Source organism: Triturus cristatus, chromosome 10 (genome assembly GCF_964204655.1).
Source record: "Triturus cristatus chromosome 10, aTriCri1.1, whole genome shotgun sequence".
Taxonomy (NCBI): Eukaryota; Metazoa; Chordata; class Amphibia; order Caudata; family Salamandridae; genus Triturus; species Triturus cristatus.
In genome coordinates this window covers 610,996,204-611,284,561 of record NC_140593.1, presented here as the reverse complement: position 1 = coordinate 611,284,561, position 288,358 = coordinate 610,996,204, and the positions used below count along the sequence as shown (strand labels likewise).

Sequence of the window (288,358 nt, the reverse complement as noted above, 5' to 3'; positions counted from 1 at the left end):
ATCACTAATTAGATGACAAGACATTTGGCTATTCTTGTACCACCTCGCGGTGGCTCATTCTGGGTTATTATTTCTGCCCATCAGCGTCAAATCGGTCTTGCTTTCAACATCACAATAACTGTTCCAGAGTACAACTATACTTGAAGTTGCCTTCACAGTAACATGAATCACATATCAGATAGAGACAGTACACCCTCCAGTACTACTCTAACAATATAAATTGTCTATATCTTACCGCACTTCTGGATCATCCGGGTACAAATGCCCTGTGCAAATTAAGGTATGATTAGCATATGATTCACAAGCATTGATGTGAATTATACACATTATGTGCCTGCAATTAGAAGTCTATCATAAATTCACACATACATCTAAGATCAATATATTTATATAAATATATTATCTATTGCATCTAAATTCACAGGCACAACTATTGTAATAATAAATATAAGAGAAAAAGATTAACTAATACTATGATTCAACTCAGAACATTGTAACTATAACAGAATGTAAGTGTCGAACAAATAAATACTCTTAGAACAGAATTCTAGTTGAGAAGAATATTGTGTTAACAATGCAGTTTACATTAGGGTGTTAACCTGATCAATTAGTTGTCCATGAATGCTTGGCCCATTTTTAAGTGTCCTTTAAAGTAGTCAGGTAAATATTGTTCCTGAACAGTTAAGACATTTGCAGTCCAAGATCAGCTTGAGCAACATCATTACACTGAGGCCAAATACCCCGACATCCTACAATATAACCATGAAATTTTACAGTGGAACAGTTTGTGAGATTTTTTACTTCTTGTGTTAAATCCTGGTAGTAGTTAACTTTACTTTCAAATGCTTGTTCAAAGGAATTGTGTGAATTTTCAATTACCATAGCAGGTCCATCTTTGGTGAACACTACATCAGGTTTCCGTAATTCAAACTCAAACTCAACTTTATTCGATCGTTAATAAATTAGATCATAAACGTACATAGCAGCAATACATTTTAAAAAGACATTCTCTTGGATAGCATACAACAATCAATTCGTTTTATCAATTATAAAAGGTTATATAAAAATAAAGGTATTGAATTCATTATGAATTTCAGTGGATGCATACATAAATCTACCAAATCGAATATAAAAGATAAAATCTATTAAATGAATAAAAAGAAGAAAACTTCAAAAGAATTAAGTTCCCAGAGACTTTATTTTTTTTTTATACAGGCTCAAAGAAATAAAGCTAGCAAATAGCACACTACATGGGCAGGTATTACATTTTAAGAAAAATAGTGCAGACCTACATTGTTCAAACTTATATCTCTTTAAAATGGGTACAAGGTATTTCTTCCTTTCTTTAACAAAGTTTTATATAGCGCGAACTTGACCCGAAGGTATCGGGTATCAGAACGCTTTATATAGCACCAGTTGTGTTACATGAGGACACATTAATTTTTGTTAGGCATGGGGAGATTTAGTGATTTGCCCAGAATGACAGGATGTTCAGCGTTATTGCCGGGACTCGAACTCAGTTCCCCAGATTCGAGGTCGACCACCCTAGCCGTTAGGTCAACTCCTCTCCCCTGATAGTAACCACAAAAAAACAATAAATTAATATCTGATTGGGGGGAGATTGTATCGCAGGGGCAATTAATCAAATCTGAGTGGTTAAATGTTTTCGATGTGAATCCTACCATTAGTGGTATCACGTTTAACCGAAACCGTAATAATATGAATTTATGTTGCGGTATGGAGCCCTCCTCTAAGTAAGGATATCCACCTTCTAAAGTTGATAAAAGCGGTTGGTAGACCAAGATTGACTGCTTCTTGTAGTTGTTTTCCCTTCAAATATATTGGGTCTTCCGCATAAAGGTGTCCACCAATCTTTGCTTTGATTTTAGCCTACAGGCCGTTGGATCCCTAAACAGATCTTTCAATCCCAGCTCAGTCAGTTCTTCTCGACATAATTTAGCCATCTAATTCGCTTGTAGTTTTCCAATCTAAGGCAGTCTTTTATTATACTCTGAGTTGGAGGAACGATATTTCTACGCCAGATGGAAAACCACAAGAGCAGGGGGGTGAGTCTAATTGAGTCTGTAATATGAGGTAAACTCAACTCCATATAGAGTAGATGATTAGATCGTGACTGCGAAAGAGAAGTCAGGGATTTTAAAAAACTTGTCCTCAATGATTTGAAGAGGTTTTATGTTTGCCAAGCCCCAAACGCTTGCTCCATAAGTGGCCGCAGACTTCGTTTTCGCATGGTAGATGTGCTTGACAGCCACCAAGGGCTTCAAGCCCATTCTAGACATAAATGCCCTTAGTGCTGTCAAGCCCCTCTCCATGCCCATGGCCTTTTCGTCAACTAGAGGTGACCAGGTTTGGTTCCTATCTAAAAGTATCCCAAGATAAGGAAAAGACTCCACCACCTCAATTTTCCCTGTTTCGGTATAAAGATGGGACCTATTACCTCGAGCACCACCCCGGCAATAATTACAAAAGATTTTGACTGATTAGCCTTCATATTTAGGGAATCCATGAGGGCTGCACGGGTGGTAACTAGACGTTGCAGCCTATCCCTGTTCTGGCAATAAGGACTGTGTTGTCTGCATATGCCAGAATTGGAAGATGGGTGGAGTCAGACACAGGAATATCGGGTGTTGCGCCCAGTAGGGCCTTCTCCACACCGTTCGTGTAGATGGAAAATAGGAACGGCACGAGGACACAGCCCTGCCTTACCCTCCTCGAGATCCTAAAAGGGCAGGTGCATTCCCCGTTCTTTCCATATCGGACCGATGCTGAGGCATACTTATATAATTGTCTGATAAACTCAATTATTGGAAGATCGATCCCCATCTCTTCCATAACATGCCAGAGCTTTTGGCTGCTAAAAGGTCCATGAAGGCAAGATAGATTTTCCCACCCTTAGCCCTGGTATATTTATCAATAATCAGAGAGAGTTCAGGCACTGTTCTACAGTTCCTTTGTCCAGTTGAAACCCATACTAGGATTTCATTAAAATATCATTATCGGCTACCCAAGCCTCTAATCTGGATAAAAGCAGAGGACCCATGAGCTTCGCTGTGGTGTCTAAAAGAGAAACAGATCGGTAGTTTTTGGGCTACTCTTGTCCCCCTTTTTATGGATAGGGACAATTATACTTGTTTTCCATGAGGGGGGAGGGCCTACTATCGCTATATTATTAAAAACATTGGTCAATAAATAATTGGCCTGGAAGAAGTCTATTGTTACCCCATCCGGGCCGGAGGCTCTACCAGGACTACATTCCGATAGGGCTTTCCGAACCTCGATGAGCGAGAATGACAGAAATTCCCTCCTTCCCGATGGAAGAACGGCTGGAAAAACCGCAGGAGTGAGGGTGGGCGAGAGAATGTTGCCAAAATGTTCCACCCACTCCTCCTCACCAACATTGTTGTCTAAATTGGGGTCCCTTTGGGTCTTAAAATAAGGTGAATTAATTATACCCCAAAACTCTCTGCTGTTCCCTGATGAAGTTGCCTGGGCAAGCTGTTCCCAAATTGCCTCCCTCAGTGTCCTTTCCCTTTGTCTCCTTGCCAGTTTATATTGATTACGTGATAAGGCAATGTGTAACTGATCTCGTGGCCGAGTTTTAAGAGCTGTAGTAAGGGCTTTCCTGGCTTTAGCACAGGGAGAGTCAAACCATCCCTTTTGTTTAGAGCTCTTTCCATTACCTCTGGAGGTAAGAGCCTCCTTTATGTGCTCTAAAAGATCCGTAAAGGATGAGACCAGGATGGTAGGTGCTATGGCTAGGTCCAAACACCTATTGATACTAGTTATGGTTATTTTTATTACGTCTGAAATTAATTTAAACCTGTCAATTTAAGCCCATTTTAGCTGATAGCCATTTTTTTCTGGCCAATATGGGATGCTCAATAATCAAATGCAAAGTCTTCTCTCTAAGATTCAAAGATATTACACCAGTTAAAATAGCATGATCACTAAAAATATTTAATTGAGCATCTGTGTTACTGAGACTACCCTCAACGATGGTGGAGACTAGTATAAAATCAATCGTGGATTCATGAGTTTCTTGGGAAAAAGTTTTCATAGGAGAATCCTCTAAGTTATTCCCAATATTGACAATGACCAAGTTTCTAGTAAACAAGGTCCTCTTAAGGCTATTACCATAAACACTATGGGAAAAATGGGAGGCTGGTACGCCCATCAAATCAACCAAACCGCATGGTTTATCTTGATTCTAAATACATGGGTGTATATTAAAATCTCCCATCCAAATTATAGTAGATTCCACATCTCACTTATTACTTTTTAAAACCTCCTCAATTGAGTTATTAACCTCCTCTACAACCGTGTGCATTTTTAGACCAAAATTATTATTATAAAAATGTATCAGAATCCAAATGCCTATTTTAGGAAACTCAAAAATGAGGAGATGAAAGAAAGGGCTTCTATCATCAAACTTTCTTATTTTTGGTGAGAATGTATTTTGGATTAAAGTTATGAGACCCCCCTTCAGCCTCCCTGCAGCTGATGGCAAGGTCATTGTCTGATAAGAACGATAGCAATTGATAAAAATAAGTTCCAGAGCCCACGTCTCCTGAAAGCAGGTAATATCGCTTGCCTGCCAAAAATTGTGCCAGTGTACATTATCCAATTTCTTCCCAAAACCTGCCACGTTACAAGAAGTTATTTTAAGTAAACTATTTTGTCTTTCCTAAAACTCATTCTGTTTTAGTGAAACGGAAGGAATAGTAGGTAGGAAATGCTCAGAGACAGGCTCCTTGGATGTAAAAGAGGATAGTCAATCACATTTATCTATGTCAGAAGGGGGGGGCGTACCTATTTGTGGTGCAAACTCCTGAACCTATTGCGACTGGGTGCCTCTCAATTATGGGCCTCACAAGACCATCAGACGAGTTCATTCTGGGAGCTTGTGGGCCCAATTGCGGGGGATTACAAAAATAAAAATAGGCCAGGGATAGAGCCTTGATTTGTGTGTCCCTCGGGGGTGACTATGTAGTTGGTCTAGGACAGAGGTCTTCAAACTTTTGGGTGCCGAGACCCCCCTGTCAACATTTTCATTTCGTAAGGACCCCCTCCTGACAAACATTTCTAAACTTGTAGGCAGGGCTATTGGAATTATGAGGCAGGTGAGGACCAAATTACACGACTGGCTTGACTACATTGTGTGGGAAGAAAATGTAAATAATGTTATTTTGGGATAGAATTGTTTCATTATTTTGACTTTTTTTGCATACAGTAACACTGAGGAAAAATTTCACCCCATCAGTACCAGTTCATAACCAAAATACAGCAATTAACATCAAAAAGATAAAGATGTCTAGCCAACCTCTGTGATGTGCCTTCCACTCCACAGGAATACGTGCTGCCACATTAGAAGCTCACCTGACCCTGGCCGGGAGCAGCAGGGGTCCCTTAAGGCCCTGGCAGTCTTGTGCAGAGTTAAGCAATTTACCCATGCCGCTTTCCTCTCACGCCTCCCTTCCATCATTCTCTCCTCTCCCAAATCCCGGATCCCTCTCTCACTTTGCAGGCCATTTTCTTTCACCCCTTTTTACAACTTCTGAACTCTACCCATTCAACTTCTCACTTCACCCTTAATCACCTCTTGCCCTTCTGTCTTTTCACTGCCCCCATCTCTAACAGTCTCTCGCATTTACCTCATGGCCTCTCTGGCCCCGTCACCTCCCGTGCCCATCTGCACTTCTCATTCACCCCAAGTCTCTCCATTCAAATTGTTGTCTATTTGTATCTTACACCTCTCCAGTCCCCCCATTCATCTTTCACATCTCTCCTTTGTTCTTCCACACCTTCTTGAACCAATGTCCCTCTCCCCTGTTACCTCAGCACCAGTGCTTAATTTGAGCAGGTGGTTTCTGGTGCTGCACACTGGCACTATGACTGTCTGCCACACGGTGGCTCTGTCTGTGTAATTTAGAGATGAGCAGAACAGCTGTTTATTAATTCAATATACATTAAAAACAATAAACTCCTGACATTCTTATAGCTTTGGCTATTGTCATTGGCCGCACAGGCAAGGCAATGGGTGGGTGGTTAAAGTTGCAGTGGCCCACTGGTGAGGGTCCTGGCACATGTTTTATTACAAATTAATCACTGCTCAGCACCCACCCCAGTTCTCCCTCTCTTCCCCTTTCACTGCTGTGACTCAGCCATGTCACAGCAAATTACTTTTTAGGTCACCGATCATCTCTCAGCTATCTTCTCTCACAGTTTAACAGTAGCCCTCCTCTGCCCTCAACTTTCCCTCACACTCACTTCTTGCGTGTCTGCACTTCCCTTCGGCACTTCACATTTCTCCTCATCCCTGACCTCTTCAATCGAATTCTCTCACTCCCTTGCTGTCCTTTCTCATCCTCTCATCTCTCCTCACCGAGCACACGGGTTGGACCCATATGCTCCTCTCGGCCTGTGCCACTCTTCTTATTGTTCCCTAATTCAGGAAGGCATGAATTGCCTGTCTTTCTGTTTTGGTGCAGGCCGCACAGATATGGAACGTGCACCCTCCTTTGCTTCGCTCCACCAAGAATGTATTATCCTTTAGGAAGATATCAAAGCCCAACTCTATGCTCTGTATGTTACCCCATTTGGCTGGTTCTCCTTCTCCTTCTGTGTGTTTCTCATTTGCCTTCATGCAGCAGATGGCTATTAGCCCCAGGACACCTTTTGGTAACAGTAGCGCACTACAAATGTAAATACTAATAGTAATACGCAGAAGCAGGGGAGCCACTAGACCCAAACTTCGTGGGGGGCCTACACTCCCAAGCAGGGCTGGCCCTAGCACTGGTCGCACACGGTGCAACAGTCTTTTTTGGTGCCCCCTCCCTAGTTTCCTCCTTCTCCATAAATTCCCTCACTACAACTCACCAACAATGCACCTCATCTCTCTGTAGCACCTTTCTGACAAACAATAATTTTATTTATAGCGCTACTCAAAGTTTACTCACACTCAGTTCTGTGATCTGCATAGTACACGTTCTATGTAGCAGGCACATTAACCCTCTGCACTCTGTGGATGACAAGAGTGCCCATGTGAGTGCACGGTGAGTGATGCAACAGTGTGAGAGTAGGGAAATAGGAGTGACTGCAGGGTGAGTGAGGTGACCATATGAATTTGGGTGCGGATGTAAGTGCAGAGTGGGACGAATGAATGCTTGGTTAGTGATAGGCTTGTTTGAGCCAGATTGCAGATTGAGCAGTGAGGGGGGCAGGTGAATGAGGTGTCACATGATTGCAGGGTGAGTAGTGTGATCATGTTACTGCAGGCTGTGGTACAGGGTGAACAGCGCAAGTGAATTGTGAGTGCAGAGTGATCACTGTGAGTGCAGGGTGAGTGAGTGAATGGTGTGAGTGCATGGTGATCAGTGTGAGTGCATTGTGATCGCTGTGAGTGCAGGGGAAGCGTGAAAGTGAAGTGCGAGAATGAGAAGTGAGTTCTCTGAATGCATGGTGCATTCCAAGACATTTTAAGTAACTCAGCATATTATTGACGGCGGCGTAGGGTTTAAGATATAAGTTAAACTATTGCTATTATGGCATTAATCAGGGATCGAGAGTGGAGGAAATAAATAATATGGTGATCCTGCAACACACTTCCAGTCCTATGGTTAGGGTTGCCTGCTCATTATTTTGATGTCCCAGACGGTGCAAAAATAAGCAGTCACCTAAAGCTGTATATTTCAGCACTCATCTGTGCGTACTTGAAACAGCAAATATAAACAGAAAGCACTTTTAATTGTGTTCTATGTCCATGACTGATAATTAAAGGGAACAAAGACAGAAAAGTCACATTATGAATGAATGCATATGATTTTATTTACAATCCTATTTAGTGTCAAGAGGAGGCCTTTGCAGGCTCTTTAAACATCAAATGGCTGGTATTTTTCTTTTGGCAACCCTACTTTATATTTCTTTTCATGAAATGCATTCTCACACTACTGCAGGAAATGTAAAATACAAATGTAAGGAATAGGCAGAGTGGGGGCCTAGGGGGTACTGGAACTAGAAAGAAAAAATAAGCCTCAGTAACCAGTTTACAAAAGGTATGTAAACATGCAAATGGTCTTTAAAGACCTGTGAAAAACTCAGGCATGCCGGAGATAAGACTCCAGACACTGCCCAGCCGAGCCCACAGCAGTTCAAGCTGAGACACACTACAGGGGAGGAGGGGGGCTGAATCCCTTGTAGTCCTATGGGCCTGGGCAGGAGTGTAACCGGGAATGCGCGACCCCATTTCCATCACTCCACAGCCCCCCTGGGGGTCGCGCCCCACACTTTGAAGACCCCTGGTTTAGGAGGTAAGTCAGTGTAAAATGGTTATTAAAATTAATCACCACACAGTCACCCTCCAGCATTTTCCTCGATGGACCTACCCAACCTACCTTTCTTGCCATAATCATTTGGGTGAGCTGTAAAGGCCCCCCACTATCCTTAATATGACAAGACAGCCAATGTAGTGATTTGGCCATTAGTTGACCCGTGGAATTATATTGGCATTCCCTCAAAGTCAGGACATTCCCTAGAACTAATACAAGGGGCGAAGACGCTGGAGGGAGGTGAAGCGTCTGATGTCTGATACCCGGGGGGCCCACATTGGTCTCTTCATTGGGTTCATGCTGGCTTATGGGATTAGTATTCCCTCTGCCCCCTCTGTCCCCTCTTGACTCTGCCTGTGGGTTAGTCATTGGCCTATTTGTGCCTTTGGTGAGCGATGGCTGTAAAGACTTAACTGACCCAGGAGCACTGAGATGAACATTACAAGATGTATCAGGGATTTGTGGGCGCATGAGATCCGAAAAACCTAAATTGGCTCTTAAAATACATGGATTATTCTCTTTCGCTTGCAACTCAGGGCCATAATTGTCACTGGCCCCCGTCCCACCCCCATTGCCTCAACAGTTTTCAGTCTCTCCTCAATTTGTGTTAATTTAGGAAAGAGGAGTTCCAGGAGCATAGCAACCATAGACTCCAGTCTTTTCCAAGTGACATCATCAAGCGCCCGTGTGGGCGGTATAGTAGGTGGTGTGATGCTCTCCTTTGAAGTTAAATCAGGGACAGTGACTCCAATCCCTTTGGTTTTAGCTGGCCGAGCAGGTTTCAAAGATTTTTGTTTTTGTGATAGTCAAGTTTTCCTTTTTTTAACCGGTGGCTCGCTCTTAATAACAGAGTGGGATTACGCGACCTGACCCCTAGTAATAATATTGGGGCCCGTCGTTACTTCCACTAAAGAAGTGGAATTGCAGGTACAGGAGACAGAGAAGCATTGGGCAGAGTATGAGAGACATTTATGATTTCGTGTGTCCCAACGATACTGCCTTGGAAGGAGCGCATTTGGGAAATAAGGGATCCCAATGAGAGCCGTTGTTCCACTAACTGAATCTCGTGGGAGAGAACAGACTCTGCCCTAGTTAAAAATGCGTCCAATGTCCCTGCAGCTTCTCTCCCAGGTAAATCAATGAGACCCTTCCTTTTGGCCATTTTATTATCCCCTCAACTGAGAACAAAAAAGTACCACAGTAGCTTATAGTTGTAGTAGAGGGCACAGCAGAACTCAGGGGGTCTCAGAAGCCGAGTCTTAGAGGGGTGGCCCAACCAAGCCTTTTCCGGTCACTGACAGGCGATGATGGGCCCGTCCTTGGCCCGGGCTTAGCCCGAGCATACCCGCTCGCCGTGGGAGCCATAGGCTTGTTCTTAAAGAGCGCCTTCAGGTGCACAGGACGGTGTCAGCGGCTCTTGCCGCAAGGAACGTTGGGGGATGAAGTTCCCTGTCTGCCCCGGTGCCTTGCTGCCTCCGAAAATTGCATTATGGGCTCCCTCTCCCATAATTCACCTTGACTATTTTTGATATGAGGTCCCTATTTGTCATCCAACCACATCTTTTTGATCTATCAACGAGAAGGTCTAGAATCTTATGTCCTTTGTTTTAGGACATATACTTGATACATGAGCAATAGTTTGGTATACATCTTTACAGTATTTGCAATTAGCAAATGTTGGATTTCTTCCTCTAGAGATAGTTTCTCTAGTGTATAAGACACTCACCTTCAGCATCAGAGCAGTTATATATTGATTTTCCTTCAGTTTTATGCACTTGCTAATCCAAAAAGTTTAAGTTGGATTGTTTTCTAGATATTTAATACGATCTCCTTGTACAGGGAGATTTTTCCATTTATCAAATTCTTCTTTTCTCCAGTCATATGATGCTAACAATTGCAGATCATAGCTTAGGAATCTACTGTCTAATATGTTTAGTTTGTGAGTTTTCATTATATTATTAATTTTATCATTTATTATATCACCTCTATGCATGTATGAGTGAGCAATGTGTAGATCTAGAGTTTCACTGAGATATAATAGATTGTTGATTCTGTTGCTTTCTATTGTTTCACACAGCTTTGGTATATCTAGGACCCCATTTGATCTTTTTGAGTAGAGGAGACCATCACAGGTGTATGCAGGTAGGTGGAGGAAGAGTTTGACATATTTCTTTATTGTTTGGTCTAACTCAATGAGAGTCTTTGCTTCTGTGCCTGTCATTTCTAGTTTAAATGACAGCTTAGGAAGCAGACATTGATGTAATATTTCAACTTTATTGTGTGGGCTTGAGGGGTAAACTGTCATGTTTTTGAGCCCCTCCTCTTATACCTCATTTATTTTTTTATTTAGTGTATGGCCTGTGTGAGGATCAAAGTTTGATTTGACGTATCTTTCACTGTCACCTGGATGTACGTTTTCAATGTTTTGATTTTGGAATTGACATGTTTTGCAGTTTTTCACCAGGATTTTGTCTTTATGAAGACTTACGAAAAAAACTGTGTGTTTCTTTCACATTCAGCTTTAAGATTGTTGTTTTACTACATTTTTCAATGATCTTCAAATTAGTAATCATTTCTTCACAATGGCTACAGAGTACTGCTATGTCGTAAGCAAAGGCTAGATCGGTGATTTGCTCAATAAGTCCATCTGATCCAAATGTGAAGCCCTTGCCATTTTTCTGAAGATCACATATTAGAGGATCCATGGCAATGTTAAACAATAGTGGGGATAGTGAGTCACCTTGTTTTACTCAAGATCAAATTGTTATTTCTGGTGTAGATTCATTATTTCTACCCTTGAAAAAAGTTGATGGACCCCATAGAAGTCTTTTATTAGATATCTGCTTTATGACAGAACTCTTTGTCTCTCAAGACAACATTTAATATGACCATGGCTAACAAAGTCAAATGCTTTTGTCATGTCTATGAACACCACTGCACAAGAGTGTTTATTCTTTCATACCCCTTTTAAAATGTTTTGTAGCAGTGTCAGTTTTTTGAGTCACACTCTCACTTTCATGAAGCCCTTTTGTCTTGTATTCATGTTAATGAATGGGGTAAGTCTTTTGGTTAAGTATTTTTGTTGATACCTTCATGAATCCTGTACCAATTGTAATCGATCACCAATTGCTTATTTTGTTTAGCTCATTGATTGATACGTTCTTTGGAATTAGAATCGAACAGTTCTTTTTTATACATTCTGAGACTCTTCTCATTATTAATCAAGTGGTTAATATTTTGGGAAGCCATTTTTTTTAATGAGCATTGTATAGAGCTAAAATAAGCTAAACTTTTCAGGCTCCGCTATTTTTTTTTAAGTTAGAGTATTAAAATGCTTCTATTATTTAAAGAAGTAATTTATTTACAAAGTCTTTCGGTATTCTGTCAACAGAGATGAATTTTGAATTTTTCGAATTTTCTTTTTCAATAATGTCCTTGTAACATTGAAAGATATTATCTTCACTGCTTTGGCAAATCTCATCCACCTTGAGTGATTATTCTGGCAATTTCCTTTTTGCCTTTCTTGAATATTGCCTGATATTGCTTATAGCTGCCCTTTGCTTATGCATATCTTTTTCTATGTAATCTTTTAAACCTTTCATTTATCTTATCTTTTTTTGCTATGCTACTTTGGACTGAGTCATTTTGATTCTCATCTTAGGCAGTGCTCATGGGCTCTTTACCAATTTTATTTGTACGTTAATTGCAATTGACTGACTTTGGATGTATATCACTGGTATTTTTTGAGATTGCTTCCATCAGGTCCATAGCAGCTTCATGATGTTTCAGATTTTTGTAGTATTTTTGAGGTTCTGATATTCTTTCATTCAGATCATGAAAGGTAGTGATTTTAAGGGGTCGATTTCTGTTAATAATGTCTTTATGCCTTTCTTCTGGTAGTACCACTGATATTTTAGGTTCATCATTGGAGTTGCTTCCATTTTTGGTGGATGCTTGCTGTACATCCATTGCAGGTTTTTGCTACTTTCTCTTCTATCCCTTCTTTTCTATGCAATTTGTTTTCTATTTCTATGGTCAAAGTGCAGAACCACAAGGGCATTTATATTTCTTTTGTTTTCATATACTTTTTAAAATTCAGTTAGCAGCAATATTTCTTCTTTTGATTATACTTTTGACGGATTGCTGCTTTCTAAAGCTGCGAGTCTGGCATCATTTTGTGCTTTTGGGTGTGCATATCTTGCATGTTGTGACATTACAATTTTTGTTCAGAATCTGAAGTCACAAAAGCTTCAACATAATCGTTGCTCTCCTTTCTTTATTCTACCTTTGCATTTTGCATAGTGGCATGCAATGTTGTGGAGTTCAGCTTCCTTGTCACATTTCGAGCAATATGTGTGTAGGAAGAATCATTTGTGTTTATTGGAGAGATGTTTTCTAAGCTCTTTGAATGTTCTCGTTATGTCTCCAGACAAATCACAGTTGTATTTTTCATTGGGATATTTTCCGTAAGTTACTTTTTTGGTGAAATCTCTTTGTCTATCATAAGGTTTATCATTGGCCTCATAGACATGTGGCAGTTTTTCAAATCTTAATGCAATTGTGTCGCTCTTCGCTGATGAGGCTACAAGCTAAATGAGGTTTCCTCATTGTCTATTAGTATGGAGGTTGAACAGGGCAATACAGTGTGATTAGATTTGTTGTTATTCACTGTATGATAGATCTGGGTGTAGAGTTGACAAAATCAGTAAAGAGGTTAAGGATTTGTGGAAAACACAGCACCTCCTTTCGCCATCTTAGTGGGGTTTTCAATATCCAGAAACTACCCCATTTGGAATTGGGATTGTTAGCTTCACATTTCTCGCTATCATGTCATGGCCATGATAGAACCCTGTTTGGCCTATCTCTATAGACTTCCCTTCAAAGGGTATAGTGGTATAGAGATAGTTACCAGTGGAAACACTAGGAGGTAAAGGCCCTGGAGGGCAACACCATATCAGCCATCGTGCAAGTCCAGCTCCACTTTGCCCTTCCAGCCGACTGACCCAGCCCTCAGAGCCAATCCTTAGCCCAGAGTTATGAATCTAACTTGCCAACTTTCCTTACTACATTGCTCCAACATACCAGGGAGAAATCACCTTTGAGGCCTGCTGCGTATATGGGTATGACTCAGAACGAGATTGACACCATCTACTCTGGATTTTCAAGGACCAGGAGAGCGGGAAGAACGCATTCTAGGGCACCATGCCCTTCACAAAGAAAAGAGAACTCTTTCCATGCATCTCCAGCCAGCTTCTGCAGTATCATTTGCATTACCGCACTGGACACTGTGAAGGTGCCCTTCTCTGATACTCTGGTATTCTTAACCTGATAACCTTTCGATCGGCCATCACTCATCCCCTCTCATCAGTGCTCTCCCATTGCTTGGGACCAACTGACACATATTCAACTGCTGTTCACATGGAACCCTTTCACTTCAGCCTTCAAAGTTCTTGTTTAAGGGGGGGCGTGGCTTGCAGACGCGGAAGATGGCCGCTCGCTGCTAGAGCTCTGCTAGCGGTCAGCATTTGACCCCGACATCCGACATCATCCGGGGGTGACCAGTACCCTTTTGCGAAGCTCTGCTGTAGCGGAACACGGCGGCAGGCTGAGGGTGATCGAGGCGGCTGCCACCAAGCGATTGTGCCAGTTAAATCAGGAGCGGCGCAACTCTCCCAGCGGTGTCCAAAATGGCACCCTGACACTGCGGCGGTTGTGACCTGGGACCGAGGGCTGTGGACAGAGGCTCGGGCACGTGCCTGTAATCACACCGCACGGCCCACACAGACGGCGCGGCCCGCGGTGGGGGCTGGCGTGCCCGAAACAGCGAGTGGAGACAGCGAGGCAGTGACGGGTCCCGAGAGCGGGTTCCTCTGTCTTGTGGCCGGTGAGTGCGGGCGGGACGTGATTGAGACGTGACTCTTTCCAGTGAGGCCTGTTATTGCTTTAGCACTCACCGGGTGACCAATCTTGTCCAGCAGGGGGGCGAAGGGCCTGTCACGCGAGAGAACTGCCTGCCAGGGAGAGCGGAGCGTGGGCCCTCAGGAGGGGAGATGAGCACTGGCCTGGACACTTGAGTAGGCCTGAAACCTCACCAGGGAGTGGGCTGCGACCTTGTACAGTAGGCCACAGACTGCACTGAATGCCGCTGGAGAAGGCTTGAGGTGGGGTGAAGCCGAGCCCTGAAGGGACTTTCTCTGCCCCACTGCCCGGTTTACGCTGCTTTTGTGTTACAATTGGGCCTGAGGTAGTGGTGGGGAGCCTGGCTTTCCCCCCATCGCAAAGGAAAATCTGCTAGTCAAGGGGGCCATTCCCCCCTCCTCATATCTTGGCCGGACCCTGGCAGGGGGGTACGCACCCCAGGACATGGGCCACGGTAGATCTCAGGGCCAAGGCCAGACTAACCAGATCGATAGGTACACGGTGGCCATGGGGAAGGACGATGGTGCCCCGGGTGGTAGCCAACAGCAAGATCCTGACGCCATTGACCCTGACCCATCCCTAAGGGACATAATGACAGCAATTCGGGAACTCCGGGGAACTCTGGAGCCCAAATTAGACTCAGTGACGGAGGAGGTCAACCTCCTAAGGGCGAACTTCAGGAAAATGTCGGAGAAGGTTGCAGCGGCGGAATCGGGCATCGGGGGCCTCCAATCAAAAACTAAAATACTCGAGGAACAGGTAGGAGCCCTTACCCAAAATCAAGAGGATATCCATGCTAGGCTCGAGGATCAGGAGAGGTGGGCCAGGCGCAACAACATTCGCGCGGTGGGGGTTCTGGAAGGAATGGAAGGGCCCGCCGCAGACTGGTTCATTGAAGATCTGGTACTGAACCACCTGAAACCCAAGCGCCTATCCAACTTCTTCTCAGTCGCACCCACCATGCGCTCGGAGGTAGGCCTAAGCCCGGGGCCCCCCACACGCACCATCATTGCCCGCATTTTAAATTGTCGCGATCAGGATGCCATCCTGCAGGTGGCATGGACAACAGGGGACCTCCAACTTGAGAACGCCATGATCCGGTTCTTTCCGGACTTCACTCTACACATCCAGCACCAACATCGGTCCTTTGAGGGGGTGAAGAGAGCCCTCAGGGAACAAGGGGTGAAGTACATGATGCTCTTCCCTGCTCGCCTCAAAATCCTGGATGGACCCAAGGCCCATTTCTTTGCATCACCTGAGGAGGCCAGCGACTGGTTGGAGGGCTGGCGGACAGTGGGCAGGAAGGGCAACCATCAGAGACCGGAACAGCGACCCAACGGGCAGGACACTGCGAATACCGAGAGGCCCCTACCTGGCAGTCAGGGGCATGAAAGGAGAGTCATAAAGTGACCAGTCGCAGAGTGGCCATTAGGACTGAACAGTATTTCCTTTTCTTCCCCTCCCTTCCCTTCCTGGTTCTGTGGAGTCCATTGATGTTTCGATATGGGGGGGATGTCTTATTATGCAGAACCTCCCACAGTGTGGACTTTGGACTTCCTTGCAAATGCTATGGGGCGCTATGGGCCACTAGAGGGGTATTACTTCACTGGGGGACAGACCTGGGTGGGGGCGAGACTACGGAGCACTGCATCGGTTAGCCCTAATAAAGTTTAAATGGGGGTGGGACATTCGTCAGTTATGTATAATTCTTCTAGCTGACTGCAAGTTCATGTTTCCTCCTATATGTTGTATGGGGTTAAAATGGGGCGACAGGCACTCTGCATGTTTACATGGTCGGAGGTTGGGGGCCTATCTAGCAGGGAGGCAGGGTGGGGGTTGTTGGTTGGGGGGGCTTGTTTCTGGGATTGGAAAGTTTTGCTCTAGACCAGTACAGTCATATAGCGTGTGATATTGTCTGATGACACAGTGGATCCAATCACTCCTCCGATATCGACAGCCCTCTCTGACTGCAATGGGTGCCCAAGCTAAGTGTACAATATGGACGTGGAATGTGAACAGGCTAGGTTACAAGATTAAGAGGACCCTAATCCTACAATACCTTAAACGACACTCCCCTGATGTGGTCTTCGTTCAGGAGACACACCTGTCTGGGAATAGATGCCAGGCCCTAGATCGTTTTGGGTATTAGTTGGTTGCCCACTCAGGGTTCACGTCAGGCTCACAGGGGTGGGCATTCTGTTACGCAACGCATTGCCTGCTGTTCGGTTGGGCACATGGTCCGATGATGCGGGCTGCCTTGCCGCTGTGGCGGCGAAATGGGAGGGCCGCACAGTGGTCTTCTGCTCCTGCTATGTCTACACACATCAATGATTCCACGACTGGGCTCATTCCTGGCAGATCTTCCTCAGGGGTTTCTCTTGTTGGGGGGCGACACTAATGCGGTTATGAATGCTGACATGGACCGCTCTGGGGATGGATCCGGCTGCAGGGGGGGAACATGGCCTAGAGGGCTTTGTTACGGCATTAGGCCTTAGTGACCTGTGGGGCACACATCACCCCTTAAATAGACAATACACTTTCTACTCAGCTCGACATGGAACATCTTCCAGACTTGACTATTTTTTCACTCGCACCGACCAGATGGGCACCTTCGCTGACCCCCGCATTATGGCCCGTCGGATCTCCGAACACGCGCCGGTTGGAGTCACACTTCTGGGCCCGGTGGTTAATAAAGCCTCCTTCCCCAGGATAGATCCATGGTGCCTAAGGGACCAGACTATTGCAGACAAACTCCGAGAGGGCTCGCGGCTCTACTTTGAGGAAAACCAGGGCTCTGTGGCCTCCCAGGTAACGCTGTGGGAAGCCTATAAAATGGTGTTGAGTGGGTAGGCCCAGGCACTGATTGGGGCTCAGAGGAAAGAGGAGTACCTACAGATCAGTCAACTTGAACAGGACATAGAACAAATGGAGCGGGACGCCGCTGTAGCCTCTTCAGCTGATCTCCACCACAGACTGACACTCGAACAGAGAGAGCTCCGTTCACTAGCTGAGGGAGAGGCAAGGGCATATGCGCTGGCCACTCAGCGCCAGCTGTATGATGTGGGAGATAAATCCCTCAAGGTGTTAGCGTGGCTTGAGCGGAGGGACAGGGAGCGCTCATGGGTGGCAGAGGTGAAGGACAGGTCGGGGTCCCCAGTATCCAACATTATGGAAATAGCGGAGGTGTTCGTATCTCATTTCGAAAGGATATATTCACCGGTATGCACCAGGACTGAGGGCGACTGCGCTGAGTTCCTGCAAGATTTCACGTTGCCCCAATTATCCCAGGAACAGAGTGACCGCCTGGACGTGGACCTCACGAGTGAGGAAATTGGGAAGGCCCTTAATTCACTCCGGTCCGGGAAAGCGTCTGGTCCCAATGGGCTTCCGGTAGAAATTTATAAGAGACAGTCAAACGTCATTGTTGACCCCCTGCTCTAGATGTATTCGGAGGCTCGAGAGGTGGGCATGCTCTCCCCTGACCAGCGCAAAGCCACGATAGTGATATTCATAAAGCCGGGAAGCCGACGGATCAATGTTCATCGCACCACCCTATTTCACTCATTAATGTGGAGGCCATGGTCCTGGCCAAGGCCCTGGTGGACAGGCTGCTATCTGTTATTACGGACTTGGTACATGTAGAACAGTCCGGGTTTAGGCCCTGTAGAAGCACCCAACACAACCTGCGTTGTCTCTACGGAGTACTACACATGACGGAGGATGTTGGGGATGCGCAGACGGCATTTATGTCCTTAGATGCCTCCATGGCATTCGGTAGTATCGAATGGCTGTATTTATTTATGGTGTCCAGAGGTTCGGCTTTGGCCCAACCTTCTGGGGGTGGGTGCGGCTCCTATACGAACAGCCGGTGGCTCGGGTCAGGGTGAATGGTACTATGTCTAGGGTGTTTCTCCTTAAGAGGGGTACCAGGCAAGGATGCCCCCTGTCTCCCCTCCTTTTTTTCCTGGCACTGGAGCCACTGGCTCACTGGATCAGGAGAGATGGGTCTTTTTGGGGCCTAGCTCTGACGGAGGAGCGTATTTCCCTATACGCTGATGATATTTTGCTGTACATGGCACGGCCGTATCACTCGATCGCGCAAGCATTACACCTCTTTGAGTAATTCTGCAGCTACTCCGGCTACACCATTAATTGGGGGAAGTCGGTGACTCTTCCTTTTTCCGCCCCCCGCTGGTCCCCACTAGATGTCCAGCCACTGTAGCCACGGACGGGTTTAAGTACTTGGGGTCTATATCACTTGGGATGTTGCGGAATTATTCAACAGGAACCTTGAACCTCAGTTGGCTCGTCTCGGGATGACGTGAATCATTGGTGATCATTACCACTTTCCCTCATGGGCCGCGCAGTATTATTTAAGATGCTCGCCCTGCAGAGGCTGCTTTATATTCTACAAAATACGCCATACCCTGTTCCCCAGGGTGTATTTGCGCGTATCTCTGAGGCAGTGCGGACGTTGTTGTGGAATGGTGGGACCCCCCAGAATAGCACTCCACAAGCTAGAGGGGTAGACGACAGGGCCCTGGCGCTCCCTGATGTGCGATTATATTACTGGGCCTCACAGCTTCAGGTAGTTAATGACTGGGTATATGCCGATAGCTCCGAACCGGCCTACAGAGTGGACAGACTAGTCATGCCAGGGGGAAACAGTGAACACTTGTTCTACGCTCGGAGGCTTCGAAGGGACTAGCCTGTGAACACTAGAGTGGTGGTCCAGTGCTGGAGGGAGGTGAATAAGTTCCTGGGTTGGACGGACAGATTGACCGGCAGAACCCCCCTGTGGCTTGGAGATCAGCTAAAAGAGGTGTCGTGGTTGTACAGTTTTGGGGGTTGGAGGTTGATTGGCATAGACTACTTGGGTGACGTTTGGAAGGGATCTGCCCCCCGCTCCTTTGCCTTACTTAAGAAGGAGTATGACCTACATGACTCACAACAATACAGTTACATATGTCTTACACATGCCATGCGGTCCCACATTGGTAGAGATTCTTCCATTCCGGAGTTTTCCCCTCTGGAAGATAGGTTACTTCTGGACCCCATACTAGAGAATTCAACATCCACCATTTACCATAAACAATATGCCAGACCCCTTGGTGAAGCTCCGGACACCATGGACCTGAGACATTGGTACCCTCGAAGACGATGACTGGCAAGATGCCATACAGAGCCTGCTGGAAATAGCAAACCGTCCCAGGTTTAGATTGGTCCAATTGAAAATCCTTCACCGTATATACTACCCTCGCACACATCTATACGAGTGAGGCAGGAGTCCATCGGCCCTTTGCGTAAGGGGTTGCCGGGGGGAAGGCACCTTCTACCATATACTATCGGAGTGCCGAGAAATAGTCCCCTTTTGGACCAAGGATACGAACACGATGTCTGTGGTTTTGGGTGACTCCGTTCCGATGGAGCCAAAGTGGCTGCTGTTGATGGTCAAGAGGGATACAGATTAGCCGCGACATGTTGAACTTTGGCTGGCATTAGCTGCGGGTGTAGCTAAAAGAAATATCGCCAGAGGATGGGGATCTCAGATGCCCCCTCAATGGGAACAGTGGAGGAGGGACCTAGATTGGTGCCAAAGAGCTGAGGAAGGATTTGGGGGCCATGGCGAAAATACAGGGGATCGGGGGGAGGTCGGGGAGTAATCATGTAATGGTATATTCCACTTGTGTGCCGAGGTGCTATTTTTGTTCACCACATCGCTATTGTCTGATTTGTACACTGTCTATTGTGCTATGATACTATGAGCTATATTAAATAAATTTACATTTTTTTAAAAAAAGTTCTTGTTTAAATACTTGCTACTACCACCAAGATCTGCGCCTTTGGCACCTCCACCCAGGCCCCTCGCCCTGGACTTCCATCCACACCACACAGGCCCTCCTAATCATCGCAGCTTAGCCCCCACAGCTCAACGTTCCAGTGCCATCCATCCATTTTCTGCGCTAGTTAATTTGGCAGGTGAGTTGTTATAAACTGTTTGGAAGATTCCAAAGTCCATAGCCACTGTCCTGCTGTCTATATCAACCAACACCTTTTCTGGGGTCTGATGAGCATCAGACACCTTAACCTGGCATTCGGTCCAGGATTGGTCATATTGCACACCAAGGTCATTTATATTACACCTGGCAGAGATTGCACTCACAAAGAACTTCTTTGAATTCCAAGGGACCTACTATTTACAAACGCATGTCACTTCGATGGGGAGTGCCTTCGTCCCCAGTTTGGCAGGCCTCTATGTAGCTTCTTTCGAACAGCAATTCATCTTTGATCCTGGTAGTCCTTGGAGTAATAACATCAATCTATGGATACGTTTCATTGATGATGTGCTGCTGATCTGGGAGGGCGATGAATTATCCATCACAGATTTTCTACATTGGTTGAATAGCCGGAACCCACTCTTACACTTCACATCTACTGTTATAAAGGAGTGTCTCCCATTTTTATACCTGGAAATGGTTTCGAAGGATGGTAACCTCTTGACACAGATCTTTCATAAACCTACTGATAGGAATGACCTCCTTTTATTTGAGAGTTTTCATCCTAGATCATGGAAGGAAAACCTACCAGTAGGACAGTTCCTCCGCCTTCGGAGAAACTGTTCTGGCACAGGGGACTTCAAAGTAAAGTCAGATACACTGGCAGAAAAACTTCAGAGGAGGAAATACCCTAACAGAGTCATTAAGAAGGCACACAAGAAAGCACTTGACTGTAACAGGGAGACCCTCTTGGAAAAGGTAGAAAAGGCACCAAGCAACAGTTCCATCTACGTCACAACCTTTAACACCGCTTCTAATAACATCAAATGCATCATACTGAGGAATTGGTGGATTTTGAATTCGAATGGCCTGAACCCGGATAAACCTCTTTTTTCCTTTAAGAGAAGTCCGAACATAAGGGACCATTTAGTCCACACTAGAACTCGATCAGTTACACAGAAGGACCAAAAAAGATTATGAGCTCTTCCCCAGTCACTGGACACACGAAGTGTGGATCATGTGATGTTTGTAAACTAACTGAGAATACAAAAAGCATTGACATAGACCTTGGTTACCCTTGGGAGCAGCATAGGCATACGAACTGTAACTTACATGATTAGGTGCCCATGTGACCTAGCATATGTGGGGATGACGACACAAAAGGTAAAAATCAGGATCACGGAGCACAGAAGCAACATCAGGTGCCAGAGGACCATGACATGTTTTACCACACACTATGCAGAGAAAAGGCATTCAGTTGATGACTTGTTCTGGACTGTACTGGACAGACCATACATTTCTACCAAAACCCGACACACTAACAACATTTTATTCCTGAGTGAACAAAAATGGATTTATAGGATGCGTAGCCATGAGATTGGCCTGAACGATGACATCCCCTAGAACACTCTCAGTAGATTTTGAACAATTTCTTAAGGAACATCGCACGCCCTTGTGACTCTTCCAGCTTATTGGTTTGGACAGAGTGACCTAAATCCACTCCATACCTGATTTAATTATCTCAGTGGAGTGTTCTCCGCGGAATAGTTTCATCCCCCTAACATAGTAGTAACATCTTTATAATGGGGGTGTGTGCCTTTATTTATTTATTTTCCAATAACTCACATTGTTGTAGATTATATATCGTGCCTTTTTTTCACTTTTGCAAATGATGAGACTTTGTAGTCGCTGATGTGGGTGAACATCAGCATTCCGGTGGCAGACAGTCGGGCTATTTGCAACTATGCCTGGACGATCTAACCGCCTTAATGAAAATGGTTTGGGGCTTTCTCTCTAGTAAATATATAGATGTATTTGTCTCTGAAACAGGCTTCCCGCATCATGTGACTGACCCTGGGACCAGGTGGGGTTATACGTGAATTCTAGCGGGTGTCTAGCGGGGCTGCTTAGGTGCTTTTAGACTTTAACCGCTCCAAGAGGAAGGCAGGGTTGGTGTTCTCGTTTCTTAGTCAGAAACCGTGGAACATGTGATACACTTCGGCAACCACATGACGGGAAGTGCAGGCACCATGTAAAGGGCTACGCAACAATCATTTGGAACCTTCACAGTGTTGGGAGGAATATTGCTGCTGAGGCGGACTCACCTTGATAAAGTAAGCTGGGATCAGCAGGGGGCATAGACAGAACATATGAAACAAGATGGCTCTCTTTTTTAGCTATGCCATCGAGGCAGCCACTAGACACCAGATCCTGCATGGAACGATCAAGCACGAACATAGCCTGGGTTTTCTGTCATGTGATAACAACACGTGCGTGTATAGTGTATGGAAAACGATTTACAGAGCTGGTTGTTTTAGTCTTTCTTTAACTATCTATGCATTATCCCCCTATCTATAACTAATGTGTGACTACAGGGAGCCGCCCTCACTCCTATGCCATTTCGAGCACGAACTACAGTGAAACTCGTAAGATCAAGCGAGTTCATGTCCTTGTGGTCCACAATATACCATGAAGGGTATAGAGAGACGGTAGTGTGATCCGAGTAATGATTTTTAATTTATGATTTTCTTAGCTAGGCTTGTTGATTATACGCTCAATAAGGGCATTCGTCCTGATGTATGGTGATTAAAGAAGAGTGTAGAATCAGCCGCGTTGCACTAAATTAGTTTAGAGGGGCAAAGTAATATGCTTTCTTCACAATTATGCACATATGTGAATGTATGACGTTACAACACATAGATTTACAATGCATGCATTTACAACGCAGTTTTTACATCGCAACATCCGTTACAACGCATCCTTTTACTTCGCAGGCCATTACATTGCATTTTCAGAAACTACCTTTACAACGCATTCCATTACATCGCATTATACCTTTACAACGCATACCATTACAATGCATACCATTACATTTTATTTAAGGTAAGTGTTGGATACTATAGGGGTAATAATTACTATTCGAACTCCAGTGAGTGCAACAGTAGGGTAAGTGTTGGATAGGTTAGGGAAAAAATACTATTCTAACTCCAGTGAGTGCAAGAGTAGGGTAAGTGTTGGATAGTGTAGGGGTAAAAATTACTATTCTAACTCCAGTGAGTGCAACAGTAGGGTAAGTGTTGGATAGTGTAAGGGTACTATGTGTTGTAATGGTATGCATTGTAATGACTTGCGATGTAATGCCTGCGTTGTGGTGACATGCATTGTAATGACATGCGTTGTAGTGACATGCGATGTAATAGCTGCGTCGTAATGACATACGATGTAAAGGATGTTGCGATGTAATGACTGCTATGTAAAGGTAGTGCGATGTAATGACTGTGTTGTAAAGGTTGTTTTCCCACATATGTATATGTTTTTGTTTTTTCTTTTTCACTTGTGTATATTTTCTCACTTGCAGATTTTATTCGAAGTGTGATTACATGACCTGCGTATAATTACAGGTTCAGTCCTCAATCTACTTATTAAGGTAGGAAAAAAGGGTATAACTACGGGGATCTAGTAGTCCTGATAAAAGCCGGGGAAGCTACAAAATCCAGCTTAAACATGTCAACTTTTTTGCAGATTGTAGGGGGTGAATGGTTCATAATTTACACTATTCACCACCAACCACTGGTTTTGAGATACCTTTTTAACCCTGACCTGGAAATCCATGAATAAAATAGGCATTTGGTTATCCCTGAGTTAGTTTTAGATTTGTCTGTCTGCACTTATTCTTTACTTGATCTCTACTCTTCTATGTGTTTGTATTGTTTCCCCCACACTATTGCTCCACCCCATGCGTTGGTCTGTGCAGAGATGTGTTAAGCAGCCATATGATGAAGCATGCCACAATTCATTGTGGGTGAGGGCAGATTTTCAAGCATTTTAACTTTGCCATTTGACGTCTAAAAAGTGATTTTCACTCTCCTACTTCTCTGTGTGTGATTATTCGGTTCATCCCACTTGCCTGTTCAGCTTACCAAAAGTGGCCCACGGGACACTCACATTCGGTGCCCAGCTCCACACCAGGAAGACGGTCTTCTTATCCACTTACAATTAAAGAGAATGGGTTGAGATTGTTTCAGCCCCAAGATCTCTAATCATTCACGACGACTCTGCAAGATCCCACCTCAGCTGCCGTGCACTGGCCCTTACCTTCATTGCCCCACAAGGTTTCAATCGGCCCTCCAATTTATGAATGTGTAAGACACCTTGGTCTGTGTTTCAAGACAGGTCAGGTTGGTAACCAATATCATAGCAGACCCCTGGCACCCAGCGGCAGTGCAAAGCAGTCAGAGAACATTGTGCACAGTCAGCCCCAGTCGATCGTCATTATGGGGGCAGGGGGCTAGTCATACTTCCCCCCTGCACACCCCAAGAGGGATCAGGGCAGTTGCCAGGGAAGGGTTCACAGGAGGTCAATCCCCCAAGCCCCACGGACACGCTGAAGCTGAAGCTGCTGCAGGGGGGAGCTGTAAAACTCTCCACTAGAGCAGAGAGCAACCTTCCCAGCCACAGAAATGGGCACCCAGTGTGGTGCACACGGGCTGCCTAGGGATACCACAGGCAGCCATGTGCAGCACACTGCCATGCACCCGGAATTTTCAGGTGCGGGCAGACTGGGCACCCACCACATCAACGCAGGGAAGACTAGGCACACCGGTGGCATATCTCTGCAGTGAGACTTGAGTGCCCTACATGAGAGGTCAGGGGTCTGACCTTAGGAGAACAAAGGGATCAGAGCCCCCTGCGACAGCCCCAACTATGCCTTGGGAGAGCCCCATGGTGCTGGAAGTTTTAGTGACCCACAGACAGGCATAGCCCCTGGAGGAATCCAGAGTCACAAGGTGCATTGAAAGTGCCAATGATCACTGCGTCCTGCAGTACACCTAATTCTCGAAGCTAGCGGTGTTCTTCATCAACGCACAAGCCAAGTGATCCACCGTCAAGAGTCACAAACAACGTTTGCAACATTTGCCCACCTGCAGATGCAGCAGATGCAGGAACAAATCAGCACCAGAAATCCACTGCCCGTGCAGTGAGACAGCCAAGCACCACATCACACATCCCATCTGGAAGTCAGCCTCCACGTTTTAAAAAAGGGTACCCAGGCGCTTGACCCAGGAGCTCCACTCCACTGCCACAGCAGGCAGGCAAGCAAAAGGCTTCCACAACAGCAGAGTCAGGAAGCTCCACCACCACCAGTCCTCCCGGACAGGGCCACACATGTCTCTAAACCCCAGCCTGGCCAGTAAGGACCAGTTCATCTGCAGCTGACAATAAGGGAGGGTTGCGCCACCTGCACATTAACCATCTGCTGCCCACCAGGGCCAGTGAGCAATTTGAGGGTCCCCAGCTTAGACAGCGGTCTGACCATGATAGCAGGCTGGGGTTCCCCCTTGCCCAGGTAGGAGGCACAGAAGGGAGAAGAGCCATGTTCCCCCATACCATCAAAGCAACTCACCTGCTTCCAGTACACGCAAGAAAGCTCATGAGGCCAGGAGCAGATTCTCTTCCCACCCTTCAGAGCAGTTCACACTAGCGTGGAGGGGCAGGGCATCACCACCTCGAGGAGCCGGGGCTCCCTGATGGCCCCAGCTCCTTCTCATCCAGGCTGCCCTGCCAAGACAGGCAGGCCACTCCTCAGTCTCTCAAAACTGGGCAGGATGGGATCGGGCTTGAGAGGGCTAATGTGGCCAAGGTGGCAGGTCCTTCAGGTGGCCCAGTCCTGGGAGGCACTGCAATTCGGTTACACCCAGGTTTGTGCTGGGTGAGCAAGGGTTTCCTCTTAGGAGGGCTATCCCTCATATAATGCCCCTCCCAGAGGGTCACCCAGCCCAGTCCCTCACATGTCACTTGGATCCTCCCAGGTTCTCAGACCTCACCTATGCAGCAAGCAAGCACGGACTCCTCCGCTGGCCAGGACGCACAAGGGGAGTTCCGGGCCAGGCCCTGTTCCTGGGGAGACAGTTGAGGGTTGAAGCTGTCACTGTCAGACACTCTGGATGCACCACCGTTATCAAACTTTCTGCAGGTCCACCTATGGAAACCTCGTTACCACTTATACTTCCTCTAGATAGTCAAATTTAACTGCCTTCTCGGCACTCCACCAGAGCAATTGCAAACCTAGCAGGGCAGGTCCAAGGACATCACTAAATCATCCAATTGGTAGTATTGATAGGTGGTGTGCGCAAAGGGCAGGGACTTAATCAGCCCAAGCTTATGATCCGCACTTACTGGGAATTCCTCATTTATAGGAAATAATACCAATACACATTCCCTATCACAAATGTGGTTCAGCAGGCTACTCGCACCTGTTGGCAAAGGATAGACACCCACTCATATGTCCAGTGTAGTACGCATGCAGCCCCAGAGCTATAAGGGCATCTGTCGCTTGGCAGCTTGAAACATTCCAGTCTTAACCACTTGTTAATAGTGAAAAAAAAAATTAATTTGTTCTCCAATTGGATAGGGTCAATTAGAAATTGTTCAAGTAGCTGTTTTTCAGCTCTTGGATTGATTTTTTTCTTTTTATTTCTTTTCTGGATTGCAAGTTCCTCACCAGGAATTCCACTGGTACCTTCAGAAGAAACCAAGTGCACAGGTAAGTCTTAGGTTCTTTTTAGTTTCCTTTAATATATCTTTTCTGACTCCTATCTATTCTTTCTGTCTCTTCTCCACATTTATCCCGATTTCCTCACTCTCTTTCTTTTCTGTTTCAGGCTTTTCCTTTACTATCTTCACTAATATAATCCTATTAGTTTAGCATTTGTTGCCTTCTTAGCAAATAGTCTGTATTCATATATATTCAAAGTACTCTCATGCTTTGATCAACAATTATTTTTAAAGAATCATTCAACATAAAAGAAATGAAACCCAAAATGTAACTAGCGAGAGGCTTTCTTTATGATAATGGTTTTGTTTCACCTAAACCGTGCATTACTCTACCCACCCATCTCCATTCCACCTCCTAAAACCACTCAGGCACCTGTGAAAGCCACGCTCCTCCTGGGGCGTGATGGACCACTGAGGTTTACCAGCCGGTACCTCAGCTCTCCTCCATGCCTGCGGCTACTTCCTGCTGTTCGGACCAGCGGCGTCTCGCAGTGGGTTCACGAGACTCCTCTTGTTGTCCGGTCCAACAGGGGCTTGTAGCAAATTACCGTAACTCCTCTCTCCTGGCAGTAGATGTTTTGCCATCATTCTTTTCCTCTTCTGCAGTTTTGGCATCTTCCTTTTTGGGTCCTCTTTCCTCAGCAGCTGCTTTCTCTTCCGCTTTCCCCTGGGGCTCTAGTCCGCCCTCGTTGACGATAGCCTTCAGCTTTATTCCCACCGCTTGAGCTTGTCGTTCACCTCTTTCTAGGAACGTTGAACTCATGTCCTGTAAAAGTAAAAGTTTTTTTTTTTTTGGTAGGCACAACTTCTGGAGCAGCCCAGGTATGGACATCAGGTAAGTTGTCCCCATAGTCTACCCCCTCATCCTGACTGCATCACAGCCCTATTATTGCTTGATCTTGTTTGGCTGAACACCACTTGTTCCTCCCTGTTGAGCGCCAACCACTGGGGGTCACGTAACTAGTTAGCATGAAGGAGTCTGGTTTGTTATCAGAATTAACTAGACAAATCGCTCCACTAACTAAGAACGGCAATGCACCACCACCCACAGAATCATGAAATGGCTATCAATCTGTCAATCCTTTTCGTGTCTGGGCGAGGTTTTCTATTGAGGCAGATTAAGCAGCAGGCTCCACTCCTGGTCGTGCCCATTCAACAATTCCTTTAATTTTTAACTTTGCAATCATACTCCTCCCACCCCCCACCCACCACCCCGTAAACCAAAGCCTTTGGTGTCCCAAAAGCTGCTTAGTAGGTCATGGTAATAACGCCACTGGATCACTCATCGGCATCGTTTATGGTCAGAACTACACAGTATCTGATCATCTTCAAACCTCCGAATTTTGTTGTTGATTAATGAAAACATTCTTGGTAAATGCTGTTGCTTTGGTTCAGCTTGTGCCAGTACAATAATTTACACTCTAGCGGCACAGTACGAATGCCCCCTGCAGTCCCTCTTAATCATGGCCCCAAATCCGAAAACCAACATAATAAAACCAGAGTCCTATTCCTAGCTGAAGTTTTCAGGCAATGGTCCTGCTTTGAATATTCTAATTTTTTCAAAATACTTGCTTCAGAGCCCCAGAACACTCATTCAAGACCCTCAAGAGGGGCATGAGCGGCAGGGATTGGGACAGGCGAAGCTCACCTCATGGCGGATCACCAGCTCAACCCCAAGAGCCAACTACAAGCTTTCTAACTGCAGCAACTTTAAGATATGCCATTGGAGCTGGAATTACTGAGGCTGCTGGCACCACATTTGCCCTCCAATGGACCCTTGTTACAGTATTAAAGTGTACTCATTCCAAGTACAGTGCCTTGAAAGAGTCCTATATTGTTCATTTTCATCACTACCTCCTTGAGTCGAGTGGGTAATTTGTGCACCGGCTACCTTCCTTGGATGTAGTAGCTGTTTCTCAGGCTCTATCTCCAGAATAAAACCCTGATTCCCTGCTGCTCATGGTTAGCATGATAGGCACAAAAAAGTACCATTGAAAGTTGATAAGGCAGACATTCGTGTGTATCGCAGCTGTCACAGGGATGTGGGATCAGCCCTAGGTGATTTAGAGTCACCAAAGCAGCCTGGCGAGCACCGATTGGTCTTGGTCTGATAAATGAACACATACTGGGAGATCTGCGCTCTTTGGCATGTATTCGCTCCAGAACTACTACAGTTATCCGAGTAACATATGGAGCAATCACAGAACCATAACTGGTTTAATAAGCTATTTGATTCAAGATTTTTTATTTAATTTGATTTAGTCTTCTACTGAGAACAATTTTTTTTTAAACATTCAGCTTAAAACAATGATAAAATGACCATATCAAAACAGTTTTAAAAAGCTCTTTCAAATTTTAGACAAGTTATGACAAACAAATTTATCAGGCGGAGATTTAAAAAGCGATATAAGGCCTTGGTACCGTAATTATATTGTGTCTGGTACGAATAGGGGTTAAATGCCGGTATCTGGCCTCGGCCAGTGTTGGATTTGGGCATTCAAACAGTACATGCGGTAAGTCTTGCACTCCTCCGTCACATAAATTGCAAGTACTGGTGGTATTTTCACAGGTTTTCCATTTAGAAGTAAATGCTTTTAAAGGTGAAATCCCTAGACGTAATGGAATAATACAACGCAGGACCCCGTGACCTAAGGTGAAACGAGTATAACTTTGCTTGGATTTATATTCTATTGATTGTACATACTGTTCATAATGTTTTAGTTGAGAGCAATGTTTAACATTCAGAACATAACTTATTCTCGGGTCAGGTGTTTTAAAAAAAGCCTCAAGTGAACAGGTGTCCATGATTTCTACAGTGCTAATGTGCAATTCGATAGGTAAAGTGCTGTAATTAAATTCTGATTAAAAATATATTGCAATAATTCATTCCTCAAAGTCTCCATTTTTTATATACATGGTAAGGTTTCCTGCTCGGCATGTAGAAGATTATAAGCCCATCTAATGATGTTTGTGATGGCTCTGGCATAAGAGCTAACTAGAGAAAGCTCGAGGCGCAAGCTTGAGCTGGAACTCCTTGACTGACTTTTATCAGTTTCCGGAGGATATTCTCCTCTTTTATTTTTACGTGATGCCAATTTTTTATTGGAATATATTCCAAGGCATAAGATAGAATAGGTGGAATTTTCATTATAAACATTGCAGTGCATCAACGTGGGCATCTGCTTTGCACCCTATATGCTGAAGAGGAGAGGAATTTTGTTATGTGTGTGTAAAGATTCGCCCTAGGTATGTATATTCATTAACCACCTCTAAGGATTTTCCCCCTAGCGACCAGTTAAATTCAGTGAATTGCTTTCTTCCTCTGAAAGGAAATGTTTTTGTTTTAGATACGTTTGGGACTAGAAATGTTCTTCTTTATAACTGGTGAGTGCCTGTAAGTTTCTTTGTAGGCCGAATGGTGTGAGATCAAATATAACCACATTGTCGGCATACTTCATGATATGTATATTACAAGATGATAATGGGGGGAGGAAATTAATAATTTTTGTAAAACAGTGTGGGAGGTCACTTATATAACGAGAGAACAAAAGGGGGGCTAGAAGACACCCTTGCTTCAGACCATTTGGTGTGTTTAATGGTTGAGTGAGTCCCTTCTCTCTCCCCATTTGTATTCTGCACTATGTTGCTGTGTGTAGAGATATAATTATGTTAAGAAGTTTATCCAGCATTCCCAACTTTCCTAGTTTCTTCCAGAGTGTAGGTCTATCAACTCTGTCAAAAGCTGTCATATAGTCAACAAAAACACAATAGACGACCTGCGATTTTAACACGACGTATTTGTCTATGATCGTCAGTAGAACCGCAATGTTGTCAGTTACAGAGTATTTTGTACAGAACCCAGCTTGAGTCTTAGGGATCACTCCACACGAAAAAGCACAATCCTTCAAATCTTCCAGGATGCTTGCCGTGAAGATCTTCGCAATAGCGTCCAACAAAGCGATTTGTCGATAATTACTGGGAAGAGTCCTGGAGCCCTTTTTTAAAATTGGAATCACAATGCTGCCTTGCCATGATTTTGGAATTTCCCCTATGGCGTAACAATGGGAAGATAGGTGAGCTAAAAACGTACTCCAGGCTTCTGGGTTACTTTGCAGTACTTTTATCGGAATCTGATTGGGTCCCATTGCTGCAGAGGATCTATCGTTCTTAATATGATGTTCTATTTGCCGGACTGTAGGAGCTAGAATATCTTTGTTATTTTTTTCTTTCCTAATTATTGTTACGTTTGTTTTTTCCTGCCTCAATGTAACTCATGGATATATTTTTCCCACTCTGATGATGGAACTGGAGAAGCTTGCAGGGATTTCTTTGTTCCAGTTTCTTTGGCGATTAAACTCCAGTATGCCTTACTATTTTTCTGCTTGGCTGCTGTTGGAATGTTAACCCAATTTTGATACTGTTGAGCTTTTCGATTTTTCTTTTACCATCCAACGGGATTTTTTTTGCTTTTTAATTTTCTTGTGTCTAATCTTCGAAATTTTAAGAATTGCAAACAGATTAATTTATTTAGCTTAGTTGTTTCTTGATCTGAACTCTTTCTTTTCCGATATCCCACATGTGTACTCCGACCATTTGGTAATTCCTGCAAGGTAGCCGCTACCACTAACTCTGAAAAGTTGTCACTTTGTAATACTTGCGAAGTGATAATTGCAGAATACATTTTGTTAATTGTTTTTGAGTTCTATATCAGCGGCCCTTTTACCTGATTTACTACAGCCGTGCCATGCATCTGGATTATGGTCCATGGAGATGTAGGTTGTAGTGTAATTCCTGTTTTGAGATACAAAATTGCATAAAAGCTGTCCTGTGTGAATTTGTTGTTTAATACGTAAGCTTTCCAGAATAGGTCTTGACTACAAATCATGTAGTCTAAGATCATGAATGTGGAAGCTGATTAACAAGCTCCATTAAAAGATATTACTAAATTATATTCATTGTGTCTGGAAGACTCTTTTACAGATACGTTAGAATTACCTAGTCTTGTAAAGGCGGCGGGAATATCTCCTTCTGTGCTTCCAGTTAAGATTACTGAAATGAGTAATATTTTCCAGCATTTCTATGGTGGAAATACTGGTAATGAAATTGACAAAGCTTTCTCTTGTTCGCCAATCTCCCATTTTTCCAGAAGTGCACTTGAAGTTTTACTGCTAAAGTCTCCTGTTAAGATGACGGAGGGGTATCCTTTAGCTTCTACTACTGATTCCATTGCCACAAATGTTTTAATTATAAGTGAATCCTTTTTGGGTCCTGGGGGATATAGACGTTAAAGATTATTAGATCTTGGGAAGTGTCCATGTTTTCATTACAGTGCTTAACCTTAATATACTGAACGTTCATAAGAAGCATATTAATTAATTTCAGATCCCATTGGAATTCTTCGCTTAGGAGAATTGCGAGTACGCCTTTAGCATGGGCCGCTGGTACGTCATAGACAAAGTAGACTTTTTGGTTAAAAGTTTTTATCGCCCAGGTTTCTTGTAGGGCCACTATCGCAGGAGTGTGTTACAGGATTAATGCTAACTTCTCCGGATTTTTTCCTGCAATGTTCCACAGCACAATACTCAAACGTCTGCTAAAAAGGGAGTCTGTTTACCTTTCCTTGTTTATGACTGATCAGATTTCCCAAAATCTAGGACCAGTAAATGTGTCCCTCTCCATTTTTAATAAGGATGCTTACATTTTCTTCGATGGTGTTAGAGGAGTTTTTGGTGTCACGGGGTAATTCGTCAAAGTGGAGGCTTTTCCTCTCATTCCTCTCCTTGATTTTTTCCTGTTTTAGATTTTCACTGTAGTTTGCTTCTGCAACATCAAATCCATTTTTATGGAGGATGTCGCTTTCTTTTAGGGTTATGGAGGGGATCATGTGGAACCAGAACTCGACTATGGAAAGCACTGTATAGGATGATATAACCCCGTGTGGTTTTGGCGCTCCCTACTACCGGTATTGTATTTTTACGTAATGCCTAATTCAGGTGCTCAAGGGAGGAGGAATCATCCACTCCTCCAAAATTGTGACCACCGGGGATCTGTCTAATACTTCAATGTAAGCCCGAGCACACATACAATATTTGTAGTTTGTAAATCAAGACCAGTACAATGCATACAAAATTTCAAAAAGGGTTTCTGGTGTTTTAATTTTGTTTTCTTTGGTTGCACCTGCCAATACATGTTTCGTCGTCTGGGATTAGCCCACGACTTCCTCAGGGCTGTATTAATGCAACGTATTCGGTAAGCCTCCGTACCGGTTATGATTCCGTCCTGGCCAGGGAGGCAGGGAAATGTAAAGATGATCCAAGTTTCTATTTCTTTGCTTCTCAATAGAATGTAAAATCCGACAAGTCATGTGTAATAGCGCGTTGTCGACTGTAAAGTCGATGAGCGTTAAGTGTACGCTCGATGAGGCACTTTAGCGCACGCACGTATTGTGGCGTCCAACACTGGCTCCCAGTACGGCCGATATGTATCCCAGAACTCAACTTTTGCCACCATGGGTATAGACTTATTCGGGAAGGCCACTAGTTTTATTTCTGGTGTTGTTAGGAAGTGCAGTGAGTGGATCTTACGAAAGAGGTTCATGATTCTCCCTCGGTTCAGTGGGTCGCTTCCCGTGGGGAATAAGTCAGTTATTTCAAGAATAAAAGTTTGGATCTGCTGTTCTTGTCTGTGAACGATCCCAGGTATTTGTTCTGTTGGACGTTCAGGGTTAACTATAGGCAAATAGTTGTTTGTCGTTAGCATAGAGAAGTTTGAGGACAGAGGATTTAGTTGTTTGTGATCTTCTTAATAAGATATTTGATGTTTCACTGTACTGGCCATATGTAATTAGACATGCATGGCTTAGTCTTTAAGACAAGCATATGCTACTGGCAGGATCAATAAGGTAGCTGCACCTGCTGGCTGGGAGAAGGAGCCACATGCCCATCGTAGACTGACCTTCACAGCCCTCTGGAACCTGCTTTGGGAGCCCCTACAGGTGGCTGGGAGGACTGGGCAGTCATATAGCCACTAGTAGGCCCGGCCTGCTCCGTGACAACAAAAGCAAGAGGCAGGACAACTTGCAGCCTGAGCAAGACACGGGGGTAGTGTGTCCCAGCCTGGGCTGTCAGGGTTACTACACAAAATGGTTGTTCCAAACTGCTGCAAAAAATGCACTGGGTAGAAAGCACATTGGACAGCCACATGGGGCCCGGACCAGCAGGCAGTATCTGGGACTAGCACCACCCAATCCATCCACTCTGGTGGGACCAGATTACAAGCTACCAAGCTGCTTGGACTTCCCTCCAGTCAGACAGCCCAGGTAGGATGAAAGCTCTTTGCTTGAAACAACAGCCGACCCTGGGCAAGCAGTCCATCCCCAAGAGTACCCAATCAATCAGAGTAAAGTGCTGGCTAAACCAGCCCCAAGCAGGCTGCCCTGCACTGGTATATTAGCTTTACATGTCTGCCTGTTCTCTGTGAAGCAAGGCTCAGAGGAAAGAGCCATGGGACAGGGCTGAAATGCAACCACAGACTCAGGACCCTGAAATACCAGGGCAGGCCGGCCCTCGCCCCGCAATACGTTGGGAGGAAGCCTGGAGGACAATGAGGGTTCCTCATATCTTGTCCCTAATAATCCAGAGAAAGGCTGCCTTCCTTTCTTGTAATCCATGCACACCAGGGGGGAGTGGCCTGACGCGTCAAGATGGCGGTCACACTCTAAGAGTGCTCCTGACCCCTCCGTCATCCGCCTCACATCCCGGTGTTCACGGCAGCCATTCGTGATTCATACCTGCTTGACGTGATTCCCTGGAGCGGCGGCGTTGCTCTCCTGTGTCCAGCTCACCGAATAAGGGCCTCCAGCACTCTCCTGAGCCCGCGATTCGCAGAGGCCTGCAACCCCAACATGGCGGCCCTCAACCAGCAATTCTGCAATGCCTTTCCTCTGGCCGTGCTGGCCGCAACTGCCTGATCCCTGGCAGTGGAGTCATCCTGGGCGGTTCCCTGGCCCTGAATGGGCTCTTGGCGCTCTACCGTGGGGTGCCGTTGACCCTCGCTGCCCAAGACGGTGCAGCCCAGTGCCCCGGCTGTGGCGGGCACCCGGCCAAGGATCCTCACCCTCCAGCTTCTGACCAGCGGGTCAGCTGGTGCTCCTGACACACTCGCCAGGGGGGGTGTGAGTGACGCCCGGGAGGTCGTGCTGCTGTGCTGTGCCCCCGGCTGGATTCAGCCGTGACCAGAAGGTGGCTTCACCTATCGGTGAGTGGGGTGGGGACCGGCTGTCTCACCGAGCAGCGGTGTCTGGGGTGACACGCCCCCCCTCCCCTTTCCGGCTTGGTCCGGTGGGGCGCTTCCTTGCCTGCAGCGCCTGGTGCTGTCCCTAGGGCTGACATCTCTGGATGGGACTTGGCTGTGGTCCGGTTGGGCCCCCGGGGAGGGGAACTGCTGTGGCCTTCAACCGCTTCTGTCACTGTGAGGGGGATTGGATGACCTGCGGCGCCCGCGGGATCGAAGACGGGCGGTGTCCTTGGGCCCCAGTTCCCGGATCGGGTGCAGAGTGGTGCAGTGGGTGACCTCTGGACACTGCCCCCTACATGCACAACTCCCGGACTGCCCGGCCTGCCCACTGGCAGCGCCCCCCACACCTGCAGACCTACTCACCGCCATTGGGTGATGCTGGGGCGTCCTACCCTGCGGTTCCCCACCTGGCGGTCTGTGACCTTGGGACTGGACCCCTCCTTCTCTGGGGCCCTGGTCAGGAACTGTTGGTCCCTCTGCCTTTCTTGCAAGGAGCCCCACTCTGCCCTTGCTCGTGCTTGCCGCAGGACACTTTCTGGGGTGACAGCTCCCACCTCCACCCTTGACACTGACCCTGGCCCTGCATATCGCACTGTGAGATGATCCGGATCACCGGTGGCCCGACCCTCCTGCTGTCTGCTCCTCACACGGACCCTGAGATCCTATCTGGCGCCCTCTTGCTCTGGACGGGTGCCCGGCTCTCACATAGGGACCTCCACAGTCCCCGGCCTCCCCCGCCTGGTCCTTGGACTCCCTACAACGGCTGGATCTGTCCTCAACCATGGGGAGAGATAGGGTTCCTAAGTCCACACCGGCCCCAACGAAAACCAAGATGGATCGATTCACCACCACTGATCAGGACCCCTTTGGGCAAGCGGCTGGCCCCCTCCCCCCAAGACAAGGACTTAACCATCATTCTCCAGGCAATCAGCGCCTCCCAGGCATCCGTCGAGGGGAAGATTGGGGAGGTCAAAGTAGATGTATCCCTCCTCCGACAAGACCTCCGTAATGCTACTGCGCGCCTTACAGAGGCTGAATCTTGCATATCTACAGGGGGCGACGACATCTCACAACTGAAGGAGCAGGTAGCACACCTTCTCTCTCACACCAAGAAACTCCACCGGCGCGCAGAGGACGCTGAAAACCGCGCACGCTGTAACAACCTCCGCCTGGTGGGATTTCCCGAAGGGGTTGAGATGAACCCTGTAGCCAACTTTGTGGAGGCCTGGTTCACATCAAGGGTGCCCAAGGACGCTCTCTCGATATGGTTCGTGGTAGAGAGGGCGCACCATTCTCTCGCGCCAAAGCTGCCCCCTGGAGCCCCACCTCGCCCTCTCACATTGAAAGTCCTCAACTTCAAGGACCGTGATGCCATCCTGAGGGCGGCACGTGCCAACAGACCCCTTAAAGTCCAGAACCACACCATTATGGTATTCCTGGACTACACTAGGGAGGTGCAGGAACTCCAACGCTCTTACACGGACGTTAAAAAGAAACTGTGCACCCTGGTCCTACAATGCCAACTCCAGTTAGCCGCACGCCTTTGCATCATCTTTCAGAGCAAAACTCACTTCTTCGACTCCCCCCAGGCGGCGTGGACATAGCTGACGGAGGAACTTCCCCTCCGCCAGCAGCGGGATCCGTCTCCGGGACCCACGGGCTCCAAACCCAAGGGGCTGCGGTCACCGGGGCGTCGGTGGCGCACGCAGTCTCGTAGAGGGCGCCAATCCCAATAAGCGGCATCCAGATCTTCAAGTGCAGCAGCCCACAGACTCTGTGGCTCCTCCAGCCAGTCGGACTCTCTGTCCCACGTCAGGCACCAGTCCGTGGATGTTTTACTGGGTGCAGCCCCATCGCCGGCCTGGGGGGGCCTACCCAGAACAGACTCGGACCTTTCTCGCACTCCCACCTTTTGAGGCCGTACTGAGCAAGGCCAGACATCTACTAGCTGTGGTGGTGGGAATCTCCCCCGATGGGGATCTTGAACAATGGTAGACTTTTAAGCTCACTTACCTTGTTTTCTGCCAAACCACTATGTATCTGCCTGTATGGAGTGGTACTCCACGCACCTAACCCTAGCGTTTTAGTTTGATTACTGTTCTAATTGGCGGTCGACAGATGCTTCTGTTCTCGAAGTATTGGGAGGGGAGGGTGAGGGGGGGAGTTTGGGATTGTTTTTTCCCAATGTTGTTGATTCTGTTTTTTTGTTGTTTCAGCTCCCGCGGACCACCCAGCGGCTACACATCCAGGGTCAGTCACGGTCTTGTGACTTGCGCGCCCCTACACAGATGCGGGCCCCTGCACGCACTCCAGACTCCCTGTAGGGTCAAACGAACCAGGTCCACATACCACCCACCAAGACTGATACAGCCGTTCCTAAGGCATCCCTTCACGTCCTATCGTGTAATGTTAATGGTCTCCTAGACCGACTCAAACGCACGGCAGTCCTCCGCTACGCACAACGCCTTGGCGTGGACGTCCTCCTACTTCAAGAAACACACCTGATGGGTAACTGCTGCTCCTTCCTGGCACGCTATGGACACAATAGGGTGTGGCATTCAGGCTTCTCCCGGGGTTCTCTCATCGGGACTTCCAGGGCAGCCCAGCTCATTTGGGTGCTCCACAAGAATGCATGGCGTGCAACCAGATGCCCCAACTTGAAGGACGGCCATCTGGTTATGCCGTGTCTGATTTTTAAAAAGGAGACTGCTCGCCCTTAGAGAGGACAGGGACTCTGAGGCCTTGGCTCTCGGAGACCGAGCTGGGAATCAGACAAGGAGCTATTTGAGGAAGTCCTTACGGAGCTCTGACTCAGGTCCCGGTGACAGCTTCCGAACGCAGACAAGCAAGGGGGACCTCCTGCGGCATTCAGGTTCCCATCCTGAGCACTTCACTACACAGTGTGCCGAAGAAGTGAGCCCAGGGCCAGGGGCTTCCACCCCTGGGCCAGCTGGACCTTTGACCTAGGGGCCGGTCAGAGGTTCTGAATCCAATTAATCAGAGTACAGTGCTGGTTTGCACCCCTGTCTGTTCCCTGGGAAGCTGGGCTCGGAGTAAAGGCTCATTAGACAGAGCTGGAAGACCACCAGAGACTCGGGCCTCTGGGAACCCAAGTCATGCCAAACCAGGCCCTCGCAGCACCTGGGAAGAAAGACCGGAGGACAATGGTGCCCCGCATATCTTGTCTAATAATCCAGAGGAATGCTACTTTCTTGTAATCTATGCACACCGGGTGAAAGGGAGCCATTGGAGCGAACACATCCGAACTCCTGAAGCCCTAACTGGGCTTCGAGAGTCAAATGAGACATCATCAGGACTTCCAAGTCAGCCCAGCCATTACGATCACAGTACAGTGCTGGCTAAACCGCACTCCACCCCCTTGAGCTGGCCGCACTGTGAGCTTTGCTACATTCCGGGAAGCAAGGTTTGGAGGAAAGGCAATTTGGACATGGCTGGAAGGCAGCTGCAGACTCAGGCCCTGAAGGCCCAGATTCTTGAAGCCAGAGTTCGTTATCAGGAAAGGGGCTATGGGTGTGGGGGGCTCACGGAGCTCCGACTCAGGGCCAGGCCAGAGCTCCTGAACCCAGGCAAGCAGGGGTGACCTCCCGGTACTCCGAGACCCCGTCCCATGCACTTTGCAGCTCAGCAGCCTGGAGAAGGGAGCCCAGGTCCAAGGGCCTCCAACCCAGGGCCTGCCAGAGCTCTGAACCAGGGCCCGGTCAGAGCTTCTTATAGTGGGCAAGCAGGGAAGCTCTCCCCGGGACTGTGGGACCCCGAGTCAGATGGAATATTTTAAGATGCAGGGGTCCAAGTGACCCTGACTTAATTTGCTGAAAGAATTTGCTTAAAGTTAATCAGATCGTGGCATGATCTCACGTAGCGATGCTCAGGGGACAGTCTGGGCTTCTTTATTCAACAAAGCCAAAATGTCAATAAATTTGAGAAAGGCAGAATACATCTTGCTGATTTTGTGGCTAAAGTATTGAGAGAATTTTGTGTAAAGGGATAGAGTGGTGGAATTAGATATGCTGTGAACAAAGAGGAGAGTTCTCCATTTTGAAAGTTTCACTTCTCTAAATTTAGAAAGTCATATCCTAGTTTTGCAATTTTCAATGAAACCGTAAACACGCTGTAAACTGTGAACAACAAAACTACGCACTGGGCATGAAGCAGCAGAAAATAACTTGAGGAAGAATAAAAATGGTGAAAAGAAATCCAATACCGAGTCAGTATCACAAAAAAGTCAGCGAAATGAATGGACATAGTGCATTTCTTTTGCAAGAAGCATTGTGAAAGATTATTTAGTGGAGACGCTGTGCAACGGCTAAAGCTTGACTCTTCCAAACTGGGCTGAGGCAACATCAAAATTTTGCTCAATAATAAGCAGTATACTCTAGTGGGGGAGTGTCCCAAAAAGATTGACTTGCGCACCGTACTGATTGGTCTATGTTAACAGAGTCCTAATATTTCAACAGCCAGTACACCCGTGGTCTGTTTGCTGGCCTTTCACAAATGCGGGAAACATGTACAGAGGTAGTTTGATTGATTTAATGTTAATAATACTAGTCAAACGCAGATTGGCTCTGTGTTGGAAATCGACTGAAGCTCAACTAATTAAACTATAGAAAATGGATGTCGATTAATAAATGTTGGCCGAAGGTGTGATCTATCTTTGCAATGCTCTCTATACATTCTCCATGACCCCATGACACTTACAGACTCTAACAAAGGCTGTGTCTGTCTCCCCAACACTAACAGAGATGTGAAGATCTGTAGCAATGTATGCTTTTCAGAACGGTTTGCCAGCTGTACTGTACTTAACAGAAATGTGATTTATTTGACAACCACCAATTTCCTTGCCTACAAAATCAAAATAAAGTTGTTTAAAAAAGTGGAGCGTATCAGGTATTGCGATTAATATTAGTAACATATTAATATGAAAGAGTTTAAGAAAAAAGCGGTATACCTTGGTTGAAGCGGGTTTTTAAAAGAACTTTGCTGCTGTGGTGCGACAACAAGCATGTACCCATGACGTGGCACTTCTCCTGCCAGGGCTCCGCCCGCCACCTTGTTATCTGACTGCTTTGACAAGAGACTGCACTCTGCAACCAGAACCAAAGCTGAAGGTCGTGTCTTTCCGAAATTGTACATTAACAAATTATTTTCTCATTTACCAACCCTCTTCGGGTATTTTTCAATCCTTAGATTCACAGGGGTTTTCATATTCTGAGTTCCATATTGTACATTGCCCATGAAAAATGGCTAAGAGTTTGTACACCAGTAAGTATAAATAAATAAACCCAGCATTTAATTACCTCTCTGCCGAGTAAACAACTGACGCCTCGGCCGTCTGTGAGAAACCGGAAGTGATACTAGGAGGAACCTGCGCGTGTTGCTTAGCAAGTTCCAGATAGCAAAGTGTTTTCGTAATGCTAACAACGTAACTTTTTTCATCAGTAAAACAGCAGCATCGGCTACGGAGACCCTTCCTGTCAAAAAGATTTAAAAAACGTAGGGGCATATCAGTAAGGGCTGGCGATAATTATCGCTAAGCGCACTTAGCGCTAGGATAATTATCGGCGGCTATCTCTGCTTTCTATCGCGGAGATAGCGTGCTATCAGCAACGCTTATCTCGAAAGCGATAGAAATGCAAGCGTTAGCTGGAAAACAGTGTGATTATCGCTGGAAATCCAGCGATAATCGCACTGTGACCGGCGATACCTTGCTGATAGGGCAGGGTGGTCTTAGCCATGTAATCCACCTCCCATTGGATTACATGGCTAAATCAGAACTAAAGCAGGCATAAGGAAAGTAGCGATAACCATGGTTAGCGCTACTTTTCTTATCGCTATGCTTGTTAGCGATTCCCTTGATAATTGGAGAAATGTCGGTTAGCGACATTTCTCCAGTTATTTCGGGAAGGAACTCCCACTTTGCATCTGATTAGAGATGCAAAGCTGGGCATTCAGTAAACAGGCGCTAAGGCAAGGATTCACGCATGACCTTGCTGATATAGCGATAAAATTATCGCCGCTTTTCTGCCGAAAACGGCCACAAAAGCGGCGATAATTTTTTATTGCCACCTTGTAGATATGCCCCGTAGTTTGCAGAGAGCCTGAATCCCCTTTTGCACATTGAATTAGGGAGAACATTTGATCACTAATATCACCATGAAAACCAATAGCACAGCACAGGGTTATTAATTAAGCAATTGTTGACTGGGTGTGGGGATACACATTGATAAGTAGTGCTTAAGAAACAAGGACTGTGTCCATCCACCCAAAAAGGACCAAACTGGTAACTCTCACGCCCACTGCTAATGCTGCTGCTGTGAGCTGACTACCATGTCTCCTGACTCATGAAGGAAGCAGTTTACAATTTTAATTGCAAAGGATTATGGGAGTAAGTCCTAGTACCCATGGACCGTTCCAGTAATGGCATCTTCTCTGCAGACCGCTGGTAGTGGCATGGGTACCTCATGGGGCAGGGAGGAAGTATTGACTTGTAACAGCGGGCATCTTCAACTGCTGGCATCAGGAGAGTTTCTTCGCTAGTGCCATTAACAGGCCACTCCTCTTACCTAAAGACCGCGCCTCCAAATATACTCCTGGATGTTCCATCACGAGCTGTTACAGAGAAGAAGCAGGTGCTTCCCTTCGTGCCATCTGATGAGCAAGCGCTTCCCCCTGCGGAAGGAAGCAGAACATGGAGAATGAGAACCCTCCTTTGCTCTTCCAACATTAGTCAGAGAGTGGTAAAGGAAGATCTTGACCGGAAACCAGATAGTCTGAAAGGTAAAGCAGTTGATTAAAATGGTACATGCCTTCTACACCAGTATTCCTACAACACTGAGGTCTCTCCCAGTTTTAATAAAAACATTAAAGCTTAAATAAAATAATGTTCCAGTAGTATGAAAGCCCTTCATCCAAATCATAGGGAAGGGATAGAGTTCCTAGAGAGGACATCATGTTCAAGATGTTATGCCACTTACCTAGAAAGGGCTGGCTCCAGCCATGGTCTTCCTGTGGTCAGAGAGGAGGTCAGGCAGCAACTGGGTGTGTACTTCCCTGCCTTCTCTGGAATGGCTAGAAGGGGGGTGTTATTGTAGTTCTGATGAATGTCCGAAAACTCCTTTCCAGAAGCATTAGTTCTTAAGATCAGTAATGAGTGATGTTCAATGATGGCTTCCAGTCTGTGATCCAAATGGAAGCAGTTGGTGGCAGTCTTTCGTTGCGGACACTTATGTATTTGCTCCATTTACCGTGAGACAAACAATGTGTATATATAGACAGTGTTGTGACCAAGTCATAAAGAGACAGAGTGGTGCAGAGTCATGGGTTTGGGCTGCAATGACATTCCAAATTGGGATATCGGTAGAGCCACACTAAGGGCCTTCTTTATGAAAAGTGTTGCATCGCTGGATGAAACCAGCGATGCAACACTTTTCATAGCATCATCCTTGCGACACCATGGATGCACCGTATTTTCTGTATGGCACTCCGTCGCAAGGATTCACAGATGCATCAGTATTCCTGACGTATCTGTAAAAAATTAGCGCATTGCTGGAGTGTGTCTAACAACAGACGTAACTCCAGCAATGCATCATTTCACATGGGGCAAGACCCATGTGAAAGGCGCTGCAGTAGCCCTTATGCCTGCTTCTAGCAGGCGTAAGGATTTGATGAACTGATGCCATAGAAGTGTCGCAGTGAAATCTATGCTTTGCAACGCCCACCCTGCATACATTATACCTCTCACAGGTATAATAAAGCACAGGGGTTTACAAAGTGATGCATCTGCCTAGATACATCACTTTGTAAATATGGCGCATAGTGGCGCATTATTTACTCCTGTATTGATATAGAAGTCAGCGCACTGCTGGTAAGTACACTAAGAATCTAAAACATTCATAAATTTACTCTCAAAATATAGTTACAATGAAGGAACACGTTGTGCGTGCAAACCAGAGAAGGTAGCCAACCTAAGACATCAAATAGAAAAGCAGGTGAAACGACACCTGTATACCGGATGCACAGCAAAGATGAAAATGAAAACTGTTAAACAATGTACACAAATAGGAACAAACCGTTATTACTGAAATAAAACATGCGTAATCACCGTCAAATAATGTGACAAAAATAATACTCCTTTAATTTAGGAGAATCAAATTGAGCAAAGTTTTTTGTTAAAGAAAACAGACAATGTCTTTAGATACTTAAAAGAACATGTCAATAAACAATCTCTGTTCATTTGAATGAAACATCAACATAGAATTTATATAGCTGAGATAAACGACGTTGTAGTTGTCGGAGCCCAATGCATTTCGGGATTACCAAGAATCCCTTCTTCAGGGGCCTGTATTGAAAAATGAAAGAAAAAATGCACAAAATTTCGCAAAATGTAATGAATGAACACTGAAAAAACATCTTCATGACAGATACATCATTGAAGGTCAGAGTGGTAAAAGCACCTGTACATATACTTTTCAAAGAGATGTCCATAAGGTTGCTATTCAAGCAATATATCTAAATGGAAGGGCATTCTCTGGTAGGGTTTGACCAACATGGAGTCAGAGGGCGTGAGGATGGGTGCGAGTACGCATGTGTCTTTGCTTGTGACTAAGTGGGTGTCAGCGTGCTGATTATGCATGAGTGTGCGCTTGCAAATGGACGGGAGGGGGCTCGCCTAAGTATGCATATGTGTAGTTCTGATGTAAGAACCCTTCCTTGCCCCATAACTTTGAATGGTAACCAGCCATCACTTCTTGAGTTCACAGCCTTGAACAAAAAGTAACTAACAAAGTTCTGATTCTCTTCAGAAATCCCTCAGCTGGAGCAGAAGAGCAAATCAATAGGATAAGAGCATATATGGTGTCTGGGAGGGATGGCAGATCCCTAGATTGGTGTCTGTAAGTTCCACACAGTCCACTAGAGAACACAAAGGGATGGCAGCAGATGGGCACAGTTTGTAGACTAAACCCACAAAACCAGACTGGCTGGGTTCATCTGGCACCAACCATCGCCTTCCCACAGCCTAGCTAAAGGGAGCCATGTCCACTCTCTTCAATGGGGTAACATAGGCCCCTGCAGCGCCTGCAGTGAGGGGGCCTTCTCAGCACAGTTCACTTGCCTGAGAGCTCCTGATTGAGTCCAGAGGGGGGCCCCTTCATGTACCTTGCAGGGGTGCCAGCCCAAGTTTCGTTTCGCCACTGACTCTCTTCTATGTATAGCAGCGTGTTTTTAGATCACCTCTGGACTGAGAAATTGTCAGTCTCCCTGAGCTTGTGTGCAGTGGTGGATATCCTCAAACACAGGGCAGGCGTTAGCGCTGGTGGCGCCCAGTGCGAGAATCATTTTTTGAGCCCCCACACCACATGAATGACTTCTCTGATTCTCTCCCTACGACTGGGCATAATTGCCCTCTTCTCTCAAATCATAACGTTTTGCTAAACACAGCACCCAAACCTGAGGTCGGTGCCCCCTCCACAGGTCAGCGCCCAGTGCGGCCGCACCAGTCGCACTGCCCTAAAGCTGGCCCTGCTCAAACACCTCGTCTCCTGAGAGCCCAGCAGGCCACAGGCTGCCATGACAGACACCTTCCTGCTTGGCAAGAATGCCTATCTTGAGAGCATGTCCTTCAGCAGTCGGCAGTCAATTGGGTGTACAGGAGAAAAACCCTCACCTCTATCTGCTGGTGCTATTTGAAGTGTGCCTCGCATGTGCAAACTTTCTCCCGCCTTTTCAGATCTGTTCAAAATAAATTCTCACGTACACCATCTTGGTAATTCAAAATGGGAACAAATGTTAAAGGGGAGATTCTGCCAAACCTTACAGCAAACAAGTGAGAATTTGGCTCAGGGCAATTCATCAAGATGTCTCTATCTCTGCTGCTCTGTTACCAGGGATAGAAAAAGCTTTAGCAGATTCTCTGGCCAGACAGATGTTGTCGGCTCACAGTGGAAGTTATACCCAAAGATGGAACTCCCCCATTTAATGACTCCCTTTGTGGATCTTTTTGCCACTCGGGGCAATGGAAAATGCAAAGTGCTTTGCTCCAGAGAGGTTTCCTCTGGAGAGGGCCGTGAGTAACACATGAATAGTTGATTAGAAATTTCCACTTTGCTATCCATCACTCCCAGTGCTGACCCTTCCTCGGATCCTAAGAGATAGCAAAATGTATCATGTGTATGTGAGTCTAATATCCTCCATGTTGATGGGAGAACATGATCGTCAAACCTGCTCCATCTCAGCATTTGACCGCGTGCTTCCCTCTCTGAGGATCTTCCATCTAAGCAGAGAGGAAAATGAAGTGCTAATTCCGACAACACTACCATCAGGTTTGTAGCATGCCAGCCATTCATTCTCTAGCTGCTGGTCCTTGTCGGCTGAGGCTAAACATATGGTCTTGGTTGCAAGGCTTCGCTCCACAAAGTCTGTTAATATGATTTGATAGAGGAACCTCTGTGACTGTAGTGAGTTATGTGCTTTGCTTTCAATTTTCTGTGGAATGTCATCCATTCTGGCATTTTCCATCTATTTAGTGTTAAATTTGACACCAAAAATTATCTGACAGCAATATAGAGTTTTACAGGTGGGAACGCCGGTTCTTGATTTCATCCAATTACCTACAAGAACCCACTCAGGTCGCCAGGATCTTTTTACTTGCAAAATAGCGTAGAGGGAAGAAACACAAGTATCAAATCGTATTTACCGCAATTTGACATTTCAGAAAAGAAGACTCACAAAAGATAAGTGGGGACTAATACAAATGCTAGTCTACGAAGTATCCGCATACGACTGAAGATAAACAGGATTACAGCTTCCAAAAGCATCAAGTACCCTATGGCAATTGTGATATCGAAATTTAAAGTCATGAATCAAATCATTTCTATCCCTACTCTATTCTAAGGTGACATCCCTACTCAACATTCCCTTCCAGGTGAGGATCGCATAAAAGGTGTCAGCAGTGAAACTTCCTAAGAAGTCTTCACCATATTAGAGCTCGATCTATATTGCTCCTTTCAGTCCCTCTCCTAAGTCTCATCTGCTCAACCCACGGGGCTCTGTCCCTAATACAAAACCCCCAAAAAAAGCTGTACACGCCCTTCAGCACCCCCCTCCAGGCAGCTCCTTCCTTCAGTAGATTTCCATTTGGATCCTTTCATCTTCCTTTCCATGAATTCGACCTTGGGTCCCAGGCCTTTTCTGTACCAGGAGTTGCAACTTTACATTCCAATCCACTCCCTTCCTGTCTACTCCTTCTGTCTCCATTCCATTTGAACAAAGACTTATTCTAACTAATGAGCTACATGGCCTTGTACCTGCAGCCAAACGCTGAACAGAAAAAACCCCTAACATCATGAGGTTTCACAATTCACTGCAATTTAGGCTTTACTAAAATCCTGTCGTCCTAATAAAACATGGCTAAAATAAACGAAGGCCTTCACTTTACATACATGGTTAGGCCTCAAACTGAACACACTACAACTACCAATTCTAATTATTCGTCTCATACTTAAGAAAACTACCTTCTTCATTCTTCTAACATGACTTAATGTCTCTTAATGCATGACATTATTATACTAAGCATTACACATACACCAATACATTTCGTGCTAACTGGTGGCCTTTCTCTTCTCTCGAGGCCTGTTTACTTCTACTTTTCTATTTCAATGAATACATTTCTACTGCTCTTTAAACATTCTTCGTTTATATGCGGGTGCTGACTAACAATGAATATGGTGCACCCCTATAATTTTCGCATCAGCAACGCTCTATCAGTTCCACCCTTTGATGACAACTTGTCATCACACAAATCTATTCATACAGAGGTGGTAACCATCCCATTATGTCGGAAACCCTCCATTCTTTTTAGGTCCTGATATTGATTATCTTGCATATGCGCCATTCGTCTTTCATACCCCCTGAGAATCCTCTCAGCTCGGTTTCCTCGGTACCACTTGTACGCTCTCACAAGTCCCCACAAACAGATCACACAAACCACCACAATCAGGATTGGTTTCAGCACATATCCGAGAATTCCCTTCCCTAAATCTGCAAACCAGCTTCCCACATGTCCAAATCCTTTCCCAATCTTCTCCCACACATTCTCTTCTGCCAATATTGCAGCCTCTTCGTGAAGTGTGGTAATGTTGACTATATATTTCCTCAGCTCCTTGCTGTTGTCTGGAATATATGTGCAACATTCTTGAACCTTCAACAATTTACAGACTCCGCCCTCTTTTGCCAATAATGCGTCTAATGCAAGACGATTTTGTAAAACCATTGTCCTGATCGATAACATTTCTCCATCCACCAACAACAATGACTTAGCCGTGTTCATTGACAGCTCATCAACCACAGTTGCTAGCTTTCGTATTTTCACATCATTCAAAATCACACCCAGACCGGGTATGATTGCTCCAAAGATATCACCAATCACAGCTCCTGCACTTGCAACTCCCCGTGCTCTAGAGTGGTGTCCTGTCTCTAGCAGAGTCAAATCCTCGGCATGGTATATCTTCGAGAAAATAACAGCCAAATAACAAGTCCCGTACCACTGCTCAGGCAACCTCACGTATGCATTCCTTCCACACACGGAATGACCTGTATTTGACCCTGCAAGAAGTTCCTAGCTGAATCTTCCATAGTAAAGGTATGGGCACATGTGCTGTGTCCAACCCAGATTTTGTCCTTGTCCGACTGCGGACGAGCAACACACAGATTTCCCCTCTGTACTTGATCTAAAGCTATGGGTCCATAACTTCCCCTTGACTTATGCAGTTTCTCTTCCTCTGTCCAATCTGTTGACTTCTTTCCCCCATCCTTATCTTGGGTTAATTTTCTATATCTGTCTTCAACTTGGCCAATGAATTTCTTTTCAGTGTCTGACACTGAACATGTCAAATTATGTCTATGTGCATAAGCTGTATCCAAACTTGTAGTCGGTATGAAATAAGTCCGAAGTCTTTCTTCTGACTTATAATAATCGTACTTATTCAAATGCTTAAACGCTGGTACGTCAGGAAGTACTGTGTCATAATTAGAGAAATAGTACTCGAACTGTTTCCTTTCGTAAAACAGGCTAAGCAATAGACTGCAAGAAATCCCATAAGTCAATGGAAGGTGATGGTATCTAATACCCTCATCTACAGAAGCAGGCAACTGCATACACACATAGCAATCTTTTGCATCCATCGCATCAACGTACTCATACAACAATTTCGCATACGCATTGAGTTTGAAATCACCTCTCGACAAATCCATGTGTAACATACGACTCTCTTCTAGCATCATCGCCCTTCTATCTCCTGAAATATCCTTCTTGGTACTGGGAGTGACAGGTGTAGGTGTTCCCAGCATCTTCCCCTCTTCCCTGTGGGCCACTGCATACGAAGTTATGACTACTGTGAATATAACAGCTATGACTACTCCTAAAAGTGTACCTATCACTGTCTTCGCCCTACGGTGTGAATTCCTAGGCTCTACCATTTTTCCCCCACGCTCAGAATCCAGTTCAATAACAATGGGCGAGAGTCTCTTCCTCATTCAGGCTTGTATCTCAATGCAACAATTATCCCCTGTAGCTAATATTCTCTTCTAATGTTTCAGTTCTCTACTTTCTTTCGGATCAACAAAGGCTTCCCTCCTTTAGCTCTTTTTCAACAAAGTTCATCTCTAATCCAAAATAACTGCAGGTCCCAACAACTCTAGGACTCCTTGCAAAATTTCAAGTTTGAGAGTTTTCAGTGCTTGGGAAGAAGGTACAACAGCAAAGTTCGGGAAAGCCAATGTATCCAAAATCAGACCACGAATGTTACTCAGGAGCGGCGGATCTGGAATATGGAGAGTCAATACTCCCTCGATCTCCAATCCTGAGATCTTCAGTAACACTTCCGCCCTCAGAGCCGGTGGACCGCTGACAAGAGTAATCGACCTCAGCCTCCCCGTACTCATCGGTCCTAGCATTCGTTGCTACGTACGTCCACTCAGGTGAAGCGTACCTGTGACACAGCACTCTTGCTCTCCTCGACCTTCTCGGAGCTTCCGGATCTTGATCTTCCTCACTCTGCTCTGACTCTGTCACCTCCGATACTGGGGCAAGATCTCTTCTCGGTGTCCCTCTCGAATTTACCCGTCTCTGACTCACGGGCCAAACTCTTTCTGCTTCTGAGACACCCCTGCTCTCCCTTCTGATACCCTGTGCACAGCTTTCTTCCTCGGCAGAATTTGGCTCCACTCCGCCGACTGCACCTTCTTCCGCCTCTGGTTCTGATTCGGAGTTTCTCTCACTCTCGCTTGCAGCTTGTTCCAGTGCACAACCAGCTGCATCAGTCACCCTTACAGCTTGACTTGCCCTCTCAGATGGCCCTGCCACCTCAGCTGGGTTTTCGTTCACGAGAGGGGCTGTATCTTCCAAGGGTGCTGGAACTCTACGGGTATGGGAGGCATGCACCCAGTTCGGTAGTCCCCCACACTTCACTGCCGTATTTGTAACCAGAATAATCTGGTAAGGGCCTCTCCAGCGAACGTCCAAGCAACTCTTCCTCACGTGCTTTCGTACCAACACCCAGTCCCCTGGGCACAGGTCGTGGCACAGATCACTTGCGGCTGGAACAGCTACCGCCTGCACCTGCTGAGACACAGAATGAACCACATCAGCCAGGCCTTTACAGTAGTCGAGAATTACATCATCAGTGATATTTATCAATGCAGAGGCTGGTATTGCTGGCAAACGCATCGCTCTCCCCATCAATATTTCGTGGGGTGACAATCCAGTTCTCCTATCAGGCACACTCCGGAGACTCATAAGAACCAAAGGTAAGGCATCTGGCCACTTCAGAGGAGTTGAGGAGCACACTTTTGCCATTCGGGCCTTCAATGTCCCATTAACTTGTTCTACTATCCCAGAAGCCTCTGGTCGATAACTGCAATGTAACCTTTGGTCTATGTTCAGGGCAGCACAAAGCAATTTCATTAATTCGCTGTGGAAATGCGTTCCTCTGTCCGATTCCAAAGAGGTCGGGAACCCGAACCTCGGGATAAGCTCTGTCAACAGTAACTTAGCTACAGTTAGAGTATCACACCTACGTGTTGGGTAAGCCTCCACCCATCTAGAAAAGACACACACTATCACTAATATGTACCTCAACCCATTACACTTTGGCATCTCAATGAAATCTAACTGCATCCTGTTGAAAGGGCCACCTGACCTCCCTATGTGACTCATTGTCACAGCTGTCCTCTTCCCTACATTCATTTGTTGACAGGTGACACATCTCTGACATACAGCTTCGGCTGCTGCCCGAAACTTCATATTGTACCATGTTTGACGAAACACTCGCACCATCGCATCCCTGCCAAGTTGTACAGCACCATGTATCAATCGTGCCATCGGATTCAACAGACATTCTAGTAACACCGCTCTTCCATCACTTGAAACCCAAACATCCACATCTCCCTTCTCACATCCAGCTCGCACCCAACTATCCCGTTCCTGGTCAGACACCTCGTCTTGCAATTGTTTTAACTCTTCCCACGTATCTGCCATTGCCAACATCACACTGAGGTCAGTTGTCTCTTCATTTCCCCTTATGTGTCGTTCTGTGAAGTCACACCCCTGTTCTGCACAAAATCGAGCAACCTCGTCTGCATAATTATTTTCAAGAGACACAAAATCATTTCCTTTCGTATGGGCAGAACACTTTACCACTGCGATTTCATCTGGGCCTTGCAATTCTTCTAACAATTGTCTCACATATTCTCCATTTCTAATGGGCGACCCAGATGATGTCATGAATCCTCTCTGGGACCATAACTGTCCGAAGTCATGAACGACACCAAACCCGTACTGGCTGTCCGTATAAATCGTTATACGGATCTGGTTAGCGGCCAAACAGGCACAAGTCAAAGCAATAAGCTCAGCCACCTGTGCGGAGTATACTCCTTCTAGACAAGCGGCTTCAACCACTCCGGTGATGGTACAGACAGCAAAGGCTGCTCTCAACTGACCCGTATTGTCTCTTAAACATGAACCGTCCACAAAGAATATTTCATCTGGCTCTGAAAGTGGTGCATCCACAATATCAGGTCTGGGTTTGGTGCACAATTCAGTCACATCGAGGCAGTCATGATCCTCACAATCTTCATCATCTATGTTTGGGATCGGTAACAATGTAGCAGGATTTAAAACAGAACACCTCTTCAACGTCACATTCTCCGCAGCTAGGATGACTTGTTCATAACGTGTCAACCTATTATTTGTGAGGTGTTGTGTCTTAGTCCTGGTCATCAACAGTTCAACAGAATGTGGCACATGCACAGTAAGCTGATGACCCATTACAATGCTCTCACATCTCTCGATACTGACACCTGTTGCAGCAACGGATCTGAGACATCCGGGCAACGCAGAGGCTACTGGATCTAGTGTAGCCGAAAAATAGGCAACTGGTCTACGGACATTACCATGAACTTGAGTTAACACTGCCAATGCGCAACTTTCTTTTTCACAGCAAAACAATGCGAATGCCTTCTTGTAATCAGGCATCCCCAGAGCTGGCGCACAGCACAAGGCTTCTCTTAGTTTCAAGAATGACCTTAAACAGTCTTCATCCCATGGTACCGGATCACTCACCTCCTTGCGCGTCAGCCGCTGTAAGGGCTTTGCTTCAAAGGAGAAGTTCGGGATCCATTGGCGACAATAGCCAACCATTCCCAAGAACATTCGAACTGCCCTCTGAGTCGTAGGGACGGGCATTCTCAAAATCGCATCTATGCGATCTGGTGATATTTTCCTTTTACCTTTCTCAATCCGATGACCCAAATACTGTACTTCACTCAGACAGTACTGTAATTTATTTGGAGACACCTTATGCCCATTCTCTCCTAGGAAATTCAACAGTGCTACTGTATCAATCCTGCAAGCGTCCTCAGTTTTTGACGCCACAAGCAAATCATCAATGTACTGGACGAGAACAGACTCTTGGGGAAGCACCAGATTTTTCAAAATCTGATTGAAAATAGACGGGCTCTCAGTGTACCCCTGTGGGATACGACACCATGTTAACACATGATTTTCCAGCCTAAACGCAAAAAGAAATTGGCTCTCCTCATGCAGAGGAATCGAGAAAAAGGCTTGACACAGGTCAATCACAGTGAACCATTCCGCATCACATGGGATTTGGAACAGGATCACGGATGGCTTTGGTACCACGGGACAACATGGGATTACGATCTCATTAATTCTTCGCAAATCTTGCACAATCCTGAATTTCCCGCTCAGTTTCTGCAATCCCATTATGGGCGAATTACATGGACTGCCCCTGATTTCTCTCAAAATTCCTTGCCTAAGCATGGACTCAATTACAGGTCTAATCCCCTCAATCGTTTCTGGTGACAATTTGTACTGGGGAGTTCTCGGGTACCCTACATTTGTTTTGACTCTTATTTTCACTGGATCTACACCTTTAACTAGTCCGATCTCTTCCCCACTAAGGTCCCATACATCAACTGACACAGACTCCCTCAGGTCTAATGGGAGTTCCTCCACCGTGAGTGCAGGATACATTTCCACGCACCAACGCTGGTTCGCAACCTTAAAGGTCGCATCATCGTCTCTTGTCTGGACTTCCACTCCATTCGGGGTGCAATAGATGGTACAATTAAGCTTACACGATAGATCTCTTCCTAACAAACAGACTGGACTAGAATCACACACCACGAACTGGTGTCTGTCACTGAAGTTCCCAATCCTAATCGGTATTGGTTCCGTCAGTGAGCTAGTCAATTTCTTATTCGCTACCCCAACGACTTGGATTGTTTGGCCAGAAAGGGGTAGATCCGGGATCACTGCGGATCTTACAGTCGATCTTGTAGCCCCCGTATCAACCAAAAAGGTTGTAGGGTGGCCATCGATCTCTGCCTCTACAAAGGGTCCCTTCTGATCTACTTCTAGGACCGCTCTAAGCATACAGTCATCTTCTCCTCCCCAGCAAGATCTTGTTGCTGGATCGGAATAATCTTCCCCATTCACTTCGAATAGAGGCATCTGTACATACGTCCGAGCTCCCTGCTGCATATTCTGTATTCTAGGCGGTCGGGAAACCTGTACCTGCGGAACATTCGTCCCCCCTTTTGTCATTCTAGGTTGCGTCACTACAGGGAGTGTGTCTGCCACCGGAACATGGGTCAACTCTTCTTCCTGCTGTATTTGATTTAACGGATTAAAAGGACACTTGCGTCTCCAGTGTCCAATTTGGTGGCAAAGATGACAAGCTGTGGTCTTTTTCAACACTGCCACATCTATTCCGATCTTAGGATCTACTCCTCTCGCCCTCGCCTGTCCTTGAACATTCTGTGCTCCTCCTTGATAATTTCCGTGCCTCCTTCCCAACGTTCCTCCGGTAGACTGTCCTTGAACTGCGGTCTGCATCTAGACCAATAACAGATTATCCTTCAATTTCCTATGCTTAGACTCAATCTCGTTGCTACAATATCTAGCATATCGGAGAATCTCATCCACAGGCTTATTCTGCCAACAAATCAAATGTTGCTGTATCATTAAACTAACCTCTGGCCTCAATCCCAACACAAACTTGGACACAAACTGTCCCATATCTTTGGTATCCAACGCCTCCAAACCACTGTACTGTTTAAAAGCCTGCAAAAGCCTCTCGTAAAATTCATGCACTGTCTCCTTAGGCTCTTGTACAGTCCTATCTATCTTCACCCAATCGGTGTCTTGAGGTGAGACCTTCGATTTCAACCAAGTGATTACCTGTTCAAACTTTTTCATCACTATCGGCGACGGGCCATGTGTAATCAAATCCCTGTCAGGCTCTGAGGCCGGCCATTCAATCGCAACTTTACATGCCGACCACAGATCCCCCGGGATCACTATGTCAAACAAAGTGTTCAAATCAATCCACAGTACTTTCGAGATTTTGACAAAGCGATCAACTTGCTTGTACCACTCCACAGGCTTTTCCCTCAATCGGGGAAAATCATTTGTGAAGGCAGCCAAGTCCCCTCTACTCCAGGGTACATGAACGTACCCTCCATTCTGTACCTCCCTTAAAGGGAAATTCCCTATCGCCGCTGTGCCTCTACCCGGAGGAGGCGTCTCTCCCACTACTCGTCTAGAGTTTTTCTTCTTGGACCATCTTTCTTCCCATTTATCGAGCATGATCCATGCCCGCATTGCTATAATCAGATCTTTGACATGGGTCCTCAATCCCATGAGTCTCTTATCTTCCAATTCCTGATCACTATACTGCAGCCGGATCTCCTTGCAACGCTCTAGTTTTCGACAAATCCACCCCATATCTCTTTGCCAGCTCTGACAATTTCTCATGAGCCATGCGTGCTTTACGAGTCACATCTTTCGCTAAATAGAGTAACTCATCCTGTTCGTACGTTAGTATTCGTTCTAGGGGTAGGTTTCCACCTATTATCTCATCCAACTCTGCCTTTAGCCTTACGACATCCAACATTTTCCCTCTCAAAGCTCCCCTCAGAACTTCTCGGCAGGCTGTACCATCTCTGTCATCGAACTCACATTCTCTTTCGCGTGGCCTACCCTCTCCTGTCCTGCCCATGGGAACAGAACGATTCACAATCGTCCCTCGTCCCCTCTCTGCGTCTAACACCCCTTGACTTTGGGTTCTCACCGGAGGTGTCCACATTCTTAAATCTGATCTTGACTCCGCTAAAGACCTTGGTCTAGTAGGTCTGGATTCTCCCTGTCCTCCTGAGGAGTCAGCTGTAGCTGGCATCGGCATACTCCATTCTATAGGCTTCGGAGTCCGCTCCATTCTCCTCACCGAGTCACCTTCCTCAACTTCATTTCTCGTCCTGGCCTCTGATTGTTCTAAACTTCCTGCTGTCTCTGGCTCAAGCTCATACATCGACTCAATAGGTCCGATGATAACTGGTATTTTCAACGCATCTGGTAACCTCACTCCTCTCTCCACCTCTGAGCTGCCTACAGACTTATACCGGGTATTCTCAGTCCCTATTGAGATCTTTCCTTCTACTCTTACTTCTGATCGGTGTACTGCTCCCCTACTCTCTTCTTCCTTTGTCTCACTACCTTCTGAGGCATCTGGGTTGTATGGAGGTGGTCTCTCAGATAGCAACCTTTCTACCAGGCTATCATCCGTGTCACTGTCTTCTTCCCCGTCTACTGTCTTTTCCTTTGACTGTGCTGGCGTCTCCAATAAGGGATATAATTTATGTCCCTCTATAGCCTGCATTCTCCATCTTTTCTCCGCTGCATCCCATCTAGCATCTTGGAAAGCCTGTACCGACCTTTTCACCCTTTCCTGATTTCTGCCTCTCTCTTTATCATGCGCTGCTCTAATCCATGCATGTAGTGCTTCAAATTGTGTGGGCCTCAGCATAGGTCGTAAAGCTGCCATTACAGTCTTCAGCTGATACAACACCGCTAACCTGAATGAACCATACCGTGGGAACGCTAACTCTCCTTCACCTTGAGTCATTTTATGTCAATTCTCAAGCCAAACTATGGTATGCAATCCTACATTCCTTGCCATGTAGTGTGCTGGCGTGTCCTCAGGAGGGGCCTCCGCACCCTCTCGAGTAACCACATGTTCATCCTCTCGACACAATTCTCGGAAAACTTTAAAACATTTCATAATGACCAAATGCTAAACGCACACAATCTCTGTTTACTTCCTGGTATCTGTCCGCCAATGACAGCGTGAACTACACTAACCAGCCTAAGCGGAGCGCGACACCTTCTGACGTCACTTTTCCTCCACTCGCAGCAGTTCCCCTCCTGCACACCGCTCGTCTCACCCTTGCATTCGTCCCATTCACACGCTGAAATAACCGTTTGTCCCAAACAAGTTACTGCTCTGGCTGTCCGTCCACTGCCTCTGACTGTCCGTCCACAGTCTCTCGAAATTGTCGGCCTCGGTTGGTTACTATCTGTCCCTGCCGGGCAGATAGATCGCCTCTGATAGGTTACAAGTACTCAATTCCACATACAACAACCCACGACCAGCGTCAGGTTGGCACACACTCGTACATTCGCTCCCCCTATCTCGGTCCAGGTGATCGATGGTACCTCGCGATCGGTGGTCAACAAAATCTACCAGGGGTGTCTTCTACACCCTCTCGCTTAGGCTTCTCGTCGCCTAAGACTTTCCCGGGCTGCGCGCACTCACAGCCTGATCTCACAATCACACAACATTCACACCAACTCCGCAAAACATCTCACACAATACAACACTGCAATCTACAACATCGTATCCTGTTCATACTCCCTCTTCGAGCTTCTGCTTGCTGCCGCACTGCTACTCTCCATCTACGTCCGTCCGCCAGGCCGTCTGCCGTTCGCCCTCCGATGATTCGACCTCACTTATCATTGATGGGCCTAAAGGATCACTTATCCTAATCTCAATCTTCCCTCGCTATCAGAAATAAACCATCCTCTGCTACCAACTGGGAACGCCGGTTCTTGATTTCATCCAATTACCTACAAGAACCCACTCAGGTCGCCAGGATCTTTTTACTTGCAAAATAGCGTAGAGGGAAGAAACACAAGTATCAAATCGTATTTACCGCAATTTGACATTTCAGAAAAGAAGACTCATAATCTGGGAGGTTGACCTTTTATTATCAGCAAAAACATCTGAATATATAGGCACCTCAATACAAGGCACAAAAGATAAATGGGGACTAATACAAATGCTAGTCTACGAAGTATCCGCATACGACTGAAGATAAACAGGATTACAGCTTCCAAAAGCATCAAGTACCCTATGGCAATTGTGATATCGAAATTTAAAGTCATGAATCAAATCATTTCTATCCCTACTCTATTCTAAGGTGACATCCCTACTCAACATTCCCTTCCAGGTGAGGATCGCATAAAAGGTGTCAGCAGTGAAACTTCCTAAGAAGTCTTCACCATATGAGAGCTCGATCTATATTGCTCCTTTCAGTCCCTCTCCTAAGTCTCGTCTGCTCAACCCACGGGGCTCTGTCCCTAATAAAAAACCCCCAAAAAAAGCTGTACACGCCCTTCAGCACCCCCCTCCAGGCAGCTTCTTCCTTCAGTAGATTTCCATTTGGATCCTCTCATCTTCCTTTCCATGAATTTGACCTTGGGTCCCAGGCCTTTTCTGTACCAGGAGTTACATTCCAATCCACTCCCTTCCTGTCTACTCCTTCTGTCTCCATTCCATTTGAACAAAGACTTATTCTAACTAACGAGCTACATGGCCTTGTACCTGGAGCCAAACGCTGAACAGAAAAAAACCCTAACATCATGAGGTTTCACAATTCACTGCAATTTAAGCTTTACTAAAATCCTGTCGTCCTAATAAAACATGGCTAAAATAAACGAAGGCCTTCACTTTACATACATGGTTAGGCCTCAAACTGAACACACTACAACTACCAATTCTAATTATTCGTCTCATACTTAAGAAAACTACCTTCTTCATTCTTCTAACATGACTTAATGTCTCTTAATGCATGACATTATTATACTAAGCATTACACATACACCAATACATTTCGTGCTAACTGGTGGCCTTTCTCTTCTCTCGAGGCCTGTTTACTTCTACTTTTCTATTTCAATGAATACATTTCTACTGCTCTTTAAACATTCTTCGTTTATATGCGGGTGCTGACTAACAATGAATATGGTGCACCCCTATAATTTTCGCATCAGTAACGCTCTATCACAGGTCTCTACAAGAGGCCTCCCTCTTTAACTTGCCATCATGTGATAGGTTTTTGAACAGTTTGATGTTACAAATCCTCTACACTACTTTAATTCCTCTCAGTTGTATTGAACGTTTTTGCTACGTTCTTTCTCATCGACTTGAGCTGCTGCATTGATGTTCCATGAAGTTGCTCACTTAAAAAAACATTCCAAAAGTTGTGTCGAAATTTCACTTAGCACAGAAGATGCTGTTGCCTGTTTATTTCCTGCTAATTCCCCGTGTAAGAGAGAGGAATGTTTTTTCAGACTGAAGTAACAGAGATCTTAATGTTTTCTCTATATGTATTACAGAGTAAACAATAAACATTATGTTAGACTTTCTGTGCTATGAAGAGTCAGGTCGTGCAGAGACAAATGATCTTCTGGTGCGTTAATGCTTGCTTGGAGTTGGTGAAGAAGTTTCCTACTAATGGTACGGACTCACCGCACCAAGTATAAAGCTTTTGCTTTAACCATTCTGAGAGCTTTCCCTACTGTAAGGAAATGCCTCTTTTTGCATAATCACTCCCAAAGTATTGGACTGATGCTGCTGGTTTTTCGATTCTGAGAGTGCTCTGAGGCCTGCTAATCAGACCTCAGGGTCAGTGTTCTGCCCCATTACAAAAGGTATGTTGAATTTGTTATCTCCAATTGGCATAAACTGACTTACTTATAAGTCCCTTCTATATGGTACCCAGGGCATGTAAGACAGAGTGTCCGCCCAGCGCTGCAGCATTGCTTGTGTCACCCTGAATGTGTGAAAACGTACAAAATGGCTCCCAGTCTGCCACTGGGAGCCATTTTGTAATTTGACAGCCTGGAAGAGCAGTTTTAGCACCCTACTTCCCTTAACAGTATATGTAAGTGTCTGCCGAGCGAGGAAGACGAGGAAGGCGCTGAACGCTGAGAGACGCTGCCGCGCGCCTCACGGCTCCCTGCATTGATACCGCCTCAGCTTTGGCCCTCAGCTTCGATGAGAGTGCGGCGGAGGAGCTGTGTAAGCTGCAGTGGGCTGCGGTGGGCTGTGGTTGCGGCCGTGACTCTTGGCCGTAGCTCCCCTTGACCTGCAGCTGTGGCAGCGGTCGTGCCTCTCCTTGACCCGCTGTAATTGGAGCTGATTCTTCCCTGACGATGGCATTGGGCGGCTGCAACAGTTCAAAGCCTACAGCCCACACCATACAGTGCAGGTGTCTGTGGTCTCTGAGGCGTACAGGTGTGCAGGTGTGCAGTCAGTCCAATGCACAGGGAGCGTGGGGAGTGTATTGCCCGGTAGCACACAGAGGCCCTATAAAAAGAAGGAAGCCTGGGCTAGTGCAGCTACACAGGCCTCACACGCCTTTGGGAGACAGACCTTTGGAGACAGTGCAAAGAGCAAAAACCTAAAGAGCAAAACTGCGGACAGGTGTCTGGTCTGGTCTGGTGATCTCAGTGGTCGCCTCAGTGGTTGCCTGAAGCGGTGGTAAAAAGGAACAAGCATTGGCATAGCCAATAGGTCTCGCTTTTGGGACCTTATAAGTGATTAGCCATGCAACACCTGATGTTGTTTAATGAAGGATATTGTGCTGGCTAACTAAACACTTATAATGTCCCAAAGGAGAGACCTATTGGCTATGCATTGGGGGCCTTATAAGTGTTTAGGTAGAGCTATTGACTTTGCCAATGTTTCTAAGCTGTGCTGTAGAGGAGTGTGGCTGTTGTGCAGCATGTTGAGAAGCTGTAATTAAAAAGTGTAAGAAGCACTAAGTGATGCTGCAGTGGTTGAGTGATGCTGTGCTGGCCCTGAGTTATGCAGCGGTGGCGTTAAGTGATGCTGTGCTGGCCCTGAGTGATGCTGTGGTGGCCCTGAGTGATGCTGTGGTAGTGCTGACTCGCACACCAGATGCATGCCAGATGGCAGAGAGAATAAGCAGAGACCTTTAAATGAAGCAGCGATGAAGCGCATCTTCAAGATTGTAAGAACATGTTTGCCAAAAAAGGAAAGAAAACAGAGCTTAGAGTTGTCGAACAACCTGTTGTTGACGGGTGGTGTTTTGTGTTCGGTAAATGAGGAAGTCAGTGTTTGGATCATAGTTTTAAGTAGGGGTGGAAAAGTGGATTTACTCGTGGGGAATCTCATTTGTCGGCTTTGGGTGTGTTGACGTTCTAATAATTGTGATATATTGTTGGGAGTTTGGTGATCGGATTTGGTAAGGGGCTGCAGTGTTTTATTTTATAATTTGGCTATGATGCAGTGATCGTAGTCAGTTGATGGCAGTGTGGAAGGGGAAAAATAGGGTCTCTGTGCCTTTAACTACTTGGGTACATTGCGGGACGACGTTCCACAGCTGTGGTGCTTTAGAAGTAAAATGAAAGGACGACCTTTTAAAAAGTCAAAAGGTAAGATCAATTTCACTGATTTTAGCACTTTCTTAAGAGCGGCTGAGAACGAAATAGAATGAACGGCAAAGGGTGGAAAGAGACAGACTCAGGATAGAAAGACAGGCAACAGGAGAGTAAGGGGGCTGTAAAAGACAGAGCCGGTGTGAACAGAAAAACAAGAAATCGGGGAACATCGATCACCCTAGAGCCACCGAACCCTTGACCACCCTTACTACCAAAGCAGGACGGCATGTGCCAACACAGCCAAACCAAAGCAGTCACTGCCCGAGTTGTGACTAACTCCTCAGGTGATCCAAACCAACCAGGCTCAGTTCGCTCCAACCGGGCAAGCTGCACCCGCCCACTGTTGTAGAGAGGCCCAGACAGAAGCAAGTATGGATTCCATAGCCAATCGGCACTTTGGAATTCTGTGCGATGTACTAGGATTGGCTAAAGTCATTCCAGTGCTCCAATCCGAGGTAATCTTACGCTGTGGTATTACCGCCCACTCCAAGACGACTCAGAAGTGCTACAATTGCAGGCAAATGACATGGGTTTGAAGATTAACAACGGGCGGCGGGCAGTAGACCGAATGCTCGGACAGTCCGCGTAAGTAGCGGGCAGCTACTCGCATTAATGTACCTCTCATGGAAAGCTGTCAAAACAAACCGGCCCAATGTAATGTGTCATGTTTTGCTGTGATATATTTAGAATGGCTTTGCTGTAAGGCTGTGTAAAGAAAGCACAGCGTAGAGTTGGCGTGCAGTCTTTGGGAAGGTGGTGTTAGGCAGAGGCGGGTGCCGTGTTTGGATCATTTTAAGTGGGGATGGGGAAGTGTCTTTTCTTGTGGGTAGTTTCATTTGGTGGTGTTTGGGATAGTGTGTGTATTAATGTCCCAATACGTGCTGCACAATGTGGCCATTCCTTCTGGGCTGGATTGAGGTACAGTGTTTTTACCTGAAGTTATGTGCCTTTAAGGTGAAGTACGGCTACGGGCAGTCTGTCGTCTTTGGTATTTTGTATTCGGTTTGTGGAGGTGAGGCGGCACTATGCCTTTAACTGGGGGCAGTATGTGTAAGTGATGGCATATTGGTGAATGTACATGTTGAAACGGTCAGCATTCAAGTAACTCATCTCGGTTGACTTTCCTGGTGTTGTACTTAAACACTTGCCTATGTCGCAGGTGCCAACCTGAGATCCATGAAAACATGGGTGTTGCCGCTGAACAGGGAGCAGCGCAGTAAGAGAGCCCATCTGATAACAAGCAAGATGTGCGGCCACGACCGGGAGTTGTAAAAAAAAACACGCTAGTGATGCGCGCGCGGGAGCAGGAAAAAGTGAAAGTGATCGCGCTTGAAGGGTGCCGCAAGCAATGTAAAAAAAAACACGCTAGTGATGAGCACACGTGGGAGCAGGAAAAAGTGAAAGTGATCACGCTGGAAGGGTGCCGCAAGCGATGTGCTTAATGAGGCACGACGGAAAGGCAGATGGCGGCTGCGCACGTGGCCACGCACGTAACCGCAATTTTGAGGCTGGCAAAAGCCTGTGGTAGCACTTTGAAAACCCACTTACTAAATGTCTCGCAGGGCAACGCATGCGCTGGCTCAGGCGAGACCTAAAAAGGAAAACAAAATAAGCAGGTAACTTTGAAATTGGGTGAACCGGACAAAATATTTTGATAAACTACCAGTAGTTTCAGGGAGGCAAACGACCATTGCAATCACCGCAGTACAGGGTGGGTGGCTAATAGCAGGACTATGGTGCTGTTAATAACTACAATAACTATATCTAGGGCACAATCAATTCCCCCCCCTAAAAAACGCATTCTGAATAAACTATGAGGTCAGGGCGAGAGAGAGCCATCGTTCCATCAGTAAAAAGGAAGAAGAAAACTCAAGGTTCATCCCCAATGAACAATAAAGCAAAAGCAGAGGCAGTGGTGCAGCCTTTAATCTCACCAGTGTACAGAATGTTCGCAAAATGTAACAGTATACCAAGCAAATTCAAATTTTTAAAAGATCCAGCGGATGCAATGTTATCCCACCACGAGGAACAGGAGGGAGGGGATCATCTACCATCACCTATCTCACCATCTATCCCCATAGGGAATACAAATTCAAAGAACGGTCAAACCAATACTAACAAAAGGGCAAATACAGTGCCCATAATTCTAACCGGGTCCCAGCCGGATCAAGAATGCAAAGAACAAATGGACCAATCATGGGGGTCTATTATGGACCCGGAACTCCTGACAAACGGAGATCACTCATTACAACAGGATAAATATTCTATCGAATCACCTATTAAGCAAACGTCACAAAAATCTAGAGAACAATTTCAGAACACTGGGGCTCACCAATCAATTGAGGTACAAGTAAAAATCATTAAGCAACCCTCCAACCTCACTCAACATGTGGAAATAAGTCAAATTGAAAGTAAAATACAAACACTGATTTGTACAGCACCGTCGCCTAGTTTCTAAAATATCACAACAAATGAGGTATTGGGAGACAAAAATCAAGGCTGTGAGTGAGCCGAATCCCACATTATGCTGGTTCAAACACCGGAATATAGGTTCCCACACAGTAAAGACAATACACAAAATCACCCAGCAGAAAGTGAATCCCTCAATAACATTCCGGTAAAGGACAAGCTTTGCCAAAACCCTGATATTAATCACCCAGTAGTAATAACAGACTTAGGAACAATATGGTATATTTTCTTTAAAACATCTCAACTCACACTTGAAGCACTGAACTATCAATCAAATAAGATGGATGTCCAAGTGGACTTGCTTAACATCATGGCAAAAACAGTATCAGGGATCGATCAAAAACTGGCTAATCTGAACATGTTAATAACGCGAGCCCAAGTATATGCAACTACATTAAATACAGACTGCGCCTGTGGTTCAACAATCGACAAACTGGCATCAATCCCGGAAGTGCTTTCTACCCTTAACGAAGACTTAAAGATACAATCAGTCCAAATAGTAGGTGATAGAACATCTGCGAAAACCGAGCAAATCGCAAAAGAAAAACATCAAAAAAAGGGCAGTACAAATACAAACATAAACATAAATACGGACCCAATAACTATTGATCAACCAATAGTAAACAGCGGAAAGCCAGATAAGGAAGACAAACATGAAAATCCAACCAGCACTACCGAGTCAAACCTGTCACGACGGATGAAGATTTTTTTTTAAAAACAATTGAAGCGCCAAAAGACCACACAAATCAGAAGGAGCTGGGGTCCGCCTATGTATGTCTCGACTGAGTCCACAATTAATTCTCCTCAAAACCAGGAAAGGCAATTGTCAAATAAACTATATCCGATATTCATTAAGACCAAAAAACAAAACAACCCCTTGGGTGAAGGTTCTCAAACAGAAAACGCTACATCAAACCCACCAGCAATTCGGGAATCAATGCCCATTGAAAATGGTGGAGCAGTAAAGAAAGTTTTACAAACAACAAATGAAACTTTTAAGGACAGAATTGAAGGTGGATTGCTTAAAGAGATAATGGGAGGTGGATCAAAAAAACAACAACCTGTGTACATTAATACTGCCATTGCACCTGGAGAGATACAGCATAAAGAAACAACACACCATCAACCTGTGTCGGGCACAACACCAATCTCTGCCCACATTAGGAACACGTGTAAAACAAATTTTCAACCACAATACAAATCAAAGGGGAGATACGATACACTAAACAGGAGGAATTTATTGAGGCTCCTTCAACACATTCCTTCATTGTCCCACATAAAAAGCGAAGATATAGTTAGTGTTCAATTTGAACCAAAAGGTGAAGGTATCCTTAAAGAAGATACTTTAGTGACCTGGCAAACCATCTCATGTCTGAAGCAGTGCTTAGAAAAAAAGATATTTTTAAAAACTGGGGTATTGCGGTAACAGCACCAGAACAAGAAAAGTATCCATTAATTCTGCTGGAGTCAGCAAACTCATCAAACAATACAATGAAAGTTAAAGAGCACTCACAAGGGATATTGAGAGGCACATCAAAAATACACATAGATCAAAACTATAAGAAACTCACCATATCAGTAAGGAGACAGGAGGACACGACCATAAGTAGGACAGTAAAAGATGATGGACTAGAGAAAAATCAATGGAATGATCAATTCAGTAGGATAAGCAGAGAGTTACAACATAGTACTCTTTATTCCTGATGATCAAGTGGTCGATTTCGATATTTCATGGAATCAACAAGTGTTGTCTACTGCAAACCCCTTAGTATCAGAAAAGTCTAGTAAATCTTGCCTTAATCAAAAATCATTGTCCAATCTTAAAATCATTTCTTGGAATGGGGCAGGCATACATAAAGCGCCTAATACGTAACAGCAACAAATATATTGCAGGAAGTAGATATCATATGCCTACAAGAGACCTGGGCCATAGACCATGTACACCTTGGAGGTCACGCCAGTTTCCATAAACTAGCAATCAAACATAATCGGTACGGTAGACCATCAGGCGGAATCTCGATTTATGTAAAACATCTAAAACAGTTGACAGTAAAGAGGGTAAAAACGGAGTCAGATATGTTACAGGCACTCGTAATTGAGGGGCAAGGGGATAGAGATGATAGTTCCTCAATCCTGGTTATAAACGTATACTTAAATGCACATGGTCCGTTAAAATTGGAAGCTACAAAAAGCAGTATAACTTCAATACAGGGAATCCTACACACTCATCTGCCACCAGCTAAAGTGATTGTAGGAGACTTCAATCTGCACCATCTGGGAACAAACATGAGTAACACTATGTGTCCAACTAGCTCTGAAATAATTTTTCATTCCGTCTTGCAAAATTATGATTTAAAGTCCACCAATGAAACTTGGAAAAGTTCGGATCCCAAACATTCAGGAATGGCCACTTTAAGAACTGTTCCATAATTGACTACATCTTTCTATGCAACCTTCTTACTCAGAAAATAGTTAACTTTGAAGCAAAATCACATGAAACCAGTGACCACACATTGCTGCAGGTTGAATTAAACATTACCATCATACAAAGGGAACAAGCGGCAATAGTATCCCATTCAATAGGGATCGAGGAACACACATTAGTTAGAAGGTTAAAATGGAAAAAGCACCAGGCCACTTTATTTAATGCATGGAATGAAAAACAAGCGTGTAAAGGTAAGCATCCTGGAAACAACCCTAGTGTGGACAAGTGGATGAGGTGGATTTGTGTTTCAAAATCTACACTGATCAACAACAACAAAGTTAGCACACACGGAATGAAGACGAACACCTCACAACTTAGACATAACAACACAAAACTAAGTATAATAATTTGTAACCTTAAGAGGGCGAAAAGGGTGAAAAGAGCATATAGGATTACAGGAACCCAAAAAACAAGGGAAAAGTGCAAAGGTCTATCCAAAAAGCGCAGACATCTGCTATGGTCTCTCAAACAAAATAAAATAGAGAAAGAGTGAACAACGATACATGAGCTCTCAAAACCTCACAAACAAAGTCAGCTTTGGCAATGCATAGCCAGCCTGGAGAAAGGTAAAATAGATGGGCGCAATTCTGTACACGCAGATGCATGGCAGAGACACGTTTTTACAATCTATATTGAAAAGGAAGGTTGCATTGACCTTGGAAGCACCGAGGTTCACCCCATGGCGAGCTCAAACACAGACGAGGAGGACTCAATGGAATTTATGGGCAAAGGACAAGACTGCACCGCTGTGGAAAAAGTAATAAAAAAGATAAGAAAGGACGGGGCACTCGGGCCCAATGGTCTTCCAGGAGCAATCTTTAGAGAAGATCCCGCATATTGGGGAAAAATCTTATCCAATCTGTTTATTAAATGTCGATTGCAAGCAAAGGTGCCCGATTCATGGCGAAGGTCATTTTTACATCCAATTTTCAAGAGAGGAGATAATACAGATCCCAAAAATTATAGATTAATTGCCCTCTTGGACATTGAAGGAAAAGCGTACGCAAGCACCTTATTGAATGAATTAAACAGATGGATCTAAGAGAACGAAATCCTCCCCCCCTTTCAAACTGGATTTTGTAAAGGCTGCTCTACAATTGACAACATCGTGGCCATGTCGTATCTAAGCCAGCAAGCAAACAAACGGTAAAAACAAATAAAACAGTTTTTGCATGCTTCGTAGACTACTCAGCTGCCTTTGCTGGGGTGCCTAGATACAAGCTCTGGGCCAAACTGCGCAACTGGCATATCCCAGCAGGTCTTCTCAATGCCATTATCTCATTGTACTGTAACACCTGGATCAAAGTAAAGCTAGTAGACAACACCACAACGAAGTGTTTGACAAACAGTGGATTAAAACAGGGATGTGTTCTTGCCCCTACATTGTTTAACCTATATACCGCTGATCTGGGGAAGAAGCTTCACAATGCCAGTCTTGTAACTCTGAAAATCGGAACTAATAAACTTCAAATATTACAATATGCAGATGATTTAGTGGTGATGGACCACACGAAAATCGGGCTACAAAGGGGTCTAAACGCCCTCAACAACTACAACAAAAGAAACAAACTAATAATAAACGCTCAAGAGACCGAAGTAGTCATTTTCGGCCATTGTCCAAAAAAAGCGTTATTGAAATAGCATGTGGGCAAAGAGATCATTTCGACTGCGAAATCCTACAATTACCTTGGGTGCTGGCTAAGTGAAACGGGTAAAGCAACGCTACATCTGCATAAAATGAAGGCCAAAGCACAGTCAACAACCTATGCCCTGTGCAAACTACATGAGCTAATGCAAAGTCCAACGACAGTTCCCATCAGAAAAGCAATACAAGCTAAAATCAGGGCAACTGCAGGATATGCACAGCAGGCATTCCCGGGTAAAATGGAATAAATGTTAGATAAAGCACAATGCCAGGCCTATAAACACATTTTTAAATTACCAAAATACACCCGCAACAGCCTAATTCGCTTGGAATTTGGACTGAAGCAACAGAACAAAGTATGTTTAGGAATGCATGCAAAATACTACTATCAAGTACTTACAGCCCCAGCCGGAAGCTTAAAGCGTATGCTGAAGCCGATGTACGGGTGGTCAACTAGCCCTTGGCAATGTTATATGGAGGAAGGAGTGGAAAAGTTGAGTTTAGAAATTCATAATTGGGATCAAGGAGCGATAAACTATCTGGCCATTAAAGACTCAATTAATAAACAATGCTACCAGCTGTCACACAAAAATGACCTAGCAGACTATATAACAGGAAGAGGTCAACCTGGGCTGATAACATCATATGCAAGGCATAAAACCCAGCCCTACCTTAGCCAAGCACTGGGAAGGAAAGCACTAAAAAACATTTTATGGGTCAGACTAGTGCCCCTCCCAATTAAAGAACTAAATCCAGGGTGGAAGTCCCTTGAACTCAAAATCAGATGTAGAATTTGCAACTTTAAATATGAATCTCTGCTACATTTGATTTGTTGTTGTCCCGGCATGCTGCAGCCCCATCAGAATCTTTTAAAACAAATATGGCTGCTTAACGGGGTCCGGACAGTGAAAGAAGCAGCCTTGGTTCTTTTTTCCTGCACCTTACCAACAGACTTGTCCAGATTTGGGAGATACACGGCCGAGCTTCGTCTAAGGCTTATTGAAGAAGAGGGGCCAGGCAATACAGAAGGCCATCTTGTCTGTTAAATAATCAGTCCCCAGCAATTAGTTTGTGATGATGCCGTTTTAAATGCCAACCTTAGTAGATATATCAAATTTGCAATAAGGTTGAACTGGTAATCTCTCACCTTTTTTAATGTATATAACATATTATTCTTTTATTGGTTAAGATAATGCCGTATGTAAACTCATTTTTATGAATTTGTTTTAAACAATTGTGATCCTAATTTTTAAATGTATGTAAGTCATATTGCAAATGGTTTTAAGTAACTGTGCAATAAAAATAAAATGCATTCATTCATTCATTTCATTCATATATGTAAGTGTCCCCTAAGAAAGGCCTTCCAAGCCCTAAGGCACGGTTTTGTATATTAATAAGTAGAACATATTTTTTTTCAAAACGCCCTAACAGCAAAACTTAGTAGCCCCATTGGCTAACACAGAGTTGCTGGCTGACCCCCTCAGCCTAGCTAACTTCTGAATGGGACTACTAAAATGGGTACTTCAAGGTATCAACCTTATCGTGGCATTAAACCAACTTGATGCCCAAGTCAATTTTAATGTCACTTTTAAGAAAAGGTAAATTTTAGAAAGCTGCAACTCGGTTGCCCAGTGGCATCACAAAGCTGTTGGCTACCAGGCAGCCTTCTGCCTTGCTTGGGAGTCGTGTGAACGCACATGACTCCCTGGTTCAGGAACAAGAGAAACCTGCAACAGGGAGAGGTGTTACTTCCACCCTTGCAGGAAGCCACTCAGGGTGTTGGCCAAAAAGGCAAGCTTCAAAGGAGAAGCTGCCTTTAGTGGGCAAATGGTGATCATACTCCTGAAGGGTTGACCCTTTGTTCAGGTAGACAGGATGCCGGTGGGAACAGAAAGTGGAGATAGTGCCCAAACCGGTTTTCCTGTGGGCATGTAGCCCTCAGGTAGCCACACCTCTAGGGTATGCTACCAAGCTCCTAACATCCCAGGAAGGGTTCAGACATCTTGGAAGTGGGCAGAATAGTGCACTCTGGGATTGCTAGATGCCACACATAGCTGAAAGTCATCACAGGGTGGAAATGATCCTGGCAGCCCATTGGCTAGTGACCACATCATTCTCACAGGGCACTTTCTAGGCATAAAAATGGCACCCCTGGTACCCTGAACCTCAGATCACTACAGTACTGAAGAAAGGACTGAAGAAGGACTGCCCTGCAGACCCCTGGACCTGGCAAAGAGAGGCTGCCCCACCTGCTGGATTGCACATGTTGCACCTTGGGCTAGCGAAGAGAGGACTGTGTCTGTGCTTGATGAAAAGTCACTACCAAGCCCCAGACCAAAGAAGCGACTTCAAGAGTCAGTCGGCTGACCCCATGGAACGAGCACCAGGGCCATCAAAGAAGAAGCATTCCAACTCTGCAAGTCAGTAGCCACTTCTGGAGATTTGCCACTGACCGCCACTGGGTGCCCCAAGAGACTGATCCTGTACAATTAAAAGTTGCATCCCAGTCTGCCACACCCAGAGCATCCTTGAGCGTTCTCTGTCTCCTCCATCCCCAGCCTCAAGACCACTCCATTAATGTCTATGGCGTTTGTGATGTAAGGCTCAGAACTTGGCTGGAGAACACTTTGGTGACCAGGTAACTGTCCAAATACTCCCTTATGGCCCTCCGACCTTCTCCCTGTTGGATTTGGTCACCCTACTTGGGCCAGAGTACCTGAACAGAACACTTTCAAACTTTTCAAAAGTTTTCATACTTTACGGTTACCAATGCTTGTTTGCATTTGTGACAGAAGGATGTATGACGTTACAACGCACACTTTTACAACGCATGCACTTACAACGCACTTTTTACAACGCATAATCCATTACAACGCACTACACTTACAACGCATGACACTACAACGCATTTTAAAAAAATACCTTTACAACGCATACCATTACAACGCATAATATTACATTGCATTTAAGGTAAGTATTAGATAGTATAGGGGTAAAAATTACTATTCTAACTCCAGGGGGTGCAACAGTAGGGTAAGTGTTGGATAGTATAGGGGTAAAAATTACTATTCTAACTCCAGGGGGTGCAACAGTAGGGTAAGTGTTGGATAGTATAGGGGTAAAAATTACTATTCTAACTCCAGGGGGTGCAACAGTAGGGTAAGTGTTGGATAGTGTAGGGGTAAAAATTACTATTCTAACTCCAGGGGGTGCAACAGTAGGGTAAGTGTTGGATAGTATAGGGGTACAAATTACTATTCTAACTCCAGGGGGTGCAACAGTAGGGTAAGTGTTGGATAGTATAGGGGTAAAAATTACTATTCTAACTCCAGGGGGTGCAACAGTAGGGTAAGTGTTGGATAGTGTAGGGGTAAAAATTACTATTCTAACTCCAGGGGGTGCAACAGTAGGGTAAGTGTTGGATAGTATAGGGGTACAAATTACTATTCTAACTCCAGGGGGTGCAACAGTAGGGTAAGTGTTGGATAGTATAGGGGTAAAAATTACTATTCTAACTCCAGGGGGTGCAACAGTAGGGTAAGTGTTGGATAGTATAGGGGTAAAAATTACTATTCTAACTCCAGGGGGTGCAACAGTAGGGTAAGTGTTGGATAGTATAGGGGTAAAAATTACTATTCTAACTCCAGGGGGTGCAACAGTAGGGTAAGTGTTGGATAGTATAGGGGTAAAAATTACTATTCTAACTCCAGCGGGTGCAACAGTAGGGTAAGTGTTGGATAGTATAGGAGTAAAAATTACTATTCTAACTCCAGGGGGTGCAACAGTAGGGTAAGTGTTGGATAGTATAGGGGTAAAAATTACTATTCTAACTCCAGGGGGTGCAACAGTAGGGTAAGTGTTGGATAGTATAGGGGTAAAAATTACTATTCTAACTCCAGGGGGTGCAACAGTAGGGTAAGTGTTGGATAGTATAGGGGTAAAAATTACTATTCTAACTCCAGGGGGTGCAACAGTAGGGTAAGTGTTGGATAGTATAGGGGTAAAAATTACTATTCTAACTCCAGGGGGTGCAACAGTAGGGTAAGTGTTGGATAGTATAGGGGTAAAAATTACTATTCTAACTCCAGGGGGTGCAACAGTAGGGTAAGTGTTGGATAGTATAGGGGTAAAAATTACTATTCTAACTCCAGGGGGTGCAACAGTAGGGTAAGTGTTGGAAAGTGTAGTGTAATATTATGCGTTGTAATGGTAGGCGTTGTAATGGAATGCGTTGTAATGGTAGTTTTTAAAAATGCGTTGTAGTGTCATGCGTTGTAAGTGTAGTGCGTTGTAATGGATTATGCGTTGTAAAAAATGCGTTGTAAGTGTAGTGCGTTGTAACAGTTGCGTTGTAAAGGTTGTTCCCCGTGACAGAAAGAACTGAGATTAATGAAGACTTAAAAAATATATATGGATTTTGTTCATGTTGGTATCTAAAAATTCATAAAAATATAAACTATTTTTATGAACTGGTGTCCGATTTCTTTTGTGTTGTGTGACTTTCTTGTTTCGTTGAGTGGTGCTTCTGAATGCGTTACACTAGTTCATTTGTTTAAGCTTTGTATCTTAAAGCCACAGCTACCCACGGCTGATCTAAAGGTTTTGCAAACAAGGCTTCCTGGAAACAAAACAGTTTTGCGAGTGTATTACACGGTAAGATCGCACAACCATACCATTTAATACACCTCAATCGATAACACCTTCACTGGATAATTACCAGACAGAAATAAAGTTTGCTGTGCAGTTTCAACAAACATGACTTGCTGTGTTTGGACTGTAGGAGTAAGGCATGTTTTTGGATAAAAAAATTTCCACACTTTCTGGTATGATGAGTTTGTTGTCCTGCACTTTTCCTGGTGCACCTGCTTTGAGTGATTCTGTTAGTGGGATATTCCAAGATGAGAAATTTGCCAGAAGAAGTGTCCACTAGAAGAATTAGTTGCTTAACTTCAGTAACAGGTTTTTTGATAGATATTGTATCTTCCCACAGGTTGCTCATTAGCCTTCAGCTTCTTCACCATTAGAATGCCTTATTGTAATTGCTCAGTGGCTGTTTGGTTATGTCTTTGTCTTGGTTTCTGTGTGTACGAAATTAGGCAAAACTCAGACAAAGGGCATTAACACCACTTGAAAAGGGAGTATGCCCCTTTTTGTAGCTACCTCAATGAGCTTTTGAGATTATTCTGCTATGGCACCACATGGCACCCATATAAAAATTATATTTTTCATATAGCGGTTAGACTGGCACAGGTTCTAGATTAATGATTTGTGAATTGCAAACCAACATTCGTTCTTTTGTTAAAAAATACTAGGTAGCTAGAGCAAATATACCAACCTCTTTGGTAATGGCAGTTTTCTTTTAAAGGAAAGCAGTAAAAAGTGTGGGGGTAGTGTTCAAATAAAGCAATGTCAAGATCATAGCTTAGTTAGTGAGATTCAATACGAGGAGGGGGGTAGATCTACAATTTCCCAAATAACAAAGAAGTGGGCTACAGGGTGGAGGAGTTAGATGACAAAGGTTGGGGATGGAATGTTTCCATGAGGAACAAGGTCAGTATTGATTTGCCTTAAGTGGTATTCTGTCTAGAGTAGCACAGTGGGTGAAAATCAGTGGGTTGGAATGATACTCTGAGTGATTGCCCCTGGTGAGACTCTTCGGAAGCATCATCCCATCACTTTTTGGGTACTTGATTGCCAGCAGTAAGCCTGGAAACATTAGACTTTTGCAGCTTTCCAAGCCCACAAGTGCTATTGTTTGTGAATTCCAAAAACATTTTCACCCATTCAAACAGTACTTCTATGGGTACAGAATTACAATTTTTGGGTAAACCTGTCAGTCAGTCAGTCAGATCACTTTATTCGATACTTAATTTTTTTTAAGATCATAAAAGTACAAAATGCGCAATATACCGTTAAAAGGAGAAAAATACAGCTTTCATGATAAAAGTAGTAACAATAATTTGATGACAGACATTAGATTTTAAAAACAGAATTAAAATACATATAATATGATTCATGGAACAGAGTGGTCCAGCCGCCTAGTCTTCCATGAAAGAAGTAGATATAAAGCCACAGTATAACATACTAATTCATTGGGTAGTGATTGTAATAAATACAAAGCTGGAGGACATTGAGCAAAATTATATTTACGCATTAGCGGCCAGATTAATCTTTTGCGGTGCGCTTTATACACTTTACAAAAGAATTTAATATGTAAATTTGATTGGGGTATGGAACCATCACACGGACAGGGCGGCAAGTCGGCTAAGGAATAGGTGCCAGTTGGGTAGGAAAACATAGAAGGAATAAGGTTAAGACAAAACCGTACCAAAATAAATTGATGGCGCAAATTAGTCACAAGGGATAAATATCCCGGGGCGCCATCCTGTTCAATAGGGCACTCTAGATATAGTTTTACAGATGCTTTCGAGGAATTTAATTTAGAACGCTCCAAAGCCCTTTGGTTAAAAAATAATATTTTTATTTCTTTTTTGATAGTGTAGTGCAGTTTAAAGGAGATGTAAATAAAGGCCCTAAACCAAGGGAGGTGAGACTGTTTTTAATGTATAATAACCATGGTTTTCTTAGGGCATGTTCCAGCATGAGACAGTCTTCTATTAGTCTCTGTGTAAAGTTTACTGAAGTTCTTCTCCAGATGGAGTGCCACAACAATATGGGTGCCAGCCTAATTATGTCATCTACGTACGGGACATCTGACTCGACATGACATAGAAAATTGGAACAGCTAACTGGGAGGCCAATAAGGCTCTTCCAGAAAGAATTTTCGATAGTCTGGAGAGAATGGGTGTTAGTATATCCCCAGGTTCCTGCTCCGTAGGTTGCCACTGATATTGACTTGGCAGTGTGAACCTTTTTGATCATCTCAAGGGGCTTCGCACCCAATTTCTTTGTAAAGAAATTGAGTGCTATTATACTTTTCTCTAGTGCTAGGCCCCTAGTTTTGATCATTTTAGACCAAGAAAGTTGTCTCTCAAAGGTTATCCCGAGATACGGGATACGAGAAAGTATCTGTATGGGCTAATTCACGACCTTCTATGTAGAAATGTGGGACCCTCCTCTATCTACATCCGGTTATTAAGACAAGAGATTTTGTCTCGTTTGTTTTTAAGCCTAGACTGTTCATGTAGATTACATATGTACCCATTAGTTGTTGCAGGGCTCGGCCAGTACGGGCAATCAGAACAGCATCGTCTACGTATAGTAGAATTGGGGTGTGCATGTTTTTAATCAATGGGATGTCTGGGGTAGAGCTCAACCAGTCACTATTTATAATATATTTAAGTTTCCACTCCAAAACATGAACAACCTCGTAGTTAAATGGCCTGACCCCTTGCCTCCAGACCCAATGACCAAGCCAAGATTGCATTTGATGATTGTCATTCTCCAAACACCCCCACTCACAACAAAGCTGCAACCCTGCCCCTCTCACATGGGCATTGTTGTTCTCCCTTGGAACTCATGTCTACATTGACATACAACACGAAGGTGTGTAGTCACTTGTTTTAAATGCATTTTCACTGTACTCACTCTTCTTCCCCACTGCTATGAGAAGCCTTAACTGTATTGTTGTCAAGTCCGTGAATGTAGGCAGGGCTCAATGTTTGTAGTCCTTAAATTTTACAAAGCATTTTATCAAGTCAGTGACAAACCCTTGTACTAAGCCCGAGTTGCAAACAGAGGTGGGTGCAAATTAATAGGGAAAGACAAGGCACAGTCGAGCCAAGGGTCTGGTTTGACTCTAAGAGTCTGTGCACGATCCAAGTCATGAAAATATTTGGCATGTATATTGTGCAACAAGCATAATGTAAACATTTTATACTGTCTCTTCAAATTTCAAAAAGTATTTTTTTATCATAGGTAAGTGTTTCACATTAATACATCAGATTATGTCACTACATAGACAGACATTTATCCATAGTAATAGTTTTTACACATGGACTTAGAAACATTAATATTTCACCCCCAACAACAATGTCATTAGTGAACTAAGGTGCACGTCAGTAGTCATGTAAATCCCAAACATAACTTAGATTCCTATTATAGATGGAGCAACATTGTAGTCTATTAATTTAAATGTAACAACCGCTTGTACAATGCACATCTTGAGCTCAAGTGTTTTCATATGTAATAATGAAGAAAAAAGTCTTTGCCTAGGATCACACAATTTGGACAAGCAGGGAAGCCGGTATTGGTTTCGGGTTATCTGGTTTCACATTTTGAAATTCATCCACCAGATATTTCTCTCTCTCTCTCTCTCTCTGTCTCTCTCTCTCTCTCTCTCTCTCTCTCTCTCTCCCCCCCTCTCTCACTGTTATATCTCAAAGGTCACTGTTTTGTCTTTTATTCTTAATCAATGAGAGAAACCGACACAGACACTGCAGACTCATTTCCTGGGCCCCCAAACACACCTATCAAGCCAAGACTGCATTTATTTGGGGCTTGTCACATCCCAAACAGCCCCGTCTGCCAGAGCTATACCCTGGTATTAGAACTAGGGTTTCTGGTTGTCAGGTATGCACCCTGTTCAAGCAGGAAACACCTCTCTAGTCATGGTAAGATGGATACACAATAAAATATAGCCTGTGCTCACCCTCTAGTAGATTGGCACAGAGCAGTCAGGCATATCTAAAGAGGTAATGCGTAAAGTATTTGTGCAACACACACAGTAACATAATGTGAACACAAGAACAATACTTCATACAGGGTTAGAAAAAATACTCTATACAGGATTTAGAAAAATAGATATTTTTATGAGTAAAACAAGACCAAAACTACAAAAATCCAATAAGTAGAACCGGAGTTATGAATTTTTGATTATGAAATAAAAATCTAGTGATTATAGTCAAATAGCGCTTAAGGGTTACTTCAGGTTGCACTGGACCGGGGTAATTCCAAAGTTCAGGCCGACCATGATGGTGGGCAGGCTGGCAACAGGGCTCACACAGGTCCCTCTGAAAAAGGACCTTGGATGGAGGAAGCAATGACGTCAAAGACTCAATGCGAGGAGCAGAGGAGGGGAGGCGTCATCAACGATCCCATGGATGCCGGGGAGACATCGCATCCTGACCACACAATTGATAAAGGCTTCATTGACAAACCACTTTACGATGAAGGCAATGCATGATCGTCGAGCCTTGCAGTCCGTCAATGCAATTTCGTCGAGCTGCACAGCCCATAGAAGCCATGTCTTTGAGTGGCAGAAGCGCCAGTGTCGAAAGGCAATGCGTTGGTTACAATTGGTGCAAAGTCATTGATGCATTGGTTGTGATGAGTCAGCAGAGCAGATATCATCTTTCAAGGGCCCAGGACTGGAGTGGTACAACTTGACAAGGCAGGGCTCGTGGATGCAGAGTCTAGGTGCTGTTGCAGGGGTGAGGGAAGTCCTTGAGACCTCAGAACAGGGGGCAAGCCAGCACGCCCTTGGAGTAACTCTGGGTTCAGGTAAAATGGTTCCAGTCCTTGTCCTCAGCAGGGCAGAGATCAGTAGTCAGTAGGGCAGCACAGCAAAGCAGTTATTCCAGAGCAGCAGTCGAGCAGCATGGCAATCCTTGTAACACAGCAGCCTTTACTACTGGCAGAGTTCCTCTCAGCTCCAGTAGTGTATAGTCTTGCTAGGGTCAGAACTCCAGTACTTATACCCAGTTGTGCCTTTGAAGTGGGGTACACATAGGTCCTTTCTTCCCTGCCCTGGCTGCAGGCTATCATTAGGGGCTAATCATCAATTTTTGTAGAAACAGGACACTGCCTGTTGAGCTGTTAGTGTCAGCTCTCCCTCTCTCTTCCTGCCCAGTAAGAGCTATCAGAATGCAGACAAATTCTTTGTCACACCCACCCTTTCTGTGTTTGCGGCCATCTAGAGGGAAAGCACAACGTGTAGCTGCCACCCACACCAGAAGTGTATTGGAGACCGACTGCAGGCACACAGAGCAGTATGAGCAAAGAATTGCCCACTTTCTAAAAGTGGAATTTCTAAGATAGTAATGTTAAATCCAACTTTACCATTATAGAGGATTGATCATTACCATTCTAACGATATACAACATAATGAAGCTACTCATTTTTTATCAGGAATTGGAGCTTAAAAGTATATGAAGGAATTCCATCTGCTGAACTATGAGAGGAGTAGGCCTCACAGTATTGAAACACGAATTTGGGTGTTTGTCACTACTAGGACATGCAACATTTAAAAGTATGCGCCCTACCTTTTCCTTACACAGCACCTTGCCCTTAGGGCTACTTAGGGCCTACCTTATGGATGACCTATTTCTAATGAAAGGCGAGTTTAAGGCTTCACAAGTAGTTTTAAATGTGAGGTCGAGGTGGCAGTAAACTACACACACAATGGTAGCCCTGAGACAGGTTTGAAAGGCTACTTGTGTTTGTGGCACAATGTTGGAGGGCTGGGCAGGTATAAGGATGCGGATACTAGGTAGGCTTCTGAATGTGAATAAGGTTGGTTAGAATATTGGCAGAGTATTGATGCTGTTGTCTTTCATTATGGTATAACTGATGCTTGACTGTCTTTCTTTTTCTTTAGGTATCCTCCCTCAGGATGGGGATGCCAGGAGTCTTGAGAAAGAAACAGCGGTAAGTATACATATGGTATTTTGGGGTTAATCTTTCCAATACCAACACCCCACCAATTTTAGAGAACAAATGAGGGGAAAAGTAATCCTCTTTGGTACAAAAATAAGCGTGCACCTAGTTTGTGCTTGAGGGACTCCTTCCTTAATGCACAGCATCAAGGCAACCCAGGAATATGTTCTTCCAGGAAGTGCTATTTAATTAGGGCTCCAATCCTTTCTTCTAGGACTCTCATGCTCTGCTTTTTCCCACCCCAGTCTGCACCACCGTTAACAGGTGTATTCCCACCCGGTTATCGTCACCTGGTTCGAGTAATCAGGCCTATCTGAAATGGACCCTTTACTTAGTGCCTTGTAACTAAGGTTACATGGGGGTTTAAACAAAAAAGTGTAGGTTTCAAGCTCCGTCATGTTATGTGTCACTGACGCATTTAAAAACCCAATGTGCATCACTAGAAAAATGCCTTCACCGTGACCTCTCCCCCCTCCAGCAATTCAAAACCCTCCCCCGCGCTACTCAACCACTATGCTGCAAATCTCCTGAGTTGCATCAGCCCATCTGCGTCCTCTGGTGGTATCCACCACTCCTCGCTCCGGGGCCCCGTCAAGGCCAGTGGCATCCTCAGCGGACTCTGCTACATCGGGTGGTTTCCCTGCGGGTTTACTGTGGATTGCTTTCTCTTCTGGCTTTTCGACTTCCCTCATGAAGCCTTTTGGATGTTCTGCGGCATCCTCTTCTCCACCACTAAGCCCATTGGATTGGTTCTTGCTTGTTGGAGGCGGCCTGCCTGTCCAGAAAAATAGCATCCCTTGTTAGTGTTGTTGGCTGCTGGTGTCTACCCTGTTTAACCTGTTTCTCCTTTTTCAAAGGTATTCCTGGCTTACCGACGGCCGCCCATGCGGACCCTGGGATTTTCTCTTGGTAAGCAGGGGGGCTCCAGGATTTCCTCCTCACGCACAACCAGTGCTACAGACTCACTATTAATTAGCATTTAAATTAAAGGCCCTGGGTATATGGTATTCCACGTTACAAGGTACTTATAAGTAAACTAAATATTCCAATTTGGTATACACCAATGTCACCAAGTTTAGGGGAGAATCACATGCACAGCACCACTGGTTATGAGTGGTAAAGTGCTCAGAGTCCCAAGGCCAACAAAAAGATACACCCTAAAGATGACAGGTCTAACATCTGGCCATGCAATATGCAACAGTATGGCTCAATCAGTGACGTAGCCAGTTCATCAGGGCCCTAGTGCAAGATAGGAAATGGACCCCCTGGTCGCTGTTTGACTTTTGAAATACAGTAACAATCAGGGTTCATGGGCCCCCATGTCCCTGGGCCCCTGTGCCTCTGCACCACCTGCAGAATGAAATATACACCCCTGGTTTCAATAGCATTAGTATAGTAGAGTCTTGTTGGAAAACACAATCATTTGTGCAGTGCACCATTGAGTTACATTTCTTTATTGTGTATCATACTTCATAGCACTCCTTATCTGAAGTGCTGAACTTTGGAACTACAGTGTTTAGGCAAACAGTTGTTACTATTAGTCCCTGGGACAAGTAGTTCTGCAATTTGACACTATCGCATGATAATTCACGTGAAATATGGCAGATCATGAGCAAACACTAACAGGAACCCTTATGGCAATAGGTCCTCCCAGAACAGGTAAAATACAGACAAATATCTATGTTTGCAATGGGTGAAAAGTGCATATTGACCTTACAGGAGTAGATTTAACTATATTTAATAGGTATTTTGAGGGCCTCTGGCATACCATCGTAAGGTGCCACAGGGAACACTGCTTCCACATGTTCGGTAACCCCATGCTGCCAAGAAGGAGATCTGGAACCCATAGCTGAAGGTGTCTGCTGGGGTGTGATAATTAGCTTTGTCTACAAAGGAGGGAGCATTTATAGCAGATGCTTTTACCAAATCAATCGCCCTATGGGCATTTCAGTCATAGACCAAGGTAACTTTTGCCCTCCTATTAGAGTTCAGTTAGAGTCAAATTGGATGTAGGAAGCTGTGGTCAACATTCTTCACTCATAAGCTACTACTCTGTGTGGAAGTCAGTTGAAAGCAAGTTTAAATATTCAGTTTTCAAGTATTTCCTGGACCATATGTAGTCACATTCCATTCTCGGACTGTAGAGCCTACTGGTAGTAGTAGCTTGTTGCAGCTCATGCTGCAGTGGTCTGCTAATACCATAAACAGGCTCCACCCAACAGGGTGGAAGATTGGGCGTATTTTCGGAAATATAGTCAGGTGCATGTTGAAGCCCTTACCAGCTACGTTGATTTGTGAAGTAAATGAAATATCCACATCAAAAAGGACTCTGGTTCCTTACTCTCCTTGAGGTAGTCCCAGGCGTTGTGGTCAGTCAAAGGGCAATTAGTCTGGCTCTGCCCCACAGCTCAGAATCTCAGTATTTGCTATATTCAGGCAGAGAGACCATTTTCCTAGGTGTAGTACACAGCTTAGACGTGAAGTCATGAAACCTTGCTCTGTTGTTTGCTTTCTAGTCAGAAGTGGGTTTAGGGTCATCAGCAGTTAAGCTGACACTTTTCTAAAAGCTATTCAAGGGTGCAAATGCGTGTGATGGAACAGTGTGTGAAGTATGACCGCTGAAGTACAATGCAAGTCATCATGAATTAGGGTGACTCCAGAGAACAAAATTCAAACGGTGTAGCGGCAGCCGGAGGAGAAGCATAAGAATTGTGGTAGGGTGGATCAAGAAACAACCAACTACTCCCTAAGCATTCCCAGTATCATTTTGTGGCCAATTATGTTTAACACATCTGATGAAGCGAGAAAATAGGGGATGATTTCTTTCAAAGAAAAGAGGACTTCTCTGATGTTGGCCAGCGCAAATTTGATGTCCCACCAAAGATGGAAATACATGCTACTGGGCATTCTGGAGTTGTTAATACCTGTAACTGGTTTTGTGTACACAGCCAAGACCTGTTACTGAGCGTGTGGAAGCAGGTAATATCTGGGCCTTTATAACTTGAAATATATTCTAGAGGTCATGTATAAGACACCACTTACTAGTACCAGCTGTAGTTATTAATGCCCCTCTCAATTATGGCAACATCTGTTAACTTGCACGTGGAAGCTGGCAAAATATTTACTGAACAATCAAAGCTAGCAATACTTACATGTTGGCATAAAGAAGCAGGAAATATATGTATGTGGAGGCTAATGAGCTCTGAAAACTGCTGCTGTCAGTTAGTTGGTCTTGGAAAGCTGCCAATAGCTGTGACTTGGCATGTGGAAGATGACAACAGATGTTAGTGTCAGATTAAGAGTAGCATATCTGCTTAACCGTAATAACAGAAATAAACCTACCGACATCTGAAAAAATGTCTTTAAATGTGTAGTGGGTTCCCCTGAGTAGTGAGAGGATGAATATACGCACGGTGTAAAGGAGAGTATTCCTTTATTCCCGACAGCACAACGAACACCCTCAGCTCCAGCCTTCAGCAACTGGCAATCCTGGAACTCCCATACCAGAACCCCCCGAGAATTCCAACCCTGCCATTTCAAAGAGAACATAGAATAGTCAAAGAACACAACAAATCTTTCCCCTTAACACAACCACAAAAGGAAACTGAAACCGATACTACCTAAGCCGCCCCCTATGAAACAGGATTACATACAAGATTATTCCCAACAAAAGCTAATACAACACAACCGCAAAACCCCTTGAAAATAAGTGTAGCCATAGATGGATGACATTGTTGCAGAAACAAGTGTCAGAGGAAAGAGACACTCATTCCAACACATAATTTTTCAAATATTGAGGGTGACGTACCATTCTGAGATTTTCCCTTGCCATTAGAGGGCCTTCCAAGCTTCTATCCTGCCATTCAGTCAACGTTCCATCAACCGCATCTCTGTCACCTCAACCAAGCATATGGTTCTCACCCAAGCAATCTTGGGCAGACATAGTATCTCCTCCACCCGCATTCGGCATATGGTTCTCACACAAACGATTCTGGACTGGTATGTCAGAAACACTTTTTTCAAACTAGTGGCACTCTTCCATCACTGATCTTTCACAATCATCATCCACTGAACATTCATTCCCCATTGGCACCACTCTTCTTTTGCTCCACCATTTCCCATTCTCTACACCAAAACTGCATGTTTAGATGCCTTAACAATGCCCATCTTAGGAAAAAAACTTGGAATAGCGCTTCTTGGTTCCCATCAGTCTTTTCACTTTAACAATATCGTCCCTTCGACAGCACAAAAGGTGAGACACCAGTGAGAAAATGTGGAGTATTGTAATATTTCCACAACCTTTCCTGCACAGCTTGAGAAACCCTTGCACCCGCCACAGTAGCCATCTGAATCGTTTCCTTCAACATCCTGTTCACTCTCTCCACCATACCATTGCCCTGGGGACTATACAAAGCTACTGTCAGGTTCTCGACACTCATCATTTAAAAAAATGATTGAATCATTTGTGACTTAAACTGGACATCATTGTCCTAGACCAAAACTTTGGGAACTCTTTCTCTGCCGAACATATCCTTCAACAGTTCAACCACAGCAGTGGTGGTAAGTTCACTCTTAATTTGTACTTAACCCACTCTGAGTAATAATCAACTACCACCAATGCATGTCTCATCTCCAAACTATGGTTGTACATTGGGCCTATGAAGTCAATGCCCAGTTTCTCCCAGGGACAGTTAGGAAAACTGACTGGGTGAAGAGGAGTGTTGCACACACTTACAGTTATATCTGCTTTTAAACAATTCACACACCATCCCTCAAATGTCTCAACTTCCACATCCATTCCTTGCCACCAATAATACTGACGCAAACGTTTCTTCGTACCAGTCATTCCAAGATGACTCTGGTGAGCAAAATTAATGAATCTAGCTCTTAATTCTACCAGCGGAACCAGCATCTTTTCTCTCATGATGGCATTGTCTTCAATAGTTAATTCATCCTTAACCTTCTGATATGATTGCAGCCCATCACATAGGTTTCTTTCCTCAGGCCAACCTTTGATAATAAAACCTTTAATAATCTCTTGCAACTCGTCACGTTTGAAGCACTCCATCCATTCACATTTACTTATTGCTGCATCAAGAACCACTAACCCATCAACCACTCAAAACACACATTCCACATCATATCCATGCTGATTACCTTGCAACTCACCCATGGGACATCTACACAGAAAGTCAGCACAAGAGTTTTTTCCTCCAGGGATGAGACTGATAGTAAAATTAAATTCAAACATCTTGGATAGAAACCTCACCAATCTTGGACTGACCTGGTCAGGATCATTCTTTGACAATAAATAAACAAGGTGCTTGTGATGTGTTACCAGTACAAATTTTCTTCCCTACAAAAAGGTTTCAAAGTGTTTGGTCACCCAAACGCAGGCCAAAACTTCACTTTCTGTTGTACTGTACAAACACTTCTTCGAAGACATGGACCTGGACACAAAACCAACTGTCTGTTCTCTACCTTCCACTATCTGAGTACAACACCCATGCCTACCCCGCTTGCATCCACTGACACACTAGATTGCACATTATCCCTAAATGCATGTAGTGCTGGTGCCTTCAGAAAGAGGTTCTTCAAATTACCAAATGTTGATCACTCAGTCTCTTCCCACACAAATTGCTCTCCCTTCCTAAGTAATTTCCTAAGGGACTCTGTTTGAAAGGCAAAATTATCTATGAAACGTGAATAATATTCACGAAGCCTCAGAAAAGACCGCAACTGGTTCTTGGTCTCTGGTCTTGGTTTGTCAATGATTGCCTTGACAAGGTCAAGTTTAGGTTTGATTCCAGCTTCTGAAATGTGGTGACCCAAATAATCAATATTATTAACTAAAAATTTACAGTTTTCCTTCCTAACTGTGAATCTGTGTTTCTCTAATGTGCCCAACACTTCACTAAATGCACACAAATTCTCCTCAGTATCTTTTTGAAAAAATTAGAATGTCATCCTGATATGCTAGAACATTCTTGCATTCCCCAAACAGTCCGAACATCGACTTCTGAAAAACGGAGGCCCTGGAGGCCAGACCAAAAGACATCCTCAAAAACCTAAAGGCCCCAAAGGGAATGTTAAAGGCAGTCAAAGATCGTGAATCCTCTGCCAGTTCTACTTGATGGTAGGCCGCCTTCAAATCTATGCAGGAAATGACCTTGGCACCACCCAGCATTTCCCGAATCTTTGGTAAAGGGAAGCAATCAATTAAAATGTTCTTGTTCAGTGATCTCAAATCAATGCAAAGTATGATATCATTCATGCCCTTTTTCTTCGCAACAACAATGGGTGGAATCCATTGAGAAGAATCTATAGGTTCAATAACCTTGTCAGCACACAACTTCTCTAAGTGCTGTTTTAACTGTTCTCGGGTGCACAAGGGAACATTCCTTACTTTGTGAATGACTGGCACAGCATCCTTCTTAATAATGATTTGATGCTCAAACCCTTGCTCCAAACCTAGTCTATCATCAAATAGGGCATTGTGCTTAAGCAATAACTGTTGAAGAGAAATAGTGGATGCCGGTAGATCCACCAAAGAAATTGGAGATGCCGTGCCTGGTCTTAAAACCATCCCAAATTTCCCTTGTTCATTATTTCCTAGAATGTTGTAACCTTTCTTTGCCACCATACTTTAGTAACAATTGATCTAGCTTTAAATGTAACATTCTCAGAAAAGTAGCCCATCATGATGTCTATGTCATGTCCTCCAAATGCAATTGTGTGAACATCCGGTGGAGACAGTTGAACAGCGTTCCATTCTTTGTAATATAACTCATCAGTCACGAAAGTGATAGGTAAACCAGAGTCCACAGTTACTTAGACTTCCACATTACCAATCATTACTTTGCAAAGTGGACCACCATTGCTTTTTTCAGATTCTATGGAAAGAACTATTTTGTTGAAGCTTTTAATAGCGCATATGCTGGGATCTGAATGTTTATCATGTTGCTCAAGCGTGCCAACTCTTTAAGTATTTTTGCACGTGCGTGCAAAATGTCCAAACTTCTTGCACTTCATGCAAGGTTTACCTATTGTTGTTCAATATTTTGCATTAGCTAAGTGTGTGCTCGAACCACAACTAAAACAGTAACGTAGCTTTTTGTTCTTTGGAGTCTTATGTGTGATAACTTTAACTGATTCTGCCTCAGATTCACTTTTAGATGTATTTAATTCCTTTGAGGCGCTAAAACTGATCTCTTATTGCCTTTTTGGTTGAAGCAATTTACAACTAATTTATCCCTTAAATATGAATCCATACTACCATCAAATTCAAAAGTGGCAATTAATACTTTTAATTCAGATAAAAAAGTATCAATAGATTCATGTTGTTGCTGACGTCTGGTGTGAAACCTGTGTCTTCAACTTACAGTTGTATCATCCTTGAAATCGTTACTTAATCTGCATAGTGCTTTCTTATAAACATCCCAGTCAGTTTCACCAGGTTGAGTAACCTCTGGAATTAGGTAAAAATAATGTGTTGCCCTTCTGATCCCAAACAATTGTACAAAAGTGCCAATCTTCTGACTGGTTCAAATTCAGACCCATCCATTGCTATGATATAGCTTGCAAAACCTTTAAACCATTGCTTCCATTTGGTCTTTAATACCCCAGGTACTGGTAGAGAATGTGTAGGGCAAGTTATATTTTGCATGCTGGCACTTGAACAACAAAACTGTCTTTCAAAATGTAAAAATGTATACATTTTCCCCATGGCAAAATCAGTTGAAAAGTACGACAAGGTTAGCTTTCCATGCTTCAATCTTTGAGGTTTGTATTCAGCCAATAGAAACAATTTTGATGAATAAGCTCCACCTCTGCAGCTGGGAATCGAGACATGCAGGTACTCAGAACGGACAGAGAAGGCTGCGCAAGCAGTGTGCTGAAGGAGAAGGCAGCGTGAGCGTAGATTCCAAGTCAGTGCATATTAAGCGCAAGCAGGCTGAATCAATTAGAGGGTCACGAGGCAGCGGCTCGAGCAGGCAATTCTGAATTAGCATGTGAAGAGTGCAAGCAGACAGAGACGAGTCAGTGATCACAAAGGCATCGCGAACATGCCGTGCTCTTAAAGGTGTACAGATCCGTGCATAATGGGCGCGCGCAGGCAGAGGTGAGTAGAGGTTCACAGAGCCAATGCAGAGACGGATAAAATAAGATATAACTGAAAGTCTTTACATCATGGCTGATCAGGGCCGGACTGGGAACCAAAACCAGCCCTGGCAAAGTGCTTGGCTGTCCCCCCTGGAGGTTGGGGGTGCACCCGAACTGTTTGCCAGGGACGGTTTTGGCCAATTTTGTTACAGGGGCCGATATTGCAGGTGTGCTGCAAAAGCGGCCAGTAACAAAAACGGCTGATGAAATGTAAATCTCGTGTCCTGTTTGAAACAGAAACAGCTGTAGACTCCTCCCACCACAATGATGAGCCAGGCAGTGCCGTTACCGGTGCTGTCTGATGACCCAATCATCACCAAAATGTAGTGGGTTCCTCTGAGTGGTGAAATAATGAATACACACACGGTGTAAAAGAGAGTATTCCTTTATTGCACACACAGCACAACGAACACCCTCAGCTCCAGCCCTCAGCTTCCAAGTGTCAACGAGCAACTGACAAATCTGGAACCCCCATACCAAAACTCCCAAGAATTGCAACCCTGCCATTCCAAAGAAAACATAGAATAATCAAAGAATACAATAAAATCCTACCACATTTTGAATAATGTTCTCATTATATAGCAGTGATCTTCCTTTCACAATGTTCTATCGATTGTCATCATATTCCAAGCTAAATCTAGATGCACTTTTAACCAGAGACAGACAACCAAGTCCTACCATGGCAAAAACAAATGTGAAAAAAATAACAATGCACTCTTTTTTCGTGATTACAAGTACCACCTGATTCAGTCAGTAGCACGGAAGAGTCTGACATAGTATCACGTTTATATTAAGAGGAAACAACTATTTTGACCTACTTCCTTGCCCAGTCCTTACTATTTCAAAAAACAACAGTAGTTAGTCAGCTAGTGTAAGCATGATATAAGAAAAAAGATTAAGGTAAAGCTACTGCAATATATGTAGAAAAATATTTTGAACATCAATATTATGAGAGACAGAAAGTATCTCAATTGCAACAAATTTCACCAAATTGTGCAGTATTGAAAAACAATGTGTAATTGTCAATAAAGGAGCAGTGTAAAGCACAAATTAAAAACTTGCAAATGAGGGAAACGCCTTATAGGTCTACCCAGCAAGCCACCTTCCTTGTTTTGAACAACTTTAAATTTCAACTAGATCCAAAATAGCTGAAGGTTTGGAAGCTATGGAAATGGCAACTGGATCCAGGGGCTCATAGCAACATATGATGGTTATATTACCATAGTCAGGCAACCCATATTCATGAAGTACTGGAGCTGAAGAAGTCTTACAAACTTGGTGGATTTACAACATATGCTGATGTCCACCTCAAGAGAACTTGGATCTGGAAAGCAAATTGCAGAACAATGTTCTGATTGATGAGAAAGTCATAGGGAAGATTGGATGTTATATAACCAATGGGTGACAGCTGGGATATCCCCACTAACACCTCAGGGGGTAAGAAAGGTAGATGTATGGATACCTCCTCCCAAGTATAGACTTCTCTTCACAAAATGTTATCCAAACCCAAGGTGGCTCCTAAAGCCTCTACAACTCCTAATGGTGGTATGTACTGCAGTTGCAGAAAGGAAACAGTTCCTTTTGTTATTTAACCCTCACACAACCTATTTGTGTCATGCTTCATCATCGGGTTCACCCAGACTCCTAAAGGTCTGGGTGGGCTCGACCATTTTTCAGGGAGCTCTTAGGAGATGTAGGCCAGGGAGACTTAAAGATAAAAATCCTACTACCGCCCCAGGTGTCCCTTTATTAGTGGGGATGTAGTGGATATTAAAAAGTAATAAAAGCGTGTCTTTTCAGAGGTTACGGTTCTAAAACCTTACAAGATTGTCAACATGTTTCAGCCCAAAAATTAAGAGGCCAAAAAATGGTCCGGGGCTTTCATCAGGGCACGACAGAATTCCCTCCCTGGATTGTTCAAAACATAATATATTGACCAATATATTAATGTCTGAAGGTGCATGTGACGAGGGGGAATTGAGGAAGGACCCCGGGGGCACCAGGACACCGCTACCGGTACTGACTCTACTCACACCGGAGAGGAGGGGCTTGAGGGACCCAAAAGCCCCGGAGGAGGAGCGGTGCGAGAGGGAGGAGCAGAGCGAGGAGGAGAGCGAGGAGCAGAGCGAGGAGCAGAGCGAGGAAGAGAGGGAGGAGCAGAGCGAGGAGCAGAGCGAGGAGGAGAGCGAGGAGCAGAGCGAGGAGCAGAGCGAGGAGCAGAGCGAGGAGGAGAGCGAGGAGCAGAGCGCGGAGCGAGGAGCGGCGTGAGGGGCAGCGCGAGGATGAGGAAACCAGCGAACAGAGGGGCGAAGGAGGAACGAAGGCAGAAACCAGAGGCTACGCCGGGACATACCCCCAGAAAGGACCCAAGGACGAGGCAGCCGGGGCCCATGAGCCGGGTCCCGGCTTCAGGCAAGTGCTAGAGGAAACCGGGAGGTCCCTCGTGGGTTGGTGGCACGTACAGCTGGCCTACTCAGGCTTATAGACACCCACCGATAGGGGTAGCGGGTGGGTGGCCCGTACTCTTTCTCCAACGGGACAGACCTGACAAAAAGGCCCCGGGGACAAGGAAAACAGAAAAAAGCCCCCACCCTAGAGTAAACAAGGGGAGCCGATAGGAAGGAGAGGATAGATACTAATCGCCCGGTGTTTCTTTTTTTTGTTTTTCCGAGGGGACGCCCGGCAGGACCACGCCCGAGGAAACCACCGAGGAAGCGGGAGGAGACGACAGAAGCCGGAAGAACTTCAGGGACCCCTCTGTACAAAGACAACCCCTCTTGGTCCCCCTTTTTCTCCACCCCTGGGCAAGTGTCCGTAGCAAACAAATAAATCTGAAACCAAATGGAAGCAGCAGTCTCCTCTGGTCTGTGGGGTGGGGCGTGACAGTACAGAATGCTGCCTCCTTCGTAACAACAATAAACTTTAGAAGTTAAGTGACAATAAAAATTATTTAATCACAGTGGGGAGAATATGTATCCCCTTCTTCTGTAAATGAAGAAATTCCGCCCAAATAGGTATACCGCCGGGCAGGACCTTTGGAGTACGTGTGACTACAAGGCTACCCTATCTTGACCTCAAGACACGCATATTCCTCTCTAATTGGGTGGACTTTTTTCATTTACAGAAGAAGGGGGATAAGTATTCTCCCCACTGTGATTAAATAATTTTTATTGTCACTTAACTTCTAATGTTTATTGTTGTTACGAAGGAGGCAGCTTTCTGCACCTTCAGAAATTAATATATCGGTCAACATAATATGTTTTGAACAATCCAGGGAGGGAACTCTATTGTGCCCTGACAAAAGCCCCGGACCATCTTTTGGCCTCTTCATTTTTAGGCTGAAACATGTTGGCAATCTTGTAGGGTCTTAGGACCATAACCTCTGAAAAGACCCGCTTGTATTACTTTTTAATATCCACTACAGCCCCACTAATAAAGGGATACCTGGGGCGGTAGTAGGATTTTTATCTTTAAGTCCCCCTGGCCCACTTCTCCTAAGAGCTCCCTGAAAAATGATCGAGCCCACCCAGACCTTTAGGAGTCTGGGTGAACCAAATGATGAAGCATGACACCAATACGGTGTGTGAGGGTTAAATAACAAAAGGAATTGTTTCCTTTCCGCAACTGCGGTACATACCACCATTAGGAGCTCTAGAGGCTTTAGGAGCCACCTTGGGTTTGGATACAATTTTGTGAAGAGAAGATTGGATGTTAGCTGCAGACCTTGCTGGGGACAGCCTTGTTTCAATACAACTTCAGGTACAGTGGATGATAGAGCAGTGGCTGAAACTCTTCTATCCAAGTATCTCTCATGATGGTTACAAGGAACTCCACTTTTGCTGACATACTAAGGGAAACCTTATTCGATGTATGTGCAGGTCAATATTCTTGCAGTTGATATTTTTTATATTTAACCAATAGTATCCAATTGCAATGCATATGTTATACCTCTTTGACTGTGGCCTCAGAAAGATGTCTGGACAGGGGATTACGTTCTTGATAGACATTCAGAAGACTGTTCTTTTAGAGGCACCATGACCAAAGTAATGACAGACTTATACACATGCAAAAGAAAGAAACATAAACTACCCACAAGATCCAATAAAAGCAATAACCCAGGCAGAGCTCAAAAACACGGTCTTCGTTATATTCAGGGGAAAATCCAAAATGTAAGTGAAAAAGCAGGCAGAGCAAAAAACCAAGAAAGGATACGAAAGCCATCAACCAGGAACAGAGCAGTTACTAACAAACTCCTTGAGAAAAGAACACTTTTTTATCAAGGAAGAAGGGAACTTTGGGGGTTTAAGCATCAGAGTATTTTTATAAATTGCCTCGGATGTGGAGCACACCGAATGAGACTTGGTATGCTTGGAGGTGTTGCATATATCCCATGGTTGCTGTGCAATGGCTACGTAATGCTGACCTGGCCCAGGTAAAAGGAACTCCATCCACCAAATGCCTGCAGCATCACTAGCCAGCTCTCTCCTTTCACTGTCTGACCTAGGGCAACCATTTTCAGTGGTGACATGCCTGCAGGCATAAAGAAACACAGAGAACAATTCTCAAGTTACCCATATGGTCAGCTAAAACCCTATTCTGCCACTGCCAGCTAAAATAGAAGGTGAAAGATTCATAGTGTATGTGATATCCACAGACACATTGCCTGGACAAGGGCAATATACATAGGTATACAAAACAAAGTTGTGATATTTGTGAGGTACCTTTCAGATGTGCACCACACCTGACTGTTTCTGGAACTGAACCGGTCGATCCCCCACCAGAACCAATTGGAATCCAACCAGGCCTCACAGCACTCTACCTGTCAGTCCCAGCATCATAAACTTCCCTCCCCTACAGTGCACATTATTCCTCATTATATCTTGATAGATTCTTACATGTTCTCTGACCTTTTCAAAATCCACCTTCCTTCCTTTGTCACTACCACCCTTGAGCCACGATCGAAGCAATTTTGGTCCAGGTTTCCTAACTCACAACAATTCAATCAATGATTTTCCTGTCACCAAATTGGTTGCTATTCTATAAGTAAATAGAGTTGTTTGTCACACTTTGCTTTAAAATAATCCACTTTCACCGCTAATTGAATGGATTTCTTAGTCCTTACTCGGAATTAAAACCAACGATCCCATTTTCTTTATACCTAATTTCCTCTAAGGACCCACAGGATACTCTACTGATAAAGATTCAACTATGCAAGTTTTAGTGGACTTCTCACTGCTGGCACGCGGAGAACACTCCTGAATACACAATTGTGAACTAATCTCTCTATTCCAGGCCACCAATACTGTTCTCTTATCCTTCTTGTTATGTCAAAATACCCAGGTGCTCTTCATGTCCTAAAGGGAAAATCTTCTTCCTTAGTTCCATCGGAGGAACAATTTTGTCACCCCTGACTAAAACATTACTATTTACTATCAATTCAACCTTAACCTTGAAAAATACACTAAGGCCACCACGCACTTCCTTTCCTTTGGCCATCCCATAACTATGTATTCCAATAAGAATTTATTTTCAACATCATTATCCATTCCTTTCTGCCAATCATCTGCCAACACCACAGTTGTTTTATTCCATATTCACTTAAATGGAATGTACATCCTCCATAGCAAATACTACTTCACACTCATTCTACTCACTCCTCAATGTACCATTGTGCTCTAAAGGTGACTGTGACATTCGGCCAACATGAATGTTGGCTCTTCTCGCAACTTATTCCATCTCAAACTGATAACCTGTTATTTTGGTATCCAATCTCGCTAACCGTTCAGTTAGTTGGCTCCACCACCAAAGGTTTGTGGTAAATCATTAAAACAAACTTTGTGTCACAAACAAATGCCCTAAAATCTTTTCCTGCCCAAGTGCAGGCCAGGAATTCTTTCTCAAATGCTGAGTAACTACACTCAGATTCTTTGCTAGTTCTTCAGATGCAATCCAATCCTTCCCTTTTCCCTTTGTGCCAATACTGCACCCGCTCTAAAACTGCCCATGTCAAAGACCACCACACAGTCCCTTCCTATCAAATCACTTTAGAAAAGGGAGCTGGCATCATCTCACACTTAAACTTTTCAAATACTTGCAGCTAGTCAGAGCCCCAAACAAATTGCATTTTTTTAGTACAGAGATTGAATGTTCAAATATACTTCCATATCCCTTGACGAACTCAGCATTGAATTCCACAAAACAAAGAAAATGTATTCATTGTTTCTTAGTTTGGGGTGTGGCCCACTTTTAGAATTGCATCTACATGATTTTACTGAGGTTTATACACTGTTTTGAAATTTTGTGAGCCAGGATTTCCACATCTTCACACCTACAGCTGCATTTTGACATTCATTCTCATTCCTTTTTCCCTCATGACTTTCAACACATCTAACACATTTTTACTACGTTTCTCATGGTGCTCTGAAAATTCTATGATATTGTCCAGGTATGCAATTACGCCAGATACTACTTTTAAAGTCCCTTTCTTTATTCATTGAAAAACAAAAGCTGTACTCCCTAAACCAAAAGGCTTTCTACGATACTGAATGTTCCCTCAGGCATCACAAACACTGTTAAATGTTTAGACTTCCCACCTAACACACTGATTATGTGCACTTGCCATATCAAGTGGTGACAATACTGCAGCACAACCATGGATACTTCGCTTTCTTTACTGTAAGGCACCTGCTTCTTGGACGAACCTCTCAGGTTGGCCAATGCCTGTTGATATGTTTATTGCTGCTTTAAGACTTAAATCTTTGCCAAGCCACAGTCCTTCTTCTATTGTCTTGCTCTTTGTTTTTATTAAAAACGATCTCTTAGTAACTGGTCGTAACATATAGTTTCAATTCACAAGTTACTGCAAGATCCCTTGAGGCTGACATTCATTCTTCAATTGTTTTTTCTTTTTGCACTCTTGAGTAAAATTCAAACCAGTACATGGCAGTATTTTCTTTCTTCCCATATTCAGTTGCCTTACTGCATAATGAAAAGTATCCATGTTGCCGGTATTCTCTAAAGCTGGTGAGCACACTTTCAATCATACTCCTCCTAAACAATGCTTCAACAGTGAATGTTTCCCTGTGTAGATTGTACAATCACTCCCTTCCAGCACATCCATATATACCAGAAAAACTGGATACTATAACTTTCTTTAAATAGGAATTTTACCTACTTGTTATGGAAAAAATGGAGGTATGACTATTCAAGCCATTGTGGTTCTTGCATGCCACCAATAGTATCATATATATTTATATATCACTTAAAATGTGTAGTTTTCTTACAAGGATGTAACCACCACATGTTGCAACCAGTAGCGTAACGAAACTTGAGGGGACCCCGCTGCAATGTACATAGAGGGGGGCCCCCCACTCTTCGGACCCAGTAAGGAGCTCTCAGCCAATGTCTGTGAACAGTGTTGGGGAGTTGGAACTCTGGCCTCCCCCTGCACCACAGGGGCTGTGGGGGCTATTGTTACATTACTAGTTGCAACCCAGATCACTTATGGAAGCGTGAGCTTCAGTAAAAGCAACAAGTCTTACTGGATATCTAAAGATTGAATTCCTTTGGTTTAATTCCACCACTCTCCAATGATTAAATCTGTCTACATGTTCAAATGCAGCACTTCTTATTAACCTGGTGATTGGTGAGTGAGAAATAATGGTCAAAATGGATGCCATGAATAACGTTAGTGCATTAGACCTCACGTGGCTTGCATCATGTGGACGTCTATCAATGAAGGCAAAAATGGCTGTTGCATGTGATATTGTTGCTTTGAGACATAATAAACACTTTACATGTCACCAACATTGTGTGTCTGAAGTGTGTGAGAATGGATGCATAACAGGCAGCTACATACATATTTCACAGTCTTAGATGAGAGACAAGAGCACCACAATGGCCAAGGGTCATCAATGGTTAATCATTTGTCATCATAGCTCTGTAGACTTGATAGCTTCAGGTTAGAACAATCAGCAATGGCAATGGCTCAAATCAGCAGCCTCAAACAGATAGCAGATGTCTTCCAACATAGAGTCAGGCTATTACATATTCCACATCATCAACAGACCTCGAGTACAGCCTACAACAGCTACTTATAATCTGCTCCTGTGTCTCGCAGTCATTGCCACTTATACGGTAACCGAACTCCACACATGTGAGTTGTGAGACACTGTTTCATTCCATAAATATCAAGAGTGCATTACTGGTAACCAAAGCCCTCTGCAGATGACCATTGACTGACATCCTCTAACCACATGTTCTCAACCTATATTCCAAAAACCACAATCTCATACCAACATTCCACCTTTCTTCCTAACTCACTACTGATGGATTCCAACTGCTGTGTCTGACAAGTGAAATAGTGAATTGTCAAGTGAAGGAAATTACTGATTCTGCTTTTTAGCATTGTCTATCATTAAAAGAGTGTGACTTTTCCAAGTGAAGACTAATCTCTTCCTAGTACCATTAGTATTTATTGAAGCCCAAGGCAGTCTTCTGTTTGAATTTGTGGGTATTAAACTGGGAGTTATTTCAGTATCAGTGACGAGAAAATTGCCTTATTCAATTCTATCAAAAACTTAAACATATGGGTAACTTTGGTGTTCTCAATGATTTGCAGTATTTATCAATATTTTGGAGAGCTGTAAAGAAGTCGCAGGTGATTGTTAATGTACATTTCTGGTTCTTCTTCGTGAATTCTTTCCAGTTTATTCATAGGTGCATTTAAATGACATAATTTTCTTTCCACAATAAAGGTGTTTTGTTGCAAAAAATGTATATCTTGTAACTTTAGCTTCCTTTTAACGTTAGTGTTCTTAGTGAATTTCATTTTTTGTTTAGAATCATAATCCTGTATATGAATGCAACCCCTTACCTTTCCAAAGCATAGAAAGGATAATATCTGATAGACCTTATTCCAAACCGGTTCGGGGGCACGGTGCAACATCAGTAGCCCAACCTTGATAGAAGATAGTGTAGTATTTATCCTGCCGCCTTTTTCAATTGTATAGGCATGTTTTGTAGCCCCTACTTGCCCTGGCCAAGAGTGAAAGGTATTGGTTACCCACTCCACTTTACAGGAGGGTATTTTGAAGCCACCTGCATTGCCAAAGGATGGGAGGTTACACACTGACCAAGCATTGCCCATGGGCAAGGAGGGGTTTATGGAGCCTTGGCTTTGCCCAGACATGTTTGTATGTATTTAGAGACCCCACTGCCTTGACCAAGGGTGAGTGGGGATACTTGATAATCGAAGAGTGGGGAACATGCTATATCTCCAGGGATACGACATAAAGAATCAAAGTGACAAGCAGTGTAATTTACCGGATGTACTTTTGAACTGGTAATTAGCTCCTCTCATGTTGTGCAATACAAGGACTGAATTGGAGGTGGGAGGATGCGCCCAAAATCCAGTAAGTGAGAAAAATACTGCACTTGGCTGGGCCAAGACATGTTTAACCAAAATCTCATGCCAAAGAATGAAAGAGGCTGGTCGAAAAAAAGCAATTGGTTGAAAGAGGTTGGCCCAAAGCCCATTGTAAATATATCAGAAACAATAAGCTGTTTGAAAGTTTTGCTCTCAAACACCAAGGCTAAATGAGTTTTCACAAGCAATTAATTTTAGCTTACATGAAAACACAGAAAAACCATTGTATTAACACTGTCCTTTGTATGGACTCAAGTACCTTACTTTATATAAGCATGTACATTGTTGCACACAGGACAAAGTAAACTGTGGATGAGTACTTCGTAGCAAAGTGTTGTATTTATTAGGAGTCTATATGGAAGCGTTTGGGTGTCATGAGTGATTTTATTTTGTCTTAGGCGAAGTGTAACAGAGGTGTGAGAGGTAGGTGTATAAAATATCATTGGACTTAGTTGATGGGTATAATTCACTCTGCAGATCCCTTGATAGGTTTCATGGTTTCTGGTTTGCTAGATCATTGATCTTTTCAGTGCCATGATTGACATTCTGCCAGCCCATTAAAGAAAGGAGCCAATCAGAATGCTCTGTTCCTAAGGCTCTGCTGGAAGGAAGCCCGGGTTGATATTTAAAAATGCAAATGGCTATGATTTCTTTGAAGTGTGATATTCTCTATGATTTTGAGAACTTAGTTGTTGTGAATATTGAAATAAAATATGTTAATGAGAAAGAATCATTCTTGCCATGATGTTTGAACAATTTTATGTTCTTTGTTTCTGGCTACCCACAAACGTCCTTCACTGAAAATAGCAACTGCTAAGTCACTTGACCAGCATAAGTCATAAACAATACACTTTCAGGCTTAGAATGGCAGATAAATTATGCAAAAAAGGAAGCAGAGTTCCCAAGATTAGGCAGAGCGCAGCATTTTGCTAGAAAAACAGACATTTGAGGTGAGCAGATTCAAAGAATCGCTGATGTTGTAGGGTGCTCTATACAAGATAATATAATATGGCAGAAAGCTAGCTCTTGATCCAGTAAGAGTGCTTTTTGTGATTCTGTGTAAATTCGTTCAGTAGTTTTTGAGCAATTAATACTAAAAAACGTTGTATATCTAGGGACGCTGAGTCTCCACCGATCCAACTGAGCTCCTGCTAAAATCTGATTGGCTGCCACCCCCTCAACCAGAAAGTTGTGGCAGCCATCGTAGAACTCGGGACACAGTCCAGAGTCCTAAAAAACAGTGACAAAAGACATAAGGGGCAGATTAGGGATCCTCTGTCCCCAGGGCTGGTGGTGGGGTCCCAGATGGAACCCGCCTGGGACCAAAAACTATTTTTAAAAAGCCTGTTGCAGTGAATTAGGGGAGGTTTTGTGAATCTCTGATAAAAAAAAATGCATGGGCTTCTGCGCATTTACACGTAATACCCCCTTGGTGGGCCAGGGCCCGGGGGTGGCGCGTATGTTAGGGGGAGTGGGATGCATGCTCACAAGCCTCTAATATGCCCTTGGGACCCCAGCCAGTGGGGCATATAGCTTATTTAAGGGGAGGGGCACAGGGTCCCTCCTCCTCAAACCAAAAGAGGCCCCATGGTTACAAAACAGTAGATAAGGAGGGGTGCCATGCAGCACCCCTCCCTTAGTCATAGATTGGACCAGGAAACCCATCCTCCAGGGCCGGCTCAGAGACAGTGTCCTGGGTTCCACACGACAACCCCGAGACACAGTCTTTTTCTCTGCCCACGAGCCCAGGCAGGAAATGTTCACTGTTATCCCACTGGGAAAGAGCACAAAGCTGCTCCAGCCTGGTGGGAGAACAAAACATTTCCATGCATTGAATTCCTACCACCCTGCAGGGGCAAAAGAAAACTGCTCCCACTGGGTTGGAGCAATGCTAGCTTCTGCTTTACCCACGATGGGTGCAAGTAGGGGAGCAAGCGAGGTTCTATTGAAGTCCCCACAGTAGGACCAGCTGTGGTATGCTCTAGGTGTGCCCGGGGCATGTTGCTTTAAAAGAAAACATCATGCCGTCTCCTGTAGGAGCATGGAGCCGGCGTGTCAGCTGGGACCCTTGGGCTCTCCTTGTGGCCGAAAAACAAATGTGTGGGGTGCCCCAGGCGGATACTGGGGCACTTTTTTATTTAAAAAACATTTCTGGCTCCTGCGTGGCTTAATAAAATGGGGCTACCTGCAGGAAGCCGACGGGCTTTCCCTGCGGCCCGCTTAAAAATAATAAATGGGTGTCCTAGATGGGGCCAGGACATCTAGAATTGTTTTAAAAAAAAGCCAAAATCTTAGTAATAAATGAGCAGCCACAGCTGCTCATCTATTATTCACCGTCACTTTCAGGAGCGCTGTGGCATACTGAATTCATGGAATGCACTGATGTCACGAGCTGTGAGATCATGAAATGAAATGAAGAAATAGACCGTTCGAAGCAGGCTGGGAGGGGGAGATCGCTGCAACAGCTTCCTCTCGTATTCACAATAAATCTACTTACAATCACAAAAGTTGAATCTTCTTCTTTGGACTTTATAGTGGCGATGAGATCCAAACCTGTACTGCGAGAGGGGAGCATCAACAGTGCCACCTGTGTTCTAATCTTGGCAGCAACCTTGTTAATGAAGATGGAGGAAACCAGAAAGGCGTGTGAAGGCTGGTATTCGCCAAATTTTGATTTCTTTTTTTAGGAGGATAACTTGAATGAATTTGAGGGGGCTGTGTGCATGGTGGATATCAATTACGGAAAGAAAAGGAATGTGGTACAAGTGTGGATTAGAGGAACATACTGCAACTAGTCCTGATTGTCCTGCGGCGGGACAGATATATCGGAAATGCATGTCATGTGGACACTTTGCCAGTGTGTGCAAAGGAAAGAGCGAAGTTTTCCTCACAAATCAAGAAGTGTGATTGCTTCCTTGAGTGGGGAAGAAGACGATGCAGTGCCATAAGCGTTCCTGTTGAAAGTCATCAAAGCAGGAGCAGTAGTTCAGTTGACTAACTCCTTTTGCACAATGACTATCAACAGTGTAGAGGTGCAGATGATGGTTGATTCAGAGGTACGTTACACACTAATTGGAGAGCAACACATGAGCAAATTTTCTAGAAAAGATGAGAAACCGCCGGACGTCAGGTTGGTTGCATATGGCAACAAGCCAATTGATCTGGTGGGATACTTCAAAGGTACTTTGGAGTTGCAGGATCTGTCAATCATTTCTAAGGTGTACATTAGGAAGGATGGGTCCTGTTTGTTGGAGTGGCTGCAAAAAAGGGAATTGCAAATGAAACTGGATCCCAATCCCACAGATCAAGTGATCAAATGATAGGGGGGAAGTCCTGCATCAATGGAGTGCTACAAGGCAATTGGAAAGAGAAGTTTCCAGATGCCTTCAGCGACAATCTGGGTTTGTTAAAAGGATTCATGCATAAAACACCACTTAAGGATAATGTCACAAACAAAGTACACAAGGTGCGTCCAGTACCGTTCATCAGGAGAAAGCCTTTAAAGAAGGAGTTGCGCAGGTTGAGTGAAGTGAACATCATCGAGGAGCTAGAGGTATCGGAATGGCTAGCCCCAGTCATGCTAGCGAAGAAGGCCAATGGGGAACTAAGAATGTACATCGATCTCATTGATTTGAATGCGGAGATATGTGTAGATAGACATCCTTTACCCAACTTAGGTGATATGTTGATGATGGTTACCTTAGACTTATCATCCGTGTATCACCAGGCATTGTTGCATCCTGAGCTGAGACCTTTGACCTCATTTGTTACACCAGAGGGGGCATACAGATTTGTGTGCTTGCCATTTGGGTTAGCGTCAATGGTTCTCCTAATGGCACGGCACCATCTGTTCCAGGGTATGCTGAATGTAACCTAATTGTGGGATGATATCCTGATATTTGGCAAGGTCAAGAAGACGCATGATAAGGTGTTGCATGTTGACGATCAAATTGGAAAAGTGTAAGATCAAAAGGAGTGGAGTAGAGTATTTGGGGCACTGGCTGGATGAGCACTGTGTGTCGCTCAAGGAAAAATTTGTGAAGGCTATAGAAGATGACCCATTTCCTAAGGACAAAGACCAGATGCACTTATTCTTAGGATTAATTGAGTACTACTCAAGATTTTGTTTTTTTTAAACAAACTTTATTAAGCACCACAAAGTGATTTCAAGTTGTCATAGCAAACAAACATGGCATTTTCTGGTTTTTTGAATCGTAACACAAATTTCCGTTCATGGAAATGAAAGATCTTATTGCACATGTCAAAATAAATAAGATAATCTTGTTACTATATCGAAGACAAAAAAGGGAAGATGAGTGCATACACATATACGGTACAATACTTAATATATACCTAAATAACCCTGTTAACATACGACCCCCCACCCTCCCTCCTGGCCTATGGGCCATACGACCTAGTGTGTGTGTGTAAATACTACGTGTTGCGAGACACTCCTAATGAGCAGTTGAAATGGGAATATGACCTACACCAACCCTTGGAATCGAGGACCGCATCCTACTGGATACATTATGGGGTTGGGGTTATATGTGTGGGGTGAAGATCTAATGTTTGAAAATCTTCCAGCATAAGGTCCCACTCCATTGAGATGGGGTGTTTATGTAGTCCGTGAGCCTCTTCGCATCTAAGTGCCGCACTTTCGGCACCACGCCACCGTACCACCTCCTCCTGCCATGCAAATAGAGAAGGGCATCTAGGGGATTTTCATCTCATGGTGATCGCTCATATGGCCAATATGAGGGCAAGGTCGAGGAAACGCAGCTGCACTTTCAAAGCTCTTGTGTGCCTGCGGAGACCCAGTAAACACTCCAGTATATTGTCCGTGAGTGGTAAGTGTGTGATCTCTCCAAGTGCAGTGCGAACCCCCTCCCAGTAGTCATGCAGATGAGAGCAAGCCCATACCATGTGAGTAAAGCCTGCCTCTTCAGACCTGCAACATGGGCAATGATGTTGTGCGTCAGGGAACATGCGATGAATTCTTTTGGGGGTTAAGTAGCATCTGTGTAACACCATGCATTGTATGAATTTAAATTTGGCATTGCGGGATACACCCTTGGGATGTTCCAGAATACTCGTCCATGCTTTATCAGTCAGTGCAGCTTCTTTTGTCTCGGACCATTTTGCTCTAAGGTCAGTAAGTGGGATGGAAACTTGGGACCGAATACCAACGTATTACCATCTAATAAGATGACTGCCCTCCCCATGTAATAGAGAGATAATACCAGTTTGTGTTGTGGAGGTTCATTACGTTGAGGTGCCCATGTCTTCCTGACATAGTGAGACACTGCTGCATGAGTTAAATAAAGACGATCTGGCACACCAGTGGCCTGTACAAAGGCATCATGGTCAAGGAGGGTTCCATCGTCAAACAGCGGCCCCACCTCCTCTACGCCAGCGTCCGCCCAGATTCGTAGCTGAGTCTTAGTGACCCTGCCACCAGTGGTTGGTATTCCCAATAGGGAAACATTACTGGTGTATGGGATCGCATCGAGGTGTAAAGTAGAGCCTTCCTCCAGCAGTGAAGTGCCGTTTTAAGTAGTGGAGGCACTGCAGGGGGAATTCTCACCTTCGGCAATGACAGGGTATGTTACTACTCAAGGTTTGTACCTAATTTTGCTGACAATATGACAAAGAATTCTATGTTTGAGTGGTGTGAGAGATGTGAACATGAATTTGTGCAACTGCAAGAGAATAAAGCGTCGCTCCCTCACTTAAATCATACGGCTCTCGTGACAAAAGTATAATTTGCACAGGTGCCAGCAATGTAGATTTTGGGTGCAGTGTTATTGCAAAGTTGAGAGGGTAGAGCGGTAACAGTAGCTTATGCATCTAGACCATTGGGGAAGGCGGAATTGCCGTATTCCACAATAGAGCAAGAAGCCCTAGCGTGTTGATGAGGGATTTGTCATTTTAAGAAGTTTGTGTGGGGGACTGAATTATTGTTGCTAATGCAGCATCGCTCATTGGTGGATGTTTTCACCATGGAGTGGGCAGGTAGAGTTTCTGCCAGGATTGCAAGAGGAATGATGAGAATGATGGAGTACACCTATTTTGTAGAATATTTGCCAGGAAAAAAGAACATGGTGGCTGACTGTTTGTCAAGGTTGCAAGTCAATTCTTTTAAAAAAACAAGATTTGGTGGAAAAGGAATGGCTGTTGGCTGGAGTCAGTGTCATGGAAGGGGGGTGTATTTCCCACGATGAAAGGGTACAAGCTCTGAAGGAGGATGAGGTGTTACAAGAAGTGATGAGGTATGAGGATTCGGTGAAATTATTAGACTATTTATCGGTGGGAGTGTCCCTTTCCCTTTATATGTATAATGAAGATGAATAGTACCCCTGAGATATTGCCATATCAACACATGTACCTATGCATTGTTTTATGCTCAATATGAATTGTATGCCAAATTTTCATTTGATACTGTCCCCTTACTTTAGGGTTGCCATTTTCTTCTTTGCAGAGACTCCTTGTACCATTATGTTAATGATTAACCAGAATTGCTGGTTTGTAGATGCTGATGCAAATTTATAAATAAAGATTTTTTTAAAAAGAAGTGATTGGGTATGTGAAAAGTGGGTGGCTGAAGAGAGGAGAAGGTTCAAACCAGGCCAACGAGTATCGTCATATGGGTAATTAACTATGAGTAATTGAAGGGGTGCTGTGGTGAAATGAAGTGTTGGTGGTGCCTGAAGTATAGAGGACACATATTTTGGTTCTGGAACATGAGGGACATTCAGGAATGAGTGCGACAAAGCCATGGTTGAGATCTGAATACTGGTGACCAGGCATTGATCGCAAAGTGGAACACAGTATTCATATTTGCTTGGCATGTGCATGAAGTGATAAGTTGCAGAAGACTGTCACAGACCCACCTGTGATAACGGAGAAGATGGATACCCCATGGAAAATAATCAGTTTATTCATTTTAGGACCATGTGGAGTGTTTGGTGCTAGGTCTGTGTATGCTCTGGTGGCTGTGCATAACCATTCCAGGTGGCCGGAAGTAAAGTTCACCCATCAGGATAATACACTTGAGGTGATTGTGTTCCTGGAGGAGATCTGGAACAGAGAGGGTGTCTCAGAGGGGCTAGTGATGGATAATGGATTGCAGTTTGAGGCACGTGAGATAGGGATTTCTTGTAGAAGAGGGGGTAGAGCATGTCCGTTCCTTGGTTTATTATCCTCAAGGGAATTGACTGGTGGAGTGGTTGAAAAGAATACTCAAAGAAGGACTAAAACTGGCTCTGGGTGGCTCATGGAAGGAGGCTGTTTGGAGGTTGATAAGGGAGTATCGCACTACACCCAATGCTGCCACTGGTAGGACACTGTTTGAGTTGATGGGGGCAGGAAGCTGAGGATGTTGTTGTCTATTGGAGTGCAGAAGCGGAATGTGGAAACAAAAGTGCTGTCAGAGAGTATGGGGAGGGAAGTGCAAATGTCCGCGCTATTAAGGTTGGTGATTGGGCATGCGTGCTATGTGGACACAAAGGGAGGAAGGGAATGTACAGTTCTTTGTTCCGTTGCAGGTAGAAAAAGTGAACACTTATATGGTTCACCTAAGTGATGGGAATGTACGGAATGTGATAAAGGTTATTCATTTGAGCTTGTGAGAACAGAAAGGGTGTTGGAATTTAATCCTGATGCCCTATAGGGGACCCCCTCTAAAGGGTATGCTTTCAGGCTAGGGAGAAGAGGGGAAAGAACCAAAGACCACTAAATATGCTCCCTCATAGCATATCTATTCCTTACATCAAGGACTTGCTCTCTCTTGAGCTATCTCATGCTTATAATCACAACAGCGACACTTAACATTTAAATTTTTATTACTTTTATTATTTCATTGCTTTATATATTTTATAACATTTCATTTTTCTTTTTCTTTTTATGTATATCTTTTTTTCATTCAAATAGAAAAAAACTGATTTTGAAAATTCATACAAAAACAAATATCATGTACAAATCCATTTAGTAGAAAAACAACCCCTGGACTGACTTCAATAAATACATCCAGATCACAACCATTGGAAAACATACATACTCTCACAAACTTCATACAACCAGCATCTGAGCAAGGAAGAGATTATGTATGACACAGAAAACCTCCACGACCAAATAGATTATTGTGTTCAGAGCACAAGGCTCAGCATAAGGTCGACACGCGTTTCGGTGGTATATGAAGAGTAGTTAGACCACCTTCATCAGGACCTTTCCAGATACCCACATCAACATCACAGCAACCAGGGGACCTATAATACATACAAAACAGTTACTGTTGAAAGTACTAATTTTTGTTTTAAAATCATAAGTTATTGATCGGACCTAGCATGAAAACATATCTGAAGGTAGAAATCAAGAACCAACCTCACAGTTTTACTGCTCCCACTAATCACCAATGGGAGCCCAAAAAAAGTAATTCATACCAACATTTATTAAGCATGCCATAGTGTGACCAGTAGTAGGAAAATGTGAACATAGAAAGAATGTAGAAAACCAACCACCAATGTTGAAAGTAACTACCACCATATTCTAGTGATCAACCGTATCCCAAAGAAAAGGATAAGGTAGACCATATCATTTAGCACTGCCAATTTCAATAAACAAAATCTAATAACCCATTTATCAGCCAAATTCACATGATTACTCACAGGGTCAAGGGATTTATGGAAAATTGACAAATGGCAGCTATTCATATTGTCTCGTTATAAGAGAAAGAATCCTCCCCTATTCTCAGCGACTACTGCCTATGTTTCTGTATGGATAACAAAGTATGTTATTAGTAATAAATACTTAATTAGGGATTAGTGCACAGTGCTTATTTACACTTCAATCCCTAGTATCCTTACCCAAGGCAGGTTTCTTAGCAAATGTGTAGTTTCAATATGTATTAGTCCTGGGGCCCAATGCGCGAGAAAACCAAGCTTTTTCTAAAAAAGGGGGAAACATCACACTATTATTTCACGGCTCTAAGATTGAATTAACAGAGTCCAACTAACATATCCATAGTGACATAGTTGATATCGCATACTACCACAAATACTGACCCAAAAGTTGTTGAGAGGCAAGACCATAGAAGACCTTCTACGTTTTCTTTCATCAATTTGTATTCCTCAACCAATTTTTTCCCCAGTTTATATCTGTTAGAGTTTCAGAGTTGTTACACAACTTGTGCGTTCTGCCAAAAAGAGAAAGACCATCCGGTTTAATTCCTTATCCAAGACGGTGTCTGATGTTACCTTGTAAACGCCTGATATAGTTCTCATACCAAACCGGCACTGAGATACGCTCACTAATTTAAAAAAATGTGGGTCAGTATTTGTGGTAGTATGCAATATCAACTATGCCACTATGGATATGTTAGTTGGACTCTGTTAATTCAATCTTAGAGCCGTGACATAGTAGTGTGATGTTTCCTTCTTTTTCAGAAAAAGCTTGGTTTCCTCGCGCATTGGGCTCCAGGACTAATACATATTGAAACTACGCTTTTGCTAAGGAACCTGCCTTGGGTAAGGATACTAGGGTTTGAAGTGTAAATAAGCACTGTGCACTGATCCCTAATTACGTATTTATTACTAATAACATACTTTGTTATCCATACAGAAACATAGGCAGTACTCGCCGAGAATAAGGAAGGATTCTTTCTCTTATAACGAGACTATATGAATAGCTGCCATTTGTCAATTTTCCATAAATCCTTTGACCCTGTGAGTAATCATGTGAATTTGGGTGATAAATGGGTTATTAGATTTTGGTGATTGAAATGGACAGTTCTAAATGATATGGTCTACCTTATCCTTTTCTTATTTTCAGTTCTGGTTTTCAAATACTATTTGTTTGAAACCATTGAGGTCAAGTAATCTGCATTGAATAGAGTCTCTGTTTTCATTCATTTTTCTAATTAATGTTTAGGGATCCAAAATTCATGGACCTATTAGCCTTTGTGATTTATAGGCAAAGTGCTGTATTGAAACTGAGAGTCAATTATTTGTGCTTCATAAATTGTAAACACATATTTTTCTTCTTTTCAGGAACACTCTGACATCCCTTAAACAACTGGACAAATCAATGACTGTTTGATTCTGGTAGGGTATTGTCACGGTGATGTTCTTGTCAAAGTATTTTTGTAAACACACATTTCTGCAGTAGCATTCCACCATACATGGTCCTGACGAAAGCCAGGTAACTGTTACCTTTTGGCTGAAACATGTCGACCTCTATTGCTATAAGATAGTTATTATTTTTTCAAACTATCAGTTTTTCACTTGTTTTTTAATCTTGGCACCTTTTTTTGACACCGAATAAAAGTTGGGTGGTGTTATAAGGTAGCCATTTTTATTACACTTTTCTTCTGTTTTGCACTGCATTTCACACCTTTCTCAGTACCACTATGTTTTGAGACTTTTTCTCTGGAAGACTGCAAACTCATTGCATATACACAGTGATGGTTCCCCTGAAATAGGGTGCACTGCAATGAGTTGATCCACCTTACTCCCAGATGGTTATGTTCTGCCAAAGCGGGGGCTGATGGGATTTGTCTCAACTTAGTGGGCTGAATCTGTCTTCTTCTCTTTGGCTCCCAGTTTCTTTACATATTGATCGGCTCTCTCCTCTTTTGTTGTTTGCATGGTTGTAAATGTGTCTTTATTTTGATATGGTATGTCCAGTGCTAAGTGTTATCAATTTTTTTAATCAAAACGTTTATGGTTAAAAACAATGTGCAGGATAAGGGTGTGGCCAATTAGGTGCATAGAATGGTAACATTGTGCACATTTAAATACAGTTCTTTTAGCCCTCTCCTTCGTATAATGATAATGGGAAGTACTGATTTAAAGAAAAGTAACTGCCATGTCTTCAGTGTGAATGGTGTCACATAAAGTGAGAGATCGGTATTACTTTTGCCACCTTTAGCAGTTGCACATTACTTTCTTTCACTAATAATCTTGATACTGTACTACATTTGCCTACAGTCTGCAAAGGAATAAGAGAGCACAGCAACACTAGATTATAACAGAATACCACAACGAAACATCAACACAGAAAATTATTGACAAGACCCAACACAACAAGACAAGAGGCAGTTTAACAGCATAACTGAACAAACAATGACAAACAACTATATTACAACACAGTAACAACACAGTTCAACAGCACAACACAATAATGCAAAACGAAAACACCGTACTTGAGCATACGCCAATGAAATGACCACCAATAAAGCGCAACATAATGAAATACAACCACAACATAACACAAGAACAGAAAACAAAACACCATAACAATTCAAAAACATAAAACAATACGACCTAACACAATGATGCAACACAAAAGACAACAATGCAACACCAGCATGTAAAATCTCCATAATCTTCCAATGAACCATAACCACAAAACATCAGCAAAAGACAGCCTAACATGACGATGCAAGGCAAAAAAACAAAAACTGCACAACTGTGCAAAGCAAAACACCACATAGAACAGAACACAGTAAGAGCACAAAACAACAACATTCAACATCAAAAACATGAACACAACAAACCCAACACACTTGCACTGTTGTACTCTGCTTTCATAGTAGGATGTTCTGCAGCCTTTTCCACCAGTCACTGTGGGGCCTGTCCAATTGATGACACGGAATGCGGTGCCTTGTTCCTGTGTGGAGCGCACAGCCTACAAAGCTACGCATTGCACCGCATGCAGTCGCTTGCCATTCCAGTTTTTTCCAGCCATTGGCTTTCTGGATTACACTCACCTGACGTCACACTTTTGCTTCCGTCTTCCCGTGGTTCCTTGTGACCTCCCTGGCATCCTTGCGGCAAGCTCCGTGATGCGGGTTCCTGGCTTCTCCACTCAGCCGCGTCCAGGAGCGTCAGGCCATTTTCTGTTGTTTTCTCCATTTGGGGTTCAGTCTTTTGCCTACAAAAGGGAAATAAAGGATACAAAGAAACTGGTGAGCTCCATTTAGGTAACGCGTCACGTGCGCATCATACCATTAATGTAAACACTTATTTGATTCCTTATTTGTGATGCTGCCTATGAGCTTTTGATTACATTGTTATGAAACCTGTAAAGAAACACAAAGAGATAATTGAGGGGGAAACAAGTTAAGAATTCATGACAAGTTTCAGAAAATCTATGAGTGCTTGTTATGCCCTGCTATAAACTGCTTACACTGACTGTAGTAAAATGCAGTATTTGTTAATATGATGCATGATGTAATGGATTGTATATGTCTGTTTTCTGTTTTACTTATTGTTTTCCTGAAAGTCTAGTGATTCTTCTAATGAAGCCTACATTATAGAGCACAGGTATGTTGTAGGTAAAATACTCTTATGTCTACCACTCTGCTAGTTGTCCAACATTCCTAGAATCATGATTACTGACTTGTATTCTAGAAATGAAGACCTCGTTGCTGTGCATCTCCACATTACCTCCTCGTAAGTCTTCCTCGCCACATGATTAACGGAGTGAGCTTCAGCTCCACACCAGAACCCTCCAAAGCAAAAAAATTAGCCTCCCATGCCTCCCATCCCTTCCCAATATGGTTGCCCATTTCACCCTTGACCTCTATAAGAGGCGGGCTGGCCTAACCCTCAGCCTGTTTTTTTGGTTCTGCGCTGCAGATTCTCCAGAGCGTGTTTAAGGTAAGTGGTTCCTGCTGTAGCTGGAACTTGGGTCCCTGGTTGGTGGCCCTGCTCTAATGGGCCCTAGGACTCTGGGACCATCCTCCTTCCTTCTCCCGGTGTCAGGTAGGCCAGTTAGGCTCTGCTTTAGTGAGCCAAGGTTGTACAGGAGGACGGACGAGGAGGTCTGGGGCTCTTCCTGGCGGCCTTGTTTTTACTCTCCCCTCGCCCATGTGGGCGCAATGTTGTGATGGTTATCTTTGTGCCCGGGACCCCCCTCGCCCCCTGGGGGCTCCTTCTGTGGGTGACACTCTGATGTCCCCGGGTCTCCCATTGCTAGGGTCGGCTTGGGGCTTGTGTGTGTGGTGGGGGTGGGGGCGGCCGGCGGTCGTTTTTGCGTTCTCCGGGCACACCTCCGCCTCGTGATTTACCAGAGAGAGATCGGTGTCACACGGAGGTTTAGCTCTCTTGTCTCCCTTAGTGTTGTGGATGCATGTATAGCACTTCCAACCCCTCGCTAGGTGCTGAGTAAGCCACACTGCATTCCAAGTGTGACGGAGCGACTTGTCTCTGTTGGCAGAGAGCATCCGGGTGGGAGCTAGCACTTTCTTTGGTTTTTTGGGGCCCCCAGGGGGCCTCATAGCTGCCTATTTTTGTTCCTTTCCTGAGGGGCTGGCGGGGCGCAGTCTGCCGCGTTGGCTTCGCTGCCTCTGACAGCCTCGGCTGGGCAATTTGGCCCCTATTGCATATCCGGCTCCTAGATGTGGATTCGGACTCCAGGGGCCTTGCCAGGATGATCCGCTTGCTGGGCGTTGTCTATTCAGGGGGGTTGGTTCCAGGCAGCTTCCTCTAGGTGTAGGCACTCAAGTTGATGGGAGCCTCACACAGCTACTTTCAGCCTGAAGCCGCGCGCTGCGGAAAGCAGTTGCCTCTGTCGTTCCTTGCCACGTCTGTTGCCACATTACTCACCCGTTCCTCAGGCCGAAGGCGGGTGGCTTGTTATTTGATGGTGTCCTTTGCGTTGCTTCTGTCCTCAGTGGGATTCTTTCTGCTTCTTTTCCGTACATTGTGTTTTGTGTTTCTCTCACTTACTTCTGTTGTGTATGGGTCGTTTGTGGTGTCTGGCACACAAGCATGCTCGCTGCGTTATTCTCTCGCAGCTGAACTGTGATCCTGGGTTTCAGAGACAGGAAGAGCTGCTGTCAGTTTTCTGACTCTGACAATTCGTTGTTTTGTGGGGTCGTGGTGCCCCAGTGTTGTTATGCAGGATCTTCGTACTCTGGGTGAGTGTGATGCTTCTGTATTTATATATTTTGATTTTTTCTGGAATACATTGGTTTCCCCCATTTCAACTTGTGTTGCCGGACCTGCTTCTAGTACCGTTGTGTACATGGGGAGAAGAGAGGGTGTGGCCTTTAGGCTAGAGCAGTCGCCCTGGTGACTCGGGGACTCCGGTTCAAGTCTCGGCGACGACGCTCGACATCCTGTGGTTCTGGGGTGGTCCGCTACGTGCTTCATTTGTGGCATACATCTTGTATTTGTTTCTGGCTGGTCTTTTCACCCTTTTGTTTATTGCAGATTATTGATTTTTGTAGCAACTTCCAGGAGCCGTGCGTTCACGGTCGAGTGCACTGCATGTCACAGATTTGGGCCCCTCTGGGTGTTTTCTCTTGTTTTCTTTTTTCTGGGGTTGCCGCGGAGGGTTCCATAAGGTAGATAGATGCACTGTTTGACAGCGCTGTTTATTTTGCCATCTTGGTTCGCTCTGGTAGGACCACTGATTCGGCCATTTGCCCTATGGTTTGTGTGTTCATGTCCAGGTGTTTTCCTGACATTTGGGGTATATCGCGGAGCCATGGCTTCATTTTCTTGCTGGGTTAGTCTCTGGCTCTTTCTTCCCTTCCAGGCCTTGGGGCCTGCAGTACTTCCATTCTGTATGCTCCTGTTCCCGCCTGCTCTCCAATGGGGTGCGGGCTCTGGCCTGGTTGGTCCCTGATTGGGCGTCCACCTGGGAGTTCCGGGGGCTGGGGTGGCTGCAGATCTTGTGGGGGCGGGCTGCTTATGGCACCGGTCCGTCCTTCTCTGGGCTGCTTCTGTGGTCTCCGAGTGGGTTTTTGCTTCTGCTTCTGCTCCTTTGGACTTGCCCTCTCATGTCCGGGCCGTTTCTCGACCGGCTTCTTGGCTCTAAGGGCGGCTGCTATGCCTCTGGCCCGTGTCATGCTTCTTCGCTGCTCCTGGCTGTTGGGGCTCTGTTGGAGGCCGTTTGTGGCCTCTCCTTCCACCCTGGGTGGCCCTTGTGGCGGTTCTGTGGGTCCCGCCTACTGCCGCTCCACTCCTTTGTCGGTCTTGGTGGTCTCCCTGGTTCTTCTCTGGGGGACACTGTTCAGGTGGGGTGTTGGGGCTATTCCTGTTCCTGGCAGTACTCCTTGGTTTTTACTCTGGCCCCCTGGCTTTGGGTTCCTTTGAGTGTACTTTCCCTTGTCCCGATCTCGGTTCCGTTCTGCCGGTGGGTATGTCTCCACGGTTTCGGTCCGGTCTGGGTTGGTGGTGTCCGTTCTCTTTCCCTTGGTAACGGGTCGGGCACACGGCTCCTTTTCCGCCCTGTCTGCAGGTGTGGCCTGCTGTCTTTATTTTCTGTGTCACCCTGTTAGGTGGTTGCGGCCTTTCCGGCCTGTGAGGCTGGGGGCCGTGCTTGGGTACCCGGTCGGTGCAGGGTCAGTTGGTCCCCCTGCACGGGTTTCTCATCTAGCTTCTGTTAGACGTTCCTTGGCTTGTCTGGGGTTTGCCCCTGCCCTGCGGGGGCTACTTGTTTCTGTTCTGGGTGGTTTTTTCGCCTGCCTCGTTCTCCGGGGGGTTACTGGTTTGGCCCCTTTGGCTTTTTGGCACGGTTGTGCTGTCCTTGCCTGGGTCACTTTTGTTCCGGTTTCGGTTTGGGTCCCCGGTGGTGGCTTTTCCTGCCTTCTCGGCCGGGCTCCCGGTTTGGCGTTTTCCTCTGGTCCCTTTGCTTACGGTGGTCTGGGCTTGTCTGGCCTGGACGGGACATGTGGCCTTTTGGTGGTGCTCACCTGGGTGCTTCTCTCTTGTTTGCTTGGGGTCTGGTGGCTTAGTGGCCTGCTGCGTCCACTTCCGGTGCCTGTGTTTGTCCTCGTGGTCCTGGTGGGTTTGCACACCCTTTCATTTTTCTGGTTCGAGAGGTTGAGTGCCTTTAAGGTGGGTGACAGTAACCATCTGTTATTCGGCTCCAAGATGCCCATTTTGCGGGTGTTGGACCATGGAGCTACGGCTCTCTGGTGAGTCTTGTGCTTCTGGGGGCGCAGGCTTGCACAGAAAATTGGGTTTCTCTCCTGCCACTTCTTTCGACTTTCCCATATAGGTTATGTTCGTGGGGTACTTTTTTGTGCTTGGGGTTGCTGGGTTTTCCCGGTTCTTCTTCCCCGGGCGGGGCCCTGCGATTCCTGTGCGTAATTTGCGTCTTTTTCTTCTTTGTCCCTGGTTTTGGGGTGCTGGGCCAGCTGGCTCGGGTTTGCCCCCTGGAGGTGTTGACATTGCTCGAGCTCGTTTCGCCCAACTCTTTTGTCCTTCTCGCCTTTGTGTTTCTGCCTGTGGCCTTGTCTCCCTGTCCGATCCTGCTCCTGTCGGCTCTTCGTTGTTCGGCTGGGTCGGGCCTGGTTGTTGGCTGGCTCTGTGGCCTCCTGGGTGCTCGCTTCGGCGGATCGCTTTCTACATGTGGAATGTTCCTGGATCGATTTGCTTGGCCCCTGAGCGGGGCAGTCTCGCTCCTCCATGCTGCGTTCCCCTCCATACCGGGTTCTATTTGCTGTCTTGTGCATGGTGACCCCTGGTGGGCATTCGCTTCCTCTCTGGTGGCATGTCCCTGGGCCTGGTGCCTTCCGTGCTTCGGGCTCCGTGGGCGGCCTTCTGGGCTTTCTGCTGTTCGCCGGTTGAGGTTCCCTTGGGGGCTGGGTCATTCCTGCGGCTTCCTGGGTCTGTTTTGCCTTGTGCCTACCTGGGTTCTCTCATTGGTTTCGCACTCCCGTCGGGGGGATCCTTTGTGCGACTGGGGTCCGTGTCCCGTCTGTTTATCTCCTTGCTGGTGGAGTTTTGCTGACCTTCGGGGTTTTTTTGCTGTTCGGCTGGCGTGCTGGGTTCCTTTCGGCCCCTTGATCCGTTCTTGCAGCTCCTACCAGTCTGTTGTTTGCGTCTGGTTCCACTGCTTCGGTCCTCGGTTGGATTCGACTCTCTCGCTGTTGGTGGGCCACCGTGCGGTGTTGCTGTGTTTTGGTCGGGCAGCTTCTCTTTACTGCTGTGGCTTTTTGTTGGGTCACTGTGGTTGGATTGCCCTCTGTCTCTTCGGTTCCGGCGTCTGGGCTTTTGCTCCCCTCTCGCTTCTGGCTGTCCGTTGAGCGGTCTTGGTGTGTTTGGACCGGCTTGCTGCTTTCTGTTCTGGGCCTGTTTGTTGTTGCTTTTGGCCCCATACAGTCTGGTTCCGTGCCTTCTCTGTCCTCCTTCGGTAGTTGGTTCGGGCAGATTTTCTGGCGGCTTTTCGAGTACCGGGGGTCCGGGTTCTCTGCCCTCCCTGTGTCTCTCTGTCCCGGGCTGGTTCTTCCTCGTGGTTGCCTCTCTCTTGGGTGATCCTTGCACTTGTCTGGTCTTTTGGGTTTGCCTGCTTCATTGGCATCCCCTTCTGGTCCGTTGGTTTCTTGTGAGTTTCCATGAAGCCTCATGGCTTTGGTATGTGCTCACTTTGTTAATCATGTGGCGAGGAAAACTTACGAGGAGGTAATGCCCCGGTTACTTACCGGTAACCTTCATTACTCCGAGTATAGTCTTCCTCGCGACATGAGCTCCCATCCCTCCCTCCCTGTCTGGCTATCGGCTTCATGTTTGTGCTTGGTCGTTTCAGGATGAAGGGTTGGGCCGGCCCGCCTCTTATAGCGGTCAAGGGTGAGGTGAGGCGGCCATATTGGGAAGGAATGGGAGGCATGGGAGGCTAACTTTTTTGCTTTGGAGGTTTCTGGTGTGGAGCTGAAGCTCACTTCGTTAATCATGTGGCGAGGAAGACTATACTCGGAGTAATGAAGGTTACCGGTAAGTAACCAGGGTATTAACTCACTAGACAGAGCAGCGGAATCATCAGGTATCTTTATAGGGTCTAGGCTTACATATAGGATTTAGGGAATATGACACTCATATATAACTGCATTTGAGATGGTGTCTGTTTGATTATAGAAGATGGTTGTAAGGAGCTTGGGTGACCAGACGAAGGACTTTCAAAGCCTATTCTTCAGACGTTTTCAGTTTCCTATTTCTACCCCCCTTTCTGGTTGGGCAGGTCTGAGTTTGCCCTTTGCTCGGTCTTCCTGTCTGACGGGGAAGTTGGGACTAGTCCTTGCTGCCTGCACTTACTCCCGCGAAAAAAAGCAGGTGAGATCCTGACAGTCACTTGTCATAGCACCTGCCAAACATAAAACTAATATGATCCTATAACTAGTGGATGGGTTGACTGTACATTTTGCTATTCTCAAAAGACAGTTCAGCAAGAAGGTAGATATAACAGGTAGATATTGAAACCGTAAGTACTCTTGCATGTGAGTTAGTGCACACAATCCATTCGTATGCATATGTTATGTTATGTTATGTTATTGTAGCTTATAAAGCGCACGATTACCTTGCGGTGTCCGTATGTTAATCATGTATATGGTGTCAAATTAATTAAAGTGTGTTAAACTGAAACAATCAAAACGAAAAGGAGAGCATCATCAATTAGTGACAGTATAGGGCATATTTACATGGAAATAAAGCAGCTGCTGCAAATTTTACAGCGACACACTCCGCCATTTCCAAAATGCAGGGATGCGCCGTATTTACAACATTGTAGCGCACCCTTGTGTTTTCCTAGCACTGTTGCTAAAAACACCTGCCTTCCGCCAACGCAGACACCCTTGCGCCATAGTGCAAGGGTGCCTGCGTTGCAGGGAATGATTGGTTATGTGCAGGAAGGAGTCCCTTCCTGCACATAAATAATCAATAATGGTGAGTTGTTACTACATTCTGCAGCACACATATAAGTAGCAAATCGCCATTATTTAATGATTGTTTATGTGCATGAATAGGCACCTTCATGCACTTAAACAATCATTAATGGCATTTTGCTCTTTCTATGTGTTCTGCCGAATGCAGCACACATCGAAAAAGCAAAAACAAAGAAAAATGTAAGTATTTCTTCTCGTTGCACATTCTAACACCTGCTATTGCATGGCGTTCATTTCCGGCGCGGCCTCAGATTTACACATACTTGTAAATCTGGGGCAGCATCAAAAAGAAATGGGCTTTGCAGTGGAACCCCCACAGCAACGCCCACAGCAACACCCACTGCCCACCCCTTTCATGCAGATACCTGCGTGAAAGGATACCATATTTACAAAGTGGTGTTAAATCACAAAAAGTGGCTTAACTCCACTTTGTATATATGGTGCAGGGCATTGCACCACCGGAATGTCAAAAGAAGAAGTGACGTTCTGGTAAAGCAAACCGATTGTAAATATGCCCTATGTGTTTCACCAGCAATAACTATTCCGGGATGGTTGCCAGGTCCTAGAGGAAGGCTTTAAGGGGAAGTTTGCTTTTGTGCAATTTAATGCACTCTAAGTCACCCTGGATGAGTTCCTCCTAATACGTCATTTCCGGTGAGGGCGCCTCGGTGAGTCTTTAAAAATAACAGACTTGATACAGTGCATGCGAGTCTGGGAAGAAGATTCTAAAAGGGTAAGCATTCTATCTTTGTTTTTAAAGCAGCTGCGAAAGAAGATTTTCAGGCGCGTAAAGGAATGTCTACATTTTAAAATGTGATTGTATCGCCCCCTTTTCTCCTCTCTGGCCTCAATATGTATTTTTCACCAGCTCTCCGGTTATTCTTCACTTTCTGTTCTGTCTCTCTTTCCATTATGATCAGGCTTTAATATCTCCTAATATCGCTTTCTTCCCTTTTCCTTTGATTTCTCTCTTATCATATCTTGCTAAACTATTTCTTTAAATGCATTTCATTTTACATCTTTCTGTGAACGAAACCTCTTTCACTTTTCTTACTCTCTGTATCTCTCTTCTTTCTCTTCATGGATCTCGCTTTGATGTACTTCGCTTGATAATCTGTTCATATATCTCCCTTCATGTCTCTCTATTCCTCTCTAGTTTTCTTTGTCATCTCTTTCTGTTATTTGCGGGCTCTGCTCCAAAGTCTCTCCATATATCACTTCCCATCACGTCACATGTCCGATTTTCCATATAAACCTATCTTTTATTAAAAATAATTAAGGAATATAAATCCATCCTTTGTCTACGAATTTCGCTTTCACAAGGAAAACAAATAAACAAAACTTGATATAAAATTGGAATAATTAACTCATAGTAGTATATTTTCTTAGTGCTGTGCGAGAACTTATAATGTGCAGCACTGATGAAATTGGAAGCAACTGTTATATAGTAAAAAAAAACAGCAGAAATAGGCATATAGCAAACAAAACAATTATAATACAGTTAATGAATTATGTAGTTTCAGTTAGAAATAATTGTGCAAAAAGTGCTGATCACAACAGAAACAAAAGGAAAAAGCCTTGAGTAGTAAAATACAACACAAGGTAGAGCTATATATTCCTTAACTAATGTTCAGTTTTGCATGGTATAGTATTGTGTACCTCTGTGTGCTGGTTGATTATTCTGGGCGAGTTAGGGATTAGGAAATGGTTTGGAATAGCACTATTACTTGTTTTTATGTTCAAAAGCACCCTAATTGATTTATTTCAGTACCTTTCATGTATCTTTTTTTAATTATTGTAGTGTGCACACTTTGTACTCTGAGCTGCTATGGCAATATTTGTTCAACTCAGCGACTGTCATTCTTTAAAAGGAGCCATGCAGAGCATGAAACTGTCCAGTCAGAAAATATTACTGTATGGTATTTGGTTACGTACCCTGTGTGGTTGTAATAATGTATTTGTCCTCCATGCATTTGGCTTAGCTATGGATTGTTTACTTCATACATGTTTAGCTGACCTCTACAGATGTGATGTGTGGATACGGAACGGTATTTGTGTTTATGTGAGGGAACATTTATTTCTTCAGTCAGACAAAGGGGGCGGGCTTAAACCCTTCAGGGGATGCCCTCAGTGCCTAAAGCCAATGACCACGAGATATGGAGACTTAGAGGCCCTTTGTCACATTCTGAAGAAGGGCCCCATCATTTTGTGCTCTCTGATTGGTACTACTGCCCAGTCCATCAAAAGTTCAAGAGCAAATCATCCAGCAGCTGAAGGATGTGTTTCACTTCTCGTACCTACAAACGTTGAGGGCGATTACGAGGGCACTAAATTACCAAGAGTGAGTGATGAAAGAAACTAGAACAAGATTTTGCCGTAGGGCAGCACCACAGGCCTTCCTGCTGTGCTGACGTACAGCAAAAGAAAAGTACAGGAATGTGCTGTATCTATCAAATACGGTGCATTCCTGTCTTTTTCTCCTGTGCTGGTGCACAGTGGGCTGCCATGCGCCAATGCAGGGACCTTTGCACCATGGTACAAGGGTGCCAGCGTTGCAGAGATGATTGTTTTTGTGCAGAAAGGGAAACTTTCCTGCACAAAAACAGTCACAAGAGGCTTTCACCTTTTTCTATGTGTGCAGGAAAAACAAGCAGAAATGAAGGTATTTCTTCTCGTTGCACCTCCATTACGCCTCCCCTGGGGAATCGTACGTTTTTGGAGCTGCCTCAGAGTTACAATTCCTCGTAAATCTAGGGTAGTGTCAAAAAGTCATGGGTATTGGTAGGAATGAAGCAAAAACCTTGCTCACTTTGCCACTGGATTCAAGCAAGCCTGGCTGAAGACGGCTGAAATGCCAGAAACCGGTCCTAGGAAGCTTGTTTCCGGTCCAGGGAAGACATGGCTTGGCAGTTCGGGCTGGACTGTTCCCATAAGGCACAGGGTCAGACTGATTTGCATATGGCCATGTCTGAACTGGGGTGGCAGAGTGGGCTAAAGAACGGTGATGGATTAAACCCAGATCAGTTGACTGGGGGTGAGTGCTTGCAATGTTCAAAACTCCGTCCATCATTTCCTTTGGTTTTTGCTTGGTTCGCCATAAGTTGGCAGGGTATACTCAGACCTGAGTCCCTTGCTCACTTTGCCACTGGATTCAAGCATGCCTGGCTGAAGACGGCTGAAATGCCAGAAGCCGGTCCTAGGAAGCTTGTTTCCGGTCCAGGGAAGACATGGCTTGGCAGTTCGGGCTGGACTGTTCCCATGAGGCACAGGGTCAGACTGATTTGCATATGGCCGTGTCTGAACTGGGGTGGCAGAGTGGGCTAAAGAACGGTGATGGATTAAACCCAGATCAGTTGACTGGGGGTGAGTGCTTGCAATGTTCAACACTCCGTCCATCATTTCTTTTGGTTTTTGCTTTGTTCGCCATAAGTTGGCAGGGTATGCTCAGACGTGAGTCCCTTGCTCACTTTGCCACTGGATTCAAGCAAGCCTGGCTGAAGACGGCTGAAATGCCAGAAACCGGTCCTAGGAAGCTTGTTTCCGGTCCAGGGAAGACATGGCTTGGCAGTTCGGGTTGGACTGTTCCCATGAGGCACAGGGTCAGACTGATTTGCATATGGCCATGTCTGAACTGGGGTGGCAGAGTGGGCTAAAGAACGGTGATGGATTAAACCCAGATCAGTTGACTGGGGGTGAGTGCTTGCAATGTTCAACACTCCGTCCATCATTTCCTTTGGTTTTTGCTTTGTTCGCCATAAGTTGGCAGGGTATGCTCAGACGTGAGTCCCTTGCTCACTTTGCCACTGGATTCAAGCAAGCCTGGCTGAAGACGGCTGAAATGCCAGAAACCGGTCCTAGGAAGCTTGTTTCCGGTCCAGGGAAGACATGGCTTGGCAGTTCGGGTTGGACTGTTCCCATGAGGCACAGGGTCAGACTGATTTGCATATGGCCATGTCTGAACTGGGGTGGCAGAGTGGGCTAAAGAACAGTGATGGATTAAACCCAGATCAGTTGACTGGGGGTGAGTGCTTGCAATGTTCAACACTCCGTCCATCATTTCCTTTGGTTTTTGCTTTGTTCGCCATAAGTTGGCAGGGTATGCTCAGACGTGAGTCCCTTGCTCACTTTGCCATTGGATTCAAGCAAGCCTGGCTGAAGACGGCAGAAATGCCAAAAAACGGTCCTAGGAAGCTTGTTTCCGGTCCAGGGAAGACATGGCTTGTCAGTTCGGGCTGGACTGTTCCCATGAGGCACAGGGTCAGACTGATTTGCATATGGCCATGTCTGAACTGGGGTGGCAGAGTGGGCTAAAGAACGGTGATGGATTAAACCCAGATCAGTTGACTGGGGGTGAGTGCTTGCAATGTTCAACACTCCGTCCATCATTTCCTTTGGTTTTTGCTTTGTTCGCCATAAGTTGGCAGGGTATGCTCAGACGTGAGTCCCTTGCTCACTTTGCCACTGGATTCAAGCAAGCCTGGCTGAAGACGGCAGAAATGCCAGAAACCGGTCCTAGGAAGCTTGTTTCCGGTCCAGGAAAGACATGGCTTGGCAGTTCGGGCTGGACTGTTCCCATGAGGCACAGGGTCAGACTGATTTGCATATGGCCATGTCTGAACTGGGGTGGCAGAGTGGGCTAAAGAACGGTGATGGATTAAACCCAGATCAGTTGACTGGGGGTGAGTGCTTGCAATGTTCAACACTCTGTCCATCATTTCCTTTGGTTTTTGCTTTGTTCGCCATAAGTTGGCAGGGTATACTCAGACGTGAGTCCCTTGCTCACTTTGCCACTGGATTCAAGCAAGGCTGAAGACGGCTGAAATGCCAGAAACCGGTCCTAGGAAGCTTGTTCTGGTCCAGGAAAGACATGGCTTGGCAGTTCGGGCTGGACTGTTCCCATGAGGCACAGGGTCAGACTGATTTGCATATGGCCATGTCTGAACTGGGGTGGCAGAGTGGGCTAAAGAACGGTGATGGATTAAACCCAGATCAGTTGACTGGGGGTGAGTGCTTGCAATGTTCAACACTCCGTCCATCATTTCCTTTGGTTTTTGATTTGTTCGCCATAAGTTGGCAGGGTATGCTCAGACGTGAGTCCCTTGCTCACTTTGCCACTGGATTCAGGCAAGCCTGGCTGAAGACGGCTGAAATGCCAGAAACCGGTCCTAGGAAGCTTGTTTCCGGTCCAGGGAAGACATGGCTTGGCAGTTCGGACTGGACTGTTCCCATGAGGCACAGGGTCAGACTGATTTGCATATGGCCATGTCTGAACTGGGGTGGCAGAGTGGGCTAAAGAACGGTGATGGATTAAACCCAGATCAGTTGACTGGGGGTGAGTGCTTGCAATGTTCAAAACTCCGTCCATCATTTGCTTTGGTTTTTGCTTGGTTCGCCATAAGTTGGCAGGGTATACTCAGACCTGAGTCCCTTGCTCACTTTGCCACTGGATTCAAGCATGCCTGGCTGAAGATGGCTGAAATGCCAGAAGCCGGTCCTAGGAAGCTTGTTTCCGGTCCAGGGAAGACATGGCTTGGCAGTTCGGGCTGGACTGTTCCCATGAGGCACAGGGTCAGACTGATTTGCATATGGCCGTGTCTGAACTGGGGTGGCAGAGTGGGCTAAAGAACGGTGATGGATTAAACCCAGATCAGTTGACTGGGGGTGAGTGCTTGCAATGTTCAACACTCCGTCCATCATTTCTTTTGGTTTTTGCTTTGTTCGCCATAAGTTGGCAGGGTATGCTCAGACGTGAGTCCCTTGCTCACTTTGCCACTGGATTCAAGCAAGCCTGGCTGAAGACGGCTGAAATGCCAGAAACCGGTCCTAGGAAGCTTGTTTCCGGTCCAGGGAAGACATGGCTTGGCAGTTCGGGTTGGACTGTTCCCATGAGGCACAGGGTCAGACTGATTTGCATATGGCCATGTCTGAACTGGGGTGGCAGAGTGGGCTAAAGAACGGTGATGGATTAAACCCAGATCAGTTGACTGGGTGTGAGTGCATGCAATGTTCAACACTCCGTCCATCATTTCCTTTGGTTTTTGCTTTGTTCGCCATAAGTTGGCAGGGTATGCTCAGACGTGAGTCCCTTGCTCACTTTGCCACTGGATTCAAGCAAGCCTGGCTGAAGACGGCTGAAATGCCAGAAACCGGTCTTAGGAAGCTTGTTTCCGGTCCAGGGAAGACATGGCTTGGCAGTTCAGACTGGACTGTTCCCATGAGGCACAGGGTCAGACTGATTTGCATATGGCCATGTCTGAACTGGGGTGGCAGAGTGGGCTAAAGAACGGTGGTGGATTAAACCCAGATCAGTTGACTGGGGGTGAGTGCTTGCAATGTTTAACACTCCGTCCATCATTTCCTTTGGTTTTTGCGCTATTGGTAGGAACGCCCACAGCAACACCCATTGCACGCCCCTTTAATGCAGAAAACTGTGTTAAAGGGAATGATATTTACAAGGCCACATTAAGCCATGCAAAGTGGCTAAGTGCTGCCTGGTAAATATGGAGCAGGCCCCTGCGCCACTGAAGCATCGCAAAAAGTGACGCTTTGGTGGAGTAGACTCATTGTAAATGAGGCTCTAGATATTTTCTTAATTTCATCAGGAAATCATGGGATATGTTAGAAATATTCTGAAGTCATGATGTGGGTAGCATGTCAGAATACTGAGTACAAAAATACTGTGCTGCAAAAATATCATTGCTACAATACTGTCTACCAAAATGTTGCGAAGTATGTATCTATAGATAAGTTTTGATTTAGTATCCCTAATTCCATATTTGTTTACAGCAAAGAGAATTGTATTTATACATTAAGGTACATATATGCAGAGTTAATAAAAATGAAATCTAGACTTACCTATATATAACTTCTTTCACTTTTATTTAGCAGTTCATATTCTAGTTACGTTATTTTTGTGGCACAATATTTAAAACTCGATGTTCAGCCATTTCAAGTGAAAAGGAAGCTAAGCTGGGCTCTGACCATCCCAAACGTTGATATAATACACCCCCACTCCTTAGGCTACTAAGTCCAAATAGAGCCATGTTATATTGCGATGTCTGTTGGATGGCATTAGGAACAGTCCTAAAAATCTAATTGACAAAGCCTATAGGTCTGGCCTTCATTGTGTTTTTATTATGTCGCCTAACTTCTGGCGTTGCAGGCAGCCATCTTTGAGTAGTTTTCACATTATTTACTTGCTCTAAGATAGCTGTTGCTTTAAGAAGCAAAACACACACAAATGATGGACAGAATACATAACAAATCAAACATACACCCCAGTCAAGAGATCTGGGTTAAGTCCATTGTTTTTTTGCTCACCATGCCACCCCAGTTTAGACCCAACCACATGCAAATCAGTCTTGACCCTGCCCCTCATGGGAACAGGCCAGCCCGGCCTGCCAAGCCAGGCCCTGCCTGGACCAGAAAGAAGCATCCTGGGAATGGTTTCAGGGTATCACCTCTCATCAGCCAGGCTAGCTTGAATCCAGTGGCACAGTGAGCCCGGAACCCACGTCTAGGCATTCCCAGGCGCACTTAGGGAGAGAAAGCAAAAGACACAAAAATGATGGATGGAATGCGTAACACATCAAACATTCACCTCCAGTTAAAATATCTGGGTTAAATCCATCATTCTTTTACTCACCATGCCACCCCACTTTAGACCCAGCCATATGCAAATCAGTCTTCACCCTGCTCCTCATGGGAACAGTCCAGCACGAACTGCTAAACCAGGTCCTCCCTGGACCAGAAACAAGCATCCTGGGACCGGTTTCCGGGTATCACCCCTCATCAGCCATGCTAGTTTGAATCCAGACTACGCTGGTGGACGAAACTGGGAATTACTATAATAGGTGATTTATGTGCAGGGCCGAGATCTGTCCTTTCCTGGAATTGCAGGAGACATACGACCTCCCAGTTGGGTATTCTTTGCTCCATGGATCACTGTTGCAATGGGTGGGTGAGTGGTGGGGTCATTGCGTTGCACAGCCACCAAAGCATGAGTGTCTGCACTATATATTTCTAATAGGCAGGAAGAAGGTGGCCACATTGCTATACAGGACTCTGTTGAAGGGGTCATAGTCAGACCTGACACGTTTGAGACAGCGCTGGGATTAGGACCTGGGGACGCCATTGTCTGACAAAGCTTGGAAGAGGGTGTTGGAGCTCTCCCCCAGGGTGTACAGGAATGCTTGCTTCAAGCTCATCCAGTTCTACTACCTACACAGGGCATATCTCACCCCTTGACGCCTACATGCCACATTCCCAAGCATGGCACCGGCCTGTCTTCTATGATGTGCGGAGAATGCAGGCGTTTTCCACATGGTGCACTGTCCTCTAGGTCATTTGACAGGCAACTGTTCGGAGCTTTGAGCTCACTCCTCAACTGTGTTTACTGGGCCTGCATGAGCATAGTGCGGCCCCAAAGATATAGGATAGATTTATAGACTAGGTGTTTATACTTGCTCGCAGACAATTGACGAGTTGGAAATCGTCTTGCGATTGTTACGTAATGATGGCGGCTGGAGTTGGTGAATTGGGTGGAGTTCAAGAGGGAGGCAATCTGGAGGAAGAGAATAGGGTTGTACATAAGGTATCGATCTTGCCTGGATGGGATGCCACACTGGTGGTTTGTCAGAGACTGGGCGTTGGTGTACAGGTTATAGCGGAGGAACCCATGTCAGGGGGCATCCTCTCCATCTACCAAGATGTGGGGGGGGCAATTCCAGCCCCAATTTTGTCCCATTGAACGGTTTGGAGTCTGATGACATGATAGACTTTGAGCTCCCGGATATCCAGAAGTATGGATTGATGCATGAGGCTCTAGCTTGCAGGGGTTTGGGGATGTTCTTACACGCTGCCCCGCGAGTAAGATCTGTGCACATGGGCCCGTCTACTACCCCCCCCTTCTGTACCATTGATCTGCTGGATGCTATGTCACTGGTCGCTTACCTACAACATAAATTGCTGTAGCTAAATATTATGCCTGCCTATTGTGCCCACAATGTTTTCTTCTATTCAACTAAATGCAAAGAAAAATCATTTAAAAGGGGGGTCTAGCAATGGCTTGCCTTGCCCTGTCCACCAATACACTAGCTAGGATGCCGTTTATCACATCAGGCAGCACAATCTGCAGGAACCTGCTCTGGTGGGAAGATTTTGTATTCCCCTCATACTGGGCCTGGAAACAGAGGACCTTGTTGTTGTTGTTGTTTTTCTCTGAGTGGGCATCTCCAATCATGCACTATATAAAAAAAAATGATTTCCTTATCATATAGTAGATTTCATTACAAGACTCCATTATGGTGATTGCAATCAATCTTCTTTCCGCCTTTGTTCTGATGTGTATGACAATTATTGCAAAACTAGTATACATACTGCTCATAATTATCCATATTCATTAACAAATAAAGATAAAGTGTACCCATCAGCCCAAGGACTTACTCTACTACATGATGGTTCCCATGATGGTTCCCATTGCCATCACCCATAGGTGCAGCTTTTAGGCTAAATCTATGGTGTTCCCAAAGAACCCTACATCAGCAGTTTGGGGGAGAGGTAGGCTGTGAAATATTTCTCATATTATTGAATTGATTATTACTTTAAAAAAACATATATGTAAATACAAAAATAAAAAATAAAAAAACAAATGCTAAAGTATTGGGTGACGTTATGAAAAATTTGTATCTACTAGCAATGTCAAAAGTCTTGACCGTCAACTAAAATGACTTTTCATTATACTCCCTATGCACACTGGTTTTTACCAGAATTCATCTAATTTTGACTAAAACAACAACCTTGCATAAGAATCCTAATATGGAATATTAGGGAAATATGATTTCAGACTATTCGCCACTCCGGATGAGATACCCAAAGGCTCAAGTCTAAACTCACTGACTCGAGAAAGAATGTTGGTTTCTATACAATCTAACACCCAACACTTATTGTATGCACTCTTATATATCAGTTACCACCTGGTATGACAGTTCCTAGCGTAATTAAATAACATCAATTTCGGAGAGACTTTAATTTACAATAAAGAAATTCTTTATAAGCTCTTTTTATTTGATTACATTTATTTTCATCAGCCCAGCAACATGAGAGTTCCTCAAGACTTCACGCACCCCACGCCAACAACTAGCTCAAACCATGTGTAGACCTCCCAAAATCCAACGACCTTTACTTCCCGTCATATGCTTAACTCATGTAATTATGTCACAGGTGACATCCAGGAATATTTGCATACAAAGTCCACAGAGCTGGAGAGTCTTATATGTATAAAAACAATGTGAACCAAATGGCCTCAAAAACAAGATGCAGGTCCTAGGCACACCTCGCCTACTTGACTAGAATACCCTCCACCGACCACCTTCACAGGGATACTCTAAACAGCAAGGCATATCTAGACATAATATAGAATACAGACCTCGATAATCAGGAAAGTATTGCAAGGAACCTCCCTATTACTCTCAAAACTACTGTACCTTTCGTTACTTTAGAAAACTACCCTACATTAGTAAGGAAACGTATAACTCATTCCTGGGTTACAGCAACATCATGTAAACCTGCCTACTTAAATACAAAAGGAGAATGCTCATAACAGGGAACCACGTCTCATTTTCAGACTAAGAAATTGAGCCAACAAAGACACCTTCTTAGTGGCTACACATAAGGACCAGAATTTCTTCCAAAATTCTGTGTCTAATAGCTAAATGCCTTGAAGGTTCCACACCAACATACTATCAGGACAAAAGAACATAACCAACCCTCCTGACCACTTCACTCGAGCAAATATCCTACTAGTCCAAAGAATCAAGTCGAAAAGGAAAGGAAACAGATGCTTCACACCCAGCTACCCCTGGCTCCAGAATTTAATCTAATGGAATATCTGCCACGCCCTAACCTTATGATCTTTTGAGCAGAACTAAAAGGCACCAATTCTGACTCCCCAAAAGATTTAAGCTGGACATGTGGCCTTCTACTGGAGCAGGACATGACATAGCTAAGAACTGTTATGTGACGACCAAGCCATAGCAATCTGTGCCACATGGAAAAACAAGATCAATGCCACCAAAGATGTATATCATGCAAATATGAATCTCTATGAGAGCTATATGCAACTTCTAACAATTAGTATATTGCCTCTCCCAAGAATGCCTAGAAACAATTACCTTATGCAGTGTGCTCTGTACAATGAAAATAAGAATAAAAGGAACAGGGAACAGCAGTAGCTGAAGCTTGGCTGGTGAAAGTTGCCAAACATCATGAAGAATCTCCAACAAATTCACAGGTCCTCTAAGGAAAAATAAAGAAGGGGGCAGACAAAGTCGAAAAGGGGCAAGCTGGCAAACATTTCCCAGCCACATAAACGTGTTTTGCAACATTGCTTATGAACCAAAATCTAGAATCCACAAAAGAGGGTCTACCACACACATGTACACCTCCTTCCTTTCGACACTTAGAAATGACACAGAATGGAAGTGTGAATTTAAGTAGATACATGTTTTCAGGAACAACATATCCCCAATCCACTTTTACTTTTACTCATCACTGTAATCAAAAACTTAAACTGAAGCAAACCAGAATTATTATTCCCTGAATGCATGTGGTTAATAATTTGGTCCCTACAAATGGAACATGGTTTACCGTGTGAAAATGTAGAGAACGAAAGCATATACTGCAAAAAGTCAGACTCCAAAATGTAGTCTAAAATTTTGAGGTTACCTAAGCCAGGAGCATCCCGTGCAGGTAAGAGCGGTTGGGGGGGGGTGGGGGGGGGGGGGGTTTAGTCGACAGACGACAACGAGGGAAAATTAAATATTTATTTAATTTTCCGGCGTCCGTTGTGTCCCCCCCAACCCCGCCTCACCGCTCTCACCTGCACTGGCCGCACCTGTCAACATCTCCCTACATACATATCGACATGAATATAGTTTCCCCGTCAATATATAACAAAGTGGATAGTTTCATAAATAGCTGGACAAATTCGGCCTTCATCATTTGCAAAAGTAATATTCATGATAGAGAGTCAGACGCCTTTTCAGGATCTGTCGTTCTCTATCCCATTGCAGTCAATAATAACATGAAACTATCTGCAGATATTACACGTTGTAGATCTACCAGCACCAAACCCTGACTGGGGAGGGTGAACTAAAACCCAGGTCAGACTGGTCAATTAAACTGTAGCTAAAATTTTCGAACCTGTATTTATAAGTAACAGAGGCTAATATGACCCCCCAATGACTGAGTTCTTTTATCTGATTTAGGTAGAGCAGAAATAATGGCCTCTCTAAATGTGAATGTATACAAAATCCAGGCACAAAGCCAATGATGGGCAGCATACCTCAGTTTAATCCAATGGAAGAACAAATACCAAAAACAATTACAACGTATATCAACTCACAAAAGACTAAAAGCGAGACAGAAAAACAGCCACCCAAAAGGAAGAAGAAAAGACATTCAACTTATAGTGGGAAACAAGGGTATGAAAAGATGCTCAAATAATAGACCCTGTAAAAATCATCAATGGATAACCCCAGGCTCTGCACACAGAGAGCCACGACACATCTGCAGCGTCTGTGGACCTCAAGTTTCAGATAAATATTCCATTGGTTGGAGGGACAAGAAAAAGGTAAACGGCCACAGCCTCTAAGCCTGAAAATTAAGGATTTCTACGCCTCTCACCATGCCCAAACCCAAAGCGGGCATCCAATAACTGAGTTTTTGCACTCAGGCCTTCCCACGTCCACAGCATGCTAATTTATCTGATCAGCCCTTTCGGGCCCCACAGTGGGGAGCTCATGATCGCTGACAAAGGTAAAACTGGGAAGGAATCTTAGGTATAAACAAAGGAAAGGTGTAGCAAATTTACCTGCATGGTCACCCTAGAATTTTTGCCTTTCTTTGGATTCTATTTTGTTGGCACTCTACTAATTAAGTTGTTTACAAATGAGAGCCAGACATATTTAAAACAGCATGTGTGTGTATGTGTGAGTGGTGAACTATGAAAGTTGTTGGGCGTAAATAGCTAAGTGTAACATAGATCACGTAGGTAAGTGAAGGAAATAAGTCGGACTCTCTTGGGGGAGAATTTTTTGAATATATGGTGGATTGCGCTGAACAATTTTCATATATTAACAGAAATAATACAAGAGGTTACCCTCAAAAGTGTGTTGTGGTGCTATCTGCAGTCTGTCTCTCTGTACATTTCTTCGCCATTCTTCTTCTCTGTGGCTTGTCTCTATCGCTTCACTGCTATAATCTGTTTCTGATTTTTGGCTTATCTATGCTTTCTCAGTCGGTCCGTTCGCGCTTTTCTCTCAGAAGTTTGTCTTTCTGCTAACCTTTAGAAGCGGACACTCGTACTGGGAAGTGGTGGGGCGGAGGGAGGAGGGAACACAAAAAAAGACATTGAAAAATAAAGAAAATTGCACTTACCTTGCTCCCACGGCCACCACCTTGCTCCTGATCCTCACGTCCCGTGGGAACTGTTGCACACATACTGTGCAGGGTCCCAATCCCATGCATGCTATTCCCAGCATGTGAGCAGCGCTGGGATTGGTCTGAGCACCTCGGTTCGGTGCTCAGACATTGACTGGGAGCCTTTGTTGGTTTTTCCACCCAGCTGTACAACACAGCTAAGTTGAAAAAGGCTAAGTGCGCATGATGGTTTGACCAGCTCTCTCGGGCCGGCCAAACTATCATGCTCATTTAGCAGTGCTCACCACTCCCCCCTCCTCCCTGGTGCTGCAGCTGCAGCATCACTGTGGCTGTCCCCGCCCCTCCCTCGGTTCAGCTGGCAGGCAGCCCGCAGGACGCGAAATAAAATGATAATAAAAACTTTTCATTATCACTTTATTTATGTCATTGCCACTGCTGGCTTTCAGCGGGGGGGGGGGGGGCGAGACTCCTCCACCATAACGGAGGAGCCGCCGCTGCTCTGTTTTGTCTCTCTTGGTTTAAACTCTGATATCCTTCTTTTCTGCAGAACCTTCATCTCTTTCTACTGTTCCTCCTACCCTGCAGTTTTTTTTTCGGCCTCATGTAAGACAACAGGTGAGGAGTGTTTTGTGACCTTCCAGTGTAGCCCATCTAGGCGAGGGTCACTGACTCTTGGGTACTCCTTCATTCAACATATTTTGGGAGTTCCCCGACCCAACTCGGTCCTCCTTCCACGTGTTTCACTGTTTTTTTTCTGTTGTCATTCCTCTCTGCTGCCAGTCTGTCCTGTGCTATTCATCATATATGCTGTTTCTTAATATTGCTATGCTATCTGGAGTCTTTTGTGTTCCCACCTCCCTCTTTGCCATCTCCCCTCTCCTCTGCTATCCATTCTCTCTGCAGTCTCTGCTCCCATCTCCACTCAATCCCTCCTATCTCTGTGCTGCACAGCTAACCTCTCTCTCCAGTACCATTCCTCCCAGCTATTGCTCCTCTGCTATCCATCCTCTCTGTAATGTGCCTCTCTGCTCCTGTCTCCACTCAATCCTTTCTCAATGTAATCTACCTCAGTGCTGCTCATCAACCTTTCCTCCATTACCCTTCCCCCCAGATGCTGCTCCTCTGCTATCCCTCCTCTATGCAGTGCTTTGATTTCCTAAAAAATAATCCCTCAACGTCTTCCTGCAATGCCGTAGGAGGCAGCAGTAAAGCATTGCATGTGTTCACTGTTTGCTGACATTGCCACTTAGTGAGAGTGAAAGAGAACTGTGCGACTCAAACAATGTCTTAATTGTATACATTATAGTTTTAGTGAATGGTGAACAAGGTAAGTGAATGAAAACAGTGACAGGAGAGTATGAGGGCACATCAACAAGTGAAAGTTTCACTACCATTCTTCGAACACGAAGTTAAACTCAGCAAATAATCGCTCTATAAACCCTTTTCAGCGATTTCAGGGCATGTGTTAAAAATACACTGGACCATTAGTTCCATTTCAAGGTAAAGAAGTTAATGATTAATGCTAAAAAAAAACAACAATATTACCTATCAGAATAATGAGCTAATCACCTAACAAACAAGCATTGGCATAGCCAATAGGTCTCGCTTTTGGGACCTTATAAGTATTTAGTTATGCAGCACAATATCCTTGGTGCAACAACATTAACTGTTGCATGGATAAACACTTATAAGGTCCCAAAGGTGAGACCTATTGGCTATGCCAATGCTTGTTTTGTCATTGGATCCAGATATATAATACAATAAGTAACATTCCACCTACAACAAGCCAGAACTATTGGCTATTTCCAGTCCTTTAATTTGATTTAACAGCTTAATGCATTCTTGGAAAAGGTTGGAGTTTAACCAGTTGGAGTGAAGTACATGTTTAAATTAGTTTTTAAAGAAAAAGCCATTACAGGACGTTTGGGAGTCCCCGGGAGATGGTGTCTTCTGGTAACAAATATTTTACTAGCGACATCTGACTTTAGAAATAGTCAATGTAAGAAAATTACGGTATAGGTTATACAAGTGTTACAGATTGGCCTGCGCCGATAGAGTATCAATTACAGCATTTTGTATTGAAACGCTATAGCGTCTCAATAAATACATAAACAAATACAAGTTACACTCATTTTTTCGTCCTTGATGGGATGAACGGTAGAGTGCTCTTCACAAAATAACGTAAAACACAAATAACCACAAGTGGTGTGCAGGAATCTGAGGTACTTTACATGCGAGGATATACCCAACAGGTGCTCAAGCGATGCCATCACAACATACCATTGAACCTTTTGCTGGTGGCGGTTGGATGAGCATTGTCAGGCCCACTGTTCTGTGGGTCAGGAATTCGGACAAAAAACCCATTGCAAAGGCAACAAACCTGAAGCCAACACTCGGAAAACCCATTAGATAAGAAAAATTGACATACTCAGGCGACAAATCTGCCCTTCAAGGATTACGAATAGCCCCTAAATCTGTAATTGCCACACTGGCACATTGCTAACTGCAAAACAGAAAATTATGCATTCCGCATGTGGAAAAAAAGTGCAGAACTGTCTGACAACTGGGTCACTGCTGCCCCGCTGCGTTTGCGATGTGTAAAGTTGTGTGCTTGGATGGGGTTACTGCTACCCCTTTGCAATCGACTGGGTCTCGGGGAAAGAATGGCTGGTGATCATCCTCTGCGGTCCACCCACTCTCACTATATGGATCTGCGGCGCATACTTGTGCAGCGAGTTTAGCATGATCTGCAGGGAACCGAGAGAGAGCGGTTACTGACACTCGGTTACTATAGCTCAAGGGGTGCACAACCAACATGACACTACTTCCAGAAACTGAATGAATCTGGACAGTTTCTGGGGGCAAGAGTAGAAAGTGCACGTGGCTCTGGGAGGCCGGCTAAATGTTTGTAGTTTTACCGCCGTGCACTTTGTTTAGCATCTTTGCAGGACATTGGAGGGTGTTGGGTAGCTATGGGAGGAATTGGAGGGCAACCATGTCAGAAGCAGAAAAAGGTTTATGACGTCACTTCTGCTACCAGTGGTACTTTGGAAACTGGAGTCTAAGCTCATACAGTAGGAAAACAAGTTTATCAAAATGTGCCTTTCATATGGTGTGCCCTTCAGATGCTAGCAGACTGTGGTTCTCACAATTCATGTAACTCCGTTCATAAGTTTGGCTATAAACAGAAACATGCCTGTGGAGTTGAAAGATGTTGGTTCTATATGTTGTCATAATGTAATTAAAGCTGACAGACAGAACGTAAATTAAGTTCCCTAGAAGCAGACTGGGGCAGGTCATTAGATATAGAAAGGCTGGGGTTAATACACTGGCTAATTAAAGCTGTGGATGAATAGGGTGGCATAACAGATTCGCTGGATGATTCACGTGCCATGTGATCTGTCATGGCTGACACCATACGTTATATCTTGGTCTCCATGCGTTCTGTATAGGAACTTGCATAATTCGCTCTCAGTTCACACACATATGGCACAGGAGATTTATTCACATAGGGTTTGAGGGGGTGGTTAATTGGTGGCAATCAGCTAATGTAGGCATACTGTTGTGGGCGTGATGTTAGACGTTAAGGACAGAAGATATGCCCACATGATTTTAGGTGCAGTTAAGGGTCTGAAAATTAGACTAAATCTAGACAACCAGACTAGACCTCAAACCTAACTTGGGACCTTGGCCTCACCCAAACGAGCTGAGGTTTAGTTGCCTCACTCATTGAACAGTTTCACTTCCGGGTAAATGCAGGAACAGTTTCCGTACCCGAAAGTGGGGGCGGGAGTAGCACACAAATGCCAGCTACAGACAGATACCCCACCACATGGAAGCTGCCCGTTTATGCCTACTACTACCTACCCCCATACACTGTCTCTCTTACCTGGCCACCCCCGTTCAGCTTGTTGGTGAGCTTAACCTTGCTGAAGGAAACTGGGTCCTTCATCCAGTGTGCTCCGAAGTTGGGCTAGTCCGGGTGATTGTAGACGCAGCTGGGCACCTGCGGCTTGGGCTTGCCCCCTGGCACCCACTCCCCATTCACGTACTTCCAGCGGTGGTTGTCGGCGGCCACGAAGTCCAGCAGGAAGGAGTACATGGCGTTGGGGTCCAGGCCCGACACGTTCAGCTTGAGCACTGGAAACATCCGCCTGCGGGAGGGGGGACAGCAAAGCACAGGGGTAACTGAGGTGCCAGGGGCCAATGGGAGATGGGGAGGACAGTTTGTGGACGAGGCTTCGGATATGAATAGTCACTGTCTGGGAGGAGGGGTCGGTGTGATGTTGGGGGTAGAGGCGCTAGAAATACGTGATTCTGGTTTCTTTTGGGAGACGGGGCAGCAAGAGGCTGCTGTGCCTGCCTTGGACGTATGCACTGTTTAGGAAGGACCCTTCGGACGAGTCCACTGTGTGATGGACGGTAACTCAAGGGCCCTGCCACCGCACCTCTGGCCGGGTAGCAGGGAATGAGCGTCTTTCGAACAGGAAACACGGACAGGAGCCCGACGGGCAGAGGTACTCTTCCGAGTACTGTCTGCCCGACGACAGCAAACTGGGATGGACTCTTTGCCCATATGTGCAGGTGGTGGGCCCCGGCAGACATTCTGGAAACTAGGAGTTATTTTTTCATCGCCAGTCAAAGCAAGAGAGATAAAGGACAAAAAGTAGGAAAGGACGATAAAGAATATCATGGGAAAACAACGAGAAAGGGAAAAAGCTTTGATGAAAAAGAACTTGCAAGCGTAAGATGAAGAGAGAGTATGTATAACAAGGTAGAAGAAAAAAGCATAGGGTGGAATCAAGAATAGGTGGCATTAGTCTTCAATTACATGCACGCACTCCCGTCTTTATAACTATGTATTACAGCTTCGTAATATCGTGAACAAAATATACCGTTTGTTACAATTCCTTATGAACATTTTTACGGGGATGGGTGCAAGTCTACATCAGCCCCGTCGTTTCAGGAATCCTTGCAAATCAGAGAGATCTCTCAGACAGATGAATGAATATAGTATATTACTGATTTCATGGTGCATGCGCATCACAAGAAATGCACATCCCCAAACTAGAGCCGTGTACGTCAGGCGCGCTTTCCAAACATGGTCCAATAACATTTAAAAAACCAATAACTGCAAGGTATTTCTTCACTGTCTATAGCCAGAGCGTGTCATGCACCAGCTGGACCCCAACGGACCTCCGTGCGCAGGCGGCATTGCGAGGCCAGCCATACAAGTGATCACATCGGCTACAGGCATTACATTTAAAACATCGCGTAAATAATTGAAGCGCCAAGCACTTAAAAAATAAAAGGGAAATGGCTGTCAAAAGAAAAATATAGCAGTCGCCAATAAACTGCTAGCATTACAATAACATACCAGAATCATTTAAACAAATTTAATTGAGCGGTTTGTATGCAGATACATAGGGGGGTGAAGTCTATCGGCCCACTCCTACTGTATATACATGTAATCACGTTTCAAACTCTCGATGTAAAAGGAACGGGCGCATTAACACATTGAAAGGAAGTATCTCGCTGGTGGCTTTTATCTTTCCTTCTCAACATGTTCACACCTCTTTCCGGGGATGTTCGCCAGCTCTGGCGTTAAAGATTCTCACAGAATCCCCTGCAGGCGTCGAGGCCAATAATGCGGGCCTGCAAGACTTCAGTGCCCCCATACAGAGTGTCTGTGGCACACTGGTGGCTGCTGGGAGTGCCATTTCCACTTGGCTAGCACCAAGGGCATATGCGTGTAACTCCGAATATAGTCTTGAAGACGTTTATCTATTAAATAGTGTTATTTAGTCCATGGAATAAAGTACAGCCGCGTGCAGCAGAGTTCAGGCGTATTGCTGAACAATAAATACCCTGGGAGCATCAAACAGGCTACATGCATTGTCATAGGAGTGTAGTGCAGCAATTCACAAGGTAACAGACTATGGCAAAAAAAGGGGCAGGGTCTATTTCATATATTGGAATAGAGGATTTGGCCTAACGATCACAGCTACCGACTTTGGAACTGGGGAGGCAGGTTCGAGTCTTAATACGTAAGAGTGACAATGGACAAAATCAGGAAAAGGAATCGAAAATACATGGGATATAGTAATGGCGTCTAAAGGCAAAGACAGGTATGGCGATGAGGCAACCTCCACTGTACGGTCACCAGACTAACTATGCCAAATCTATTCTAGGGTTTGTAGTCTTGGGTCCGCTCGGTTTATCCAGTCGATGGTTAAACAAGTCGACAAAAGTAAAAGTGAGGGGGGTGTGCAAGCCTGGGTGTTGTGTGTGCGCACACTGAAAGTAAGAGAGTACAAGCCCGGCGGAGCGTGGCGAGCACGCTTTGCGGGCGCGGGGTAGCCCATTCCAGGCGGGGGAGCAGACCCTTTGAAGTACGATGCCAAACAGATTGCATGACAGCACGTGATTGTGCGCGTGCTCGCCATGCAATCCACTTCTGGGAGCAGTTTTGGGAGCCCCTTACTAGAGTCTCGCATCGCCATTGCTACGCAATAGCTAGGCGAGACCTAAAAAGCATTTCACACACAATGAAATCACCTGCCACTGTAACTGAGCATGCACAGCAAGAAAGACCGTGCTCTGGTTTACTGCTGGCAGGGAGTGACCAGTGTTTAGGTTCCAGTCTTTCACATCAGCAGGCTGTCTCCTGGGCTTTGGGCAGCAGTTCATTAGGCAGACCTACTTTCTGAAGGCTACCCTCTTAAATATTTAAATATTTCTCCAGTTCACGAGGGCTTCTGTACGCTGTTCTTCTCAGAGCCAGATTCCCACTGTGTGAAAGCCCTATCACAAGTTAGGATAGACCCAAGGGGGCAGATTTACAAGAACTGACGCATCTCTGCATATCAGCAGAGATGCGCCAGTTAATTTGCGCCACGCAAAAAAAACCCTGTGCCCCCATGGATGCGTCGCATTTACAATGTGTGACGCATCTATTGGCGTAAAAGCAACGCATTGCTGGAGTCGTGTCGCAAGCATGACGCAACTTCGGCAATGCTTCGGAATGCCTATTTCTCTTATGCTGCGTCACTCCTTATGCCTGCTTCAAGCAGGCGTAATGTTTTGACGCAGTGGCATCATAAAAGTGACTCCGTGAAATCTTGTAGATTTCACTGCGTCACTTTTACGAGGCTTTCTTGCATTGGGACGCCCACCCTGCATACGTTATACCTGATGCAGGTGGTATAATGTAGCGCAGGGCTTTACAACGTGACGCATCTCCCTAGATGTGTCACGTTGTAAATGCGCCGCAACGTGGCACATTGTTTACGATGCCGCTGCGTCACAAAAGTGATGCAAAGGAGGCGTAAAAGAGTCGCAAGGGGCTTGTAAATCTGCCCCGAGGTTCGACCTTTCTGCACCACTACTCTATCCTGGCTTCTGGTATGGCTTGGGGCGAATTCACATCACTGCCCGAGCAGACTCCTATCCTTGGACATGTTGCACTGCACAGAGCATGCGCATCAGGTCTGTGGCATTGTGAATGAATGAGAGGGCTTACAGTGAAAGACACCCCTCACACATGCGCAGTGCACACATTGCTGCCGATACTCCTCGCCAGCGCTACTGAGACATGCGCTCTTTGATCTGCCTCGAGCAGAGTTCAAAGAAATGGAAACAGATTGATAGTTTCTCTGTTTACATTTCAGGACCATATACCGCAATATGCAGCTTTTCTCTCTGTCTGTAAATGCTGGTGGGTCTGACCTCCTGAGCCCCCTTGACACCAGCTGCCACTGATACATATATCTTCATTGTATGGCCCTTACATAAACCTCTTTTAGCGTAGTGATGAGCATAGAGTAAGATACTGAGTGTAAGTAGCAATTGCTGAGGCAGAGACAGTATATTTGAGGCAGCTTGCAGCAAGACTAGAAACACAAATAGGTTTATGTAGGATTTTTTTTTACCCTCTCCGACCACCATCATCGTAAGTAAATCCTGATAATAAGAAGTCCTAATTATGCAACTGCCTACCTTCTGGTTACTCCTGTGAGGTGTTTTCTCATTTTTTCACATTTCTTCATATCTTTACATTGCTATACACTTAGCAACATTTTGCTAACGATTGACAGTGGGGTTCATCTGCATATTCTCTCCCTCCATTCTTTTTTTTTAAGAATAGTTAGAGCAGTGCATTTTGAGAAATAAGAGAAGGATCTTGATCTTGTATATCTTATATCATTGCTAGAAGGATAGGTGTATTTTCGGGGTGATCATTATTGATGTATATCTGCAAGGCACGTTAGGTTTTTGCTATTTGTCTGGTGAGAGGGAAGTCCACACACAGTAGTGTGCCTTCTAACTCTATTTTGAACAATATGGCAAATCTAACCAAGCAGAAATATGGTGCACAATTGCAAACAATAACTTAGTGAAAGAAAAAAGTCTGCAGATGTGGCAAAGGGCAATTCAGCATGACGTCATGTAAGTTGTCCCTTCTGTAGGATAAGGAGACCATATGGAGGGGGTGAGCTAAGACAGCAGGCGACCAGTCTGTAGAGTGAAGCCACGTGTTGAGGAACATCTTTGCTCACTGGTTGTCTTTTTTGTTTTTGTTTTATATAGCGCGAACTCTCCCCACAAAAGTATCAGAGCAATTTACATGAGCATCAGCTAGATTACAGACACACTCATTTTGTTAGGCAGGGGGAGATTAAGTGATTTGCCCAGAATCACGGGTTGTTGAACGTCCCTGCCAAGACTCGAACCCGGTTCCTCAGCTTCGAGGTCGACCGTTCTAGCCATTAGGCCACATCCTGTTGTGACCAACAGATTTGGTTCAGCCGGTGAACTGAGCAGCAAAGCATCAAACTGCCATCCATACAGTCCCACTATTCTCTTCAGTTGAGAGACAGAAAATTCCTGGAATGGCACACAGGCAAAAAGCTCACCACAGCCTTCCACTGTGAAAACCAAGTGACGTGGCTTATGTTGCTAGAACCCCTTGGTAAAATTCTCCACCTTAAGTCACTGTTGCTGAGAGTTTACCAACAGACTTAGCTCAGAAATGGACAAGCTGTAGTCCAAGTAGTCCAGGTCCTTAGGCAAAACATGATGAAGCAGAAGATGCAGGTGCAATCATGCCCATGCCCCCTCAAAGACATATGTACCCATGTGCCACTGAGCCTGCAATCATTGATGTTCGGGAGCCTCCCACACAACAGAGGACCCCACAATAGAGCCCTAAACTTCACAACTGTGAAATAAAACATGCAGCACATATTTGCTGGCATGAAGACATTTTGGATTTCTTCACGTTCATACTCCATAGAAAGGTTTTTCATGAGACGCAGATTAAGGAAGAGGGATGGAGCTTGAACCAACCAATTGTCCAGATGTGGGTGGACCTAACTCACCCTTGAGTGGAAAACACACATGAGAGGAGCCAGAGCCTTTGTAAACACTCTTAGAATGGACTTCAATCCAGAGACCAGAAATCAAAACAATCATAATTCTGACTGGACTGCATAATGGAGCAGAGAGCATTAGTGCATCTTCTCTCACTTAGGGATCAGCCTCACAATGTGGGAAAGGGTCCCAAGAGTTAGAGCGGAGAAAAAAGGCCAACATCAGCACAGCGCTGCTTTTTACAGCTACTACAGCCCAGACCCAGTGACCTCTCCCGCTGCATGACACTGTTAGCCAAAGCAAAACAAAATCAGTGACCTGACAGAGACAAGCAGCATAATGTACTGGAAATGAAGACAATGAATGGTGACAATAGCATAGCAAGGATGCAATGGGCCCTGGTGTAGTCAAGAAAAATAGCCTCTCTCTCTGCTGTTGGGGTAGTATGTTATGTTATGTAGATTTGTATAGTGCAGCTAATCACCTGTGAGGGTATCCACGTGCTGGAGTAGGCGGGTACGTGAGGGACTAAGGTGTTGGGTGCCCGGCCCGCAGAAATTAGTCTTAGAGTCAGGTCTTCAGCTTCTTGTGGAATTCTAAAAGTGAGCAGGATTCCCTGATGTAATGGTTAGGTTGTTCCAGGTCTTGGGTGCTATGTAGGAGAATGCTCAACCTCCTGTTCTGCTCCGGTGGTTGCAGGTGGGAGTGATAGTATGGCTGAGCACAGGTGTCTGGTGGGTTGGTGGAAGTGCAGGTGGTTGTTCAGGTATGCAATTTCGATATTGTGCAGCACTTTGTATGCATCTGTGAGGACTGAGGCTGCATTTGTGGATAGGGAGCCAGTGAAGCTCTCTGGGTGTGGTGAGATGTGGGTGCATCGTGAAATGTCAAGGATAAGTCTCACTGTGGTGTTCTGGGTGGTCTGGAGGCGGTGTAGGAGGTGGTTGGAGATCCTGGTGTAGAGTGCATTGCCGTAGCCTTATCTGCTAATGATGAGTGCTTGTGTGACAGTGCGTCTGATGTTCAGGGATAGCCACTTGAATATCTTGTGGAGCATGCAAAGAATGTGGAAGCAGGAGGAGTTGATCGTGTTGAACTGTGCTGTCTTTTTGAGCTTGTCATCCAAGATAATTCCTAGGTTTCTGGCATGGTCGTTGGAGTGGGTGTTGGTTCAAGCTCTGAAGGCCATCAGGTGATATCCCATGGAGAGTTCTTGTTCCCGAAGATCAGCACTTCTGTCTTGTTGGAGTTCTGTTTTAGGAAGTTACATCTCAGCCAGTCTGCTAAATTGGTCATGCAATTGAAGAAGTTGGTTCTGGTGGTGGTGGACTTGTCTGTCAGAGAGAGCATACATTGGGTGTCATTTGTGTACGATATGATGGTGATGCCTTTTGATCTGATGATGTTGGCATGTGAGGTCATGTAGATGTTGAGCAGGGTTGGGCTAAGTGAGTAACCTTGAGGGACTTCACAGATCAACTACTCGAATTCCAATGTATATGGTGGTAGTCTGACTTGCTGTGTTTTTCCTGTGAGGAAGGAGCCTATCCAGTTGAGGGCCAGTCCTTGGATGCCTATATCATGCAGTCTTTTGACGAGGGTGTGGTTGGAGACTGTATCAGAGGCTGCTGAGAGGCCGAGTCGGATGAGAGCTGCTTTTTCTCCCGAGTCCAGTATAGCCCAAATGTCATCTGTGGCCACCTTGAGTGCTGTGTTTGCCCCATAATCCTGGTTGGGTACGGTCCAGTAGGTTGTGGTGGTCGAGGTGGCTGGTGAGTTGTCTGTTGATGACCTTCTCCATCACTTTGGCTGGGTAAGGGTGCAAAGAGATGGAACAGATGTTGTTCAGCTTGCTAGGGTTGGCCGATGTTTTTTGGGGGCTGGCGTTGACTGCTGCATGTTTCCAGTCTTTTGGGAAAGTAGCATATTTGATGGAGGTGTGATGATGTGGGTGAGGGCACTGCTGGTTTGTGGTCCTCCCATGTGGTGCCCTTCTTTTGGTGCCTCTCAGAAGTTGGTGGTAGCCTCTGAGTGCAACTTTGTAAGTGGTTATGGCATTGGCAGTGTGGCTTGTTCTCCAATTTCTTTCTATCTGATTACAGTAGCTTTTAGATTTTCGAGGTCTTCGGTATACCAGCTGGCTTGTTTGTTGGTTCTTCTTTGTTAGTTGCTTTTGGTGGGCACAAGGGAGTCTCACAGTTCTTGATCCATTCAATGAAGTTGGTGATGTCCCAGTCAAGGTTGCTGGTGGTGTTGGGTTGGTCCGTTTTGAGGGCTTTCAGCCAGTCTGCTTCTGTTACTTTGTTCAAGCTCTGGCTGGGTAGGTTGATGCTTGTAGGTGTGTTGACTTGCGGTGCAGTAATTTAGAAGTTTATGATGAAGTAGTTGGTCCATGTGAGGGGTAAGACAGAGTTGTAGGTGATCCCATCGCTGGTGGTGAAGATTGGATCCAGGGTATGTCCTGCAAAGTGTGTATGGTCTGTGACTAACTAGGTGAGTCTGATGTTGTGCAGGCTTTCGAGTAGGGCTGTGAAGCAGGAGTCCGTTGGGTCCTCAAGGTGGACATTGAGGTCACCGAGTAGCATGAAATCCTTTGAGTTGATGGTGAAGGGGGTAATGACGTCTGTGACGAGGTTGCTGACGTTGGTTTGTGGTCCTGGTGGACAATATGTGAGGGTGCCTAGTAAAAAGCAATAATCAGGTCCAATGGCCCCCTCAAGACTCTGGGCCCTAGTGCCACTGCACCTGCTGCACTGATGGTAGCTACACCCTTGAATGGTGAATTTCTTGACAGAAAGGTGGACTATTGCACTTAATGTAATCCGTGTGCAACCTGTATGGACATGTTCCAATCCTACTTGGAAAGCTCTGTTCCAACAGCGCAGAGTCCTAAGGTTACGTATTAAACTGTACATGTATCTTAGATCTATTAGTTGTTTCTACGGTGATCTTATCGACAATAGTTTGTTATTTTCCTCTTATTGGGTTGTGCCTTTCCTAATTCTTTTCATAAAAATGTAAATGCCACCGATTTTATTCTATAACTGTTCACTTTGAAAGGAATGTATGTCTTGCTTTCGAAATCAAAAAGAACTGAAGCTTCCTGACACAAAAGAGTAAACTTCAAAAAACAAACCAACTGAACTGTTTATTCTTGCAATGCAACTGTGTTGCACACAAGACCACCGCAGATTCGGAAGACCCTCGTCCCAGCATTTACTTCAGCAGAGTGCAGACCCAGCTCCTACGGGGTTGGGGGGGGCCGTTAACTCTTCCCCCACCTCCTTCTCCTCCCTGCAGATGAGTTTCTCTGATCTAAAATCGGCCACTAGAGATGTGAAAGGTTTTTAATATTTGGATTCCTCAGTTTGCTGAACTCGAATGCACGCTTGAACGAATGACAAAGTCGTGGGCGGGATGAAGACACTCCCAGTGTGTTGGGGTTGGTCGGTTATTATTTGCTTTTCTTGCGCTGCGCTTGTCCTTGCAGTGGAAGTTGCAATGATGTAGAGTGGTTTGGGCACCAAGACAGGGAGGTGCCCGGAGCGTGTAGTTTCCGGTGTTCTAGAAGAGGCCCTCCCCCGGCACCACCTCAGCTCTACCCGTGGGCTGGACTTCCTCGGAGTAGCAGGACTGCGTTGATTTTTCCCTTGCTCCGATCCGACAGCAAGCGCTGCTTCTTCTTCTCAACTCCCCGCCAAGACACCCTCGAACCCTCAGGTGAGCGCTCATACGTCACCACCCATCCCAAGACGTAACTGCTATTTGCTCCTAACCCCCCCCCAAAAAAAAAATAACAAGCATGTGGCACCTATTCTGTAAAATGCGGGACACTCCTTTGTCGTCCCTTTAGTATGCTGTGGGGCGAGTCCTAAACACATGTGCCCTCCTCTCTGCCGGCCATTGACCGCGAGGGTCTCTGACGTCCTTCCCAGCCTGAGGGTGTTTTGCTGGGCAGTGTCCCTTTCGAACCCGGCCCTACGCGGCGCCACCTAACTTATAAGTCGTGTTCGCAGCTGGTTTTACTCAGGGTCTCAAACGGCGCAGGAGGTCTGGGGAGCATCACGCAACAGCACTGACGTCAGAGAGCGTGCACTGCGCGTTAGCACTACATCTGGTTAGCGCCGGATGCAGCTGCTGCGCCGCACTGCTGTTGTGCAGCCGCGGGGTACACGATGCCCAGCGTGGTCTCTGAGTGTAGAATTCCTCGAAGAACTTTATAGCTCCATAACTTTTCGCCGGTTCTCATTTGCAGAACCTGGCACTTTATGCCCACGCCCACTACTTTAGTTTGTTCCAGAGAATGAATAAGTAGAAATCCCAGAGTTGTAGAATGTTTTTTTAGGAGGGGCTGTTAAGTGTGCAAGACGACGACGCCTTTAACCCTTAGTTACATAAATCCCTATGGCAAATGTGGTTACCGTCCTCTTCCCGGCACTACCCCGCCCACTCCAAACAACAGGATCCTTGGCCCTCCCTCCTTCCCTTCCGAGGGCTGTCACTGCGAGAGAACTTCTCACTGGGATGGGCTTGTCTACCAGGGTGACTTTTAGCTTGTCACGATTTTTCGTCCAGAAACAAATTATATGCGTTTAGTATCATGCAGGGGCATATTCATTAATAGCGCAGCAGGTTCAGTGGCACCTAGGCTTTAGGGGTTCACAGAAATCAAGTTATGGAAATATGGTTGTATGTTACTCGTATTCCCCACTCATCCCAATTATTACTTATGGGTTTATCCTACCTATCTGAGACAGGAACCAACCGGATATGGTAAAAATAAAATCCCACCCACACAGCTGGGTGTCATAAAAAGCTTACTTTCACAGCATCCTCGTACCATAACAATCCTAAATGACGACCATTAATGCCAAGGGAGGGAGAGTGGGCTGTAATGCCTCAGATGAGTAGGACTCAGAGCAATGAAGATTACTGGTAATTAATCAGGCCATTACATTAGCATCACATGTCCTTGTCCCGGTCATTAATTCAGAAACATACCAAAGTAACAATAAGCATAATCAATGTTAACAAGTATAGATATATATTTTTTATTTTTGGAGTTTTATATAGCGTGAATTTGACCCGAAGGTAGCAGAGTGCTTTACATCAGTACTAGTTGCGTTGCAGACGGTTACATTCATTTTGTTAGGCACGGGGAGATTAAGTGATTTGCCCAGAATCACAGGATGTTAACCGTACCTGCTGAGACTTCAACCCGGTTCCCCGGCTTCGAGGTCGACCGCTTTAGCCTTAGACCACATTCTCTGCTTGATATTAGTTATCAATGTGCATCCAGTGATTTATTGACCAATGTATTAATAAAGATGTCCAGTACCGAGGTGTAGATTAAGATAAAATGGTTTATTAAGTAGCTTCAATGAAGAGCCCCAGCCCTTACTCCAACTGACACTCACAGACACCAAACATTCCAATGCATCACCTTGCACCAACATTCCACAAAGTACACTCATACTGGCTGAGCAGCCGGTATAACACATCTCCCCTTTTACATAACAAAGCAATAATGCGAATGACAGAATGAAATAACGCAAACTGATGAAGAACAAAAAGGCATGCATGGAAACATATTAGAGTAAAGAATATATAATATATCATAAACATAAAAACCCATGCATATAAAGGCAATAAATAAAAGAACAACCACATTGCGAATACCAGCTGAGTCTACCGCAAACTCATAAAGAGATAAAACAATATTGCGAATGCCAGAGAACTATATCGCAATGTGCATTTATGAAGCCACCCTTTTGCTTTATGTTTTGAATTAGTGATGTTAGTGCGGGGGTGACTGTGAGGGTGTAGGTCGCCTGTTATTTTATTTTTTCAGCTCTTTGTGTTCTCTGCTGTACCGCTTTAGTGTTTGTTTTCATTTGGCTGTATTTCATGCTAGTCTGGCCTACTGGTGTGTTATGTGGCATCTGGGATTTGAGGCGGTGTAGATTGCAGTGTTTGCTATTGTTGAATTGAAAGGGGGAGAGATGTGATAGTGTCTCCTTTATGATTTAGTGCTTTTATATGTGTAAGTCTCTTATGTTTGTATCTTTTTTTCAGTGATTTTACAAGCATGGTCTCTTATGCATTGCATCTAATTTGTTTCCATGCATTCTTTATCAGACAGTGATATATCCATCTGTCATTCGCTTAGTTGTCATTCTTTTATTGATTGCGTCTAATATGTTACTTTTCTCTTGTTGTCTAATTTCGCTTGATTGTCACTCGTTCATTGATTGCATCTAATATGTTGCTTTCCTCTTGTGTAATTGTGAGATATTCAATGGGCAGTCACAATGTTTGTGTTTCCTGTAAAGAAGGGAGATGTTATACCTTCTGCTCGACCAGTGTAGGTGTGGTGTGGAATGTTGGCGCATGGAATGTTGGATGTCTGGGAGAGTCAGTTGAAACTTGGGCTGAGCAGCAGGGAGGCTGCTCCTGGTGGGGTTCTTCACCATAACTACTCAATAAACCATTTTACCTAATCTACACCTGGACTGCTGTTCACATCCACTCAGAACCTAACTCTCATGAAGGCTCTATTCATCTAAGACCTCGGTTCGTTGAAAAGTAATCCATGTTTCTCCTAACATTTGCACATTTTCTTCAACCCTTCCAAAGTAATGTCCTTGCAGCATGACTGGGCTAGTAGTTCAAATATGAAACACTGACCAGTCATGCAGAAGTAGTTTAGTCACCAGGGTTGTTAACACCTTCGTGAGCACCCTTCGCGCTGACCTCAGGTGGATTAGAAGAACCCAAAATTGGTAGTGGTTCCCTTTGGCACTGAATGTGAGGTACTGCTGATGAGATTTCACAACAGGTACAAGGCAGTACGCATCTCTTAGATCTGCAGTGACTACGTAGTGTCCCACTGGAGTCGGAGGTGTCTTCTGAAATGTTTTCATTTTGAAGTGAACAGCTTTCACTGACTGATTCCATTGTTTAAGATCGATTACCATCCGGTAACCCCCTGATATTGTGGGGGAATATGAAGGTTCTTGAGTATGCTCCCTTCTCTACTCCCTGTGATGGTACTGGAACACTGCCCGCCAAAAAGCAAAACACACAAGATGATGGACGGAATGTTGCACATTGGCAAAACATTCACCCCCAGTCACAGATCTGGGTTTAATCCTTCGTTATTTTGCTCACCACGCCACCCCAGTTCAGACATGGCCATATGCAAATCAGTCTTGACCCTGTGCCTCATGGGAACAGTCCAGACCGAACTGCCAAGCCATGTCTTCCCTGGACCGGAATCAAGCATCCCAGGACCAGTTTCGGGGTTTCACCCCTCTTCCGCCGGGATAGCTTGACTCCAGTGGCGTAGTGAGCACGGCACCCACGTCTGGGCATACCCTTCCCACATAGGGCAAACAGAAAAACACACAAGATGATGGACGGAATGTTGCACATTGGCAAAACATTCACCCCCAGTCACAGATCTGGGTTTAATCCATCGCTATTTTGATCACCACGCCACCCCAGTTCAGACATGGCCATATGCAAATCAGCTTGACCCTGTGCCTCATGGGAACAGTCCAGACTGAACTGCCAAGCCATGTCTTCCCTGGACCGGAATCAAGCATCCTAGGACTGGTTTCGGGGTTTCACCCCTCTTCAGCCACTCCACTGCCCGCCTTAACTGTAGTTCTTGGATTCCATGAACAAATGCCCTCTTCCTTCCTGGGCATTTACGACATACAGACTCATTCAGACCATGTTTTGGAGGCCACGGGGCAGGCAGGTACTACTGGCCACAACAGTGGGTTTTGAGGCTTTTAACCTTTGCTGTCCTGGAGCCGGACCTACTATGGCTCTGCAAATTGGGTCAAGTACAACCTATTCCACACCCAAATCTCAGTGCAATGGGCGAGCAGTCACAGACCCCAAGGAAGTTATCATGGGGGATAGTCCGACTCAAGAATCAATTCCACCATCCCAGAAGGGCAGTAAAACCAATGTCCGACCCAATGCTTCTCTTTATAGGAAAAGACAAGTACTTTTGACATACAAAGACATAAGTCGCTTAAACATTCAATTAGGCATGAATACCAATTCTAAAGTGTGGGGGATTGGTACTCTTGGGTGCTTCTGCTGATTAAACAATCACCTGGCTCTGGTGGTCCCCGTCCATCTGGGACTTGGTCCCCACCTCGTAGCAGAATTGGGGTAAATCGGGCAAACTGGTGGGTGCAGCTTATGCTTCTTCACCCCGCACCTTGTATGTAGGTTAGCGCACAGTGCCACGACCTGGGCTCGATCAGTCTCTCACCAGTCCATTGAGTCAGTGCGGATAATGTTAGGCCTTCTCATGGCATAAGGATCTTCATCAGCAGCGACAGGAGTCTGCAGCATTACGCAGCAGCGCACAAGAGATATGAGGCTGCGTTCACTCTTCTAGCGGCAAAGGGATCTCACCCGCGGCATGTAGGAGCCTCGTGGCAGCACACAGCAGTGCTGTTTGATTGCGTGGCAGCCAGCCACCAGAGTGCAGCTTGCATCGTTACAATGGTAGCAGAGGCTTTTGATGGTGGGCCTCTTCCAGAAGGCAACTGCAGATTCTGCTCTCATCCTCTGGTGAGTACTTGGTGATTCTTCTTGGGCGCGCTGGCCACTCGCCTGCAGATGACAGTTCTTCAGCGCAGCAGGAGCCAGGTGCTATCTTTGGAACAGTCCCTTGAGGCGACAAAACAGAATACTCCCAAGACTGCTTCTGCTTACTTCTATGGTCACTTAGTCTACAGGACTGGTCTCAACCCAACAACATACTTGGTTGTGTTGTGATCACACAATACACTTACGCGGCACATGAGCCACCAACAGGCTCCTACCCAGCTTCAGTCGGGCACACCACCCTGGCGGATCCAAAACAGATATCCCACAATAATTAAACGGCGTAACTTGGCAGTACTGGGATTCCTTCAGCACTCTTGTTTCATTTGTCTCTGTCCGCCAGATCCTATGCTAGGGACAGTTACACCAGCCCCTTCCACTGTCTACTCCTCCTGAAGAGGTGGTGCTTGCTTCCTTTGCTCAAAGGCGTGGATACCTTGGCACCTCTGACCGTATTTCCTCCTTCAAATTGGACTCCAGGCGATGTTCAATCCCCTAAGGGGAGTTGACTGTCCGTGCGACATCATCCTTTGGCTGCTTTGTTATACTGAGTACTATATAGAGGGCCCATCCTTGGCAGAAGAAACCACAATGATGAGCAACAATGGGTCTTGACCTCCCCCATCAACAGACACTCCATGTCGGGGGAAAAAAAGGTGGAAAGACTGGGCCCATCTGCCCTTAAATATGGGCCGTGCATGCAACAATCCTCAATATCTCTGAATAATATGCTCAAAGTTTTAACCCAAAAATTGCTTAACTTCCTGCCATTTTCCCTTAAGTAGAATCCTCGGTGCCCTCACTGTTTCCCAGTCTCTGAAATGAAAGTGCACGCATGTGCTGATGCCTCCATCATCGCTATGAATATGCAATACATGGAGTTCCCAACATTCCTTTCCCTTATTCTGAAGTAATGTGAGCATACAAGAAATGCTCCAACCTCAGGCTCCCAAACACAAAGGTAAGGTCCCTGCAAATCAAAGCTCCTCCCTATCCCCTCAGGAGAGGCAATGTTACGATATTAAAAAAGTAAAATATAGGAAGAAAGGTTCAACTCCTGCATGAACCCTATTGAAGCTCACAAAAAGAAAACCAAGGCAGCAAACTTCACCCAAGCCCAGCAGGGAAGGAGATCAAGAGCTGAAAAAAAAATGGAAAGACAAAGTCCAAGATCCTACAGCCACTCCTGAAGTTTTCATCTCTGTATAAGACAGGAGAAAAATAGGAGGATGCTGGGAATGTAAGCTTCCTTATTGGACCCTGCTGGGTGGGCAGGCTTTCAGTTTCAGCATATCCAGAGGTGGAACCTCCTGGTAAGCAATGACTGTTATGAGAGACATGTAGGTAATGAAAGAAGTTTCACGTTTGACAAGGACCAATTGGAGATCTCGCCACTTGGTATGCAAATAAGCAGTCTGCCTACCCGGACGTACGGATCCGTGTAGGAATTCCTCCTTTCCCAGAAAAAAAAATACGGGCCATTTGTTTACACCCTGCTCTTCCGAAGCGGGCAAGAACTTATACAGGAATCAACATTTGTGTACAATTCTCAGTATTCTTTTATAACATGTCAGTTACACATCTGTTTGCAGTAATAGCCATTTACAAATAATTTAGGCAACTCTTGAATACTTTTTAATGAGATTTCTTCATGTATTTGTTGTTTTTAGGTTTATATATCAAAGTGGAAACATTGGATTTTACTGTTTTTCATTCTTTATCTGGCATGACTGTTGTGTACAGACTCCAGGACACCTTCAAGTTTGTGTGGAGCCACCAGTAGTAACGTCTTCTAATACCGTGTCCAGCAGTAAACCCCCCCCCCCCCTCTACCCCCCCCCCCACCCCCGTGACTCCATATTAGCTGGAACATAGCCTAGTACATCTCCTAGCAACCCCAGAACAAGGAAGGAACAAAACAATGACACAAAAATACAGGCCAACCTAGTAAAATTCTACTCCAGTTGCAACCTTGTATCCATCTGGATTTCAAAGTTACACAACGTGAAAGCTGTGTGAGCTCGTGGCTGTTTAGTTTCTAAACTGGAGAGTGTGATTGGCGAACTAACTCATATACTCAGTGGCACTTAGAAACTCAGACCGTCTGTGAATAATTTAGTGTTAAGTGTCACCTGGCGGGTATTTCAATATGGTCCCCTTTCAACTCTCTATGGTGTCATTATGACTCTGGGGATCTTTTGCTTACAATTTACTGGCAGTGATTTGAACAAGATCTCTTGCAGGTATACATACTTATCAAATATTTGAGTCTTCAAGGAGGGCATGATTGAATAATTGACATGGGAGTTTGTTATTTTTGGAGACTAAACATTTTATAGAAGGTCGGGTATATTTAGCGAGCACGTGATCTCATTGGAGTCTACGGGAGGCATTTAGCTTTTTTGGATGGTGAGAGCTATGAGTTTATCATTAGGCATATGCATTTAATGTTTTATAAACCATTCACTTTAACTGTTAACATTGAATCTTATATTTCTTTCTGGGAAGGGTGCTAAAGTTGAGGGAGGGGATTATTCTTCTCCAGGACCAAAGGGGTTAAAATGACAATGACAAGATAAAATACTGGAGCAGAGGGGGGACCAGCAGGATTCAGGTTCCAGCAGCTGTTCTTGGGGAAACGGCCAACCCCAGGTGAATTGTTTTACTGGTTTTCAGATGCAGTGAGCAGACACCAAGATACAAGGCATGGTCATCAATTGATGGTCGCAACTGCAACCCCTAGACAACTAGGTTGCGACCCCTTGCTTGCGACCTTTGCTCCTAACCTGTCATAATGTGTGTTGTGTTCTTGTGCTACATAATGTATTTGCATTTCCTCCAAGGCTTTCAAGATAAAATCATCAGTGACTGGAATGTGTACTCCCACCGAGGGAGTCATGACCGATTGTCACTAGATGTGCAACAGGGAAAAGGCGCTAAAGGGCTTTGGAGGGGTGGAGGACCGAAGGGGAAGTGAAACTCGACTTTCCTGCAGAATTCAGTTCCTTTTTTTCACATATGAATCTTCCCATGAGAAGGCAGCCGGGGCAGAGACGGCTTCTCTTCCTTGCATACAAGGATGGAGTGGAGGGCAGTAAAATGTGCCAGGCAGCTTTGGAGCACTTACAGAGAGAGGCCCAGTCAAAGAGAGACAGGGAAAGGGCGGGAGGCGAAGTACCCTATTCATAGAGATTTGACAGAACACTTACAACAGTAAGTCACTGTTAATTTATTCACAGTTACTCTGGTATTGAGGGTCTGCCTGTGAAATTTAAATCAGTTACTTGGTAAGCAGACTCTCCCAGTTTGAAAGTTGGATTCTGGGAGAGGAGACCATGGTAGGACATGCATTCAGCCTCATTGCTATAACATAATTTTTAAACACAACACATTATTTACTATTTGATTAGAGACGAATGACTGAAACACTTGTGTATTATATATATTCATTTAGGAGAAGGGGTATTTGGACTTGTGATTAGGCAGCTGCCTTAAACAAGCAATGGCAAAGCCAATAGATCTCACTTAAGCAAGAGCTATTGGCTTTGCCACTGTGTTTTAGCCGTGATGAACACCAGCGTAGTAGCTGTTCACTATGGCTAACAATTAATGACATAAAGGAGAGTGACATTGAATTTTTTTAGACTGGCATAGAGTGTTGTAGAGTGGCGTGGCACGGAGTGTAATGGAGGAAGTAGAGTGTTCGAGTGGAAAGGCATAGAGGGGAGTAAAGTAATATGTAGTGGCATAGAGGCAGCTGCATAAAGCGATGCAAAGTGGAGTAGATTTTGTGGAGTGGCATGGAGTAGATTATTGTAGTCGAGTAAAATGGCAGAGGGGAGTACAGTAGAGTATAGTAGAGTGGAGTAGCATTAAGTGTCGTGGAGTGGTGGAGTAGTGTGTCACAGAATAGAGTGGAATAAAGTGGTGTAGAGGGCAGTGCGCAGAGTTGCGTGGTGTGGCATAGAGCGTAGTAGAGTTTAATGGAGTATAGAGTGTCAGAGTGGAGTATCGTAGAGGTGATGTCCTTGAGTGGAGTGTAATGGAGTGGATTAGCGTGGCCTAGAGTTAAGTGGTGTAGACTAGTCGTGCAGAGAAGATTGGCTTTGAGTGCAGTGGTGTAGAGTACATTGGTTTGAAATAAAGTGGTGTAGAGTGTATTGGCATAGAGTGCAGTGGTTTACAGTAAGTGCAGTGGTGGAGAGTAAAATGGTGTAGAGTGCCACAAAGTGGAATAGCGCAGCGTAAATTGCAGTGGCGTGGAGTGGTGCTGGGTAGAGTACAGTGGTGTAGAGTGGTGTAGTGTTTAATTATTCAGAGTGGATTGGCGTCGAGTGGTATAGATTGATTGGTGTGATGTAGAGTGGCATAGAGTGTAGTGGCATAGTGCACTGGTGTTTCTGCAGTAGAGTGCCATAGAGTAGAGTGGTGCAGAGTAGAGTGGAGTGGAGTGGTGTAGAGTGGCTTGGGGTACATTGACATTAGAGTGGCACAGAGTAGAGTGGAGTGGTGTAAAGTGGAGCATGCATGGTGTACTAGCACACTGCCATTTAAGACCACACATCTTCAATGGATATGACCATTACTTTTGCACTGACAGTTTTACTGATAGAAGTATACAGTGCACAAACAATGTGTGGAAATGTCATCACCAAGTGTATTGATTTGTTTTTATTGTATTAAAATATTTCCCACCACACTTCAGAATTACCCAAATATGTGCTTCATTTGTTTGCTGCAGTGCCACTTGCAGGGTGTGTATATTATGAATCGACTATGGAATATTTCTAGTGCATTTTGGCCTCTCTCACAAGGAAACCGATCTCTGAATATATTTGAGTAGTAGCAACTTGAAAGCATGTGTCGTTCAATATCAACACTGCCACTAATTTCCTACTGGTGGTTAGGGAGGCTCTAGTACTGGTGGTGATCATGATTGGTCTGGGTACTTGTAGTGACTGGGGGTTCTGGTGCTAATGGTGACTGGAAGTGGAACAACTAATGGTGACTCTTGGGGCACTGGCACCGGTGCTGACTGGGGGCACTGGTAGTGATGGTGACTGAAAGCACTGGAACTGATGGCGAATAGGAGGCCCAGAGAGTGATGGGGACTGGGTCACCTGATCTGATGGTGCTGGAGGCAGTAGAACTGATTGTGAATGGGCTAGAAGTACTGATGTTGGGTGTGGTTCCTAGTAGTGTTAGTTACTCCAGGTAGTGCTGTTGACGGTAAATGGGATACTGAAAGGATGGGTCCAGAGAAGAGAGGTATTATTGTAACTGGAGGCAATTATGAGGATTATGGGGGAAGTGGTATGGAATGTTAATTGATGCACTGACCACAATTGTGACTGGGAGTAGGGGTACTAATAGTGACTGGGAATTTCTAATGTGGTTGATTAGGAACACCGGCAGTAAGGTGACTAGAGGCACCATTGATGGTGACGGGATACTGACCATGACTGGGGTAACTGGTGATGATGTTGGAGCACTATCACTGATGTTAACTGTTGTCCCAAATAGTGATGGGGAGTAGGGGTACAGGTTCTGACAGTGACACCGGTTGCGATGGTGTCTGGGGACTATTGTGCTTATGATATGTGAAAAAGGTACTAAAGGCAACTGAGGCAGACATGTTAATGGCGACTTGAGATAATGGTACTGATAGCGACACTGGTTGTCGTTGTGACTGGGGACACTAGCATTAATGGTGACCGTAAATATTGGTTCTGATGAGCACCGTAGACTGTGGTACTGATGAAGGCTGGGGACATTGGTACTGATAAGTGAAGGTACTCCTATTATGACACCCTTATTGATTATGGATAGGGACTCTGGTACTGTAGGTTGCTGGAGGTACTGCCAATGACGGTGACTGGGTTCACCGGTTGTGATGGTGACTGTGGCATTGGCAGTCTTGGTGGGTTGTAGCACTGGTGATAGTGACTGAGGCATCGGCACTGACGGTGACTAGGGCTGTGGTGCTGATGGTCCCTTGGGGCACAGATACTGATAGTGATGGGACCTGGGCAGTGGTACAGACGATGAACGTGGCACTTGTAATCATGACGGCTTAAGGTCATTGTTTCGGTGATTGGGTATTCTAGCTGGTACTGATGGTGAGTGGCGGTACTAGTACTGGTTGCAGCTGGTGGCAGTGGTACTGATGTTCAGTGGGGATTTAGTTATGGATAGTGGCACTAGTAGAGTCTGTAACTGGGACCACTTGTATTGATTGTGACAAGTAAATGGTGGTGACTGGAGCACTGATGAATTTGAAGTTTCTACGTTGATATTGGTCACCTAACATGTAAATCTAGTCTGCGTTGGGCTATACCCCTGTCAGGGTTGGTGCTTGACTTGGTTCTTTCACTTTTGGCCAACTAGTGCTTTCCGGAGCACATAGACTTTCTTTCAGCTCTCTTGAGAAGTTACTGCTCTTGAGTGATATGTTGCTTTTACCACCTTAACTCGGCACATACAGCAACTTTGAACATCAGAAATTATTAGGTTCTTAACAGCTCACCAATCTTATCTGTAAACCTGGAACTGCCACAGGAATACCGTTCCACTCCACAGCACAGATGGGAAATCGTGCTTACGGTGTAGGACCCAGTCCTGCTATGAGATCAACTTGATGTCGATGTCATCTACCTGTGCCTACTATATAAAATATATTGGAGAGGACACCACATCTGCCTTTCTTATAAAAAGTGTGAAAAAAGTCTATTACACTTATGTCAAGCCTCTCCGATAGCCTCTTCATGGCTATTCGCAGTTCTTCGCAAAAGGGAAAGAATTTGTGCTTTTTTCGATTGCAGCACGTTTACATGCTTGCATGTATTGAAAGTTTGGTGCTATATCGTCTTCCTTGGGACAGTTTTATCTCATCAGGGACATGGTTAAAACTCTTGCGTTACCTCTGGAAACAAGCACTTGCAATGCAATAGGTCTCGCATTTGCGAGAGATTGAGCTATTAGCATTGTAAATGATAATGCCTTTTAGTTATTTGTTTACAAAACCTGCAAGCAGTGCGTAAACAACACTTGCACGTTTTGTAAATGCATAAAAACCTACTGCATTGCAAATGCTAGTTTTATTTGGAAGTATGGAATTCCTAGTCTCTTGTGACCAGCTGCAGTGTGTGCTCAACCTGCTGTACTGTTAAAATTCCAGCTTACCATTGGTCCATACGACGTTGGATCAACCCTGCATTCTTTGACCAAACATGCCTTCGATCCCAATGACTCCAGGATTTAGGGTGGATTTTCCTTGGATTGCGATAAATGGGTGCCCCGTTATAGTACAACATATTTTGTTGGTGGATAATCGAAATAAAAACGTAGCCATCATCAAGCGCTTAGTGACAGTCCTAGGCAATAACAAATGTTACCATTACCAGACTTTAACCGTGACCGCGGCGTGAATTCCGCCGCCGTGCTGGAGAATTAATGAGTGGGCGGGGTTTGGACGGACCCCGGCCGTCCTCCGCACATGCCCACTGTGACGGGCCGTCCGACGCATGGAACGGGTTAAAACTGTTTACTGACCTACTTGGCAGGCTTCATAGATGTCTGCAACTTGTGCACTTACCACTAAGCTATGTTATCACATGAACTGCTAAGAGCTGGTATCACATAAATATATTCTACTCGATGGCAATACTGTTTTGTCAACTTAATTAGGAATGTCTTCATATAAAGCAGGGTATTTAGTATGCACATTCTGGGGTAGGAAGTGGTGCTGGGGGAAGGGAGGTGGGAATTTGAAGTGGAAGCAGCACTGCGGTGTGGAGTAGGGGGAAGGGAATAAATATGCAGCAAAACAGTGCTCCTATTTAATTATTAAGTCACTTACTTTAGCATGTAGCTGCCTCCCTTTGCGTTTGACATGCTGTGGGTGTCTTTGTCCTGCGTTTCAATGCTACTGTGCAGCGGGAAGAGCTAGTTCTGGCTTCTACACTTATGAAATGCTTAGGACCCGAAATGAGTTCTCACTCAGGTAAGTCAGCCTGGGGTTTGTGTGGAGTGATAAGTTGCAGTGGAGCCATGGCCTATTATCCTGAGCAGTGGGGCCCTCTCCTTGCTGCAGGCAAGAGAGCACAGATGTGTTGAAAATGAAACCAAGAGTACGAAGTGGGGCAGAATGAAAGTTTTTGCATGTGTGCCTACTAATCCCCCCCACTTTTTTCTATCTCTTTCCTGCCCCGTGCCTTTCCTTCCACAGTTTCTTTTTTCCTCTTTCAGTACTTTAATTTTTACAATTGATATTTGTGTGTAGTTGTTAATGTGCGGCATGGCGCGCTGTTAAAGGGAAAAAAAAGAACGTTAATGCATGTGACATTCTTTAATGCGCGGCATGGCAACATTCAAAAATAAAAAAGAATGATTTATACATTAATTTAAGCAAGATTCGTAAATGCATAAAGTATCGAAATTTTAAAAAACGAGCAAAACTGAGAGCAGCGTGGGAGCAAGGAGAGCTGCGTTACGCCCCACTTACCTTTTCCCATATGAAGGAGCTGACGCTGTCTCTGCTTGTCCCGCGATCTGAAAAAAAGGTGAGCTGTGTTGAAAGAAAGGCGCGTGCCACCTTTGTGAAACTGAAAGCATGCTGAAAATAAGCACAAGAAGCAGCCGCCATTTCTCAAGCAGCGGCACCACTGCTGATGTGAGAGTGCAGAGCTGGTTTGAAAAAAACATGATTAATTAAAGTCCAAGGGAGCATGCTGTGAGTAAAAGAAGCCATGGCCGCCATTGTTTGTTTTGCGCCTTTGTTGGGAGTGGAGTGTGGTGCTTTACACAAGTGTACGTCTGCTGTGAGGGTAAAAAAGCAGTGTCTGCCATTGTTTGTATTGCGCCCATGTTAGTAGTGGCGTGCCGTGCTTTACAAAAGCAGGCGCCTGCTGTGAAGAAAAATAACAAGCGGCGACCGCCATTGTTTGCATAGCGCTGTACTTGGCTGAAACTTTAAGCATGGTGGCCGGGCGATGAGAAGCAGACAGCAGAGATTTGAAAAGCTGTCTCCCAGGCGATAAGAAACAGTGAGTTGAAAAGTTGTCCCCTGCAGGAAAGCACCTAGTGTGTGCAATAGGAGAAAGTCATTGAAAAAAAATTGTGCTCACAGACTGTAAGTTAAACGCACCAAGTAACAAAACACGTAAAAGGGCCAGCCCTTATGGGAGGTTACAAAAGGGGAAAAGCCTATTCATCAATCAAAAGCAACCATTTAGAAGGGAAAGTAACAGGAGCCAATTGAAAAGATGGGCGGAACATGGGCGGAGCTTCAAGTCCATACCTGAATACAGCATGTCACAAAGATCCCGGGCAAGCAAGACCTAAAAAAGGTGGATATTACATTGAGAATAAGCTAGCGTGTGAATTACCCAGGGATATCATGCCACAGTAACACCGGTTACATAATGGCATAAGTGCAGAATAAAGTATATATAAAGATAATGAATTAATATCCCCGTATCGAAACAAAATGAATGCGACCTTGTGTGTTTTAATTGGTGCTCAAGTAAAAGCACTCCGGTCACGTTGCAGCTATATAAAACTGCTAAAATAGACACAGGGAGTGGATGAAAGCAATGGACCAGGCGTTTGGTGCGTGCAGGGCAGGAGAGAAAGAGCCGCAGATGGTGGTGGAGACGCTCACAAGGGAGACAGCAAGACAGCGGGGAACGGAAGAAGCACAGGGGCGAGATTGGGAAAAAAAAAAGGACTTATGCAACTATATTAAACCAGAATAATAAATTTCCCCTGGTTTTGAGAAACGGAAGTTCTTCTCATTTTTTCATGGCACTAACTCCAGCGTGTATTGGTTTGTGCGATGGGAAGTCATTGCATGTGAATGCTGTGAGCTGTCTTCGTTCTGTCTGGCTGCACCACAGCCATAAGGAGGCAGAGACTAGGGCATGGAAAGTGGCAATGTTTGGAGAGAGAAAGAGGGGCAAAGCAGAAATAAGCATTTTCAATGCAATAGGTCCCACGTTTCTGAAAGTTAGAGCTATTGGCGTTGTAAATGTTATTTTTTTTCACTTATGTGTATTGTTTCTACTAAAGTGGATGTAAGTTGTTTGTAGTAAAATTATGTGGTTTGATTGGGATTTGTTTGTTGTGGAATTGTGTGATGTGTAATGTATTTATATTTTTGGATTATGTGGTATCGTGAATATATAGGGGTGAGAGCTGTATAAAATAGATAGACATTAAGAATGAGCGTGATAGGTAGCTTGTGTATGAATTGGTGAATGACCTCGGAGATAGAGTGGTAGAAAGAGTGTGTGAGAAAGTGAACGAAGGGGAGAGCAGGTTATGGAAACATAAAGAAGCTGCGCTTGTGTACACAGAAGGCGCCAAAGGAAGAGGAGGAAAGTGTGTGTTTGTGGTCTGGAGTTTTTGATAAGTTATGGTAAAGAAAATGTGCTGAAAGACCTGAAGTGAACCAATATGAGAAATGCTGGATCAGTTGTGCGTGAGCAATGGAATTATGTGGATAGTAATTATGTGGTATTACTGTAGTGGACTTTGGTGTAGTGTTATTGTGAGTCGTGGAGTGGTATGTATTGAGTAGAATTATGTGGTGCGGTGATGAAATATGTGGCATGATTTGGAATTATACGGTGTGTACTGGATGTATGTGGTGTGCTGTGGAGTTGGATTGTGTGTTGTGGAATGGAATTGTGTGGAGTTGAATTGTGTTGTGTGGCATTGAGGGGACTTATGCTGAGCGGAATTAGGTGGCATGGTTTGGAGTGTATTATGTGGAGTGCTGGTATGTGGCATGAGTAGAGTTATGTGGAATGTAATTATTTGGTGTGGAGTGTAATTATGTTGTGTGGCATTGAATTGTGTGGCATGGTGTGGAATTATGATGAGTGTAAATATCTGTGACTGGGGGTGAGTGTCTGAAAAGTTTCAGCGCTCCATCCATCATCTCCTTGTGTTAGCTTTGTTCGCCCTAAAGTTGGCAGGGTATGCCCAGACATGGGTCCCATGCTCACTTCGCCACTGGATTCAAGCTAGCCTGGCTGATGAGGGGTGTTACCCCGTAACCGGTCCCAAGATGCTTGTTTCTGTTCCAGGGAAGACCTGGCTTGGCAGTTTGGGCTGGACTGTTCCTATTAGGCACAGGGTCAAGACTGATTTGCATATAGCTGTGGCTGAACTGGGGTGGCGAAGTGAGCTAAAGAACGATGATGGATTCAACCCTGATCTGTGACTGGGGTTGGGTGTCTGAAAAGTTTCAGCGCTCCATTCATCATCTCCTTATGTTTGAGTGTAAATATGGGACACGTTGTGGAGCTAAATGTTGTTGAGTGTAGTTGTGGTGTGTAGTGTAATTGTGTAGTTTGGAGTGTAATTATGTGTAGTTGAATTATTTGGAGTTGAATTGTGTTGCATGCAGTGTAATGGAATTATGTTGCATGGAGTGGTATTATGTGAAGTGGAATTATCTGGCATGGAATGGAGTGGAAATTTGTGGAGATCAATTTGATGGATCGGCATTATGTGGTATGTAGTGAATACTGTGGAGTTGAGTTCTCTGGTGTGGAATTATGAGATAGTGGAATTATGCAGTGTGCATTTGTGTGTGAAGGTTTTCAGTAATGTTTAGTAAGGCCCAAATAGCCTGTAAGGCGTGTGCCAGGGTTGTATACAATGTGATATACACCTACTTCACAAAAGCAGCCTTTTTCAAACTGTGTAAGGTGTCTTTCTTGGTTTTCACAAAGCTTTTTGTGGCTCCTGCATTTTCAAAACCTATGTAGGAGCGAGAAGGGAATTTTAGAACCGCAAATAACCCTATACGTGCAAAACCAACCCGCTATGTAGGAGCGAGAAGGGTGTCCACAGCAAATAGCTCTATACGCGCAAACACAACCACGGTGCTGCACTGCACACGCAGAAGCTACTACATTTTCTGATGGGGGTGGTAAGCATCATTGGTTCTACTTATGACCTTGCAGCCATTTCCAAAATGCACAATGACTTAAACCCCTCTAGACCAAGAAGAAAGACAACCTACCTTACACAGGACTGCCATCTTTCAATGGCGCTAATGACAAACCACAAAACATTGCCGACTAGATTTACAATTCACTAACCAAAGCGTTTTTAATCCTTTAGTCTGAAATGTGACATATTATCTGACAACAAAAGTGTGCTTGGCAGAGTTTATCTATTTTGTTATACAACTCCTAATTAGCTTTTTAGTTACAACACCGTCCTCAAAGACGCAATATTTACTAGACAAATTCCTTATAACGTTTTTTAAGGTACACACATCTTTAGGAGAAAATATTGAAATTGTGTATGGTTTAGCCTGCAAAATGTAGTATCGCCGCGTCCTATTGGCAAGTTTAAAATAAATGCGTCAGTGTTCACCCTACACATCTCCATCAAAATGTCCCGGGGCTTCTACAAGCCCCCGACTCCATACTTGCTGCAATCCGGCTCTCTGTGGGGCAGTCTCGGCTACTAATATTAAATAAGTTCACCTCCATTAAACTCCCCAACAGATGCGTTTTATGACCGGTATATGATATTGTAAGTTCAGGCACTAACTCGGGACGACGTCATAATCCCTGTGAAAAGAGTATATTTGCAGGAGAACACCGCAGCGCCAAGCCTCAGCTTCATGGTCACAGAACAGCGAGCCTTGACGCGCCATAATAAATTGGTTTTATTGTTTTAGCTGCTGGGACGAAATTAACCTTGTATAAGAAATCATACACAGGCCTTTGCAGGCTGCTTTAGCAACTTTTATTTGCAAAAAGGAGTTATTCTAGAACTATCGACAGAACAATGGGCCTTTAGTGCCAAAAACAACAAGTTCAATCCTGCCCAAACCCAGTGATATGTTTATCCTGAAACAATTGACGCTGGGCAAAGACAAAGTAAGAGACTAAACTATTTGCAGTGTTTTAAAAAAAGGATAAGTTAACCTTGAAAGACTTACGTCACCGCTAGACACCAGGCACTCATGGGAGTGAAATGCAGAGCCGCCCCAAATCAACAGGCTGCCCCTGGAACACCATTGAACATTCCGGGGGGAAGGGTGAATGAGTAGGGGTACCACATATATAAATTAGAATAAATACACATCAGATATGACCATAAACTCTACATCGCCGAGATCAGCCCTACTCCACACTGATTCTGACCCTCCCTATCTCTACTTCTGCCTCCCCTTCCCCCCACCTCCCCTCTTCTGAGCCAGACCAGAGAGCAGTAGTTTATTTACCCAGGCCAAGATCGCGTGTCGTCACCCGGTCTGTGACTCCACTATGTGCCGATTGGCTTAATGACCAGCAATGCTCTCATTCAGGGTCACCATATAAATTGCCATTCCCTTTCAATTGGCAAAGGTTCTTATGTGATCCGGAACTGCTGAAATTAAGGACAGAAAAATATCTGTTAAGAAGATTGGTAATAAAGAGTAGATATTATGTTAAACTTTCAGTCGCCTTGTGAATCTAGTGGCAAAGTTATCATTTTGACCCGAGTTTCTGGAAGTTTTCAGGGGATTTGTGACTGTAGGCTATTCAAAGGCTCCTCCGTGGTGACTATATGAGGCTGCCTATACAGTAGACAAGGGAGGCGCCGGAAAAACGTGGCCTAGGTCTGAAGTTCTTTGTAACTGTAGCTAAATACATTTTGTGACACCACTGGTAAATGGTTTTGAGTGTCCTAATCAGGTAATTAATTTCCTACCGTTGATGGTTGACAACTAGAAGAGAGAAGGTGGCTGCGGAGGGTTGGTACGCAATGGGGAAGAGCTAGGTGAAAGTAAGCAAAATGAGGACAAGGGAAAGGGAGGAGTAGTTTGCGTTAAACAGTAATCACTGTCGGGAAATTACACTGCCATCTACCTGTAATACTGTACCCCAAAGCACTCTGATACTGCATAATTATAGTTAGTTGCTCTTTACAAAAAAACAAATTAAACTGTGCGTGCGCTGCCCTAGCACAAGGAAAGCATCCCTCTGAAATACTGCTTGCTAGCGACGAGGGGGAGGGTAAGCACAGCACCGCACATAAGTGAATTCCAAGCAGGAAACGCAGCGAGGGGCTACCCCAAAGCTCTTTGATACCTCCTCTTTCTAGTTAGTTGCTCTTTACATAAAGACGAAATTCAATAAACTGTGCATGCGCTGCCCTTTCACAAGGACAGCAGCCCTCCAAAATGCGCTTCCTGCTAGCTTGTGATGGGCGGGAGGTGGTGAGGGGGACCAGGAAACTCCGCAACAGAGGTAGGTGGTGGGGGAGGGCACCGCCAGCCAAGTCAAAAGTAGAGCTCTGAAACGAAATAACCAAGAAGTGAACTAATCTGTGTAACAGAGGCAGTCTCCAGGGCGGTAACAAAACAGCCAAAAGGCGGGACTAATTAAACATGCTGACCAAACAAAAGCAGGCATTTATGAAGAACAGGAACCAATAGCAAAGATGGGAGGTGCTTCAAGCCACAGTCGAGATTACAGCATGCCAGAGAATGCGCTGCCCAGGCTCGACCTAAACAAGACCTAGGCAGAGAAGGCCACTGTGAAATAGACAGGTGCTGCATGCACACGAAGTGTAACAGAAGCGTAGACGGAAATGGAAACGTAAACAATGAACAGACACACGAGAAACAGAGAGAGGACATGCAAACAGCCACCCCAGTGATGAATGGTGGAGAGGGGTTAGTGGATGAGGGCCAACAACATGGAGACAGTGATGCAGGAGGATAAAAACTGAGATATAAAGCATGCACTGTGAGTGAAACAGAAGCGAAGGCAGCAAAAACTTGAAAAAAGGGCAATAGCTATGGAGGAAGCAGCAGGCAGGGGTAGTAGGAGGGGGCAACAAATACTACCTGAATCACGTCAGGAGCAGTGAATAGGCACATATTAACTTGAATCAATCTGTGCTTGGTCCCTGCTCCACAGCAATAATCGGAACTGACGTATGGCCTGCATTGGCCAATTAAAGAGGATTTTAAGAAGAGTGACATGAAGCCAATAAATTGTATGTAATGGCCGGGTCCCAAGCCCTTTTTAGGTCTTGCCTAGGCAGCGCACATGCGCTGCTCTAGGAGATTATCTTTAGAAATCGGTCAGCTCTCTCAAGTGCTTGTGGTAGCATCCACCTTGCAGGAGCGAGCAGCGGCGCGCAGGGCCCATCTGTTTTCAATTAGCGTGGCCGCGTGCGCTTGTTGACACTCCTTTACTCTCACTCTCGCCCTCCCAAAGCCTCCTCCTCTACCCCTTCCTTCCCTCCCCCTGGATGCTCTACAGACTACTCCGCACTGGGCACTGCACCCCAGTAGGGAAACTTCTAGCCAGGCCACTTACTCCTGCAGGCCAGTTCCGCGCCAGGCACTGCACCTGCTCCTCACTACGATATGCACTGGAGCAGAGCAGCTCCTCCCCAGGATATGCTCAGCTCATTAACAGGCACTACACGCGTGCATGGCGGCTTCTCGTCATGCGCTGCACATGTGCAGAAAGACTCCTCAACAAGCCCCGCATCTGTGCACTGCAGATCCCCGGACAGTACAACCGACAGGGGTGGCACTGCCGGGAAATGAGACCAAGTGCTGCACGCATGCAGGACAGTTCCTCATCACGCACTGCACCAGCCGGATGAAAACTCACTCACTGCGTCTGTGACAAGCTGCTCTCCATTTAACCATTCTGACACACACCATGCTTTTTGTGTAGGAAACACACGTGACAAGTCTCTGTGGTATGACCATAGTGGCTGAGTGCTTATTACACCTACTGTCTCACTGTTTTCTGATATGAGAGCTAGGAGGCAGTGTGACTGGCACGTCAGGGCTCTGAATGCAAGGCAGCTCAAGTTTGCTGCCTGCGTCAGTGACCTGGTCCCCGCAACTGTACAGGCTGCGGCCATCAGTCCAACCCCTAATTCCTCCTGTGTCGGCTGCTTGTTCCTGTAAGGATCTTACCCAGTCGAATTTCTGCAGGGACGTCAAGGAATCCCAACTTCAGGCGTAGGAAGGTCCCAACCTTCCACCCCACCCTACTGCGTCTATCAAACTCTAGAGCGCAGAGGAGGTGGCGGAAAGAGGGGAAACAAAACAAGGATAGAGGGGAAAAACACAGGAGCTGCAATCTTCTTGCTTCCTTTTCTGTGGAACTGTGTCTGTGTTCTTGGAGCAAGGTTCTGAAAAAGGTAAGAAGAACAATATATAAGGCCCTAAATAAGGGCCTACAATACCCCTAGTTTAACCCTTCTTTAATGTATAGCTCTGCTATCTAGTTACCTATAACTAACAGCTTGCTTATTCTAGATAGTTGCACAGAAGGACTGAAGAGGTCAGGAAAGGGTACAGGCTAGACGTAGTTTCCCTTCAGGACTGTAGGAGGATGTCCCTAGGATAGATAAAGGCAACCATATAGTAATACACCCACATGAACATCTGAAAACACTACTTCCCTTCCCCCTTCCGACCACTTATCTTACAAGGGTATCCAGATGTCTTCACAGAACAAGGAGTCCGATCAAATGCTGTAGAGGCTTCTACAGCTAGAATCTGGAAGATGCAGCAGGGAAGGAACTCAGGAAGACGGGTCAGGACCAATGCGGCGTAAGGTGAACAAGAGCCTCCTTAGGGGGTAACTGGCAGGTCCACGGGAGCAGTTTGGGAGGAAGGGGACAGGGCAGAGACACCCGGCCGGCCCGCGGGACAAAATCCGGCAAGGTGGGCGGAGCGCTCTGACCCTAAAACACCAAAGTCCCGAAACTAGGGGCAGCTCGCGTCCAGTTACAGCCAACACAGAGGCTCGGCACCAATATAACGAACGCACAAAAAAGGAGGGGAAACAGAGCTCTGAAATATGAGAGACGGCTCTCATACAAACGACCGAAAAAAGAAGGGGATTGCAAACACTCGAAGCGATGCAGGTAGTGTAGAATGTCCCGGTCCTCCGAGACGAACGCCAAGCGAAAAACCAGGAAACAGGATACAGGAAGTTCAGGGAACCGCCTGCGGGGCAACACTAGAACGCGAAGCCCCGAGGTTCCTGAACGGCAGGCTTTTCTACTGTTTCGTTGCTATCGCGCATGCGCGATAGCTAGACGCTATGGGGAAGTCACTCGCAACTCGGTGACGCTGGAATCGGCAATCCTGACAGTTCCACTGTACGCCACGGTGTGGTGCTCAGAGAGCCCCCTTGTCCACCACGTACACCCCCCCCCCTTTCCCACTCCATGGAACACTCCAAAAACATGCCTCCCCTGCCGCCACCCTCCCAAGGCCCAGGTGCCGCACAAGGCAGGCGCAGACAATGCAGGGTTGGCAGATGGGTGGGAAGGTTCCTGGGCTGGCGTCAGGCTGTCTGCTGGCTCCGGCCTCCTCCCTTGGCCCTTTCCTTTCTGTGTAGCTGCACGACACACAATCAGCCCATCACCCTCCCTCCCTCGCGGTAGCAAAGCATGTTTTACTTAATGCCGTCTTTGTTTTCCATGTTTTTTGTGTTCGTGGCTTCCGCGGTAGCAAAGCATGTTTTTGAGTCCTGCCTCTGCTAACCCTGTCCATGAGCAGAGGGACTCTCTGTGCCCCTAACCCTGCAGAACCTCTTGCCCTCCTAGGTTGGGCCACGTCTACAGTCTCAGCAAAGAGGCCAAGTCGCGGTGCCATGGGCGTGTGTCGGCGCAGAGTGTCAGCATCTCACTGTGCCAGTGCAGAGAAGCAGGGTGACTGGCTGCCTTCAGCAGCTGGTGCAGGGTGACTGGCTGCCTTCAGTTGGCATCTCATCATGCAAGTGCATAGCGGCAGGTGACTGGCTGCCTTCTAGATTCTTTGGACGCACATCAATTTAATATTGGAAAAAAAGAGTACTCCAAATTTAGTTTACTCAAACCATCTTGTAAATCAATTGCCATTGATTTCCCATGTAATCCAAAGATCACAGATCACCTGAGTGCATGCATTAGTGCATGAGGCCTGTTGCATGGTTCAAGTCACCACCTCCGTTTGATGGACCAGGTCCCCGCCTTGGCTGGCACCCCTTGCCTTGCTGCCTTCATTGTCTCCTTCGCAGCCACCACATCTCTGTTGTTAATGCTCTTGCTTAATCATTCTCACAGGGCATGCAGGGTGGAATTATTCTGGTCCTGCCGCTGATACATAAAATGTGACCGGCTGATGAATGTACTTTCTGATGTTTGTAACCTCGCAGCTTGTGTGCTGCATGGCTAAACACTTATAAGATCCCAAAGGCGAGACCTATTGGCTATGCCAATGCTTGTTTTGTATACAAAAGAGCCTCACAAGCGAGACGCATGCACTCGCATGCCCAACCCTAAAAAGAAGAGAGGAGTTCTAATCCTAGCTTCCCTTATTTACCAAGGGGTGTGACCCTTGGCAAGCTTCGCGGCCTCCCTCTGGCTGTGTTACCTAATATGATAAAAAGAACCCTGATCAGAACCAGGCTCACCACAGTGTGCATGCATCCTTACGTCATAGTCCTTGCATCTATCATATGTGTCCCGCCTAACGAATATAGGCCTTAAAATATGGTCTCACTATGTCGCTGTAGTATTTCCATTGTTATACTTTCATACCATGCACCTCGTATTTGTTTAGCTTTTTCTGCATCCTCAGTTTTTACTGGGCATATTTGCATTAGAAATGTTAAGCATTTTATTCATTTTTGGAAAATTCAAATTTTCAATGGAGAGCCGCAGAAGTGACATCTTGTTGATTCTCCTTATTTTGTGTGGTGTACTAGTAAGTACATCTAATTTTTAAATGCCCAAGATGCGTTATTTCGGATTTCAAACCCACACAGATCCTATTAATAAATGCCCAAGATGCATTATTTCGGATTTAAAACCACACAGACCCTATTAATTATTTGCCGGTGTTCGGGTCTATCTGTGCAGTTTCTGTGTTTATTATATAAAGCGCCTCTCTCTGTATGTTTGGTCTCTAGTGCTTGTTAGGATGCTCAAGTCTCTCGCTGGTTTCCCTGTCTGTCTACAGCCTGTGGGCACTCTGATTCACTCGGTTGTAATTTGCCGCACCCTGCAGCGTAACCATTGCCAGACTGTGAGCAGTGAGCTCGAATCACTTTAAGCAACTCGAGGTGCACATACCACCAACAGCACCTGCACAGGCTTTTAGGCGACTCCAAAATGTAACTAGTTCCTGATTTCCTCAAATTGGGCTTGATAGTTCTAACAAAAAGGCAATTCAGAAGGCATACTATTCTGGAAGGTAGACTAGAAAATAACACATTGTTTTATGGGCGTAAAGTTTTTATTTTTTTATAATTTGTTTTACAAATTGCTGCTATGAACATGCTATTCAGTGCTCGTAAGAGAGAGTCTCCACACCAGGAGACCATCTTCGGCTTCTGTTGGGGGCAGCCATGCCATGAAGACTCGTCCACTTCACAACAAGGAAGTGTTTGCTTTCTGGTCTCAATTTTGTATTTATTCATTTGAGTTTTATATAGCGCTGGCTAGACCCGGAGGTATCAGAACGCTTTACATAAGGTTCCACAAAATTACATCAGTTACAAGATACATCAGTTACTAGAAAAATATTTAAAGAGCGTAGAAGACTAAATAATTGGAGCTAAGACGGGTAAGGGGGTGGGGTAAAGGGCTAGGAGGGAGATGGGATGGAGAGACGAAGGAGAGTCTGCCCAAAGTCCGGCTGGATAGGTGACGGCCGAGGGGGAAGTCCTCAGCCCAATCCACAGCTACCATCCGAACAAGATTTTGTGATCTCACGAGCAGTTGCGCAACTTTGGCACGCGCGCTTGCGACTTTTCCCCTTAATAAATGGGTACCACGGGGTGGCGTTACGGCCAGCCCTGCCCACTTTGCAACAGGGGAACCAGGTTCGAGTCTCGGCGCCTGCTAACCATCCCATGTTTCTGGGCCAATCATTTAATCTCTCCATGTCTAAAGAAAATGATGCAACTTGTGTCATGTAGAGCTCCCCAGTACCTTTTGGGGCGCTATATAAACTGCACAAAAGAAGTCCAACGCAAACTTTGCCTCATTCTAACGGTACAGTTCGATGTACACCCGGTGGAACTTGAAGCAACGAACTTGAGGTAAAACGGTGTCTGTGACCACACTGCAGTTGTTAGCCAGTGAAGGATCATCGTTCTGTTTTAAGTCAGTGACTCACCCCAGCAGCGTGAAGTAACCTGCTTCCTTGTTGACAAAGGATTTTAATTCGTCTCGCGCTCTGAGGCAGAGTGACGTGGCTGAGTTTATCTTCTAGATAAACATTTTTAGAGCTGGTACAGAAACTTCTCAACAGCCTCATGTTTTACACAAACATTCGTAATATAAATGCGTATATTTATTTATACAGGGTGTGTCTGTCGGCCCTCTTCATCCATAGTCTATTCTTGTGTTTACATTTTTCTTCTGTCCACCGCAGCACACCGAATCTGGCAATGGGGCAGCCCACTTCATCTACTGTCTGTCTTTGACTGCGAGTGACAGCATATTGCCTCATTAAATGTTCGCAGCTGCCGAAGGAAAAGTGCACTTAAGTGCCAGGGTTGCTGAGCCACACCTCCTTTTTTTTCTGTTCATAAATATGTATATATTGCCTATTTTACATATTGAATTTGTGTGCAAATAAAAACAAACAGCAAGTTTGCCTAGAACTGTCTAGACTTTGCCAATGCTTGTTTTGTAGGCAGAGCATTTTGTAAAAGTTGGGTTACACACATCTAGGTCCTTAGGGATCCAGTGAAAACACCGAGGCGTACGTATTTAAAGGCGCCAAAAGACCACTCGGTTTAATTTATCTGGACGGCTTGTACTGCACCTGGTTGGGACTTAATCCCCTAGTTCCACATGGAATAGGACTACAGGTTGGGCAGTTATTCAGATTTTGGAATTTACCACTTGAAAAGGGGAAACTGGCGGGTTTTTTTCAGAGCTTTTGAAAGGATTGCTCATCAAGAGTACGAGTAGGTTGCCTTGGAGAGTAAAGTTGGCCTTCATATAGTTTTGTAATGTCTTACCCCATAGACTGAACTTTGAAGGATGACGCCATGAGACACCCCCTGTAGATGCGCAGTGGTTCATGCTTTTGTAGCTACCTTGTCTTTTCCCCCCTCGGATTCGCTTCCCCTTTTAAAATGGTTCAATGTTAACCAAGGAAAGCCTCGGATGGAACAGCCTTAGTACACACCTAACCCACTCCTGTTTTGTGTTACTTGCCATCAGACTCCATAGGATTCTTCAGGGGTGTGTGTGTGCTCCTGAGTAAAAATGAAAGGGCATAATATCCTCCGTGTCTTGTTCTACCCCTTCTGCCCTCTCCTACTAAACTCCTCTTGTCTTTCTCTCACCTTCCAATCCTCTTTCTCTTTAATTCTCCTTCTCTCCCTCTTAAACACTTACTCCTCTTTCCATCGCCTTCCTTTTCTCTTGAAGGCTCCTTTTTCTCTTTCACCCTCTTGTTCTCTTGATTGGCCCTGTTCCTTGTCTTCCCTCATTCTCCCCCATCCCTTTCTTCCTAACTTTACCCTCTTTCTGTAAAAGATCAGAGGTCTGGTTAGCAGGCTGGTCCGTGGGCTAGTCTTCTGTATTGTTGTTCTCTATACACTATTTGGCCAGACTGGCTTATAGTCCATTGAAGATGCTCAGCTCACCAGCATTGGTTGGACTGAAACCGTACGCTTACCTGTTAGGTCTCTTGGGAGTCCACTGGCGGGTTGGCCCGGGGACAGTGGGGTATTTCAAGGTGACTCCTCCATGAAACTCTATCTCTTCCTATGCAGCCCCTTTTATTCTGAAAATCTACCTGCTTCCCTACAGGCTAAGCCACCCCTGACTGATGCAAGTCACGACACTCACCCCCTCGGTAAGGTAAATGGTGGAGCTCTCCTGTGGAGGTCTGTTGTACAATGCCAACCCCTTCTACTGGGACTGAGTCTGAAAGAAAGACCCGCGCATGTCTCGCAGGACCACGTGTTGCCTGCGAGGCCTGAGCGAGTGCAGGGCCACAGTCTTGATCCTTTTTGAATTTGTTTCTTTTGAATGCTGCAGAGAGGATCAGGCATATCACTGGTGCTCTCGCTTGCTTTTCTCAGAGTAAAGTTAGGATTTTCACCTTGAATATCTCTGTTCTGTAGGACTCTGCACAGGATTGATCAGGTCGTAGCACATTTCGTAGTTGCTGGTGATTGGAGAGTGGGTTAGTATCGTATTTTTGCATCTCGTGCACACACAAGCTAGGATCAAGCAGGATAAGTGGTCTTCGGAGTCCACAGAGGGCCTTTTCATTAAGTAGGAGCTAATATCTGTGACTGAAACTGTCCTGAGTAATGGCAGTGCTTAATAGCTGTCATGTAATGTTTTGTGTAACGTTTTAGGACATGACCCTGGGAAGAGCCATTGCTTTCATATTGCAGTAATTAGACCGGATAGTCCTGATTACAAATGTATCCGCGTCCCTAAGTTGAACATGAGTGCACAAGTACTTGCCTTTGCTAGTGTCAAATCTAGGTTCTGGTTGACAGAATCAATGACTGTTATTTTGTCCATGTAGATGAGATTTCCTCAGTGTGAATTTCTGACAGCATGGTGGAATTTTCACGTGAACAAATCGGTGACTTGTGGTAGGTGTCTGTGTGTGGTCCTGGGCGGGTCTAGCAGCTCAGGATGGTGCACACCCACTTACTCACTGGTTTGTACTTCCTCATCTAACCTTTGGAGGTCATTTCTCTTTCTAACATGTTCATAGATTTACTTCTGTGAAGTGCAGAAGTAAATCTTTTTTTCACAGTTTTGATTAGGGAGTGAACACCTAAAAATGTTCTTGAAGTGAAAGTGTAGTTCTATGGCATAGTCATGAAAAAGAAGTAGCAAAGTGCATTTTGTGCTTCCTGCTTGCATAGCAAAATGTACTCCTGCACATGTATGTGAGCGTAAATGGTTACACTGGCAAGTAGTCTTGGCAGTCTAGGACAGTTGCCGGGCAGTTGGTGCGAGTTCATGACCAGAAGCGAGTAGTATGCAATATTTGGCTTCTATTATACATACTTTGAACACTCTTTGGTGTAGTTACTACCGAAACTACACCCCCCGCCCAACACACACACACACACACACACTCTGAGGGGAATTTCAGCGTATCAAGAACTTGTCCATCCTTTGTGTCTTTGATCCCTATCTGTGGTTATGCTGACATTATCTCACATGGCTATGGTTTGGAATTTGCTTCTATGCTCTGTATTGTTGGCCTGAGTCTGTCTTCTCTTTCAACAGTGTTGGGCCAAAATGATCCACTGAATCCTCCATTGGCCTTTGGGTAGGGCAGAAATCCACTAACCCAGCTCTCTGGTGTCAGCTCTAGCATCTCCTTCTCACTACTGGTCAGGCTTAATTGACGGAAGAGGAGGCCGCGAGACACATTCGCTCAAACAGTATCTGAAGAATATCTTCAGCATCACAGCTGTCTTAGGTAACCAGCCCCAAGGTGCATGCATTCATCTTTAAATTACATATTTCTATTGGAATGAGTTTAGACAGCCTGGTAACCTGTCTTTTATGGTAGTGTTGAGCAGCATTCTTCTGCGACCATTGTCCAATGGTCGTACTGATATAGATGTGCATTGGAAAGTTGTTCATACAGTGGATTTTTGCTAAGGTAGTCACTATAGCAGTGGTAAAGATTTGGTTGAACAACACTACGAGCGGACTGCACCTCATGAAATGCCACTCACAAACCGGAACCTGGGTCACCAAGAGAAAGAGGGCCAGAATCCGGCTTCTGTATTTGCGCAGCGGGAAGGGAGCCAAGCTACACATGTAACTTGGCACGCAGGATAGACTGCGTTAAACCGATGACGACGCGCCACTTCTTTATTTGCAGGGCCAGCACCTTGGGTAACCGTGTTGAAGGATTGCGTCATTTGGGATATTCAGAAATGACTTTTACAAGGAAGTAAGGCTCCTCGCTTGTGTAACACATTTTATTTGTGTTTACGTTGCAGTAGTCGGTTTTGAGACGTAACTTCTCCTGATATAGGCCTTTCATATCCAAAAAGAGGGTGTGTTTTTATTTGACTTAAAAAAAAGAAAAAAAAAACTGTAGCTTTGCTTTTACACCCTTAGCTCAGTGTTGCCCAGCACAGCTTCACATTAGAAGCAGGTCGATATGTGGCTGGAAAACGTAACAAAATTTGGTAAACAGCACGCAGAAATCGGGCCGGTAATAGTGGCTACAAGTCGAGAGTGAAAACGAGGTGGTAGTACCGAACCCGGTATTACCAGAAATGTGGTGATGCTAACAACCAAATACCTGGAAATTATGATAAACACACATCTGGAAATCGTGGTCCAGTTACCGCATGTTTTTGCCGGTTTCCAGACTTTTACCTTCACACATTCCACCTACCTGCCTTAAGAATTAAGAGCTTCTTTGTCATTTTCCGTCTTGGGAGATTGGTTCGTGACCAGAAAACCTCTCGCTATGTAAGGCTGCCCGGGGGGGGGGGTTGCGCAGCGGCCCGCCCCCTTGAGGGCGGCCGCCTTAGTGCCACAGGAAGGCACAGGGTGGGAGGTCGTGTCCCTGGGCTTGACCTAGGGAGACCCCAGTCAGGTAGCTGCTTCCGGCGGGGAGGAGCCAAGGGGGTGGGTACATATTCGGTCCCCGCCCTCTCCTCGCCCTCTTGTCCGCTCGTTTGCCTTGCCGGTCGTCCGAGTCCCTCGCCGCCGTCTGCGTTGGGGACAGCGAGGTTAGTGTGAATTGTATCGCGCCAAGCGCCTGGATGACGTACTCCGGCGCTGCGCTGTGGCACCGGGTTGCACGAGTGGATGTGGCACTTCAGCTTGGCCTGCCGACTTCGGTGCGGGGACCAGTGTTAGCACATCGGTGAGTCTGTTGCGACTAGTGTAGCACCCCCTACAAATGAATTTGTCTCGCGCTGCTCGGGTCATAATGCGAATGGGGGTAGCTCAGTTGGTAGAGCTCTTCGATTGCGTGTGGAAGGCCCCGGCAGGGCCAGATTTAAGGCATCGCAGCGAGTCCTGGCTTCTTGGGGGCTCCGAGTTTGTAAGTTAGTATTCCTTTTGAAGCACCGGATGCTGCGTTTCTTTCTTTCCGCGGCAATGAGCAAGCCTCACATAATTGTCAAGATTACTGGTGTGATTAATTATCTTCCTGGAGAGCGAGCAGGATTTTGGATAGTTGGGGGGTTTGACTTCTGTGAAGTTCGTGCAGAGGGTTAATACGCCTACTGCAAAGAACGTGTGCCAAGTATATAACAGAGTGCGTATGATGTAAATAGGTCAGCTGGTTACTATTTGCAAAGGAGGCCTCCTTTTGTTACTCGCAATTTATATTAGTCCTAATACTCAACAGTGAGCTACACACGTTCGTATAGAACTGCAGATACACCGCAAAGCGTACATTATTTGAACATTGATTAAGGTTGCAAATGGGTGCGCCCATTTTAAAAAGGTGACCCTCCCCCCCCCCCCCCCCACGCCAAGATGCGGCGATGGCGCAGGATTGTCAAGGGCTCTGAGCGCTGGAGGGGGAGTGTGAGTGCAGGCCCATTGAGCGCGGGTGCTACATCGGTGCAGGTTCGAGTGCTTTTGTTGTAGGCCCCTTGCGTAGTTAGCAGTGGCACCATTGGGAATAACCCGCGCTGCCCTGACGCCGTTGCTAGCAGCGGCTGTGTCTGCGCAAACATGCCTGTGAGTAACCGCGTGAGACGGGATCTTACTGAGATGGCGCCAGAAGGGCTCCTGGGCCTTGCACTTTTATGGAAGTGACGGGGGTCAAGTTTGAGAGTGGAAGAAGCGTTCGGAGGACTATAGGAGAGAAGGGGCAGGACTGCGGCAGTCCATGAGTAGGCCTCTATCCGCCCTGTGTTCTTTAGTTCATCTCTGGGTTGTCATTATCCTTAACGATCCGCACCGGGCTGTCCAGCAGACTGCTTTTCTTGCTGGTCTGTTTTAGATCCGGGTAGTGTGCACGGCTGTTGCAAGCTCATGTGATGGACTCCGATGTCCATCGTAGGTAGTGTTTATGAACGAGAGCGTTCACTAGTCTTGTAGAAGTGTGCCATATTGACATCGTCCCTATAACTTAAGGTGGAATATGCATGTGTCCTACATATTCGGGGGCTTTACAAATTGGTTTGCACACGGCAGGCGGAGAATGACACAGGGCCGCCCTTATAATTGTAATTGTTTGGAACGCGATAGCGTGTGGATGTTGTCACAATCCTTATGTGAATCTCCTGAAATTAGTTATTTAGGCATATTGTTTTGAGGTGGGGCGGCCTGTTGCGCACGTGGAGCGTGGTCTCTGGGTGGCGGGCCGTGAGCAGCGCTGGCGGTCCCACACATCCGGGTGCCAGGGCCCTCCCGCGCGGGGGTGGTAGTGGATAACGACCTGAGCGCGGGTTACCACCCGGGGGGGGGGCGGCCCCCGAGGCAGGGCTCTGCTGGGTTAGCGTGGGGCTCCACTCGCACTCCACTTTTGGTTCGTATTCAGACAATCCATGCCTACCACTTACGCTGGGGTGAGTCGCATTGTATGGGGCCGGCTAGTAGTGGAGGACTTTTTGTTCCTCAGCCTATACAAGGCTAGAGTTGTAAATGCTCAAAAAACCCATAAGAAAAAGAAGACCTCTGATGTAATATACAAGATTATTCCGTATCGAAGCCCCTTTTTTGTACAGGAGGGTGTGGTGCCCCCGAAATGTGCCCTCTCGAATGATGTCTCGTCTGCACTGGAGTATGGTTAATAGTATAATTCCCTGTGTTATTAAGGTTATTGGTCCAAAGTGAAACCATATTGCTAAGCCGGAGGTTAGGAGAAGGGCTGCATTGGCTCCTGTGAGGGGTCAAGGGCTTGGGTCTACTATATGATAGGCGTGTGCTTGGTGTGCCATTAGACGTTTTCTTGTAAATAGAGGCTTAATAGAAGGACGAAGACGTAAGCCTGGATTATGGCCACTGCAATTTCTAGGAGTGTTAGCAAGAACAGGCCAATTATTGTAATACAGAGATGGCTGGCATTAGGAGCATCGGGGCCAAAACGGCTGTGGAGATTAAGTGAATAAGCAATTGGCCTGCTGTTAGGTAGGGCGGTGCACCGGGGCCCAGCGCACCAAGTGCTTGTCTTGGGGGGTGCCGGGTTTGGAAGTTTATTTCGCTTCTTGAAGCACCGGATGCTCCGTTCTCCCCCGCGGCGATTCCAGGCCTCACATAAATATCAGGACAAGGCGTGTGATTCTTTCTCCCTGGAGAGCGAGCAGGATTTGTATAGTTGAGGTTTTGACTTCGGTGAAGTTCGTGCAGAGGGTTAATTTGCCTGCTGCATAGAACGTGTGCCAAGTAGATTACAGAGTGCGTATGATGTAAATAGGTCAGCAGGTCACTGTTTTCAAAAGAGGCATCCTTTGGTTATTTGCAAAGCATACATTATTAGAACATTGATTATTGTGGCAAAACAGGTAATTGGGCCAGAACGCGACTCTGAGCATGTGATTTTCTGCACTAAACATCCTTTAACTATATTGCCTACCAGTAGGGATGACATGAGACTCATACACCTTGAGTCCTTTGGCTTAGGTAACATTTGTGATACACCGATTCACACGCATATGAATTATTGGCTCTGCGTAATGTGTGTGCGATGCAAAGTGTTCGGACACTCTACAAGGGTAGGAGTGTCGCTATATACTAATTCAATGCAGCTGAGTGTGGTTAGGGAGACTTGGTCACTGTTAAAGGGGGCTAGTGAGAGAATGCGTGGTGAAGGTGGCGTTGGGGGTGCCAACAAACATGGTTGCACAAGGCGCCACCAACACCTAGGCCGGCCCCGGGTTTTACCCCCGGCACCTCCAGTTCTATCCGGTTGAGGGGGGGACCTCGCCTGGCTTGGGCGCCCCTCCTGTCCGCGTGCCTTGCAGTCCAGGTGCCGGGGCTCGCCATGAGCGCATTTCATCCATATATCCAGCAGCATTGTGTGCGTGGATGCGGGCACCAGTTATGGATAATTTTAATCAGTCTAAGCAGCCTGGGCTGTGGAAACGTGCTAGCGCTGGACGCGGGTTTCTGAGCAGCGGCCCGTGCACAGGCACACATTCATTTACAAATTAAAAACTGGTGAATAGCGAAAACAGTCCAGGAGCTTGGCTTTTGCCTGGTCTCAGCGCGGTTTCTCCTGCGGTCGGGACAATGCAGTGATAAAGTGTAGTTTGGTAGACTGTTGTAATGGAGATGCAACTTCTAAGTGACTGATTAGGATTTACAGTCTCATCATTCCGGAACAATTACATGCACATCGGAGCTACAGTTGTTGCTTAAGTTACGGAGGCAACTATCAAAAAAAAAAAAAAAAAAAAAAAAAAAAAAACTGGGGCCGCACTTGCCACTCCCGGGCCCAATAGAGGGGCTCGTTGTAGGTAGTGCCCGTGTGTAGTAAATATAGGGATGAGATGACGTGCGCAGGATGTCAGGTCGCTGGAGTCAGGTTTAACGTTTCAACACCTTTGCGTTCACATACTTCTAATGAAATGTATTTCTCAATGTGCATAGATTCACGCCATGAATGGTGATCAGTCAGGTTCGCAGTAAATGTTGTAAATAGACCTGGTGAAGCAATGATCTGCCTGACCTTGCCTGGGTCACCAGTAATGACTACGGCTCTCACTGTTGGTAATGCACATCCTTCTCGGGATGGGCTCGGGCCCGTAGGTATCCCATGCGCCTTCTGATTCTAATATTATTTACACTGCAAGGGCTTGGGAGTGTAAAACTTTAGTAAGTTTGGCTAGTAGTGTTGGTGACCCGGCCTTACCATGCCTGATCGGAGGCATTTTTCAAGAGGATATGCCTGTTAGCCACAATGATGTCGCATTATCCTATGCACCATAGAGGCTTAGTCTAGCCATTATTGATGTGAGATGGGAGGTTGATTGGGAGTATTCCTGCCTCAGCGGTTCTGGGGGGGGGCCTGGTTGCAATGCTTTGTTGCAATGGCAAATTAGGCCGAGTGGACTTGGAACGCATAGTGTTGAGTGAGTGTTAGTGTCACCTGGTCGTTCTTGGCCTCCTGAGGGTAGGAAGACCTAGCGGCAAGAAACAGCTAGGGTTGTTTTCGTGTGCTTCAGTGATCCAAAAAAAAAAAAAAAAAAAAAAAAAAGGGGGCCCTGGCTCACACGGTAGTGGGCAAAGATCACTCACGCCACAGGTGCTGAGGCCTGGCGTTGGGCTCCCAGGTTACTTCAGAGGGGCTAGGCCTTCAGATGCTGAAAGGATGTCCGTTGTTATTTACTCGATTGTTGATCGGTGGGTTATTTCCTGGGTCTTTCAGGGGTGTAGAGCATTAGGCGCTTGTCTTTCCATCGGGTCGGTTTGATGCGGGATGGTGGTTTTGGGGCAGGTCACAGGCTGCCTCCTCTCGCTGTGTTTGTATTTCTAGGTGTGGTCAGGTCAAGTGACGGAGGAGAGCAATCATCGCGTGGTACAGCTGCGCATGAAGGAAGGCCAGGCAAGATTGTAGCGTAGGCAGATAGTGGTACTGATCGGGGACTGGTGTGGGTCTCAATGGCAGTCCGCCATGCAAGGGGACCATGTACCTAGGGCACGTACATCAGGCAGTGACATGTGAACTGGGACCATGTGTACTAGAATATGCAGGAGTGGTTCCCACCACGGTCGGTCAGATGGGAAGTTGTCATCTTGATTCTCACAGGATACCCTCACTCCACCACGCCTATTGTAAGCTGAGGATGCCTGTTGACGCTGTTAGACCTGCTATTAGTTAGTACACTCACTGCTGTGCCTTGGCCCGGTTTGTCTCGCATCAGGGCCAGTTTGGGGGTACCGGCGAGTTGCTTGCTCCTCGGCTGAAGCGGGCGCTGCTAGAACAGGGCAAGATTGATGAGGCCAGGCAGCATGACAAAGGTCTTTTCGGCACGGGCAGAATGGTGCAGGCTGCGAAGCAGTGCCATTACAGAACATGGATTTGTCAACTTTCAGCTAGGAAATGATTAGCAGCAGAAAGTTATTAAACCAGGGTGAGCATTTGGTTTTGGTTTCGTGCTCAACAGGAGCAAGGGAATTGCATTCTGTCCCATCAGGGTACGGGGACCGTCTATAGCACCAGATACTGTAATGCTGCCATCTTCGCCCTGGGCTGGGGGGTCAATGTCTTCCAACTTTACAGCCAGACTCTGAACAGGCAAAGGCATACTTGCTTGGTGCAATGGGCACTCAGCAGTAGAGTTAGATGGGTCATCATACCCCGGTATGACGCAGTGATGAAACACAGGTTGTGGCCTCACACGACCAGGCACTCGAGGGCAGCGGTGGCGGGGTTGTGCCAGGCCAAGAGGGTGCGGGTGGCCTGAGTAGGGCTGCTGGCTTGGAGGGAGCACTACTCTGATCGCCACAAGGGCACGTTTGTTTCTTAGAAGGCTGAATTGTTACTTTTATGGCATGGTGCCAGTTGCTTTAGTTATGCGCATGTTTCTTGGCAGTGTCAGAAACATTCAGAACGCAATGCTGGTGGTTAGCCTGTTGTCAGGTTTTTTCAGAGGTATTTTAGCTCAGGCATGGCCAAGCATGGGTTATAGGCCGGTGGTCTGCCCTGGGATTCGTGTTAACAGGCAGGTGAAGCAGCAGAACTTGGAGGGGCTTGGGTTTGACCTCTGGGTACTAGGGCGGAGCCTGGTGCTCACTTAGTAGCACGCCCTTGAGTTTGACGAAACAGGTACCTTTGCGAGCATCAGTACCGGGTAACTTCGCCCGCCCTTCAGCACTGGCTGGCAGCTATGCAGGTTGTGGAAGTGGCTTTCCAACAGGGGCCTATGGTCCATATGATTAAGGAAAGCACCGGGGGAACACTTTAAGCTATAAATCTGCAGGTGACCAATTGGCTTTGCCAGTATTCAAATAGAGAAGCATTTTACACGTTGTTCTCCTCTGTGGGCACTCTGACCTGTCTCTCCCTGGTATACTAGCAGAATTTTGGGAGGGCAAGGCTTTACTTTTGGTGGTGACTGATGGAATACGATGGGCGTACTCCAACGGAGTGAAAGAGGAAGGAAGGCAGGCTTGTCAACCCTTACCTCCGCCCGCATGGGCACTGCCAGGCAGGAGTGGCTTGGCAAAGGGATTGTTATTTAGCCAGGCAAAGGCAACTTGGGACCATCGCCTATTTAGGTTTAAGGTCATTTCAGTCAAATCCACGGGGGAGTTTAGAAAGGTTGGGGGAACCTGTCCTGATGGTGCACGCTGGCCGCCGGCCCGGTTGGGCGTAGACTTGTTTTTGACTGGACCTGGGAGAAGCCCGGTATCAGTATGCTGTAGGTATGATGGCCTACCAGGAGCCATGCGCAGTTGCGCAGAGCAAAGAGGTCTTGGCTTCATCAGGCATGGTCTTATACACGCCAAGTCCACAGGGTGCCTGGAGGGAGATGAAGTGCACCTTTGTAGTTTTGGTATGGATGTTTTCCGACTGGACCCAGGGGAAGCTTTGGCTGCAGCAGTTTGTAAGTACATAGGTCTACCTTGGTGGGGGGCCCTGGTAGTGACGGTGGCCACTCCCAAGGCTGTGGAGGAGTTACAGGGCGATCCAGGGTCTGCACATACCAAGGGGTATAGCATGCAGCAGCACCGTGTGGTGCGAAGCCAGGATACCCAGGGATCTTTTAGCGTGTCCACTGGAAGACCTACGGCGCCCCGCTAACCGACAGGCGGTTGTGGGTCTGAGCAACCGGGGGCTGCCATGTATGCTCCGCCCACCCATCACGGGGGGGCGTGGTGAAGCATGTGGACTGGAGGTCCACGGATGGGAGGGGGGGGACCCTCCCAACATTTGGTAGACACCAATTGGCGTTGCCATGGTGACTCTAGGCTTATCAGACGGGCAGGCGGCATGGGGCTGGCCTGCCCTGGGATCGCCCGTAAGATAACCCACCGTGTTTGCATATTTATTATGCTAATAAACCTGCAGCAATATTTCTCCACTTACATTCAGTGTCATGTGTTTTATTATGGTTATGTACTGATGTGTGCTATGATAACGGTTGCCGATATTGGCACTATGTAAGGCTGCCCGGGGGGGGGGTTGCGCAGCGGCCCGCCCCCTTGAGGGCGGCCGCCTTAGTGCCACAGGAAGGCACAGGGTGGGAGGTCGTGTCCCTGGGCTTGACCTAGGGAGACCCCAGTCAGGTAGCTGCTTCCGGCGGGGAGGAGCCAAGGGGGGGGGGTACATATTCGGTCCCCGCCCTCTCCTCGCCCTCTTGTCCGCTCGTTTGCCTTGCCCGCCCATCCGCTTACCCGGCATCTGGAGGGACAAGAAAGGGGGGGGAGGTTTTTTCTAACAATTTTCACTTTGTGTTGCAGGAGGAGTTACAGGGCGATCCAGGGTCTGCACATACCAAGGGGTATAGCATGCAGCAGCACCGTGTGGTGCGAAGCCAGGATACCCAGGGATCTTTTAGCGTGTCCACTGGAAGACCTACGGCGCCCCGCTAACCGACAGGCGGTTGTGGGTCTGAGCAACCGGGGGCTGCCATGTATGCTCCGCCCACCCATCACGGGGGGGCGTGGTGAAGCATGTGGACTGGAGGTCCACGGATGGGAGGGGGGGGACCCTCCCAACATTTGGTAGACACCAATTGGCGTTGCCATGGTGACTCTAGGCTTATCAGACGGGCAGGCGGCATGGGGCTGGCCTGCCCTGGGATCGCCCGTAAGATAACCCACCGTGTTTGCATATTTATTATGCTAATAAACCTGCAGCAATATTTCTCCACTTACATTCAGTGTCATGTGTTTTATTATGGTTATGTACTGATGTGTGCTATGATAACGGTTGCCGATATTGGCACTAAGCGTATGCAATGTATCCTTGCGTGAAAGTCACTGAAGAAGGTGGTAAAGCACTTTTTGTGCTAAACATATAATTTCACACCATTATGTGGGGAAAAACGGTTTCACGCATGCCTAGCTCACCTTGATGACCACCATTTTGTTTTTTCCCATGCTTGGAACACAAAGGTCACAAAATAGGCAAGTGAAAAGCATGATCTCCTGAACTGCAATAAGCCGTTCTGCTGAATAAACTCTTTACCTGCCAGTTCCTTCACACCATGAATCCTATCAATTAAGATTTAAGCAAAGGCCGGTCAGGATAGATCAAAATGGCTGCTTCCATATTTAAACTGGCCAGGATAGCGAAGATGGTTTTGGGCTTCCTCATCAAGAACAAAAGTTGAAACAAAAACTATTTTGTCTCGAGCACTGAAAGAGTGTTGCAAAAAATGATGAGGCCACGTGACTTTAGAATGTCTGCATATCCTGGCGTCACCGGCTGCGTAAACTGTGACGTTGCGGCAAAAGAGGGCTGGGGGCAGGGGGGTCGGGTGCTGAGAGGGATTTAATTGTTTTTTGTATTCTATTAACTGCAGCAATTTAGAATTTTCGTTGAAAATGCACATAGTTGGACAGATGCTTATCATCACGTCAGAACGTAGTCACATAATTGATGGAGGCATGATTCAGTCATATGAGGATCTGTGGAAAGCTCTGCCAACGAGTGTGGCTGCAGAACAAGGCCTGGCCTTGTTTGTGTGCAGCCGTGTGACAGAGGCTAACCTAATTTATTTTAATGACATTCTCTGCATAGTGTCAAAACTCACGAATAGGCCTACATTACTTAGAGTGAACTTCAAAGAACTAAATATTCGAATTATGGACTGGAGGGTCACAGTAGATAACTGATTCTTCATTTAAAAAAAAATGTTTTTAATGGGAATATTGCTAAAGTGGGAACGGAGCACATGACGGGTGAGCTGGCTTCGTTTATTGGTAACTAGTTATTTGACAGAATTTTGCAGAAGTGAAGAAAGGCTCAGTAAGGTTTTCTCAGATCTGATTTTTGTTATTTTTAAATAAACCTTTGTTTTCTAGCGTGAGGGCGACGTTACTGTGCCTGTTGAAGGTCTTCACCTAACATTCTGGTAATTTCTACAGCTGCTCATAAAAAAAAAAAAAAACTTGAGGTGATGCCGCACTCTTGTTGAGAGCCATTCGCGTAACTAACCGTATTTGGGAGTCTGGCGGGTATGATCATAGAGTGATTGGGGGTGGAGTTTGAAAGCCAGGCATGGATATTTTTGTGAGGGGAGTGGAACTGATTACCAAGGGTGATTGGGCTATGTCTAGCTCACCGATTTGTCCTCTACATCAGTGCTGCTCTTACAGACCAGGGAAGAGGACACTGGGCCATACATAACAAAAAAATTCAGCTGGGGTTACTGAGACTATGGGATATTTTTCACCTGTGAGTTCTGAGGGACATCATAGACCGCTCTAGCTTTGTTCTTAACTTTTTTTTTTTTAAACAGAAAACGAAACCACGATTAGGCAAGAATGCATCTGTAGTGTATGTTACATTAAAAACTTCAGTGGTTAGTCAGTAGGGGTTCACTGGATTGGGCTACTTTTCGTATTCACTGTTATTTATATCACGAAGTAGGTGTGTTGCGTAACCTGATGAGAAGTAGGTGTGTTGGGTAACATCATTGGGTAATTCTTCAGTCTAAATTAGCGTCATCTTCATGCATACAAACGTTTCTGTACATTTCTTTCCAGCTTGCTTGGTCATTTCTCAATTTACAGTCCGCTTGGATTGTTGTCATTTGTGCCTCTTCTCCATTCAGCCATTCATTCCTATCTTGGCGTCGCAGGTTATGCGTTGGGCCACCAGTGTATTTCCAGATTGTAAGCATATCTTCTGAGGGCATAAAATGTGGTCCTAATGCACCAATTTTAGTGTCCAAACTGATCGTTACCTACTGCACCATGCTGTATAGCCGCCATCTTTTCCAAGAATATTTTGATATTTCCACTTATCCAGGATATATGAAGATGATCAGCAGCATCTGTATGAGCACTTTGAAGATTGAAAGGGCTATATAGTTTGTAACACCCTAGGATTGTAGTAATTCCTGTACATATATTTAAAATGCATGAGGTGGAATTGGGCACTGCTTGTGTCCCTTGCAGTTGTGGAGGGTTATTCTTCTGTTCATCTTGGAGTGGTGTTTTGCAGATCCAATCCATTTAGTCATGAACTCTAGTTTCTTTATAAGGGGGTCATTATGCTTTGTACAAAGAGGATACTGGGCAGCCTCCCTTGGAGTTCAATATGGTGCTAGTTTCTGGTTTCTAACTGGGAACTTCTCCCATGTACTGTAGTTTCTGGTTTTCTAACTGGGAACTTCTCCCATGTACTGTGCGCTACACTAGATAATCTGGTTTACAGCTGAAAGTGAACTGCCTGTAGTCCAGTGAGTACCTTTGCACCTTCGAAAGACCGTCATTTCCCCTTCATATGTCCCTCCCATCTGTACATCGTCCATATTTATACATCAAGCCTCCCGCGCCATCAAAACTGTCTGCAGAATTCCTGTTGACCTCATAGTGAGGCCTGGCATTGTCTTTATAATTAATTGAAATGCTCCGTCCCACACATTCGTATCATATGAGAGACCAGGAGACCCTATGTTCCACTTCCGTTGGAACAAGAATTATTAGACACATGTTCATTACTTGTCCTGTACTTTCTATTTTTTGGTCACGAATTGCTGAGGAGCTGTGTAATCTTTCAGGAACCAATATTGTCATTTCTGAGAAAGAGATACTCTTGGGGCTTATAGAAGACTCTGGTTTAATTTCAGCAGCCTTATTTTCCATCATTATGGCCTGCTGTCGCCTTTGTATAGCTAGGGTCTGGATTGACACTAAACCTCCTACGTTGGCAGAGTTCTGGCAGTTGTTAAGGGGGGTATTTGAACTAGAGATTGCCCTAGTTAAGGCCAGGGGCCTCACCTCTCAGATGAGAACTGAACGAATCTGGCACTGTCTTCAATGGGACTAAAAGCTTTTGTTGATTCTGATTTCGTGTTGATGTTTTATGCTGCCTATTCTGCCCTGATTTTTGGATTTTCTGCTATGATTTGTATTTGTCCTTTTGGTTTTCTCTTTTGGCTTAATAAAAAAAAAAAAAAAAAGGAACAAGAATTATTTATTTAAGGTATAGAGTGCTGTGACAATCCTAGAATAGTCTGGATTTTTCTCCTTTTTTGCAGACATCCACTCAGGTATGAGCTATAAGCGGGATACCAGGTAATGCACTCCCAGTCCTCCACTGCTGTTTTGTAGTTTAAGAGTAATTAATTTAACTCTAGTGCAGGTTCCAGTCTAGGAAAGAGAAACTAATATATTATCCAGTTTCTGCATTTCTTTCTAGGGTATCAAACAAAACATAACCTGTAACATATATAAAGAAATGTGAGAAACGTTATAATCTTCATCGGGGACACTCTAATATCAAGGAAAGGTAATTTCTTTAAGAACAGAACTGATGTATGTTTTGCACATAATACCCAAGTATATTTAATATAAAGCAATAATTATTATTTTATCTTAAGTTACTAGTTTACGAAACTCCAGTTGACTGATGTCACCATTTTCTTAATTATCACATAGGAGAGCACCTTCCAATATGTGAGTTCAGCGTTCCTGCCGTTAATAGACTAAATGTTTGCTCAATGCATAATAATCTAGTCCACATGTAGGGTACACATGACCCCTGACCTGCCTCTTAGTTCACTAATAGCATTGCCATCCGTGCGGGGGCAAGAATGTTCCTCCGTGCATGTTTAAAAACGTATATATTATTAAAGCATGAGGTGGTAGTGCTCGGTTGTTTACAGACAGCACATTTCCCACTGAAATAGCCAAAAACATTCCCACTAACATGCAGTTTAACAAAAAAAAAAGCTATATAGAGTATAAACAGTAATCTGTGGCAAATGAGTTTCAGCAAACGTATTTATTATTGGCACATCACCAAGTAAAGTGTTCTAATATTGTTTTCATCCTAATAAAATATTTTTTTCAGCACACAGAATTACAAAACAATGGCTTTCATAAATACTGAAATGTACTATGAAATATTTGTACAGTTCGCTTTTTAGCTATTTAAATGTGTTTTAGAATAAAACATAACATCCTACAGCCTTTAATTTCACATTTTCTTTGTACAGCACCTTTCAGAGAGTTAACTTTACAAAATCCCAGAACTTTAGCAAAGAGAAAAAAAGTGATTGTAGTTATAAACTGAATTTTGACCTCTGTCTCTGAACACAGAATAAATGTGACAAGATAAAGACAAGATTTAAAGGCATCTTTAATGCTCCTTCACTTTGTGACTGAACAGAATACCTGTTTGTCAGCTCGCCAGAAGGGGTGAGTAGGCCCTAAATATAACTCGCCCTAATAAAATCTTATTCGCTATAGTGAGTGTGCGAGTAGATTTGTCAAGGCCTGTAGTAGCTCTTACTGCCTGCTCCTCTGTGGTTGTACTGGTGCTGACCGTGTTTGCCTCTGTTATCTGTGGTGGTACAGGCAATGATGATATCTGCCTCCCCACCTCTCTGCTGGTGGTGACTAGTATTTCTGCCATTTTTTATAGTATCTACCCATTTCTGGTGGTGACATATCTTCACACAAACAATGTTTGGTCCTCTGCACAGGGTTGTAGTAATACAGGTGGTGAATACCTGTTCTGTTTTGGAGGGGTCTAGTGTTTTTGGCACTGGATTCTGTGTCTACCAACTTTGCTGGTACTGTGTCTGCTCCTCTCTGTTATGGCACTCTGGGTGTCTGCCTCCCCTCTCTCTGGTGCTGACTGGTGGTACTGACAATGATTACCGCGGTACCTTCTATGTATAGTGGTACTGGCACTATACATCATGTGAAGGGAGTAAATGCATACTCTTACCTAGATCAAATATGTTTAGCAGTTCCTTATATAAATCTTAGTAGCAGCTGTCATAGAACAGTTAAGCTTGGGTCGCCTCTAAACAAGGGACCATTAATCTTATTTTAGAAAATTTAACTGATCTAAACGTTTGTAGGAGAATAAATCTGACTATCTGGGATACAAGATGGATGAGTGATAGAGGCTTGAAACTCAGCAAGTGCAAGACTGAAGTTACTGCTCTTGAGCCGAATCCCCCTGTTAAGCTCACCACAGCTCTCAACCAACCCCATAGAGTTATTCAGACACAGGCATATGTTTGCTTAGATGTAAGGGATTTGGATATTCTCTGGGATTCCGGTGTCAGAATGACTTTTCTGAGGTCAACATGGCGAAGAACACGTTTTTCAAGTTAAGGCAACTTTTTAGGACACTCCCATATATGTTGCGAAGAATATATGTCTGGGGATTTATTTCACAAATCTAGCTGTACATGAATTTGAACACCGTACAAATGTAAGATTTTGCAACATGTGTGAGGTGGGGTGTGCAGGAAGAGCAGTACACAGGGAAGGAGTGGGGGATACTGTATGTGACAGTAACGGGTGCGGTATAAGAATCGGGGTTGTGTTTACCAATGTGGTTGCTAGAGGTTGTTGGTATTACAGATAGATATGTGTGGTCAGAGTGCAGGCTATATAGAGGGGAAGTAAGATTTAAAAGGGATACACGTGCAAGGGATAAGAGGAAGTAGTTGGTAGACCAATGGAGATGATGATGGTGGGGTTGGGGGTGCGTCTCTCAGGAGAAGTCTGGAAGTTGGGACTTACACTTTGACGAAGTGTTTTTTGGAGATATCAGTCTTCAGTTCTTCCTGGACGTGCAGAAGGGATTGGAAATGGCACACCTGGATCGGTATGCAGTTCATATTCTTCGACCGTAGCTGAAGTCTCAACATCTTTGATTGTTTTGCATATTCAAGTGTCCTGAATGGTGATGCTTTTGCTGTGCATTAATACGTGCATCGAGAACTTAATCTTGGTGACTGGAGAATTTTCAGTTCCTCATTCAATTTTGCAAATTACACTGGCCTGGGCCACCCACCATATCAATGGCAGTGTTAGTGGCAGTGAAAAATGTGGCATGGTATCTGGTCTCTAGAAAGACTTTGCACTGGCCCCAATTTGAGACAGAAGTGGGTTTCAGACTTTTTGTATCACTTTTAAATGCCGCTTAAGGTGATGGGTGGCATGCTTGTCAAATTCTGAGCTGCTGGCTCTCTCTTGCGCCGCACTCCAAACCATTGTGGGTTTTATTTTTTTGACCATTTTTCTGACGGAGCCCAGCCATATTCAAATCAGGCTTGGTCTTATTCCTAAGCGAAAGCGTCCAAGCCTAGCTGCAAGTGCTGGGAGCAGGGGATTCAGGTTTTTGCCCCTCATCTATGCACCGCGTTGCCTCTGAAGATCAGAAAATGGCTTCATTAGTGCAGTTGTCTATTGTTGCTGTGAGTATTCGGCTTGTTTCTCCTGCGTAGGTTTGTGTGGTTTCATGTACTGTTCATGGTTTCCTTTACGAGCATTAGTCTCCAAGGCTAACTTAGACTTTTCTTCGTCTCCAACGAGACAACCGCAGTGGCGCTTGTCTACTTTACTTACAGCTCCATTTCAGTAACGCTAAAGAAAGAATCCAGTTTAAACATGCGAGTGACCTGTATACTGCAGGGTTTGATCTTATCTTATCTTATCTTATCTTAGGTGCAATTTGTAAAGCGCACTGATGCCGAAGCTTCCTGGCGCTGATAAACAGAGTGAGTGAGGAGGGAGCACCATGAAATGGCAGCAGTGCTGTGCCTTTTACTTCACGCAGCCACTGTCTATTGTAAAGCTTTTTTTCACCTCAACCCTCTTTGTCTCAAATGGTTAGAACCGGATCATAAATTGTGGCATTGAATTAAACAAAAACCGATTCACCTTTTCCTTAGAAATAGTATATTCCTCGGTTTGGATGTCAGGTTTGTTTTTCAAACACAATGATTTGCTGTTGTGCAATGAAACCAATATTGTTTAGTAGAATTTGTTGATCAGTTACTGGCCCCAGGTGGGATGCTGAAGCGCTAGCCCACACGCGGAGCATACTACACTGCGTAGGGTGTGCGGTTGGGAGAGTTGTCTTAGTATTGAGCCTATGTGGGAGTTGTTTCCATGTTGTGTGTGATGAGTACCGAGGTGCAGTTATCGTATTAGACGCTGTGCTCGTCAGTAGGGTGAGTGAAAAGAGTGTGAGGGTTTTGAGATGCGCTGCGGCATTGGTTAGCTCTGCAGTGTCCTTTTCGTTATTTTCCGCATTGGTTGCTGAATTAATGTCAACCACGCTGCTAACTGAACAGGTATTCGGAGATGGTAAGAGAGGGTCAAAGATCAGCCCGGATAGACTGTGGTACAGTCCTCCTGTGTACTAATCATGGTAGGGAGATAAGAGAAGGTCAAAGTACAAGCAGTGTCCGACAAAGAGTCATCATTGGTTGGCAGATCTTTCTATGCCACCTTTGTTTTTGCAAAAGCAATTGAATTTGGACCAGTACAACTTTTACCTTTGGCGTTTAATGGCACTAGCTCAATTCATGGCAAAGGTCACATTAGATACGTACTTCAAGCGACTAACTTCTTTCAGCCGTTGTCTTAATTCAGTTTGTCTAATCTTAGATTACTGCGCACGAGTTTATTTTGGTCTCACCTTTCTGTTGGCTGTTTGACTGTCTCCTTACGTGCTCTTTGACTGTATGAAGGACAATGTTGATTCTGTTCTTATTTTTAATTTATTATTTTACACAAAGTGACCTTTTTAAATTTATTTTGCTTTGTTGCATGCATTTTCTATTACTTTTATCAGAGCTTGAGCAGGAGTATCAAACCTAATGGCTTTGTCAATGCTTGTTTTATATAAATATTAATTTCTCATATCAATCAATCATTCAAAAGTCCTTATTTCATTTATTTGAAACCATAAAAGATCATGCATAAAACAGATGATCAATTCCTACAAACATGATGTGAAAACACACTAAAACATGACCTTTAAAATACGCACGCTAAAAGAATTCATTTGCGAAATTTTGTAAAACTAGTTTAAAACACTGTGGAATAAATGCATAAGTCCCAAGATCTCACCAGTGATTTCATTTACATATTTTACTGTAAGTTAATACTTCAAAGCATGAAATTATTTGTAAGGGGGCATGCAAGGCTGGAGATACTTCTCTGGATGATGTTGATCTAAAGACTTCCAATGTGACGGAGTTTTCGCTGAAGTCTCAATCGACTCATACTAATGCTTTGACCAGGACATTCTGTCCATTAAGTGCATACCCAAAAATGTAAAGTACCTTTCCAGGCATTCCCCTGCCATATACATTCTCCCCTGCATGATCTATGTGGGTTTATAATCATATATTTTGTTTTTGATGGATTTAACTCCAATCCTCGTTCCAAACAAACTTCAACAAAACTAATAATTAGGGTTTGCATCCTTTTAGGGGTTCAGAGATCAGAGTATCATTTGCAAATAATAATGCAGGTACTTTGCTGCCTGCCAAAATTGGAGAATCATTTTTGCAAGCATCAAGGTGGGCAATTACATCATAAAGATATAGAGTTAAAGTTGATGGGGCTAGGACACATCCCTGTCTTACTCCTTTCTAAATTGGGCTATATTCTCTCAATTCTCCCTGATTTTCCCTGTGCATTCTCACCATGCAAGAGTATTAGTAATGACAGTAATGACGGATACTGTAAGCGACCCCCAACTTCTCTAGGACTATCCAAAGTTTTCTCCTTGTCACCAAGTCAAATGTGGATTTGAGGTCAACAAAGGCAGCATATAGATCGCCCTTATCTATAACTACAGTTTTCCAACACACCGTACAAAATCTAAAAACCTGATCTATAGTGCTTGTGTGTTCTCTAAAGCCAGCTTGCAGATTAGATGGGATATTACCACCATGTGTCAGTTGATGTAATTTGTCAAGCACCTGTTGACCAACTTTTTGCATACTGTCGATCAGGCTTATCGGTCTGTAATTTGTTGTGATACCTTGATTACCTTTCTTATGGAGTGGGACTATTTCCGCACCAAACCAAATGTTTGGGATAGGTGCACCCCACAGGATGGTATTCATTAATGGATTCATATAAATTAACCACTTTTCAGGTTTACTTAAATATACATCTCCTGGTTTGCCATCTGAGCCTGGTACTTTCCCTGGTGTTATAGTTTTTATTGCACATTATGATTCCTGGAGTTTGATTGGTAGCTGTTCATTAGCCAATTTCTGTGCCCCGCACCTTGGTTTGCCTCTTTGCAATGTAGATTTTGTGTGTCTTCATAGAACGCAGCAAATCACTGGTCGGATATGGTTTTCAATGATATCCCGTGTGCTTCCACTCCCATTGGCTACTATATGAAAACATGATTGGCTGTCTCTATTCTTAGCTGCTCTAGGTAAATCCTGCCAGTTCTGTTCTTTCCACTTTGACCTGGCAACTGTTATAGTAGCTTTATATACCTTCCTGGCTTCTTTTATAGATGTCCGACATTTACTCCTTTTCTGCCTGGATTAAGTTGGATTTGGCCTTTTTGCATTCCTTGTGAACAATGCACTACCTACATTGTGTTATTTAGATTGGGCTCGTACTTCTGTGAAATATCCCACTAAAAAAAGTCCAAGGCAGTGTGTAAGTTGGCCAGATCATTTGTGGTCCCGCTGTTAGCAGTTAAGGCAATGAATTCTTCCGTCGCCCTAGTCAATGCTCTATGAATAGATTCTTGTGTTTCTGGGTTGCACTTCACTCTGGTCCATTTAATGAACTGCTTGTTGTAAGTGGCTCATAGTTCCTTCGCTGGTGAATGTCAATCTGTCGTTCATAGTGAGATGTAAAGCATTGTGGTCACTATCCCATCTCTCTCTAACCTCCATATCGATAGCATCACTCCAAAGATTCAAATTTGCCATTATATAATTAATTCTGCTGGAGAAGTATTTTTTTTAAAAAAAATTATATTATGTGTGTCGGGCTCTAGTGTCCGAGCGTGTTTGGCCATTACCAACCCTTAGTCCATTTGCCAGTGCTAACACAGTTACTTGAAGAGACCTTTTTTTTTTATTTTTGAGGGGAGAGCAAGTTGGGGAATGGACCACTGCTCATTTTCCTCTTCTGTGATCGACCTTTCATTATTGTCTAGGGGTTCTAAGGAGACATTAAAGTAGTCTGCCACTATTCAAGGTCCTTGATCCTGTCTCAAAACTATAAAATGTTCTAAAATCAGTTTTATCACTGTCTTCGTCCCTGATTGAAACAGCCGTGATCACTGTAATTGCCAGTGTTCCAGGCACCAACGTCATTTGCCATCAATGACTTGATGTCCAGTAGCCTTTGCATCCAGTGATTATCAATGCAATACCAACCAATCAACAGTTATTATCAATAGCTGTAGCCTGTGTCCAGTGGCATCTACCACTACCATTGCCATCAGTAAAATGATTGAGAAAGCTCTGGGTAACCATTAGTGCTCACACTACTGGTCATGGTGAGTACCAGTAACCACCAGTCCTAATTAATAAGAAAGTTTTCAGTCACTTTCACTGTCAATAACACCAATCATAACCGTTAAATAAAAATACTTACTGTGACTGACATGACTTTTAGTTCGAATGAATATGTAACCACTCACTCTCCAGGAGTGCCATGGTTGCAAGTTAATCCGTGTCTGTACCATCGAGGATTGACACCTCGCTGGTATTTTACCAACAAGACCTGAAGTTTGAAGTGAAGACTGTTTTTTAAAAACAAATCAGCGAAAAACTATATGGTTCTTCCCTGAAAAGAAAAAGTAATATAAGTCTACCTAAACTCTGATTAAAATAAAGAGGCAGAATAGCAATGTTAACAAGTGTTGGCAAAGGCAATAGATCTCCGCCTATGCGAGAGCTATTGGCAATGTCAATGTGTTAGCCATGTTGCGCACCAATGTGGCTGCTGCTCAGCTTGGCTAAAAGTTAATGGCTCAGCGTGACATTGAGTGGAGGAGCGTAGAGTGACATAGAGTGGAGTAGAGTGAAGTATGCATGGTGTGGTAATAAACTGTCATTACAGAAAACACATTGTCAACTGAAATTATCATTACTTTTGCGCAGACATAAAACTATACAGCGCAAAAGCGATAATGTGTGGAAATCTGCCTCACTTAGGGTATTGATTTGTTTTGATAGTATTAAAATATTTGTTTCCACCATACATCCGGATGAGAGAAAAGTGCAGTTAGATGTTGTTGTATGCTAGAAAAAAACACCCCACTGCCTTACCTTTCGATTCTCAGCACCCAGCAAGATTATCACATAATTCCTCTCACTTTACAGTCAAAGAAGGAAAACTAAACGCCATCCTCCCTTGGAAGACTGATCCTAACTTTTGACCCCTGTCTTTGGATGAATAACAAATGTGACAAGATGAGAACACAATTGAAAGGCCTGCTCATTCAGTTCTGAACTCCACCATGGTCTACTGTCAGTGCATATGGCATGGGTGTGAAATTGAGGAAGAGGATTTTTTAAGTTTTGCTATTAGTAAAGAGCACGGACCAAAACAAAGAAGCTGGTAGACAGAACACTGTTCCTCACAGGCATACAATTGATGAACTGGTGGTGGCAGAGGTAAGGAGAATTTATCAAGCAGAAAGATATGAGCCAGGGAACCCTTTCTAAGAAATACAGCACATTTGCTGCTGGGAACTAGCATACACAGGAGACTACTGAAAACATGCACTCTCATGGAGTGCTTCACTAAAAATGAAAAATGGTTTCCCGGAATGCGAGCACTCGTGGAAGAATACAAGGAGCCAGTCATAGGCAATAAACAGGCGATTTGCCACGAGAGGGACAAATCATGTTGGACAGCCTACAACAAATAAAGTCAGCAAATAGAAAGCAAGCAAATATGAGTTAAAAACACAATGCCAATGGTAGGCAATAAGCGGAATACATTCCTAGTAAAGCTTTCAGCATGTACCCAATATGTCTTTGCAACCATCTGTGCTGTCTGGTAGACCTCGACCTAAAAAGGAGATTGAGGATATTGTACAGATTCCATTTGAAGTGCCAACTCTTTGTAGTTTGAGGGTTTAAAATTTATCCAGTTTTTTTCTTAGATTGCATTGCTTGTACCATCTGTCACCAACAATGCTCTTCCCCCTTGTAGTCGGCTATGACTACTCAAAGTGTGGGTTTAGATTGGAGTGCTTTGCGAGATGTTCTTTTAAATGATTTAAGTTGGATGAACAGAGGGCTCTTGCCATGGATGGCCCTTTTGACCATGCAAATTGTCCTGATTACCTGTCTTTAGGAAGCCTCGGAAGCTCAAGGAGCACTGGTGCAATGTGTTTCTATGGTGAAGGAGCCTTCTGCTACAGTGTTTTGGATCCTTTGGGGTTTATCAATGTGGAAAGGTCTGTTTCTAGATACAGATCATTTTAGTGTACATGAACTTTATAGGGTGATAGACATTCCGTTCTGGGCATATCCTTGGTGATGAAAGATGGATCGAAGTGTTTGGATTGTCTATGAAACATCTTGTGCTTGAGACGCTTGCGGTATCAATGAGAGGTTAACTCTTTCATGTTATTCCTTGAAATTAGAGGACATAGGGCTCGGCATCCTTCAAAAGTCAATCCTCTTGCCCTTTCTATCATGTACTTGCTGCCCTTGCTCAAAGCCATTGACTACAGGTGGGCCCAATATCTGCAAAGGACTAAAACCCAGATCCGTATGCGCCAGTGTTAGAAATGGGGGTCTCTAGTTGGCAATGGCTGGCCACTGTCCAAGTAGGGACCCTTCTTCCTAAGTCAGAGTAAGCAGGCTACACCCTTTGATAACCCCTGCTCAACCCTGTGGTAACGTAGCACGAGCAGCTAGGCTTATCTCAGAGACAGTGTGTGAAGCATTTATGACCATACACAGTAATACAGTGAAGAACACTACAAAGGGACACCACACAAGGAGTTATAAAAAAGTATCTTTATATATAGACTTAACACAAGACCAATAACAGTAAAAATCCACAATACTAGAAAATAGGGTTACTCTTAAAATGCTGCAAAAATAGTTCAAGGTGTGCAAAGAGGAGTTCAGTTCAAGGCAGTGGTCTCTGCGACCCTTTTACTCACAAGATACCTGGATTCTGTAGCAAAGCAACAAAAATGTGGCTAAGGAGTTGTGGCGATGTTTTTCCTCACGCTAACCAGCGATGCGTTGAATCCTTGCAGCAAGGGAGGATAATGCGCTGATTTGTGTGCAGGACAAAGCGACAAACTTCTGCACGCTAAGCCGGCGATGCAATAAAATACTTGCCGCGAAGGGAGGATGATGCGCTGAGCCTGTTGCGTGTGCGATCTTGTTGCGATGAAAGAAAATGGCGCTCCGCGAGGGAGCGACGATACTGATGCGATGCAATGAAAATGGCAAACGATCGGCGTCCACTCTGCGATGTCGTGAAGCGATGAACTCGATGCGATGATATTTGGTTAGCGAGCACTTTCAGGCCCTCAAACATGCAATGCGATAATTTTCGGGTTAGCGAGCATTTGGCAGCCCGCAGACAGGTGATGCGATGATCTCCGGTAGCGAGCACTCAGCGGCAGCAGCGCGACGATTTTCCTTGCGCTCTTCAGCTGCAGCGGCTCGCTAACGGGCGTTGGCAATGATTTTCAGCACTCTCTTCTCCACAGTAGAACTAGAGGCCCTGGAACCCACAGGAGCCTCACCTGCAGATAGAAATCCTCGCTGGGATGGCTGGTGGTGGAGTCTGATGTGCCTGAGACTCCAGCAGGAGGCTAGCTCTCTTCTAGCCCTTGGGTGATTCTGTAGCAAAAATAAAAGTTCCTTCAAAGTCCTTTTCCTCTTCTTCCAAGTCCAGTAGTAACCACCGCAGGCCAGTCCAAGAAACAGCACACAAGCACAAGGACAGTCCTTCTCCTGCAGATTCCTTCAGTTACACGGACAGAGGTTCTTCTTGTTGTCCAGGAGCAATATAAATTGTAGGGGTTTGGGCACAGATATTTATACCCCAAAAGTCTTTGTTCTCAGAAGCTACAAGTCACTGAACCCAGCCAGAACCAGTTCTGCCCAGCCCTGGAGCACTTTGTTTACCAGGCTGCATCCTTCCTTTCAGAAAGAGGGGCTCTGCCATCAGACGCACAGTGGGAGGTGGAGCCAGCATTCACCTTGCCAGGCACAGCCCTATTCAGGTCCAGGAGCTACCCCTCCCCATACTCCAATGCAGATCTCTCTATTCAACCCAGGTCTGACTCAGCCTGCCCTGTCCCTCCAAAACCAGACAGCCAATACACATAACAGCAGAGCACACTGGAAGTCTTAGGCAAGAAAATACCTACTTTCTAAAAGTGGTATTTTCAAACACAGAATATAAAAATAAACTTCATTAAAAGATGTATTTTAATATTCTGAGCTCAGGCATACTAAATTCGTTTTTCTACCATGTTCTGTGGGTCAGTTAGGACTATAGAATGTAATAGCCAAACCTCCCATTCTAGCCTATGGAGAACAGGTAGCCTTACAGTAGTGAAAAACGAAATTGGGTGTAATTCACTACCAGGACATGCTACACACATCAGAGCATGTCCTACCTTACACATACAATGCACCCTACCATAGGGGTGGCTTACATGATGCCAAGGGAAGGTTCAGGGGCTGGGAAGTGGGTGCACTTCACAGCCAAGATGGCAGTTCTAGACTGCACACAGACACTGCAGTGGCAGGTCTGAGACACACTTTACAAGCTGCTTCTGTGGGTGGCGCAAACCAGCGCTGCAGGCCCACCAGCAGCATTTGGTTCACCAGCCCTGGGCACACACAGGCCACGCTACTAGGGACTAACAGGTAAACCAAATAAGCCAATCATGGATATACCAATTCATATGTCATCTTTACACTGGGTGCATTCGCGCTGCGGCACTGAATGGCAGTGGCACAGCGCCCAGAGCATCTATCGCCAGCAAAAACAGAGGAGACAACAGCGAAAAATGGAAGGGAGACCCACGCCAATGGTGCCAGGTCTAACAGCCAGGCTTCAACCTCTGCAGCCTAAATGCACTACAACATATGGGTAACTGGTAGTGAGCGTAACTTGGCAGATGCATGGATATTACAAGTAGGTGACCTTTGAGAGGAGGGGGCATACTGAGAACCTTTCAGGTACTGGTAGAGAGTTATAGGTTTCCAAACAGGCACTGCCTGCAGACAGAGGTTTGCAATTAGTCTGCAGGAAGGCGGGCAGAATTAAAGCAATGACACAACTATGTATGCCCATATTATAGCAGGCAAAGGGGTCATTAGATGAACTTAAAATCAGGTGGGAAGAGCATATTGGCAGAGCGCTAGAAGATACAGAGTGGAGGCATGTACTTATTAATGCATCCAAAATAGCACAGATCGTCAGATTTAAAACTGATTCACATTAATTATTTACATAGGACTTAATTGCAACAGAGCGAGTTGGTAAATGTTACCTTAATGTGCAGCCCCACTGCCCTAGGTGTGAAACAGTGGATCCAAATTTCTAGCACAGGACATGGAAATTGCCTCCAAATTTAAGGATTATGTTATGTTATGTTATGTTATCGTTTTGGTAGAGCGCAACAGCTGCCCCAGCTAAGAGGCGTCCCGGCGCTAAGGAACCACAGACACTAAACTGAGGAAGAAAGGAGTGGGACAGTCAAGAGTCCTAAGGGGAGGGGGAACAGGTGGGTCTTGATGGCCTTCCGGAAGGTAGACAGGTTTCCCAAAGAACGGATGTTCAGTGGCAGAGCGTTCCAGAGCTTGGCTCCTAAAACCCTAAAGTAGCGACCACCAGTGCGGCAGAGCTTTGTGCGGGGCACAGTCAATAGGTGTTGGCCTAATGAGCGCAAGTTGCGCTGAGGTACATACGGTGTAAGGAGTGGACGCAGAAGTTCTGGGCAACCGGATTTAATGACTTTGAATGTCATGATGAGGGTTTTGAACTGGATTCGGGAATCAATGGGTAACCAGTGTAACTTTCGGATAGTAGCTCTGACCGAGCATCTGCGGGGAAGACCAACCAAGGCTCTTGCCGCAGAGTTCTGCACGCGTTGCAATCTCGCTATCTCCCCTTTGTTGGCGCCCAGAAGTAGAACATTGGCGTAATCCAAACGGGAGAGAATTGTGGTTTGGACAATGAGTTGGCGAACCTTAGAGTAAAAAAAGCCAAGTATCGGTCTGAGACTCCTCAGCAGGCCCACACAAGTAGCTGCCACTTTTTTTGTGTGGGTTTGAAAGCTGAGCGAGGAGTCCATCCAGACGCCTAGGTTCTTGACCAAGGCTTTAGGTGGTGGAACAGTGCCCAATGACGAGGGCCACCAGTGCTCGTTCCAGTAGCTGGTATTCCTTCCGAGGAGCAGCACCTCCGTCTTGCCTGCATTGAGCTGCAGGCAGTTGTCCGTCATCCACTGGGCTACTGCAGCAAGGCCATCCCTAAATCTTGAGGCCGAAGTAGAAGGGCCTTCAGTGAGAGTGATGGCCAGCTGCGTGTCATCTGCGTATGACACCAGCGTTAGGTCCCACTCCTTAGCCACTACCGCAAGTGGCTGCACATAAAGATTAAAGAGGGATGGGCTTAGTGCAGAGCCCTGCGGGACTCCCTGTTCGATGGAATGGGGCTTTGAAAGAAACGGGGGAGCTGAAACCCGGAAGGATCTGTCCTTCAAGAAGGAGCGGAACCATTCCAGGCAAGGCCGGAAATCCCTACTGCTGCCAGACGATTTAACAGAATGTTATGGGATACCGTGTCAAAGGCTGCGCTGAGGTCTAACACAATCAGCACAGCACTCTGACCGGCATCGAGGATCGTCCGGAGATGCTCAGTCGTGGCCAGGAGGGCAGACTCAGTGCTGTGGCCCGGCCTGAAACCATTTTGAGATGGGTCCAAGATATTGTTTTGATCCATATGTAGGGACAGGACGTTGTTAACATGAGCCTCTGCAAGTTTAGATGGGAGTAGCAAGATAGGTCTGAAGTTTTCCAGTTTGGAAGGGTCTAGAGTGGGCTTCTTGATAATAGGGGAGACCCAAGCTTGTTTCCAAACAGTCGGGACATTAGCCGAAGAAAAGGAAAGATTCAGTATAGAGGCCAGGGAAGGCAGAAAAAATTCTAGCGATTCTATAAATTGGGTCGGCCTCATCGGGTCTGCTGGAGAACCAGACTTAACTTTCCTGCAGAGTTTAGTTAGGTCCTCATACGAGATTTCTGGTATGAACATCATGGTGGTGCCATTAGTAATGGAGTTAGTGGAGTTAGGCGGGTTGGAGGAGTGCTGTGGAAATGATCTGTATATTCTTTTTACTTTCTCTACAAAGAACGTGGCAAGGTCCTCACAGTGCTGCGCAGAGGTGATACTGGAGAAAGGGGATCTGCTACTCTGCAATTCTTCTTACCAGTTTAAAAATAACTTAAGCAGGATTCGAGCTAGAGTTAATTTCTTCTGCATAGAAGGAGGCACGTGCGGAGCAAATAGCTTTATGGTAGAGTTTTTGTTTTGATAGGTAGAAAGCTTTATCCCTATCATTGTATTCTCTTCTCCAGATTCGCTCGGCTTTTTTGCAATCTTTTCGCATGGATTTCAGGGTATCGTTATACCATGGATTGGCATCCAGTTACAAACCTAGGTATCAGAGCCACGGATAGAAAAGCAAATGCACAGTAGAGACTTGCATATTGGACACCTTCCCACACCCAAAGGAAAAGGAAACCACCAGCAGGATCATTAACCTGACTTTCCTTTTCGGGAAACGGGAGCTAGCAATGGCTAGAAGAGTTGAGTGTAGAGGCTGCATCCATTTTCAAATAGCTCCTTGAAGGTCTGAAATTGGCAGAATACGCGAGTACTCGTGCACGTGATACAAGGAGAGGGCTGAGGAAGGCAACATTTTAACAGGCATAGTTTGTCAGACTCAATGAGTTTAGGAGAAAGGAGGATTCACACTTAGCCAGAAGTGGCAAGTGCAGGGCCTACAAACCTAGACCTCTAGAAATCATTCCAGCTGTGTCCGGCACGCCTCCCTAATTCAAGTAGGGCTAATCCTATACTGATGTTTCACACTGCTGTGACTGGAAACATGGAACACTCGGTTGGGCACTGTTTAGAGAATTAGGTTTACTTCTCTTATTCTTAAGGATTTTTCGGCACCTGATTACTTGAGGGGTTCTTGCATGATATCCTTTGCTAGTAAGAGGAATACTGACAAATGAATATCACAAAGACAGATAATGTACACCCCCCATGTGAATGTAGCGATGAAAGATTGCACAATGTACTTGTCAATGTGCATCATGAAGCTGACCTTACGTTTGTAAAACAATATTGTTTTAAACAAAAAATGTTGAATCTCATCTTGGCTATGCTAATTCAATTTACCTTGACTCTCCAGAAAAAAAATTATACACAGACTTCAACTTGCTCGGAATGCTGCAGCATTAGTGCTCACGAAGACTGCCAGAAGAGTGCATATGTCACCAATTCTGCAATCTGTATACTCATTATCCATACAATAAGGCCCTGTACCTCAGATCATACTCCTTTCTGGCCAATACATTGTCGTTCTATCAACCCTCATTCTCCTACAGATCGGTAAACCAATTTCTGCTCGCCACTACTAGGCCCATAATGGAAAGTTATGGAAACCTTGTTTTTTCAAAAGTAGCGGTCAGACTGTGGAACTCCGTCCCTTTGAGTTTGCCGGCAGTAGCCTATCTCCTCTGTTTTAGACACCAGTTGAAAACCTGCGCTTTTAATATTTAAGGAATTTCTGGCCTTTTCCCCCAGTCACAGTTAAGTTTTATGGTTGTCTTCTACATTGTCGAGAATCACCTGTGTATTTGCACTCTACAAATATGTTATGTTAGGTTATTATGTGTGTCTTTGTAAAGTGCACATTCACCCAGACGTGCATCCTGGTGCTGAATCTCAGCTGTTTATTGTTGCCTAACTCAGTGGTACTTTTTTCATCCTAGGAAGGGTGAAATGCTGCGTGAGAAGGGCAGATTTCACCCTTTGTCCATGAAGTCAAGCCCAGGTCCCTGATGAGGATACATTAGTCCACTGCACCACCAGACTTGGCCTAACATATTATAGCCCACTGCCGAGGTGATATACTGGTTGTTAAAGGCCCTGAGCCAGAGTTATAGGGCCGAGCCACAGATGAGGGCATATAACGAGGTAGAGAGCCCTAAATATCTGGTATAGCCTGAGGCAGAGGGCTGTAAGGCTGTTAGAACATTCCATCCACTAAGGGTGGAATGGTCTTAATTAAAAAGGGAGAAACATGAAGACAAACATGTTGGAGTAGAAGGCTTATACTCTTCAATTTAGATCTCAGCATGCCAATGTTCTAATGTAAATGGTTGCAGGATTATGAACTCCATACTTCCTTTGATGTTAATGATGGGGACTCTTGTTTCCTGTGCCAGAGGATTTTGAGGATTGTGGGATTGTAGTCGCTCCACTGTCAACATGTAAAACCCTCAGCCTTGGAGCAGTAGGAGTTTAAAGTGGTTTGTCAGCATCTAGTCCTCAGTGGCACAGAGGCAGGGGTACAATCTGGAAATGTTAGATCTCCTGGGTTTACCAGCTTTTATCTGAGGGTCTTTGGTGGAGGAGGAGCTAGTTAAGTTGAAGGAAGTGATCTGTTTGGTGTAGTTGAATAGGAGTGGATGGATAAACTAACCCTTTGAGGAACTCTGAAATGAGAGTAGAAAGGGAAGGGCTAACGTGACCAACTAGGGAGAGAACTGTCTTGCAGTAGCAGACTGAAACTCGGATACTTCCTTGAATGCCAGCCTTTTCAGGTCTCAGTCATAGAGTAGATAATCTGGAATTCTCAATTTCACATATTGGACGTAGAGATCAGGGTTTTCTAACCTGATTGATTGCTTGGACTAGGGCTCAGATTGGCTGTAAGGTCCTTGTCTCCTACTGGTTCTGGAAATTAGGGCTGGTGTTGTGATTGGATAGTCTGAGGGCTAGGGTTCCCATTGGCTGAAGGGGTCACATGATTAATAGGGCTATAAAAGGCCAAGGCTTAGGGCGTCTCAGCCCGGGTGTCGAGGCTAAGTCTGAGAGGACAAGGGGAGTTGCCTGTTCGGGACCAGGGCCAGAAATGCTGCCCATCTTCCCATTCAGTAATTCCCACCCTACACCATCCACAAACAGAGTAACACACTCGCACCAAATGTACACCACACACAACTCTATGCACAAATCAATGTACCAGCATACACTACAAAACATACTAAACCACATCTATACACCCTTCTATCCCAACTACCACACATACCCACCATCACCTACAAACAGTACACAACTCTATCCTATACCACTAACGAATCTACTCATCACTAACACAACGCCATTCAACACCATACATAATTACATCCCATCCAGACACACGCTCCCTGCACTAATTACTCCTAACAGACCACCGTTTATCACTAACAAACACATAATCAGCCTTCCATCATTTGTCCAACCAACACCCTCCTCTCCCTTCTACCATAATAACACTGATGCACAACACACTGCACGGCACCACACTTTTTAACTCTTGCAACAAACCAGTCTAAGACAAACACACTTACCTATACTTCATTCCCTCCTACACACAACATACACTCTGCTCATAAACACATCACCAACCCTCTACCTTACAACCTCCTCTCACAAACAATACTATACAAACAAATCCATTTCATAAAACAAATACATCAGCACCCCTTTTTACTACTCCTCAAAAATAAAACAGAAAACACACAGCAGCACGAGATCTTCAAAGCGCAACACCTCATAATACTTACCATCTCAAAATACAAACATACACCCACCTTTCAAACCACACTAAAAAAAAAACACCATTGCCAAGCTTTCTCTCTCCCACTACACCTAACACAGATACAGCAACTCTCTTCTAACCGTCTCTCTTCTATTGGACAATTTAGAACCTTACTACATGACCCACATGGTGCACCACCACCCCTGACTCCTACACCTTCCGCCATAAACACACGCAAACAATATAAGCGGCGTGCCACACCTCACAAATTCGCTTCCCCATGTCTACTGCACAACAATGTTATACCACGAAAATAACACAGCACACCAACTCACTCTCAAACACCATCTCCTCCACATACACATGCAGACCCAAAATGCCTTAGCATGCTGGATGAAGAACATGATACAGAACAGCTACACAATTGCTATCCTAATCCAGCTAATGCCAGCACTAAAAATACACCTGCTACAAACCCACACAATACTGATCACTCATCTACAAAACAAAGTCTCACTATCACCAAAGGCCCTTCTCTAAACTGTCTACTAATAAACGCTTGATCCCTCTCTAAAAACAAACATCACATCTACGACCTTCTCACAGATGCAAAACCAGACCTACTATTCATAACTGAATCGTGGTTGGGAGATGATATGGCTCCAGTCCCACATGAAGCCGTTCCTCTAGGCTATCAAACGATCACCCAAAATCGTATAGGCAAAAAAGGAGGTGGTCTAGCAGGGGTGTGGAATTTATTAAAATATCTACTTGTCCATGGGGCAGGTTGCTTCATAAATCTACTTGTCCTGTAACAAAATCCACTTGTCCCTTTTGTGCCATGTAATGCAGCGACATATTATGACAACGATCTCATTATATACGAGCTTTTAAATAGCCTCTCTGTTATGCCAGAGCTCCTTCCATAGTAGGGTTTGAATATTAGCAATTCCCTTATGATGCCAAGTTTCTGCAGATCAACATACTGGGGCTGAAGATACTGGTAAGCAACAGTTACAGGGTTGGAATGCCCTCTTGAGTCTGTGCAAACCTACTAACTTGAATGTTTTAAGGGTTTTCACCAACTCTTCTCCAATCTTTTCCCACACTGAGAAAGGTTGGAAATGTACTCCTGACAATGGCAGACATAAAGCTTCTTCCAGGGTTGGGAACAAACTGAGTGACCCCATTCTGTCCTTTCACAGGGAGCATATTGACACACAGTTGGTTTGTTCAGTGTCTGGAACTACTGTGGCAATGTGTGCTTTTTGAGACCAAAACAATTTTAGCTTTTGCCAATGTTGGTTATAATGGTGAGGGCACGGCAGCTCCCACACCAATTAGGTTTTACAAAACCATGCCAAAAGAAGTCCCGCATTCACAAACCTAAAAGCTGACCAACCATTTCAGACCTACTGACTTTACCAATGCTTGTTTATTTTTGTAATAAAGGCTTTGCATTAATGAACCATAAATACAAGTTTGAACAGCATTAATACATGAGCACAAATATTACCTTAACTGCAGGCAATGCCTTTTCCTGATCCATATTGTGGTACTGTAAACTGGCAGCCAAAGAGTTTATGCTGTAGGGGGTTGGGCCTACTTGTCCCAAGGACAAAATACACATGAAAACTTGTTGCCTTTGACCCCAAACAATATGTTCCGGGCTTCGGGCTATAGGAATTCCACATCCCTGTCTAGCTGTTGTGTTCAGGCAAACATTACATATCACTTAAGTTGACAACATATCCATAAAGAATTGTAAGGCTCATCTAACAAGATGCAATCCCACACCGTCTTCCTCCTTTAACTTCCTGCTCCTTTTCAGACCTCCACCTAGCAAGGTGACATTCCCAGACACACTTCTAGACACAGTTTCAAACCTGATAACAATACACTGCAACCTATGCGTTCTGGGTGACCTCAACATTTGGTTTGACAAGCTCAATATGACCCATCCAAAAACATTAATCACTGGCCTAGACGCATTGAACCTGCATCAGATTGTCCACAAACCCACACACATCGTTGGACATATCCTAGATGTCATTTGTGCTAATACTGAACTAGTTACCTTTCAAACTATAACTCTGGTCACATGGTCAGACCACCACTTGCTTGCTTTTCAACATAAAACAACACCAAGCGACTCCCCTAAAACGACCTTACATCCATCCACCTGTCGGCCGTGGAACAAACTCAATTTGGAACACTTAGAAACACAACTAACATCCAGTACAAATCTGTAAACAATAAATTCTGTTAAAAAACTATATGAGTGGTTACAGGAAGCTTTTGATATCCTGATACCGCTCAAAACCACACAACAGGACAAAAGGAAAAAAGCGCCTTGGAGAAACATAGAAATAAAAGACATAATAAAACAAATAAGAAAGCTGCAACGTACCTGGCTCAAAACATACGCCAAACAAGACAAAATTCACCTACAAAAAATTAACAGATTATACAAGTCGGCTATCAAAAAAGCTAAGAAAAGGTACTATTCAGACAGAATTCAAAATGCTAAATGTGCACATAAAGAATTCTATAAAATACTCAATGAATTTTGCAAACCAAAGTGCCTAGAAGGAACTCATCCTGTTACTCAAGATATTACAGACAATCTGGCAAATCATTACACGGACTCGTACTTAAAACAGAAACAAAGCACCAGCACTAACCCTTTTACAAAACAACAATCCAAGAATACTCTAACCCCAGCCTCTCCGTTCCTCCCAACACATCTCACACGATGAATTTATGGACCTGGTCAAAGCAAGCAGGCCTGCCGGCAGCCCTTCTGACCCCTGTCCACCACAAACTTTCAAGACAATTCTTTTAACAACTTCTGCTGCCACTCCAGTAAGAAGAATCCTCAAAGATTCCTGAACTACTGGAATATTTCCAGAAGAACTAAAAAAGTCATACATACACCCTTTACTGAAGAAAACAAACTTGGACCCGCTGAACCCTGACAACTACAGACCCATTACAAATGGACCTTACCTGGGCAAACTGATAGAAAGAGCAGCGTTCGCCCAGATGTCGCAATTCATTGAAGAGAATGCCATACTTTCAGACTTCCAAACAGGATTCCGTTCGGGAAGAGGCACTGAATCCGCCCTTCTTGCTATCTGGGATGACCTGAAGAATACGGGGTTGTTGCGCTACTCCTCTTGGACCTCTCGGCTGCCTTTGACACGGTTGACCATGACGCTCTGAAACAAAGACTCTATGAAGCTGGCATAGAGGAAACTACTCTAGACTGGATTGCATCCTACCTTCGAAACAGAACTAATATCATCCATACCCGACCTTTCTCGTCCAAACCATACTCCAAAAAAACAGGGGTCCCTCAAGGCTCCATCATCTCGCCCATGCTTTTCAACATCTACATAAAGTCATTACCGGAACTGATCAATCAATTTCACCTCAAGTGCTGTAACTATGCAGATGACACGCAAATACTCCTTCAACTGGAATGCCCCAAAGACATTGGAAAATCCCCAATTTTCAGTTGTCTCAGAGCCGTGGATCAGTGGATGACATGGAGCCATCTCAAATTGAATGCTTCCAAAATGGAAATACTCATGTGTGGCGATTGGAAACATTATGACCCGCTTGCCGCCTGGCCTGATGAATTGGGATCACTGCCTAAAGTATCGAAAGAAGTAAGAAACCTCGGAATGACCATGGACTCCAAGCTGTCGCTGAATGCCCAAGTGGACAAACTAACAAGATCATGCTTTTTCACTATAAAAACGCTGCAATGGATTTTCCCTCATTTGGGATTTCCACACAAAGTCCAAGCTACCATCTCCCATGTTCTGTCCAAACTCGATTACGCCAATAGCCTCTACCACGGATCACCTTTAACAACCATGAAAAGACTACAACGGATTCAGAACTCTGCTGCCAGACTACTCTTGCATATCAAACCGCGAGACCACATCTCACCTGCCTTGAAAGCCCTGGATTGGTTACCGATTGCCAGAAGATCCATGTTCAAGCTACTTTGTATCGCCCACAAAGCAATGCATGGAATGGGACCGCTCTTCATCGGGAATAAAATCACCAAACACATTCAACAAAGGCACTTCCGCTCTAAAGGGGCATCTCACCTCAAAATCCCAAGATACAAGAAAAAAACCATGGGTGGCACATTTTTTCTGTTCAAGCTGCCAAGCAATGGAACTCTTTACCCCCCAACATAAGATCCACCGACAATCACCTTAGCTTCAGAAAACTACTCAAGAATTGGCTCTTCCCCACTCAAGCACCATACGCAAACAGAAATTTACAGCATATCCCTCTGTATATAAGTATTTATTTTCACTATAGATATGTACCTATCTTTGTGTATTGCTTTGTATAAACATGTACAATAATTGTTTTAAAACAAACAAAAAATCATCTTTGGTCTACATGCACTTGCTTACATTGTGCATCTATGTACCTCCATGTACTTGGATCTGTGTGTCTGTTACTTTTCTCCTGAAAAAGCATATCCAATGCACTACCCTATTTCTCATCCTGTACCTCTATCAATATCTTTAATCTACATATACTTGCCTCCTTTATGCATCTATATATTTTCAATGTACTTATGGATCTATATATTTATCACTTCTAATTTGGCATTTCCATTGCACTACCCTATTTCTCAGCCTATACTTCTCCCAATATATCTTCAAGCTCAACTTTCTGACTAATCTCAAACTACTTTCTACTACTCTTTCCAATGCACTTCCCTATCTCTCACCCTACACATCTACTCTCTCATTTATCCCAAACCCCATACCACTACTATGATCCCCAAAATAACGCTTTCTAGACTCTCTCCTACTCTACCCATCCTTGCATCATCTGACACCTCTTTTACCATACGGTCCCCCAAAACAAACATCTCTAAACTCTTCCCTCTGACTCTTCCCCTTCCAAAAACCCTTTTCACTCATCCAAAAGCCTCCTCCTACTGCTATGACCAAAAAAAACACCCTCCACTCTTCTATCTCTCCGCCATCCTTTTCAATCAAAATAACAGACTAACATGTTCACTTCTCAAATTCCATATTACACTCTACTAACCACTAATGGATGTATGACGATACATCGCGCACGCTCCCATCGCGTGCGTTAACAACGTGGCGAATACATCGCGAAATCCATCACATCGTAATTTAGAACATCGTGCGCCGTTGCAACGCGAATGCGTTGCTGGCTATAGCCAAGTATGAAACCTCGCCAACGTTAACATCGGACGTCGTAACATCGGACGTCATAACATCGCGTCCCCCCCTGCGCCCCCCCCTTACCCATGACGGACGAACGCTGGACAAACATTACAATTACAGATGCTGTGAATTCAGAATTTATTTCCCACAAATAAGTTTTGAATACTAATTTGTCGTTATAAACATTCCAAGTTTACCTATTGTGCAGCGCGCGTAAAAAAATACCCAAATAAATTGAGAGATCATTAACACGCAGTTTTTCTCTGGACCCCCATGAATGTGAAAAGTGTCAATTTTGGTGCGAAGTAGCTGAACTCCCTTGTGTCCTCTGATTGCGCGTCATTAGAACACGTCCACTACAGAGCGGAGACACCTACGCTCAGCAGCTGTGATGAAAAGCCAAGAAGGCGGTCCCTGCGCCGTAGATGATGATCCATGGGTTTCAGTCGGTTTTTCAGTTTCTGCTCCACCATGCTATGTACACACGTGTGCATGCTGATGATGTGTTGCTTCTGTGGCACCTCACAGGCGGGTCTAACCTGGGATATCTCGAATCCCTTCCTTGTCAACTTACTAAGTAAACACCGCCAAAGCCAGTGGGTCTTGCCTTTCCTACCAGGCGTTGTACTGTGACTTTTTGTTGTTGCAGTTTTGTGTAGCGCGAACTCGACCCAGAGGTATTGGAGCCCATTACAAGAGCACCAGTTATACATTATTCAAGGTGACATACATTTGAGAGGCGCAGAGTGTTTAAGTTTCCAGAATCACAGGATGTTGACACAGTTCGAGTCGGCAGCTTGGGCCGAAACGCCACATCCTCCCCAACGCATGACTGTCCATGCGTGTTTTTTTTTTTACTGCTCTGCATTGTGCAGGAGGCAAAACATGGATCAATAGCGCCAGCGCCCAGCAGCAAAGGCGAGACCTAGTCGCTTTCCCAGTCCTTATTCTTAATCGCAATTGAATTGAACGAAAGCTAAATGGACCCTGTGCCCTTCAAATTTGTGTAGAAGTTTTTGAGGAAACATAATTTCCACATCATTCTAAAATGGCGAGAGGGAGTGTTTTTGTGGTGAATGAGTATGCACTTTTATTTTAGTCTGGAACGCAATAGTGCCTGAGGTCAAAGGGCTACTTAGCACTCCTCAGCTTGCTATTCGATTCTTTATTTAACATGTTTTCACACAAGAGATGAAAATTGCTTGCTGCACACGTCATTATTTGTTTTAAAAAGCGTCTTGCTGGGCGAGGGTTGTCAAAGATCGGCCTTTCCAGACCTCGTGCTTGACTCTGATTGGCATATACACCAACTTAAAATAAGCACTATGCCATCTAATGTAACATTTTTAAAAAATCGTTTTATTAATGATACAAAAAAGCATTCAGCTGCAAACACACCAAGATAGACCAGGATAGCAACAGGGTATACAACATGCAGATTCATATTTCCACCATTAGGCAGGACTCCCCCGCCCTGTCCCGTCAACATGATCATCCAAGTTATCAAGTCTAAGGCTTTCAGCACAACTCGTCCAATCTCGAAGGGATGATGCTGTGGGTGCTTCCCACAATCTGGCAGTGTTGCGTTTGGCAATAGCCATCCTCAAGGTTACTCAGGATTGCTCCTTACGGTTCTGATTGCTATTCATCAGGCGACAGTGAAGTGAGCCAATATCGTCTGTCACTCGGTGCCACAGTGCAAGTTGGCAGTGCAAGTTGGCAGGTCTGACTGTTAGTAACATAAACCTCCAGTATTACTTATGCACTCTTCTCTAGACAGCATTTAGACGTGTCCTGCTCATTTGATATGTTTGCACTGAGTGTTTTACTGGACACTGTCTGTTATCTTGTGTTGGATACAAGTGGCAATTCATGTACTGGTGGGCTCCGCTTACAATAGGTTAGAAAGCCTATCTGTCCCTGTTGAATTGATAGACTCTCATTAGTGCCTGTTGTCCTGGGAATTTATAACTGCTGTTTTCCCTATGCCGCACGGTCACATGCACATGTAGTAGACTGTAAGATAAGTGACAACTATGATCTAAGACGCTTTTTCCTTTGGGAGGAGAGATGGTGACTTGCACATTCATCACGCTCTTTTATGGGAAGGACTGGTGACCGTGTGAGGGTCCGTTGCGGATTGCTGCCTTCCTCAGGGCTTCCTATGTTTCTATAGTGTGTGCCTGCAGATATGCGCCTGTCCTGACATCCCCAAGTTTAAAGAAACTACTAAAAACCTGTGTGTTTTTATTCTTCTGTGCCGCCACTGAGTAGCAAGTGCCGAGCAGATACCATAATATAACAACTGCCATGCGTGCTGATCAAGCTGCAGGTAGCGCAAAATACAGCAGCACGATTATTCTGCAACCTCCACCTGCAGATATGCGCCTGTCCTGACATCCCCAAGTGTAAAGAAACGACAAAAAACCTGGGTGTTTTTAGTGCCACGGGACATTTTCATAAGGACATTTTCGTCCATAAATCCGGAATCCCTCCATTCAGGCAGGTGCAAATCGTTTTGAGAAACAACACACATATCTTTGGAGCGTCTTAACTCCTTCACTGTAAGTAGATGCCACTTTAAAGTTCAACCGTCATACGCACGAGTTTCGGCGTCGCAATTGCTCGCGTTGTAAACGGTAGCGATTTAAATGTGCCTGCGCATTACTAGCATGCGATGTAAAAGCATGCGGTGTGAAGCCTCCAGCGATGTAAAATACGCGTTGCGATGGCAGCGCGTGAACACGGATGCGTTGTAATGGGTGTTTCCCCCACTAATCCTTTATGGGTTCCAGAGTAGCATGCTACTCGCCAATAAAGGGTTACAAGCACTATATAAATGCAAACCTTTTTTCCCTTTTCTACCCCTCCCTACCCCTCCACAACCCTTCTCAATCCAAATAACTGACTAACATACCCACCACTCAAATTAATTTCATGTTTCACCATACTAATTCAACACTAATCCTTCTGGGTTCCAGAGTAGCATGCTACTCGCCAAAAAAGTTCTTCAAAACCCCATCTGGGGTAGCTAGCGCTATATAAATACAAACCTCTTTCCCTCTTCTATCCCGCCACCTACCCTTCTCTATCCAAATAAATGAATAACATATCAACCACTCAAATTACTTTAATATTTCACCATACTAATTCACCACCAATCCTTTAGGGTTTCCGCAGTAGTGTGCTTTACCACCCCATCAGGGGGTAACAAGCGCTATATAAATACAAACCTTTTTTCCTCTTCTATCCTTCTGCTATCTTCGGAATCCAAATAACTGACTAACCTATCCACCACTTAAAATGTACTTGCATGTTTCACTATACTAATTCAACACTTATCCTCTGTGGGTCCCGGAGTACAGCTCTACTCTCCGAAAAAAGTGCTTCGATGCCTCGTCAGGGGTAGTAAGCGCTATATAAATGCAATTACAATACAATAAAGGGAGAATTTCAGGCATGCAGGTTAATTCATAAAACTGTCCTGGTTGGTTCCTTACAGAATGGACATTTTGTACAGTTAGCAGCCTGAAAAGGGCCAAGATTTTGCATTCTGAGACATGAACTTGACTGTTGCCCAGGTGTACAAATACCAAGCTGAGTACAGAAACTTTGCCCACGCAATGACCGACAGTGGCTTTACACTGCTCTTTGTTTTTGGAATTATGTGGTGCCTATCTAGCTGTGATGCAGTGGAGTGAGCTTGGTGTGAGGAGACAGGGAACAATTTAACACACTAAAGCTTTATGTATTTTTATATAGCGCAGACATTACTCAAGGTACTAGAGCGTTTTACCGCAAACCTGATCATTACATAAGGTCCAAAATTTCATAATCCGAAGATGTTGAAACATTATGAGTGCACACCATTATGTAAGGCACACAGTATGATATCTGAAGACCTAGGTACATTAAAAAGCCATGAACATTTCGGTATAGTGTAATTGGCAGCAGTGATAAAACTTGCGTAACAAGTTGCCGACTAGTGCCATTTTCAGGATTTCGTCTGAGATGAAGTAGTGCAGTTAATCTCAAGCCAATGGTCATTGCAGAGACGAAGCCAAAGAGATCAAAGAGGAGAGGTTACCTAAACTTTCGACTACTCAACATAGTAGCGGCATAAGGTTTTGCTTTGTAACTGAAGGAGGCAAGAGGTGGCTTCATAATAGACAGAGCCTTGTTTGGGACATGAACCCTTCGTTCCTTGATTTTGTGATTTAAAAATGGGGACACTTTTGAATCGTTGTTCCAAAGAGAGACAAGTATTGAAATTGTGACACAGGGTCTTCGGGAACAGAGGTGGCTTTCTCCCTTATACTTCAGAAAATTACCCGTCGGATTCATCTGAGGGAGGGAAGTAGATCAGTTTGCCGCGGACCTTGTCCGCTTTCTTTACCGCTTCCCAATACAACATGGCTCCTCTGTGGATGCACAACTGGTTGCTGAACAGGCCTATAACCTGAAGTGCATACACTCTGACTCCCAAAATATTAAGCTAATGTAAAGCCTCATTTTAGATGGTTCTCTTCCTGCTTTTAAGCAGATCCCTGCTTTTAAGCAGATCCTAAGAACTCGAATATAAACCCACCAGTTGTTCCCACGTGCTGCTTGTTACTATGCATGTAATGTCCAGTTTAAATGATTGATCACTGTAGACACCAATAAAAAGAAATATCATATTTTTTATTTAAGTCTCCCTTAAGTTGCTTGTTGTTTTTTTATTTTTTTTGCATGTCAGCATGTATGCTTGCGTTTTACAAGATCAATATTTACATTTGACTGTTAAAATAAATAAGTTGGTTAGGCTGTTGGTAACATAAACAGTTTTTTTGAACATGTAAGGAGTAAAAAACATCCTTTGTATTGGCTATCTGACAGTTTCATGTGTGGCTTAATTTGAAACTGTGTTTAAAAGGGTTGCAGTGTTTCTTACAACTAATTGATTTGGGATCACAGAGTCGGTATGTGCAGTTCTGGTTCAGCCAGTTTGCTTCATTGGGTCGTGGGCAACGCCCTGTAAATGTTTTTTTGTTCTGGATCTATATCCGGAAACAGTGAAAGATATAATAGGCATGATAGTCTGGGTGTTGGCCCTGTCCTTGTCATGGTAACGTCCACACATCTGGCTCCTACCAGAACGTGCGATGAATGGAATGTTCTAAGAATACAAGTTCTGCCACTGACAGAAATAAGACATGCTCAGGGTCATAAGCAGGGGTGAGGCTTTTGCTGCAGGTTGGGCGTTCTGTACAATGCCGTGAAGTAAAAACATCCTATTAAAATGCGCGTTGCGTAACATCTTCAGTAAGCGCGTATCTTTAATTATGATAGTGGCAACAAGGTAAAAATAAGATGTTTAAGTACACAGACTTTATAAGCTGCTGATGATGGTGCTCCACTCAGTGCAGCGCTGTAGCGTACAGTACTTACTATACCTATGTGAGGTGCTGAAGCGCTTGCCTACAAGGGCTATATGCCACACTGTATAGGGTGTGTGATTGGAAGCGTGTTGTGTTTTTTATTTATTTTTTATCCTATGTGAGCTGTGTTCCCATTTGGTGCGTGATGACCACCGAGGTGCGGTTATCGTGTTATGGAACACATTGCTAGCAATGTGATTGATGAAGTCTGAGAGACAGGTGGCAGTGTATAGTTCTCACTAAGCTGGCAACTTTGAGTAGCTCCGCGGGTCCCTTTTATGGTATTTCTTATGACAAGTTGCTTAAGTGGGAAAGATATACAGGCTCTTTCTATAGGGATTGGCAAACTTCCTTCCCAGTCCCAGGTTCGATTTATCCAGAATGTTCCAGTACGACACATCCCACTCCATGGTTACCTCAACACAACATCTGATGCACGTGCTCCTTTACTAACACCACACATCTCCCTCCTAGTAACCAAGATCTTAAATAGGACTTTGTTTTGTTCACACAGTCTCCTTCAGAAATCTCTTGTCTTTCCCACTTTTATTGCTACCCTCCTTTAATTGCCCTCCGTGCTAGCTGTCGCTTGATTACCCACCCTCAAAAGACTTAGAGCCCTTTTGAGGATTGCACGCCTTGCCTCAGTCCACAAAGTATTGAAGTTGTATGCTCACACCTTTTCATCGCCACTTGGTTTGACATGGTTCACAAAGTTGTCACCTGAGCCACTGTACTCCATCAAATAAATTGGATAATTTTTATTTTTTGTCAAACTCAGTGTGTGGAATTTACCTACCTACCTACAAGACCATAAATGCAAACAATAATTCCACTGAATGGTCGATCAAGAAAAGAAATATCTGCATTCAGCTTAAATCAGTTTAATACGCAATTGTATTTTAGACATTGTCTGTTTACAAGCTGATAATTGACAACCTTAAATATCTAAGCAAAATAGACATTTATCTACATACACGAATAGCTGATTAAAATTTGCTGTTACCTACTGATTCTAGGACTCCATCAACTTGCAGTCTGTACACAATAAGTGATATTTTTTAGTGATATTAGATCAACTTTAAAATGGGTAAAAATGCAAAAGTCTGAACGTGGAAATTGTTGGCATTGTAAGAGTACAAATGCAAATTTGACGCACATGATTTTGGAGTGTGAAAGAATTAGTCTGGTGAAGAAAAATGGATGTTAAAATCTTTTGTTAAGGGGTGTATATTCTAACGTATACAAACTAGCAAAGTTGCTTAGTGACGTTTTGCTTTGGCCTTTAGTCAACACTCGCAAGACGCTAGATTTTAAGAGTTATTATGACAGTGGAAAATATTGTTTTAGGGAACTGAAAGTATATCTCAAATTTTGCAATAGAGAACTTATTACTGGAACTGACGAGCCTTCCTGTGGTTGAAAAAGTTCATTTCAGTGAAAGACTGTGGGAATCTTTTTGAAAAAATAGAAAAAAATGTTACTTATGTGATGGAGTGTGGTGTCTTGAATCTAATAATAATACTTTGCATATTCTGGGAATCCATGCCCTATGATATTGTTGGCATCACTGGCATAGTGGTACCCCCTTCCTACTATTGCGCTAGACTCGTCATAATGGTGGTAATTTGTATCATTATGTGAGTGTCCACAGGCATAATGTTGGTTAGATATGGTTTAGCGAGAGGAATTACTGCTAGTCTTGATTTGCTTGAAAAGGGTGTATTGACTGTGACTGAACAGAATGCATGAATTCTGAATAATTTGTGTTTTGAAGGGTGATAAAGAAACCAAAATGGATAAAAAGAAACCTGCTGTCTGTGCGTTCAGAGGCGCCGCACATCCAGCATTGCTCTGAGAAATCTGAAGATTAAGAGTGGAGCTATTGATCTAGGCTGAGGAGGCTTGAAGGATAGAAAGAATGGTTTAAATATACTTAGTCTGGGGAAGATATATGCAGTAAATGTGTGGCAGCATTATGAGAGAGGATAAAAAAGGGGGTCGGTATATGGTGCAGACTCTCTGGGCTGAGCTTTGGCTGCAAGATGGTCCATAGGTCATCATGATAGAATATTGTGAGGTACGTCGAGCAGTGCGATAAATGAGCTGAAGCGGACTATGATCATCTTCTAAGGCTTATCCTTCAAGATGAGGTAAGAAAGGTTGCTCAACACTGTATTTATTGGAGAAGTGGGAGTGGCACTTTTTGCATAATACTTTTAGAGTAATTTACCCAGAATTTTACCAGATTGGCCTTAATAGTGATACAATTTGATCAGGTCTCTCATAATCCACTTGTTGATAAACTATTTCCTTTTTATATTGTATTTTGTTTTTTTCCATCACTATTAATATATGTACTTTACTCAAATTACACCAAGTTCAGATGGCAATTCCATTGAGACCTGTGTTAAGGTCCCATGTAAATTGGGTTCCTTATGTCACAAAAACGTCTTTAAGACGTTTCTTAGTACAATGGAAGAATTTAAAGTGAACATTAAATGGAGATAAAATAAATGAATATATTAGCTGATGAAATGTTAAAAAATATTGCCTACTACTGGTTACCTAGAAAGCATGTAGTCACTTTTTAGATTGATTAGCCTTTGCTGCTCAATAAATTTGAGCCACAGTACAAAACTCTGTTAATGCACAGACCCCTACTTTTGTCTTTTTAAAAAAAAAAAAACTTTATTTAGCAATTTCTTCAGTATATCTAACATCGTCATGTAACATGAGTAAATAGCCAGCTGCACAAAGAGAAAATTATCATATACATTTTGCATGGACAGTCAATATAGCACAGTCAGTTCGAGAAGGACTTATAAAATAAAATATAAAATTAAATTACTATCATATCGATATCTGCCTCACATTCAGTTCTTAGTAGCAACGTATCATATTATGACATTCCCCACCATATGCAACCATGCATCCCCATATGCGATCAATGACCCAATAAGATAACCAGTACAGGGTAAACAAGAGGGGTCAGCATGCATGTCGTCACAGTTTACCCAATACCAGCAGGTACGATACCTTGTTGCTGTGTGTCGGGGTCAGCCTGTTGTGCATTCAGGTAGCGTCTAGACGGAGTCCATATAACTCCTACTTTGCCTTTCATACATTCTACAGTGGTAAATAATCAATACATTGCAATACATTTTGCCAACACCAAGTCTGTAATTTGATAACTAATACATGCTTGTTTCTACATAACACCAATAGTTCATGTTAGGAATTGGGGACATAATCTTAGCAACTATAAAGTCCATGGAGACTTACTTTTGTTTTTAAATTCACATGAATGAAAGTCCTACTATTTCCTAACCGGAGTTAGAAATGAAGTTTAGTGACTTGTACTTGTGCAGAACGCCTCCTGTCATATAACACTTAAGCACATGTTAAGTTTTTCAAACATAAAAGCTGGCCTAACATTAACAAGGCACACATACTATTGGATTGCACAATGTTCAATCAAACCTTTCAAATAGAGAAATTGGTTCAAATGTTACTTCTAATACCAGGGCCTGGCTAGTTATATGGCTGATACTCCACTTATGGTCTATAGTTTCACAAAATATGAATGGCGAAAGCTTGTGCTATTGGCTCAGATTTTGACTTTTAAGAGAAGCTTGAGCTGTTAAACCACTCTTTACAGCTGATGTAAAAAATGTTTGATTTGTCGTATTAATAACCAAAATGGTTTCCTTGTTCAAGGGAAGAGTACATACACTGAGGGTCTGCTTACCGGGCCCAAACTGTCTAGTGGCCACAATTGCCTGTTAGCCAGCGTTATAAAATTAAAAGACTTCAGGGGAAACCTGGCAGTAAGGTGGACTCCGTTCCACTGTGCCACAATGGAATCCAATTCTGATTGCCACAGTAACTCAAACTGTGACAACTGGACATACATGTGCATGTGGTCAGATAATCTGAAATAAAAACCTCTTGCTTGAGAGAACTTTGAGGGTTTTGTGTGAATGTGAATTTCTAGCACTGCTGCCACCTGGCAGTATCATTCATGCACCGTACCAGAGAGTTCCCTAGCAATGGATGGGTTGTAGACTGTTGGGAGAGTGATGTGACGGCATGGCTCTCCAAGTCATGTTTGAAGTAATGCTGACATAGCCAGTTCCTGAACGTACTACACCGTTCCACCTCAGCAAGTACCCGGCCCACAGATCCCAAAGCAGACCAGATGGTTCATTCTAAAGAAAGTCCTGAAAGTCATGTGAAAGAAAGGGAAACTCCATTCTACTGCAAAACAAAGATAGGGCTCACAGTTCTGGAGATCTAAAGTATGCAAAAGCCAAGAACAGGAGTACCAGAACCAAATTTTAAAACAAGACTTAATCCAATCCATATTAGGACTCATCACACCGAATTCTGATGTCTGATTGTTATTCCTCAGCCTTTAATTAAGAAATCCTTTATAATTGACCGCCTTTAATTAAGAAATCCTCTATAATTGACCGCATTTTAATCCAATGATTCTAATGCAGTCCGTCAGACCCACTAAGGTAGTTTGCATGGCTCACAATCTTACTTTACATCTGTAAGAACACAATTATTGATAATCCCCTGTGTATTATTGACAACGTAGACCATACTATACTCCAAATGAACAACTAGATGATAGATGGAGACCATACACTTGCTGCGTACTTTGCTGCCTCTTTACAAAGCTGTTCACCTGCAGCTGTGATGGTTCCGCAGATCATATTATTGTGGACGAATTGGGTTCCCTGGCTTATGAGACAAACACACACACAGCCACAAATCCCAGTGACTGGAGTAACTGCCCACAAGCCAACACACATTGAAAGTGCAAGACGTACCAGCCTGGCCATGCCGTCTTGACTCCACAAAACAGAGCTGCATGGTGCTTGCCCACTCCAGTTTATCAGCCATAGCCTGGAGTGTCAGCCCTCATACCAAACCTTCTACCTCCGGGCAGGGGAGATCTGTCCCAACCCATTAGGCATGAGGAAACACCTAGGCTTTGTGGCACATCAGTACTGCCTGATCTAGACCGGAAAATGGACTGAGTCCCCACAACTTGATGCTTGACTTTTGAAATCGTGTCCTGGAGGGCTGAGAGTGATCCCTGACGCCGCATCTTACCTGGCCATCAGCGAAACGAGCGTTGTCTCCCTCCCGCCGCCGCCATTCAATACGCGGCCGCTGTGTGGAGGGGACTACCTTTCCCGATAGCCCTAGCGCCGGACAGGAACCGGAACCCGCCGACTGTGCTCTCGCGCCTGGAGGCGCTTAAAAACTGGCCTAACTACTGGCAAAGCGGGTGACTTTTGAAATCGTGTCCTGGAGGGCTGAGAGTGATCCCTGACGCCGCATCTTACCTGGCCATCAGCGAAACGAGCGTTGTCTCCCTCCCGCCGCCGCCATTCAATACGCGGCCGCTGTGTGGAGGGGACTACCTTTCCCGATAGCCCTAGCGCCGGACAGGAACCGGAACCCGCCGACTGTGCTCTCGCACCTGGAGGCGCTTAAAAACTGGCCTAACTACTGGCAAAGCGGGTGACTTTTGAAATCGTGTCCTGGAGGGCTGAGAGTGATCCCTGACGCCGCATCTTACCTGGCCATCAGCGAAACGAGCGTTGTCTCCCTCCCGCCGCCGCCATTCAATATGCGGCCGCTGTGTGGAGGGGACTACCTTTCCCGATAGCCCTAGCGCCGGACAGGAACCGGAACCCGCCGACTGTGCTCTCGCGCCTGGAGGCACTTAAAAACTAGCCTAACCACCGCCACGCGGGGACCGCACGCGGGACTGCGCCGGGCTAAGCCCGGGCAAAGGGCGGGCCCTCTGAGGCCCTCAGAGGCACAAAGAGGAACGGGACGGCCAATGAAGTAAGGCCTATATCTGAAATACATCATCCTAAATACTATATGGGATATATTGTTAGTGATTCACGCTAATATTGCTCTACTGACATTTCGTCACTTTTAATATATAAGTTATACACATGTTAATGTGATCCCGATTTAGTGTCATTGGAAATATAGGTTATTTTATTTAATTTATCATTAGACAGGATTATCCTGCTGTATATACTGTTTGTTGTTAATATGAATATGCGGGAAACTAGAAGTAAGGTTGTCACCGCAGGGAATAAGCTGACGGGTACATTAGATGATTTCATTGTACGTACTAATAGCTTGATAGATCATGGGATAGTACTAATGGAGAGAAGGGTATCCCAAGACCTAGCTTTTGCAAAGAGATCATCGACAGGTAACATTGCTGCGGCACGCAGTCCTGATAAAACCGTGCCTGATCTCCCCTTATTACAAGCACATGCGCAGATACATAATAGTGCCACCACTGATCTGGTATCACAAAACCCAATCAGTACGGGATTAGAATCATTAAACCCTGTGGAAGAAACTTTGATTGGGGCACATTTAGACACCCAGGATGACACCGTAATTCGAAAATTAAAAGGAAATAGGCAGGGGGCAATTCCAAAAGAGTGCGCCAAGAATAAAAAGTTAACTTGCAAGAAGGTAAAGGCTAAAATTGTTAAGAAGGGTGGTATTAAAGATTCTGTGGTAAACGAAGCTGGGATTGACCCTGAACCAGAACTTGAAGCTGTCAGTCATAAGAAACTGTCCCTACCTATGATAGATGTTACTTTACCAGATGAGTCTTTAGTTGATATTCTTGATGAGAGTAATATAGTGAGTAGTCTAGACGGTTATGAAGACAGGAAAAATTTTATGATATATACCCTGTCAACACTAATCAAATCTTTATTTGCCCCTATACAAGAAAGGCTCCAAGATATAGAGAAGCTACTCCAAACACTCCAAAAGGATATAAAGACACAGTTGCACACCCAGGAAAAAGTGCCAAATAATGAAATCATATTGGTGGATAAACCACCGGTCTTAAAAGAGAATCGGCCGAAAGGGAAGAAAATAATTTCTACAATCCCTCTGCCTGAACCCATGCGAAATGTAAATAGTTCAGTAGTGAGTACAAGGACTCCCGGGCTATTGATAGCACCTGAAGTGACTGCACCTACTATACCTTTGCCTTCCGCACCTACTCCTAACCTAGACAAACCGCAACAGGAGAAAATTGAAAAGAGCAGAAGTATAAATTTGCCCCCGGATGCTTGCCCTTATGTGGTAGTACTAACTGGGGTCCTGAATTGGCACCTCATACTATGGAGCCCTTTGAAGCACTAAGAAACAAGGTGATTCACTGGCTAAACTCCAGTTTTGGCCAGTAGAATCTTAATGGTCCGAAGGGCATCATGGGTGGGCAGTAAGAGAAAGAAACTACAGGGTGACTGCGTGGTTCTAACTTTTGAAAACCCGCAAACGGTAGATTATATTTGCCAGGGGAACCCTATGAATCAAGATTTGCTGATTACAGCTAGACCCTTATTCTACTTCTATACTCCAAATGAACAACTAGATGATAGATGGAGTTGGACTAGAAATGAAAATTGTGCAAGGGAAGGAAGGAGAAATAATTTGTATGGGGATTTAAATTTTAATAGGCAGGGATGGAGGGAAGATGACCACTGGACTTTAATACAGCGAAGATCCGGGAGAAATCAAAAGGGAGGCCCGCAACATTGGGGAGATTGGCCAGGCATCCAGTCTGTTCCATTTGCCATCCCTTGCTATAACAGATTCAGTCCACTGGATATGGTCGACTGACGTCTAGGGTGTGAGAAATTTTCTGTCCTGTTGCCATCTGCATATACTACGCCAAATCCACCAGCCCTTAGCCCCTCCAACGAAAATCTTGATAAGTTTAGTAGTAGTTTGTGCTATAAGACTCCACTAGTAATCAAAGAACTGAATAATCAAGCCAAATTGTCGGGGCAAGAGTGTGTAAAAGGTAAAAAGGAATTACCCCTTGATAGTAGTTTAAACTTCGTCCCTAAGTCAAAAGGAATCATGAGTGATCCTATAGTTGAGATAGATAAGACTGACATAGGTCATGTTGTCACAGACGAGGTAATAATATCCACCCAAAATGGAAACTGTAAGGTGATGTTTTGGAACGTGGCAGGATTAAAACATAAAATCTCTAATCCTTCATGGAAAATGGCCACGGATGGTGTGGATATCTTGGCCCTGCAAGAAACTTGGACAATAGATCCTATACATTTAATTGGCTACAAAACTTATTGTACTCCTGCAGTAGGAGGGCCATATGGGAGATCCAAAGGTGGTATAATCACGTACCTCTCAAACTTATTATTATATGAGAGGGTTCATTTCTATCATAATTGTAGTTACTATCATAAATTAGTGATAGATACTAAAACTGGGATCAGCCTTGTGATAGTTAATTTTTATAACAATATCCCATGTACCGCTATTCAGAACATTATGAAAAGGCTAAATGAGGATCTACAAGGGGAGATAGTTAGCAAGACGAGGGAAGTAATGATTTTATGGGGGGGGGGGATTTTAATTGTCATCTTTGCAAAACGGGTCAAAAAGGAATTGTGGTTTAATGTTAGAGCAAGACATTAATCTTACACACTTTGACCATACTCTAACCGGGGATTTACTGAACGAGATATTATTTAATTGTGATTTGGGATATGCAAATGAATTAACTGTGTGCCCAACATCGTTTGCCCCGACCTTTATTGGAAGGGGAGCATCGAACACCATTGATTTTATTATCTGCTCAAATACTTCTGGATTTAGGGCCTCTAACTATAAGAATTGCCAATTACCACTGAGTGATCATTACCCACAAGTTCTCGAAATTGATAGCCCATTTTTAGCACGCCAACATGATAGCTTACAGATACAGGCAGCCCCAGATGTGTTGATGGGGAGACAAAATGGTTATTCTCTCAAGTGGAGTAAGGTGGTCCCGAACAAATTCTTAGCTAAACTAGTTAATATCTGCTCAGATAGCTTTAGAGTTTGTTTAGATGGAAATTCAAAGAGCGAAAACATAATTGAACATTTTAATATCATAGCAGCTACAATTAAAGAGAGTTTGAGGGTGGTTTTTAGAAACGGGACTAAAAATGCCAGAAGATGATTTGATAAGGCATGTACCAGAGCCTTGACTGAGCTCAAACATGCTATCCATCTGGAACCACGGAACCCCATCCAAATAAGAGATTTAAGGAATCGCTACAATCTTGCATTGAAAGAAAGAAAAAAAAACATAAAGAGGATGGCCTGGGAACAACTATGCGACGCCTCACAGGCTAAAGATACAACAGCATTTTGGGGGGTGGTAAATGCGCCCCTCCTTTTTGATAATACTAAGGCACGCATAGAAATTGCAATCAATGAGGAGGACTGGGTCACACATTTTTCACCCCTCTATATGTGTCTAGAACCGTCTCCACAAGAGGTCTCTCCCCCTTTGTGTGAGAAAGAGTTGGAGGCACAAAAAGTACCAGTCCCACTACTGGAGATTCCACGGGAGAAATGGGGGATACCTGAAAAACTAGTGGTAACACTGCCCGAGGTTCTATTGAGCTTAAAAGATACAAAGGGTGGAAAGGCATCGGGCCCAGATGGGATCCCAGCTGATCTGTATAAAGCTAACAGTGAGATCTGGGGTCCCATTCTAGTACAGCTTTTTAACGCAGCACTGGCGAAGGGCCTGAGTCGGTCATGGTTTACATCAATCATTGTTCCCATTTTTAAAAAGGGAGACAGACAAAACTGCGCCTGTTATAGGCCAATATCCCTACTTGACTCGTCCATAAAAATCCTGGGCAGAGTAATTTTAGCTAAATTACAAAACTGGGCGGAGGATAACGGGATAATAAGTGACCTCCAGTTTGGTTTTCAAAGAGGCATAGGAACTATAGAGCAATGCTTAAACTTATTTTTCCTGCAACAGAAGTATACATCGATAAAGAAAGAGCGATTATATCTTGTTTTTGTCGATCTTACTTCGGCCTTCGATAGCGTGTCCCACAATAAATTATGGAAAGTGATGCAAAGGATGGGCGTGGATGATTCAATCCTCTCCTTTCTGAGGGAGCTGTATTCTGGGGCCACAGCAACTGTTCGTTATGGAAAAGGGGGGGAATGTAGTAAATCCTTTGGGATAGGGCGCGGAGTACGCCAAGGATGTGTCCTGGCACCTTTCCTGTTTTTGATTTATATAAATGGGTTGGAAGATCATCTTCTGCAGGAGTGCGGGGACATGCCAGTTGCTGGCAATAGGCGTATTCCCGCACTACTGTACGCGGACGATGCCGTTTTAATGGCACGAACACCAAACGCCCTACAAAATCTAATAACATCCTTCAACAAATTCATGTACAGTTTGGATTTAAAAATTAACTGTAGCAAAACTTTTACCATGAACTGTGGAATGCGAACTAAGAAAAGGATGAAAACCATCTCAATAAATAATGCTAGTCTAGAAAACACGCCTGCATTTTCTTATCTAGGCATCTTATTTCATGAGACTGGCACGTGGACAAATGCGATTAGGGCAAGAACTCTTTTGTTCTCAAAGACTATAATGGCCCTAAAGAGTTTTATACAGAAAATGGGAAAGAAGCCTTTTAGAGAAATTTTAACTATTTATAATGCAACGTGTATATCAGTGGCTATCTATGGAGCAGGACTCTGGGGGTATGCCAACATAGATGCTATCCAAATAATTGAAAATAAGTTTATGCGGTACATGCTGTCCGTGCCCGATAGTACTGCAACCCTAAATTGCCATGAGGAGCTGGGGCAGCCATATATTTCAGATATAATAAAAACTCAGCCCATTTTATTATGGCACAGGGTCTGGACTGTAAATGAATGTGTTGTAAATCGAGCCATAATCCAGGATCTGTTACAACTGGAAAATGTAAATGTTTTCAAATGGTTAAACTATGTGAAGACCTTTTTGACAGAGATAGATTGTGAACAATATTTTGAGGATCCACTGTCAATGGTACACATCTCCAGAAAATTATTGAAAAAATTCTGCATGGAACATCTCAGGGAAAAAAGACTGTGTGAGGAAAGAAAGAAAAAGACTGTGTGTTCCCACCAGCTGATATTAAGTGGTGCAAATTTACAACCATATTTATGTCTCTCTATGGCAACCCACGATAGATTTCGTCTTACACGTTTTAGATTTAATATAGTTTTTAGATTATTAACTTTCCCACAAATGAATTCTTGGTCAAATGAACTCTGCTTATGTCCATGTGATGAATTATCCTCGCAATCTGATATTCATGTGTTGTTCTTTTGCAGATTTTATACCTTGCCTCGCAAAAAATGTATTGTCCCAATTCTTAAAGAGTTGAAATTAAATAGATGCCGCCCAGCGTTTTTAGAATTGCAAAGAATGGATACTGTATTTATTGTTGCCTCGCTGGCAGAATTTTTTAATAATGTTTTTAAATTACGTAAATCAATGGACAGTTAACTGGTTAAATTGTCCATATGGAATTCGTTTGCACTTCTCCCCTGTAACAATAACTATATATTGTATTATTTTTAACTGTATCTGTATTTTTGTTGCTTTTATGGTTATTTTCTTTTAACCGAATAAAGTATTTTGACTTTGACTTTGACATTAACAACCAGAACTCATCTGGAACTTGGGAAACTATAACCCCTCAGTAACCCTTCATAAGTCAAGCCCTTCCATTCTAATAGATTTAAGTTTCCGTTCCCTTGATCTTTTTCGCAGACATGGTTACTGAATGATGGTTCTCGGGTGTCACAATAATTTAGGAAAAGTGAATGCACATCCAAAATCCCCTATAAACAGATTCTTTGTGTGTTGGAGTATGCCATGAAGGGATTCAAGAATTTCACAATGAATGTTCTATGATCTGGATTTAGTCTCCGAGTCTGAATCTTTCAAAAGGACTCCACCCCCAGACTGAATAGAGATGGTCTTCACTCGACAAAAACATGCAAACATCCGCCCGACTTGCAGGAAGCAATGCGAACAAGCTGCTCACGCGAACATCAAAAACACTTTAGGCCTCATTTACAAAGCTAGTCCGTGCATAAGTCAATTCTACATACATCATTAACATGCAGTTATTAGCATATTCACAAACCTTTCCGTGTGTGTACCAGTTTTGTATTCAAAGCCGGTGCTTGTCAGGAGAATAGACCTGAACTGCATGATATGAAAGAAATCCGACTTTATACACAAATCATACCCCCTGTGTGCGTAATATATATTGTGTAACTTATGCAGGTGTAGTATAAGGAAATATTTTGTGGCATTCTTGTTTTATCAAATTAAAACATTTCCTTGCTTTCTACTCTTTCCTGTCTCCTCCTTGTGAATTTCCTTTGATTACCCCATTGTATCTCACTTTTTAACTAACTTATGCCCTTTAAGTTTGTCATAGGAGGCCCCACAAATGCGTTTAAACACTTTAGAAAAAATCCCCAAACCAACTACTTTGCAGCTGTTAAAATCCCTTTAACCCTCCCATTGTAGATTGTTGCGCCCCAAAGGAATTTGTGTCCCTCTGCGCTTACTCACACATGGTTAAGTAATAGCTGTGTACACCAAACATGCATAAATTACACTTACATTTCAATCACACATAATTAGGTAATGCTTCTGCAAATTAGGTATAAATAACTCTTGCTTTGTGAATCACATGGAAGGTATGGGTCCATAAATTAGAGATGTTTCCTGAAGTCAGTCTTCCTGGAAAGAAGCGCTGTTAATTAACCCTTCATGTTCTGGACTACCTCCCAGATACAGGAGGCGTTCCCTCTCCCTAGAGTCTAGAATTCCTGATAATGAAAAAATATGTGACGAAAAGGAAAACCTGACAGTTACTGGGACTATATGGAGAAACAGAGTATCTTGGCGTCACACTGCTGCTCTTTCTGAACCCTGGTATCCAGCAAGAGTAATGTGACCAGCAGAGGATTAGAAGTGGCTTAGTTTAGTACACACAGGCTCCAACAGGTCCGTAAATTTACTTGATCTCAAAGCAAAGTAAACGCCGGTAAACAACAAAGCCCGCGAGTTCACCTGTTGCTGTGGACGAAATAGAGGAAGAGGGACAGGAGTGGGGAAGAAGATTAATTTAAAGAAAGCAACCCTTTTAGCATCGAAATTGTATAAAGTTCCCCTTTCCATAAATCGTAATTTTTGGTAGAGAAGTCTGAAAAATTGATCAATTACTCCTGCCCCTTAACAGAACTCAAACAAGCATTGGCATAGCCAATAGGTCTCGCCTTTGGCACCTTAATAAGTGTTTAGCCATGCAACAGTTGCATAACTAAACACTTATAAGGTCCCAAAAGCGAGACCTATTGGCTATGCCAATGCTTGTTTTAACTGCTGCAATCTTTTGAAGCCTCACGGAGAACATCAAAGCGGCCGCGAAAGTGATCGCGATCAAACATAGCGAAAGTGAAAGTAATTGCGGTAAAGCGCGATGCGCGTGCCCGCGCACATGCACTGTACCTCTAAGCTGGCCTGGTAGCACTTTTTGGAGCCCTCACAAAATGTCTCGCCAGACCAGCGCATTCGCTGGGTCAGGCGAGACCTAAAAAGGTTTGGCTGCATTCCATGCCCAGTCCTCACTGGGGCTGGAAAGATGCAGAAGTAAAGAATTGTTCCTGATTCCTGAGGGCTTTGGTCTTCATTTCCTTTTGTGGCTGCGGGTGGCACAGTGTATAAAGAAACAGAATAAATGTGGCACACCAGTACTGTCTCACTCGGAGCATAAAGGACTTGAGTCCCTTTAACTTAATACATCACATTAACAGCCAAAACAAATTTCCCATCTGCCCCTTTGTGAAACTCTGGTACTGCTGCAGCCATATTGGTGGCACAGTAGGCCCAATGTCTTTACCTTAACCATCCGCGCAGAGAAGGGAAAGAAACTAGCACCAGGTCCAAGGCTGTAGTGCTCCATCACATACAAGAGGCCATCTGGTGAGTCAATCGGGCAGGAACAGCTCCACAACCCCCATTCCCCAAACTTGGCACAGCTTTCTAGCTTCTTCCCGGTGCCCTCGCTAACAAGTGAGGAGTCACATTTGCTTAGTGCCCGCTCACTACTGGAGCCTGTAGACTTTTCCAATCTTCCCCTCACTATGGTATCTTTTCTACTGGTAAACCACACTTCAGGAGCTTGTTGTTGCATTGTGTTCGCAACGAGGCACTGTCTGGAGTGCGCTTCTCCGTGTAACCAAGGAAACGGGGATGGTGGCTTTTTTCAAGGCTGAACACCAATGCTAGTTTTGTGGAAACTCCACCACCTCAGATGCCGTAATCATGTCCCTCCCGGAGAGCCTATCTGTGAAGAGCCGAGATAGTTCATGTATGAATATTAGATAACCATATTGTTTAGTAGTATGCCGCTTTGTTTTCACATTTGTTTACATGACTTAATATAATTTGCTCTCACATTTACGCCCGTGGGTAATCCGGAATTCATTAAGCAATCATTTTGGCCATGAATGGTACCCGTTGTCAACTGAGAATTCTGAAGCACTAGTTGGTTAATTTTTTATTATGTCTTTCATTAGCAGGCAGACATTTGGAAGTATTTCTTTAAATCAATACTTGTATTATTGAATGTACTGAAACGTAGTGAACCTTTATTCCTTTTTATTGCTTTTTCCAGTGCTAAATTGCTGTTAATCAACATGGGTTACTTACTTAAAACAGATATAGACCTTAACAAAACTGCGATGAAATTCGACTTGAATAGATGCATGTGAATTGTATAGTACCACTAATATTGTACTGTAACCTGACCGATTGAAAGTTGTGTTTTTTTTCTAAGGCTGTCTCTCTTTGTTATGTTAAACATTTAGAGTTTTTGGAATATTTAAGGCGAAATGAATTCATCTATGAAATTTGACAATTTCGGGGAGATCAATTAAAATTGCATTTTGATATGAGCGTGTACAAGTAAGCACTTGTGATTGCAGAATACACATTTTATGTGAATTACATTTAAGCCTACTTCTAGCCTAGTTTAGTTTCAGAGATAGAAGAATATAAATTAGAGCTGGATTATCTGTATGTCTACCTGTAGTCCCCACTCTCCCTACAATATGGGCTTTTCTGCAATTGTCAGTCATGGTAAAGAAAAGCAGAGAATATTCTCTTATCCTTAGTTAAAATATTGGTCTTACCTGCTGCCTCTATTGCTTGTCTCTGTCCTTTTTTTATTGTATTTATTTATTTAAACTGACGTGCGTGATATGGATATGTCTAACTTTTAGCTTCTAACACCTTAAAGGAATTTGTTTCCGTGGGAATGTTTTTGGGCCACATTTTGTCTAACTTTTTGTTTTCTTTTTCCTGTGGATGGCTCATATGGAGTGGTTGGTTGGACACTGGTAGTTCTGTGGACTTGATAATGTGACTGAGCTTATACAAGCAAAGTTTTTTTTCTTAACTATTTTTGACATTCCTTTTCCATTTCACAGACCACTGATATTCGTGTGATAAACTTGTTCTTCGTGTTGGTGGACATCTTGACGAACACCATCCTTGAAGTATCTGTTAAGGTAAGAAGGACTTCGTATCTCCTAGAGTAGTGTCATCAGCCGTAACGTTATAAATTAAGAGTTACTTTATTTCATTAGTCCGTGCCTTCTGTCTGTGTAAACCTTAATGAAAACCCTCTCTGCATGTGTATTTGTCATTGATCAATAGTGGTATATACACCTTGTCATTGCAGGCTTTCCATTGGCAGAGGAAGTATCAGTCCTCTTCTACGTGTCGCAGTGTATGATGTTGGGTGGCATGTGCATACGACCTGTAGCCACCCTTGGCTAAAATTAATTTGAGAACATTTTCCACAGAGCAAGGTTTGATTAAAGTTCTAAGACCAAGACCATGCCATTGAAAATACGTTATATGTGGCAGTGGCTTGCCTAGCCAGTAGGAAGAGGAAAAAGCAGAAAGTGGCCAACGGCACAAAAGGGGAGATCCTGCTACCGGTACAAATGCAGTATCCTCCCACAGATAACTCTTTACACCTCTCTTTAGAACTGGTGGAGCACATTCATCCAGTCTATATCCTCTTCATAGAAATTAGTCGTATAGTCCTATCATATACTGTCCATGTTTGGAGATGTCCGAAACGTGTTTAGATTAAGGGCTGTGGCTTGGGCACTTCCAATGTTTCTTAAAATGCATTACTATCTTGCCTAAATGGATTATGAGGGAGGGGTACTCACCCTAACAGGGTCTCCTTTCACGCTTATCCCTCTGACCATGATGCTGCACCTTTATGTGCCACACCAATGCCTGGGCCCACAGTGACTCTCTGCCATCCTTTTTTTGAGATCTGTTTGGTTAATTACAGGAGCACGACACAGAAACCTTTAGAGATCTGAGGACATTTTTTACGGTACCGATGGGCTTCTAAGCAACAGATGATCCGCCAGGCCACCCCCAAATCTTGGAAATGTGAGCACACTAAAATGTTCAAAGCAAGTAAATATAACCACTCAGTGAAGTAGCAGATGAGCACATTTCTTAACAATAAACGAAGCAATCTGATCCATTATGCCTCAGCAAAGTTAGTGATTTAACAGAACTTACCTCTTACACGAATCCCCGCTTTCTGTGTTCAGTCAAGGCCGTGTAGTTACTGCAAAGTTTCTTTCTGTTGTTGCATCCCAGGATGCTGGATCAGATAAAAATTTCCATAAAGTTAACCTCTTCGCTTTGAAACTATCACGCTTTGGTTAATATTTAAAAAAAAATCCTAATGTTTCATCTTTTATTTAGAGTACCATTGACCTATGTAAAGAAACAGCGAAACAGTATCAAAAAGACGAGCAAGCACTACTGATCAAATACCAGTCTTTTTAGGCCAGGGAAAAACATGACTAACAAGAGTTAGAAATAAGATTAACCAGCTCCCCCTTCCATAGATTGGTGGCCATAACTCTAAAATAATGGCCAACCGCATATGGGCAAGGCTAAAGAATGAATTGTTTAATAGCAAATCAAAAACGGCTCTTAACTTGTCGAGAGGACAATGTTCAGAAAATATCTTCCTAATAAAAATAGGCCCCACACAGTATAAGGCATTTATGAATAATGCAGAGATAGTTAAAAGGTTTCTTTTTTTATTTATTTAATAAATTGACTGGAAACGATTGCAATTGAACTAAAGCCAGGATTCTAATCACACTTTCTCCAATTCATGTACGGGCAAGCAGCTGCTTTCCATGCATACTGAAGCCTTCTAATGGCATGATCTGTTTTAACACTGTTAAATAAAAGGATTTCCTGTAGTGACCCTCTGGGGTAAAAAATAGCAGAGAAGGGATCAGCTGGATTTGCCTTAGATGAGACAGATATACAAACCTCTGCAACCATAATGATCATATTTCTCATAGGAAGACCAGAGTTTAGCTGAATGCTGAAGTCCCTAAAGTAAGCATTTGTGGCAGAACAATGTCCCATTGAGCAGTGCCAAAAGTAAACTTCACCGATGAAGTTGCACTTGGTGAACAAAACTTAAACGTTTATTTGGTTATTTTCATAAAGTTTGCATCCATCCTGCATCTAATCATGGATAATGTAAGAAATGGAAAACCGAGAAGAATCTTTGTCACTTTTCATGACACAATAGAATTTGTGTTCATCTGAGTTAAAGTAATAACCTGCACCTTAGGGCAGATAAAAGATTAGCCAAAGGCCTCAATTACAAATTAAACCTAGATAGATGGTCGCGTCCTGAAGCACACCACAAGTAACCAGTTTTTCTGCCATCTCAAATGGAGGGAGTGAAGCAGACACCTTGTCAGGTGGAAAAAAAAGAGCAAGTCTGACTTAGGGTAATGCTGTGTATGCATATCTCTTTGCACCTGAATTCGAAAAGAAAAGGAGGAGTAGAGGGTATAGGTCAGTAAAATAAATATCCAAAAGTAGGAATGGAAGTCTCCAATTTTGGAACTAGGGCCCTCACACATCTGGCAGGGTGTTGAGCTTTATCATAGGGCACGCTCCTTTTCAGGCCGATGCTGTAATACCTGATGGGCACCCTATGAGGGCTCTTTGGTGGAGAACTTTGGTTCCCAATCCGTAAGGTGAGGTGCGAGTGTAGGGCCATGGAGTGTAGTTGAGCGTAGAGACCGTGAGGAACGTGTAAGAGGTTAAATGGAGACTAAGTAGTGCTCAGTGTTAATCAGTGAGTTTACTTGTCCAGGCTAAAAAATGAGTAGGCACACCACCGATATAAGGTTCAGTGGTGGATAAAGAGTAAAGGTCAACATGTTTCCTGCTTAGTTTGTCACAACAGTGATCAATTAGCAATTCCTCTGGCCCATAAAGGAAGTGACTATCAACGGAGTGGTTGGCGTCCTCATCAGTATCAAGGGCGAACCAAGCACTCTAACAACCTAACTCTGATGTACTTTATGGTAATACCAACTGAAAATACAATGAAATACATCAATAAAAATCCTCTGTACAATGCGGCATGCAGTAGGGTTCTTGCCATGCTATTAGTTACAAATTTCTGAAAGGTGCGGTGGTAAGGTAAAAAGAAGTGGCATGCAGGTGGCACATCTAGAGACATTGGCAGGCAGGGTGACTTATCAAACACAATCTTCTTGAATACGCTTTTTGACTCACCCATCTGGGGTGGCTAACCAGCTGCATCAAATGCTGGTAGCGGGGACGTTTCAATTTAACGTCCTAATCTGGAGGAAAAAGTAAAAGACGTGAAGTCCAACATTAATGTTTAGTAAGAAATGGTGCATCAGAATGGAAACATACTCCCGAAGGGGAGGTGTAGACGTATCCCCAACGTGCCCGCAGGGGCGGGTACTTACATTTAAGTGGCAGCTCAGTGGCTGGATGACATACCCTCTCTTTACCAGCACTGCAGAGTGAGCAGGCTCCTGTGGAGCGGGATTCAGTACTCGCACCAACAAACGAAATGGTGGACTCAGTAGGACTGTCTCACGGTGGCTGGTGCGCGTCGAGTGAGTTTAGGTGGGTGTGGCGGTAGTAAATACAGGATAGGTGGAGAAAGTGATGCATGGATATGACGTGTGTGTGTCTGTATGACGAACAGGCCTTGAAAGATCCGGGTTCTATGTTGGAACATGTAATGACTAGTCCAACTGGTAATGAAGGCATATGAAGATAAGTTCTCCCCAGGGGCACTAACCACCCTGATGATGGTATTGTGTAACTTACGGATAGCATTGAGAAGGCCTTTTAAATACAGGAAACGTATGGCGCAGATTCAAATAGATTCATACCTTTAGTGAAAACGGGACCATAACAGACTACCCTGGTCCCTAAGGCCATTGATATTGGAATGTGTGACGGCTGATTCAGCCAACTCTCGAGATGCTTGAGCAGGCGTGTACGCTGGACGCATGAGCACTTAGCTTAGAGACACCATTGAGGGCGCCATTAACATCCAGGTAATAAATGGGTCTGATTTAACCCCTTCAACGCTTGTGACGGAACGGTTCCGTCATGCACGTCGGTTGGGCTGTGCTTATGACGGAACCGTTCCGTCATGGCCCCGCCCGCGCTAAGATCCTTCAGCACTGCGCGGGAATCCGCGCAGCGCTGAAGGGGTTAAATGGATTCATGGCGTATGTATCCATGGACCATAACAGGCTACCCAGGTCCCTAGGATTCAGGAACAGTGGTTTTAGGGTATACTAATCTAGCACCCTGTTCATATCCCTGTATTGTTAATGGATGATCGGTTGGCCAGAGCAAAATGGAGCAGTGTATTGACTGATGTAAAAAATATATGTACATATATAAATGTATAGATCAGTGTCCAGGCTTAAAAAAGAAACTGTATAAAGGCATAGACATGAGAGTTGGAGGTGCCAGTCCCCATAGAGGAGAGTAGGAGAGCTCTATTTGTTCAATTCACTCCAAGGCATGTCCTCGTTCAGTCCCAGTTCATCAGTGGAGAGTCGAAATATCCAATTTTGCTCTCTCCTGAAGAGGGCGTCCTTGGTAGCAGGAGCCGCAGATTACAACAGTAGACGTTGTAGTCAAACATTCATCAGTGACATTGAACTATTCCTATGCCAAGAAAGTAGAACAAATCTTTTCCAAAAATGTTATGTGCCATGCCTAAAAGTCATATAGGACGACAGTCTGTCATCCAATCTGTAGTTCTGCCTCCACTTCTATCAAGTTCTTCCAGTTATATATTTTCTCTTCAAGTTCTAGAGTAAACTAGATTCACTTTGGTTTATTCAATTAAATAGACACCCTCCCATGAGAGGTGACCCTGCCCAGCTCCAGAAAAATAATGTTACTAATAAAGTGTGAAGTAAATTTAGGAACCGGTTGACACAATAATGTTAACTGTAAAGCTGAGATGGCAAAGCAACGTACAAATGGACAGAAGAACAGGTTTTCCATTAAGGCAAGGAGCACAAAAATTAATTTCTATGACTGGACAGAAGGAAGGGCTGGACAAGGACATGGTGACGACCAAACGATTTGGGCAGAAAAGAGGTAAAGAGGGCATGTATTGAGCCAATGGGCTTCAAAGGGAGCAGGTCTAATGATTTCCAGTGGAGCAGAGGAGAAGGAGGACAATAGGAATGAATCGCCAATTCTTGGAATCGGAAGATAATATATTGTAAACATTTAAATAATGAACAGAAGATGGAAAAATTGCATATTATCAAACTAGTTAAAGGTTCATAAATATATATCGGCAAACCCTGAAAAAGGAGACCTTCAACTAATTTGTGTAGACATTTCAGATAGCTTAATAGTTGGTTACAACTGGCCTGTTAAACTCCCTGCTATTTCCCTGCCCCAGAATTACAAATATTGGTGTTATCAGTATTTACTAGGGTGGGTAATAATGGGGATTACATGTTATGGGGGAATTTTACATTTCATGAATTCGAGAGGCGAAACATTTCTGTACCAGGCTCTATGTGTGAAGAAATACAACATTCCTTTAAAGTTGGGGGAAAAAATTGCTCAACATTTCTTGACTATGAAACTGTGATTCCGCGATCGTTCCACAATTTTTAAGAAAAGGGCAGGACTTTTCACCTTGTGTGCTTGCCCAGCACTAGCAATAACAAAGTGCTCTATTTAATGTAAAAACAAGGTGTGGTGCCCTCAATATATTGACAAGCCTGTGATCACCCTAAATTCTAGGAAGAACATTGCAAGCTACTAACTACACAACTTTTCCCAACCTTCAGTCTAAAGAAGCCTATTGACGCAACACATATTTTTAGTTCTGAAAGCCCTTGACAAATATTGGCTTTTCATGCTTCTGTTTTTTTTTTTTTTTATCAAAGGAACCGTGCTAAGCAAAAAAGAGATTCATGGGAACATGTTTATTTTGGCACACTAAAGTTAATTACAGGAAAAAAAAAATCCACGCATCTATCTAAACACTGTGAGCCTCTTTTAATATGGCTTACTTCGTACTGATTCTAATATCTTTTTGCAACAAATTACTAACGGCTTTTTGATTTGCTTAACTCCCGTTTTCTTTTCTTCATGCCTGCTACCACACTATATCTCTCCTATGAAGCCACCTTGTGTCTTGTTCCTCTGTATGGTTTGTAAGCTCTTCTGTGACTCGCAAGATTGTAATGTATGGCATGTGGCTCTTTATCCTATATTTCGCGGTATGTTTAGGAGGATTACCCACAGGGCTTCTCTTTATATAAATAACCACCTGTAGAATGGGGTTGGCGGTGAGCAGCCAAAAGCTTTGGGTTTAGGTGATACATTTCATACAGTGTGTGAATGCCAGATTTTGACAGAGATCTTTGCAGGGATGTAAGCATAGCACTAGCCCATACAAATGAGTTTTTCTTCTATTTAGCGGTCCATGACAAGTTGAGCCTGCAACACATTTGGGCAGACTTCACCTTACAGGTTTCTTTGAAAAGAAGCCCTTAGTTTCTGCATTTTGTGCAGCCACTATCTTATGTAGGGTAAGTCATGAATTTCAGAAACAGATCAACATTCTGTAAAAAGGTCTGAGTTCTAGCCATGCAGGACACCACGGTCCATTTTGAAAACCGCCAGCCCACCATGGTATAATAATTCACAAGTCCTTAGAATTGGAGACTGTGGCACGCATGTCGTACCTCTAGATGGAAATAATGCAGAATGGCTGAATTTAAATTTTCCATCCTAGTGGTACTGCAGATTAGGAGCATCCGCACTCTCCATCTTCTCCGCATATATAACTTACGGGGCTCTGGACTCAACTTTGCCTTTTGTCTGAATTAGTACCCCAAAAAAGTAATAGAAGAAGTCAGTCTGTTAGACTGATTCAGATTGGACAAGTCTGACTCTGGAACAGATGGAATAAAGACAATTTTAACAGAACAATTGTTTGATCAGTGTAACTAGGAGAAAATAAGTTTAAAGGTTTGGGTGTAGAAGTAATAAGCAAGAATAACTGTTAGTATCCTTTATCCTGGCTTGTGCCCCTATTGCTGCCTGTGTGCTTTTTGATTCCCTGAATTGCTCTTTTTCTCCTCTTCTGTGTAATCTTTACTCTCCTGGGTGTCTTCCTTCCCCTGGGTGATCTTCCTCTCCATTTTGGGTGTCTGTCCAGTTTGCAAGTTTTCTCTATTGCTTATGCATATTTGACCCTGTTGCTGTTCTGTATGAAACATTCCCTTGGGTGACATTTTAAAATTTTCTTTAATTCTGTAGATTATCACTTGTCATTTCTCAGAAGAAGGAAGGCAGAGGTTAAGCAGATTGTGATGCATCTAGTGGATGATGCATATCCAGACAGGGACTGGAGAAAATGAATGAGGTGATGAGTGCAATTACCCTTTTGGCGGAAAGGGGCTTGGACCTCACAACAATTGATTAGAGGAAGGGAGGTACTTGTGTACGGGTGACATAGCAGATACATGGTAATATCTGAAATGGGGTATGGGCGTTTGTCCTGTTTGGGACCAAAGAGGGAAAGTGCGAGGCTTGGTGAATGCTGACCTTGCATGAAACTAGTGGTAGACGACTTTGACGGAGGTGAATAATGCATCTGCTGCAAAAGTGAAGAACAGGAAGATTTTGCTCGACTAAGAAGTGAGATCAGACCAAGAACTGATTTACATGGGCACACACAGGTGGAACTTGTGCATTGATGTGTTGGCCATGAAGGATGGTTTTTGCCAATAAGACAGACTGACACAGCTTACTTAGATCCTTCACTAAACACACATGTGCACCGAAGACTCTTCATTACCTCCATTTCCACCGTTGTCATATTTTCTACTAAACTTCACTGGCTCAAATTAGTCTCCGGACTTTTTAAAGAATTTTGATTTTGCAATCTCTGGCGGGTTGGGTGGCTAAAAATGAACAGGCGTGGCTAGCCTTCCCATTTAAGTATACAAGACCTGGTCTGACGTGTCCTTGTTCCTAGACTTGTTCTCAGAGACTATCTTTTACTTGGTACTTGGTTAGTAGGCATTCCTTGAGACTTTATTGAAAATCTCCTTTACCTCCTACCTGGTTATTGGTAATTCTTATGTTTTCTGGCATGCTTTACGACCTGTTTACTGTATTTTTTTTAATGTTCTGTTGTATCCTAAGCCTTAAAAAAAAAAAAATCACATTACGGCTTCTAGTGAGGAGTCATATGTAGTGCAGTTGTCAAGCACAGTTAGTCACTGTAAATGTTCTTCCTGACACAATTTGAAATATCCTCACATCTTTCCAGTCATGTAGTATTTTTTGTATACCTGTTCTAATGTGTTTAATGTTGGAAGCGTTAATTATTAATACTTCTATTTTCATATCTACCTGATCTGACTTTAAGCACAAAGAGCCAGGCATCTCACCCTTGTGCTTTAATTTGCATTAAAGACCATTAGCTGATTGGATCATTTGGTTGTAATTTTTTATATTTAATATGAACATTCAAGTTCTCTTTCAGATACCATGCAGGCTCCAACAGCACCGTACCCAACGGCCCCAAGCCCCTACCAGCCAGTTCCAGGTGGCTACCAGATATCTGGTGGGTACCCACCCCAGCCGATTCCAGAATGCTATCCTGGTGCCCCGCCAGCACCTCCTTCCTATGCCGAGGCAACAGTTCACCAGTACAACCCACCGCCCGGACCGGATATGAAAAATATGAATAATCCTCCATATCCAAGTCAACCGCCGACTGTTCCAAGTAAGAAAGAAAGATTATAGATGCTACTAATTGCGTACTTTGTTTTATTGGTTATTTGTTTATAAGATTGACTGCGAAATTTAAGTTATCTTCCATAGCATAGTCTATTCTTAACCAAGCAATATTGGCCGGAATACCTGCTTTCCAACAGGCACCGGGTCATACATTTAGAGGTCACAATTCAAAAAGTACAGTATGCTCTACTCCGATTAAACTGGGAGGACAAATTTGTGACATTTAACAATTTTCTAATTTCTTAAATTATAAATTGCTTTTTATTGTTTCTGTAGCTCAAAGCTTATTTTTTTACCACAGTCACTTTGTCCATCCTTTATTGGTGGTTTATTCTTTCTCTCATTTCACTTCCGATCTCTGAAGGGTATCCAATCCTGCCAAAGCGTGCATTGTGTTTTTGATCATTATCGGTTAGAACTTCGTGTAAGTAATGTATTAATTAAAGTTGGTGCTCTGCTGCCACAGAATGTTAATCAAAGGGTTATTGCAAATGTGGAAGAGAAGATGATCAGGGGGATTCCATAGATTTGGAGTATGAGTAGTGTTGGGTTCTGAGCCACAAAGGTCAGGCTAGGTCCATTGGTAAAGTGCATTGATCTTTGAAGTCAGAGTTGACAATAGGTCTGTTAGAATGAGTATCGACAGTGTGCCGCAGCTCCATTGGCACAGATGTCATTCTGCCCAGATAGAACATGTTACTCTTGTCTGGTAAAATGCAGGGCGCTTGCCTCCAGGGGATGTAGTAGCCCTTACTTGCCATGTGTCCTGCCTTTGCTGACCACTCTTCCTGGACTCTGTAATAGTTTGCTTCTAGCATTTGATTATCCTGTGAGGTGATTTTTTTTCAAGTGGTTGTGGTCCATTGTTTCATAATTTTCTTACCTTTAGCTCGACATGTTGGTTTTTAACCAGTGTATTTTTTGCAACATAGAAGTTAGCAGTGACGGTACACAACTCTACGAGAGGAGGCACACAGTGACGGTACACAACCCCATTAGAGAAGGTATACAGTGATGGGTACACAACTTAACTAGAGAAGGCACACAGTGACTGGTAAACATCTCCACGAGAGAGGCCACACAGTGATGATACACAAACCTACAAAAGACTGCACACAGTGATTTTACACCACCCCACGACAGAAGGCACACAGTGATTGTACACAACACCTCAAGAGAAGATGTACTGAAGGTTGGGGCCTGGAGATGGGCAAGGAGACCAACATATGGGATGTATAAGACAAGTGTCTATGACTCTGCAGCAAGCAAGAGTCTCGAAATTATGATCAGATATGTGACTGTAGTCTGAGAATCAATGACCCTACAATTAATGCTTTGATTCACAAGACTAGCCTCTGGGTGTGGTGACTGGGGAATGACTCCTGGGACAAATGGGCAGTCCCCTTTGCGATAGAAAGAAAGCAGTAAGGAGTTCTCTCTGGGCCTTCCATGTCAAAGAAAAAGGACAACCGAAGTTTCTTAAAATTTCTAGATGATAGGGAACAGGATGAAGATTGAGTTCAGATGCAGGATGCAAAGTAGCACTTGCTTAGTGCAGAAGCTTGTGGGCACCCCTCTTAATATCTAAATTGAATGCAGGGGCATTCAACCCTCTGGAATTGTCTCCCCAAATACCCTCTAGGCTTCTGTGGTGCAGGGGGCCCACAGAGTATCAACAGACGAAGCTTTTGAAATGTCAGCCGATACCCTACAAATGGGCTGCATATTTTCTCCTTTGCCCAAGGCGACCGTAAAGGGTGACTGGCAATAACTGAGGAAGATGGGCTGCTCTGCTAAACCATTTCCAACTCAGCTTTCAATATTTACAAGATGGCCGATTGAGTACCAGAGCTTGTAAAACAAGCACTGGTACTCAATCGGCCATCTAGTTCACTGCAGGAAGTGTCTTGATTACCAACAGGGAGAAAATCCATACACATACTTATTCATAATTTAGATTCCTGTGGAAAATTCTGAATCTCGCCACATTTTTCTTAACACTTGCTGATAAAAGTAGTACTAGGTGGGGCGCTTTTGTTTATGCAAGATGGAGGGAGTTGATTTGTTTTTTGAGGAACTAATGTCTTCTCCTTGCTCTGCGGATACTAATAGTGCTTTCTAACGCACCAAGCACGCTATGGTTACTAGAAAACCTCCTACACGCTTTTTGTGTGGATAACCTCAGAAAAATATATTTGCATTCAAGTGCCTAATGTTACTCAAATTTGTGTGAGGTAGCTCACAGGTGTATAGTATTATTTTCCGTGGATTTTGTTTAACCTCACCCAATGCAGCAAAATTCACATTACATGGGTAAAGCGATATTGGAAATAGTTACAGATGTAGCAAATAAAGTTCCACTTTAGCAATGTGATTGATATGAAGAAACGAGCACTTTGCGTACAGGGCACTTGCCCGCAACGTAAGTGATTTAGAGCCTCTTCCCCGAACTGCGTGTATTGTCTGCTGCAGCAGTGTTACTTCCTGTTTTCGGTGTTTCTTCTTATAATGTTATTAACACAAGTATTTGGAAGTTCTTTACTTGATTGAGGGCATCTTAATGTGCACACATTCAACTAGCTGAAGTCTCTGCTTAGTGGATGGTGCCGCATGGGTTATTTGTCCGCAATTTGAAAACGATAAAAAAATTAAGAGTTGGGAGGCTCTCTTTGAGAGTTTCTCATGCTTTTATGAGGATACTCTAAATTATATAATGGCATGGATCAATTTCTGTTGTCACTTGTTTAAGGCCTCGGCGGGAGTTGCAGAACCCGAATAGGCCTGACTCCAGGTGAAGGAACGTCATTAGAAATTAAAATGGCGGCCTGTTGCTGGTTTGGCCCAGGATTGCTGGCAGGAAACAGCAATGGCTAGAGAAAGCTGTTCGGGCATGTTTTGTCTACATGTCTGCAAGGGAACTGCCCCCTAAGAGAAGCGAAAGCTTGTTAAGAAGAAATAGAATTTAGTCTTGTTATGTTATGTTAATAAGAGCTTATAAAGCGCACGGTCACCATAAGTTTTCATGGCGCTGATCATTAAGTGTGTCACGGCGGGAAGAGATATGCGTAGGTTTGCGCAAACAGCCAGGTCTGAGAGCCTTTCTAAACCCCATCAAGTTATCCTGCATCCTGATGTCCAATGGTAATGGTCTTCTTTTTTTAATTTTTTTTTTTTATTAAATTGCTCCAATGTATTGGTAGTGGCTTGGTTTACACAACTTAGGAATCCAATTTACAGAGTGTTCATAAACTATAACTAAATAGTCAAAAGTAAGTTCCTGTCGGTGGGGTCATACGGGGCTGGTATTTGGGGATATTCGCATTTAGATACTCTCCTACTCACAGAACACCGCTCTAGCTGCAGATTATGGTCAGTACCAAGAAGCACTGCATCTGTCACTGGGCATGAGGAAATAGGTCCATCTTGTATTCAGGATGCGCTTAGTCTGACTCTGTTGATTTTGTGGATACCTTTTTGGGCTAAGCAAGAAGCGGGGTCGGCTTGAGTATTTTTAACTGATTGTTTATTATTAGATAATGTGTATTAAAACCAGGTTTTTCGAGAGTAACCACCTGCTTGACATCACCCAAACGGGCTTCCGTCCCAAGCATGGTACGGAAACGGCTTTGGTGGCAGTCACAGAGGAAGCTAGGCGGATCCTAGATCAGGGGGGATCAGTGGCAATGATCCTCCTTGACCTGAGCGCCTCCTTTGACACTGTGAACCACAAAATCCTCCTTCACCGTCTCCTGAGCCTGGGAATATCAGGAGAAGCCCTAGCCTGGCTTAAGTCCTTCTTAAAAGACCGTACTTTCCGAGTTTTCGAAGGCGCCTCAGTCTCCTCAAGCAAGCCTCTGGGGTGTGGAGTGCTGCAGGGCTCTTCACTAAGCCCCACGCTCTTCAACGCATACATGAGACCACTGGCAGAGATTGTTCGTCCGCATGGTATTAAGATCATCACCTATGCGGAAGACACCCAGCTAGTGGTCTCCCTTGAGCACAAAAACAGTCAACAAGCACAAACCAGCCTGGCTCCCTGCTTGGAACAGGTAAAGAGCTGGATGACGAAGTCATGCTTAAAGCTTAATGGAGATAAAACCGAGGTTATGCTCCTCGGCCCCCCGACCCCCTACAGCATAGAACTCCTGTGGTCTCCCAGCTTAGGCACCCCCTCAGTACCCAGAGATTACATAAAAAGCCTCGGAATCTGGTTAGATAAATCACTGACATTTAACACTCAAGTCACCAAACTGTCAGCATCATGCTTTGGGCTAATCAGGATGATGAAAAAAATCCTCCCACTTCTCCCTTTCGAGGCAAAACAGGTAGTCATCCAGGGCCTAATTCAGTCCCGTATTGACTACAGTAACGCCCTGTATTTAGGTGCTCCTGAATACTGTTTAAACAAACTTCAGCAGATCCAAAACTGTGCAGCTCGCACACTCCTTGGAATCCCTCGCAGAAACTCCATAGGGCCCGGCTTGAAAACTCTCTGCACTGGCTTCCTGTGAGAGAAAGAATTAAGTTCAAGGCCATGTGCATCACCCACCAAGCCTTCTGGAAAGCCGGCCCTGTGATGAACCATTCTTTGGTCACTCCTTATCACCCCAAAAAAGAGCTTCGATCCTCCAAAGCCTTCCTAGCCGCTGTTCCACAGATACGAAGATCTACAGCAGGAGGCCGATCTTTCTCCTACAATTCAGCCAAACTGTGGAACTCCCTCCCCCTTCACATAAGGTCCAATCCCAACTTACTAACCTTTCGCAAACAATTAAAAACCTTCCTCTTTAACTAAAATACCCACACCCTCAATGATCTAACTCAGCAGACAGTTCATTCTATGCACTAGCGCCTGGACGCCTCAGGCAGCTGTTTGCGCTCTATAAAAATTCTTTTCATTTCATTTCATTCATTTCATTTCATTTCATTATTGTATCCCGCCGCTTGCTTTTGTTAAAAGGATGTTTTATCAATTGAGTCTACTAGAATTGTATGATAACCCTGGGGCGATTGTTATGAGTTATAAAGAAAGAATCGTGTGGAGCTAAGGAGGGGACAAGTATCTACCTAGTCAAATATCACTGAATATTTTGCTATTTGCATAATAATAGGATCAGAACTTTATTTATAATTTATAATTAATTCCAGTCAGCGTTTCTCTTAACTCATTTTAGACTGAGCACAGTGTACTTTATTATAGCTTTTCCTCTCCAGGGGACATTCTTTAGAACTTTTCCCCCACGATCCTGTGATGGCCTAGCCAACCGCAGAAAGAACAATTGATGGATGAAATGCTAAACAATGTCAACCCCCGCCCCCGCACCAGTCAGAGACCTGGGCAGAAATCCATCATCTTTTTGCTCACAACGCCATACCAGTTTGGACCTAGCCATATTCAAATCAGTTTTGACCCTGCTCCCCGAGGGCACAGTCCAGCCTGAAATGCCATGCCAGGTCATTCCTGGACAAGAAACAAGCATCCTAGCCCAGTGTCTGAGTATCACCACTCATCAGCCAGGATAGCTTGAATCCAGTGGCATGCTTGCTTCGGGTCCAGGGAGGACTTGGCCTGGCAGTTCATGCTGGGCTGTACCCAGGGGGAGCAGGGTCTAGATTGATTTGCATACGGTTGGGTTCATACTGCGGTGGCATGGTTTGCAAAAAACTATGAATTTATGCCCAGATCTCTGACTGGGAGTGAGTGTTTTGACATTGATCAGCATTCCATCCATCAATTGTTCTTTTTGAATTTGTCACCCCAGGTGGGTTGGGGATGTCCAGCCCTGGGTCCCCTGCTCGCCATGCCAGTGGGTTCAAACTATCCTGGCTGTTGAGGGGTGATACCCCAAAACCGGTCCTGGGATGCTTTTTTCCAGTCCAGGGAGAACCTGGCTTGGCAGTTTGTGCTAGACTGTTCCGATGAGGAGCAGGGTCAAGACTAATTTGCATATGGCTGGTTCCAAACTGGTGTGGTGAGCAAAAATCTATGGATTTAGGCACAAATCTCAGACTGGGGTGGTGAGTGTTTGACATTGTTCAGCTTTCCGTCCATCTATTGTTTTTTTTTTTTTTTTTGCATTGGCCCAAGTAGCCTAAGCACGTCACTTTATGCTTTTTTGCCCATTATACTCCACGCCCGCCTGTCATTTTTGATTCCCGTTTTTCACAAAGCTAACATCAGATAATACAAGTTAGCACTGACATGCCTGCAGAAATTAGATACTCCTACCATTTGCTTTGCTGTTTTACATTTTTTAAGAAGGGCTATGATCACTAGGAAAATATTTGATTTAGAATTGTGTATTTCATAAGGTTTTAATCTTAGATCTTAAACTAATTGCACTGTTTTCTTTCTGTAAAATATGATTAATATTGTATTCTATCTATTGTCATGTGATTATTGTGTTTACTTTGTTCTTTTATGGCTATTTTATGACCGAATAAAGATTGTATGAACCAAACTGAAGTGAATTGAATAATCACATATAGTTTTCTTATTGGCTTTGGAAGGTAGATGTCTGAAACAAACTTCCCAAGTTAAAAAACCAAGAGCACGAATTTTGATAAGCAGTCATTCCACTTGAACCATCGGTCACTAACCAGTAAATGAAGGCAACGATTGATCCTCTAGCCTTGTGACGTCCCAGCGCAAAGTAAAACATTTTGATGAGCAGACAGGCACAAGTTTGCACTATTGCTTCTCTACAGACTCGGTTAAACAAGCATTTGCAATACAATAGGTCTCACATTTATGTGAGTTTAAGCTATTGTCATTGTAAATGACAATGCATTTTATTTATGTTTTAAAAACAAAAATAAAAGGCATTGTTATTTGCAATGTCAATATCTCAAACTCGCGTAAATGAGACCTATTGCATTGCAAATGCTTCTTAGATTAGTGCGGAGAAACACTCCCTTTCGGCCCGAATGGCAAACTAATTAAATAAACAAGCGCGGCTGCTAAAGTAAAAGTGGACCGAGTTGCAAATAAAAAAAAATAAAAAGTGCATACCGATTTATGGAGGAGACCGTGTAACGCCACAAGTAAAAGATCCAATCCTCATGGGGGTAACGAAAGGCGACAGGGTGGTAACGAGGAGGGACTAACAAGCCTCATTATCAATTGGAAGCCAGCTTTTACCAAGGTCCATGACACCAGCCAATGAAAAATATGGGAGGAGAGTAGGCGAGCCTTCCACAGCATACTAGACTACTGCATGCCTCGCAGAGCGAGCAGCACATGCGCACTGCAACGCTAGGCTTGACCTAAAAACATCTAACTGAAAATCTAATTGTCACTTGTTTATTGACTTAGGATAAAGCTCCAAAATAGAAAGACTACAAAAATGGTATGAATCCCGTCTAATTAAAGGCTCACTAATTTCCAAGGGATAATACCCAGAAATCACTTGAATACAAATTATTCCTCAATTTTTGCGAACAGGTAAACCCGTTCCTGGCATCTACAAGTCACTTACTCAAGAAGGGTTGATGCAAAAGACTGGTACACCACTCTGACCTAATTGAGATGACTGGATTTCCCAAATGAGATTTGGGAACAACTCTGAAAACTGGAGAAATCTCATGTACCCAGTCACAGGAGTCTGGGTTGGAGGATTCTAATCTGTGGAACGTGTTCCAATAGTGTGCTTCAAATATTACCTATCCAACATTCTATAGCAGCATTCTTGTGCTTCTGAACAAAAAGGGGTCAATGAAGACTCAACTTTTTATTGACCGGTCTGCTTCAATGATTCAAATGCAAAAAATATTCACCAAAATCATCTTAGAGTATGAGCTGCGGGGTCTATGGCAAATTCAGACTCTTTCCCAAGGAGGCTTAGTTAATAGTCCTGGGGAAGGCTTAGGTCACGGTTAATTACAATAGGTCCCGGATATATTGAGTAGTATCTCGTAATTAAATAGGCCCAGCTACAGAGAGATTCGCATTCTGTCATGTTTTGCTTTTATTGTATGTACCTCGGTGTTCAGCTCGGGGGAATGGCTATGACCGCATTATATCTGTGCCCAATCTGGCACACCTGTTCCACGAATTTATTAGCATTTAATTAACTCAAGTGAAGTAATTTTGGGGAGACCAACTAACAAATTGTCAACATCCAAGCTAAGGGCATAGTGTGCCTGGTGGCTCCCTTGATATTCAATATTTACATCAGTGCCCTACCTAAGCAGCTGCCAAAAAAAGTGCAGATGTGCTAAATATAGAAGAAAGTAATATTTTGGGTGAAATCCTTTGCTTACAAGAACCCCAAAAATCAATCTCTACAAAGTAGATTACTAGAAGAAAACCTAAATTTAAAAAATCAGAAACCAAGGTACTTGTAGGAGGCCAAAGAAACACCGCAGTAAAGTATAGTAGCAGTAGAGAAAGTAAATCTTTTCAACTGCTTGACCTCATGATCTCGGATTCATTTGTCTGGGATACCTACACAAATGGCTCATTGAAGCAACAAAAACATGGAATAGATTAGGGGTATAGCAGGGCTCAGCAAAATATGGGCCTGGCGGGGATGTACCCTGAAATACTGAACTTCTCGGTGGACAATACCACAGCATACGGGATAGCAGTATTGCTGACTGGAATACATATAGAATGCATGTCTTGAACATTTGATGAATGGGACGTTTGACCATGACAAGATTTTACATTTTAGAAACACTAGAACTAGCAAAGAGGAGGAAAAGGAAACAAGACGTCAAGTACTCCAGCGAATGCAAACACTGAGAATGTGCACCTTGGCACTTTCTTTGTGAGACAAAGTGAAGCTCACCTCAAGAGTAACAAAGGTATTTTACCCGAGAACATAATAGTGATGGTAGACAGTTTAGAGGGTACATGTGTAGAAATGAAATGTCCAAATGAGAAAGGGACAATCACAGCAAGGCTAACAATTCATGCCAGTAGTAAAAGTATAACAGGGAGATAACATAAGGTTCTGGTGAAGATGCTTGTAAATCTCCATTCGCAGCTACTTTTTTTTGTTAATTTTCCTTTTCCCCCCCCCCATCAGTGTCACTCCTTTATCTCACAATTATATCTATTTTTATATTGAAGTATTCGACTCTGATATAAGAGGGTAATTGAAACAACATATATAATAAAAGAAACAAAGCCCAGCCAAAAGTGAAAAGGAACTTTCCAAAATATGATACAACTATCAAGACACTTAAGTGCAGTGATCCACATGACACCCACCTCGTTGGATCAAACCTTTGGAACAGTCATGGCATATTTCATATATTGTGTAGGCTTACAAGTGGATAATATTAGTTCCTCTAATTGTGTTTGTCTTACATGGTAATGAACTTCCATTCTTGGCTTAAGCTTCGCACAAAAATGTGTTTGGCGTTCATAAATAAGGTTGCTGCTTGTACCTTTTGTTATTGTCATAACCCCCTGATGGTTAATCTTGAAGATATGGAAGAGCTCTCTGCACTTTTTATTTTGATCACACACACTTCTGTTATTTTCTTCAATGGATCTTTGAAAAAAACTTTGTTTTTTTAAGTTGTGGTATACTGTACCAGTGAGGTTGAAGTAGACCGAATATTTTTGTCTGGAGTACATTTTGCATCCATCTAAATATAGCTACAATAATATGTTTTAGGCGATTGTGCATCAATTATCAGTTTAATGTTCTTGAACACTTATTGTGTGAAACCGATTCAAATATCGCAGTAAAAGAGAAAGATTCACTCCAAGCTTGAGACCTTGTCCTTAATTTCAAACCCTTCCTTCTTCCATCTAAGAATTTTTGTTTCTCCAAATTAAAGTTCTGCAAGCCTCTTTGTTTTTAACAGTAGTCCATCTTTACAGCAGTTTTGTGCATGGGGGCGGGTCCCATAAAAACACTATCTGCTTCTTTTCCTTAGTAAAGAAGTCTCCCCATCGTAGCACGAGTACATCTAGCATTATGGTTAATGGAAGAGTAGTTAGCACTTTTATTTCCTATGGATTGTTTTGGCACTGTTGTAGAGCTCAATCTCTCACATTTGCCTCATGTGGTCTTCAAAGATTAAGTTTGATCAGTGGTTTCCCTTTGGTGATCCAAAGTTACTCTGTGCAAGCTGATGTATGTAGTGATACTTATACAGCGCCAACCTAGCAGGGGAGCAGTTCAGCACGGAACAAGGGCTGGAGCCCTGGGATAAGTACGTCATAATTGACTATCAGACGAATCACATGTAGATTTTTACTGTAAATGGTGTTAGTTCTCAGTGAAGGGCTGAGCATTCAATTTCTATCTTTCTGAATGACCTCTGTACCAATGGAGCTGCGGCACACTGTCGATACTCCTTCCAGAAGTTACATTCTTGCGATATTGCACCTGACAAGGCAACACGCCCCCACTCCTATATCCTCCAAAGTTGAAGAAGAAAGCACTTTCAAAGAGAGTTGGAATGGTTTCCTCCGAAAATATTTCTTAATGCCTTTCTCTCCTGTGCCTAAAAGTCTTATAGATTATTATGCATATTACATTGAATGTGTTTTTCATTGTTGCCTGCGCTATCCTGTTCAGATTACTTTTATGCTAAAATGTGTGTAATGTTCGTCTTCAACTTTATTTCCAATTAAGATTAATTTTAATGGCATTATGCGAGAGCAATAGATCGGTGTCTCTCTCTTTTTTTAAATGGCATTATAAGAGGGTCATAGGCATCTTTGTCTCTGTCTCTGTCTCACTCTCTCTCTCTCTCTCTCTCTCTCTCTCTCTCTCTCTCTCTCTATATATATATATATATATATATATATATATATATATATATATTTTCGTTCGCACCTTTTGTTAATCCAAAAGAATACCAGGACACGCAGGCGTGTACTCAGCAAGTTTTAATGGGCAAGGTCACGCCACACCAACGCGTTTCGCTTTGCAGCTTTATCACGATAATCGTGAATTGACATCGTGATAAAGCTGCAAAGCGAAACGCGTTGGTGTGGCGTGACCTTGCCCATTAAAACTTGCTGAGTACACTCCTGCGTGTCCTGGTATTCTTTTGGATTAACAAAAGGTGCGAACGAATTTATTGGTTTACGGAGCCCATCCAGGACCGCCGCGTTAGAAGCACCGGACTTCCGTAATCTTTGGCTGTGGATATATATATATATATATATATATATATATATATATATATATATATATATATATATTCACTGAAAAAACCATAGGTTTCACACATGTTATAGTTAGCTGGACATTTCACTCGTACAAAACCATTGAAATTCCCCCGTTATAGTTAGTTCAGCTAACTATAACTCGCGCGCCCGCAATCCACTGCTGATGACGTCACATATTACATCACTGATGACATGGTCAGTGACATCACTCATTACATCACTGATGACATCTCAAATGACATCACTGATGACATCATCCATTGAGTATGTGTTTCTGAACAATTTTAATATGTTTAATATATATAGGGAAAGGCCTGTTGAAGAATAAGTGGGTGTACAAGTGTGTAAATGGATGATTTTCTGTGGTGCGTAACTGACTCTATAAGTGAGTCATTAAATGTATCTTACTGCAGACTAGTGACTAAACTGTGTAAATGTCTGTATGTGTCTGTATGTTGGTGTATAAGTGGCTGCATGTTTTTGTGAATAGCTATATGAGTGTCTATATGAGTTAATGATTGCTTGTCTCAGTATCTGTATGGGTTCCTGAGTGTTTGTGTAGGTAGGGTGTGTGTGACTCTATGCATAGATGTGTGAGTGGGTGATTCTATGGGTGCATGGTTTTAAGAGTGCATCTGTGATGGACTGTATGTTTGAGTGAGTGTATGTATGGGTGTGTTAGGGATTGAATGTATATCTCAGTGGTACATTTGTGACTAACTACATATGTGAAAGGCAGTATATATGCGTGTAAGAGTATATAAGTGGGTAGATGTGAGAGTGTGTGATTGTGACAGTGACTGTATGGATGATTGTGTGCTTGTATCAATGATTCTATAAGAGTGTAAGAATGTGATACTATTTTTATGAGTAAGTGAACTTGAGTGTGTTTAACTGTATAGGTGAGTAAATTGGACTGTCTTTAATTACTTGCACGACTGACTAGGTGTGTCAGTACCTCAATGGATGATTGGCGGTTTGTGAGTGTCTATATAGGTGTATAAATGCATATGATAGTCTTGTACGGAGTGACTGTAAGTATGAGTGACTGTACAGGTGAATGAGTGGAGGTGTATGTAGACCTAACAGTTAATAAGTGGGTATGTAGTTATTGGTATTGGAGTATGTATGGTTTTCAGAATGGAACTCTGAAATTTTGAGTCGGTGTATCAAAGGTTATATTAGGGTGTGAGAAGATGCACTAATTTATCACATGGATGATGTCATTTGAGATGTCATCAGTGATGTCATCAGTGATGTCATCAGTGATGTCACTGACCATGTCATGAGTGATGTAATATGTGACGTCATCAGCAGTGGATTGCGGGCGCGCGAGTTATAGTTAGCTGAACGAACTATAACGGGGGAATTTCAATGGTTTTGTACGAGTGAAATGTCCAGCTAACTATAACACCCCTGAAACCTATGGTTTTTTCAGTGAATTTGTAAGGTTTTTTAAATGCTAATTCCTAACTATAACGTGTGTGAAACCTATGGTTTTTTTCAGTGAATTTGCAAGGTTTTTTAAATGCTAATTCCTAACTATAACGTGTGTGAAACCTATGGTTTTTTCAGTGGATTTGCAAGGTTTTTTAAATGCTAATTTATGAATGTTTTATTATATTTTTTATTTATTTATTTTACAATATGCTACCTATGTATATATTTATAGATTTACTGTATCCTGCAATATGGAATGGCTCAGCTTTTTTTTTTTTTTTTAGATATAGTTGAACAGCATAGTTAATAACTTCTATAAACCTCTAAACATTGTTTTTTTTTTTTTAAGGGTTTTTGACCGTGCGCGCATGTGGCTTGCATGCGTACGTGCTCCGTGTGCGCATGCGTACGTCATTTACGTGCGCATTCGTTCTTCGTGCGTGATGCGTACGCGCGTGCTCCGTACGTGCATGCGCGTGTGCTCCTTTCGCGCATGCGCGCGTGCTCCTTTCGCACATGCGCGCGTGCTCTGTATGCGCGTGCTTCATGCGCGCGTGCTCCGTACGCGCATGCGCGCGTGCTTCGTACGCGCGTGCTCCGTCCGCGCATGCGCGCGTCCTATGTACGCGCATGCGTGCAAGTCATGTGATCAAGAAACAAACACTTTTCATTGGTTTATAGTAGTTTCAGTTCCAGAAACTTCCAACATCACACCCACTCCCCTCATTATTACTTCTGATTCCCTGGGAGAAGGAGCTGAGCAGCTTTTCTAGTACTTCAGTACTTCAGAATGGCGTAGCAGCAGTCATCTTCTGGAAGTGAGCAGGAGACCCTTGTGAGACAGAGACAGAGGAAACAGAAAGACTCTTTTATATGGCAATTTTTTACATTTCCAAAGGGGCAGAAGAAAGTGAATGCTCCCAAAGTCACATGCACTCTTTGTGATCGTGTCTTATCAAGAGGAGATCCTAAAAAGAAATACTCTTTTAGTATCTTCACTATGATCAGGCACGTTAGAGATGTACATCCTGTGGCTTATGCTCGAGCTGCTAGAGAAAACCCTCCAGCAGCTCAGCCGAGCACATCCGCAGCAGCTCAGCCGAGCACATCATCGGCAGCTCAGCAGAGCACTTCATCTGCGGCGGCAGCTTCACCTTCTACGGTTCCTCTGGATATACACCCTCTGTTTGAGAGGGTGCATATGCGGTGCAACTCGTGTCATGCTCTTATCTCTTATGCGGACACCAGCATTCCGCTAATAGAGAGGAAGATACAGCAGCACACGTGTGACACCCTATAATTTTTGCCATGTCTTTTTTTTCCTCTGTCCCTCAATTAACACAACAGCTCTTTTTAGAGCCACCTAACATCTAAACACTTATTTTTCTTTTTATTCTATTTCTTTTGGTTTTTTTTCCTGCCGTGCGCGCACGGTACGCGCACCCCGTGATTTTTTTATAAAAAATAAAATGTTTTTTTCACCCTTTATGGTCCTTCAGGAACCTCCTGACAAAAGCTAGGGGATCAGGAACTCTGTACCCTACCCCCTTTTCACGTTCTCCACCTTTCTTTTAAATGGAAACACACATTTCTTGTTTTTGCATATTTTAACCCTTTCCAAATGATTTCTACCCCCAACATGACTTCTGCCTGCTAGCATAGCATTAGATCATGGAACACTGGTGTGTGCAGAGACGTTCAGCACATAATGTTTCTAATCCAAAGAGCAACATTGCTTATCTTTTCAAACCTAACAGCAAATCCATAGTAATGTTCTGTTGGAACACATTTTTCTGAACCAATACAAAACATGCTTTTAAAAATTTAAACATACAGCCTAGTTTTTTGTGTAGAATGGTCTGAAGCAGCCAATGAGCTCTTTTTAGTTAAAAAAAAGTATGTAAGCCTCCATTTTACAACTATCTTTCTTTTCATATTGCCATTCTACTGAAAAACACCTTCAGAGTGCATCCAGATCTCCTCCTCACTCCCTCAAATACACTGCTGTTCTACCATTTTCAAGTAAAATTGATTGCATCCAGATCTCCTTGAAAGATGTTCACAGTGTGGATTGTAGGTCATAGCTATGTCTTCTGGAGTGAAATGTATGCAGAAAAAGAGGTATTTTATAAGACCTTGCTTTGCCAAATGTAGACATTAAATGGATTGGCCAGAGAGGGTTAAAGTGGCACCAATTAATGCCTTTGGTGAAATCCTTTCTACATCTCCCACAGCCTAACCTTATAATTGTGCACTGTGGTGGAAATGACCTAGGCACTTTAACTGGGGTAGGTCTGGAAATGCTTGTTAAGGACACCTTTGTGCAATTGATGTCACTTTTTCCACAAACTACCTTTGATTCTAATATATGCCAAAGGCAAAAGTGGAACTGGTCCAACCAATATTGTCCGCAGATTGACAAAGCAAGAAAGCACGTCAATAAGTCTGTTTCTGCTTTCCTCAGAGACTATGGTATGGGTTCTATATACCACAACAACTTGCGTTACAACATGCAAGGCATTTATAGAGGAGACTGTGTTCATTTCACAGATGAAGGCAACAGAGTCTTCCTCTTGAACTTTAGACTCTGCATCGGTACTTACTTGTAGGTACAAGAAAACACTCCATGAACACAACGGCTTTTTAGAGCCAACCAACATCTAAACACTTAAACTTGATTTTTAATTCTATTTTTTGTTTTTTTTGCCGCCGTGCGCGCCCCGTACGCGCACCGTGCTCGCACCCCGCGATATTTTTTTAATTTTTTTTTTTTTTGTGACCTAAGGGGTCTTTCATGGTCCCCCTGAGAAGGCTTAGGGGGTCAGGGACTCTCTACCCTGCCCCCTTTTCACGTTCTCCACTTGTGTTTTTAGCTCTCTTCTGTCTCTAAAACTCAAAATGGCGGCTGGGGGTGCACGCACCGTGCACGCACCCCGCGATTTTTTGAAAAAAATAAATAAATAAATTCACCCTTCAGGGTCCTTCAGGGACCCCCTGACAAAGGCTAGGGGGTCAGGAACTCTATACCCTGCCCGCTTTTCACGTTCTCCACCTTTCTTTTACCCTGTCACACACACAACACACAAAATGGCGGCCGACACTTCCTGATTTCAACCGATTCGAATGTTGACTGTCATGAATCCATTAATCAGAATTACGCGCGCACGGTGCGCGGCTATAGATATATATGTGCTTTTAACTGCAATTTTCTCAGGAAATACTGAACAGATTGACTCCATATATGCAAAAGGCACATGCCTGACCTGAGGACTACCTCTTTGCCAAATTTCTAGTAATTCTGTTCAGCCGTTCGGGCTGTACCTTCGACTAAAGGTCCTATGGGAAAATGCATGGGGAAAACGCGTTTTGGGACCCCCCTTTTTTCTCGGCCCCCGCTTGACGAATCCCCCCAAAACTTTCAGGGTAGGAGCTGAGCAGAGCGCCCCATTAGTTTTGAAAATTTTGCGAGGATTGGTCAACCGGCGCCAAAGTTATTCAAAATAGAATTTTCAGATTTCCTATGGAAACACAGTCCTAACTATAACTATCTACTGGCGACCGCCAGTAGATAATATCTAAATATACATATATCTATATATATATATATATATATATATATATATCTTGAATTGGTCTCTTTTTATTTGTATTTATGCTTTCATTTGAAGGGAAGGCCCAGCTCTGGCAGTATTGAGGGACAGTGGAGTCCTCTGGTGAGGAGAATGAGCTACCCAAGGAGGCTCTGTTGGAACCAAGTGTGCACAGATTTCCCCCAATTACTGTAGGAGGGTGGGGGGGGGGGGTACCAAGGCTATACATTGGATTACACCTGGAAAAGAGCCAGGGCTGGACAAGGTGCCTGGGGACCTTTTCAAAGCTAACCAGGCCATTTGGGGCCCATATTTTCCCATGTATTTTAATTGCAATCTGGAAGGTTTACCAACTATGCCCACTCGAACAGGGGCTGAGATTATACCAATCTGCAAGAAAGGTTGATGGCCCCGGCCACCTAATTATCCGCTTATTGACAGTTCCCAAAAACTCTTCTGTCGTATATTGTTGGATAGGCTGTGCAAGTGGGTTGAGGGCATAGATTTTATAAGCCCCCTACAAGCAGGGTTTAGATAGGAGACCAGTATCATCGACCAAGTATTTCGCTTGCAGCTTGTATACTGGACATATGTTGTTCTGGGAGCTGGTCGGCTTTATGTAGTTTTTGTCGACCTCTGTACAGCCTTTGACCTTGTCCCAAGGGAGGCCCTTTGGAAAGTCCTAATTGAACAGAGTACCCAAAGTTATTTAGTGAAGGTAATCAGGAGGCTGCACCAAAAGAATTATGAGCAGGTCAGATATGGCTAACAGGAGGAGCTGACAACATCAATACCAGTCACGAGGTGGGTAAGACAGAGCAATGTTCTTACCCCAACGCTGTTCCTACTATACATTAATGACCTGAGAGCCCAATTAGAGCAGTGCAAACACGACACCTCGAACCTAGCAGTTATGAAGATCCCCGCCCTCATGTTCGCTGACGACACCTTACTGATATTCAAATCCCCTATGGGTATTAAAAATCTTCTGTACCAGTTTGGTGTCTTCTGTGAGCAGAGAGGACTTGAGATCAATCTCCAAAAAAACAAGTACAGGGTTCTTAATCCCAGCCATACAACCCGCCCAAATCCGTCCCAGAGTGGTGTTCTCCTTGAGAGTGTCTGCACTTTTGTGTACTTGGGACTTATCCTGACAGAGAATTTTCAACTGGTCTGCAAGTTGAAAACTAAGCGGGAGCATTTTGAGGGATTTTAAGGGTTCTAGCTTTCGACCTGTATCACCAGCAATTCAAATTTTTAACTCACAAGCATTAGGCGGGTCCTTGTACGGGGGAAAACTTTCGGGGGCATGAGAAGGTCACTGCGCTGGAGATGGGCAAGAATCCTTTAATTCGATGCTTAATGAATCTCCCTGCCAGTACCCCGCTTCTGCCGTTGTGGCTGGACGTTTGCCAAAGATCCACTGCTATAAAAGCAGCCCTTAGACATGGTTTGTACTGGGGACGCCTATTGGTCTCGGTGGACCTTGCCATGTATCGGGCGGGACTGGAGGAGCTCCTCCGGCAGCCCGGGGTCTCTAGGATCCCCTGGGTAGGGCATATCAAGACTTTCCTGACAAAGATGAGATGTGAACACCTATGGTCTAACCTGTGAGCTATGAGTGGTTTGTCAAAGGCTACACTCAAGGGGATGTATTGGACTTACATAGATGGAGAACCTAGCAGGAACACTTTCACTGTCAACTGTAAGTCCTATGACAATGATCCAAATCTGACCTGCCCTTTTTGTCCACAGGTGAAAGAGTATATTAACGATATATTATTTTTCTGTCCGCGCTATTTAAATAGCTGATAGAAGTGGATACTCCCACTGTACCGGAGCATGGGGATTAGGGACTTCAGAGTTGTTTCCAGAATCTTTAGTACTGACACAACACCATTGACTGCGTTTACTCTGTCCCGTTTTCTAATGGGAGTATGGAGAATTAGGCAGGGCAGTGTTGGATCCTGAGTATTGTATTTCTTTTTTTTGTTGTTGGTGATAATGTGATCCATATAAAATTTTAGCCCCACTTTTGACCCCAGCCATACTGTGAAACTCCATGGCTAGTATTATTCTTTGGTTTTAACAAGTAATGTCCATTAGCGGTTTTTTTCATGGTTTTAAAGGATTTTATCAATTTTTATTGTTTTGAAGTTTTATTTGAACTGTATCTGTGTGAATTTCTTGGCAGCCTTTGCGTCACAAAGAAGATAACCCCGATTCTTCAGGCAGCACGACAAACCTTTTTTTAGACCAACCTCTTTTAGGGCTTTTTAGAGGCTTTTGCTGTTGCATAGTTTTACTTGGTTTTAGCGGGAAGTTGACTTTGTCTTTTAGGGCTCCTTCTGACAATTACTAATGTTTTTTATTGCTTACTGTTAGTTCTAACATGTGTTGGTTGTATCTGCCCTTTGCACTTTTATGGCTCTATTGAGCCGAGTAAAGTTTGTTATGATAATTTCTCGTGTGATGCTCCGTGATCAACAGGCTGTTTGCTCTGATTACCTTTATTCGGTTTTCTATTAGGACAAGTCTGTGTTGAAAATTGTCTCATACAATGTAGCTTTGGTATGTTCTTAGTTGGATTTAATTTAATCAGTAATTTTTCGTACTAATTTTCCAAGGTCCACGTTTTCAATTTGGATTTAAATCTCAACAAGTAGGAGAGTTTGAGATTATTCACATTGATCATTTGCCCTCTGAGATGGAAAAGCAATAAATTAGACAAACTTTGGAAAACATGTGGCCACCTAAATGTGAACACTATATAGTTGCATTTTTTTTTCCAAAACGTGTCTGGTGAAAATAAATCACTTCTAACCAGGCAACTGCTGCTAATTAAAGCGAATATAAGAAATAACTAAAATGAAAAGGACACTTGAAACCAGGATACACCACAAAAGGGAAATTAGCTATTTTTAGGTGGTTGTGAAAAATGTGCACAGGTTTTGTGCAGTCATTCAGAGTTAAGGGAGTTAACTTGTAATCTGAATGGCTGAATAACTCAACAGTAGGGGGATCCTTTGCCCCATGCTTTATGCTTTTGTGGGCAGAAGCAAAATGCGATTGTTAATTAAACCAATCAATGGACGAAATGGACGAAATTTGCTGACCAAAAGTCCCTATTATGTTTCTATATCTATGGACTGATGGAAAAGCAATAGACTGGCATACCTCCTTAACCTGTCTTAAGTGCCAGTTCTAACAAGCATTTGCAATGCGGTCGGTCTTGCATTTGCGAGAGTTTAAGCTAATGCCATTGTAAATGACCATGCCTTTTATTTGTTTTTTTTAAAAAGCACTTAAATAAGGCATTGTCATTTACAATGGCAATAACTTAAACTTTTGCAAATGCGAGACCTATTGCATTGTACCTGACAAACAAAAGCTTTTTTTATGGTAAAAGTGTCCCATTCCACGCTTTCACTTTAATGGCAGCCACGCTGCTTTCTTCAGATGCGGTTTGTCTAAAGAAAGGTACGCGGCGGCCATTAAAGTGAAAGCGTGATGTGCGACTCTTTTCCCAAAATAAGCATTTGTTTGTCAAGTTGGCCCAATAAAAATGTAAAAGTGGGAGCTGTAATGAAACCGCAGCGCGGCACCCGTAGGCAAAGCGAGCACCCTTGCAAGAAAGCAATTTGTGCCTGCAATAGGGGAAAATCATTGGAGAAAATAGTGCTCACAGACTGTATATAAAACAGACCGTGTAACAACACAAGTAAAAAGTCCAGTCCTTATGGGAGGTTATATATGCAGACAAGACGGTACTAAGGAGGGACTACTAAGCCTATTCATGAATCCAAAGCAACCATTTTAAAACCACAATAACAGGAGCAAATTGAAAAGATGGGCAGAAAATGGGTGAAGCTTCAAGTCCATATCTGAATACAGTATGCCTCGCAGAGCAGCGCATTCGCTGCTCATGCTCGACCTAAAATCTAAAAGACATTTGCGATCAGAAATATTTGATTAAACTGCCTTTTCTTAGAATAAACATGATTGTTTCAAAGGCGATGAAGTATGTGTTCCATCTATAATATCTTAAAGCAAATATATTTAAAAAGCTGGAAAGCATTTGATTCAATTGATACCAAATGGCTGGCTCCTTAGCGTGCAAACATTTTCCTGAACGAACACCGAAAGATAGATGCATTCAAAAGTGTTTTTTTTGGCATGCAAAAGTACAGACTCACTGCAAATTCTGTCCCGTGCAAGGACACCCTGTGTAGGTAGTCTTTATAATTAAATTTAATTCATACTATTCGAAACACTTGATATCGAAAGGCCTATAGTTTTCCCAAATGGGAAATTAGAAAGCCTTGTTTTAAATTTATAAGCAACCAATACAAAACCTTTGTTTCACTTGCAGCAAATCCTTTGTATTGATCTGAATTTTGTGCTAAATATGTACTGCGTAAAATGGATGCCGCTGAGCTTCGCAGGTTGTCTTAATAATTGATTTTTCATATCACATTTAGTACTTTGACACTTCTTTTTAGTGTGACACTACCATATCATTTAAATGTTTGATTCTTCACAGCTTATACTCATGCCTATTTTTTTATGTTTTCTCATCAGTTACAGTCCAAACTGTATATGTGCAACAGCCATCTGTATCATTTTATGATCGCCCAGTCCAATTGTGCTGTCCTTCATGTAACCAGATGGTTGTTACCCGTGTGTCCTTCAATGCTGGAGCACTGACCTGGCTATCCTGTGGTGGTCTGTGTATTATGGGGTAAGTTTTATCATGTTGAATTTCGTTATTGCCTCTTTTGCTTGGCAGTTGGTGTATGTTCTAATTTGTCACCCTGTTGTCCCCTAATATGATATACTTTACTAAAACTACTATGGTCTCATAGCTGCTACTCCAAACTACTATTAAAGAAAAAATCCAGTAGGTCTAGCGTTGACTTCCAGGATTTTGACTTTGTTGATGCTTACTTTGTTTTGTCATGGCTTGTATTATAAAATTGTATTGATATGGGAGCAGACAGGCCATCCCAATCATATAAAAAACATTGGGTAAAAGCAGGCTTTGTTGTTGGTTCAAAAAGCACACATAGCCTTAATAGTCCCTGTAATTGAGGGGAACTGCTTTGGTTGCAGATGTCTCCTTGTGAAAGAGCAGTATTCATCAATAACAACGCAGTTAGCCAGTGGTTGATGTTGGTCGACCCACTGCCACATGGCCTGTGCTGTAGTGGGTAGAAGGAAAATGTGAATGGCACATTAGTCCCATGGGTGAAGAGGGCTGATGCTAAATACAGATATACAATTTAACAATCAAAAGGTCTTGGATAATGCCAGACTTAAAAAGGCACATTGTGGATAACTGCTATTGCAGATCTTTCCCACACAATTACTTACACTTGTATAACATAAATCTGTCTAGGAAGCAATGGAGCTGTATACATATTAGAGAGTAGGAATCGACTTAAAGATAACGTGTGTGTTTGGAAGTGAAAAGATGAACAGAAGATTCACCCTGTTGTACCTAGGGCTGCAAAAGGTTCTTCTAATTTTTGAGTGAGGTGTTCATCAAAGACACCTGTTTTAACTCCTTTCCCTTTCCATATCCACATCAGAATTTATTCTGTGTCATGAACTTTCTTTTTTGCTTTGGCATGCAAGTCCTTGTTCAAACATTGTTTTTGCTAATGTTCACCGAAGAGATGCATGTCATCCACACTACTTCTTCTTTCAATCATTGTTTTACATTTTGTCACGGTCTGTGCCAGGTGGACCTTTGTAACTAACCAGTGTTTATCCTGAATCTTGTATCAGATAGTTGCACATTAAGTCTGTTTCAAGATGATACTGCTCTCCCACAATAATCCCCTTCAGCCAATATAAAGGAAGAAAAGGGCCGTAAAGTGATTACATGATTCATTCTTGTATCCTGGCGAGAACATTTGGTAAAAAGAAATGACGCATTACAATTGTCATGAAGGTTGATCAGTACTAGGACTTTTTCAGTTCTCCGGTTCTCAGACTTTCAGTTGTTTTTGCTTCAGAGTTTAATATTCTTCTGATTGAGTCCGATACTACATTATAAATGGTGCCTGACCATTAGGTACACCTCATCCCTTCCAGATAAATTCTAGTTTGTTTCTCAGAACAATATTCCTATTTCTCTACCCCTTTTGCAGTACAGAAGCATCCCAGTTCTCAAAATGTTTTTTGCAAAGTCTACTATGACATTTGATCTTGTTTTAGTTGTATGACTTCAGGTACAGGTTGTTCTAGAGAAAGAAAGCAGTTTTGATTTTCCATATATTGTGGAGTGCCAGTATGATCAGGTGGGTGTTTCTTTAGAGCAGCCGCCTTGTATCCAGTAAATTATAAACTGGCTTTTAGGACCTACCTCACATAAAGTCCAGTGTGAGTGATCAGTATAAAGCAGCTGTACAGACTCATGAGATTGTCCAGGTCAGCAGTGGTAGGATAGTGGGACAGCCAGCCTGAAAAGTGGAATCGGTTGGGATGGGACAACAGGAGTGATAACAGTGTCAGCAGAGTTGAGAGAGTTGTTGGATGCTGAGGGGAATATATTGCTGAAAGTTCTGGGAAATGGGCTCATTTAGACCCTAAGCAAACACATATGCTTCATGCCTAGACTGGGAGCTTTAGTCTAGCTTTTGCTGCGACACAAATATAAGGAGATGAGTGGTGGCAGCAATGCCTTGTTTCTAGTTGAATTGTGCTAGAGGGACTAGGCAATGAAAATAGAGGCTTGTGGATGTCAGTAGAGAGCATGGGCTCATTTGATAAAGGAATGTTTGATGAGCCTTTGTATGCATTTTTTCCAATACTTCTGCACAAACTAATCCAAGACCTGTTAGACGCCTTACCTGTTTCAAGTAGTGTCACTGCCATTGGGTAACTTGAGTGTTTTTGTGCAGTCAATCTCAACACTAGATTAGTGGAAGAGGTAGTACCCTCCCCAAATGCATATGTGCTGAACATGCAATTTTAAAGCATCTATTTCCAAAGGTTAAATTAACGTTCTAATTAGGCATGGCAGTACCTTACCTTACATTAATAAACAATATAGAAATTTGCAGAAAAAAGCAATGTTAGAGTCATGTTATAGCTAGGTGAAAATGGCAGTTAAAAAAGACCATTTTTAGTTTTTGTTAGGGACACTGAAATTCACCAGTTCGTTATATGAAGTAACCGTAACTTGCACATTTGCCAGGCACTGCTTATGACCTGACATATCATATTACATATAACATGTTCTATATCACTGATAAAATTACTGATGACATCTGACATGACCTCATTAATGACATCACTGTGAAGGTGAAGTCATAGTAAAGTTACTTCAATTAACTATAGCTGGTGAATTTCAGCGTTTTTATCTTTTTTTGTGGTAAAGGTTTTTTTTAACTTTCATTTTCACCTAGCAACAACATCACTTTATCTTTTTGTTTTTTTCAGGGAATAAATATTCAATGAAAAAAAAACAAAGATACATTGTAGTTAGGAAAACATTAATTATTCTTTCTATACAAACTCAATTTAAACTATACAAACATCACACATTCTAAAGTTATACTTCCAACTTAAATTTATAATTTACGCACCACCTTTCTTTTACTGTAAGTTGCGAACCTCCGTACATTCTTTTCACCTCACTTGCCACACTACATAAACTAGAACTCGCCACTCTACCATGCACTGGTGAAACCTTTGCATGCATATTACATGACTTATAGCATTCATAACACCTATGAAATCTTAAATGACATGACTGTTGCTGACTCTACACTTAAAGCAAGTGAAAAGACCTGTTTTTATTCTTTTGCAGTTGTGCTGCTGGCTGCTGTCTCATTCCTTTCTGTGTCGATGCCCTCCAGGATGCAGATCACTATTGTCCAAACTGCAAAGCCCTTCTTGGTACCTACAAGCGTTTATAGATACCGTCCTGCAATCAAAAACAGATGAGATACAACCAAGATGACACAGCTCCTTTTTAGCTGATATCCTGACTGTATGCACATAAGTATTCTTAGAGCTGCTGACTTTGAAACTAGGGAACCAGATTCAAGTCCAGCCCTGAGCTCGACATCCTGTTATCCTGGACAAATTACTTGGACACCCTGTGCCATATAAAATGATTAGGGGACTCTGGTTCTCTTGTTAAAAAAGAAATAATGCCCTCATACCTTAGGACAAAGTCAGCACAATATTAATGCAAAAAAAAATATTATTTAAGATTGAAATCTGTTTTCTGGTAAGTCATGTTTCACAAATGAAGGCTACTTACTTTCATGGGATTTTTCATTACAGTTTGAAATTGGCAAACAAGATCACTAGTTTTGCTCCAATTTGACATTGTTCATCATATGCTTAATGACAAGTCCTACATAGCAGGCAGCTTGATGGTAGAAATATTTGCTGCTGTTATTGCAGTAAATAGAGGAGTTCCTGCAACACGGGAAATGCAGTAAAGGTGATGGAAAGTAGACCAGCAGTTAAATATTCAACACAAGTCACAACCCGCCACATTTAAGTAGAACGTTGAGTTTTAGAAAATATTTTATACATGTGTATTCTTTTTTGGGAATATGAAGTATGTGTTTCTTCAAATATTGATGCACCAAGCTACACATAGCACCAAGAAGGTTAAATGACTATGGGGTTAAGAGGGCTTAACGCCTTCTGTATATTACCCAGGGATTCTGGGGAGAAATACCAGGGTATTGTGCTCCATTAAGTGTGATATTGTATTTTTTGTGGTGCTCACACACAGCCAGCTGAGTTTACAGTTCGGGGGTGGTATAAATTAGAGATAGCAATAGTGCCTGTTAAGCCAGTTTAATTTGACAATATTCAGGGAGAATTCTTTGTCATCAGTGGCTTGCCACTTTGTGGAAATGGGATTCTACAGATCTTGCATAGAATTAGTTCTTTGCTGCTTCATTGTGTTCTTCTTGACAAAATAAAGTTACTATATATTATTTTTATTTCTTGCAGTTTTATATAAATGCAGATAGATAGTTATATATTTTATTGGACCAGTGCCATTGTTCTTGTAAAGATCAATGTTGTTCTTGATTGCAGGAAACCTTGCATTTACTTTCATACGTTAGTCGTATTTATAATCCCCGATTCTTGTGACCTGGTAGGTAAGCCTGTGTAGAATGCTACACATAGTCTCCAAGTTAACCTGATCTTCATTCTAGGTTTTTTCAACAAATCTTCGCCTGCTTGGCTGACCGAGGATTCAGGGTATTTAGATAACAGTAAGTCACGTGTCTATTGGCAGCATTATTTGATGATGAGCAAATCCGACTGAAAAGAAATACAACCTTTGTCATTCACTCTAATGGGTTGTTTAGAAATTGCAGAGGAAACATTTTGTGCAATACAAAAAACGAAAGTCAATTTGCATTGAATGTATTTTCAAAACATGACATGTTTGTAAGCAGCCGTAAAGAACCATTTACAGAAAGCTTCTGAATCAAAGTTTTAGTGTACACATACAAAGTTTGGTTCATAAGTGTTACTCCCTTGTCATCACCCTGTGCACCAGTTAGGTGATCGTGTTCCTTTATCTTCACGTTGTGTGACATTTCAGAAGGAGAGACTAAGACATAAGGCAAGTCAATGTCGCACAACTGCTTCACAGGTTGGTGGGCACCCAGGTAACACTGAAGATTTTGAAAACTTAAATTTATCTATGTGCACTTATATTTTGACACATACTCTTTCAGTAAATGTGTTTAAGATTGTTTACAGATGTATGATGTTTTCAAAATTCATTAATTGAAAATAGAAATAAGTAGGTTTATTTTTAAATCCTCATATTATAGTTCAGGCGAACTGAGTATTCTTTTTAGACTGCATATTAATGGTGCAACCTCCTTTCTGGCCATACAAGGACCCAACCCAAGCCCTTGTGTAACAACGCCAGTGAGAAAATGGCAACTGCTGCTGGGAAAATGGTTATGAAGAGATGCTTGTATTTAGTAAGTATAGGAGTGTATAGTAGCCAACAGTGATTTTGATTTATTCGATTTCATACATCCATTACAAATATAATTATGTATGTTCACTATTTAGCCTGTTTATCTTGTAGTGATAGCTTTGTGAAAAATCATATTTCATATATTTCAATTATGAAATAGTTCCCGTCATATACATCTCATGCTTTAGATTCTTTTAGCTATTTTTATGGTAGAACTAATGGTGCTTATATGCAGGCATTACTGATATTTGGATGGTGTTGAGATAGCAGTAAGCATTATCGTCCAGTAAACCCTACTTTACATGAAGGGTTAAACATAGTAGAAAACAAGCATTGGCAAAGCCAATAGGTGTGGGGATAACTGCCTGCCTTTGGCTTTGTAAGTGGGTGTTTTGTCATTGTTTCTGTAGAATGTATTTGTTGTGGGAGCTTCCAACCCTTCGCCAATGTAATAAAAATCTTTGTCTAAAAGCCAAACTCTTTTTGGTCTCAGAAATCACACATTGCCATATTGTCCTGCCCCTGAAGGGAGCTTAATTTGTTTGTGGGTGTGCTACCTGAGAAAAGGCAGAATATCACCAATCGCACAGAGGTTAGCCAATGGCTCAAATGGGCTGACCCACTCTCCCATTCTGTTTACTCCAGTGGGCCACAGAAAAATGTGGGTGACATCACAGACCAATAGATGACAAGAGCTGGCTGATTGGGCCGATAAGTAAGTATAATATACATATAATTTTAGAAAAAAAAGGGGCTTGGCTAGCACCAGACCTAAAAATAGAAATAGTACACAATTTAAGTACCAGTAGGATGCTCATTTGCTTTGCTTTACTGTTCGAAGTAACTTGGGTCCTGCTCTGAAGCAACTGGCCAGTACTTTTAGTTCTCTACTTCGCTGATGTTTATTTGGGAAATATGACCCGGCTTTGATCCAAAATTACCATACTGGACATTAGAATGCAAAGTCAGCTGCTTTGATTGATATACCTTTGGCACGCTTAATTCTGTATTTGCACAAACTTGCTGTCCAAAAGGAACAAAGGTATTGGCTTTTGAAAGAAATTCAGAAGTGTAGCAAAGTTACATTTATTTTACCTGTTGTGTTTTAAATAACAACTTTTTGTATCCAATAAAGCTTTTGTATATTACATAATGTACAATTATACACATTTATAGAGATCATGTTTTATGAGATGACTTCTTTTTCCATGTTCCCTATACCTTTCTAAGTTTAAAGCTTGTGTACAGTATTGATGTTTGATATATCTTTTTAAAGATGATCTCCTGAAGGAATTTACATGTGTTAGTCACTTAGTTCTGTGAATGCACCCACTGAACTGATTCAATGTGACAAAATAAAGATTATGCTTTACATTATAAAATTACACAATATTGCTTTGTATGTTTTCCACTTCTAGCAAAAAGGTTTAAATAGTATCTGAGTAATGTTTATAGTCTTTTCAGCTCCACAACCACAATCTGCACTAGTGGCTGGCCTATGCACATTGAAACATAATTTGAATTGGCGCAGGCTTTAATAGGTGTAGCCTTGTAATAAACACGTCCTTTATGGTCATGTTATTATTAGCACAACTCGTGTTTTAGTTTATACCTTTAAACGCCACATACTCCTTCACTAGGCATATTTAGAATAACTGAAATGGACTCGTTGGAGGAAAAAGCAGTGTAAAGAGCTATTGGAATTTTCTTCTTTATTAAGGAGGAATTGCGATTTTCTAAACTTTCAGTGTAATGGAAATTGAGATTTTATTAAAAACACAGAGACTCAAATTTTGTGCAGACTCCTTTTATGGAGATCCCACAAGCAGCTTATTGCTGTCTAGCAGAATTCCTAACAGAACAACAATCAATTATTTTCACTGGATGTTAGCCTCTTTAATGCTTTCTTCAAACTGATGTTGCTTCTAATTCAACCATGTGGAAAGAATCTCTTCTACTCTTCAGCAGCTTTTCGCACTCATTTTCTTGAAACCTTCTCCAATCCTCCTCAGAATATCTATTTTAGAAGATTCTCATCCAGAGCCAAATTAAAATATTAGATATATCAAAGTCACAGCATCCATTCTTAAAGCAAAATAGCAAAACACGCGTTCTAATAAAAGAAAAGTATTATGCTATTGAAAATAATTTCAGCCATCCCATCTCCTCAGGTGATAAGGTGGCATTATCTGAGCCTTTAGGGCTTTATTAAAAACTTTATTTTGATTACACTGAGAGCCTAGAAAATCACCTTTTTATGACCAGACAGAAGTCTGTGATTATGTGAAAGTTCAGTCCTTGCACCACACACTCCGATGCATGCCCAGTAGGTTTCAAATACAAATTTAGCGAATGTAGAAATATTCTATCAATTTGCATAATATAAAATGTCCTTCAGGCAACCAAACGTCATAAAGGCTTTAGATGCCATTGCACCTCTTACAGAATGTGCTTTAAACTCTTCCTCATTCATCATCCACTCTTTATTCGGTTTTTACAAAGAAAACCATAAAAGTTAAACGCGATTAAAAAAAATCTCCATCTAATACATGAAACTGTGCGATATGACGGTCATTGGCCCATGAGTACAGGGATGATAAAAAAAACACTATTGCAAGGATTGAGGGGTCCAAAATGTGTATAGACATCGTCAGATACCGTTAAGGTACAATGTTGGTAGTAAGGACTATATCAAGTGCAGTAAAACCATCGATCGCAACCCCATAAAATACAAAATTGTAAACGTGAATCATGTTAAAACTAAATTCATGTTATCACAGTGACAAATTACTGTCCATGAAGCCTAATCACAGCTAGACAAAAGCCTTATGGCAACCCTTAAAAAGCTAAGAACATACAATACTGAGTGGCTTGAGAGCTGTTCTAAAAAGATACAAGCGGGTCTAACCCTCCTAAAACTTGCTTTTTTAAGAATAGAAATGATAAGACTTTCTAGATGCCTTGTAGAGACTACAAAACATTAAAAAGTACTTTATATCCTGTGGAAATTTTTCATCGCACCCACAGGGTTGGACGCACTGCCCTCTGTGTGCACCGCGAGGATGGGCCAAAAAATAGTGAGATGTTCAATCGAAATCTTGTCAATAGAAAACGGTCATGAATACTTTTAAACCAAATGAGATGAGGTTCAATTGATGACACAGTTTTCAATAAAACCTAAATACCTACGCACACTACACTTCCTCAAGTCCACTTCTTCTCTGGCACACGTACGGTTTTAAAAAAAGTTTACCTTCACCCAGATTATATCCTTGCTGCAGATTTCCTCTGGGTGCTCTAATAGGCCTGCACTTCCAAAACTAATGAAACATTCTCTAACATACTTAAGCCAACAGACACGGTTAGTATGATCAAGGGAAAGGCAGTCCCTTAAGATTTCCTTACTAAGGGCTTTTTTCTTCTTAGTCCAGATTTTCCCACCGCGATATGGGACGAAAAGCTAACGCATCAGAGATAAAGGCCATCCCTAGTGCACTACAAAGGATGGAATGCTCTGCGGTAAGCAGAGTATCAGTCTCAAAAAAGTGTTTTTTTAACAATTTATAATGCAGCCTGCTCAGTGTCCCCAGATCTCACTCCCAGATACATTTAGTTTTGTAGATCTGCAGGAGTGCCCCAATCATTCTGCTTCCTAGTCTGATAGCAAAGTTAAAAACAGCAGCAATTGCCCTGACCAAATAACCTTTCTTTCAACTTATCAGAGGGCGCCAATTGAGGGCCACATAAAACACAACCCCCCAGGTAGGAAAAAACACTACCCACAGGTAGTAAAAAACGTCAGGCGTGGGGATCGGCATAGCCTCTGCCATGAATGTATAGGACTTGGTTGGTTTGGGACCCACCAGCATTACAAACGATTTGCTGTGATTGGCCATCAAATCCAGGTCCTTCATAAATTGTACAAAGGAGTTCAACAGAAGTTGTAAGCCCCTCACTGTCCTTGCCATGAGGACAGCATACTCCGCATACAAGAGGACCGGCAGATTTTGCTTGCCCACATGAGGACAATCCGTGTTTAAGTTCAGAAGGAACTGTACCAAATGATTAATGAACAAATTAAAAAGAAAGGGGGCCAAAATTCACCCTTGACGCACCCCACTCTGCATAGAGAACTTACGGGTCACGTTGAGGTCTTTAGAGTAGCGTGAACTATGGCTTTGGTGTCCCTACGGAGATACCTTAAAAACAAGTCAGTGTCTTTGTCAATACCAATGGAGCACATCATTTGCCAAAGCTTGGATCTGTTGACTCGATCAAACGCAGAGGACCGATCCATAAACGCTAGGTAGATGGAGCCGGTGCAGGCAACGCTGTACTTATTCAAAACCATGTATAAATTCTGACACTGGTCCACCGTTGAGCATCCAGGGTGAAAACCATATTGGACCTCAGCCAGGATGTTATCTGCCCAACTTACTAGCCTATCTAATACCATACGACGCACCACCTTTACCACAGAATCCAAGAGGGAGATGGGCCTATAGCAGTGAGTGCTATCCCGGACTCCCTTTTTAAAGAGGGGGACAATGGTGGCTAAAGCCCAAGTAGCTGGGCGACTGGTCTTTACTGAGTCATCAATGATTGAAGTAAGTACAGGTACCCAGATGTCCAGGTTTGAGATCTAGAGGTCTGGGGAAATCCCATAAGGGCCAGGGACCTTGTTTCTGGACAACCCCAAGATTCCTGCTCCTACTTCCTGTACTGAAAATATGACCTCTGATTTGCCAACAGCAGTTTCCTGGGCTTACCTTGAAATAGAGTCTAGCTGAAACATGCTCTCGTAATGGCTTACCCATTCATCCTCAGAGATATGGGTGTCCAATAAATGGCACTATCTCCTCCAAAAAGGGGCTATTAATAATGCTCCAAAACCTGGAGCTGTTTCTCAGGGTGCTGTACTCTACCAACTCTGACCAGTCCTCCTCTTTCAAAACCTACCTGGGCTTTGCCAATGCGGCCTTGTATTGTCTATGAAATCACTTGACAGCCAGGGGGTTTTCTGGTGTGACGCTCTAAATCTCCTTCAGTCTCCTGGAGGCACAAGAACACTCGGAGTCAAACCATCTCGGGCCTGAATGAGAAGAACGCCAACCCAGGGTCAGCAATAAGTTGGCTGTAACTTCAGAGATGCTTTTAAATGCAACCAAGATATGTGACGGTTTTGTCACTCTGTCTAGGCAGGTGGCAAACTCCTAGAACTGGTCTGGTATAATCTGACCCCACTCTAGTCTCCTCCCCCTTTCACAGCTGTCAGCGGCCCCATTACTCCGTCCTTGATTGGCATTGCTACCTGGGCCATCCGGTCAAAACGCACACCGGGTTGTGGTCACTATACATGCTTTCCCGAATAGTGAAGTATATATGAAAAAAGGAGTAATAAGCAGAATAAAATTAGTCAAGGACTTGCATCCTCTCCCAGTGAAAGTGAGGCACATCTGTCTCACCAGAGGCAACGTATTCATAGCAGACATTAGGTCAAAGTCAGACAAAATAGTGTTGCGTAAGGAACCTTGATGGGTGTGTTCCATATGCAGGCCAGAAAGGCGTGCACATCCCATGTCTTTAACCCCACCCCCCAAATCTAGGGTCCCCACACATATGGACATTAAAATCTCTTGCAATGAGAACGTTAGAATAGGACTGCTCTCTCTGGGGCATATTTCTGAAGAAAGAGCCCAGCCTTGTGATATTGCATACATCCAGCAGGCCGGCTACCGCATTATAGAAATTTAAAAGTAATAGATTGCTCGTCCCACTGGATAGTGACAACTGACCAGACCCCACTTGGCTCTTCCTACAATAGAGGGAGTGGCTGGCACAAAGAAGGTTTTATAACCTTCAAGGTGATATCTATTTTCGATAGCCCATGTCTCCTGGAGGCAGTTTACATCGAACGCACCCAATCTGGATCATCGGACTTTCTTGCCAGCCCTGCTCTGTTCAGGAGATAACATTGCACCCTTTGAGACTTGTGAAAGCCAGCCCTTCCAGGCACTGTGTTGATGGGGCAGCTGTCTTGGGAGGAACTATACTCAGTCAATTGCAGCATTCCAATGAACTCGGGGGCTCAACCCTATTAGATGTGGCTATTCCTGGGATAGCCATCTGCTGGCTACCCTGGCCCACATCTAAAGACTGGTTTCTTCCAGATGAGAACAGTGGGAGGATCAAAGGTTTACAAACATAACCCAATGGGAGGGACACGATGGCCCAGTTACAACCCCCTTGGGTAAAGTTGAGAGGCCATGCTTAGAATGCTGTTTAACACATAGGGGCTATTGAATTTAATGGCAAAACAGTCCCCATCCCAGTTATTCTTAACTCTTCCCACCCATGAAGTTCTACCGAGCATAATGATCTTTCTACCCGTGACCCTGAGGCAATCTTGGAACTTAACCAGTACACAACTTTATTCTTTAGTTGGTCATAGTCTTCCTTTGCACCCGCAGCAAGTCGAGGGACGTTAGCACCTAGAGCACGTCGAGGGACGTTCGCTAAAACCACTATGAGTGGAGTAGACTCAGGTGGTAGGTGTAAACTTCAAGGTCTCTGGTTGGAATTACTGAATGGCCCAGAGTTGGTCCCCCCTGACCTTCCTTTCATTGTTATGTTGGACCCATCTGCAACAGTTCCTAGGTTCTGCCGCTGCTTAGGACATGAAGACACCCCATCATTAGAGGTGATTGCCACTGAAGATGTACTGTTCACAGTTGGGACCGAGATGGAAGAACATGCTGGAGGCACTAGATAGCAGATGTGCTGGGTTACACCTTCAGTCACGGGCTTAGATAGAATCCTCAAGCCAGGCTCCTCGCATGTTATGACAATTACTGGAAGGCAAGGCTGTTTGGACCAGGGAACAGGTGGGCAATTCGAGAGGGTCACCTTGCAGTAATGAGGACAGCTTATTATAATCATTCTCAATTGCTGATAAACAGTGTAGAATAGGATCTAATTCAAGATCCATGGCTACTAACAGGGGTACCTTAAAAGCATCAAGCAGGATCGTCCTATTCGGGCTGGACACAACAGTGGGATCTGGGAAACTAAGGTGCGAGCTGATACTCTTCTGGCGCTTAGCATGGTTCACAATCAAGGGGGACTTCCTTATTGTCCTTGCTCCCTTCCCCACTCCTGGCCCCGCACCGGGAGACGCATGCATTGTCCGGGAAGCTGTTAACTGAGCACAAGGGGGAAAGGGGGGGGTCAAAGAACAATGACACACACTCCCATTCACGACTGGGGCCTAATTCACGGGGCCAGGAGGGGAGATTGTACAAGAGATACTGAGCATAGAGGCACAGGAGAACTCTAGTAGGGGAGGAATATAGGTGCTCGAGAGAGTCAACTTGTAACCAATTCGATTACCTTGTCCAGAACCCCTAAGGCCAGCTGCAGGAAAGCATCCATGGTCGACGCTGTATTCACAGGCTCCTTGGCACGGGATCCCACAGGCCTACGTCTCCCCATTATGGTAACCCAAACAACCCTTGGAAAGGTCTTCCAGCTTTATCCAGCTTTGTCCTACAGATTATATGGTTGAGGGTTCCTAAAAAGGGTAAAGCCTCTAAGATGAGGGGTCGGCGGCAGAGAAACCAGAAGGCTCAAACCAATCCTCCCACCACATCTTAACATCAGACGAATACCTATGCTAAAATAAACAAATACCCAGAGCCTGGAGACTAGGACCTTTGGATTATATAAAATAAACAACATGAGACCCGGCCTCCTCATGTAGAGACAAGTAAATGAGCTACCCTACCTGCAGAGGAGTGCCTAGCCAATGCCCGAGCCAGAGTCCAGAATCCACCAGGAGATGGAACAGGTGCGGCCTCCTCTGGCAGTTCCAAGGGTCTCCTGTGCCTTACTTTTTAAATTAAGCAGTGGTGGCAGTCTGGCCCCTGAAGTCAGAACCAAGAGAGGGGGCCCAGTCCAGCCTCCACAGGTCTCTGACGGGCTTTGACCAGATAGGGCCGGTGCGTGGCCCGTGCCATGGGAGAAGAACAGCATTCTTACAGCGCATGGCGTGGGGCAGCTGGGTGCAGGCTCCTCCTTCCCCACCTGATACTGCTGAATACTGGGACTCCGAGTCCCACGCCACAACACCACAAAGTCTCCGGCTATGAAGGAAAATGTCCCCTCATTCTCCCCTGCTTCTTTTACCACACATCTAACCCATTGTGCGATGTATTGAACTGTTATAGGCCTGATTGACTTCACATACACAATCCAAAGCTGACTTGCACCTCTCAGTCTCTGTTCCTGTGTTCTCACTTCATACGCCTTAATGTTGCATCATTCACAATCTAGACAAGTTCTTAAATATGGTATATTGCACTACTCTTTAAGTCTTTCTCCTCATAGATGTATTGAAAACCACTCTTCCTGGTAAATCAAACCTATTAGACAATCCTAAAGTCCTGACATCTGAAAGGAAACCATACACAGCAGAACTGCCATTTCTACAACAAAGATTTTAAAGATAAGAAAGCACCTTGAGACCCTCACGAGTGAGTAGTGCTCTTATAATTTCCCTGATTGATTGATTATCATCTGACCTTCCTTTCAACAATTGAAATAACAGATTCACATCCTATAAGGCTTAATATCTAGCTTTTGGAGGTTTTCAAAACAAATGTCTCAATTTTGAACACCAAATCATTCCTTTCTACAGAAAATCATTTACCAAAGAGTGGCCTGGTACTGGAACCTATACATATTCACTGTCCAGTAACAGAAGCCTTTATTGGACAGATCCACAAAAACAAATTGGCTACATGAGCTACGGATGCTACTATGGGAACCTAATTTAATTCAATACACCAAATATTCCAGGTTTTCTAAAATGAACTGTACCTTTTCCCTGTCATTGGTGCCCAAGATTCCTTGACCAACTCAGACCTTGGTCTCTCTCCATCTGCAGAAAAACCCTTGGCAACAAAGAAAAAGGGACAATGTTCTAGCACCCCTGTCTGGCCACTCAAGCGGATGCAGAAATGTATCGATTACCTCCATACTTGGCCTCCAGCTGTAAATTCTGTGCAGCTGTGTGAAAGCGTCATTGTACACTTATGTATTCAAACATAATTTTTTGTATGTAAATTTAAATCCACATATTGCTGTGGGTGCCAATATATTTTATAATCCACTATGGATGTTTTCTTATTGATTTAAAGTTTCCTTTAGCCTCAGTTATGCTAAGTGGCATGGCTCTACAAGGCTAAGAAACCATTTTATTCAGGGAAGAACATTAGCATATTTCTGCAAAGCATAACCCCTTTTCAGTTCTGGCAGCTAGAAACAAGGTTTTATGAGAATAATTAACTCTGTATTGCATTCATAAATTATATCGTCTCATTAAAGGCATCTCTCACTTCCTCCGGGAATAAGAACTTTCCATCTGCTCATTGAATACATTTGTTTTGCAGAAAGTAACATCTTTTTATCATTGCGTTCCAAACACTTGTATTGAGAGAGAATCTATATAAACTGTAGTAAATGTAATGTATTATAGCATTACATGCTGCAACTGGCCATTTTTGAGCCAGAGCTCTGGTCAATTGAAATAACAATTGTCTTGTGATAATTTGCTGTGCTGCTTGCTATTCTTACATTAAACATAAATTATACTTTGTGGCTTCCGGACATGTTTGTATTTTACAGCGGTCTCTTTTTTTCTTGAAGCGCAGAGATCTGACTACCAGTCCTCTTTTGGTCTTGGACTTTAGCAACCTTGAATCAGCAGAGTCCACAAGACCCATTAAATTCCAATCTGCCACAATGTTGCTCTTCTTGGAACATGCTCTGCTTTCACAGAAATCTGGTGATGTAAACAATAATTCCAAAACTCCTTGGCTAATTGAGGCAATTTTATTGACCTTATTCCTCCTAACCGAATCACATAAATTGCCTATACACTGTCCACCGTCAACAGAATCGGCATGGAAATGCCAAACTCTTCACCACAAACAAAGCTAACAGTTCCAGACAATTGTTGTGCAAACTATATTATTCCTTAGTCCAGCTGCCACCTTTTAAAATGTCACACCTTCCGGCTCTCATGTCACTCTATTGTTATTTTTCCTAGTCTCCAATAAGTGCCATGCCATTCCAGGCTTCTGTGTTAATACACTCTAAAAACCTACCCGTGCCTCTGAATACAACCTTGCATGATGTTGATGCTACCAGCCTTCGCATAGGTAATCTTAAAGTCTCTGCAATAATGGGTAATGTAGAGCTCCCATGAAGATAGTCTGGATCATCGGAGAAGGCAAACCTATAATTCTGGCTAAATCTTTTAAAGGAAAGGTTTCCTTTGTCAGAATTTTCTTGTGCTCTTTCCTCACCGGCCAAATATTCCCCAAAGAAAGACTCCACATGGAACACTTCTGAGTCCACCACAAACCCTACGAATTTTACTCCCCTCATTTGGCCGAACACTTTTTCCCACTGCTCACTATCTAACCTAAATCCTGCAAAAGAGAGCTTGCCTCCTGCATTTGTTCCACTAACATTGACCGATCCTGGGCCTTAATCAAGATCTTATCTAAGTAGACTATTATACGTGTACTCTTAAATAAGCGATGATAGACCTCAGTAACTTTGAAAGGCACCATGGTGCGGAGGAAAGTCAAACAGTTACACAAGTAAACTGCCACCATTTGTTCTCCCTACTGAACACAAAATATCTGCAATAATCTCTGTGAACAGGAATTTAAAAGTGGGTGTCTCTGAGATCTAATCTATCACCCAATCATGAGCCCTGAGGATATCTCCTGACAGGTGTCTGCCCTCCATCTTTAAATTATAATACACCACCCACTGACTTATCTTTTTGTTTTTCGCCAAAAATAGATTGCTCACAACCACTACATCTGAGTAAGAGAGTTCCTCTAAAGCCCTCTTCTTCACCAGTTCGTTATTCACCAGAACCTTTTCTTGTTCTGAAACTTTAATTTGATGTGGAAGACACTCTTCCACTTGCTCTTCATAAGATTATATCCTGTACCCTAACACAGCCTCCAATACCAAAGGGTCTAATGTTAATCTCTTCCACGCATTCAACTGCTGCCTCAACGCTCTTCCTATTGGATCTAGCCCCTTGGGATTTTAAAACCAGCCCTTTAGGCAATCTATATCTGAACACAGTTCCTTGAATTAGATCAAATTAGTGGGCAAAAGGACCAATATTGTCCAACAATTTGTTCTGGTAAATTCTAAGATCTTTTTTAATCCCTTTATGGCATCTTCCCCAACTTCCTTATATATTTTGTCATCTTTTGATCCAGTTTGAGAGAATGAAAAACGGTCATCAATTGCTGGCCTTGAACCTTCAGATCTTCATACATTCCTCTCCTCTGCCTCCTGAAGTTCCATTATTTTGGACTGAACATACCTAGTGACTTGATCCATAAACCACCATTCTCTAATTCTGGGAGGGTAGATCCCTTTAGGCTCCAATATCTCTCCACCTTGAGAATCCCTTATTACCTCCTCCTATCTGTATCTGGGTTGTCTTCACAGTCATCAAACAGCTCATCAAGATAATGTGTGTTTTGTAGGACCAAAACACCTCTTAAAAAAACATATCAATCCATCAGCCTCATCTTTCTCCCAGATTTATTTGTTTCACCGAGAAGGTTAGCTCTCTTTTATTTATTTTTATTTTTATTTTCATTTTTTATTGAGCAGAGCATTGAGTACATGATATACATAAAAAATATTCTCAAAACCATTTTTTTTTTAAAGTATTTGACTATAGCAGCTAGTAGCATCAACAATGATTCCATCAAAATGACAATGTGCAAAAACCTGCAATAAAGTGCAATAAAAAAAGTGCTAATGCATCTAAAGTGCGACAACAGAGAAAAGTGCTAGTGCTTCTAAAATAAAACAACAGTAAGTGCTGGTCTACCTAACCACGATAATCCCATAGGTCATATCATCCATATCGAGTGTTAATTTCCCTCCTTCAGTTTTTCGAGATTATCAAAAAACTTCCAATTCTTCACAAAAATGTTTATAGCTCCCACCCGTCTGGCATAAGCTTCTTCAAAATTCCGTGTCCTTTTCATTTTACTAAACCATTTTAAATGAGAGGGAACATAACTAGATTTCCAATTCTGCAGAATTAAGGATCGGGCTACAGTACAAGAGATAAATAAGAAAACTTCTTCCGCCTTCATTAACAGTGTTCTACCCTTATATAGTCCAAACAAAACGGCCTCAGCCTCGGGCTGAACTCTCTTCCCTATTGCTAGTTTTATGTCGGCAAATATAGCCACCAAGAAGGGCTCTAACCATGGGCAAGTATAAAAAATGTGGTGCCACCCACCTGCTCCATTGGCCTGACAGCGGAAGCATTTGTTTTCAACTTCCGGATACCTTTTTTGCAAAGCTGCCGGGGTCATAAAGGAGATCCATCATGATAAAAAGGCCATCCTTTTAAAATTGGCCGCTCGCAAGGATTTGCTTCCTAGATGGGCCAATCCTTACAAGAAAAAGTACATTGTGTCTCACGACCTATTTTAGCCAAATGGGCCTCTATCAGAGGTACTTGTCCCTGGCGATGTAGCAGTCGGTACCAGTTCCCTACACCTTTTACTTTGGCCCCATAGAGTGCCGCCACAAGATCATTGGGAACATCAAAAATGCCATTAATATTTTTTTTTAAATGAACAATTTGCAAATAGTCGAAAAAGGCAGGTTTCCTAGGGTTTTCTACCCTTGCCATTACCTCTTCCCAGGTGATCATCCTATTCTGAATGCCGAAATGTCTTCGCTCCTGTAGCCCACAATCTTCCCAATTTTTTTAAATGACTTTCTCGAAATTGGAGACCAAGGCTAGTACATTCTCTTAATCTCAAATATTGCAGACCCGAGGAGCCCATTTTTTAAAAAAAGGACTGAAGTCTGAAAGAATATTCATTTAAAGTCTTGTATCTAGTTTTTTTGGGAAGTTTGGAGGTTTTTAAAAACACTCGACTTTGAAAATGAATTTCTTGTAACATTTTGTCCAGAAAGAAGCTATCTCGATTACATTTAGATCCTATCAAGCCTGCCACTATATCCATAAATGCAGCCTCATAATGTTTTTAGATGTGGCAAAGCTAAACCCCCTTGTATGGTTGGTAATTGCACTACAGTCAACTTCACCCTAGCTGTTTTCTTTCCCCAAACAAATTCTCTTATCAGTGTTTCCATTTCTTTAAAAAAGGACATATTTACTTTTATAGGGACATTGCTAAAAAGAAATATAAGCAACGGAAGTATAGACATTTTAATTAAAGAAACTCTGCCAATTAATGACAAAGGGAGTAAAAGCCATTGATCCAAAAGTTTTTTGATTTTATCTTTCATTCTTATATAAGTAAGTCTATATAACTGTTGATAATGGCTGGATAAATATATCCCAAGATATCTGATTGGGTCTTGTTTAATAGCTTGAGCCCTCAAATATTGTGGTAGAAGATTAAGATCTGCATTGAGGGCTCAGACCTCGGTTTTATTAGAGTTTATTTTGTAACCACCGATTAATTCGAAGTCTCTGAATTCCCTCAATACAGTTTCCATGTTATCTTTGTCAGGCATCAAGTATAAAATTATGTCGTCCGCGAAGAGTTTCAACTTTGACATACCGGAAATGGGGGGTTGAATAGCAGCATTATTCCTGATTTTGATTGCCAAAGGCTCAATAAAAAAAGTAAAAAAGTAATGGTGAAAGCTGGCAGCCCTGTCTTGTCCCCCGGTTTATTTTTATATTTCCTACTCGTTTTGAATTTATTAATACCTGAGCCTAAGCCCCTTGGTAAATATTGCGTAACATATTAATAACCTCAGGGGAAAAGCCAAATTGACCGAGGGCAAAAACAAAGTTATCCAATTTACTAGGTCAAATGCTTTCTCCACATCCACCATTACTATACAAGTCGGGGTAGAATTGGAGTTAAAATAGTCCAAAGCATGTATTAAAAACTCAGTATTAGCTGCCATTAATCTACCCGCTATGAAACCGGTTTGGTCTTTATGAATAGTTTCTTGGGCGGAAAATGAAAAACGTTTGGCCCATACTTTCATTAAGATCTTATAGTCCGAATTCAAAAGGCTAATGGGCCTGTAAGAATTAACGTCCGCTGGATTTTTATCTTTTTTCACAAAGGACACTATTATCGCATCTTTAAAAGATGGGGGAACCGAACCTCCATTTTTGATAAAATTGAATAGTTTTTTCAAAGGTGGGATTAGCACCTTTGAAAAAGTTTTATACAATTCTATAGGAAAACCATCCTGTCCGCATGCTTTAGCTCCAGCTGATGCTGTAATAGCTGTCGATATTTCAACAGATTCTACATCAGATTTTAATTGACTGATCCGATTTTCTGAGAGTTTAGAAAAACTCACGTTAGAAAAATAATCCTGGATCAGCTCTTCCCCCACCGAATATTCTGTTGAGTAAAGTTGATAAAAATGTTCTAGAAAAACCTGTGGGATCAAATCACCACTAACAACTTCAAGACCAGTCTGGGGGTCGAGCACCTTGGTTATTATAGCTGCTTCTTGTTTTTTCCTGGTAAATTTAGCCAGAAGTTTGCCTACTAGCTGACTATCTTCATAAACTGTTTGTTGATACATTTTAGAGCTGGAAATCTCTTCTAATGTGAAAAAATCCCTCAGAGCTGATCTTGTTAGTTCGAGTTGATTGGGGCATTGCTGGAGCCGAAGAGCTTATTCTATTTCGGCTGCAGTTTGCAGCTCAGCTATTTTGAGCCTCCGAGCATTTGATCGAGCAGTCGTGTAGGCGATTATTTGCCCACGGGCTGCCGCCTTAATCCCACCCCACACTGAAAATGGGTCTGCCGTATTTTCATTGATCTCTAAGAATTCAGAGATCCATGCTTCAAAACTTTTTACCCAATCCTGATCTTGGAGGAGGAGACGGTCCAGCTGCCACCTGGGCCGTTCTCTACTCTCCCCTTCAAACCTAAGTTCAAGCCCTATATAAGCATGATCAGAGAAGGGATTGCACCCAATGTCTGTATCGACAATCTGAAGGGATCTAGATATAAAAAAAAAATCAATTTGAGATGCAGTTCTAAAACGATATGAATAGCAGGTAAAACAAGTTTTATCTGGATTTCTATTTTGCCAAGGGTCTATTAGTTGGTACTCTAACTTGATGGCCTCCACCATTTTTTTTGTATTAGGTTTTAATTGTTTTTTATTTTTATTTGAAGTGTCCTTTGTTAAATCCTGTATGTAATTAAAGTCACCTCCTATGATAAACTGTCCGGCGTCTCCTCTCATAAGCTCATTAATTTTGGCCAGACTGGAGGCATCATCCGAAACCGGACCATAGTAAGATATAAAATTTAGAATCCTTCCGTTTAATTTTGTTGCCACCCGTATCTGTCAGGGTCGTGCCTCGCGGGGTCCGGATGTGGTGAGCAATGGTCCACCTCCTGATATCACCAACACCCCGATAGGCACGGGGTGTTCGAAGGATCAGGCGAGGGAAGGGTAAAAGGGAAGGAACAGCGTGGGATTTGCAAGGACCTGTAACAACAAGGAACACAGTATAAGCAAGGAGCATCAACAAAGGGCTACTCTCATTAATTCTCACTAGGTAGGTTGTATACCTTTACGGATGGATGAGAATCCCTCAAGCACCTCAAAACCTTTTGCACTTCCAGGTCGCCATCTAGAATACATAACTCAGTAAATTACTGTTTGACCACATATGCCAGATAATCGTCACTCATCTCCTGCAACATACATACCCACAGTTTCAACCGTCTTCAATGCCGTCTGGCTTAAAGCCAGGAACAATCCATAGACCCTCACGAGTGCTCTTCCCTAATCCCTTGTGTAAAGAATAAAGACCAAATCCAAAGTAATCAAAAAGAAGAACGACACAGTTCCCAGCCGGATTCCGTGCAGCAGGATGTTCAGGTCACACCCACTCCACGTAACTGGTCTTTCGTCCCTAATCGCCGAATTCAGCTAATGTAGTTTTTCCCTTGATAGTTTATTCCAGGGTGCCAAAGCATGGTTGGATTCACCACTTCTCTCTGGCTACAAATGGTACCTGAGCGACTATACACGGCAACGCGTGGAGGACTCCCACCGCGTTCCGCTATGTGCCCCTCGACTGCCACTACTCGTTCCTTTACGTGCGGTCAACGAGTGTATCCCCAAACTCCGGAAACGGTAAGGCGCGGCTCCCACACTTACGCCGCTGCCTTCGGCTCAAGGAGAATAGGCGAAAATCCTCACACTCGCCCACTTCCCTACCTACGGGTAGCGAAGTCCAGCGACGAGGTCAGCTCTCTCTCAGTAGCAGGACTCCCGGCCATGAACAAAGCAACGGCTTCCAGGTACGCCTTAGGAACTCCCGTCACTCAGCCGAGCGAGAACGAAAATGTTGAGAAACGGAATTACGGACGCCGACACCCGCGCGCCGGCGTCTGAAGTACTGCCCTCGCCCGCGGGCTTCTGGGAATTGTAGTTCGGGGCTACGTAGGCGCCGCTACGCTGGAATCCTGACAGTATCCATCTCCCGTGTGGGTCCCTATAAACTTGAAAAGGTTCCCATGGCATTTTTCTAGAAAAATAAATGGCAACTCCTTTCTGGGCAAGACCAGCAGATGCAAAAAAAGGCATTAGAAAAAATCCTAGGTAAAAATAATTTGGGGAAATTAGTTTTCAAATGTCTCCTGTAGGAACAAAACTTGAGGATCAAGGAATGCCAACCATTTTATGAGAGCACCATACTTTTGCTTATTTAAAATTCCGTTAGCGTTGACCGATAAGATTTTATATTTGCCAATTTCTATTAAATTTTTCGTAATAATTTATTATTTGTACCTTTTGCTCTTGCTCTTTTCTCTGCAATAGACTCCTTCCCCTCCCCCCCACCCCCCCCCAAAAAGAACCCACCACTCGAAATGTGGAGAAACCCCCTTTGACCACACTAACCACATTTTCCCCCCTTTTCCCTGTCTTCTGGGTGTCTTGGAATTACACCCCCAGTGATCCCACTGTCCCCCCCATCCCCCAAAACAAAACCGAGATACAGAAATCCTTTTTTTTTTTGCCCCAATTAAGGGGAAGTAGCGTTTTACCCCTGAACAACAAGGACCCTAGACGGCACTATTTCTTATAAGATATTGCAGATCTTAACATTTACAAACTTATACTACTCTTTTAAATTCCTGGTCCGCACGAAATCTCCTTTAATAGTGCCTGACCTGCTTCTAAATCTGAAAACATGAAGAACTTGCCTTTAACTAAAACCCTCAATTTTGACTGTTGGGCAATAGAGGCTTGGGCTCCATGGGCTTTAAACAAATGGAGAAGCTTGACAAATTATTTTCTTCTGCGAGCAGCAGTGGCAGTCATATCTGAAAATATTCGACATTTAGTGGTTTCGTTTACAAGAAACTGTCTCTGCTGAATAGCTTTTGACAAAATCCTTTCCTTAATTCTGAAGTCCGCAAGGTTCAGCAGGATTGTTCGTGGCATCGTGGAGTTAGGGAGGGGGTGGGCTGGGTCACGATGTGCCCTAGTGACTGTCAAATCTCCTTCAAACCCTGGGAGAACTGTCTGTTTCATAAAGGAGTTGACCCATTGTAACGTTTGTGAGCCTTCAATACCTTCCGGAACTCCTACAATCCTGAGGTTTGACCTCCTAGAATGGTTTTCTACATCTTCAAGCTGGTTCTCCAGATAGTTCTTTTTTTTGTAACCTCTTTGACTTCCCCAATAACTGTATTCATTTGGTCTTCCAAAGTTGAAATTCTAGTTTCTGCCTCCTGAAGTTTGGCAGGAACACCTGTCATTGCCTCTTCAATTTTCCCTAATCGTAAATGCAAAGCAGCAATTTCCAATCTCTGGGTCCTTTTTATCTCACGAACCTCATCCAGTATAAGGTTAAGCATATCTCTAATGTCCAGTTGGCATGCACCCGGTGTTTCTGTACTTTGGATAAAATTGTCCTGAGATTCAGCTATGTAACTGGACGTTTTTGCAGGCATAGTAACCTCCTGGATCAGTAAACCTTCAGGTAAGATTGAATTCTGCGGCAACGATGCTGTAGGGCTTGATGGTACTGCTGGGGCCCCTAGTTCTAGACTTTGACCCCGACCTTGACCCCGATCAAGACAGTTAACTGACTCCAGGGCTACCGGATAATCAGACTCGTGAATACATTGGCGTCTCTCTGGGTCTGGAGATGCTAAATTTAATGATACTGAAGGAGACACTGGTTCTACTGAGTGACCTTTAGATGGTTTTAAGGTTAGACTTAACGAGGGGGGTTGCAGTATAGCTTTTTTAAAGAACAATGGAAATTAGTCCCATTTAATTTTTCCTTTAGGCCATCCAGTACAACATTATCTTGATCTACCCCTAATTCCTCACATTCCGGAGGGGTGATGGAGGGCAGTTCTTCTTCTTAGGTCTCGAGAGTACTGTCAAGGCCACAGGGATTAGTGGTATTTTCCTTATTGGCCAGACGTGCGGCTTCTTTTGCCTGCGCTAAGCGTGTTTTAGTCTTTACACAAGCTGTTGAATCGGATTTGGCGCCGGCATGTTTTGCAGGTTTACCCATTTCTTAGCTTTTCATTAGCTTTTCTTGACTTTTTGCAATCTTCTGGTTTTGTATTTTGTTTTTGCACCTAATGTCTCGTGTCGCTCCTTCACTCCTTCGTATATTTTTTTTTTTACACCCGGAGCCCTCTGCCAAAATTCACTCCAACTCCAGCTGGGACTCCTAGGATTTAGAATCACTCTGACAACCCTGCTCACGCCGGCCACCAAGAGCCCAACCAGTTACAATTTCACTTTTATCGCAGCAACACTCTCCTTCACCACAATCTTTTCGCGATACTCTCCAAGAGTATAGAGGAGACAATTAGGCCTCAGAATGACCTGACTCCCTGCAGCACTCGGACCACAGGCACAGTTGCGCGGAGATAGTCACCTCGCCTCCCAGAGAGAATGTTTGTATTGTGTCTTCCTCGTTTTTTGTTATTATATATTTTTTTTCCCCAGCAGGCCAGCCGTGTCTTCATTCACCTTAGCGAGAGGCAAGTGGGCAAGAGGACAAAAGGGCAAGGGGGCCTCCTGAATTCCCATTCTATTCCTTAAGTCTTTCGCTGTGGGGGCGCTTCAATGATTTATTTTAGTATCTTTCCCCCGTTATGTAAGGCTCTCCCTGTTAGAGCCTTTTCAGATTAGCGCATCGTTTTCATTTCCAGTCAGGCACATACTGCGGCCGTATCATCTAGTTGCTCCCAGCCTCAGCCGCCAAGAAAATCCACTGCTGATAATCAGGAAATGCCCGCCTCCTCCTCACCTTCCAAAACAATGCTACCCGCTATCCGCGTAACCGGGATACCGCCGCTGTAATCATATGCGCCGGAGCTCGCTCCATCTGCGAAGCACCAGCAGCGGCCGCAGGCAAGGCATGAACCACTTTAGAGGGCAGCAGGAATCACTCGCAACAACGACCATCAGCAGCAGCACACCAGGTACAGATCGCCATGTTGGGGGTGGGGCAGCGGTCACCTACGGCTATCCGGAGGCGTGGTTCTCCGGCATGCCGCCTCCAAGATTGTCCAAGGTTAGCTATCTTGTCATTTTTTCTCACCCCACAGGCAGAAATGTTGGTACTTGGCAAAACCTTGTTTCGTAAAAGCACTTTCTGCTTCTTTCTTAAAAGATACTATCTTGTTGACAAGGCTTGAATGAACAAAAGTTGTGTTGCCTAATGATTGTTTGGAGTCAGATTTGCTCCTCTTGCTATCTTCTTCAACTTACAACCTTCACCATCTGGCTTGAAAAGGGTAAAAATTGCTCATCCACTAGACTCGATACAGCAGCCTTCATTTCCCAGTTTTCTTTTTGGACAATTTATTGACAAAGATCGCTCACCACTTGATCTACCAACCCTCTCATGTCATTGACAATCATACTCCTCATATCTTCTCTAGCCAATCCACTGGTTGAAACAAGAAGGTCCATTAATTACTCAATTACTCCTCGACAAAAAAGGAAAATGTGGTGAAAGGTGATCTAACCAACACAAAATGGCTACCATGTAAATAGAAAATCGCTCCTACAAGGACATTGCAAACACATAAGATGGCTGCCATAGAGCGCTTACATTAAGTCATCCTTCTAACATTGCATTATTCAACTGCGAAGCTGTCCTGTGTATTGTGCATAATCATATTCGAGCTGCCATCCTCAAGGAATTCAGCAGAAGCACAAGCTGTATAAAACCAACCCTAAAAAATAAACTTTTCTTGGTGGTCACACATTTAAAACTGAAATAAAAAACACCTTTTTCTTATTCCCCTATATCAAAACATGTACACATTGTGAAAAAAGAAACTGTATCAACACAGCCAAATTATAAGAGCAAAATGAAAGCGACCTCTCTCTGGGAAGCAGCATTAAAATAGTGCATCCCAGAGAAAATAAATTGTTCAGTATGGCGTTCTATTTGTATGGTAACATGCTGCTTGTGGGATCTGTGTTAAAGAAGACTGCACATAATCTGAGCCTGCGGTCTTGACATACAATTGGTTTAATTTTCACTATAAGTGCCTGGCAAGGGAATTATAGATTCCAGAATGCTCTTAAGCATGAGCTGGTCAGAGAATGGCAAGAAATAACAACACATTTCGCAGAACTGATGCAGAACTTCACCACCTGCATTGTGAGTACTATTTATAGCAGCCTGGGTACATACATTTTTACTTTTGTTAAGGAAAAGGAATCTTGTACATCCTCAAAGTTTATTTTAAGATTACACTAAATACCAGGCTCCTTTATTCTCAGATGGGAACCTCACTTAAACTTGTTGCATTAAAAGGAACTCCTTTTAGCAGCTTGAACAAGCACTGCGAAAGGCAATATGCTTGTCTGTATTTTGTGTTACAACTTTTTCTTAACAGATGATTGAGGTAGAAGGTTTGTGTGAAGCTGACTCTTTTTGTGCCATATGAGTCTTTGGGTGCACAAGGGAAAAATATTGCTTTGGGTGTGATTTAAAAACAGACATCCAGTGTGACATATGGTGAAACGAGGGTGGCAGTAAGTATGATGTTTCCGGAGGGTATTTGATAAAGATGTTCACTTATAAAGTGTGAGAGAAGAGGTTGTTTACCTAAGTGAACTTTGTTGAGATATGCACTTGCTTTGAGTACATTTGTTTGCCAGAAAGAGCTCACATTGCTCCAATGAATTACTCTTCCCCAAATAGGACCAGTGGTCATACAGTAGCATAAAGATTAGCTAAATATACACATGTTGGAAAACCTATAGTAGAAATACATTGGCTTACAAGCACACAAAGTCAGTGGTGACTGCATACACCGACGAGTTCATGGAAACTTTGGGGTTATCTGAAATTGATTTGCAGTGCACATTGAAATGTAGCTCATTTACAACGGAAATGTGTTCAATTGACTGTGTTTTTAAGTGACCACAAATGCCTGTTTTGAATACCTACTTCACTATGAGACTTTATTCAGCAGACCATTGAGAGGGTTAGTGATCGCTTCTGTTATCAAGAGGGTGTGGGATGTCAGACATGTCAGAATTTAGGCAGAGTTTTTTTGTGAATGTGAGCACTTCAGGAGATGGTGCTGTTGCCCTGTCAAACCATCAAAGAACGCACTGATGTTTAAGTGCTGTCACAGAGAGAGCCTGATGCTTGAGTGAGGAGCTCTCACTTCTGTGAACCTCCCAAACAATAATTACTCTGTAGGCCTTTTTGATGCCCTGCAGGATGTAATGGTATGAAACTGAAATACACCAAACTTGGCATGAACCAAGGACTTTACTCTGCGATGTGCATTGCTTTGATGAAATTCTGTTCAGTAGTTTCTGGTGAAGACTTCTAACTGCACATTCCTCATCTTTTAAATTCTTCTAAGCACAAGATTGGATCCAGAAACCTTTTGGATATTGCTTCTGTGTCCTTTGTGCCATCAGACTATGTGGTGGCCTTGTCCGACCTCTGGAAGTAATAGTGCAGGACTATATGTAGGTGACACTTCTATGTGCTCAAGTCAGTTCCTTTTTTCCCCACCCTTTGAAGTGGATCCAGAGCTCTGCTCCCAAACATCTTCTTGGTCCCTTCAGCAACTTCCAAAACATTTTTTTCAAGTTTTTGTGACCGTGTTCCAAATATTTGCCTCTCCAAAAAACTGTAGTCAAACTGTACTGTGTTTTCAGGAAGAAGATGTTTATAGACCCATAAAACGACTGCCTTTGGTGTCTTGGATCCAAGCATGATTCAAAATAATGCCACAAATGTTCGGGCCCTCTCCCATTTGAAGTCCCTTTCCCAGTCTGGTCTCTGTCCTCTGTTAATTCAAGATGAAGCAGGAGAACAAGTCTATGTGTAAGCACAAGAAGGTCAGATGGGAGGTCTCTCACCATCACTTGTGCCCCAGTGAAGACCACATAGCACCCAAATGGTCTTACACTCGCTAGGGCTGAAGTGACCCTAATTCCCTTTGCTATTTTTTACTCTACTGTTGGAAGAGGCTTTCAAGGACACCATGCTGCTTTTTCAGATGACCCCAGGTCCCCCAGGGTATCTTCGGTCCCCATGAATATGCTGGTTCCCCCTGTTGGACTTCTATGAGAGGGTCTTTCCTGGCACAGCCTGACCTTATTTGGCCTCCATTTGGAACCCTGCTGGTGCCACCTGCACTCCTTTGCCAACGGCCACACTGATTTCAGCCAGTTTGGAGCTGTCCTGGGGTTCAGAGTCACTGTTGTAGGATCCAACACTGGATGTCGGATTCTCCTTCAGGCAAATGCAGTCCAATGTTTACTTACATCGCTAAAGCACAGATCATGGTGTGCAAGAGTTCTTCAACTTGCCTCAACATCAGTATTTTTTGCCACCTTGAGGCCATATTGGGTTCAGAATGCTGTGAATAATGAGGAAGGATTTGTTACCCCTTCTGTATAATGATGGTGGCCTGTATTTAGAACATCAGAATGCTAATGGTCTTGATATCTCTCCAGAAACAGAACTGGACTCTGCAGTGGTGCTCTCTACCTAAGAAAGTGAATCATCAGCAGTGGTGACATGTAGGGCTGCAGAGGTGTTGGACAGTGGAAACTAAAGCTAATTTGCTTACAGAAATCTTGTAACCTGGCCATTAAACTTCAGAGTCTTTTCTACCTGGTGATACAATTTCTGGAATTCTCTCCAAAACACAGCGTGAAAAATGGCTCTCTAAACCCTATGGCACCTAAGATTTAGTCTGTGTACCAACATGAGACCAAGAATGCTGTGAACTGCATCCCACACGCCATTGCATGAGTAAGGTACGTATTAGGTAATGATGAGTCCTGTGAGATTCAGAGGAATAGTTGTTGTCAGTGGAACATAAACTGTCTTTCATCATGAATCAACACACACAAATACACACTAGGAAAGTATTTTTAGGTTTTATTAAAATTAAAAACATATCCTGGTGTACACAGTATTAATAATAGTGGTAACAATAGTTATCAACAAGTAGAACAGTAGAAAATACTTCAACATTATGATGGAAATTTAGGATTTCTATGAACTGGTTTCCCCCTCTCTTCTCTTGGCTAGGAACGCTCATCGTAGCACCCAAAATAGCCCTATTGTGAGATTTTTAGATGGCCTTGCTCACATCCGCATACCTTTTTAGAACAGCAGCAGTGTTCAATATGGAGTCAATTACTGTTCCAGTATCTGCAGCAAGGTTGCTGCATTGTCCTTTGGTGGGCAGCTAAGGCTGTCAGAATACTTGATATGCCTTTTCTGTAACCTTCACCAAGGAAAGGCATTTACCGCTAAATGTATCATATGCTTGACCCTCAGCCTGCAATCCCTGGATCAAAGTTCATCTCTAGAGTATATAAACTGTTCCAGTGCAGTTTCTATGGTCTGGCTTGAACACTGCTAAATAATATGGAAGTTACTCTAGCCTTTCATTTTTGTTCTGTAAAACAGCACTTAAGGTTTAGAAACAATAAGTGAGAAATCAAGAAATCAGATTTTATGAAAAATAATTGACCGGTTAAAAATAACTAGAAAATCAAAGAATCCAGTTATGCTACAGCAAACATTTAACAATATATTCAAGCAAGTTGAATTATCATTGTCACATTGAACTGCGACAAATATTTGAATGGCATTGATAGCTGTACATTTATATTTAGAAATAAACAACTGAATAAATGAACATATGTGAGAAAAGGGATACCTAAATGGAAAATATATGAAGTTTATCAGTGTCCCTGAAGCCCTAACAGAAACCCTTATGGCTGTTTGCTTGAAACCATGGGGCTTATTTACAAGCCCCTTGTGCCACTGGTGCGTCACGTTCAATATGAGAAAAAGTGACTTTTGTGAAGAAGGCGACACACACTTCTTGAGGAAACCAGTATTTATTTGTAGTATGGTATTATGGTAACTAACATCATATTAACCAATGTAGAATACAACAGTGACGTACCGGCAGCGCAAGGGGTTTGTAAATAAAGCACCCGTGTTTGGTGTCCCAGGTAAGTTGCTCTGTCACTTAGCACTACAGATCTGCTATGATCTAGGATTTTTGACACAGCACCACTTGCTGGAAAGCGAATGCCGTTAACCATGGCTTTGTCTTTCCGAATTAAAGCTCATTTATGCCATCACCAAGAGTGTATTCTCCTCTGCCAGTTTGGCATTGCAGTCTCTGCATGTTGTCTACTATTAGATATTCATCATGCCTTCTGGGTTAGGGCAAGCCAAAACATATCCTGCACCTTCTGGGGAGTTCCGAAATACATTCGCCCACATTGTCCATGGTGGACATGACATTACGGTTTTTTTGCGGGCGACATGAACAGTGCTTTTGGTACTAGTACAGTCATTCACCTTATGGATATGCCTTTTTGATGGCTGCATGCTGATTGGACACAAGTATAACTCAGCTTTGGAGCCCTCCAATGATAGCTGTGCTATGACCCACTCCTTGCCTTTCTTTCCCCAGCCCACTATTTCAGTCAACAATACCAGATGTTCAAGGTGTACTCCCGGGACCTAGCTTGTGGCCACCTCAGCACATTCAGCAGCCCTCTCAAGGCTTACTGTGCTGCCACCAAGTTTCCCTGTGGCCAATTACGGAGGATACATTTTTACCTGCCAAGATGGCTGTCGCGCATGTGCTGGAGCATGGTTCTTGCTAGGGGCAAGTATAGTTTTGAGCATGGTTCACATTGGTGTTTAAGTGTAATTTAAAACAGTTGTGCATGTATTTGCTCATGGTTCTGAATGGTGTGTGTGTAATTGTGCATAATATGAATTAATGTGTGAACAAATCCTTAGTAACAACTGTCCTTTTCTTCCGAATGTGGGAAGAGGTGGCGGGTGAAATGAAATAAGATCATGTCAGTGGAAGAGGCTTTGCAGAGACTGAAAAGGAATAGAGGAAGCTTACCTGTAGTTTTGTTTGTGCTGAGTTTGAGGAACAAAAATGCACAGAATAAGACTGGCCAGCATGATATGAAAAGAGCCTGGAGATTTCCTCATCAGTGATGCCCAAGTTCACTGTAATTGTCATGAAATACATTATGATCAACTTCTTCAAAGTGGCAGCGGTCTACAAAGATGGGAAGAGAGGGCTGTGGTTGACTGGAAATCTGGCTGAGCAACAGTACAGGATATTTATTGCAAAGAATTTAGAGATCTGATTATGCAACTTTCCGCTGGTGCCAATTCCAATTATGCATTTTCTTTTTGCTTTTTTTTTCTATCGTCACTCCATTGACTACAGAAGGCCAGGTTTTAAAAAATACATTCAGCTGTAATCCATAATTTGTGTAATTTTTCTGGAATGTAATTATAAAAAATTAATACTCAAATTAGTTTAAAAGTGCCCCCAAGACAGGAGGACCTGTTCGCCGGTATATAAATGCCGGCAGTCAGCTGTTTGCCACCATCAAGTGAACCTGACAAAGGATGATGACCAATGCCCTCTTCACCACTGTAGCCAGTCTTCAGAACTATATTCTCCACGTTAAGCGCAGACTGGTTAATTGTGCTATATATATATATATATATATATATATTCACTGAAAAAACCACAGGTTTCAGGGGCGTTATAGTTAGCTGGACTTTTCACTCGTACAAAACCATAGAAATTCCCCCGCTATAGTTAGTTCAGCTAACTATAACTCGCGCGCCCGCAATGCACTGCTGATGACGTCACATATTACATCACTCATGACATGGTCAGTGACATCACTGATGACATCTCAAATGACATCACTGATGACATCACTGATGTCATCATCCAGTGAATGTGTGTTTTTCTGAAAATTACATATGTTTTATATATGTATATCTCAAGGTCGATGGAAGAATAAATGGGTATATAAGTGTCTAAATGGATGATTTGTTTTTGAAAAATTGATTGTATAACTGACTGATTAAGTGTATCTTAGTGAATAAATGGCTTAGTGAGTAATGTTTAAATATGTAAATATCTGTATCAGTCTCTCACTTTGTGTATAAGTGGCTGCATGGGTTGGTGAGTAGCTACATGAGTGTCTATATAGGTTATTAGTTGGTTTTTGAGTATCAGTATAAGTGTCTGATGTCTGTATGGTTCGGTGGGGGGTATTACGTAGTGCATAGGTGCATGAATGAGTGACTCACTGTTTGTATGTGTTGAAGACAGCATGTGTGCAGGACTGTATGGGTGGATGAGTGTGTGCATGGGTGTGTTAGTGAGTGAATGACTGTCTCAATAGTGTCTTTATGAGTAACTACATATGTTTCAAACTAGTATATGTGACTATTGGTGTATATAAGTGAGTATATGTGAGAGTGAGAGATTGAAAGAGTTCCTGTATGAATAAGTATGTGTTTCTATAAGTGATTGTTTAAAAGACTAAGTATGTGTAAGTTTCTGTAGAAGTAAGTGTGGTGGTGTGTGTATAACTGTATATGCAGGTAAACGGATGTTTGATTCTTTATTAGCATGATTGACTATGTGTGTGAGTAACTTTATGGATGAGTGGCGTTGTGTAACAGGATGTATAGGTGTACGAGTACATATGATGAGTGAGTACATGTATGAGTGACTGTATAGGACTGTTGGTGAATGAGTGGATGTGGATCTTACAATTACTGAGTAGGTTGTTGTAACTGGTATTGGTATGTCCATTGTTTTGAAAATTTTAATTTCTATTTTTGAATGTGTGTATCAAAGGTTATATTAGGGGGAGAGGAGGTCTGCCACTCTATCACAAGGATGATGTCATCAGTGATGTCATCAGTGATGTCATGAGTGATGTCACTGACCATGTCATGAGTGATGTAATATGTGACGTCATCAGCAGTGCATTGCGGGCGCGCGAGCTATAGTTAGCTGAACTAACTATAGCGGGGGAATTTCTATGGTTTTGTACGAGTGAAAAGTCCAGCTAACTATAACGCCCCAGTGAATTTCTAAGGTTTTTTAAATGCTAATTCCTAGCTATAATGTGCCTGAAACCTATGGTTTTTTCAGTGAATTTCAAAGGTTTTTTAAATGCTAATTTCTAGCTATGCCTACAGAGATAGGACATGTGAAGAAAGAAGGAAAAACGCACAGAAAGAAAAAAAAGCAATGCAGAAAGAAGCAACAGAAGTCCTCAAAGACGAAGAAAAGTGCAGGAAGAAGTATAACGTGCAGAAAGAACAAACAGAAGAGCAGAAACAAGCCTTGTTGCAAAATCATCCTGTACCCTCAACTTTTTCAGACGGATACTGGTGGTAACTGAGTCTGACTAACCAGTCCTAGAGCCAGTGCTATGTTAAAAGACACTCAGAATACAGTGAAAACACCTACATACACTAGGGCACACTATGCGTTGGGGTCCCCCTGTGATTAACATGACCTCCTCTGTAAGCCCCTAGTATATAATAGGGCAGGGGATTAAAACTACCTCTTAAAATGCACCACAGGGCGTGTTTGAACACGTCACCTCATGCCCCGTCCCCTCCCTTCCCCACTGTGTAAACACGCCCTGTAGCCGTTTTAAGTTGGGAGATTAAGTCCCCTTGAATCCTGAGGGTCCCTAAGGTCCAACTAGACCACTAGGTACCTCCAGTAAGCGCCACAGAGCTGCGTTGCAGAGAGGTGTAAAAAGTGGCACGGCCTGTACCACCTCTCTGCAACGCAGAGCAGTGGTGCTTACTGGAAGCACCTGGTGGGCTAGTTGGACCCCAGGGTCCCTCAGGATTGAAAGGGAATTATTTCCCCAACTTAAAAACGCGCCACAGGGCGTGTTTGCACAGGTCACCTCAGGCCCCGTCCCCTCCCTTCACCACTGTGTAAACGCGTCCTGTGGCCGTTCTGAGTTGAGAGATTAAGTCCCCTTGAATCCTAAGGGTCCCTAGGGTCAAACTAGCCCACTAGGTACCTCCAGTAAGCGCCACAGAGCTGCGTTGCATGGAGGTGTAAAAAGGGGCGTGGCCTCAGAACACCTGTCTGCAACGCA

The 288,358-nt window shown here is 44.0% G+C and overlaps 1 protein-coding gene and 2 pseudogenes across 3 annotated transcripts; 1 reads left to right on the top strand and 2 right to left on the bottom strand.

Moving 5' to 3' along the window:
- Positions 1-25,001: 25,001 nt before the first annotated feature.
- Positions 25,002-25,154, bottom strand: LOC146789792 (5.8S ribosomal RNA; annotated as a pseudogene).
- Positions 25,155-26,217: 1,063 nt separating this feature from the next.
- Positions 26,218-29,120, bottom strand: LOC146789791 (18S ribosomal RNA; annotated as a pseudogene).
- Positions 29,121-139,988: 110,868 nt separating this feature from the next.
- On the top strand, positions 139,989-261,186 carry LITAF (lipopolysaccharide induced TNF factor). Of its 3 annotated transcripts, XM_085632133.1 has the most exons (6): positions 140,096-140,232; positions 224,931-225,011; positions 232,159-232,264; positions 233,393-233,635; positions 254,401-254,560; positions 257,639-261,186. In XM_085632133.1, exons 4-6 carry the CDS (start codon positions 233,398-233,400, stop codon positions 257,745-257,747), a joined length of 507 nt encoding a protein of 168 aa, XP_085488259.1. In that variant the 5' UTR covers positions 140,096-140,232; positions 224,931-225,011; positions 232,159-232,264; positions 233,393-233,397; the 3' UTR covers positions 257,748-261,186. The 3 variants fall into 3 exon arrangements, with proteins under 3 accessions (XP_085488257.1, XP_085488258.1, XP_085488259.1); XM_085632131.1 differs by lacking the exon at positions 232,159-232,264 and having other exon boundaries at positions 139,989-140,232; XM_085632132.1 differs by lacking the exon at positions 232,159-232,264 and having other exon boundaries at positions 140,004-140,232; positions 233,382-233,635.
- The last annotated feature ends 27,172 nt before the right edge of the window (positions 261,187-288,358 follow it).

Excerpts from the sequence above, each read along its gene's own strand:
- LITAF (XM_085632131.1), top strand. The coding sequence starts at position 233,398 with ATGCAGGCTCCAACAGCACCGTACCCAACGGCCCCAAGCCCCTACCAG. Across the intron at positions 233,636-254,400 it reads TCAACCGCCGACTGTTCCAA|TTACAGTCCAAACTGTATAT; the intron begins GTAAGAAAGAAA and ends TTTTCTCATCAG. Across the intron at positions 254,561-257,638 it reads GGTGGTCTGTGTATTATGGG|TTGTGCTGCTGGCTGCTGTC; the intron begins GTAAGTTTTATC and ends ATTCTTTTGCAG.